Genomic DNA, 286,261 nt, shown 5'->3' on the forward strand with positions numbered 1-286,261 from the left:
AGACTAAACGGAACAAAGCACCAACCCCTCTCATCTATGAAACATGGTGGCGAGATTGTTTCGATTTGGGCATGCATGGCTGCTGTTCGTACTGGCTCACTTGTCTTCATTGATGATGTAACTGCTGATAGCAGCAACAGAATGAATTCTAAAGTGTACAGAAGCATCTTATCTGCTCAAGTTTAAGAAAATGCTTCCAAACTCATTGGACAGTACTTCATCCTACAGCAAAAACTTTTTTCCAAATATTTGACCTGATCTGAATCCAATTGAATATGCAGTTCATATACTGAAAGGCAACTAGCCCCTGAAACAAGCAGGAGTTGAAGATGGCTACAGTACAGGCTTGACAGAGCCTGAGAATGTGGTGATGTCTATGGGTCACAGACTTCAAGCAGTCATTGCATGCAAAGTACTAAACTACTTTCATTTACATAACATTAATATGTCCCAGACATCACAGTGCCCTGAAATGGGGACTATGTATAAAAAGTGCTATAATTTTTACATGGTGCAACCAAAAGTGTATAAAAATACCCTTAAATAAAAGCTGAGAATGTGCATTTTAAGCATGTGTGAATTGTTTGATTACAAGTTTTAAATTGTGGAGCATAGAGCTAAGTCCAAAAATAAAATACATGCCTTTGTCATAAACATTATGGAGCTGCATATGTGCAGGTCTCTATTCACCTGTGTCCAAAGCCACTTTATATTAGACAACTGTATACATAAGGTGAGCTTATTCGTTACCACTGACAAACCTTCAGGGCCATCAGGGTATTCTCTGCTAGACTAACCAAAATTGAATAAATGTAATTTAAAAAAAAAAAATTAAATCTGATTGTGTTTTTAAATAAAATATTTATTTACTTTTTATTTTCATGAATAGACAATTTTATAGGAAAATTCAAATGGGTTCCTTTTCATGTTAGCAGGCCAATGTCAGTTCAAGACCATGTGATTTCTCAAGGAGCATCACAAGGAATTCCAAGGCAGTGATTTCTGTCGTTCTGCCACTTGAGGGCTAGCAATGGTCGGACAGCTGGACTCCGCTCTATAATTAGTGGCCAAGCACCAAAGGGGCTTAGGTACCTATTGCAATTGTGATAATTATCAGCATTATTATTATCATTTATTTGCACTATTATTATAGTTTCTGCCATGGGAGTCTATGGCAACCTATAGAACTGCTTGGTGGATTTTGGCACGTTGATGGAGGACAGGTTAAGATATCAAGCCATCAAGTTTGGGGTCATTTCATGCACTCATCTAGTGCCACCAACAGGCCAAATTTGATGCGAGATTTTTGCCCCTAACTTTTAAACCGTTTGGCCTAGTCGTGATTCTTTTTTTCCATAGTCTCTAAGTTCTGCCAAGTTGAAAGCAATTTCCACCATATTGGATTTTCAGCGATATTAATTTTTTTGAAAACACGTTTTAAACATCTCCTCCTAGACCATTAATGGAATCACCATAAAAATTGGCATGTATGACCTAGTGAGTACTCTGACCAAAAGTTACTAAAAGACAGTTGCTAGGTCAAACTATATCCCTGGGAAAGTATTTGTTGGGCCAAATTAGTCGCATACGAGCCGCGACTCACTGTGTGTATGTATCCAACTGAACATTGTTTTCACCTTGTTTTTCTCAAGTATACAAAGCAACCCAAGGAAGAAAAAGGAAAATGTTTGCTTTGTCTTGACCGCACTTCATGGGGTTGGTAAGCCATTTCCCCTTTCATCACCTCATCCATCCCATCCTGATGTCATGAAAAATAGATGGTGTGGCAGCAGAAAACTGTTTTGTTGAAGTTAGTGCATTATAGCCATGTCTTTGAAGAGCCTCCCCTCATATCCTCAGGGGATAGCTCCATAGCACTGCCGTGACAGGGTGATTGCACAGGAGTAAAGCAGCAAAGAGACTGTGTATGCCAGTGCACAATGCTAAGTGTGTGTGCCAGTGTACAATGCTATGTGTGTGTGCTAGTGTACAATGCTAAGTGTGTGTGCCAGTGCACAATGCTAAGTGTGTAGGCTAATGCACAACACAAAGTGTGTGAGCCAATGCTAAGTGTGTAGATTAGAAATGTACGTCTACATACATATTGTGCTAACGGATGCTATTTCTTGACTAGCTTTCTCGGCAACTTTGTAGGGGAAAACATTTTGCAGATCAAGTTTTTGCAGTGATATAGTCTCCTGAAAGTACAGTAGAAAGGACTGTTGTCCTGTTAAATTTAGGAAATCCTTGGCAAATGCAGGGCATGCTGTAAATTCTTGATTTGCTACAACAAAATAGGATATTCACAGATTACTGTTGCGTCGTAAGAATGCTACAGGTTTAAACACTAAGGTTTTTTTTCTGTTTTTTGTTGCAAAAAACATTGATGATAGGGTATCTCCACTTCACTCCACTGCGTTCGGATGACTGTATTTATGAATGTGGACCACGTTAATTACAAATGGCCATTACAGAGAAAGTATGTTTGTATTATTGGCAAATCTGGGGGGAAGAAATCAATGTCACACTGTATGTAGGCTTAGGGTTGGAGCATTATGTTTATAAATCTGGACTGCATTAACAGAGGATTGGAGCACTGTGTATAAATCTGGCCTGCATTAATAGAGGATTGTAAAACCATATGTAAAAATCAAGACTGCATTAATTTATAAGGGATTGGAATACCGTGTATATAAATCGGGACTGTATTAATTCATAAAGGATTGGAGTACGGTGTAATGTATAAATGTGTATGGCATTAATTATAAATGATGACGAACATTTCAGAACACAAATTTTCTGCATTACTGGTGAATAACAGCTGGTGACTCAAAGGGTTTTTGAAGATGATGAATTTCTCCCCCAGTTTCTTTAGAAATTAAAAATAATAGCAAACAGTAGTATGTTCCAGGCATAAGAGGGGTCAATTACCCCTTTCAGTGAGGTTGGCCAACCCCTAATATTGAGGCGCTCAACAACTAATGATCTAATGATAGATCACACATTCTCCCTAGTCATCAATTACTGACTACTAATATGGGGTCGCTCAGAGATATTTAATTCTGTAATTATTGGCCCAATTAAGTAACACTAGCCTGAGGAAATTGTCTTAGTCAGTCTTCAGGTCGCTCACCCTGATCTTACTCATTCAAGGGCAACGCTGGAGCCAGTGACATCACTTCCTGCACTGCATCTGAATGAGAGGATTCAGGGGGCCGGATTTGATGCAATAAATGGAAATGGAAGCGCATATGCTGTTATGAATCATAATAACATTCACATTTTTTAAAATGTATAAGGATGTGCAATAACGTTTAAATGGCTTAAAACAAACTTCTCTCATCGAACTGTCCTCTGATGAACTAAGCTTATGGTTCCTATGATTCCACATTATATTTACCAGACAGCCAGTGCATTTGATGCACTGCTGATGCTGCAAATTAAGCAAAAATATCATGCTCAAAAAGCAGATTAATCATAATCATCAAAACCTTTTATTTTTCATTCAACATTTTTGGTGGGCAAACCCACAAGCAAAGCCGTACAGAGACTCCGTATCCATCTAGACACATGCTCTTTGGTTTAATAAACTTAAGAAAGATGTTATTTTTCCATTGTAAGTTGAAGTCTGTGCTCATCTACTTCTTCCATGAATGCGGAAGAAGTTTGTTTAATGCCACTTTGTCAGTTAGAAATTTTTAAAATATAGGGAATTGCATGCCACCCTGTCAACCAAAGCTTCAGACAAATGAAAGATTGCCAGAGATCAAACATGTGCCAAAGATTATTTACTGACACAAAAACAAGCTAATTTTACAGGCACTTAGTCGAGACTTTATGTACCTCAGCATTTTCATCACACTTGTCTGTCTAATTAAGGGGGAAAACATAGGCAACCACCTTGACAACCTACTTCCCATGCCTGATTTAAATTAGTTTTTTTTAATAAATAAATAAATAAACACCCCCCCCCCCCCCCCCATTAGTCAGCACAGCTGATCTGAAGCTGGTCAAAATAAGGCCTCATCTGGGTACATTCCAATCAGTTAATCAAGTCTGCAAGGCACCCTATCCACACTAATAAACCAGTCATGCAATGCAATTGGTAAATAATGCTTATTATATGCTGTAGCTTTATGAACGGCAAGTCAGTATCTCGGGAAATTACAACACATATACCCACATACACACAATTTATAACACACACTGTTCAGGATTCTCCTTTGCACACCCATGTCATTTTATTCTTCTATTTCTCTTTGAAGTGAAAAATGAGTTCATGTTGTGCAACAGGGAAAATTCCCCACAAACCTGTCCTTTATCTTCCATTCACAGCCACATGAAGATATGACATTCTGTGATTTGTCCCTAAAAATACTGCCTCAAATCATCATGCTGGAACATTATTTACTTTTTGTGGTTTAAATGCTGACCATTGAAATTGGACCCTGATAGCAACGCCGCCGTTAGCTTAGAATGCAGTTTGCCCTGGATGGGTATCAAATATTCGCAGCGCATAATTAGATCAATTAAAAACAAATTAATTATATGATTCAATTGACTTGGAAATTGTCTGGGAAGAGGCAAGGACTGTTACCTTCGATGAACTGCGCTGAGTTCTATGATCCAGACTTTGGCTTGATTCCTATTGATCACAGGCGCATAAACAAAAGCATGCGTTTAGAGAGGGGGCAGGGACAGGTCAGAGTAATTAGTTTATATTCAAAGCCTTCTGTTTATTTTGGATTCCTGAGAAAACAGTTTGGCAGGAGACCAAATCGCACTGACGTGTTTCACAAAGAACCTCCAGGAAAGTTCATGTACACAGAATTTCCTCAATGAAAAGCTTTTGAACAGCAGGAAAAACACATTTCAGCATGCTACACTAGTGCCCCCTAGAGTGCAGAGAGGAAACCGTATGCTTCGGTTGCCAGGGGGACGGGCCTGGTGATGATATTTAACACGCAGAGACAACAGCCTGAGGGGGATTTTACCTGAATTATCCCCCGAGAAACCCACCACTTTGTATGGAAACATAAGCCTACTGGGGACTCATAGCATCAGGATGACAACTCAGGACCTGACAGACAGGAAGAGCCAGCAGATCAAAATATAGCCGGCAAATAACAACATAAAAATAGCAACATACAGTTCAAGGTGACCAACTTTCATGTTTTTATAAAGGTTAAATTTTCTGTGAGGCTTCCTCGAGCCCTCTCTAGCATCAGGGACATCACATCGCAACACATTTCAAAGCCCATTGAGCCATACATCCAAAGATCACGTCTTGAAAATATAATGCACCCTAGATACGCTGATTGAGATAAATATGTAATTAACGATCAATCTAATATACGTACAAAGCAGCACTTCAGACATAACCACTGAGGCCACTGATTTAGTAATATATACCCCTAAATGAGCCATTTGAGTTATCAATTTGTTAAAAGCAATTATCCAATTAGTAATTTGTTCCCCTTGCATCAATAAGCATGCATTCAAAATAATAATTTTAATGTGAGGGTTTGAAAGATTAATTCAAGCACAACAATCATCATGAAGACACTTCTTAAAATGCACTACACAAGGAGGTTAAACTAACACACTTGGGAATGCAAGCTTCAGTTTGTTAATCAATTGTGTGGAGTTCCCGAGATAGTCACATTTTAGGTTCAATGTACCCTGCCCTGTACATGGCACACAGTATCTCTGTATCGTAAGAACACCCTTCTGCAACTCATATCTGAATAAGGCAGAACTGACGCACAGGCACTAAACCAGAACAAATGTTGCCTAACCCTGGGCTGATCAATCTGCTGCCTGACATGGCCTTAGTCAGCCAGGAGAGGGCACCACGGGCAGTAGAGTGCTCAGTACTTCAAACAAAATGTAATGCTTTTGCTATAAGGAACACAAAGGTCTTCCTTTGTGTAATTATTACAGAAAGTATTTTTTTTTTCTTTATCAATGGCACACTATATATGCTGATCTGAAAAGGAGCAATAGCTGGAAAGCTGCTTGGAAGCCAAAGGCTCACAGCTTAACAGACGTCGTTGATCAATATAATAAGTTTGTCTGACATTTATTAAAACAGCACAAAACAGTGTTTAAATCTGATGTGTAACACAAAACACCCTGGAATTAAAATGATTCCAGCCTTTAAACCCTAAAGTCTCTAACTCAGGTTACCGTTATCACAAAGGGCTGGATTATGACACTGCTTCAGTGCTGTGGCCACCGATGATAATGACAACAGAGTATCTATAACAGCAATTCAGGGGTAGCCAACCCCTCCATCAAGAGCATTGTATGAGTGAACTATCTCTATATACGTATATAAAATACAGTAAAACAAGAGATCCAAATTGTGAAGATCGGGAATAGGTCAATATACCACATATAAACCTTTCAATTTGTATTAAACAATAATCTGCTTCATCTGGATGCTAGATCATAAACACCAAAATGCATTTTAATACAAGTCAGACTGCTTACCGTTGTCTACAACTGAATAAAAGTTCTTCATTTTTTTCAGTATGTAGGAGAATGTCAATGAAGACAGATACAAGCACCCGAATGTGTACCGTTCACCTTCTATAGTGATAAGAGTGTTTGAATACCAAATATTTTCCTTCCATAAACCAGAGACAATGGAACATGTTAATGTCTACATTGCTTAATTTAAGCCAAGTATCTTTCTTTGCCTGACCTACAGAAGCTGAGCCAACCCAAGGACAGGTAATGAGTCAATCTGTCTTCTGAAACATTAACCATGCAGAACACAGGTCAAACACAGGATGTTCTGTTTAGCATACAGTGGTGGATGCAGAGAATGAAACACTTTAATTAATGGAAAGTTCAATGTAGAGCAAGGGAAAGTCAACAGTACTGAACAGAGAGACAGGCTGTTTTGCTACGTTCCACAGTCACATACTGTAGATTATCTACGGTATTACCCTACTTATGTATAAGAACTTCTTCAACGCAGAATACATCTAACAACTCACACATCCTACAACAAAACTCAAATGAAACCACAACGGAACGTTAGACACAGAAAACAGGAATATCCAGTGTTGTAAAGTTTATTCTTGTGTGTTTGAATTTTTTTCCTCCACACTTTGGTCTTGGTTGCTATGCTCACAGCACCAATGTAAATGTTATTAAGCTACTGTAGCTGTGCAGTTAAATAAAGTGAAAGATTTTTCCCTCAAGAAAAGTGGCTATTGAACAAACATTGTGTCGCATGTTTTCTGCACCACTTGGTAGTTCATTAACTGAGCTCCATGCCCCAGATTCAGGGATTTATACATGACATGAGCATGAGGTAACACAAGCATGGGCACCTGCAGGACCACAGTCCAGTTGTGACCTCTGACCTCTGTGAAGTCTTAAAGAAACATTTTTGAACACTGAAAGCCACAGACACTCCTTGTGACTCATTAAAATACAACTGGAGTGTTAAACTTAATTCCCATTGGCCATCTGCTGGCTTTTAGCTGACCCATTTCATTAAATGCTGTACAGTAAATATTTACCTCAGCAGTAAAGTTTTTCAGTATTGTGTGTTGTTAAGTATGGTTTAAGCTACATGACAGCCCAGGAACTGCCCCTGACACTGCACAAGAGCAAGTCACAGCTCAGGACTCAACTCACCAACATTCAATCACGCAAAATGCTTACTTATCTGAAAACAACACGTTTACTTACAGCACAATAGATGGGACTACGGTAAACACATGGCTTACAAAATCCAGCTGCACAGTGAGTGGTCAAACACAGTCATATTCTGTAATTGTGAATCAACAGCAGAAAGTCCCCGTGGTGCTTAAAGGATATAAATGCGCATGTTCTGCCGTGACATTCTAAATACTTTGCATGGTAGGTCTCTATTGATCTCACCATTCTAAACGAGGTCAAGCAAAATCACTTTAGGGATTTTAATCACTTGAACCCTGATCAATCAGAGCCACATTAAGGTGGACTGTCAAACAGTTGTATGTAACACCACTATTGGATTGCCCTTCTCGCGGCTGTATGGGAAGTTTTAATTAATATGATCGATAGAAGCTAGGGCAAATCTCTTGGTGCAGCAGGCTAGCTATTGCACATACCTTTACATAAAGCTCTACTGGTGTTAATGGGCTTTGAGCTTTGGTTGTACCTTTAAAGGAACTTTTAGGGCTCATTTTTCTTATCCCCACTGTGGAATGGCCAGGCATGGCCACAGGGCCATTTCATCGCTTTACTGTGAGTTTTCTATCCGGGAGAGCGCGCAGCAGCATGCAATATCTACCAAAACACAATGTTTGACCTCCCTCTGAGCGCATCACTCCAACCATACCCACTCATCAACCCATCAAACAGAGGACATGATGAAAGTTCAGACAAGACCAGGCCAATGCTGACCATCCACAACTACTCCATGAACTTCTCCATTCATTTTGATTCCTTCTGTAGAGGCAAAGTTCCTTTCAGCCCAGCCGAACTAAACGCAATTCCTGAATCTCTTCATTCTCTCAGTAATGGCAGAACCCAGTGGAACCTTCACAAGGTGAAGATGGAGGCAGGCGGAGGGAAAGCCTGCTAGTGTGAAAAGAAGGCCTTACTGGCCATTTTTGGGAGGGGTAAAGGGAATCAGATTAGCTCCAGCACCTCCCTTTCTCTGCTCTCACATGCTTCCTGGGAGCTTCGCCCCCTAGTGGGCTCGTTTGGGGACTGCGCACAGCCAACACGGTTGTTGCGCATTTGAGCAAGGCTGCTCCCGGCAGAGCCCCTGCAGTGGCTCCCCCTGCTGGCTCGCGTGTCACAGTACAACCCTCGAACATCCCATATCCTCATGGTCCCGTCATGGGACACAGTGTACAGCACATGGTTGTGGACCTAGCAGAACAATTCAGATTCAGAAAACAATTATCATTTGGATATGTGCATTAAATAACATTAACTATGTAAACATCAAGCTATTGTATGTCTGAAAATGTATATGTTGAGACTTATAAATCACCTGTAAACAATTGATGATAAATGTGTGTCCCTTGAAGACTCTTCTCAAGACTCCAGATTCAGTGTCAAAGGCCCTGGCACAAGAGTCTCCACTTCCAGTAAACACTGATAAAACATGAACACGAGAGTGCTGCACAGTCAATATTCTAGTTGCTTTCCATGGCAGACATTTTTACTGCAAAATAAAAACCAAAATCAAACTTTTCTGGAAGTGAGCCAACAAACATCTGGTTATAAATCTAGCGCTTCAACTACTAGGCCACACTGGATTCCTGTTGGCAGGGTGTATTCACTCCTTGCAAGTCTATTGTACTTTTGTGATTGAACAATGCTAAAAATATATATTTTTTAAAATACACCATAAAGCTTGCAAAAATTTTTTGGCAGAACACAAAAATATAAAAGGCTTAAGGAAGACTCTCGACAGAGATCCACTCAGGAATGTTGTTATTTGTGCTCTTGTTGTCTAATTGCCACATTTTCCCCAGTTTACAGGGAACTACATTAATTATTAGTCTTCATAGATAGTTATAGCTTTTGAGTACACAGTATAGTCTTTTTTTCATTATCATTTGATGAGAAGAAGGAAATTATAATTGATTACTGAAAATCTATTCTGAACTGGAGCTAGGAACCAACCCCCACCTTAAGTTATGAACCCTTATTAGGGAAATTACCCAGCATGCCACCAAGCTGCATTAGAGATGAGAGCCCCTTCAGATGCAGCTTTGCTATGGGGGCATTCTGAGTATGAGCCTGTGAGTTTGTGTTCAATAGGTTCAGATTTCTCATTGCTAAGCAACCGATCTGAAGTGAACTTGGTTAAAAGGACCCCATCACTGACAAGAGGGGAGTGAGCGGAGATGGGGGGGGGGGGGTTCCTTTACAAATTCTGCAGTTTTCCCATGAGCTGAGCCCACAACAACTAGAGCCATTCTGAACGGCAAGGCCTTTTTTCCTATGAAGCCTGCCTTCTTTGAAATGCAAAGCAACCCCAATGCTCAAAACTAGAAAGAAAATGATTTAGGGGTGCATTTTTTAGGAATATTCATATGTGTGTTTTAGTGAGCTGGTTTTCAGACTCTGTACAAATGTTGAAATTTAGAATCTGTATTACTTTTTTGATTGGATTGCTCTGGTGTGAACTGCCAGTTATCCTTGGCCAGTGAATAGAACGTGTGTGTTCTCTCCAACATGGCTTCCCAGAGAAAGTGTACTGCCATCTGACTGCAAATGTATATGTTTTTACAATATCCTCAGCATTTTCTTGGTGAAATTGTGGTTAATATTTTTGTCCATCCACCGCATCATGATCATTTATGTATATTAAATTATGTATATTTACAGGGCACATAGGGCAGCCACATTAATCTGGGAGTACTCTGGCAAACGGACTACAAGTTTAGTAAATCCAATTAAGCCTTGTTCTTATAAATACTTCTGTTTGTTACTATATCTTTTGAGTCACAGACATGTCTTATTAAACTGACATTTCATTATTTCGTAGAGAGGCAGTAGAGTACTGATGTGAAATGCCTTTCTCTCACATGCTGGTTCATCCTGTAAACTCTGCTAAACCTTGGTCTGTACTGAGAGGAGGGCTGAAACGATCCCCTTCTGTCCCTGTCTGCCCCGCCCACAGAGGACGCAGAATGGGTGTAAAGGGGTCACTTTTCCACAGGTACTTACAGACTCCATCATGGGCCTTGATGGCGCTGACGGTGTGTCTGTGTGCCATCAGTGTGCGGACGCACTTCCCGGATGCGGTCAACCAGCACTTGACCGTGCGGTCAGCACTCCCCGTGTACAAGTGTCTGCTCCCAAGCTGCAGGGAAAAGTTCACAACGTCGTTCAGAAGCGTGCGGGTCAGAAGCTGGTGTCAACGATCAGTATGCAGCTGCAGGACTGCAGGTAATTGGGCATCATAGATGAAATTTCTCATGAGTCAAAGCGCTGATCCTGGGGTTCTACATCTTGCTGCTCGTAATATGACACAAACTACATCAAGTCTAATTTTGTCATTAACTGCGGGGATATTATTCCACAGGAGCGAACCCCAGGGTTGGGATTAATTGTGTTGAGGAGGTTGCCGAAACAATTAGAAGCACACCTGTTAAATTCCCACAAAGAACTCCCTTCAGTGTTCAATATTCTGCACCGAGCCAGCTAACTGCCCACCGGATACGGCCAGACACGTTCAGGCTTTCAGCAGCCTTCACGTTCAGCGAGTCAGCGAAATCACCAGAGCACACATACTTTCAGTAGGAACGCACAGACGAACCTCTGGGTGAATAACATTTACCATATTAAATGCTGATGACTACGGTGATGTCATGTAGGCTACTTGAATTCCAAAAACACCAGTTATATTAGGAGGTGAATAAGCACATCTGGGCCGTGGTGGTGTCATATTACCATTTTTATCCAGTTTTAATGAAACAGCAGATTATCCTCTCTTGCCAGTAGAGTGGATTTAGTTTTGTATTGGAGCTCACACAATCACAGCTTTTCGTAGAACCTCTTATTTTGCTATATCATCAAAAGAAGCCAAAGAAATAGACAAAAAAAATTTTTTAAGCCCAAGTTCTGATAAATAGGCCACTAATATCAGTGGTACTATATTTTATACTTCAGGAGTCTGACTGACCACCAAAGTCAGGAAGTTTCTAACAGTTACTGACAATTAAATTAACGATCCAATGTGGTTTCAACAGTCAGTAGCACTCTAGCACTTGAAAAGGACATTTAACAGTCTATTAGACTGGACAAAGCATAGAGGCTGCATTCAAATACTGCTGCTAACTTTGAAAGCTCACTCCCTGGAAAGGCAGTACCAACTAGCCTACAATTTCCAGCAAAACCGGGGTCTCATAAAACACAGCATATCAAAGCCTCGATCGATTGAAGCTCTCAAACATGACGATAATTAACAGGTGAGTTTACCTCAAGGCAGACAACGGACCCTTGGTGGTCCTGCAGAACTCGCGTCTGCCCTCCGGTGGTGAGATCCCAGCAGCGCACCGTGTGGTCCGTGCTGCCGGTGAACAGGGTCTTGGTGGGCGTGTCCAGAACCATGCAGAGGACCGCCCCTTTGTGCCCGCGCAGCGTCTGGTAGCAGTGGCCCTCTGACACCAGCCACAGCTTCACGGTGCAGTCGGAGCTGGCCGTGACCAGGAAGTCCCTGTTCTGCTCGCAGTCCGACTCGGCCTCAGGCAGCAGGTCCTGGGACGAGAAGTGTGCCAAGGCCAGCACGCTGTTCCGGTGTCCCCGAAACTCCTGCATCGGCCTGCCACTGTCCAGACTCCAGCAGCGAGCCGTGCGGTCGTAAGACCCGCTGAACAGCCACCCTCTGGAGACCAGTACCCTAAGAAGTGCACAGCAGAAACAGCCAAATGTTAATGGTGTCAGAATTTCAGGAAATGCATTGAAACCATGCTCTATCCATGTATCTTATCTGAAAAATAGATACTCCATCTCTCAGTGTGAGCATATTTTGATCACAGCTTTAACTAGTACAGTGTAATCATTACAAATAGGCTATATGTATATGCTTTTTTCTATTATATGTATGGTGGAAGGGAACTGGGCTTGTAACTCCATCATTGTAGGTTCGATTTCCCAGCTGGATACTGCTGTTGTATGCTTAAACATAACTTAATCCACCTTAACTGCTTCAGTAAACTTCAGTAGTATAAATAGATATATGCAGAAATAAGTCACTCTGGGTAACAGCCTCTGCTAAATGTCTAAAATATCAAATGCAATGTAATATGATCACACAAAAGCTCTACAACAATGGAAAGCCCCAGAGGAGCCATTTCATGCTGGTAAGCACTCAACAGAAAGAGTCGGAACATGCTTCAAGAGAGCCCGCTTGTTCCTCAATACCAGTGAAAAGTTTGATACTGTTTAATTACTTTCCCGGCACCATAACAATGTTCTAGGCAGAGCTAGAATAGTTACGGGAACTTTCAGACAATTAGCAAGGGATGATGAGAAGCTAGAAAACAAATGAGATATTAATCCCCAGCTTGTACTTTCAAACAGAGAGCCACACACAACATCCCTCTTCAATTAACCAAAGCACTTGCTCAAACAAACTCATTAATCACTTCCTATCAAGTCACCAGTACACGTATCTCCACAAAACACTATCTATCAGCAAGCACCGCAATATGATATATGACGTAGCACAAAACAATGTGCCATATGATATTCTTTAATTAAACTACCTTACGATTCTCCATGTTAATATCAGCTACATTCATCAATGTTAATTTACTTCCAACACGCCTATGCGATTAAATTTAAATGTTTTGATTAATACATGAGTTTGCTTAATCAACTCTTCAGAAAAAAATAAAACATAAATGCAATTACAAATCATAGTAAATCAAAACACAAAGTAATTTGACTATAAACACCATATTTTAAAATATTGATTGATGGGTCACTCAAAGAATACACCCTAAATAAGAAAACACAAAAAACTACATAAAGCAACTGCCAGAACAACTCCTTTTTCATTTGCAATTGCTAAACAAAGAAAACACCCATACAATGATTAATGGTATCGATCACATTTGACCATCAGATAAAACGTTCAGTGTTCCAAAACTAAATTCTTACGTAGAATGAAAGTGTATTTTAATTCAACATGCATTCCTTGCCAAGCAGAAGTAATATAAGTCCAGTTTGTGGTTTTACTTTGATGGCCAGCAAAAACAGACTTACTTGTTGACAGTGGAGGTATGGCCCCTGAATATTTGAGTGCACCTGCCTGTCACAATGTCCCACTTCCGTACTGTGTGATCAGCACTACATGTGTAGGCCACATCGTTCTCCAGGTAACCATGGGTAATGTAGTTTTCATGTCCTGACAACATTAAGAGAAATGCACACGAAACAACTTGTTTACAAACTTTTAACCTTGTCAAAAGAGCAGGCCATACAGTATCCTGGTAATAGTTTAAGTATCACACTGCCTCATAAAAAAACGATGTGCTCATTTATACTGTAAGATCCGAGAAAAGCCAGTATTTTCATTATGAAAACGAGTGTGACCGATGGTTTTCCAGATGCTTATTACTGCGATTCACCAAAATCCACACATTACAATTAAAGCCTATACGTAGACCGAATACATCTTCAAAATTTTGAGACCTCATTCGTGGTAATGCAAGTTTAAAAAAAATCAAGATCCAGTCCATATATTGCAAATATTAATAGTCCTGTTAAGGCATAAATTATTATTGCATTCATATCATACATTTATGTTTGTTTATGCTTAAATACCAACTTTGATTGTATGAAAGCATGGTCACATGTTATGTTTTGTAATTCTAACAGTAATATGTTTAAAATTGCTACGCAAAGACATTTTTTCGACATGCTACATTTTTAAATCGATATTTTTAAATAAATCACTGCTCCAATGTAGGCTGCTCTAGTATTCTGATTTGTCTACCACGTGCATGCGTCACGCAGATAAACGTCCTGATAAATGAAACCCGTGTTTGTTTGTTTTTTTTGATGTCTTGGCTGCTCTGTCCGCTTTACCGCCTAAGTGCGCTTTCAAACTGCTGCTCTCACTGCGGAGCCCACACGATGTCGAGTTTAATGCGAATGTCTCGGTCTCTTAGTTCGTGCAAAAGTTACCTTGAAACACACAGCACTGTTGTCCCGTAGTCCTCCACAGGCGAGCGGTTCTGTCTTCGCTGCACGTAAGCAAGTATCTTCCGTCAGGACTCAGACTTACCCAATTAATGCCTCCACGGTGACCCGTACACACTTTTTTCAACCACTTAATTCTAGAAGTGCCGCATCCCATCACATCTGAAACGGGACCATTAATCATTCAACTACAGGCTAAATCCAGAGCGCACAGTTTCGGTATCACTCTCCATCCGGTCAAACTTGCGTGAGCAGCGACGTCATGAGATTTAAAAACTGAGAAGGACAGTGGGCGGAAAATCGACTATTGTTAGGAATTATCAAGACTCCCCGCGCAGGACAAGGGAATTATTGCACTTCTGTTTCCTAGCAAACCCAATGTTGGGTGAAAGGTTTCGTACGAACAGTAAATTTACGTTCAATCATTGTAGCCTACTGCCTTCAGTTTATGAGAAGGTTAGAATTTACATTAAATTATTGCACTTCCTCCAGTTCATGTGAAGGTTAAAGTAGGCGAGAACGATCGATCATACAATCTTACACGATAAAGCACGGCATCATTGATACTGGTTAATAATCAAATGTGTTGTTACAATAAAAAGATGGAAACAACGTATTATATGTAAACATCTACCTAGGACAATTCAAGTGAAGTGCACAGAATATAAATTAGACAATTGATATGCCTGTATTTTAAATAAAGTGGACGTGAAGATTATAAAAGATGACATGTTGTGCTGGGAATAGCTTTTGTGTCATACATGTAGAGTTGTGAGATGTATTTTATTGTGTGTCCAACTGATGTGAAGAGGTATGTTCTTGTATAGAGCACAATGAACAAAGCATTTATTCTGTAAAAATAAGCTTTATCAATATTGAATGTTGTCAGCACTGACACGAGGATTACAAACAGAGCAGCAAATGAAACACATCATCCGTCTTATCTTTAGAGAATGGCTTGCAGTAACTACATGACAAAGAAACAAATTATGTCTAACTGAAATATGCGTGTTTGTATGATTATATGGTGACTGCAGAAACGAATTAGTAATTTGTATGCTTATAAATAAATGCATTATAAAAATCCATTAAAATAAAAATGTACTAATGTAATAATGATGTTACATTGATGAAAATGTTATAAAACATTTCACAGATGGATCCTTCCTAAGGAATGTTATGGGTTTTCATGTCGGGATGAACAAGTTTTGTCAGGCATATTTCAGACACAAATGAATGGACCAGTATTTGATAAAACATGGTTGTGTTATGCATTTTATTTTTTACAGTTCAGGTAAAAGGTAAAAGGCTCTGGCCCTCCCACAGGTCACGGTTTAGAAGTAGTTAACCACCCGACGGATGGACTGGATAGTGGCGTTCTGGATGTTGGCATTGTGTCCTTGCCATTCCGTGTGACAGCTGTAGTTTCCTCTCTCCACAATGTACATGCGTCCGCGGTAGTTGGGCTCCTCATACATAACCCAGCTAACCAAGAGAGAAGACAGGCAGACCAGAGATTGTTTATCACCTTGGAAACTAACACACGGTCCACACCTACCATAGGAGTTCCATACTGCCGTTTGAGGGAAATAATCAGCTCTGATAAAGTGTAGGCCATCATTTTAGCATTATAGCTTCAGAACATTTCGGTAGGTACTCTGATCCTGGACGAATCTGCGTCTGACAGAACCTGCAATTAATGCTTGCAGAGCAGAGTAAGCCACACACTGCCACAGCATGGATTCCCTAATGCCATTTGCAGTGTTTACACATTGTGACCAGAAAGGCACGACTATAGATATTTATTAACCAGCCTTGACTTTCCCTTTCTTTAAGTGCTTTAGAATAGCAAACCTGCACCTCCAATGGATTTTGTACTCTCAAAACAATTAAGAGCTTGAAGGAGCAATGTTCACTGCATAATAGGCATCTGGGGCATTTAGAGTAATTGGAGGGCATTCCAAAAGCTTTTCCTTTATTTCAAGGAATGAAAGATTGTGTAAATAAGTACTGCTCAGTCGGTTTTGCTTTTCTCACAACATAATTATTGCAATAAATGGCAAAATAAATTTCAGTAATAATTTTCTATGCATCACAGGCATGGGAAATACAATCCTTTGTGGCATTTATAGGGGCCATTCTTCAAAATCTTTGAATTTTTGATATTTATGCCCATCGAATATAGAACTGCATGTGCTCATATTTATGCTTTAATCTTTATATTTGTATTGATTTTGAAGCTTGACGATGGATCAAAATAAATCCTCATTAGCAGTGCTGTCCCTGAGGTTTAAGGTTTCATCTGCTACTTCATATTTATTCCTCATTAATTCATCAGATGTTTTACAAACCAACAGTCTTTGTGAGCTTGTAATGAATGCACACATCATATATATATATATATAATATATATATATATATATATAATATATATATATAAGTACACCATATGATTCCATAAGTTTGAAATCATTTGACAAGACTGTTTGTGTGTGTGTGTTTGTGTTTGTGTGTGTGTGTGTGTGTGTGTGTGTATCAACCCCAAGACCCCAGTATTAGTGAGGTTTGTTTTCTGCCATATTACAGACTCCATAATGTTGTAGCCTGTGTTACCTCAGTGGTTGAGTTGGCTTGAATTGACACCTCCAACTGGAGCCCCACCTAGACAATTCAATCATCCATCTGAACTGACCACTATGTTAGTAAAAGTTGGGTGGACTTTTCTCACATCAAAGCGTCAAACTGATCAGGCTCATAGTGCTAAGGTACGGTCATAAGGCTGAGAAGTGAGGTTACTTTCAGGGTATCAATTCAACCTGTTGGGAATCTTGAGAGATGACCATGCAAGACTATGAAGAAGTCTCTTCACTAATAAGTCAAACGTGTGGCAATGGGGGATCACTGTGCTGCGTGTTTGCGCTGAAATGTGTCCAGGGCCCAGACTTACGCTCCGTCGCCGTAGACTTTGAGAGAATTGATGCAGTTCTTGCTGAAGCCGCGGCTCTGCAGGAATGGGCAGTCGTCACACAGTTCCATGCACTGTCCGGTGAAGTTGGCACCCTCAAACATCTCCATTCTGTAGTGTTCTCCGTGCTGGGGGGAGAAATACAGGGTACCACAGTGATCACGTCCACCACACTGACCATTACCAAGGGAATTACGCTCCTGGACACATCCGCTTCTTTTGTTAAGTCAATAATTTTATGATGATGAATGATCATTATTAGTAGCATACAATTATGCTGTGTTATTTACACTTATACTGTATATTTTATGAACCTGTTCATTCACTGTTATGGTTGTGTTAAGAAAGCTTTTATGGAATGTTGATTGAAATCAGAATTGTCTGTTGGCAGTATCCTGTTTCTGAGCCGCTGAACATTGAATGGAACTCTTTTCTTTTCAGAGTAAAAGTAATCAGAGCATGCCACGCAATATACTGCACTAAAAATTTAATACAAAGGCCTTTCTGATGGAATATCCAATTTTTTAACAATCTAGGCCATACTACTGTATTCTTTTCACGTTTCAGACATGGCTTTTATCAGTTCAGACATTTTTCCAGCCTTAAAGCCTTATGAATTTTGGATGCAGTTTCAGTGTCCCCCTGATAAATCAATGGTGCCATATCAAACCTGTCCCAAAAGGTTTTCTGGAATTTTTGTCAAAGGTTAACCATGCCCGTTTATGGCAGCCAGTAAAAACAATGTTCTTAAAGGGAATGCAGAAAATTCAGTTTCCTCCATTAAATGTGCTTCCTAATTCTAAAGAGTGTCTATAAAATGATGATAAAAAGGCACCTTGAGTATTCTATGAGAAAGCAGAGCCCAGGGGAAGGCTTTGGTTGGACGTATCGCGCATATGTCAAACAGACATGTGAGAGTAATTGATGGGCTTGAACCCATTACGCTGTGATCATATTCAAAATCAAATGGACCGTTTTCACGTACTCCTAATAAGAAGATTGGGAGCTGCAGTTAGATCTACATCTTAAGTGATGACCGTGGGGTAAAGGATGGATGATGTCTGTCAGGGTACAACTCTAGCTGGGCTTTCAGCATGCTCAAATTGCTGGTATCTGAAAATGCTATCTAAAATCCCAGAAGCAAACACACTGTGATGCAAGTCACAGTGACGTTCTTATATTTTGGCACAGGGCAGCTTCCGTACATTGCCTCCCCCGCTCGCCGGCTCGGGCTCTCACCATCCTGATGGGTCTGCAGGAGCCCATGTGGTCGTTGTGTCCATTCCAGCGCTGGAACTCGGGGTACTCGCCGCGCTCCAGGATGTACTGCTGGCCCTTGAAGTCGGGGTGATCGTAGCAGATCCAGGCCCCGCTCTCCACGCGGATGGAGTTGACGCGGTTCATGAAGCCCCGGTCCTGGAAGTTATCGCAGTCGCCAAAGACCTCCAGCTTCCGGCCCGTGAAGCATCTCCCCTCATAAAATACTATCTGGGAAAAGAAACGGAAAACCACATGCCTGCCAATTAAAATATACATACACATGTGTGTGTGTGTCAAGGTACATTACTGTCGATGAAAATCAAAATTTTTGAGGATTTATTGGGTCCTGAAACCATCATTAAAAAACAGGAAGAAATTATTTTTCCATTTTATCCTGATGTTTTACTTCTTCATGTTCAATCCCATGAATAAACACACTGTACTAGGCCGTACTCCTACAGGAACACATGGCTTCAATAAAAAGGTTTCATCATATCAAATACAAAATATGACTCATTAAACCATAATATAACCTTAAAGAGCTGGCAAGCTCTGACAATAAAATGATGCTTGTTCAATATCCAAATGTATTGTTTGCACAGGACATGTGATTTCCCATCTAAAAGTCAATTATATGCTTGGCTTTTGTACAGGATGTGTAACTTTCCATCTAAACGTCAATTGTTATGCTGGTTTATTTAAACACAAATATACATTTGGTTTGGAAGGTGACCAGAATCCTGCCCACAAGTAAACACACTATTACTGGAAATCCATTAACCACTAGCAATCCGTCAATCCTCTCTGTTACTTGACTTGCTACTGAAGGAAAACACAGGAAAACAGTGTTGATAAATCCAAAAATTCTGAAACCAGGTACGAACACTCCTCATTCCCAGTTCAGGAAATATCCATCTACCAACCATCGCAACTGTATCAGCAAAAACGAAATGCCACTTCCTCCAAGCTGGATGGCACTTCCATGGGGAGGGAGGGACTATTATTTGTAATGGGACAGTATGGCCTGAAGGGGGAAGGGGGGTGCATCCAAAACTCGCATGTACTTACCTTTCCTGAGTACTGCGACATTTTCCACCATGCGGCGTCCAAACTAGCCCAGAACTGACACAGTGTAAGCGTGAAAAATTTGAAAAGCCCAATATATACAGACAACAGAGCGTGTGGTAGCATCGCGAGGCTAAAGCAACAAAAGCCCCACAATGGAGGGGTTACTGATTGTGCTTCATGGGCAGTTTCCCTTACATTTGCCTCTGCTGATTCTGAAGTTTGGCTTTTGGAGACAGGCACGGGGAGAGACAAAAGATTTTGCTTGGACGGGGTTTTACTGACTGGCATTCGCCCATGCCCTGGTTATACCACACATACTGTTATTATATACAGTATGTGTGGTATTTGATGAAGTAAAATAACCATACGCCTATATTAAGCTGTTACTATGCAATCAGGTGCTTGGACATGTCTGAATTATTCAGTGACATTTGTTTTATATTTAGATCTTGTAAGACCTATGAAACAGCTTAGCCTTAAAGAAATTGTCAGACTTTCTAATTCGCCATTTTGCGTGTCCTAGGAAACTTCAAAGAGCTAGACCAGAGTAGTCTAGAGATAATTCACTGAGAGCAGGCACTGAGGGGTTAGCCATTTGAGGTGTAACTGAGAGCGTGTGCATGGGTGTGGGTATGTATGTATGTGAGTTTGTGTGTGTATATGTGCGTGTGTGTGTGTGAACAGGGGTGGCCTGGGAATCCTCAAGGCGGCAGTATTGAGTTTTGAGTATTATACTCAAAACGGAACAGAGGTTTTTGAACAAAACAACATGTTTTAAACAGGAGACAAACAAAAAGACATGGTGTGTGCAAACCCCCAGTGCAGTTTGCAAATAGTCTCACAAAAAGCCCACAAGTTCCCAAACCTCCGACTCTCTGCAGTTGGTCCTGATATCAAGTGGTTGGTTGCATCACAGTTGACTGGCCCGAGGTTCAAATTTCTTTTCAAGTTCATCTGTCCCATGGTAGCATTGTTGTGGTCGCGACTGGAATAATTTCGAGATGAATACTTCTGAACGAAGTTACTAAACTTGTGTGAGGATATCATGATTGATTGATCACGCAGAGATTTTAAAATCAACTAAATGTGTTCAAATTCCTGGCTCCATACATAATAGCCAGCTCGGGTTACAATTGCCTCATAATCAATGTGTGCCCCCCAGTGGCATAGAGTGGCATAAAACAAAGAACACGGAGTTTGTTTTGAGTATACTGACAATGATGTTTGGTAACATGTTCACCCGGTTTCTTTTTCAAAATGTTTATACATCATTTGGAGTATACTGCCTACTTCATGCTGGCATACTTCATACTCATAGGATTCCATACCATAAAATTGGTTAATGCACCTACAGGCACTATATTGGCGATCCTGGGTTAGTCCACGCCAGACTAAACCAGAGGCCAGTGTGTTACTACTGTCTTTGCAACTTGGTTTAATTATAGCCTAATATAGTCCCTCCACGTAATAGCTAAATAATATTTCAATAATAGCAAAAGCTGACCCTCCCAAAAATATCTTGAAATCCCCAATATTTTATGCCATCATAATGCTCACCATGAGAGTTACTTTTCTTATAATCTCAGAAAGATGTGTTGTACTGTAGATTGACCTGAACCAATAATATATCAATTGAACAGGACCAATATGCGTCAGATCTCCAATGATCATTCGATAAGTATGCATGGGTCAGGAGAAGAGGGAGCTTCCTCCTTCTCTATCAACAACATAAAAGGTGGGCCTGTCTTTACTTTTGTATTGGTATCTGTGTCATGCACCTAGGTCAGGTGTTTTAAATTTCATCCCTGGTCTTTTTCATTTGTTGGTTTTTAACTTTGGTCTTGGCACACCTTGAGATTTTCTTGGTATCTTCTTTCATTAATTCAGCTGTTTAACACTTAATAAATCTCTTAATTTTTGGTTATGACTGTAAATCTTGATAGAAGTTGATTCAACATGTGACTCTGCCTATCAATGGATTTGGTGATTTATATTTTTGATAATAATTATCAGATTAAATCCAATTAATTGACTTGGATAAGTGAGGAGTTTTAAGTGTTGATGTTGTTTGTGTTCTGTATTCTGAGTAATGTGCTTTGCTGTCCTGTTTCAGGCCTGTTTCTGCCCTTTGCTATTGTGTATGTAGACTCGGAGCAATGACCCAACGGTGCTGAACACTCTGTCAGACTTACATAACCTCACAAAAAGATGCTGCCAAATTACTTTACTATCACTTCGGCAAATGTTTTGAACCTTTCTTATTTATAGATATTCAGCTCAGATACGTCTTCATGTTATTGACATGCACATAGAATAAAACGGAACTTCATTATTCTCAAAGATTCAACAGGACCTCACAGAAACACATTTTAAAAATCCCTTCAGTGCAGAACTTTTATCATGGAGCAAGAATTGTTATGGAAGCATGTACAGAAGGATCTTTTTATGAAAGGCTCATGTCTCCTCACTGTGTACACTGTAGGGCAGAGAAAATCAGCAAGCAGAACACAGTGTGCTAGAGAACAAGAGGGAGTAAACGCAGCAAATTCCAGTCCTCTCATTTAGTCTAGACCCTTATCACAGACTGTACATTGCCAATCCCCCTAGGACTGCGTATTACTCATTAGATAGTGTTTGAGTCAGATGGATTTCAGGGAAGTTTATGAGCTAAGTTTGAGATAGCGTTTTGTTTACTTGGGAGAGCGCAACAGGGGAAATTACACAGTTGGGAAACACCTGTTTGCTTTTCTGAGAAAATTCTGCACCCATGCCGGAGGGTAAAATATCTATTGGATCCCAGCCTTTGGGTAAATCCAGAGCCCTGAGGGGTGAAACGGGAAAAGGTGAAGAAGAGAGGGAAGAGGAGGGGCACAGGTGATATATTGTTGGTATAAAAAGAAGAAGAAGAGCAAGAGAAGAAAGGTGTGGATACTACAATAACACGTGTGATATCAGGCAGGTAAGGCTGAACTCTACTTTACATTCCAGCTCCACACACAGATATTTATCACAGACTTTATACTAGTAATAATAATAAGAAAAACAACATTTTGATTTTATCATTTGGACTATATATTTGAACAAATTCCATCCAAAGTATGTCTATTGAAGCTGTCTATAATTCTCTATCTGTCTTTAATTCTCCATCTTATTTGGTTCTCATTACAGTTCCTTACTTGCTGTGCTGTTGTCATATTGTGAGTATTTATAAAATCCCACGTGGACAAATGTGTTTAGCATTATTGGTCTCTCAATGCACACGCTATTCAAAAATATGCTTGAATTGTTTCCACCAACCATCATTTAAATGTTTCAGAATCATTGTGAAATTGTACTGTAAGTTGGAATCTACAGTACAGGGACAATCTGTCTAGGAGAAGACTTGGTATATAATTGTTGTTGATATGGCAGATGTATGAGTGACATTGTATAAAAAAAACAAATATATTGCAATATTTTCTATTCACTTCAGATACAGAACAATGAAGGTTTTGGTTTTCTCCCTTGCTCTCCTGCTGATTTTAACATACGGTGAGTTGACTTTCTTCATCTTGTTCCAGTTTTCGTACCACCATCACCAATTCTTTGCTTTAACGTTGCTGACAAGGGCAAAAGCTGCTTCAGTTCTATAAATTGCAGTTGTTGTTTTTAAGGTCATTTTGAGATAAGGTTTCTGTGAAATGTGGTTGAAATCTCTGCAGCCCGCTTTATTGACCTGTCTAATGGCCAGCTCATTTAAAGAGGGGGCCATTTTGAAAGCACTGCGTGTTGAAAATCATTCAATTGACGAAGGTCAAACACAAGATTCCTAGTGCTCTTTCTTTCTCCAGATCATACACTTACTTATGTGTTTTGCTAAATGCATTTGGGGGTGCACTTTTAAAAAAGTATACCAGCATACCTTTTAGGATGTCCCACAGAGAGGAAGAGGCAGAGCCATCTTTGGGTCCCATAAATCAGAGAGGAAAAGGCAGGGCTTTTTTAATACAGGGGAAGGACGTCTTATGACACTTCTGCAGTACCACTGGAAGGATATTCTTTGCATCATTCTTCGCCCATCATGTAGAATACATATGCACTAAGCAGTAGTCAGTATGTTTAGCAGACAGCAGATTTTTTGAGGCAGTCAGGAGGCTGTTTCGGACACGGCCCTGGTAAAGGAGGCTAACGTGCGCTACCTGTCTGTTCTGAAGGGGAAGCCCTGGAGTGTTCCCACTGCGTTCCTCCAAGGCCTGGCGGCTCGTGCGTCACCACGGTGGAGAAATGTGGCTACGGCAAAGACGCGTGTGCTCGGGCCAGGTTCCTCACCGCCCCCTGTGAGTCCCGCCCACTGTAATGTGGTTCCGCCCACTGCTCAACCCAGGCACCTCTGCTCATTGGTTTTATTATTATTATTATTATTATTATTATTATTATCATTATTTGTATTATTATTATTATTATTATCATTATTATTATTATTATTACAGGCATTTAGCAGATGCTCTTATCCAGAACGACTTACATTGTCTCCAGTTATACAGTTGGATATATACTGGAGCAATGCAGGTTAAGTACCTTGCTCAAGGGTACAACGGCAGTGTCCTACCGGTGAATCGAGCCTGCAACCTTTAGGTTACAAGACCTACTCTTTACCTACTCCTTAGCCAGTATACTACACTGCCGCCTGTTTATTTGATATCGCTTCTTGAATATGATGCACCTGAGGTCAGCACAGAACTGTGGGTCTTAGCATGACGGTAACTTATTTTATTTTAGGTGTGGGCCCAAATTAGATTTTGATGGTATAACCGTCGCCTTAAATTTCATGGTATTTCGCATCTCTAAAATGTGTTATAAAATACTATGTTATCCTAATTTGTCAGGGGGCTGCATCAGCAACCCCTTCCAGCAGTTCGTTTTTGAAAACCACATGACCCATCATGGTTTATTGCTTGAATATAAATAAATAGTGATGAACTATTTGTTCGGAACTGTCAAAATGAATTTTATCCATGATCTAAACATTTAGGATATTGCCTCATTTAATTCATAGGTCAGCATTTAAGAAATAAAACATTAAGGAAAACTCATGTGATTACACATCTTTTTGAAAATAAGGTTAGTTTATCTACATTAATACATTAAAATAAATTATTTCATGAATAATTACTCAAAAAACGAATTTAATTTTAATTAAGAAGTGTTGAGAACTTATCCCCTGTGATAGATTGGCAGCCTGTCCAGGGAGTATTCTTGCCTCTCGCCCAATGCACGCTGGGATAGGCTCCAGCACCCCCCCGCGATCCTGCCCAGGATAAGCGGTTATAGATAATGGATGGATGGATGGATGGATGAAAACTTATCACCCAGGTTCTCTTACCTCAGCCAGCACAGCAACAATGCCCCTGAGCTACATGGACAGCCACATAAAGCATAATTTGAATGCATATTCCCAGTACACAACAAACTATATTAATATGCCTGCTCCTGCTGTCCTGCACAATGCAGTGCCAATGCAGTGTTAGGGAACTGGGCTTGAAAGGTTGCAGGTTCGATTCCCAGGCAGGACACTGCTGCTGTACCCTTCAGCAAGATGTTTAAACTGAACTGCTTCAGCAAAGATCCGGCTGTATAAATAGATACTATGTAAGAATGCAAATGTTATGCAAGTCACTCTGGATAAGAGCATCTCCTGAATGTCAGTAATGTAAAATAAAGGGCGCACACCCACGAAGGTGAGTGGTAGACAACTGCAGTACACCAGTGGTACCATCACGCAATCTCTGTGTCTGTCTCTTCTGTCTTTGCAACCAGATTCCCACTTCCGACGGTGCATCAAGATGTCGGACTGTCTTCTGCTGCAGAGCAACGCCTTCATCAATATCCAGTGCTGTAACACCGATCGGTGCAACGCGTGACACAGAAGCTGGTCTCCAATCTGGCAACACACGCATTCAAAGTGGAAAGAGCATTTTAGCACCGAGGGTACATTATAACAGGACCCCAAAAAAAGCCCGTGTTGTGCAGCTAAAAACGATATTCCAGTGATGAAGTAAAAGGCTGATTGACTCAGTCGACCTTATTTCTTTGTCTTTGGGGGGGTGGAATTAGGTCAATGTTACACTTCATGGAGATTCATGAGAAAGGTTCACATACTGTAGGGGATGTTTTAATAAAGTTACTCCATGCATAGATTCAGCACTGACTTTTTGGTCATCAGTCAATCAACATGCAGTGGATATAGATCAGCCATTTAAAATAATAATGGGGTAAAATCATTCATGGGGTAATTAATTCAAATAAGTAGATATCCTTAAATGGCAAACCACCTTTCCAACAAATAACTTCATCATTTTATGTAAAAAAAAAAAAAAAAAAGTTCCGACAGGAGCTTGTCTCCTCACATTAATTAGTTTGGCCAATGCTTAGTAAGCGAAAATTCAGACTTCAAATTGGGCCACTGTCATTGGCCCCCTGCGGCATTCCCATCACCTGTGGGCATCTTAAAGACCACGGCTTGAATCACTGTTGCACTGCAGAAATAAAACGGGAGCACTGGAAATTGCCAGAATGAAAGTGTTGGCTCACCAATTCTAACCGTTTACGATGCAGTGACAGCCGGTGGCTATTTCTGTGTTCTGTTCCAAGCAGCTGGAAAACGTAGCTGTTCCTGTGTTGGTGAATCTTGCTCTCAAAACGTCAGCTTAGCTCAGTAAAAATAGCACCCAGGTGCAGAGTACTCCCATGAAATAAAACGGCAAGATAAAACTGTGGTGCCGAAAATAGGCAGAATAAAAAAGTGACAATTACATCATGTACGCCACTGCATTGTGTGCATCCAACACTGGTCCTTGCAATATATAAATCTGGACCTTGGAGTTGAGCCTCTATGAATCTATGATTAAATGGAATACAGTGTTTTTATGAAGGTTTCATATTAACAGAACACACTATAAGCCGTAGTATAAGTTCATGATCACGATGCGGACAGACACTAATCAGAATAATACTGTAACAATATACTGCTTTAATGATTACAATCCAAAAACAAAAAAGATTTGAACATTTCACTACACAAGAAAATGAATGCTGGCAACTTTTTTGGCCATAATTATCTTTTAAGAAATACAATATACAAACTGATAAAGGAAGTGTGAAGGGAAACCAAGTAAAAAAGAAGAAATTATTAAAAGGAGAAAAATGGAACATAAAAGGTTCATCTTTCACATCGGAGGTGGGGCTTCACAGGGCGGGGCAGTGGGACATGGGTAAGGGGGTGTGGCTGAGTAACAGATGCATCCCTATTTCACTGCCCACTTATGAAAGACACACACATTCACACACACACACAAACACACACGCACAAAAAAAACAAAAGTGTGATGTAAAAAAATAAAAATAAAATAAACATTTACATGGAGGAGAAAAACAGGCAGTCAGCCTTCAAGTAGAGGGATATCCCAGCATCCAGTGCGGCGACTGGGCAGAATTACATGAGCGAGCATGGTGGCCTGCCCTGCGGCGCCCCTCCGTCCATCTTCTCAGCCTCCAGGATTATCCTCTTAAACACCTCCACAGCAGTCTGGAGCAGCACAGGAAACAAGAGCGTGAGCCAGCACAGGGGTATTACACAGCACAGTCTGAGACAGGACAGGGGTATTACACAGCACAGTCTGAGACAGGACAGGGTTATTACACAGCACAGTGTGAGACAGGACAGGGGTATTACACAGCACAGTCTGAGACAGGACAGGGGTATTACACAGCACAGTCTGAGACAGTACAGGGGTATTACACAGCACAGTCTGAGACAGGACAGGGGTATTACACAGCACAGTCTGAGACAGGACAGGGTTATTACACAGCACAGTGTGAGACAGGACAGGGTTATTACACAGCACAGTGTGAGACAGGACAGGGGTATTACACAGCACAGTCTGAGACAGGACAGGGGTATTACACAGCACAGTCTGAGACAGTACAGGGTTATTACACAGCACAGTGTGAGACAGGACAGGGGTATTACACAGCAGTCTGAGACAGGACAGGGGTATTACACAGCACAGTGTGAGACAGTACAGGGTTATTACACAGCACAGTCTGAGACAGGACAGGGTTATTACACAGCACAGTCTGAGACAGGACAGGGTTATTACACAGCACAGTCTGAGACAGGACAGGGTTATTACACAGCACAGTGTGAGACAGGACAGGGGTATTACACAGCACAGTGTGAGACAGGACAGGGTTATCACATAGCACAGTCTGAGACAGGACAGGGGTATTACACAGCACAGTCTGAGACAGTACAGGGTTATTACACAGCACAGTCTGAGACAGGACAGGGTTATTACACAGCACAGTCTGAGACAGTACAGGGTTATTACACAGCACAGTCTGAGACAGGACAGGGTTATTACACAGCACAGTGTGAGACAGGACAGGGGTATTACACAGCACAGTGTGAGACAGGACAGGGTTATTACACAGCACAGTGTGAGACAGGACAGGGTTATTACACAGCACAGTGTGAGACAGGACAGGGGTATTACACAGCACAGTGTGAGACAGGACAGGGTTATTACACAGCACAGTCTGAGACAGGACAGGGGTATTACACAGCACAGTCTGAGACAGGACAGGGTTATTACACAGCACAGTGTGAGACAGGACAGGGTTATTACACAGCACAGTGTGAGACAGGACAGGGGTATTACACAGCACAGTCTGAGACAGGACAGGGGTATTACACAGCACAGTCTGAGACAGGACAGGGTTATTACACAGCACAGTGTGAGACAGGACAGGGGTATTAGCCATACCCCTCATACAACACAGTACATCATTATTTCCTTGTTAAGGTAAAATCCATGTTAACATAATTGAACATCTCTATCACAGTACACCATGTCAGGGGTTAAGCCTCCATGCAAAAGCATGCTGCACAGACGTGCGTGTGCTTAAGGTGGTAAAGCTTCATTGCTTTATTTCGCTCCACACTCTGCCGGACCAGGTACTCTACGCGCTTCCTTAAGACGCGGCAGCGCTCAGGAACATTAAGCTCCTGCCGCGGGGCCTTTGCTCAGAGGATATCTTCAGCGACGGGAGACAAGCGCGTGGCTCCTGTAACTTAAGGACCATCTGTGCCACACAGCTGGTTGTGTGCTGGTACTCTGTACCCCCCGGGGGGGAAGGTGCCACGTGCCAGCGGCTGCCGTCCGCCAGGCGTCGGAGCGCTCGGCACCCGACCAGAGAGAGGCAGGCCTGGCGAAGGGCCGGTAATCGAGGCTTCTGCAGGTCCGGGCTCTGCTGAACTTCTTGTAGGTGCCGACACCGGAATTTTCCGGAGTCTCAACCAACTTTATGCTGACAGTCGGTGGCCTGCCAGCGGGGAAGCACTGAAGCATTCCCCAGACAAACCTAACGAAAAAAAGCGGCGGCTTCTCTTTGCTGTTCGGGAGGAAAGTCTGCGCTCATGTTTCATTTGTTCAGCCATTGTCCTTGCCCAGGGAGACATCTTACTTTTTAAAGTAAATTGCTTTTTTTCAGGCGGAAACTTGGCAGACTGGATGTTTGCCAAACCAATTAATGTTAAGTAACGTTTGCAAGGTCCCACTGAGCATTTAAAAAAAAATCATTGTTATTCCCCCATTTTCTAACCTTCTACCACATCTGTAGCTTCATTCCAATTCTGTAACATTCACTATGGCTTCTGAAGGAAAATTACTACAATTCCCAATCCTCCTTTCACTCTCAGCACCAACGGACTATAACAGTACCTCAGGTACCTAACAAAACAGGCTTTTAGTGGAGCATGCCCATTCCACAGGAGAGTTACACCAATCAAATAAATCGCTGAGTGCACATTTTATACTATCTTGTACTTTCTCATCATTTTAAGTGTAAAAACAGCCTGTCTTTTTTTTTCCAAAAAATTGGAATAAATTAAATCTCCCTTTAAAACTTTACTACCATATGATACAAAGAGCACCACAGCTGTTTCTGTGAATTAAGTGAGCGATTAAACGCAGGTGCTCAGACGTACTGAATCACTCACTGTCATAATGGAAACACACTGCCCCCTGCAGGAGCTAGAAGACGCTACAGCAAAACTGAATGTGACGCTGTAGCAAATTCAGGGGAATGCAGGAGCAGTCAGATTAAGGCCCGCTTCATACAGCACACACAATGGGCAGAGGGAACCGGTCAGGCAACCCCCACCACGAGCGACGCGACCGCTCCATCTCCACTGTCCTGTGGAGGAGTAATCGACCATACTGTAATTGAATCTTAGAGATTAAAACAGTTCACTCATTCCTTTCTCCCTAGTTAGCCTATGGCTGTAGAGGGAATATGAACTGACAGTCTATAACAGAATTACAGAAAGGCTACTACAATGCGTTCTGGTCTTGGACAATCGAGCTGCATTTTCCGCACGGTTCCCTCAGTAGAGTCATGTCAGGAGAAAAGGAGGGGTTTCCAGCCTCGTGAGCAGCGGGGCTGGTGTCAAAGCTGCTGCTGCTCCATCAGGACTCCATTGTGGCTCGAGCCCAGCTTTCACACCTCATGGCTGGCATGGTAACATATCAATGAAGCTCCAATCCCTTCTCTGTGTACATCAAAATAAATTGAGATTCCACACCTTAGACACAAGCCCAAATCCTGAGCGGGGGGCAGTGGTGATGGTGTTTGTGAGGGTTGAGAGGTGTTATCTGAGAGTTCTGTTAATGTACCAGGCTGGGAAATCCAATATCCCAGAGTGGGGCACAGATTCTTGGCCCTCAAAAATAAGTGACCAACACACACTTACATCCACAGAAAAAAAAGGTTAATCCAAAACCTTCAAACTGTTCAGTCAGAGGAAAAAATAATTATATAAACAAATATAAATGAATTTTGATTAACTGATTAATTTATTGATGAGAAGAATGTCAAAGAATGCTATTTCAAGATCCCTGAACATCTGAGTAATGAAACAGGAATGTAGGAAGTGGGAGGAGACACAGGCAGGCAGAAGGGGCGGGGTTATGAGCAGGAGATGACAGAGCTGAGAAGCCCTGCCCAAAGACACACTCGTACCTGGTTTTCTTTAGCAGAGGACTCCATGAAGGCGGCGTTCCAGGACTCGGCTAAAGCCTTTCCTTCTTCACTGCTGATTACCCTGGAGAACACATGAGCAGGAGAGAGACCAGGCTGCTCAAACAGGAGAGACTGAACACAGCCTACAACACAGCCTACAGCACAGAGCAGCATACACTCCCTGTACAGCACCATCTCAACACAGCCTACAGCACAGAGCCTACAGCACAAAGCAGCATACACTCCCTGCACAGCACCATCTCAACACAGCCTACAGACCAAGAGCCTAACAGCACAGAGCAGCATACACTCTGTCAGCTACCATCTCAACACAGCCTACAGCACAGCCAACACAGCCTACAGCACAGAGCAGCATACACTCCCTGTACAGCACCATCTCAACACAGCCTATAGCACAGAGCCTACAGCACAGCCAACGGCACAGATCAGCATACACTCCCTGCACAGCACCATCTCAACACAGCCTATAGCACAGAGCCTACAGCACAGCCTACAGCACAGAGCAGCTTACACTCCCTGTACAGCACCATTTCAACACAGCCTATAGCACAGAGCCTACAGCACAGCCTACAGCACAGAGCAGCTTACACTCCCTGTACAGCACCATCTCAACACAGCTTATAGCACAGAGCCTACAGCACAGAGCAGCTTACACTCCCTGTACAGCACCATTTCAACACAGCCTATAGCACAGAGCCTACAGCACAGCCTACAGCACAGAGCAGCTTACACTCCCTGTACAGCACCATCTCAACACAGCTTATAGCACAGAGCCTACAGCACAGCCAGAGCAACTTACACTCCCTGCACAGTAATGTCTCAACCCACCCGAAGGACCATAAAGCAAGTCATATCTGAATCAATCATTTCATGGATGCAGGTCATGCATCTTCAGGTTTATGAGTCTTGCAAGACCAACAGAAGTGTCCATAACTGTTACGACTGGGATCATTATTTTACATGTAAATAGCCAATATCAAATTGACTCCCTAAAATGAGCGGCCCAAATTATGGAAATAAACGAGCGATTAAGTCAAAAGCTGGCTGAAATGAATGTGTGTCACCAGTGCTGCGTACTTTAAGCCCTCTAAGAAGTCTTCTTCAGCACTCGTTACACGACAGCTAACGATCACAGTGATCATAAAACAAGACCACAGGGGAATTTAATTCCTCACTTCTGCCGCTCCCATTATTAATACTTATATTAATGTTTTATAACAAGCCATTAAACATCTAAAAAGCATTTACACTGGTGTTAAATAAAACCATATAAAAATACCACATTTTGAGATACAGTTGGCAAATAAAATAACACCAATTTAAACTGTCTGCAGTGGGAGTCCATGCACTCCAGCACCACTGGTGAAGCACCACTTTCATTTGGATGTTCATTTCCACCGACTGAAATATTACATTAAAAAATAATCACATTTCAGTTAATGGCAGTGGAAGACATTAGTCACTTCGACCTCACTTGAACTAACTTGCATGTTAAGCAGTGGATGTGGAAATGAGATTCTCTGTGTAAGGAGGGGGTGCTTTACCCCTAACTATCCTGAGGTGCAGAATCAGGGACCCCTTTTAGGGATTGTCATGAACTCGGGGTGCTTATGCTCCTGGATATAACCAGCTGCCAATCACAAGTATAAGTGAGGACTGGAGAAGCTACTCTCCCAAAATGGCAGAAACCTCCATCAGCTACGCCGGAGAACCCTGTTTTCAGAGCACTGAAAAGGATGCATCCATCCGCTCAGAGATGCAGGGAATTATGAGTAAAAATCCTAAATATATTTCAGACCCCAACTAGGCAACTACACAGACATTTTAATTCAATGTAAGAAGTAAAGCATTTTCGAAGCCAGTTTTGAGACTATGCCCATAAGTCCATTCTTATTGTTGCCGTAACAACCATCCCTGCAGTTTTATTCAGTTTGCACAAAGTGCAGTATGAAACAGCTGCATACTTCATATCTTACATCAGTGTGCGTTAATGCAAAGCTTTTGTGATGGAAACAATGCAGACAAACTAGTCACAGAGCTACTGGGCTCCTCCAAATATGAGAAGAACATTTAGCATTTTTCAGCACTTCTTATTAACTTTTGTTGAAGGATTTTAAAAGGCATCCTCTTCAACCTGATGTCATGGTTGAATGTTCAGATAACAGCTTTTCTGAAGAGACGTGCCATCACTAATGGACCTCAATATTCTTCAATATTCATTTTTACTTCCAACTAAAGCCCACTTGTGTGCTATGAAAGAAATGCGAAGGATAAAAAAGAAATACATTTTCCACTGGTTACGCTGGACTAAAGGCAAATTCTTTATTAATAAAAATGAGCCACAGGCAGCGTTGTCCTCTGACTGCATGATCTAGCAAATGACAGTTGAGTCCTCCTCACTGGACACACTCACTCATGCTGGAAGTGCTAGACGCATGACAGCACTTACCGTTCCATATGCAAATCTTTTTTATTCCCAACCAACATAATGGGCACTCTGTTGAAGGAAAGAGAACACAGAGAGCACGTCAATTAATGACAGATGGCAGATATTTTAAAATACGTATGGTACGTATGGTTTTCAGATAATCAAGAATACTCACTGAACCTTTCCCACCATATCCAACAGCTTTTCATGAATAACTTTTACTACTTCAAAACTGTAAGACAGGGAAAAGAGGAGAACGGTAATCAGCCAACATGATTAGAACTCAGTGCTCTCCAGAGACAAGATGTAATGCAACTCTCCAAAGGCACAAACACCCTTACAGCATAAACAGTGCAAACTGACTGGAGGAGGTCTACTCGCAACCGCATGTGAAAGATAAATGTTGAAATGACATCAGCGACTACACGTGAAAGCACTTTCCAAAAACAGACGCCATTTTTGTCCATTCAGCACCTCCCTCTCTCATTCAGAGTTTGGCATGATGTCCCATACCTGCTGGCGGTTTCCCAAATGTGCACCCGCAATGCACTGCAGGTGTACATTAAGTCAAATTTAGGGGTATATCTGCCTCTACAACTGAACTCAATGAATACAAGGGTTCATTTTTTCTTCATAAACAGCTCGCCAAGCTAATTTAGCAAGAAATGATCATTAGGGCTTAAGGATAAAGTTTGATTCAAACGAGGCCTTTGTGTTTGCTCTGCTTTAAATAGCCTATAGGAAGTGCCGATCACTCTTTGTAACTGTGATGAGACCATTGATGTGACTGTGAATGGGGGGTGTGGGGGGTATGAGGGTCTGCTGGGTTTTTTGGTGATCCGGTTTACTCTTGCTTCACACCAGATCTTAGAACGCCCCCCTCCCAGGCTTTGATTCACAGTTCTAACCATGGTGTGGTCCAGTCAGGGATAAGACTCAGTCCTACGCAAGGAAAAAAGACACATTCGGCTGATGTCCCATAGCGGACACAAACTCATGCTGCAGGCAACCAGTCTCCTTTAAAATAAAAATAAAAATTCCTTTTCCCAGATCAAAGAGTTTTTGTGCAAAACCCCCTGTTCTCAAGACTCCCAGCTGGGACACAACTTGCACAGCAGTAGTGAGAGAAAAAGCTCCAGAGTTTGGATGGGTGGGCACTGTGGTGTGACCCAAATGCCCCTTGAGTGACACTCATGTTTCCAAACTAGGACAATGGCCCACTGCTCAGTTTGGATGGGTTCTGGTACCGTTACTTTGACCACAGCATACAGCAGGGCTGCCCAACCCTGTTCCTGGAGATCTACTGTCCTGTACATTTTCAATTTAACCCTAATTAGGCACAACTGATTCTATCAGTTATCAGCTCAACCGCATCTCTAGCTGCTGAATAAGGCATGCTTTGTTAGGTTTGGATGGCAGATCTCCAGGAACAGGCCAGGTTTGCAACCCTGGTGTACAGCATCCTCAAATGATGGACATGTGGCTCAAACCAATGTCTAAATCAGGATTACTGAGGGCTGAAGGATTCTTTTAACAGTTTTCAGTCCAGAACTCATGTTTACAAATGACACGCTTTACTTATCAAGGAAATTTCATTATTTTCCAGCTTCAAAATTTAAGAAAAAAGGTGATTACACATGGAATTCAATGACCGTCACATCCCAGCAGACGCATTCTCAGGGGGAATACTGTTTCACATACTCACCACAGGCGTATACAAAAGCACAAAGGGGTTATAATGCAGGGCTATACAGAACTGTACCCATTCTGTGAGGTGACCTTGTAATTCTTTTCAATGACCAATCACAGAGGAGAAAGGGTCCAGTTTGACTTAAGGTGAGTCATTCTTGGCCTGTCACCTTGGCAGATGGGGTTAGCTACAGGGGGCCTTCAAATGAACGCATGGCCCCTTTGAGGCACAACACTGCTTTTAGCTATGCAGGTCAAATAAAGATGGATATTCCTTCACACTGCCCGAGGTTATGCTTCTCTTCTATGTTTCGTCCTTATGCACAATCAAACAACAATGTTGTTCCGGCCTTAACTTTGCACAGTCAGGTTAGGGGAGTGCAATATTTCCTCTTTAATAATGCAGCACTTTACATTACTGCTAGACATATTTGAACTTGTGCTGTGTGAGAAATTACAAAAGAAAACCTTCCTGAAATCTGTCACTCAAAGATAAAGGTCACTGCCTTCAAACTACACAGATTTCATACCGTAAAAAAAATCACTGGAGTATTCGAAAAAGCTGTACACAACACTGAGAGACAAAAAACACAATATTATTCATTTTAATTGCTGCAGGCTTTCATTAAATTTCCAATTAAGAGGGAAATGTCCTGTTTAGAACTGAACAGATAATGGATACTCCAAGGATTTAGTCTGTGTGTGGGGAAAACGCCATGAAAGCCAGCAGAGTGTTTGCTATTCAAGGTCAGGCCCAGTCTGAGCCGCCTGCCTTCCTCACACCAGCCAGTACGGTCACAGATAATACGCTCAGTCTTCCAAAATAAAACACAAACATAAACAAATGACTTCTTTTACAAAAGGACAAAGAGGCCGAATTTACCACACATTTCTTAAAAGTCACAAAGACAACCCACATCCATTATAGAATTCCTAATCCTCTTTCGTGCAAAATTGAATTTAGGCTACAAACACTACAGTATGTATGCTATGTTATATGCATACATTAAATGGCATATGTATTGCATTTACATTTTTACCCACACATGCAGGCCATTGTTTTTACTGCACCTTAAATAATCCCTGCAAAATATACCAGTAAACAAAATGTAGTGGTTCATACTTTTTTGCAATGCGCCTTTTAAAAGTGCTGCTATACATTGCATGATTTGGATACTACATAATATTATACAAAAGCAGAATTTTCTATTCGTTTAACCAAGGGCTGTTACTGTTTGCATTTTCAACATAATACAGCATGCAATTCTGTTAGGCAGCCCATAATGCACTGGGGCCATATTGCACACTACCATAAAGGACTGGTTTCCACACACTGGCAGAGTGTCATTAAGTTGTGGGTGGGTTCAGCTGACTGCTTCACCAAGCATGCATTATCTCCACATGACAACAAGCTTTAATTAATTCATTAATCTGCATTGACTTTCCAGTATAAACTACTGCGTAAGTTGCCCTAGAAAAGGGCATTCCCAAATAAATAATTAAAATGAAAAAAGTTTGCAAATACTCAGTGATGGGGCTCAAATCGACTGGTTAATTAGGCACATCAATTTGAATCACTGGATTGACATTTAATGCATTTTACACTGGAGGACGGAAAGCAAAAATAATTGGATTTTTGCCCACAATTCAGTGCCTGTGCAAATGAAATCTTGATTAGCCATCAGTTTTGCTTTTATTATTTTTGTGATTTAATTGCAAATTCATTTTTAAATGGAGATTATATAATAACATCCTTCCATTATTAGCCTGACTACATTTATATATTCATGAACATATCACTTTTTCGGCACAAGAAAAAGAAAATATGAAAGTTCCAATAAAATGAACAGAAATGATTAAAATGAATATATGTCCAGGAAAGATAAGAATCTCAGAAAGGGCTTGGTGAGAAAGCTCTCCTATTATTACATAAATAATCAATTTCAGCAAAAACATTATATTCATGGACCAAAAGTGCATAATTACACAAATTAAATGTTTTGGAAAATGATTTAAAAACTGAAGAAATTAATATACAAAGTCAATTAGAGAACAACATTTTATTGGTTTACCAACTAATTTATCTGTATGTATTTAAATTATTACTTCGCACACCAAATCCAAATCCAAATCCTTTGTGAACACTACATCCTTTCAAATTCACTGTATCTAGTTACTGTAGTGCCCTATAGTCCGATATTAAGTCCTGATCATAGCCATGGAAGTACAGATTCAGTCAGTGGTATGACCCTGTTTCACAGTGCAACAGTGACTCCTCTGGTCAGAGGGGTAATTGCAATTTGCTTGTGCCATCTGCACATGAAGTCCTTCTCCAACACAATGACCATGCAGCGTAGCTGATGGACTGTGGAATGAAAAACATGACTGAGTGGTTGAACCTCAGAGGACAGCAAATACAGTAGCTACTTCTCTGGGCTTTCCCAAATTGGCAAACAATGTTGCAGTGGGCCAACAAATATGATTATGTGTTCAACATGTGGAGAGAAAAATAAAAACTGAAAATTAGTATAAAAAATGTCTCTCCCAAGCATGAAAATTCTCAGATGAGGGTTGAACCTGGACCTATGGGACTACCGGCCACACTCCTGGGGAGTGTTATTTACTGACTGAGCCAAATACACTGAACAAAATGATCCAAACTAACAAAATGAAACTAGATGCCGTCATGGTTATTATCATCAGTAAATTCTGCAGAATTCAATATGTACATCCTGCATAATGTAATCTGATGGGAATAAACAGTTCTGTAGCAACACTAATATGGCACATAAATCACTGAATATTAGCAGTGCTCCCAAAGATCAGCCATTATAATGAAAAATCACTGAAGACACCCGGCTTCTCCATAAAACCAAAAGTAGATGCATCTGTCTTTTAAGGATGTTAAACAAAAATTTACCAAATAATTCCTGCAAAGCATTCTGGAACATAAACCAACTTTCACCGATCGATATGAGTGTTGGTTCATCATGCAGCAATTATGAAAACATTTCAATCACACTTTACAGCCTGATCAGACTACACAGCATTATCACATAGAAGATCCTGTTTATAGACACTACAACCGAGTCTATAAATACAGGATATATAGATATCCTGTACACACACACACACACACACACACACACACACACACAGGAGATATAGCGTGCAGATCGGTATTTAGGACCTGTCTTGTGAAAGCATTTCTCCAGTAGAATTTCACTTCATCTGATTCAATTACAATAACACTCACTCAGCTGACTGAAAATAACAATGGTATGCCACTGGAGGGGTGCGTGGCCATGGTCACGGGCACCATTCATAAGTTCAGCCATTCACAAAAATAACTCTGAAAGGCCAGTAGCAGTATCAGTCAAGCAGCTGACAGCGTTTGCCCAATCACAGTTCAAAACACGATGGCCACCATTATGACAGACAAATGCATTCACATGCATTCGTCTCATGTGACATTTATTTGGCTGCCAAAGGTCATCTTCAGTGAGTGCAAGGCACCCTCTGTCATCTGTCAATTTGAATGATGATCACGTTTTAGGAATAATGAGCGAAAATCAATGGGAAATGGAAATCAGGTGATCTGAATATATGAACTGTGTGTCGCTCACATCTTGAGTCTGTGTGTATGTTACCAGAGCTACCTCACACACACACACACACACACAGACACAGACACAGACACGCACACACACACGCAAAGGTACATCCTGTTAGCAAATAATAATCTCCAACAATACAGTTTACTACACACACACACAAAGAAGGCATACACTGACTAAATAGTTTGGTTCAAAAATGAAACCTTCATGAAAGGGAGCAAATATCTGTAATCCGTTTTAGTGGGTCGATATCTGTCATGACCTCCTGGTGATTAATGAATCATTAATGAATGTCCAAAAACAAAGCTGCACTGACAGGCACAACAACCATCATGTTTTTGGCTTGCTTTCAGAGCTCACTACCATCTGCAAAAACCCGGTCAAACTTTACCATCACTGAACCAGGACAAGCAAGAAGGAGAGACATTGTCATATATCGCAATACAAAATGGCCTCTGATATTGGAGCAGGTCAGAGGCTAACTAGCATAGCTGCTCAGTGTGAAGCGTGTCGGCTAAAGGACACGAGTGGTCGTCATTACTCATATACGCATCTTCAATAACAGTAGGAAAGCAATGAGGCGCACAACTCCCAGGCAAATGCCAACGAATCTGTACGTCATTTTCATAATTCACTGCAAGAAATAACAGATCGCCCATCAAGTGAACTAGCGCAACTTGCAGCCGGACCTCATTACCTTTCAATTAGCACTAGGAAACAATTCCACATTTAGTCCTTCATCCTCACTAAACTACCAGGGTGATCTACGAAGATAGATCTAACCTTGTGCACTCAAGTCTCTTAAGATGTTAAAAGCCCCTTTGTTTACAACAGCACACAGTGTGCACAAAGAACATTCAGCTTGTAATTTGAAGTAGAATCAGTGGATTAGTTTTATGTTGCAATTTTCGTTGAACATGTCTAAAGCACATAAATGATTCTCATTTATCGTGAATTGCTGTAGGAGATTCTCATTGTCTAATGCACATAACTGGGGTTTAAATTCAGCTGCATGCTTTCTGCGTAGTGCCTGTACAGATTTAAAATGTACTCTGGAGTGAAGTGAAAAGTTGGCCATATTTTACACACAAGTTGTTGGCGCTTACCAGGATGATTTATAAATGTTCCATAAATCCAACTTTACACGAGGTCCTACACAGTAAAGTGTTCAAAGTTAATTCCGCTGTGACACAGCTTGTGAGTCCAAAAGAAAAGCAAATGTACCTTATGTGAGCCAAACCTACGCTGAGCTGATTTATCACTGATCATTTCTGTGTGTACAGAACCTCTATCCTGTTAGGCTGATGTACTGTTCTATGTTAAGCCTAGGAAAGAATTGATTGGATGGATTCTTTAAAAAAACATCCCACCCTGAACAGATTTTTTACTGTCCACCATCTTTAGTTGACACAGGATGAGCAGCAAAAGTAAATCAATCCGACTCCTATTTTCCCCACAATAAAACCGTGTCTTATATCTGATATATGACTCTATAGCCGCACTCACAAAGTGCTCTGTGCCAGAGCCTTCTTTATGGGCTCCCACTTATAGTGCCACATCACAGAAATGTAAACCTGAGCTCGCTCTTCCTCAGAGGCTGATTAAGTACAAATGTTGAAAAGTGAAGAGGCAGAGGAGGAATGCCTGGATTTCATTACACAAGCGTGCAGCACTCCACATCAGTGTGCCACACTTCCTCACACACACGCAGACATACACACACACACTCAGAAACACTCAGACATACACACACAAACACACATACTCACACACACACATACAAACACAAAGACACATTCAGACACACACACACACTCGCACACACACGCTCTCACACACACACACACACAAACATACAAACACAAAGACACACTCAGACACACACACACACACACACTCAGAAACACTCAGACATACACACACAAACACACTCACACACACACATACAAACACAAAGACACACACACACTCGCACACACACGCTCGCACACACACACACACACACACACTCAGAAACACTCAGACATACACACACAAACACACAAACGCACATACTCACACACACACATACAAACACAAAGACACACTCAGACACACACACTCAGACACACACTCACACACATACACACACATTTTGGAACATCAAGTCGGCTCATTTGTATTTATTATTCCAGTCCTAACATGCTGACGGAATATTAATTCCATGCAATTATGCTGAAGTACACACAGCATATTTTATATCCACACATCGTTCCATATGTGATAAAAAACTTCATCATCACCGTTCCCTCCAGAGGAGGAAGCGAATGCTGGGATGCATTTATTCAGGCGGTGGAATAAACACATTACACATACACATTCATAAATACATAATTCAGCGGCTGTCGGGGTGCAAATTCTTCACATTTGTATGAACACTGCAGGATTTTTGAGCCTTCACAGGATTCTCCATGTTGTTTGATGACTCCTCTAATCTGAAGCCGGTCTGAAGAAGAGCATAAATAAATAAGAAAGCATGTCTGCTCACCTTTTGTTGGATGTGACTGAATAAACCAGGATGTATCCATTGATGTCTATAGAATACGTCTGAGGGAAGATTGAGTATTCGTCCTGGAGGGAACGGTGCCGTTTGTGAGCGATTTGCAGCAAAAAAAACAGAAGAGAAATGAAACATGAGAAAAGACTACTGTAAGTCCACGTTCAAATACAAACTGATGAAAGCACGACCTGTTTGTGACCTGCAGGGTTGTGGTACATTACACTGCCAGATAACATATTGCCATGTGATATAACATAAGCACACACATATGAGCCATATCGGAATGTTCAAGGTGGTGTGGTGGTTCGGGATCTGATCCAATGGGCATTGCTAGTCTGATTCCCAGACAGGGCGCTGCCATTACACCCCCGAGAAAGGCGCTTCCTCCAGTAAAAACCCAGCCGTATAAAGGGATTTACCCAGCATGCTTTAAAAAGGAGCTAGAGTACGTAAGTCACGCTGCATAACGGAGCCTGCCGAACACATGCAGTAAGCACCGTGCTGCTGGCCTCATTTTAAACAACGCATTTATATCAGCGCGCAGCACCCGGATACTGTACGCTTTGACAGCGCATTATTTAACATCACCGTTATTACTGAACGCTTTGAAGGGAGCGAGCGCCATTAAATCCACAGCGTATGCTGGAATTACAGGCTCCAGACTACGCTTAAAAGCCAGTATCTGAAAAAAAAAGAAAAAATGAAAACTCACGCAGTTACAAAAACACTTACGGGGGCATGCTCTGAAAATGTGCTTTCTGCATTAGCCTGGTTTTTAGACGCATTAACGTACAGTGGCCAGGGAAGGAACAGAACCAGTGTGTCTGAGGACTCTTTGTGTTGGAGGCGAGGAAAGCGCACTTATCAGCACGCGCTGCCCGTCTTACCTGGCCGGCCGTGTCTACCAACTGCAGGTGGTACTCCTGCCCGTTGACGGTGATCATTTTCGTAAACGCTGCGGAGGAGAGGGAAGAGCGATCAAGCACTGAGGACCTCCTCCCCACCGGCACACGGCTTCCTCGGGACACGAGCCCGGTTTCCCGCGGCAACGGCGGCGGGCCGTGAGGTGGGCTAGAGAGCGCCCCCTGCAGGCTCCTGTACCTGTGGCAGTATATAAACAGGGTGTTTCTGAAGGGAACGCTGGGCCTTTTCAGCAGCCCTCCGCATGTCCAGTATAAGTCCACACGCTGCTCACCGAGTGACAAAATGGCCGCCACGAGGGGCTCTGCAGCTAACGCCGCCGCCGCTAAACCCAGCTGGCTGAAGTGATGCCAGCGGCTATCAAATCTCAGTATAACAGCACTTCTGCCAGCCCTGAGATAGGACAGGTTATTAGATGCACCTGCACGTGGCTTATATAAAAATATGTACAGACTTTCAGCATGTGCTTTTAAAATATGGATTATTCCACTGAGTTTGCGCTGAGGGGCAGTGCATGATAAAAACACCTTTGGGAATAACAACAGCTTCATAAATGCTGACAACTACAAGACATAATTCCCTTTATATCAAAATGCATGGCCACTTAACCACTCTAAACATATTTGATATCGATAGGCCTATATTAGATTAAGCAAACACGAATATCGCGGGAGATCATGCACTTACTGCGGCAGTTGCTTCAAGCAAGTGCTTAAATATTCAGGTCCATTTAGTAACGCTATGATCTCCAAATGGTTACACAAAACGCCAAGAATAAGAAGAACACAGCGCAGAGTCCCTCGGGCGACCTTAGGGAATTACCCAAACTCAAACTAGATTACATCAATTTGAGGCCAAATTCTTCACATTAGTAAGCTTTTAAAAATACACGCATTTCAAATTCAATTATATTTCACTGTAACTGGACCTACAAAGTAGTGTTCTGGTTTTAGGTTTAGGTTAAATAAGTTCAGTTGTAACTGACATGACAGGGTATTTTAGGGGCTACCTTATTTCCTGCCTCAAAGGAAATCAAGTAACCCAGAAGGGATGGGCAGCCCTGGTGTCTGAATCACTAGGAGACCAAGCTGACCAGGACCTGCGTAGATCCACTGAATCTACAGTTACATGGATGGGCTAAGATCAGGTGGGGAGTATAAGGTGAGCCATCCAGATTACGTAGGGATCTATGTGAACCTGCGCTCTGCGTCTCCTAGTTACATAGACCCAGTGAGGATAAGGACATGCTTCAGTTGTGGAATTCGAGGTAAAAACTGGCATATATTACAGAGCAGGATGAAGAAGAACAGCAGATTTGCACACAGTAACAGCCAAACTGGTGCTTGTGACGGCAGCCAGCAATTATTCAATCAGCAATGAAAGCTCTGGAGTGGGGCACTCATGTAAGGCACTTCACAAGATGCATCTACTTATAAAACTACACCCTAGATTTAACACTGTAATTATATCACAGCCTTGCCTGAATTGAAACAGCACACGGTCGTGCAGTAACCGTCCGTCAGCAGTGAGCATAATCACAATTCAGCCTCTGGCTGGCAGCGAACGCACTGTACAAGCCTGAACAACAAAAGAGCTCTTACAGAACGGCATTCTGGGACATCACCTTCAGGCAAAGATCTTCAGCTTGATGTGGAACAAAACCCGGTGTGACATGACCAAACATTTGGGTTACATTCACAACACAATACAAATTGGAATTCCCAATCTTAAACACAAGAAAGAACAACTGGGAGGCCCTCAGCGTTGGGATCTGGGTGGGAAGCTAAAGTTGGACAGGGATGAGAATGAGATCACAGCTCACAGAGCCCAGGAGGACTGCAGACCTACCGCTTCTCCTTCCTAAGGAGGTCCTAACTGGACCCTGGTGAGCTACTGGGAGTGGGAGTTGGCACATTCTGTTCTTTGGTGACCATTCAAGCTGATACAAGGCTCTGGACACTCTCAAGGTTTAATAGCATGCTACTGGTAACAAGTCCTGAAACAACAATGAGCTCGCCGTGCCCTTTGACCCCATATTGTAAAAATAAAAACACTGAGAGAAAAGTCATACCTCAACACTGGTGTCCATCTTTGTCTCACTGTATCTAAACCACAGCATTGCAACCTGAAAGGGCTCCTGTTAAATGCTATGCAGGGTTAAGGAAACTATTAAATATTCAGAATTATGAGGCACAGAGTACTTTCCTCCACAAACTGATGATGAAATAATGCCTTGCGCCTCAGGGGGTGGGGTTAAACTGGCTTTCTCCGAGCATGTTTTTGTCCCAGCTGTATTCATTAACACCACCCACTGTTCTTCTCTCACTAATGGCATCCCTCTTTTTTTCATCACACTTTTTTCCTACTGCTGCTGTATCCGCTCAGCGCGTTCCGCGACTCTCTCCATCTCTCCCGCTCGCCTTCCATTTCGGCCTGCTCGTCTCACAGGCCTACCGCAACCTGAGCTCTGAAAGCCCTTCAGAGATGCAGAAGAATAGCAGTGCATATTTACATTTGAACCACTCTGCAGACACTCTTATCCAGTGCGACTTAAATTCTTTACATATAACCCATTTACATAGCTGCCTATCTACTGAAGCAATCCGGGCTAAGTACCTCGCTCAAGGGTACAACGGCAGAACCCCACCTAGGAATTGATCCTGTGACCTTAAGAGTTACAAGCGCGGCTATCAAAGCATTAACAGTACAATGCCCGCCCTAGTACAGTCATTTCATTTAGAGTCACTGAAATTTCTCAAGGCAGCAAGTGTCCTGGGAGCTGAACAGGTTCGTACTGTTGGCCCCCCCCTCCGCCCTCACCTCACCCCGGAAGACCCCGGAGCCGCGGCCAAAATCGCTGCGCCTGCACCGCGGCGCTCCTTAACGAACCCCCGCCTCGTTAAGGCAGCGCATCCACAGAGGCGTTATAGGCCGGGGGGGGGGTCCTGTCAGATCAGGTTAGCGCTGCTGCAGTTTCAGGGCACCCCAGCCAGCGGCCGGGGCTATTAATAGCGGGGAGAGACTGCAGAGCGCAGCAGAACGGGAGGAAGTGGGGGCGTGACTGCCACCGCACCGCTGGTACAGAACAAGCACAGGAGTCTCAGCGCACACACAACCGCGCCTCACCTGGAAAAGGAGCATGCATGCATAGTTAGTGCGGAGGGGGGGGCACACAGGGGGTAAGAGCCCCTGAGGACCCAGCTACCCACACCTGCCCCTACCTGGTGACCAAGCATCACCCCAAAAGCCCTTTTTTGAGGCCCTTCTCGCTCTCTTGGCTCACTCATCTCTGGGCTCGTCCTGCAGTTCATCTGCTACTCTTTCAGCTCTAGCAAATCCAGGCCTTGACCCCCAAAGCCTCAGAGGTTCTGCAGACAAGCCCTTCCCATCTCTGACTCACGCCCCCCGAGCCCCTTCCAGTAGGTTTCTGCTCTTTTCTCCCGTTTCAACACTGCCATACATATAAACCTTCTGTGTGCAAAGAAGCATCTCCAACTGTTAGATGAGCATAATTCTTGCGGAGCTACAACACAATAAACCAACAAAATACCATTACTGTTAGCACTTTGATATTGACAAGTGTCAGTAGATTCACGAAAAAAAGCTGAGGAATCACCTCCAAAGTACATCAGTCACCCTGGGGGGTGTATCATCGGTGCACCTTCATGGTATAGGCCAAGCTTAATCTGTCTCAATCTCTCATTTGCCCCGGTTCTTCTTTGAAGTTTCTATTGCCACAGAAAGCACTTATTTTCATGGGAGAAGAGTCTCCCTGTGGCTCTGTAACAGACAACAAAGCAGACAATTTCTTTTTTAAAAAGGGTCAAGAGGCACCCGAAGAGACATCAAGCACTGTTAGCATCTTGTATGGCTCCCCAGATGCTCTAATTTGCCAAGCTGATTCATGTTCAACCATTCACAAGCGCTGCGCTCTGTCGCTACAAAGCAGGCATGCAATGCATGCTGGGATACTACCTAGACCTGTCTGCCACTTATGATTCACTACACTAAGAACACAATCGTAGGCAGTCAACAATCATTAACTCATTAATATAGACTGTGTGTTGTAGTTACTGCAGGAATTAGAATCACGGATCTGGACTTGAAAGGAAGCCAGTCTGAATTCCAGGAAAGACACTGCCATTGAGCCCTTGGACAAGATTCTTTTTTATTTTTCTTTTGGAAATTTGGGCATGTCCAATTCCCACCCAAGTTTGGTATGGCCAATTGTCTACAGACACAGCCGTGTTCATGCTCGAACCTCAATCCCGATTCAGGGGAGTGTAGACGTCCACGGACTTGTAGGCATCCAAGACACATAAAAACTTATTTTACACCACAGACTACAGCTAAGTTCACATAGCGGAGTCAGAGGAAGACCTTTCATACGCGGCTTTAGCCTGCAGCCCAGGGGCGCCCAACCCATCTGCAGATGTCACCAAACAGCGATAAACGTTGACCCCTAACCGACTGAACCCTCCCATACTCCGGGTGTGCAAAGCACTGTAAGGCCACCAGCCACAGCTGGCACTGGCACGGTCCGGATTCGACCCAAGCATCAAGGCACGGTGCCATGAGCCATCCATCCAGCAGCCCCTTGAGCAAGATTTTTAACCTTATTTGCTTCAATACATAACCAGCTGTATAAATTAGCATATTTATAGAAGGGTAAGATACGTATACCAGGCTAGATAAGGGGTCTGCTAAGCAAATATTTAATTTGGAACGTAGCGTGATAAAGTAACAGAGTCCAAACCACGTAAGTGCCGACTGTAACTGGCAGCCCTGCAGGGCAACGTACAATTGGCCCCAGCATCACTCGGGGGTGGGGCTAGTGTCAGTTGGACAGGACCGTTTCATTGCACACCAGCTGGTCCAGCAGGTGACCGCAGTTCTGCCGGATAAGCAGCACAGTCCTCCCCCGACCCATGTCAATTTGGGCCCGATTAGCAAATGGAAGTGTTGTGGTTGACAACACAAGCTTCAGAGATCACAAGTGTGTTTTCGCCCTCCAAAACAGATAGCAGAGGTGGCAGCAAAGAGCGCTGTCCAAATTTGTGAGAAAAAGGGGGGAAAGCATTTAAAGACAAAAAAAAAAACAGTAACATAAACATGGAGCAGAAAATGCCAGTGGCAGCTCTGGGCTGTGGAAATGAGACGTGCCCCTGGGTGAATGCGATGACTGGGGCTGCGGTTCAGCCACATTATATTTTTGATTTGCTTAGTGCCAAAAGCCCTTATCCACAGAGAGGCATTGTGCCTCTCTTCAGCCTACTCACTCTTTATTTTATTTATAGAGGTGCAGTTTTGCCTGAGTGATTCAGGTCAAGCGCTGTGCTGGAGGGTATATCTGCAGTGGCCCCGTTTCAAACCCAACACCTTCCAGGTGAGTGCGGTTCACTGGCTGACTCGTGCTGTACCGTTTCACCGGGGATCGTGCCATGGATCGACCGCACCCCGGGGGAGGAGGGGGGGGTTGCGGTTTTGCGTATTTGCAAACTTTGGAAACGCTGTTGCAGTGGAAGCGGCTCCCTGTGCAGAACTGATAGACGGGCAAACAAGCGCACGTGTGGCGCAGCGGAAAGCACGCGGCTTCACGGGCACGTCTTTCGATGCATGCAACCCCGTATGTGAACCTCAACCTGATTACAGACAAATGCATAGACCGTGAGAGAATTTAACCCAAAACCCGCCACTGCAATCCAAACTCACACAGAGGAGCATTACTGGAAAACTGGAAAAGCAGTGCTTCAGCCCTGTCTCACATACTGAAGCACTACAGTATCAAAGGGCAATATAAACTAATGAAATATGAATATGATGTTGACACCCACAGTCCCACACCATATAGGCCTACATGCAGACACACAGACACACATACACATTTACATGGGTAGAAAAGGAACAAGAAATGAATGGAAAACACAGACAACCACAGAGATATGGCTTTGGTAGTAACATTCCAGCATGCACGGGGTCATATATGAAAGTGATGGACAGGTCTCGTTAATGAGTACGGAACTGCCAGAGACAGAAACTGTCAGCAGAGGGCAGCAGTGAGCAGAAGCGTAAACTCTGGGAATGTGATGCCTGCGTATTCATTCAGTACGAGCGAGACAGGCGAGCAACCGCAGATCAGTTAAGCTAAACTTTCACCTGGGGCCAAGAGCAGGCAGTTACAACAGAAACATTGCTGCACAATAAAATCATGTACATTGCAGTCCCCCCCCCCCCCCCCCACACACACACACACACGCACACTATAGTTCCAATACCAAACTTCCATAGGACCCAGGTGTTATGGTGGGGAGACTACATTGAATCTTTAATTCTAATGTTTACATTTTTAGTTCACAATGGGAGCATTATAGTAAAAAAAAATAGGGAAGCACACCCAATATCAACACCGCAGCTACACCGCAACACCATTACTGCTCCAAATGAATCCTGCCAGACCCTTTTATGTATGAACACAGAGCCTGGCATTGTCCTTTATATCAGAATAGACCTTGAATCTAGTCCAGCCACCAGAGCGGCATGCCTTTGTGTGTGTGTGTGTGCGTGCGTGTGTAAGATAGAGAGAGAGATAGAGAGGCAGAGAGAGTGGGAGTCTGCAGTGAATGAAGGCAGCGATGTTTCCAGAAATACTCCGAGTAGAATTCCCACACATCTCGGAGACCTGGTTTCCGTGCCAACGCAGTTGTGCGGCGCCCAGGGCACGAGGAGAGCTGGCGGGCGGTCACGACTCTCTGTGAGGCTCGTCTCCAGCGTACTACACATCCTCATCTCAGCGGATTCACATCCACACACAGCACCAACTCTCTGTGACGCTCCTCTCCAGCGCATTACACATCCTCATCTCAGCGGATTCACATCCACACACAGCACCGACTCTCTGTGACACTCGTCTCCAGCGCAATACACATCCTCATCTCAGCGGATTCACATCCACACACAGCACCGACTCTCTGTGACGCTCGTCTGCAGCGCACTACACATCCTCATCTCAGCGGACTCACATCCACACACAGCACCGACTCTCTGTGACGCTCGTCTCCAGCGCACTACACATCCTCATCTCAGCGGATTCACATCCACACACAGCACCGACTCTCTGTGACGCTCGTCTGCAGCGCACTACACATCCTCATCTCAGCGGACTCACATCCACACACAGCACCGACTCTCTGTGACGCTCGTCTCCAGCGCACTACACATCCTCATCTCAGCGGATTCACATCCACACACAGCACCGACTCTCTGTGACGCTCGTCTGCAGCGCACTACACATCCTCATCTCAGCGGATTCACATCCACACACAGCACCGACTCTCTGTGACGCTCGTCTCCAGCGCACTACACATCCTCATCTCAGCGGATTCACATCCACACACAGCACTGACTCTCTGTGATGCTCCTCTCCAGCGCACTACACATCCTCATCTCACCAGATTTACATCCAGGCACGGCTCACGGCTCCTTTCAGGACTATTCAGTCACAAAACGGGTAGCATTTCACATGCCTTTCAATACAGGGAGCAGATCCACTGGGCGGACAGAACATGAATTTATTTAGATTTCAAATATTTTCTTCCAAAAAGGTTTCAAAATTATTTAGCATTCTAGAATTTAAAGTTTATTATGCACTAATTGCTGACTTCAACTCACTGTTTTCTAACTGTGCACCCATTTAATTAATGAAAGTCATCTATGAGGAGTAAAATGGATTTGAAGTTTAATACATCGTACCACTGAAATAAAATTAAAAGGACAAGCTAATTAAAAATCATCAACAGGGCACAATTCGTTTTTGTTGTCTGTAAGAAGGCTATTCAGGAGATGTATGGGAGAATTCTCAGCTCGCTGTGCTTGTCATATTGTATTAGTGAGCAGAGTAGAGTTTCTGTTGTAATCCAGACCTGGGGCCAAGGGAGCACTCACTGAGAAGCATTCGATAGGTCATTCCCATGGATTACAGCGCTGCGTATGCGTCGAACCTGGGGCCTGTTTCAGAGTGTCGCCCAGGGGACGGACCGAGAACAGAGCCGAGAGGCACTTTCCTGTGCCTGCACACCCCGCCTGCTGACACAGTGCCTCATGGGGCAGCCCCAGGCTGCTTACAGCCTTCAACATTTCCAACGGCTCAACACTTCTGTCAGCGCACATCAAGCAGCGGTGGGCTTGTGTGCTCTCTGCTTTGCTATTCAAAGTCCAAATGCCTGAGAGACCCCATTTAACACTACGGGAAGCATCATTTGTGTTGGAATATTTTACACTTTACCTACATATTTCCCCATTTTTCTTTCCTCCTCATAACTCGAAAGGCCAAATTAAATTTTGGAATACGCACCGTTCATGCGAAACAGCAGTCTAATATTTACAATGTTTGCATATCCAGGGGGTTTATTTTAGTGGAAGCCATGTTGATATTAAAATGGTGGGTCAACATTCTATTTATTTGAATAGTGTTACAGCCAGGAAGGCAGGTTGGCTGATAAGCACCCAGGAACAGAAGTTTCAATTTTAAAAACACTACATCATGACACAGGTAAAATAACACAACCCTTCTACAAGCAAGATAAAAATGTGATGCTATTGTATTTAGCCTACACAATGTATAAAAAGTGAATATAATACAGAAAATGGGGAGATTTCTGTCAGCAAAGTCACTTACTGTTTTCTATGGTGGGATCATACGAGTCAACAAACTGGCCTTCCACAAACTGGATAGTTAAAGAGGACTTTCCTGCAAAACAGGGAAAAGAGATGAATTTATTAAACAGCTGCAGTCAAATGCAGCATGTCATTTGGCAGAAAGATTAGCAGCAAATCTCATTGAACGCATCCCCACGTTCAATTCCATTCCGGTTGTCATGGTGATTTGTTCAAAGCTGTCGCAATAACTGCCGCGGTGGCAAAGAATAGGAATGTCAGACACTCCCGTAAGTCCTGAATCCCACGCTGACAGACGCCCGTCAAACTCCACCCAGCAGCTTAGAGTCTTATCCCAATATGACCCCTCCCAAACATCCACAATCTATTCCCCAATGCCATCAAACGCAACAGTATGCATCAGGCAGACACTACCCAGAAGGACCTGTCAAACACTGCTGTGCCCTCAAACACAGCAAAGGTCAGATGCCAGAATGCAGACATGCAACAACATGCTATCTATTAGATTCATACCAATTTATTTATCATTTATTTATTCAGGAGAGTGCCACTGAGAGTTTGCTTTTAAATTGCTGTTCTAAGGGAACCTTTTGCCAAAAGATTACAGAACAAAGCATAAAATACAATAAAACACAACAGGATTAAAAAAAAACAACCATAAAACATTAACGAACTTATGAATTATCATTACAGGTCAACAGAACTTCATGGGTCATAGCAATCCCACATCAGCTTTTATTAATTCTACTCTGGCAAATAATTCAATAAATATTTTGCACATTTTTAGCCTGTACGTTCCAAAGAAAAGTAATTCATAAAGTGTAGGGCTCTGAACAATAAAATATTCTACCAAACGTTAACTGAATAGTCAGAAAGTATCACATTAAAAGTTTTCAAACATGACAAATACGTGGGCAGCACGGTTGTGCAGTGGGTAGCATATTTTGGCCAGGGAGTTTGCAAGTTCTTCCCGTGTTTGCATGGGTTTCCTCCGGGTACACCGGCTTCCTCCCACAGTCCAAAGACATGCAGGCTAGGTTAATTGGAGAGTCTAAATTGCCCCTAGGTAAGAGTGAATGGTGTGTGTGCCCTGCAATGGACTGGAGAACTGTCCAGGGTGTATTCCTGCCTCTCGCCCAGTGCATGCTGGGATAGGCGCCAGCACCTCCCGTGATCCTGAGGAGGAATAAGCGGGTATAGATAATGGATGGATGATAAAAATGCATTTTCCAAAATAGGCTAAAAGTCTGGCCCATGTTTAATTGGTGCAATGTGCACAGCTTGACAGCAAAGTTGTCTCTTATTTCCACATAAAATGAACTCAGTGATATTAAGTGATGCACACTACCCACTCATTCTTTCCCATTCTTTCATCCTCATTGCACATACCCATTTAATTTCACTAAAAACCAATAATGATAATAGAAAATCGTGTCAACTTCGTTCTTTAACACCAATTTTTAATGCCAACACATTTTGCTTTGTTCTGCTTTTCTTTTGCTAGTTCCTTATTTTGTCTGTTTGCATTTTAAGTCCATGTTTTATTTACACAGCAGACACCACAGGATCAGAGAACCCTTCGGAAGGGACCCATTTTAGGGAAGTAACTTATATGGAGCTGCACAATACAGATCGTAGCAGATCGTAACAGAGTTTCGTATATCAATCAGTAAAGAAGTGCACTGAACAGAATGTTCCAGAGTGTTCAGTAAGAACAGCACATTCCACCTAAAAGGGAGAACGTGCAGTACTTGCTGCAGTTGAATCACTGAGGCGAGAGGGCAGTCTTGAGCAGAGGCACACACCACAGTGTGGGACATACAGCCAATAACAGGCTGGCAGATGTACAGTAGGCTACATTCACTTGCTGAAATAACTACACAGGCAGAGGAGAACATCTGCAAGGTAGGCCCAAGGCCCAAGTCCTTGCTTTACCTGAGGTGCAGGTACATAGGCACAGCTCAGTGCAATGTGAGTTCAGGAGAGTATCACTGCTATTCTGTATCTTTCTTAATCAAGAATTATGGAATCATTCCTTGTTCATCAAAAATGCATCCTGTTTAACACAAAGATAGCCTATATAATGTTCTAAAATATTAGGCCGACATCTTACTGGTGTTCTTAATCTTAATAAGTTTTAAGTGGAACATAAATTTCACAAGCACACATGCAAGCAGTATGTATATGCGTGCAAGCAGTGCAGTCCATAAATATTTGGCCAGTGACAGAATTTCTGTTGTCTTGGCTCTGCACTCACACTGGATTTTAAATGAAGCAGTAAATATGAGGTTAAAGCACAAACTGCCAGCTTTGAGTGTATTTACATCAATATCAGGTGAAGAGCATAGGAATTGCCCTTTTATACATGGTGGCCCCATTATATACTGTTTAATTTCAAATACAATGCACTAGAGTACAAAGCCAAAACAACAGAAATTGTGCTACAGCCCAAATATTTACAGACAGCACTGTGAGTGTGTGTGTGTATGTGTAATTTATGTAAAGTACCATATTAATGAGCAAACTTGAGGAATTAGCTTGGTTGGCAGGCACCGGTGTGGTTCTGGCCAAGACCCAAGTATCTCCAAATGACTCTTGCAATGTGCTGAGTGTGTTTGCTGATCATTGCATCCCAGTGGACTGATTGATGGACATTTACACTAAAGTGAGTGTTACAGCTCATTCTGACAAACAATAAGCCATGTAGATTTTAATCCCATTGCCTTTATCACATAGACATTCTCTCGTGTTCTTGTGCTTATGATGTGCAATCAATCCTATAGCAATTAACTGCCGTGTAACCGCATAGCCTATATGCTAATCAAATGATGCCGTTTTCAAACTGATTTACTATAATAATAGTAATAATTGCAATGTATGCAAGCAGCAACTGCCTTACTAACCCTCCAAAGGCTGTGAACAGCATCATTGCCATTGTTATGATCTTCCCTGGTTTTATTTTAATAAAACTTCAGCACACTGCTGTCATTATTAATTAGTTATAGCAGAGCGCACGTCAGCTATTTAGCCACAGGTTTAATGGGAAATTTAAATTGGACATTAAAAAATAATTATATATTATACAACACTTCATTAAAATTTTGGACAAAGTGACAGCTCTAGTGTGTGTGTGTGTGTGTGTGTGTGTGTGTATAAAAAGGATGAATACAGCAATTTGAGCCCTAACCCTTCCCCCTAACTGACTACCATCAGCCCCACTGGGTCCCTGGGAAATCCCCTATGACATCACAGTACATTCCAGAAGGGTTTGGTCATGATAACAAGGAATGCTACCCCCACAGGAAATGGGGGGACCGCCCAGGTGCCCGGATGGAATGGGGTGAGAGGGGGATGAGGGGGCTCAGCACAGTTTGATCTCCAACCGCCTTTCTCCAACTGCTTCTAATTCATCTTCTCTCCATCCTTTCTTTTCTTTTCTAAGGCGTGCTCGCTTCTTGGGCTTCCTTCTTGAGTGAAGTACGCTGCAGTAACTAACTAATGCCTTTAGAACACCTTGTGCTTCAGCTTTCAGTCACTTTTCACTGGCTTTTCCTTGAGACAGACACATTTCTAAACAGTGTTTATGTGACCTCCTGTGGTTTTAAAGAATTCTTTTAACTCAGGAACAACATTAGAGAGGGCCTAGGTCAGCCAGCTGCATTTGCTTTATAGATTGCCTTGTGGGTTTATCCAGGCACAACCCAAAAGTCCAAAGGATTATTTAAAAAGAGCTTATGGTCAGACACTGAAAAAAATAGGGGAAAAGCTTGTTCCGATGAACAATGTACAGCATGTACAATCAGATTTGAAAACGCTACTTTCCTCCTGTTTGCTCTGCACCAAATGATTTTTCAAAGCCAAATTAATGCTAATTTGCCTTTTCGAGAACAACTTGAATTGATGCATTTAATATGTTTTGGAATTGTGTCTAAATAGACGTGGAGTTAGTCAACAATGATACATTTTATTTTAATCTGAGTACATGTATTATTGATTGTTCTGTTACGGGGCTTGGTGTACATTTTGTGGTCTTTTTCAGGTTATCATACATAACCTATTTCTACTCAGAAGAGTCCAGCAACAAGAGCCGCTGTTGCAATTTGAGCGATTTGAGCTGAATGCTCTCTCTGGAATTTACTGAGGCATACTGAGCATCTCATCAACATTTCTGTATCGATTACATCAAACAAGACGCATCAATAATTCAGCGAGCAAAGCTCTCATCCAAAATCCACAAATATACCGCAAAAGTGAACTAGTTCCTGTCTAAAGAGGAAGTAAAGTACAGGCTAAACTTTGATGCCTCTGGACTGCAACAATACAACAACTTAATGAATGAATTCTTCGGGCAGAGTCTTCTTTCAGCAGACATGTTTCCTGATATCTACTCAGTTTGGTTTTGAAGAAGATTAATACAGTAGGCTATATTAACCCAGTGCCAGTGACACACCCATAACATGAACTAACATTCCTTAAGTCATTGTGCAACTAGTTTTAGACCCAACTTCGGTGTTGCTGGAAGGTGGTCACAGGTTATCCTTAACTTGATTAACCACATCTTGTTGTCTGTTCAAAGAGTATTTCCATATATTTGTCATACAAATTTTCATTTTTTTCCCTATTTTAAAAGTAAGTTTTGTGATGCATGCCAAATAATAATTACAAACAATGGATGTGGGTTATTACAAAAATGCACCCAACAAAAGTGACTTGTTACGGCATCAACAGTGCTCCTCCAAAGAATGAGTTATGATCAAAATAAAAAGCTTGACGTTTTCTCTTGTTTCTGTTGTCCTGTTATCATGAATGGCGTACTGTATATCTCTTGGTGTCCCCAGGGTGTAGGCCTAGTTTTTCCTGACATTGAAAGTAAAGGTCTATATTGGATCTTGTTAGGTTTGTTTTTAAGGTTGTTAGATCATGTTTCTCTTAAAGATGGAACTAAACTGAAAAAGAAGCAGGAGGATGTAAGCTTGTGGCAAAAAAACAATACCTTCACACTTCAACAACTGCTACATTCATTTTCAAATTAAACAGTAATACAAGGTAATGAGCCACTGCAACCTAAAGGGAGTTCTACCTTAACTACATTCCCATTTAAATCACTGTTTATCAACCAGCACCCAGATTATACCTAACTCCAGGGCATTTTGAAATTTATACAAACATAAGATACACAGTACCTCAGTGGTTACTACCGACTACACAAATGTCTAAAATGTCAAATGTGTCAAATAAATGTTGTATGCCTATATAAGGGCATATGTTATATAAATAGCAATTACTCACTGAATCACACTCATTCTTTCTCCAACTGAGTCAATTTTGTCACACACCAAGATGCTCTCTGAGATAATGGAGACTCTCTCAGTTAAAGCTGAATAATTCTCAGTCTATAAGGCCAATGAGTAACACCATCGACAGTTCTACTCCTCTCAGAATTCTGAGTAAAAGCCTCCTACAATGCTATGTGCTACTCTCATCCACAGTGACTTACAAATAGCCACACCTACACAATAGGTAGAAAGAAAAACATTAAAGCCGCGTTTCCACCAAAATTACCCGGAACTTTCAGTCCCAGGAACTGCTTTACCAGGAACTAAAAGGTTCCTTCAGCCAATGGCTGTCTGCGTTTCCACCGGGGTCTAAAGTCCCGCGAAGATTAGGCAAATTAGCCCACTGACGTATGGAAAAGTCGGTCCATCTGTCATATGATTTCTTCTGTAACCCCATACTACCACCGAAGTAGCCTACATTATTTTCTAATAACCGGAAGAGCCCGGAGGGGTTTATTCCACTTATATACAACGGGTTGCCAACAATGACTATATATGGTTACTTTTGTATTTATTGATTTTTATCGATTTAATCACATGGAATTGAAATATTCTTCTGCAGCCGTTTGGGCATATTTTACCGTTGTCAAGCAAAACTGTTGTTGGTAGTTGAACTTGGACCGTTATGCAACAAATAGGATATAACAGACCAATAGTCAGATTGTAACTGTTTTATATATCCTCTCAAACACATTCATTATGTTTTCATGCGAAAATTCGCTTTCATGTCTTGACATCCGAAGCGACAGAATGCATTCACATTTCCAATATAACTGGCAACAACAGCAGAAAACATGCACACGTTGTAAACAATTTGCTGTTTGATTACTTTCTCATCGTCAATTCTATATAGGCTAATCGCAAAATTACAAGAATAGAACGAAAACTCGGACTTGCGTGAAATTTTAAATTAGTAGTGGTACAGCCACCGTTTGTTTTCCTTCGGAGTTACTGCTAGCCGAGCAGCGAAGTGTGCCCTCCAGATGCGAACCATGCACCATAAATTAGTCCATAGTCTTCCTGGTCTTTTTGTGAAATTGAAGAATGGCAGAGTAAAATTACGGCAGTCTGAAAAAGCTAAAGGTACTATTACTAGAATTAACCTGTTATTTTACCATGACAAAAGTGCGGAAGGTGATTTCCAGTTTGCTTTTACTGTATCACCAATGTGAATTACGCAGAACTACCGCATACCTCACATAACTGTATCAAACGTTTTGATTCAATTACAATGGGCTAACAAAGAAAATCCGGAAGAAAATATTCAGCAACCGAATTAATCCGTTTGAATGTTTTAGTACGTAATATGCTGTCCCAGCACGAATGCTTAGCATTTTATAAAACGAATACTAAAGCAAGAAAAGAACAGAAGAGCACACGTTATAATTCCAAGACGTTGGCAGGCTATAACCAAAACTAGGCTACTGCGCCGCATAACATACAAGTTTGATTTGAAGTTATTATGAAAATAAATCGGGTTGCGCCGGCATATTTTCAAACATGGCGGGTAATGGCGGAAAATAAATACAACACAAGTGCTGCGAGTACTCGACCAATCAGAAATGTTCAGCGCTGCAAGCTCCACCCAAAAGGTTCCTGTACTTTCGGAAAGTACTACCCCCCGAGCAGGAACGTTTTGGGGGGTAAAACAAAGCCCCCAGAACTAAATTTAGACCCTAGTTCCTGCGGTGGAAACGCACTGAGTTCCTCAAAAGGTTCCTAGTTCCGGGGTATAGTTCCTGCGGTGGAAACGCGGCTTAAGTTTCTAATGATACCTTTCACAAGGGCTTTCAAAGTGCATACCAGCACTTAGGCTAAATCAAGAATGGACAGTCCAAATTGAAGATATTATAGTTCATTACTGTGATTCTACAACATTTTTTGGAGTAACTGAACCACTCTTCAGATTCAGAGATTTTCCAGTAACTTAAAAGATTGCTTGAATGCCTTGGCATATAGCAGGATCAGGACTGCCCACAAATGATACACGGATTCCCATGGAGAGAGTACAAAATCATTAGTTGTGCTTCACTATTACTCACTTTGCAACGTGCTTTTAGACATTTCAGGCAAGAAACAACAGCAAAGAATGACACGGTGTTTCATTAGAATAGTCAAATGTGGCTCTTGCTGGAGAACTCATCATCTGAACTCACTATGAAATATAGGCCCCCAGATACGGTACTACCCAAAGCCCCACAAACTAAAACATACATCTAACAAGAGCAAGCGTTTCCTGTTCTCTTCCACAAGAACATTATGCACACTAGTCTTTATGGAAACCCAATTTATCTTCTGAGGGTGGGTACAGTTTAACGCCCTTTTACTCAAATCACAGCCCTTGAAGGGCCAAGAACTACTGAATTTCGACCCTCTCTTTACCTGTGAGTCAGGTGTGAAGAAAGTCAGGTCAATTAGTAACACTAACTGTTCAGTTAATTACGTTTGGAGGACTTGTTGAGGCCGAAATGACAAAGCAAATAGGCTTTCCATGCTGTTAGCATTATCGTACAAGTCATAAACGAACAGACATGCGTACATATTTTTTAATTCGTCCGCTATTTAACCTACAAGACTACGCAACAATACAACGAGGTTGAGTTGAACTACGGACAGTTCGTGGTGTTATAATAATCTGGATAAATGTTTGCCCCGCCTCTTGAAACCAGGGATGCTTATGCGTCTTTCCCGGGCGTAACTTCACTTACCTTGATACCTCACTTACAGCATGTGGCTGAATACTATAAGCTTACTTTACTTTCACGATGATTCGACATGTTTGCAATCGAGGTTTTAAATGGGATTCGGCTGAAGAAGTAACTACTACCAAATGGAAACTTCGCTGTACACGAAGTAGCCTACATCGCAAAACAGGGAACTCACGATTCCTCGGACCCTCCCAGGGGAACACCTGCTTTACCGCTAGGGTGTATTAGGCATTAGCTAGTTGCCTGCATTAGCAATTTAGCTCCCATTACAACTCCTATGGTTTTTCTTCGTTTTGAATTATATAGCTAGCCAATATGAATTTCCATATGATTTAACTGAAACAATTAGTCACATGTACGTAATTTATAGTCCACATGAAAATTAAAGTTTAGCTCTCACTTCAGATTTCTCATTTCTATTTGTTAGCATCATCATCATCAATCCTATTAACTATCGAGCGAAATGAATTCAAACACACGTGTGACTTCCAGTCGTCCCACGAGAACACCGCCTCCCACCAACTCGATCGAATGCTCTGTCCGGTTACATGAGAAGTCTGGAGTGACATTTCGCGAGGACTCTGCATCCCACTCCCTCTATCACCGCACGACGACGGACAGGTTCGCTGCACACATAACACCCACCAGCGGATGCCTTAAGTCTACGTCGTAAGCTCGCCGTCTCGTTTTCATTCTAAAATGGTACTTACCCACAGATCTATATCCAAGGATGGCGATCTTGCGGGACTTCGGCTGCGGCATCTTTATCTTCTTTTGCTATTCTGTAGCCCACCAGCTAACGTTAGCTACAATCGACACATCAACTCAGCTATCCAGCAAGCTACTAGACCAGTATGAGCAACATAGAGGCCTGGGTGATGCGCCAACCCGGCTTAAACCAGGAATCGTCTGAACGATTCTTAATTTTATGTCAACTGATAAAAATAGTATTTGAACAAAAAATTGACGGAATTTTCAACAATTTTTTTTTTCGAAAAACCAAGACTATTAGTACTATCTGCGTCACTCCCATAAGCAATGTAATTAATTATTCATGAGTTCCCACTGTTGGTTGGTTGTGTTTAGAATAAAGGCGGGACTTAATCGGTATCAGAACAATAATTGGATTGGGTTGACACTTCTCATTTTAGAAACGCACCATTGCGACATTCATTGGTTTCTGGCTACTGTTGTGACTTTGGGCGCGGTTGATGGGTGGCTAGGAGCGTTGTCATTCATAGGATCCTATCGACAATGTTGCCAGTTTGGTTATAACACTCCACAAGTGGGCATATTGAGACCATGCCGAGAAGAAGGGCGGAACGTGTAAAGATTCAGATGGACTACGGTGAAATGAATAGTCATTAAAAAAAAAAAAACACTGCATCAAGCAGATGCATCAAATAGATGGTTTAGGATGTGGGTACATCCTAAATCAGTTATAAAATAAATATCAACACTGCCAAAATAATTAATTTTGCAATCGGAACTCACTCGTGTTAGTGCATTATTGTATGATGAATTCTGAATTCTGATTGAAATCTGAACTTTTGCTGCTGTTGTGCAACTACAACTAGCCTACCACAAATAGCAGCAGTAGCCTACTAGTATTAGCACTAGTACTGGCCAGAAACTCGACCCGAGCTGCAAACGTTTTTGTTTTACATACAGCCTGAATATGGGTGGAACAGTACTGACTTGGCAACCCTTCCCGTAAACTGGCTTTGTAACACATTAAGGCAGTAGGGATCTCTGACCCTTATTTCAACTCATGAGCGTAGCCCAGAATGCACCAGATCTGAAATGCCGTGAGTTTATAGCCTACGCAAGCCAGTCTCTAACGTGGTTGTATTAGCCCATTTTGTGGCAATATTACATACACATACACAGTGAACTGATATAACACACACAATGACGTTTGGCCAGTGAAGGTAAGAGGTTAGCTGGATGCCTAAGATTGCAGTGTTCTTTTTTCGTTTCTTCTTTTTTCAACATTGTGGAAAAATATAGCCTGCCTAAGTAGCCTACTCTGCATTTAAAATGTGAAATTTAAAATCAACTCTTGGATATAAATAACGTGTGCAATTTCAAAAAAATACTGTAAGTCTACGCGTACACTACGTTATGTGTTGTACTAAAATTCATTGAAACCAGAAGATAAATAAACAATATTCGCCCGTCTTCCTCTATCTTCTTTATTGTACCGACCTCTAGCGTTATATCTCATAACTACACAATACTCCTGAAACTGGAGGGCTAGTCACGCCACTGTTCTTATGTAGTTCATTGAGTCACGCAGACATACAGTACTGAGTATCATAGCCTACGTAGCCTATTGATGTGTGGATTTTTATATATACTGTAGGCTACTTTAAAGCAAACTAATATTTTAAATGAATCCGTTTCGAAGTAGTGAGGTGGAAGTCGTCAGAACCGCTCACCAGATATTCTGTATTCTTTCAATGGCTATCCTCGATTCCACTGCTGGTGAAACACTTGCGCAGATTTTCAAAACGACGACGGCGGGCAACAAGTGGGAAGATCACGGCATATTGTATGATTGCTGGTTTGAAAACTGGAGGAGGACAATATATAACAGGCCCGATTTTTATTGAATACTTATCGGGTATACCCCCTGCTTAATTATGTAGATACAGCGTAACATTCAATGTTATATAGGTAATTTCTACGAGGCAGCTCAAACAATTATAAAGTATAACAGTCTCCACAGTTTTAGGCCAAGTAAGTAGCCTAGGCTATGAAAATGTATGATCACCAGAATGTTTTTTCGCTCAAAATTAATGTGGTGTAAAACTACTAGAATCTATTCATTTCTTTAGCCTATACGTTTTACTGTGAAAAATTCAAAGGTAATAGTGGCTCTATAATGGTGTGCCATGCATTTTCCTTGCATTTTTTGGTGCACTCCTACCCTTAGGAGGCAAGGTTGGTGAGAGCACTGAACGATTATCTTAAGCCCATGTTGAAGCCTTTCTTTCCTGCAGAGGGGTCTTTGAAGATGGCAGTGCCCCATTCACATAGCACAAATAATCTCCTGCCTGTCTGAGGAGGGAGACACACATCAATATGTCATGTCCCTCTCAGTCACCAGATCTGAACCCAGCTGAATATTCATGGGATATTCTGAAACAGTGTTTGAGACAGCATTTCCCATTTCCACCAGCTCATGGAAGAGTAGTTGTGCGTTCATACCGTAGAATTCCAGATGCCAATATGCTCTGTGCCGTGGCGCATACAGGCTGTACAGACCACCATTGTTGTCCCAACATCCATGTTATGTTCACTTTCTGTATATCAGAGTTGTCTTATTCATATTGTAACTTAGAACAGTACAGTACCAGTGCTTGGCATTTTTTCCCAGCATTAATATTTACTGCTAATGTATATTCTCTGAAAGGCTGGTCTCCATCAATTAATTTATGATGGAAAGTAATTATTACCATGAAGATAATGGGTGCCATTTAGACGAAAGCTCCAGTAGCTTCAGAAAAGCAAAGATGCTGCCAACTCCTGTCAAGGTTTAATTGCTTTTTTGTTTGGAGTGAAAACCGAAGTTAAATGTTTTATGTGCAGTTGTTTTCATTATCATACTGTCATTCTGCAATTTGTTTTCTTGGTGTTATTGGGGCAGACATATTTAATTTTTTTAACAATCACTCTCAATATTACTTTATTATTTTCCCATCTTTTTAAATTGAAGTACCTTATAATTCCCTTCCATTTTCCTGTCTTTTTGGGTGGATATGTTTTTACCGTGATGTTAAATACCATAAATAATGTGGTATCCAATTAAGTATTAATTCATTGATTTAACCATAATGATAATGTACAGCATTTTTATTAAAGCAAATTTTCCCCCTGCCCAACTATTTATTATGTTGGGAATTATGGGGTTCATTCTTCCCAGAATGTACTATGTTAGGGTGCATTTCAGTTCTGAAAGCCGTTATTTATGTTCAATGATTGGGGCTGGGAGAATCGGACAACAGAGGCAAGGATCACGTTTATATATCTTGCATCTCCAAAACTGCTCCTCCATCCTAACCAGATTGCCTTCAAAAACAGAAACGGGTGTAAATCGACCATTTCCACAGAAAACAAAAGCTCATATAAGACCTGCGTTGGCTCTTATCAAGCATGAAAGAATCAAACCCAGACTCTGGTAAGGAAAGATAAGGCTTTGGTGTTTAGGTATGGTGCGTGTTTAGAAAAGGTCAGAAAAATGTTGGTAAGGCAAAGGACAGTCCTTCCTTTATTCACGCACAAGAATTCTTTCTTTTATGACTTATTGTCCTCTTTCGTGTGAGTCGCGTGTGTCCTTGCAAAGGCCAAATACGAAATACCTCCTCTTCCGGTCATAAAAACTTTTTTTTTTGCACATGCTATTTTGCCATTCCTCACACAAATGTGACCCATCCCTCAGTAGACCCCAGTTACCTTGGGTCTGTGGGACAAATTTCATGATTGTTTGTGCCAACTGGCTGAAAGCAGTGGTATGAATTACTTCTGATGGAGAAGCCAGTAATTGCATATTAACTGAACACATGTAAGCATGGGCACAGGAAATATTATTCTAATCATGGAATGTATAAAACTCTGTGTGATATAATTGAGCAACACAGTTATTGATAATATTAACATTTTTCTTCAAGCAATATTCCGTAGTGTAATGACCTATAGAAAATAAAAATGGAACAATTTTACATTTGCCAATTCTACATTGACTGGAAACACAGCTGAAAGCCTGTTGGGATATATTACCGCACTATATCCTAATAAATCATCATAAGAGGATTCACATAACATTATTTTATGGTATACTTCAGCATTGAGGATTTAAAATATAAATGCTGCAGTAAAAAAAGAATGAATGGATGTATAAATCTCCCTCACTAGATCTGAACAAAGGACAAAGGCAGCCATGGCAGAGATATATGTATTTCTAAATTTGAGTTATTATTCCATACAAGAGAAAGCCTAACAATATCCTCTGGTCAATAAAATTAATAAACCCAAAACACATGATTGTCACTCACTGTGCTTCACAAAAAATGTACTCTGAATGAATAAATAATCTGGAAAAAAATATTTACAATATAAACAAACCATAACAAAAGCTTTGGGTCCTTTGACTATGACGTAACATAAACTTGTGTGTATCGTGTCAATGTTTCCTCTGATACAATGACAATTCCAGTAACAGCACAACAAAGCAAAACACTTAGGATTCAAAGTCTCGAAAGTTAAAAATGCCAGGTAACTGCAGCTACGTTGTACAACTTTGCATCAACAAATATAATTACAGGTTTAAAAATGAGCAGTTACACGTTTACACAACATTGCATTCCCCACAAAAAAAAAAAGAAAAATACAAATGAAAAAAAATAAAAATAATTGTCCACTGAATTTGAAGGCAACATCCAAGGATCAGGGGTAAGAGGAGATTAAAAAAATATAAGAACAGGTCAAGAGACATGTAAATATAGCACTGTGCTCTGGCGGTTTGTCCAGCAAGCTTGGATGGATGGGAACTGGTAAACACAGGTACAGACGTGTGATTTTGACCGATTCTCGCTGTACATACAGGCCAGGGAATCCCGGGCCAGCTGAGACGGGCGAGGCCACTGTCCGTTCGCCTGCCCGAATACGTTCCCTCGTTCTCCACTAACGTTCTAAGATTGCTTCGCTGTCCAGGTGTGGTACAAGGGAACAGGGCGGAGCTTCAAGGCAGGTTAACCAGTATTCAAGTATTCCAGTGCGACTTCATAGCAGAACTTGTACTGATCCTAAAGGATGAAAAAAAAATAGTTTAATGTGAAATAGCCTACTGTACTTGCTGATGCATAGTATGCATAGGTATGAGCACACACACACACACTCATACTCATATACTGGAGAGGGAGCGAGAGAGATATATTTATATATACACATAATATATACATATCTCACATTAAATTAATAATACTTAGAACTTATGGTAAATAAATGAATCACTCATCACTGAAGACATATGACACTGTAGTTAGATTGAATCTGTCTCTGTGAGGTAAAGATGACTGAGTGAGTGCGGTCAAGTAATGGCTCACTATTAACACACTGTGGTTGGACTGAACCTGTCCCTGTGAGGTAAGGATGACTGACTGACTCAGAGTAACGGCTCACCAGTAAGTCCACCATGTTGGGTTTGTTGTTTCGCAGCGTTTTGACGGCGTGGAACACATCCACTGATCGCTGGTGTCGGAGCATCTCACACACGATGCTGATGGCACAGAATGTTCCGCTACGCCCCCCTCCATTTCTGAGAGAGACAGAGAGAGAGAGAGAGAGAGAGAGAGAGGGGGGTCTTAGATGGTCAACTGTGGAGGTTTGTGCGCAATATAAGATTAAAATACATTTGCAACCTCGATTCACTGAACACAAAACATAATAAATTGAATCATTACGGAGTCAACAGCGTGTGCTTATAGCTTGCCCCCGGTCTTTTTTATTATGTAAAACTACTGAATGAAACTAAGTTACTTTGCTACAACCATAATGATGAAATGTTAGACACAGAGGAAAGGAGAATAACTGTGGACAGGTGAGACTTCATGTGATGCTGCAAGAACAATCTAAAATGAGCTGAGCACAGTCTGAACTCATGAATATCTGAATCCAGTCCGCTACATGACAGATCAATCCTACGCGCTGGCTAAGCACTCTCTTCTACAAGGCCTCTCCATCACCCTAGACACGTCCCCCCTGCCCTCTTCATAGGATTTTGCTGTCTTTTTTGATGAAGGGCTTTAACTCCAAGAGAACAGTGAGGTCAGTAACCCGATACTGCAGATTATTCCTCAACAGCATACGAATCAATCAGCCAATTCTGTTTGCCTGTCAAATCCTATCTGCCAGGACCTTGCATCCCTTTCTTATGGACCTTACTGCCCCCCCCAGTGGTGAAGTGAGCATCCTGCAGCCATCATCATTTTAGAACTAATCGTAAAAAAATTCCTCTGCCAACTTAAATCCAAAAGACTTTTTGGTTCCTAGATCCAGGACACATCCTATTTCTAGATCATGACGCCCACCCCACCCCCCCTCCCTAAGCATGATGGGACGCAGTTATAGCTCAGTGCTCATAAACATATGAATCGATAAAGGTGTAATATGAAAGCAGGTTTTGGCAGTCACCAGATCCAAGTCTTATTAGCTGACTAACGTTAGTTCTCAGGTAACGTTAGTTCCTCCGACGGACACACCAGCCACACGCAAGCTACCAGCTGCCATTAGGGAGATGTGCGCCTTCCCTCTGTTTGGCACCTGCTCCCCAGCAGACAATCAGTGTGTAAACTACCTGTGCTGTGTGAAACAGTCAGTGGGTCACAGGCGAGTGTATCAGAAGTGCACAGAAGCTTCAGCTACATTGGGAAGGGAAGCAAAGGGGGACAGTTTAAGAGGTGGATGATTCATAGCAGCAAACAAGTGAAATCCACTTCAGAGTACCGTCACGTAATACAAGGATCTTTCCTTCAAGAAAGCGCTTGTCAGAACAAGTGGTATCTGAAAGCATTCTGGGAATTATCCCAAATTAGCCTGGATTTTTTTCTCTTTCTCTCTCTCTCTCTCTCTCTCTCTCCCACTCCCTCTCCCTCTCCCTCCCTGGTTTGAGCTCATAGGGACACCCCTCAACATTTTAACTGCTACCCTGCACTAAAACGTAAGAATGAGGAACCAGGGGAATGTGCTTTATAAAAGGACTCAGACATTTTAAAATGCTGGTACACATGAAAGCAGCCTTGAAAGAGTCCTCATGTGGGACCTACAGTCCTTACTGCTATGAATTAATCCAAGTGACCATCATCACAATAACAGAATTTTAATTCCCGACATGAAATTTTACAACAGACACATAGGCCTATAATAATAATAATAATAATAATAACACTAATAATAATAAAAATAATAATACATTTTCTGTAGAGTTTTTAAAGATCTCAAAGGGCTTTACAGTGAATTGGGGAAACCTCAATCACCACCAATCCATTCAATCAGAAAAATAAAACAATAGTTATAAGATCATTCTCATATATGAAAATTATTATGTGACTGTATATCAAAGCACATTTTCAAAAAATAAAGTTTAGTAATCTAGATAACACTTCATTGTTTCATATTCTGCACTGAATATTTTCCCTTTCATAAAAATGTAAACGTTTGAAGTGCCTATTTTGCCAATGTTCAGATTTGTCCAGTAGATGGTGCTGTTTTACTTCTTAAAACATCTGTGCGCTATGGCAATCAACCATTCTTCAATTGAGCCCAGCAATATTGTGCTGCTAACGAATAAAAAAGAGAAAGGGAGCATTTTAGATTAAGTAATTAGTGGCTATTGTGGTGAGCAAAACACGTCAGTGAGATGCTTTTTTGTTGTGGCAACAATTAATACAAAATGTCACTTCAGATTTGGAAACGGGGTTCCATTAATCAAGCAGCTGAATGAGCTGAATGAAAGAGCAGGCTGGCCTTCCCATCCTTAATCAACAGGGGGCGCTGATTCCTCCAAGAGCGCTTCCTCCACAAGCATTTGGCTCATATCGCGGCACTTTCGTGTTTGTTAATTCCGTGACAGCCTGACATGTTTGAACAGGGCTGTTTCAAACTCTGCAGCTGAAAGTTAAGTAAAGTTCCTGGGCACAGTAAATATTTTCAGTGATGTCACAGCCTCAGCTTAACTTAGAACAGTGGTCAGCTCACGTGTTAACAGCGTAAACAGCCTAATAAATGGCATTCCTGTGAATGTCACATCATCGGTCTCTGCTTTTTTTGAGATAAACAGGCTGTGGATAGAGTCTCCCACTAAATGGCCATAGTAAAAGCAGGAAATTATCATTTCTTTTTCTGACTGTACCAAAGAAGCGAAAAGAAGTGCAGACTTCCCTCCCTGCAGTTGTTCCTTGTGAGAATGAACAGTACATTGTGTATGTGCGCTTTCACAGTAACTCACACATAGCGCACTCTGCAGAAGAATTTGCTCTCGTTCCTTTTTTTTTATTTTTACGGAGAATAGCACAGCGTTGATTTGTTTATTTTATGAATGGAGAGAATAAGCTGCATGTTGCCAGATAAAATTACTCCTGGCACAAAAGATGTTCCCGCACATTCACAGTGTCAGAGAATGGGAGCTTTCTCGCTTTTCTCGAACCTGCAGATTTGAGAAGAGAGATTCCCCCTCAGAACAGCCATGGGTGACAGACTGAGCTCAGGGTCAGGGACAGATACAGCTTTCTGCCGTGTTGCCCTTTTGATGAGAAGTACTTGACCAGGACAGCAGCGGGAGAAGGAGAGAGCAACAAGGACAGCCTGACAGCTGACGAGCAGACAGGGCTTATCATGACCAACAGTGTTCAGGAGGACAGAGTTTCTCTGTGGCAGTAACAGTGTTCAGGAGGACAGAGTTTCTCTGTGACAGTAACAGTGTTCAGGAGGACAGAGTTTCTCTGTGGCAGTAACAGTGTTGGAGACAGAGTTCTCTGTGGCAGTAACAGTGTTCAGGAGGACAGAGTTTCTCTGTGACAGTAACAGTGTTCAGGAGGACAGAGTTTCTCTGTGACAGTAACAGTGTTCAGGAGGACAGAGTTTCTCTGTGACAGTAACAGTGTTCAGGAGGACAGAGTTTCTCTGTGACAGTAACAGTGTTCAGGAGGACAGAGTTTCTCTGTGACAGTAACAGTGTTCAGGAGGACAGAGTTTCTCTGTGATAGTTATGGTTATAGTGTTCAGGGTAAGTGATAGTTTCAGTGTTTGGGGTAAGTTATGGTTACAGTGTTCAAGGTAAATGATGGTTACTGTGTTCAGTACTCACAGACAGTGCACCACAGTCCGGCCCTCCCCTCCGTCGTACTCCTCCTGCCACTTCTCCACCTGCCGGATGAGCTTGAGGAAGGAGCGCTTGGACACGGGCGTGTCCCGGTACATGGGCCAGCCCAGGAACTGGAACTGCTGCACCATGCGGTACCCGTCCTGCGGCTACAGATTACACACCCGTTACACACGGCAAATCACACTACATCACATTTACATTTACATTACATTCATTTGGCAGACGCTTTTATCCAAAGCGACGTACAAAAAAGTGCATTTCATGGTCGTAGACAACTGCTAAACACGGGTTCAGTAAGGTACAATACTTATTTTGTACAGCTATTTCTAGCCGAGAACAGTGAACACTATTCTGGCCTAACATCTGCAAAGCCAACTAGGCAGAAGAATAAGCTACAAACATCACACTATGTTAAACACACCATATCACACTGCGTTACACACACTACATCAAACCATGTTACACACACCACATCACACCATGTTACACACACCACATCAAACCAATGTTGCGCACACCACATCATACCATTTTATACACAGCACATCACCATGTTACTAATATTCTTACAGCATCACTTTCAACCAAGGTCTATGTAATATCTTTCATTTCATATAATTACACTTTACAGAACTACACATAGCTGATAATGTCAAAATGTCACTACGTGTAGGCTGTCACACACATTAATCATTAAAACACAGATATTTACAGAAACTTTGGCTTTTGAGTTACTTGGCAGATGGCACACCAGTATTCTGGCCAGTATCCCCTGGTCAGGTAACTAAACCCTGCTCAACAGTGCTTCTAAAACACTGACAGGCAAAATGGCCACTGACCAGAACAAGTGCATGAGTGAGAGCCCAGAACTCTTTCCCAAGCAGCGTTGAACGTGAATGCCACCTAGACAGGACGGTCTGTCGCAAGACCGTCACGCACAATCCATGTCTTGAGACAGACCACCATCCCACTGCCACTGCCTTGTTTGACTGTCATACAAAGTTTTGAGAGGGCGCGGCTGGTCATCAAACCCACAGCATTCAGGGCTAAGGGAGAAAGGGAAGGGCTAGCGAAAGGGTCTTACCCGTGCCGCGTTGTATATGCGGAATATCCTACTTATGATGTCCTCCTCCAGGTCAGCTGACACAAACTCCACCTGGATGGGGCCGTGGCGGTGGACCCCGTTTTCAGGCCAGTACTGAGGACACAGCTGGAAAGAGAAACAAACATCCCCATCAGCTCAGGCTGAAACAACATGGCCGCCTCAAGACATGAGGCTTGTAAGTTGTAAGCAATCAGCACCGCAATAAATATGCTTGAAAATCATTAGCCTGCCTTCAAGGCGTCTGCTTGGGAAGTTGCTGTGCTGTACCTCATTTTTCTACTGGGCCTTAAACAAGTCTTCACACCCCACTTCCACCCCCCCCCCCCCCCCCAAAAAAAAAAAGTGTTTCTTCTTCCCTCGGCTTGATTGCAGGGTTATTGACTCATTCTGTCCAGTGCAGGAAAGCAGGCTCAGGAGCGTGCCTCAGTGTCCAGGGTAATGGAGGAGTAACCTCTGCGTTTCTCTCGATTGAGAGAGGAGAACCCGCTCTGCCGCTGATCCAGCGGCGGGGGTAATTGCAGTGAGCGCACCCCCCCCCCCTCCAGGGGCCGTACCCAGAACGGGAAGCGTTCGGCAGACCCAGACCAAGGCCCGTCCGGTCTCTACCCCGGCTACTGTCGGAATACCGAATGAAAGCCGCAGTTGCTCGGGGAGCCGGATGGGGAGGGAAAATCAGCTCCAAACTCGCCTTTGATCCCGGGAAGTTCTGACAGGGCCCCAGGCCTCTCTATCCACAGCCCGTTTCAGACAGACTGACAGACAGACAGACAGATAGACCGACTGACTCCCTTCACTGGAGTCTGCTCTGTTTCACACCACAGTGCCTTCCCCCTGGAGGACCATTCCTAACTGTCCTTATCCAGAGTTCATTTTACTGGACCCTGTTCAGTCTTTTCCTCTTAGCACTGTATAAGCAACACAACATCCATTACTCGTAGGAAGGAAAATATTTTTTGATTACTTTAATTTTTTTCTCAAAATAAAGGACAAAGCATGCTGCTTTTAAACTGAATGAAGGCTGGAGTGAACTTTAACCGAATCTATTCCATCCAGTGGACTTCAACAGCACATTTCATACAGTGAACTTTGGCCCAGTCGGTTTCACATGAGGGGCTTTAATAGAATACATTTCATTTGAGGTCTTTTGATAGAGTCCATTTTATATCCACTCCTGCAGATTTCTTTACATGATTAATATACTTCCTGTAGTGTAGAGCAGGGGAAGGTGCACAAGGTCCTGCAGCACCAGAAGTAATTCTAGGCTCTACTCCATTTGAAACCTGACTGCATCATCACCTATCAGGTTTAATGGCCATGTTCTGTAGTTCCTCAACATTTAATCGAATCAGAATCTTACTAATTGATCAGACAGCACAGAAAAGCTTGGACAGAACATAACCCAGAAACAACCGTGGTGGTCTGGGCCCAGGGTGGCCTACTGCCCGTGGGGGGGGTCCCATGCTGGAGTGTAGTTAAAACGGAGGTACGCACCTGGGCCGGGTCCACGTCATTCAGCATCACTATGGAGGTGCAGTGGTAGTCCAACACCAGCCTCCAGAAATCTTTGACTGTGTTTGGCAAAGGATGCTGGGTAACTATGAACGCAGATGGCTGCTTGTAGCTCTGGAGGAAAGACAGAGAGAGAACTGTGAACATTAACAAACGGAGTGGTGCTTACCTCTTATTGAGAGCTAAGAACACACCTCTAATTATTTCACTCAGAGTAAATTGCAAACCGGTCTGGTTTAGCATTTTACCTTTGAGAAATGACACAATCCTAGTCTCAAACACCAACAAGGGATACTATATTACTTTTTGGTTTCAAAAATTCCCCAAACAAGATGAATTATTCATTATTTTTCATTGAAAAAAGTGCATAACAACAAAGCAGCTTTTGGAATTGACAAGCACACTCACATACACACACACACACACACACACACACACACACACACACACACAAAACATGACAGATCGTAAAGTAAGAATCCGACGTGTTTTGTTTTGTGGAATGAGAGACATTGGTGCTGCAGACATCTGGCAAACTGCCTTCCTTAGACTCACAGACAGAGCAGTTTGCAGTCGCATCAACAGGCCCTGCCTTATACAGTCACAAATTAAGGGCTAAAGTGGTTCATTCAGGAAGAAAACAACGGCTCGTATTCAGTCAAAATTTGTCCTTAACTTTGATTTACACACTCATGCTTTGTATCAAGGTTTGTATCTTACCCCTTTAATATAAAGAAACATACTGTAGCACATACAGCACAAAGTAACATACACAATTACTGGGATAGGATTTGTCTCTTTTTTATTTTTTGTAAAAAATAAGTTCTGATTTATAAAGTGAGCAGGGTCAAAACCTTTGGGGTTGGGTAAATGTTTAGCTACATCAGTCTCGGTGACCGTTTTATCGGTTGTTTTTCAGATGTTAATCAGGGATTTTTCATTGCACTGAATGTTTATTTATTTACTCTTATCTATGACATTACTTATTGCTGCATGCATATCTGGGGTTTTCTCTTTCTCTGTCGATTAACTTTGGTCCCAGTCCAATCTAACTCTAATGTGCTTTATCATTTAACAGTTGCGCTTTGTCATTAACTCTGAATAAGAAAATGCTACTCATGTCTTTTTCATTTTAAATCTGTGGAAACACATAATGTCAGATTTCTAAACTTTCACATGATCATCTATTTCTTCACGCACATAGCTCGGCAACTTTTAATTGGTGACTGCAGAACACACCAAACTGAGAAAATAATGCACTTCATCAGAGTTATCCATCTAAGGCCCGACAATTCACTTCTGTCCCCTGTAGGGGACATGAGTCTCTGGTCTTAATCTCAAGAACCATATATTGTACTACACTGAACAAGGGTCATTCAATTAAAATGAAGAATATGTTTGAAAATATTTTCACTGCAGTATGTTTTTGTCATCCAAAGCACTTGTGTTATGTCAAAAAAAAAAAAAATTCTTGAACTTCTCAGGAAGTGATAAATGACGAATGCAGACTGAATCTTGGTCAGTATCCTAACTCTCTCTCTCTCTGGTAGGTTTGGCAGAGCAAGCATGGGCGGGGGACGTACATCCATGAGCGCGGCGTTGATGTAGTTGCTGCTCTCGCCGTCGATGGTGATGAGGAAGGGCAGGCAGCGGTCGGGGGGGAGCACGTCCATGCAGCGGTTCTTCTCGTGGTTTCGGGGAAGCAGGGCGATGCTGCAGTCCTCCACCCTCAGAGTGGGGGTCACCATGTTCAGTGTCTGGAGGGGGACGCCCCAAACCATTAAAACCACACCTCTACTCACATCCTACCTTTCTGTTACAAAGACATTACATTTTTAAATGCAATCCACTTACACAGCTGGATATTTACTGAAACAACTGAGGTTAAGTGCCTTGCTGAACAGGGTACAGCAGTAGCACTACAGCCGGGTCTCGAACCCACAACCTTTGCAATATAAGTCGAGTACCCTAACCATTACGGTGGAGCATGCTGAAGGGCCCTTGGAAAAAACTGTGAAACGGCAGATGCACTTCTCTATTAGGCCTATTCATTATTTCTCAGTGTTGCTGCTTGTCCTCCCATGGTGCTGGTGTTTATTTCATAATAATGCATGCTGGTAGGGGCTTTCAGAAGGTCAGCAGCTCTGGGCAGGGGCACACAATACAGCAAAGTTTGGAAATTGCTGTTCTCAGAGAAACGCGAGTTACTGGAATTAGGCTTAGCGCGAGAGAGTTGGACTGGATTTAAAGGCTGGCAGACAGACCAGTGCGCTCCCAAGCGAGGCATGTGGTCTGGACCGATTCATAATAAATACTGGGAGATCAGAAGCACCATATTGCGCTATTAATTCATGCTATCGTAAACCATCTTCACTCTAGATAACAGCAGATGTAAATCAAGTCATTGGCGCCAATAGTAAGTAAACAAGTGAAAGAGCGTTGCGCAAGCGGCAGTTGGACCCATGGAAAGCACGCGCCGCCGTGAATCTCTGCTTTGCAGTGAGGGTGCTCTGAGAGATGGAGCCGCAGACTGCAGAGCTGGGACCCAGAGAGCTTGGGCACCGCTCGCGACCGGCGCCGCAGCGCACCGCGCCGCACTGATCGCTGGCATCTGCTCAAACCGAGATGACTGCCAGAAGTTTCTCTGCAGTTCAAAGCCCAGTTTTTCCTTGGAAAAGGGAAATCTTGGCGCCTCGCCGCTTCTGGGAGCACTAGCGGCTGTCTGTGCTGCGATCAGCGATGGAGGCGCGCTCCTTTCTCCTGACGAGATTCACCTCCTCAGAATTTTATCTGGAGCACTAAGGGAGGCGACGCAGCCGTGCAGCTGGGCACATAAAATGGCCGGCTCCCAGGAAAGAGGATGATGGAAAAGCATCGAGCGTGTGAACTTAGAAAAACGGGTTCCAGCTTTGCAGAGCAGAAGGCTCCGTTAAACACCCCCTCGATTGCGCCCACCCCCCCCAGCCCCACTCGTACCCGGAATTCCTCTTTGATCTGGGTGGAGTTGGTCTGAGGGTCGAGGCGGTTCATGTCGTAGTAGACGGACCGAATCTGGTTGGCGGGAATAGTGGTATCTCCACAGAGGCAGGCCTCCAGGATGGCGTCGTGGATGAAGACATACTGCTCCTGAGGAATGAAATGGAGAAAGCAATGTTCTATGGTGCTCAGACTCAGACGTCCATCTCTATGGTCATTCAAGGTCAACCAGGGCTCTGAAACTATACATACAGCTGTACAAAATGATCAATCTAAATAGATTGATTTTATTTTGTCTGCTCTTGTATACATGACATACTGTAAATGGAGAAAGGAAAGTGCAGCGGATTAAGACAGGGACGAGTGAGCTGCTGCCAACATGCAAAGAAGAAATGATTTGCAATCCCATAAAGGTAGTGGATGCTATGCCGTGAAGCCAGCCAGTTTTCTGAAACCCTCAGTAAAATGAGCTCAGAATTCTCAATAGAGGTATAAAAGTGAGACAAAAACTACAATCTCTGTACTCCCATGTCTCTTCAGAAATGCTGATTGCTGATTGGTGCTTTGTGTTAGCAGATCTTACACTTCTCCTTCACAGGCCCATGGGTGGACCTGAGATCAGTGTTGCAGAGGGGGGGATCAGTAGTGCTTTGGAATGCAGCCCTGATCGATAAACCCATGGTGCATCTGACCCCTTTCCCTTGTTTTTACAGAAGAAGTCTGGACACTCTAGAAGATGACAGACTCCCAAATGCATAACTTGACTTTGAAATCGCAAGAAGTACTTTATAAGTATAAGTACTGTATAAGTACTTTATTTTTTGTCCTGTTTTGGCACATAAATGCTAAAATTAGCGTGCTCTTTGAGATGACATCATCTCAACACATGGGCATCATTCACGAACATCAGGGCTTGTGATCCCGTGATGTGACGGCAAATTGGACGACACGACAAAAAAAGCTGACATCTCACCCTCAATTACCCCAGAGTCACACACTCCAGGAGAGACAGGCCACTTACTTGATGCTAATTAGTTATGAAATGACATTTCGAAAATATCATCCCCCTGTCAGTTTTTGATGAAATTCACTGAGGTAGGGGTCAGTGATTTTCAGGTTAGGCTACTGTGACATCACACTATAAACCATGTGTGCTCTGTCAACCCCAGATTCACCAATATTTACTGTTAATGCTGCTCTCACATGTCCTTTAACCCTCAAAATGATGATGATCCACCAATGGCTCTAACTTATGAAGGTGAATTTAAAAAATCTAAATCATACCCTCTAAAACATATTTTCTACTTCTCGGTTTTACACAGAGCAGAACGCCGTTATTTGGACTAGATGCAGGGCTAGTATGTATCTCTGTTGCTTCTTATCCCTCGATACAGGCATTTCACGTGAGCTGCTCTAGTGCGTTCCTAGCAGTGTGAATAGACAGTAGGCGAATGTTGGCTCCGTAAGTCGGCCTACATAAAGCCGCTTGAAAGGGAAATGAGTAAAGGCGCAGATTTGAGTAAAGGCCAGAGCAGCGCCTGCGGGCTGGCAGGTCGTGCCAAAGACACGGAACACCTGCAGGGGGAAGCGACACACTTAGAAGGTCACTGAACTCGCGGAAGGTAATTCAGGGCAACGTTCGGTCTCCAGTCGCTCTAATCCCGATTCAGCCGCCCTCTTCAAAAAAAAAATAAATAAATAAATAAATAAAAAAACCCGCCGGCCCAATTAAAACCAACAACGCTTGTGATTCCGGTGGAACGGCGTGTCCTTCCGAGCGATGGCCGCTCGCAAATGCTTCGCGCTGGAAAACCGTAACAAGGTTGCTTAGCGATGGTGTTATAAAACTATAAATTAGTTCAAAACGTGTTCCCTGTCACAGCCAGTGCTTGCTTTTATTTCATCACAGGCCATTTTTAAGACATGTTATATCATATACAGATATTCATTCCATAATAATCTAAGAGCTACATACGTAACTAAAGAGCCACAAACACTGAGATACGGGGGCCCAGTATGCAACATGATTGATAAAACTGATCCAGCTAAAGAGAACCTGCAGGATGGCTGCTTTGTGATAAAGATCAATAATTTAGACAACAATTAGCATTTCAGTGCACATAACTGGAGCCTAATTGGGGTTAATTCAGATAAACAGCAGCTGTACATGTGCTGTATTTCAGCAATTAAACCTTTCGTTGATGGAAGTGTACACATTTAATTATTCAATTATGAATGGCATTTATTTGCTTGGCTGATGCCTGAACATTGCAATGTACGGTCAATGTACGATACTGTTCAGCCACACAGATTAAACTGGAGAAATCCAGTTAAATGCCTGTGGTTAATCATCTTTCTCAAGGGTAAAATGGCAGGAAATCAAACCCACAAGCTGGCTTTCTTAGCACTGCATCACAATGCCTCTCACTGAACACGGAAATCTGGAAGATTCCGCGACGTGGCCGTGAGTGTTTGCCAGGCCTTCCTGAACCTCGGTCGCGGGCTCTCCGAGACGTTCACCTCAGTCTGGACCATGTTGACTCGCCGTGACCGCAGCTCTCGCACGCAGTTGTAGATGTCGACCACGCCCTCCCTCTCTGCCATGTCCAGCATGATGTCAATCACGATGAAGCAGCCGGTCCGTCCCGCCCCAGCACTGAGGGAATACCCACAACACAGCTCAGGGTCAGAGAGAGGTCACGCCCCCTTTCAAGCTCCAGCCAATAAGGAACAGACAATATAGAGAAGGGGGGAAAGTGAGAGAGGGAGGGAGGGAGAGAGAGCTAGAGAGGGAGAGAGAAGGAGAGAGAAAAAGAGAGAGAGAGAGGCCACAACCTGTTTACAGAGGCACACACCTGCAGTGTATGACCATGGGCCCGGCGTTGGCAGGGTTCTTGGCCTTGACCCTCCTAATGAATCCCAGCAGCCCCGAGGCATGGTAAGGCACACCGTGGTCCGGCCAGCCGGTGAAATGGAACTGCCGGATCTCCCGGATCTCATGGGCCCCCCTCTGCAGACAGGCAAACGGACAGCATCTCAGACATGGGCCTTCAAACCCGTCAGGAGGGACACTCAAAAGGGCTCGTTCGGGGCGGATCTTCCCTGCAAACTCATTCAGCTCTGGGTGTGGTGCAGCTCGCGCACGGACTGAACCCAAAGATCTTTAACAACCGCGCGGCACAACTTCCCAACGGGAGGCTTGATTAGCTCCGTGTTCCTCGCACTGGGATCCAATCAGGCGCTTATGCTGACCACAGGGGCCGGCGCGTACTTCAGTCACACTGTGGGCCGCACGCTGGGCTGCCCTGCATTAGCGCTGATCCCCGCTCGGTGATAATAAGTGTTTTTAGGGGGAGGGGCGCGGACGCGGCGCCCTGCTTCAGACACAGCGATAGAAACGGGAAGAGCAGCCGCCTCCGCTGCCCCTGAGCGAGTGCACCAGGGGACATGCCGCTCAGACTGCCCCACGGACACGACGGGACAGACCTCAGCACAAACAGCCACAGACCTGTTTTCACTCTGGGGATTTAGTGCTTCCAGTACAATAGGCAGAGAAATCCCACCATGAATGTGATTTACTCTGTCTCATCCGAGCGCTGGGCGTATTATCTACCCTTTATACACCCAGCATGGGGAGGACATAGAGGACAGACACAGGATCTCTTTAATGTAAAAGATTTGCAGGATCACCTTATACAGGTAGCGACAGAGGTTCAGCTGTATTTTATTTATTTATCTTAACCATGTTAATGTAGGGTATTTGATTCTTTCCATGGCTAAAAGAACCCAGGGTGTACTGGTAATTTATGCACAATGGGGAGCACTAGACTAGACATAAAAGCCATTGGCTTAAATCTCAGGTTTGACAACATCTGTGTAATTGGGTTAGAGAATAATAAACGGGATAACACTGTCAATAGAAGATTCTAAGCAAATCAATCATCAATGTAATGAGGAAGGAGGAAAGAAATGGCACTCTGATTCTGATTAATCACTTTCAATTTCTCATAACTGACTTCACATCCGCCTTATATTAAAAAATATCAGCCCTGAGTCATGGCAGAGCCAGCTTGTGCAGTGGTAAGCCTGTACTGTGACCTGCCGGTTCTGTGCTGTGGCCAGCCTGTGCTGTGACCTGCTGGTTCTGTGCTTTGGCCAGCCTGTGCCGCGGCCTGCTGGTTCTGTGCTTTGGCCAGCCTGTGCTGTGGCCTGCTTGTTCTGTGCTGTGGCCAGCCTGTGCTGTGGCCTGCTTGTTCTGTGCTGTGGCCAGCCTGTACTGTGGCCTGCTTGTGCTGTGCTGTGGCCAGCCTGTGCCGTGGCCTGCTTGTGCTGTAGCCTGACCCTGCTGTACAAGCACTTGGCTCAGAGGCGAAGTGTGCAGGTTGATATTGAGAATGCCCAAGAGCCTCTTCTGCTGTAGACTCGCACATGTGCAGTAGGCGCAGAGGAGCTCCTCCAATTAACATCCAGAAGGCCTGGCGGAGGATGAGAGATTCTGGAGAGGGCCGTGTTATTGCTTCGCCGCTTTGGAGAGGGGAGCCCTCCTCTTCCTCACCTTTTCCACGGCGAAGGTCCGGATGACGTACTCAGAGAGCAGCTGAGTCTCGATGAGAGTCACCTTCATGTCCCTGTAGATCTCTGTGTCGTCTGGCCAGTACTTACAGCACTTCACCTGCAGGGGGAAAAAGGGCAGGGTGTGATGGGCGGCGACTGCCCCACGGCCCTCGAGGGCCAACAACTGCTGATTTTCCACCCTCCCTTTACCTGGGAGTCAGGTGTGAACACAGTCTGGCCAACCAGTAGCACTAATCGTTCAGTTAATTATCTGTGAGAAAACAGAGTCAGGGCCAGATTCTGATTTGAACATCTGTAATATATACTATGTATATATTATATATATATATATGTATATATATGTATATATATGTATATATTAAATCTAAAATCTGTGATTCATGGATGCCACCATCAGCATACTGTTAGCTATAATTCCATAATAATCTAACAGAGTAATAAACATACTGTAGCTATAATAAATCTAATAAAGAACAGATCAACAAATATAGTCTCAAGCCACACACCTATGGAAACAAAGTCTAACATATTTATGTGCAAAGAGAACAAAGTAGGGTATATTCAGGAGTGTCCAGCTCTACTAAGGCTATATTATTATACCAATAATTCTTATTGTCTCTACTCTGTCAGTCACACCCCTTGGGAAAGGAGACCACACTCAAAAATCCAAGATATTAGTATCAGTAAATAACCCTTCCTGGATGGTAAAATAAACAGAACAAAATGTCCACACTGACTCAAAGTTGTTTGTTTGTAGCCTTTGTAGTTCTCTTCCGTACTCTACAGTACATTTTAGCAAATGGTCATTGAGAGATGCCTCGATTTGCTCTTTATTTATAGAGGAAAAACATATTTTTTGCTCTGCTCTCCGCTTTCATCAACATCCTGTTTTTTTTTTTTGGTTTTTTTTTTCAGCCATTCTTTCTGCCGGGAGTCTGGCTCATTTGCGGTCTGCGGAGTAAACACAGCTCTTCTCTCCACACGGTTTTCGATACCCCTCCGCACCAACGCTCCGCTGTCCTCTCGCCCCCTCACCCACCCAGCAGCTGCTAAACCTTAAACTGTTTAGGTAAATGCCATAAAAATATCACATTTCTTATTTGTGGACCTGAATCATGTGACATGGCGGGAACTAAACACAGTGCAACACGATACGCACAGAGACTAGTACAGGCACGACAGATTACATGGTACAATGTTCAGTGTTAAATCAACACTGATATTGTACATTGTACTCTGATAAAGCGCATTTTTGCTCTGACAGAGTGCACTTTACTCTGATAGAGCACTTTACTCTGATAGAGCACATTTTATGTCTGTAAATAGCTTCATGTCTTCAGCGCACTACAACACATCATTCATTTATTTTTCGAAATTGTAAAATTAGGCTGAATGTGAACAGATACTTTTTCTGCATTGGTGATTCACAAAGAAATCATTTTTAAATTAATGCCTAATTACAAATTGATATTTGAATAATTACAGGCTTTTTGGAAACATCTAAAAGTACTTGACAATGATTTGAAAGCAGGAGGGGGGTGTTCAGCTGGATGTGCTAGACTTCTGATATGTTAAATGCAACCATTTTCTTCTCAAAATTTCATTTTCTTGATAAACAACTGCACAGTTTGTACGTGACCACATCTTTTTACTTGCTCGTTTTTCATTGTACTCTGAAATTCAATATCACACATTACTATGAAACAACTGCTGAACACACTGTGTGTACAGGTGTAGGCGCAGGAGCATCAAACTTAAACTCAGTTAGCATTTTTCAAGGGCATGATCTGAGATGTATAAAAAAAACTTTTAAATTTATGCTATGTGTACGACAGCTTTCATACTTAAACAATTCCATCCGAACACAATGGCTCTACACTTTCAAGTTTGGCTTCCACAGATATTCTGTGTTCACAAATTTCAAAGTTCAGATAAGCCTCATTCAATATCAGCGCATGCCTGCTTCAAGGAATAACCATAAGAAGATTTCTGCCTTATCTTGGTTAAGGTAATCCTCAAATTAAAACGTCTCATTCCCACATTAAAAGATGTGTAAATGATTCCACAGTCTTCCTGGGATGGCTCTTTCCGTTCCCGTACCACGGTTAAGAGGACGGCTTAAAAATCCCATTAGTGCTAAAAAGAGATTCTCAGAAAACAGCCAGCACACATGTCCCCCTCTAACTCCCCTCAGCAGATGACACACACACACACACACACCCCAGTAGCAAAAGCATGAGGCTTGAACTGAAGTCGATTTCGTGGATAAATGCTGGCAGAAAAACAGAACAACATATTGGAACATCTGGAAGCGAATCTATCCTCTGAAAATTAATTACTGTACATAAAACCAATTAAGTGAATTCCTCTAAAGGGGAAAGAAAATCTCCCAACATGTTACTATAAACTTCCCTCTCAACTTAAAACTGAGGGGTTTTTCTTCTTTTGCTTCCGCAGCAAAAAAAAAAAAAGAAAAAAGCTTTAATAGGAAAGCGAGGGGCTTTTGTGGTATTATATCGCTGGGAAATAAAGAGTATGGCATGTGGCTGGGAGAACGTCCTTCTGAGGCGGAGCGCTAATTAGCGGCAAAATTAGATTTCGGTACCCGGTGACATCTTCCTAGCGTGGAGGAGGGTTTCAGGTCTCACTCCGACACCGCAGGCGCCTAATCCCTGATGAGAATCGTAAAGCTCTGGTTTCTGCCGGAATGAAATTAAGCGAAACGCAGTGCGCCATTTGATCGCTCCCGATCGGCGGCGCGTTTCGGGAATGAGCCGTTTCAAATTATGACCCGGTGCGTGCCGCCCTGCTTCGGGCGATTTATTTTCACATTCGCTCGCAGGGAAGCGTTCAAATAGGATGGATCCTCGCCACGGAGAAAGGCAAACCGGATGAAATACGAGGAGGAGCGGGGTTTCTTTCCCGTTCAGCGGGATCCGCGGCGGCTGGCAAAAACAATTAGCTCGGTTCCTCCGTGTGGGCCGCGAGCCGAACAGATGGCCTGCTGGGATATGGCTGGGAGATTCTTACTGGTCCCTCTGGAGGGCCGGCTGCGGTGAACGACGGCCTCAGGTCAGCCTACTGAGACCAGCGTAAGCTCCAAGGCTCCCTCTGAGGCGTGAGGGTAATTAGCAAGTCACGCAAGACGCAACGCTTGCGCTCGCACAACGCTAAAACTGACTGAGGTGACATTTTCTTTGCACTTCTTTGCGAATCTCTCGAATATGTGGTGCAGATACCCTGTGCTCTGCCCCTGAAATTGGCTTACAGGGCTTTTGAAAATAGTTTCTTAAATCTCAGGTGAAATAGTTTCGGAATTCCGTAACGTTCTTTATTAATGCCTACTGAATTTCTTGTTTTTGGTACCTGTACAAGGCACTCTCCATCTGATGTGCTACAAAGGAGGTTCAGATGGAATTTCTCCTCAAACTAGGACTGGGTACTATTTTTTAATGGAGGGGATTGCATTCGGTATGGACATCTTGCAGCTAGCAATTCCAACAAGGCTCTCCCTGCTCTAATAGTCACAGACCTAAGGACTGTCTGTGGGTTAATTATTGAAGGCCAAGGTAGAGAATATTGGACAGTGCTCTCACCCCTCTCCCCAATACCTACCCTTCCCACCTCCACCAGGTTGGTCACCATGACGATGGTGGCTGTGTTCTCCTGCCACACCATCCTCCAGAAGTCAAAGACAGTCTCCTGCATGGGCCCTGGGGACAGAGAGAGTCAATCCTATAAGACAGCCCATTAAAACAGAGACACAGGGCCCATACACACGGCAATCAGACACAGAAACAGAGAAACAGAAACCTTTTGTCAAACACACACAGTCATGTTAATAGCATCAGGAAAATACTAACTGTGACAGGTCTCCTTAATCAGCATAATCAGACTACAAGACTCCTCTTTCACCTTATGGTCTTGAAAAGCTAATGTCACACATTCGCTACAGTTCAGCGGGTCAGCATAGCAATTTAGAGCATTAACAACACAAGAATGGTCATAACATGATATACAACTTGGCCTAAGTCTGTCAATATGTTCACTGCCTGTGACACTGTGTTAACAGGACATATTTCAAACCTGTCTGTTTTAACTTCACTGGTTCTCATCTGCATATAAATGATGTAACAAATGCACACTCAGAGATGTACATCTGTGATTAATGCCAATGAAGAATTCACTTAATGTCTGAGTTGGTCCACAGCAGCAGACAAACTAACTAGCTAAGCTAACAGAGTAATCAACAGGACAGATCAGCAAACTGTGCTACCATTTCTATTTAGCTCACATAGATTTTAATAAATCCAACATTTAAGTCTGTGCTTAGCAATAATGGTGCACTGATAGGAATTCAATTACTGATTTAATTCAATCAAATTAGCATTGTTGTTAATCAACAGCCTGGTGTAAAATTTACTTTTGACAAACTAATTAGTGTATGCAAATCCCTGTATGCATGTCGTCAGGAGCCTAAGAGAGCTACCTTAAGCTACCGCAAATTGCATCCAGCAACTTAAAGCATGCACACAGACACACACACACACACACACGATCACTCATTATTCAGCGCTTGCCAGTAAAACATACTAGCCTCCCTGAAATCATATTACATTTACATTTGACCCTAATGAACTTGGCCCATTTCTCCAGGACTCTACTTAATCTCCTCAGTGCACTGTGCATGTTCTGGTTTATTTCCAACCAGGACACAGCATGCGGAATGATAATCACTGGCATCTTTCAGTCCGAGTGTCCTCTGTGACTCATCGTCATAACCGCACCCGTCATAATGCCTGTCCTCATAATGGCTGTGAGAATTGTCCGGTTCCTAAATGACATCAGCGGGCTTCCGACGGCACCCCTGCTCGCGATGATGAGAACGCGCCAGAGCCCCGTTACTGCGACGCGTCGCACAACGCGGGGAACGCGCCGCGCGAGAATAAAACCGCGTGATTGATCTGGGATTAGTCCCTGCAGCTGCAGGAGTTCACCTCAGGGAGGGTCTCTGACATCAGAGAGCACGAGAATGTTCCGGAGTGCCAAGGGCCCTTTAAAGCTGACGTGAACGCAGCGGCCGACTGACAGGGCGCTTCCGCGAGGCGTCGCGTATCGACTCGTACGGCCGCAGATGGTGCGCAGGCACGAGGAAAAGCGTTCGGTGTGCTTCCGGAAGTTTCCACGCGATAAAACACACATAAACATGCCACGCATAAAGATTAAAAACACGCTTAACGACCCTCTGATTCACAAAATAAAAACAAGTAGATGAGCCTCCGGGGGCTGCTTTCAGGGCCTGGATGCACACTAAACCTCCACCTGTTTCATTAGTTAAAATTTGCCACAGAAAGAAGAGCCTGAATGGCCACTCTTCGGCCACAAAACGAAACAAAATGGCCACCCTTACTTCCACACAGTGACAAAAAACCAGAATCGATGTACAGGGATCGACTCAAAGGGCACTCATAGTGCAAAGAAAGAAAATGAGAAAATTCCACTGTGTGGCTAAACTGCACTACAGTTTCTGTTTCTGTGAATGTGAAAAGGGAGGGAGAGAAAGAGTCAGAGAGAACGTGTGTATGTGTGTGTGTGTGTGTGTATGTTTGTCTGAGAGAGAACGAGAAGGAGAGAGAGCCTGTCTGCTGAGGATACTGGCTCACACAGGGTAGACGTCCCATCCAGCCGCGCAGAGCAAGAAAACCCCTCACAACTCCCTCCTCACAACTTTCTGATGTCTCCCGCTTGCCAGTATCCATTTCCCACAGACCACCCTTTTCCTTTGGAAGTGGAGTATGACAGCTGTAGGCTTCCACATGGGCCTGCATGTAATATAATGTCCACAACCGGTACACTGTACGCACAATTTTCCCACTGCATGAATATTTCATTTTACACACACTTACAGTTCTTTCTTAAAGGACACCTTGGCCAGCTGTCGGACAAAGTACAAGGAAGCTACACTGCAACAGCTCATATTAGTTTCAGTTGATCTCATGTAGCACATAGAGTACAGAAATGGTCACGGAAATACAGTAATCTTTTATTAGTTTAAGAACTTAATTCAATGTACAAAAATACATGAACTACGCAATGCTTTAAGGCCGATATAGAAGTCTTTTGGATGTCTTTGGATTGTATGTTCTTAAAAATTCCTGCAAGGTGACTTGCTTGAGGATTTTAAGGCCGGACTGTGAGTCTTAAAATGGATGACATTAACAGATGTGAATAATCCTCCCCAATCATCAAACCCTCCCATCCAATCATCAAATTTTCAGCCATACCAGCTGCTTCGATGCCTCCGGCCCTCAGCTTTATTTCCGCACGTTCCGTGAAACAGAGACTGTGCACATTTTAAGATGTAATACATATGGACACGGCCCGCGCGCACGTGTCCTTGTGTCCTCGTTAGTGTGTGACTAAATGACCATGAGCTCTCCTGGCTAAATGACTCATTAACCGTCACCAGTGGGGAGAGCATGGCGATGAGGTTTTTTATGGGGGGACAGCTGTTGCAAACCCCTCCCCTCTGAAGTGTGGTCGAACTCCTAACCGAGAGGCAGACACTTAGCAGAGCAGTCTTCTCTTTTTAGTTTGGGGACATTTTCCATCATACTGTCTAAACCTTGTGTTAACCAAAAAAAAAAACCAGGGCAGACCCATTACCTATACAGAGCTTTCGCACATTAGAGAATCAATCAACCTGCTCAGCTCAATCAGTAAAACAAAAGTGTGAGTATTACATTTAGTTATTTGTTTGCTGAAGCCTGAAGCCAACTTTCAAAAGGTACAGAACAATGGTAGTGAAAAGAACTTGGTGTCACGGTTTGTATTTTTCTAGTTACATTTTTTATTTCTAAGTAATAGTCTAAAAAAGAATTAAACTTTGCAGCACAGGGACAAGCAGTACAGTGCCAGACACCGTGTACAGACTACTTCTCAGAAAAAAAATAAAAATAGGACAAAAATTCATGAATTTCCTTAAGTTTCCTCCAGTGCATCAACTAATTGAGAATTCATGGAAGGCACAGGTGTCATACTCAATTTCCAGAGGGTGGCTCACTCAAACCAGTTCCCCTGGCTTAATTGGTCCACCTCCATAATTACTCATGTACTCTTGCACCTAGAATGTGCGCAGGGCAAAAGCACTATCGTTAGCTGCAAAAAGCAACATTTGCAAGTAAACTTTAAATGTCAAACTAAGTAGCGGATTTGACTAATTAAGTCATAACGAGGCCCTTGCGTAGGCTGGAACGAGAACGGGCACGCACGTTGCCGGTGGAGACGAGGTGGAGATGCAGGTTTTTAAACCCACGGACGGAAAGACAGTAAGTCGGCCTTGGCATCGTTGCCGGGCGCTGCTGCCAGCAGAACTCTGCCTGGCGCACTTAGTCAGGAAGGGCTGTGCGCTTTTTTAGTCTTGGATAGGACACCATTTCCTTTCAGGACCTTTCATCACCCTGGCCGTGTCTCAGAGCGCCCCGAAGCAGTTTTTGTCAGTGCACCGCACGCCACACTCCTGTCTGTTGGTGACGAACTGCAATAAATTATGTAGTGCGCCGCACTCCGAGGGAATGCTGAATCTTTGGCACGGAAGCACCAACTTCGCCTCATTCTTCAAGGCCGTGGTGCTGGCCGCGTATCGTGCTAGCTGTTGCACTAGCTGCGGACGTACGGACAAAGCAGACTATCGGACGGACTGGCCATAAGCCTGCTCCTCTTCACTACCTAAATTCACTAACAAAATTCAACGTCATCGGAACGGCGGCATGTGGCAGCGAGAACCATCAGGTATCATTATGATTGGGTTACAGCTTGGGTCTTCTGAGTGTTCTCCAGCCAATCAAGGGCAAGCTGCAATAACACAACAAGCTCACCTACATCAACAGACCAAGGGCCCTAAGATCACAAATCAGTGCCTTTTCCCTCCCCCCACACACATTTGAGATGCCACCTGATTCTACTGTCTTGTAAACCTGAGCGCGGGCGATGGAAGACGCGGCTTTAATAAACAGGTAATTCCGTAGCTCCCGCTCCTCTAAGCCCCGCCGCCAGTCTATTACCGGCTGATCACTCCTGCCTACTTCCTGGCAATGCTGGAGTCACCCCCCAGGCCCGGTGTCCTGCTGCGTCCAGTCGGCCCAAAGAATTTCGTAACAATTAAGCATCAATCAGACTTAACCCCGGGGGCGTCCCCACGCGCTCCTCAGGAGGGCATCTGCCGGCCAGATTAACGGGGTAACAAAACGAGGCGGCACGCGCCCGCTAATCCATTTATTCATTATTCCCCGCGCTCCTTCGCAGGCCTGCGCGGCTGATTAATTGTTCTAAGGGAAGAGGGAGGCGACGGAGGCATAAGGTGCGCTCCCAGATAAAGTGGAACCCACAATGCCGCATGCTGACAGGTAAGGACAACCGGTCACCCCACAAAAGTCGCTGCAACGGCAGAACACAGAAAAATGCATTTCTGTGTGCATGCCCCAGAAACTCTCTCTCTCTATCACGCACACACACACACGCATACACCCATAAACACACACACACGTGTGCGTACACGTACACACACACATAAATGCACGCACACACATATGCACACATGTACACGCACACACACACACACGGTCACATGACTGAAGTTCAGGCAGAATAACAGCTTCCTGCACTTACCTTGAGTTGCAATGTAGTGGTTAGGCCTGTGGTAGCCCTACAACAAAAACAGAGCCAGAAGAAAACATTAAAAAAGTGAGCTGTCAAAAATGAATTAGTGAACAGGGCAGGAATAATGCAACATTCAGGAGGCTGCCTGTTCAAATCTAGGCTGCACCACAAATATCCAGCTGTGCAAATGAATCAATAAGCTGTCAAATTTAAGCCAAGTTCCCCTGGTTAAATACAGCTGCCACGCAAATACATAATGGAAAATGTTTTCAGCCGTAGGAGTTTGCATTTCAGTTTGATGTTGGCGCCTCAGTGATCCAAACGAACGCTATAGAGAATACACATGTGAAATGATAACAAACGAGACGGCGAGTTTCAATATAAATGTGCAAAGAGCGAAAAATCAAACACGCAAGTAGAAAACCCCTCGCTTGGTGGTGCTCACACAAGACAGTGGTATAATTCCTCTCACACAAACTGCGGCACTTTTGAGTACAAAGGAGGCTCAATCTCTCAGGATTACCCTAATCCCTTCAAATTTGCTGAATTCCTTGTATTCTCATGAGAGACTATGTGTGGGGAAACAGAACGTAAAGTGCAATTCTCCCGCTAGTCTCTTATCTCAAACATATTCAATTTAACTGGACTGTAATTAATGTTTCAGAACTGAAATAAAAGAACAAACACAAAGGATAGTTCCCCCTCTCTGATTCTGTGGATTCTTTCAGCTATCAAATTATGTACCATTTTTAATGACTTCTTTATCTGCTCAGACCACAGAGTGATTTGTTTATTTTTTCAAGTAGAGACTTTCAAACCTTGTACAGGATTAATTGCAACAATAAGTATCCTGTATTAGCAGTTTTTGACCTCTAGTGTTATTATTTTTAATCCAATAAGATGCAGAGTCAGTTTGGCTGCTTGGGAACACTTTGTGCACTGCACTATTATTGCATTTGAAAACTGAATGTACACTCAACAGCCTATCAAAATGTGCTGAACAAACCATCAAAAAAATTAGTATATTGTCACTTCTTACTCTATCAAGATAAATGCATACATTGTGAAGATTTGCATAACTAGAGTAACAATGGCTAGATCCCATGCTGAAAAGACATTTAGAATGGTATTACTTTATGAATTTCATAAAGAAAATAAATATTTTCATGAGAAAAACTGTTTTAGATCACAGTTTTTCTTATGGGGCTATTTGATGCAAAAATGCTTCTACAAACTCTGATATAATTTAAACAATATAAATTTGGAAAAAAAAACCATTAAGAATGACAATAATTGTTGTCATGTGACGTATCAGTGCATGTGTCTATGTGTAAAGGATAACTTTGATTTCAACAAATAAAAGTGATAAGAAAGCCCAAATTAAATGCTGAACAGACACCAAAAGAAATTAGCTGAAAGGCATACTAATTGCAAAAGAAAGTGTCTTTATAATCCCCCCACCCAAATAAAGCATTGCTGGTTATTAAATCGGTACCCGTGACAGCACAACTACAGTCTGTCTACTATAATAGAACATGTGCTGTATCCAGAGCACTGAACATCCCTGTCAAACATAGGACCCCGATTACTGACAGCCAATTTTAGGACACCCCCTCTGAACCTGGTTATTCTCCCCTTTCATCAGTCAATCCTGCATCCTTCTTTGTGATGCTAACTTCCAAATGAGGGAGTTGTTTTCCAAAAAAATTGTGTTTTTATTTCAAAAAGAGTCTCTACTCTAGATCCCTGTCTCAAACTCCTTGTTAAGGTGAAGCAGTGCATTGTATTGGTTTCCAGCAAAAGAACATTAAATTATTCATCCCTGAAACCTGGGAGAGGTAAAAGGTGCTGATCCATAATTGTTTAGTGGACCAAGTCAAGATAAGCATCTCGCTCCAGGGTAACATAATACATAGATACACCTTACCCTGGGATTAGAGCTGAAGTCCCTCTGGGACAGGGACCTCACTACACTGCAAGCCTGCCAGAACAAGTGCTGGCCCGGTTGAGAGGGTACTGTAAGAACAGAGTGTGTGCGTGTGTGTGTGTGTGTGTGTGTGTGTGCATGTGCATGTGTGTGTGAGAGAGAGTGTGTGTGTGTGCGTGTGTGTGCGTGTGCTGTGTGTGTGTGCGTGAGTGTGTGTGTGTGTGCATGTGCGTGTGCGTGTGTGTGAGAGAGAGTGTGTGTGTGTGCGTGTGTGTGCGTGTGCTTGTGTGTGTGTGTGCGTGAGTGTGTGTGTGTGTGCATGTGCGTGTGTGTGAGAGAGAGTGTGTGTGTGTGCGTGTTTGTGCATGTTCGCGTGTGTGCTTGTGTGTGTGTGTGCACATGTGCATGTGTATGAGAGAGACAGAGAGAGAGAGACTGTGTCTGTGTGAGTGTGTGTAAACCCATTAGCTCATTTAAAAATAGGAACTCAAAGCAGGGTTGGGGCAAACACAGTGAGGCTAGCTTTAGATATTTGTTTAAAGCACATTGTGGTCTCGTGGATAGTCAGAACCCAGAACTGCTGGGATCATCAACAAGATGATTCACTTCCATCCGTGCAGCAAAAAAGGACAAAAAGGTTAATGCTAGTTTGAGATCATTCTATATAAATACACTCACACACACATTATTATTATTATTATTATTATTATTATTATTATTATTATTAGTAGTAGTAGTAGTAGTAGTAGTAGTAGTAGTATTAAATCTAAGGCTATGGTAAAACGTATTAATGGAGAACGGGTTACATTTTCACAATAAACAAGAGATCTTTCTCAGGAGCGTCTGTATAGCTGATCACAGTCCAAAACAGAATCAAACAACACAAAAGGGAATTTTTTACTGCTCTTATTAATATTTTACGAGCATATTGTGTACAACAGTTTATCAGTCTGGACAGGCTTGGAAATTATGGGTTAAAAGGCTTTCCAGAAAAGTAAAAAGTCATTAATCAGTTAACAGGATTTCTAAGTACTTTTCAAGTGAAGCAGGCATCACAGATTAAAGCGTTTTCAATCAGAGTGCTCTTTAATATGTATGTATTCTTGTCTAATAATGGGAACTGCTTTAGTGGGAATCTTTTATAAAGCACTCAGAGCGTAATGTGCCGTACTCTGAAAGAACGTCTGCTTGAATAATTAAAAGCACTGCGTTTGTAAGGTGTCCCGTCTACATAATAAATGTACACACGTCCCTTTGAAGACAGCTGTAAAGTCTCTAAATGACAGAGGGCTGTAAATCACAACACAAAGGGGGAAATGACCCCATGTGACCTTACGCATGTGCCCAGCTTTTGTGAGTGTGTCCAATCACAGTACCAGAAATGAGCATTTAGCCCCAGATTCCATCTTACCTCCATCACATATAAATTTTAAGCTAGCACTTTTTTCATTAGTTTATGCATTTTTTTTGTTTGTCTCAGCATCCACAAAATTCATTATTTCATAGCAGTGGTTAAAAGTTAAAAGAGTTGCTCCGTTTCGCTGTTTGAAGTTAGTGCACTGAGCTGAGCTGAAATAGGAGAATCTCTGTACAAAGCCACAGAACCTTCAACGAATCCAACGGTGCAACTACTGAACCCATAACGCTTCTTTGATTTCGATTTATGCACCCTATCAACCAATGGGAGCCACTCATTATCATATGGACAAAGAAATAAAATACTTGCAGGAAGACAAATAATATATGAAGAAAAAAATAAACACAGGCAAAAGTAATAGATGAATGAATAAATACAGAAACAAATTGCAGGAATGAATAAAATACGGAATACAGAAATAAATAAATACAGAATACAATTTAAAAAATGGAAAATATGCACCAACATTTTCATTTTCCTTGGTCATTTAATCAATTATTCATAGATTTATTTCTTTATTTATTTATTTTGGCAGATCTGGTCCTCCATAACTGTAAGCTGAACCACTGAAATATTACAGACAGATAGAGAATAAACTCTCTCCCTAGAGAGTGAATAACAAGCGCTCTTACAAGGTTTTGTGAGGATAGGAAAGAAAAGGGAAGGTAAGAGGCCACCCATTCCCCCCGAGCCGGCGTCACCAGCGGCCGAGCGCGGTGACCTTTCCGCAGAGAGCGCGGGCTGGCGCGTGTACTTACATCGATGTAATTGGCATTAATGTAATCCGAGCTCTGCTCCCCATCCAAGGCCTGCAGCCTGACACGGGAATGATCATCTGAGGGGGGGACGGGGACAGGGTGGAGGGAGGAGGGGGAACAAGTGTTGAATTAACAGTGTTAACAAGCGAGAGGGAGCTTTGAATTCCACACACAGGGCCTTGCAAAACCATGACAGCAGCAAAGGCTTCAGCATTATTTGTTCCCGGCTTTTCCCTGTTCATTTGAAATGACATTTTGGTAATGCTGTAACACAATAGCATACTCTGTAGTTTACTTCCTGTCTATGTGCTCACCCCTGATTGGCTCCTTACTCTTTACTGAGACAGCTGATGCTCACAGCCTCATACAGATAAGACTGCTTGGATCCCCAGCTTCTACTATTAAACCTGCTCTACTAATAATAATAATAAACAGTAATATTACTACTAGTAATAACACTACTTGTAAAATAAGGATGACCACAGATAAATATTACAACTGCTATTACTGCTACTAGCACTGCTCATAATAATAATGTCAGTAAAATTGGTCTCAGAAGAGTGAGTTTTTGTACACACATGCGATAATGTTCCCATATCGGTTCTTCATCCGGTTCTCATCTTTCTTTGCGGAATCCCAGGGCGCGGACTGTCCTTCAAAAAAGCTCTGAAAGAGGAAAAAAAGAGCGAGAGGGACAGGAAAAAAGGACATGAAACAAGGTGTCACAAGTCACTTCCTTAAATGATAACCAAGTTAAAGAATAGAGTCCTTTTTCAGCTCTAAAGGGGAAACATTATACGGAAAGAAACGAGACATCCACATCATTATTAGACATCAAAAGCTGTGAGTGCGTGTTCCTGGGAGCGCCGCGGAACCGCTAGCCCATTAGGGCCGGCGTCAGGGGCCCCCGAGCCGGGGCCCGGCCCGTCCCCGAGCAGCACTCCGCCGCCGTGCGCGCTGCCTGCTCCTTTTTGAAGGACCAGGGCTCAAGGAAAATACAAAATCAGCTGGCTGGCACATCAAACCCACACATCTGCGCGCGCCAACGCTCATGAAATATTAATCGCGTGAGCCTTTCGCGCGAGGAAGCTCAATCAGAACGATTCATCGAAATACATTTCCGCTAGAGAGCCACCGTCCAAGTCGGGGGGGACGGGGGGGGGGACGGGCTCCACAGAAAATTAAACTATTCAAGCAATGTGAACGCTGCCTTTCAAAAGGACAACGAAATGTGTCTATATATCATAATGACTGACAATCACCATCCCATCCGCATGTGTGCTTTCCAATATAAAACTTTCTTGTAGAGAGGCTCAAATAATTGCCATAAATACGCATGCTATCTTCCTCCACCTGCTTTCCCAGCTCTACTCTGACACATCACTTCACAAAATTATTAAATTAATTTAGATTTAGAAAAGGGCCTTTGAATAGCTGGTGTTAGAGTGCTTCACACTGACACTGGCCTAGGACAACAGCAACAGCATGCAGTAAGTGTTTCACATCAGAGTAAAGTGCTGGAGACGCCTAGTGAAAAATATTACCTGAAACTCATGGAGAAAAAGCGAAGCTCTCAGTTTCTGAATAGCTTGTAAATCACGAAAAAAAGAAATGCAACTTCAAATGAAAAACACTAAAATGGAAGCCTCAACTGTGCAAAATATTCACCCCTTGAAGTGGATAGTACAGGTGATGATTTCTGGGTGAAGAAACATATAAAAATATATACCGCTAACATTTCGATTGTGGTAGCTCCTGGACGGGTAACGTTTGATTTACCTCGCACTGTGAGCAAAACGCTGAGGGCAAGCTTTACTGCCCCCCTGGTAGTAAATATCAGAAATAAACTGGCCAGCAAGTTTTGTTTACACATGCACTCTTACTAAAACACCAGTAGCAATAACAATAAAACAAACGCTGATTCCTCTCTTTGCTAATGGGGAACTGGTACGGCGTTGGTTTTAAGACCGAGCGGCGTGGTTGGATACGAGTGCAGTATCCAAAGTACGGATGGCCCGTAATGGCCTTCGGGTTTGGAAAAATGTCTGAGTGCGGGTAAAGATGCGTAAACCTCTTATTTTTAAGAGAACCTATGCATCTGCGCAGCGAGAGGACATCCGTGCGTCCTACGGCCGGATTTAAAAGCCTTTCATGGAAGGCCCAGGGAAAGTGCGTCATCCTCTGCCATGAAAACGGGCGCTGCAAGGGGCCCTCCGGACGGCGGGCATTCCACGCCGATTTCTCATTCTTTAAAATGCACTGGGGCCTGCAAGCAAGACGTTTAATGGAGGGGTTAATGCATTGTATCCAAGTCAATGAATGGTGGAGGTATACTGGGACAATGGACAGGGAACATAAATAAAGAAATCCTTTATCTTTACCGTTGTTTTTGAAGACTATTTTGTAAGGTAATGTTGCGAGTAGCACAATCACTTTCAAAATTAAACTATTTTAATGTTTGTCCCTCATTTAAATAATAAATTATGCCTTACAACTTGCTTCAATGCGCACTCCGCAAGTCTGCCTTGATTTTGGTCGAGTTCCTCTGGTGAAATTCTGATCCGTTCATTGAAAGAAAGGCTTTCCTCCTTGTAAAGGAGGACCTTTTGCCATCACAACCGACTTGAAGTGTCTGACATCCATTCACTGTATGCACTGCCTCAGCGACAACAGTGCACTTTCAGATAAGCAGCAGAAAACAAAAGGGAGCTCGGGCACTGAGGAACAGAGCGCGCCAACAGAATTCACCCGCAATAATTTATCGTCCAAAACTCAAGCGGGAATCAATTCACTTTGACTGGAATTCATTTGTAGTTTCCAATGATCTGCTTTGAAAGATGAAGCACCCAGCTTTTCAGAATTTAAGAATTCAAAAAACGTTTTAACTTTTACACTGCTTTACACCGAGTACAATGCTTTTCTAAGATCCTTCGGGAAATCTGTGTTACAGATTTACAGATTACATTTGACCTTTTGCTAGTTCATGTGCTCACAGAAATAGTATGTAATGTTGATGCACACAAAATTAAACAGCACAATATAAATATTTATATAAAACGAAAAGAGTAAATCTCCGTAACAGAGAGCTTCCCTTTGCCCTAACAGCAGTACCTACTCTCAGTATTTAGCTGTTCCATGCACTGCACACAGAGAGAGAGAGAGATAGAGAGAGAGAGAAAGTGAGAGAGACAGAGCATATAACCCCTCTCCACAGATCTTGATCTGATTTAAACATGTAGGCATTTATAGGCCATTTTTGTGTACTAATGTGTAAATATATTTATGTATTTCCCCCTCTTTGTATGTGTATGTATGGTATCTGCATTGCCATTCTCTGTTAAAATGACAACTTTCCTATTCTTCTTCTTCTTATTATTATTATTGTTGTTGTTATTGTAACTGAAATGCTGCCTGTTATTTCTGGTGTTTATGAAGCAAGGTCATGCTCATGCGTCCATTCTGGTGTACTTCCATAGAAATGGCTGTATATTACAGGGAACAATTCCGCGACTGGTCATGTGTCCACATAGTGCTGTCTGATTGGTGGGACTTCACCAATGACCTACCACCGTTCAAAGTTCCCTTATTTCATCCAGTTGACTTTAAAATGGTATGCAGAAGGCACAAGATTGCAAGCTCTCCTCACACAAGACACAGTCCAGACAAAGCTGCTGAAGTCTGAGCACCAGACATCAGCAGTCAGTCAGTTGAAACCTGCTCATGATGAGTTGATAGCGTGCAGTGTTTTTCTCAGACGTGAGCTCAACTCCTGTAATATCAGACTCTGGTGTTATTGTCTCAGTGCCAGTTATGACAAAGGCGAGTGTTGAAAACATGTCTTTATACCCATGATGCAACTCAAACAGAGCTCAGGATTCAAGTCACAAAATTCCTCCTGTGTTCAAAGACTCAGACTCACACAGCAATGGAGTCAAACAGAGTCCAGCAGACACTGTCTCTGTAACCCCTCCCCCACGCATCTCACTGCAGCAGGGGACACATGCTGTGATATTAAAATATAAGCCAGGCTCTGGGGGGCCTGTTTTGTAGTTTTTAAAAATACAAAAATGGTAGTTTGCTCAGATCATGTACCTTCCACCATACCTTAGCAGATATCAGTAATGCCATACATATTCTCAATAATTCCCATGTACGTACAACCACTGAAGCCTGATCAGAGAGAAACTCACACTCTTGTGAATTTCCTGCTGTCTGCAAACACATAGAAAGAACAGTTTTGACTGCAAATTTTCCATCAGATGTGTCACTGTGGCATGGAGTTAAATGCCAGGAGAACTGTGAGACAGTATCACAGAAAGGTGGAAAGGAATGCATATGTTAGTAATTCATTCTTCTGGAAAAAGGTGGACTGTTTTCCTAGTGACGTGGTTAAATATTCTAAATTATTCTGATCTATAGACTGCCTCATCTTGGACAGTGATCTCACATAATGCTCTTTTAAATGCCCATGTTCTGTTACCTTATTTTTTATTATCAGACACGTGCATGTGGTGATTTGCTCTGAAATCCCAGTAATAGCAAGGGTCATTCCCTATAACTTGCTTGTAATGTGATAACAGCTTGGCAGATTGTTTTGGCAGAGCATGGTGATTCTTATAGCCTTATGAGTAATTCATTATCACAGGCTTGTTAAACAATCATTGTAACACAGGGTACAGAGTATACTTGACATGACTTATGGAAACGTTTAGAGACAGTGTATTGGATTCAGGTAACTCAAGCTCTCAACAGTTAACACTTTCATAGCAGCTGTAAAAACCTAACTGCTTTTACTTGGACTTAAGGCAATGATTTCACAACATAAATACAAATAAGATATAGACAAATACACAGGCGGACAAACAGAGAGTGGTCACCATATAACCTCCACTTCAATGGTAAAGGTAGCAGAAAATCCTAAATCCTAACTCACATAAGACACATATTCCAAAGCACATATAATGACATACATTCATCACGTCCAAAAATTGAAAGGACAGGAAAGAAGCATCTACATAGCAATATGAGAAGAATGATGTTGGCTTTGCTGATGAGTTGCTCAGATGTAAGACTGAAATGCTGTAAAAATGGGAGTGAAGCTCATTTAATGCCCTTGCAGATCTGGCTGTGACCAACTAGCTAAGTGTGTCACGTTTACGGTTCATGACTAGTAATCATTTTATAATGAGCTCCCTGATGCAGCAAAGCAAACAACAGTTAAGTATTCACTTTCATTGCAAAACAGTGGTTGCTAGCACCACTTACATCCTGAAATATACTTCATTTCATCATCTTTCCTGCTCACTCCTGTTCATCGTCTATGGACTTTCAAATGAATTCATGATACTGTTATTACAAAAGGCATTCCCAAGACTTGCAGCAGCCAATAAGAAGCTGCCAACGTATCACAGCAAAAGCAGAAAGAAAGCTGGGGGTGAGGGTTATTAGGTTGGTCTACGGTTCACAATGTGACAACTACATTTCTAAGAACTTGCAAATAACCAAAAGTGTCCGCTTACCTCATTAATCTTTTCCATAGTTAATGTACAGAATAACAAGAAGCAGGGGTCAAAAAGAGACAAGCGAACAGTTTAGTGGGGACCTCCACTTCCATCCTCATCTGGGTTAAAGGTCATTGAGCTGAGACAGGTTAGCAAGTTAGCATCTGAACTGCACACAAACAAATCCACACACACTCACACACACGCACTTCCACACATGCAGACACGCACACACATACACGCATGCACATACACGCACACACAAATGAATCACTGTCTCAAAACAGAACCTCATCTGCAGTTGGATTTACAGGATTTGGGAAGGAAAAACAACAGTGAAGATACAGCATTCTGAAAAAAAATGTGCATCAAGAATTCTGTGTGCTGCCTTCTGCATTCTCTAGACTAACTGACACTGCATGTACCTAAGCCACTAAAAAAATCTCTATCTATAATGAATTACACCCTCAGGGTAGTCCCAAACCACCAGCCCTGAACAGGTCTGAGCAGGAAATAGTGGGGAACTGCATCATTAATTTAATTCTTGTATCATTTCACCGGTGAGAGGAATTATGGGAAGTGGGGGGGGGGCATAGGTGCGAGGGGTGGGACGTTCATTACAGATACATATCTAACGCACAGGAACTGATGAACAGATATCTCCTAATAATGGCTAAATAAATGAGATAAGAGAGGATATTGCCCCCTTCTGGTGGGAAACGGAAATGATGATTGGTGGGGGTCAATAGTTTGTTCACATGTAAAGGGGTTAGGCAGGTTGCCATATTAAAGTTTGCAAATGTTAGCTACATTCTGTGAATTTAAATAGTTTGGGTAGAATATGATAATTCCACTAGATTTGGATGGTGAAAACGGAGCAGTGTCTGTCTGGGGAATTTCAGATTTTCAGCTGAACTGCATACCAGCTGATGGCTACAAGGTAGTTAAACGAATAGCAGCAAATCAATGGCTGGTGCACTGTGGGCCGAGTGCAAATGATGCTGGAGAAACACTAATAGCACACAGGCCATCTGAGAAATAAGTCTGATAAAACTCAAAAAAGAAGAAAAATGCAACAAAAAAAAACATGAGACGAGATACACAGTACAAAGCAAATTAAATTAAATTAAAACAATGAAAAACAAACTAAAAGATGAAGGAAACATGGGAAAAAAGGAAATTAAGAAATAAGTAGTGAGAAAATAAAAAATAAGGAAGAATAAAGAAAGAGTATTGTCAGTGTTGGCTGTAGTCTGGCTTGCAGACATAAGGTGAAGGACATATAATGTGTGTGTGCGTGTTTGTGCTTGAGTGAGTATGTGTGTGCGTGTGAGTGTTTATGTGTATAAGTGTGTGTTTATGTGAGTGTATATGTGTATGAGTGAGCATGTGTGTGTGTATGTGTGTATGAGTGAGTATGTGTGTGTATGTATATGAGTGAGTATGTGTGTGTGTATGTGTGTATGAGTGAGTATGTGTGTGTATGTATATGAGTATGTGTGTGTGTGTATGCGTGTGTGTTTATGTGAGTGTATGTGTGTATGCGTGTGTGTAAGTGTGTGTTTATGTGAGTGTATGTGTGTATGAGTGAGTATGTGTGTGTATGTATATCAGTGAATATGTGAGTGTGTGTGTGTATGCGTGTGTGTAAGTGTGTGTTTATGTGAGTGTATGTGTGTATGAGTGTGCGTGTGTGTAAGTGTGTGTTTATGTGAGTGTATGTGTGTATGAGTGAGTATGTGTGTGTATGTATATGAGTGAGTATGTGTGTGTGTGCGTGTGTGTATGCGTGTGTGTAAGTGTGTGTTTATGTGAGTGTATGTGTGTATGAGTGTGCGTGTGTGTGTAAGTGAGTGTATGTGTGTATGAGTGTGCGTGTGTGTGTAAGTGAGTGTATGTGTGTATGAGTGTGCGTGTGTGTGTAAGTGTGTGTAAGTGTGTGTATGTTTGTATGAGTGTATGTGTGTAAGTGTGTGTAAGTGTGTGTATGTGTGTATGAGTGTGTGTGTGTGTAAGTTTGTGTAAGTGTGTGTATGTGTGTATGAGTATGTGTGTGTGTGTGTGTGTGTGTGTATGTATGCGTGTGTGTGTAAGTGTGTGTATGTGTGTATGAGTGTGCGTGTGTGTGTAAGTGTGTGTATGTGTGTATGAGTGTGCGTGTGTGTGTAAGTGTGTGTATGTGTGTATGAGTGTGTGTGTGTGTAAGGTTGTGTAGTGTGTGTATGTGTGTATGAGTGTGCGTGTGTGTGTAATGTGTTGTGTTATGTGTGTTGGTGTGTGTGTAAGTGTGTGTAATGTGTGTGTATGTGTGTAGTGTGTGTGGTGTGTGTGTAAGTGTGTGTATGTGTGTATGAGGTGTGTGTGTAAATGTGTGTATGTGTGTATGAGTGTGTGTGTGTAAGTGTAGTGTGATGTGTGTATGAGTGTGCGGTGTGTGTGGTGTAAGTGTGTATGAGTGTTGTGTGTAAGTGTGTATGTGTGTATGTGTGTGTGTGTGTAAGTGTGTGTATGTGGTGTATGTATGAGTGTGCGTGTGTGTGTAAGTGTGTGTATGTGTGTATAAGTGTGCGTGTGTGTGTAAGTGTGTGTATGTGTGTATGAGTGTGCGTAGTGGGGACGTCTCTCACCTCGTACTCCTCTTTGAAGCCGTAGCCCTCGGCGCACTTCATCTGGGTGATGTGCTGGAGCAGGTCGGCCACGCGGATGGCGGGGTGCAGCTGGCCCGTCTGGTACGGCACGTCCACCACCGCCTCCCTCTTCTTGTAGGAGTGGGTGTGCGACTGCACCAGGCTGCTGGTGTCGCTCGCCATGGTCTGGCTCTCATCTGCAACACGGGGAGAGAGTGCGAGGGAGAGGCGCGGTCACTCGGGGTGCTACGTCACAGGGCCGCGTTTCGGTGACAGCCGAGACTCAACATCGAGTGGAGGGACACGACACCGCTCAGTCACTGGGTGAGAAGATGTGGAGTGGCATGAGTTCTCACAGAACGAAAAGCTCAGTTCTGATGGTTTGTGGAAAACATATGGACTGAAGCCTTTGGCTCTTTCCTTATGCAACAGCTGAAATGAAACAGCGCTTCAGGGAAATGTGGAGTAAACACAAACATAAAGGCAGACTTCTGAGAACAGGTGGCACCATGTATGACTGTGGAGGAAAACTCAAGTTACGTTTCTAAAACAATTCTTCAATAAGCAATCCTTATAGAATATTTTAATATATACACTTTTTTAATCCATCCAAATCTTAGCGCTAAAGTCTCCAATACAATGAAACAATGGTAAAGTGAGCCTTCGGGAGCGTGGTTATGGTCACGTGGGTTTTGATGAGACACCTTCAAAAGGTAGTGAAGTAAAACAACTGGGCAATAAATAAATAAGAAAATAAATAAGGACAGATGCAAGAAAAAAATAAGACACCCACGTACGCATGGTGAGACCACGCTGGGCCGCAGGACGTGCCATGCTAGCTAAAAATGGCTTCACGGTGGACACAGAGGGCATGAGATGCTATATGGCAACTGCCAGGCAAGGCAACACAACACACATCAGAAGTGGCCAAAATTGGCATCCTTCTGCATGAAGCAACACAGTCTCCTCCTCCACCAGGGCACACTTACCATTAATGGGCACTTTTTAAGAAGGTACATAAGAGGTTAATTGTGAAGAGAAGAGAGAGGAGGAGAGAAAGGAAACAGGGTATAAGCAACAATACAGCATGAGCACCTGTACAGTTTTGTACTTGAGCCAATCTAGGCAAGGTCACATTCTGGGTCCTTACTGAACTTCCTATTCAACAAAAGGGCGTCTATGAACAAGCCAGCCCTATGATAAATTACTTAGATATATCTTTACTTTTTCTGAGATGTCATCTGACTTGGCCATTTCAATACTAGCAAAACTTCATCATAGAATTCAAAAATTACAGCCAAAAGTGAAATATTGATTTTAAAAGTTTGTCCAATTAAATGTATAATTTTCTTACCGTTTTAAAATGACTTGTGAAAATTAGATTTTGCACATCTTGAATGATTAGAATTTACTGACCCCTGAAGCAAGCTAACCACATACAAACAAACTACCGGCACTAACAACCTGCTAATTATAAAAAAACCCCATCTTATCGCTGTTAGATGTAACTCAAACCATTTTGTGTTTCCATAACAATACATTTTCTAGAAAGTACAATAATCATGTGACTCTTGGAGTGAGAACACTATAGTCACGACAGTTCTGGAATGTTATATACAGTAGTTCTGCACACGCATATTGTGGCCCAGAAGCCATACATTATTAATACATTGTGCCACACACTTACTTTTATCACCGCAATATACTTTTATATAATGAAAACTTGGGTTTTGTTGAGAAAACTTCATGCCGCATTGTTATGATGATAATTAATAAGTTACTATTCTTTTTTTATGCCAAGAAAGAAAAACAACAACTAATGAATACTGGCTAAAAAAAGAGAAAAACAAGAATGTCACTAGTCATTGGCCAAAGGCAAGAGCATCTTTAAAAGGAATAATGCATAAGGCTCTTTACTGAGGAGAGAGACAACGATTCAGAGAGTGAGAGGAACACTGCTAACCTCTCTCTTTCTCTTTCCTTTCCTTCAACTGACTGGCATCGCCCTCTCTAAGCGGAGAGAGAGAGAGAGCCGCATGCCTTTCGCTTCCTCCGGGCGTGCGCGGCGGCGCTAGCTCGCGGCCGGGCGGCGGCCGCGATGCTCTGTCACTGCCCCTCATCCTCTCCACATCGTCTGTCCAGCACACGAGAGGTCATACACACACGTGACGGCACACGCACGACACGGAATGCGGATGGGATGGAGTGAAGCCAGCCTTAGCTCGGGGGGGGGGGAGAAAAAAGCCCCCCCCCCCGTCTCACAGAGAAGGACAGCAGGCAGGTATGGAGATGAAGAAGCCATCCTCAGTGCATTAGCAGAACCAAACAAACCAAGGAACTGGGCATTCCATGTTCTCAGAACACATTTCTACATTCATTTCCCCTGAAAAAAACACTTCAAGAGTCCTTTACTTTGGGGGCCTTAAGTAGACATTAATTATCCTCTATTGAGTTCAATATAAATTTTCCTACAGTACCGATATAAATTACATGCATGAGAAGAGTACATTGCCAAATTCACAACCATAAAAATTCTAACATTCATAACCATTCATAAACATGTATAACCAGTTATAATGACTCAAACTGTATTAGCACATATGTCATTGTTATTCTGTTTGCTCTTTAAAATTTGATGTCAGCAGTAAAGGAACGGCTATGAATGTTCTTGAATAATTATTAATGCCTTTAAGCAGTCCAGCTATAGTGAATTAATTGCTATGAATGTGGTCTTGTAATCTCATTCCGTGCTTCATAAAAATGTAGGTATACCTAAGACCCCGGAAGTAAGTTACAAACACATAATAAATGTGCATGATCTATCTCATAAGTATGAAGAGAAAGGGTTCTCACCTAGGATAGCAGTGGGCACAAATGGGTCTGCCCAACCCCCCAGAAGCAGGGCAGATTGGAGGGGAACAGAGGGGTACAGAGAGGAGAGAACAAGCCAGTGAATAAGAGAGTGACCTTGCAACCCGCTAAGAGGACAAAGCAGAGAAGAGCTGACATTCGTGTTAGTTACTGAATCAGAACGCTTGTGTGGGAAAACACAACACTAAGGTTTCAACAGAAACAAAAACCAGGCCAAATTCACTGTACAGCAAATTAATTCCACTGCAAAAAATGACCACGCAAACACATTATATCATGTGGAAAATTGCTTCATGATATAAACAGCAAAATTAACAGTGTTATACAGCATTAAATTAACTAACAAAGTTTACATAAGTTCAGTAGAGACCATATGCTCTCTATTAGCCTTTAACGTAATCTATTAGAGCTTACATTACACTGAACATATGCTGTGATATCAAGCAAAATAAGACCAAATCCTTTGCACAGAATGATAGAGAAAGCTGCTGAACTGGAAGTTTAGAAGTAAAAAAAGGCGAGTGGAAATGCGCTATCGCACACAGTATGGGTCAGTCCACTTAAAACAACACTGCAGAAAAGCTACCTGTGCTCTATCAGCTTAGTCCCACAGACCAATCAGAAATGTGTAAGCTGCTACCTACAGCCTATAGCAGTACTGTAGCCAGAGACTGCTGACACAGCACAAAATTGAGCAATTTCTTGTTGCACAAAGCTCTGAATTGATGTGGACCTGAAACCAAAACAAGCCACTAATGACCTCATCTGCATGTCTCAATGAGACGAGCCTGCGGGTATTACAATGCACAGCGAGAGCAGAGACAGAAGGTGCGTTACCTGGGTAATAGGAGTTGGGTACAGTGGTGCTTAGAGTGTTCGCCTTCATTGTGAACGATGTTGGTGAGGACACCGCTTTGAGGATAAAGAAAAGACAGTTCCTTACAAAGTGTGCAGGGTTTCATTATCCTGGTGAACAAAACCCCGAGTGCCTTTTTACTACATACCAAAGGAAAGTCTGAGAAATGAAAAAACATGTCCTTATCCTGCGTGACCTTCATAGGTTCCTTGTTTCAGGTACCGTGCTATTCATTTACATACTTAATATTCACTTCATTCATTTGGGTTGAATGCTGTTCTCAAAGTAAAAATTCCAGCAATTCCAGGAATTTAACCCAGAGTATTCTGGTCACAAGCCAAGTTCTATAAACTCTTCTACACTGCTCTTGTTACTGCATGTGTGTTTCTGAGTGTGGATCGCTACTGAAATGCCCAGATGCATGGAGGGTAACTCTTTGGCTGATAAACAGTGTGTGGAAGACGCCCTGCTTGGGCTACAGCTGGCTGGCCCAGTTTAGGATGGTAACCTGACTGCCGATTAAGAGAATCGTTCTGATAGGCGGCCGACTGAGGTCGTGTCTGGGGAGTACTGTTGTCTGATTAGCATCTGAAGGTGGTCAGACAGTGAGCAGGAGTGCGAACAGGGCATAATCTGCTCCTCAGACAGATTAGCAAGGTCACACAGGTTCCTCCGTTCCACAAATTATCCACAGAGGAGGCAAAAGACACTGACCACTTCTGATTGGTCAACACTCTTTGGATGACCAGGACAATGTTCCCAGAAGGGGCGATATGACCACATGCAACAGGGTCAAATCATTGCGCAAACACTTTGTTTGGGCAAGGTCAACCCAGGGGAAGACGACAGATTTGTAATTATATCTGGGTCAGAGGCTGACAATGAGGTGGGACAACTTATGGTATTTACTCACTGTCCAACCATGACATATGTATGTGATTTTGTTAGCTTTACCACAAGAGACCATTTGTAATCTGTTCATCATTACCTAATTACCAACTAAAGAAATGCTGCTGTGATTACTAATAAAAACCGGGGTTTATAGATAAATGAGAAGTTCATCGGAAGGTCTCTTGGAAATTCATTGAAAACACTTTCCTGTTGTTTCTATCACTATTTTAAGTTGATACATGAGGCTTCGTTCTCAAGACTATTTTTATTTTCACTCATAAATCACAACTTTCACTTTTAATCATAAATTGCCCTCATTAGCAGCTGCTAATCATTATAAAACATTTTACCTTCAAAAAACAGTTGCAGCAAGTGACAAAACTATTCACACCTGTAAATCTCAAATCATAAATGTAACTGTCATCCCATGACTGCAAGGAAAAGTGACTATGTGTCATGGGACGATAAATCCAGTCATCTGCACACATGCTACTCATTTTGTATGCACAAAGCCAGTTATGTGTGGCCTGTATCAGCCAGCCCCAGACACTTACGCCTGCTGTTGGGGTTGTGTGTGTCCATGAAGGAGAAGGCCTCGTCACAGTTAGTGCCCTGCTCCGTGTAGCTCTTGTCCATCGAGTTCACCATCACCGTCATCTCCTGTCGAGTGCTGCTCAGCGTCTCCTTGCGCTTTTTCGCAAGTTTCCTTGATTTGGCACAAAAAAAAAAGAACAACAAACAGTGAACATCACCTCTGCACTTTTCCCCTCAGAGAAATGTGCCCTTCTTAGCGCTAACACTGCGGCTGTTTGGATCCATGCAGAAGCTAACCCAGCCAAACGAGCGTCTGCAGTAGTATCTCTAAAGGCTACACGGATGGTTCACTCAGACCTGGGGACAGTGCCAAATGTGTACAATAGTAATCAGCCCTTTACTTTATGCATGCTTGGTAAACCTAACTATACACTTCACCAAGGTTCATTTTCAAATGCTTATTAACATTTAGGCTTTTTACAGAGAACTTACCATTTAAATTAAGCACTGAATTACACTTAGATGACAAACAGAATGTGACAAAATATAGTAAAAAATAAAAAGATGATTGGAGAAATAACCAGACTGTCCTAAAGGCAGTTTAATGTCTAAGTTTCAATTTTAAAATGTATTTTTGTCTACCTTCATTATCAGGACTCTTGTGAATCCACCTTACTCGTAACAGAATGGCAGTGAAAATGCTGATGCTCATTCCAGCACTCTAAGTACAAAGGCACTCGTCCATAAACCCAATTTAAAGACAACTGAAGCATTTCAGAGCATTCTAAAATCTTCTATCTCAACAGTGAGGATGGAAAAAAATGAACAACAATTGTTGAGCTGATAGCGTACACCTTTAAAGGAGACATATAAAGATGGAAGGGTTAAATATATGATCATGGAACATAGTAAGATCTTATACAAGTCTCCAAAGATAGAATTCCCTGAACTATACAGAAAATGAGGACGGGCACACACAGCCCCGAAAACACACCTCATGATCACAGCCTGGGTTATAAGAAGCGCAGAATCTAGCCTGATATTATTCTCCAGTCTTTGGAAAATGTCATGAGACGCTATCGACTGCCTGAGCCTGCCACTGCACTGTCCCCTCGGGGGCCATCTTCTATAGCCACAGCGCTTCAAAACACCAGAGGGTCTGACAGCTCAGCACTGGCAGAATAATGTGTACAAAAGCCCTATGGACTCCATTTCCCATAAGCCCCTGCAAGAAATGAGGACCTAGCACCACAGAGAGGCCCTGCTCTCTCCAGCAAAAAGAGAATACACAGAATCAATGATGAATGTAAAATAAAACTAATAGGCTCAAAACCTGATTCGCCTACAAATCAAAGGACGGTTTTTATTTGAGAAGAAGACAGAAGTATGGTATGGAGCATTAAATCCAGATGTTTAAATGTGCTTCACTCATAAATGGGATTTCACTTACCATAAGCAACAAAGGGAAGACAGTTAGTTACTTTAAGAGCCCGGTGTAGCACAGCCAATACCCCATCAAGATTACATTGTTAAAAAAAAAAAATCATCATTTCACTCACTCAGGGTTTTGCAACTCAAGTAATCTAATGTGTATGCTGTTATTCCCTCCACTGCACTGCTCTCACTAAAATGCAGAGATGCTGTGTTCATTACTACAGGCAGTGATAATAATGAATGGTGTTTTCCTACATGTCTGCAGGGGTTACCGTGGAATAGTCCAGCTGACAGAGCACGGCAGTGTGCAACTGTGGGGGGGGGGGGGGGCAGGTGATTCCCCTCTATTTATAGCGCCTTGAACAGGAATCCGTTGTGCCGCGAGGAGCGGGGTTAGCAGGCACGCGTACGTGCGTGCGTCCGCGCCAAAGAGCCGATGAAAGGGGGCCTGTGTTTGTGGCCCCCACCCCCGGCCCGGAACGGACTCGCGGCGGCGCCGCTCGGGGTGGCCCCCACCACACTGATCAGTCAAAGCAATGCCAAACCGCTTCCCTCCCACCTGCCCGGCCGCCCCACACGCTGCCAAACTGACACTCAGTATTCCGCAGCAACGACCAGCCGAGAAACAACACACTTCTTCATGAGAGCGGAGGACCAAGCGAGACCACAGAAAAGCTAGCCTAAAAAGCTTCCTCTCATAAAACCACAAGAAACTAAAACATGGTACTGTATTTTCTGAACAGAGATATACTCAGTGATTAGCAGGTGGCTGAACATTTGGATCAATTTCCATCCAAACTGATGCTGGATAATTGTTTGCTTATCACCCATGGTAAGCCTGATTCATGTTGTCTACCAGATGTCCTCTCCCACGGCTTGCGATTTATATGCAGTCCTTTCACACAGCAAAAGATTTGCTGACACAAAGGCTCAGTTCATTGCTGAGACGTCCACTGACTGCATCTGACAGGAGATCTCAACCTGCCAGTCTGTGATTACAAACACGGATCAAATCTCCCTGATATCAACAATGACATCAGCTCTCGCTGCGTCTATGTTCTGAATAGTAACGCATCATAAAGTTAAAATGGCATCCCATTCTCTAGTCCGATGGGTATAACCACAGTGCAGGTCATGGCAGCTACTGCAGACGGATGTTAACTCAAAACCTTCCACAAGATTCCATATCTTATATTTTCCATTGTTGCAGCCACGGCAGGTCTACTCTTGTGAAATGGAAAGCAGGAGTTTCCCCTGATTTAGACGTCTCACAAAGGCTGACTAAAACAAACTGTCAAACAACCCCGACCCGTGTTTGACCTCGCAATCAAAATGGCTGTCAAATTAACAAAGCTACTGGCTTGTACCACATGAAAATGAGTTACTTCCCTGGAAACCTCCACGTGCTCCATGAATGGCTACATTTGGCTTTCACTTGTAGAGGCATCTCCCTGCTCTACGTCCAGGTCCAGTGTTAGCCAGAACCAGCCGGGACACAGTATGGGTTAACCCTAACATCCCCCTTTTAGCTCCACAAAACTTGCACCTGCAGGTCCCTTACTTCGCTCACCAAGTCCGACCGTGTCGAGGACGGTCACCACGGTCCGCTGACCTCACCGTCTCTTCTTCGAGTGCCGATTTGTCAGATGCTGTGCGACCCAGAGCTTCTTTTGTTACGGCACAATAATTATGATTTCGAAGCGCTTCCTCCGACCGTGTCAGAATCATAAACATGTCTGAGGGTGCGCTGATCCCCGACGATCACAGATCAATTCCGCTAGACTCACGGCACCGTACAGGCGTGTGCATCCCCGAGGCTCCGCGCGGCCGCTGAGCCAGGAGAGATTTACACAGGAATGAATCCGTCATAAACAACCCCGCAATATTACACTTTCTGCAAAATTCCTGGATCTGTTCCCTTGCAAAGAAGGTAATGGAAACACAAATCATACATGTTTATGCATCTAGTAGAAGTATTTCTTATGCCCCCAATCTCATATTAGCAATGTATAAAATCAGATTTACTGCAGGGAACTTCCAAGGTAATAAAACTTCAGAGATGAACAGTAATACCCCCACTGAAACACCAAAAGCTAATCTAGACATGGCATTTGCAAATACCAGCTTAAATTTACGGCTGCTTCTCCTAATCAGAATATGCATTTATTCCAGTCCAGAAGCAAGCTTCATCTGACATTTGTCACATAAATCGTTAGTCCCCTTTGCACTTAAAAACAAATTAAAGTGTCAGCTGAAGCCTTGTGAAATTACAGTGAGTGCTGCAATCGCAATCAAGGTACCTGCTTTTGGAATTTTCCTCATTTAAATATTTAAATGAAGAGCATTTGTGAGCAGCTGAGGGCTTCTCCTACAGTGGGAAATCAATACTGAGGCACTTAATAGCGAGTATCTAACAACAAGCCCTTCAGTTAAAAAAAAAAAAGAAAAAAAAGGCACCTGCAAGCCGATACAAGCAACGGAACGCGCGGCGCGATGAAGAGGTCTCGGAAGATGAGAAAACACAACCTGAGCTTATTACCGCAACTCCTCCTTTAAGGTTATGGATGATGCGGGCTCCTAATGCGATACTCTCCGGGAGGATAACGGCTCGGGTGTGTACCCACACAATCCCGCGTGTCATTTGCGATGGGGAAACAGCGTGGGGAAACAACGGCGTCTCTATCCATCCCCGCGGAAGCAAAGCGTGACCCCAGAATGCATGCGAATATGCTCCAGTGTAATGGGCAGCTCTGAGCTAATGGACCGATCCCGCAGTCTTTCCACTATCAATCTTGTTTATTCAATTAAGCACCTCTCCTGTGCCATATGGCAGCAAGCCCCCGCTGCCTTCGAACTGCCATTTGCACACAAGACCCCACAGGAAGCTAATAGTTTAACCGTTACTCCAGATTTGTTTGACAAAAGCGGCATTAAATCCACGCCGTCATTTCGAGCGTAATCTGCGGCGCACCGCGAGCAGACAGACTGAGCTTGTTTTGCTCCTACTGTCTCTCAGTCGAAGGGGGAAATTAACAACTCCCGCCCGTGGCAGGGCCGCAGATTTCGTTACGCAACGTAATTGGAAGATCGCGTTTAACTGCAAATGTAACAATGAGAAAAATCAACGCCGCTTTGTTGCACCAGAAATACAATTTTGTCTTGTTTCCCCCCCCCCCCTTTTTTTTTGGGGTGGAGGGGGGTCCATTCTGGCATTTTTGCCTACTCTCTTGCCACAAACTAATCTGAGATGTCAGGATAATGATGCGGAAAGCGCAAATCCAGCTATTTGCATTTATGAGATGGCAGAACTCAGCGGGATGGAGCCCCTTCCATTGCTGATGCATTTAAGATTAACTACCATGCCACTAGCGTCTCCTTACTGCGGAGCAGACGAAAAACAACGGGGGGTGTTTGACTCCCCTCTGGTAAGGTAGGCAAGGCGAGTTATGATAATAATAATAACAGTAACAGCCAAGTGAGATGTGATGAGGATGTTTGTCACTGTTCTTCCAGTTCGTTCGGTGATGGGAGAGGAAGGCCTCATGAATTCCATAATGGGGGAGAAAATAACGTGCTGTCAATCATCAAGTTGTGCCAACTGATAAAAAAAAATAAAAATTCATAAAACACTATGACTGGTTCAAATCAGTGAGTCACTGGAGGTTCCATCTATTGTTTGGCTCATGAAGTTTGAGTGGTCTTTCTTTCCTTGGACTTCTTTTTGGAGAATGTCATAGACATAGCTGGGTAATATAGGTTATCACTAGAATTGTACCTTGTGACAATATAAAATGATGTTTGTTAGGTTAATATTACAGTGATTATAAATGGTTCTTGGTGATACAGCACTTCGGTATTCCTGAGACTAACACTGATGTTCACCAAAACTGCATGTTTCTCAGGATAAGAGCATCTTCCAAGTGATTGTAATGTAATGTACAGCATGAGAGGTAGGAAAGTCTTATCTGAGCACGCTGTCAATTTAGGAATTAGCACTCAAGCCTGGGTCCTAGACCAAGGGCCTGACCTCCTTGAGTGCCTGACTGACACTGACAAAAAAGCTTCTTTGGTGAGAAACCATCAATTGAAAGATTACATATTTCAATGAGGAAACATGACAGCCACAATATATGAAACAAACTATAGTTTATATTAGCCCTTTATAATCCCATTTACATCCATGGTATTCTACTACTTTATAAAGCAAAGATAAACCGCAGTGCTTTATGACAGCTGTCATAGCTGACATATGCTCTGTGAAAAATGAAACCAAACATGTAGGCGTATCTGGTACATTGCTGTCAGTTTCCATAAAACTTATAATTGCTTCATAAATGTACAATGCCACGCACGTGAAGGTGTTGTACAAGGTTGATGACAGCCTTATGAAATTATCCTTAATGTAAAACGTGACTGCAATACCGCAATGTGGTCTGAAAGGCTGTCGGGGGCAAAGCAGCAAATTGTAATGCTGACGTTCTCGGTCCCTGGAACCTCAATCACAAAATTCGTAACTTGGAGACATGAGGACACAGTTCATAAATATCCCTGGGTTTGTAAAACCCTTTACATGCATGAAAGGACACACCTCAGAGGGTTAACCGAGGAGACATGTCTAGTGGCGCGTTTCATGTAGAAAGTTCACAGATGATTGAAATAAAAGTTTTTCTGCATGCCCACCCCCACACACACACACACACAAAATGTAATGTCCTTCAAAGGTCACACGCACCTTTGCTGAATGTTTATGGTAGAGTTGGGTTTCAGCAGTATAACCTGGGATTTTTTTTCAGTGAGAATGACAGACGAAGTGGGGTGCCAATTTCAAAGGCAGTGAATAAAGCAGTGAAGGTTTCACCATCGTGAGTCAAAGAATATTTGCTCTTGAAAAAAAAAATACTGACCATGCTGAACATTTTTTTCCCAAACTGTAAGCACAATGCGTTTACTTGAGCATATGAATCCAACCATCTGTCCATCAACTGTCAACTGGAAACCATCCACTGAACACAAGCAGTGTCATCTTGTGCACTTCTGAGATGCGTTTGACTGTGAAATCAATACATGGAAAGTGTTAAATAATCATTTGAAAAAGAAAAGGGGGGGGAAGTGATTTTTTCCACCGAAAAGGTGCGCATTTCATGTGCAAAGCACAGCTGTTTTAGCTCATCTTCCGAGTTAAAATCCCAGAGTGCCATCGAAGCCTGGCATAAACGCAGAGCGCCTCTGTACCTTTCGCAGCCGCTAAGCTTTGAAACCTGCGTTTGGTGTATTCACCCGGGAGAGGGCTGTGATTGAACCCCCTCCACAAGCCACTGCTGGGATTTGACAAAGCGTAACCAGCCTATTTCCCAGCAAATGTCAGGCCTCGATCCTTCTGGGGAGCGCGGTGGGAGTGCAAGCATAGAACAAAACAAAGAAAAAGTATTAAACAAACGTGAACGTGTTTCCAATAATAATAAAAAATACATCACGGAGGTACCCGCTGATGCAACTAGTTCTCAACCAAAGCACAATCTAACATATTTACAGAAAGACCTGTGATGTGGGCTTTTTTTAACGTGCTTAAACGTCGAAAGCTGGAGAATATGGAGTTAACAAAAGTGAAATTCGGGCGACAAAGAAAGATTTACGGAGAGTTGACGAGAACAATCACGAGCCGGGGAACGCATCGCAACGCGCTTCTGCTGCTGATTGCAGAGGAAAGCCAGTGTGCAATTTTGAGTTGGCAAGCGGCACCACGTCCCCTCGGCTTGTTTGTCTGAAGCTGCTTTTGTCTTACGTTAAAAATTTGCGATGGTTTACACGCGCCGGATGCTTCAAATTGTGCCTGTAATTACCATTTCGGCTGAGCTACCAGGCCTGCCCTCCCATGAAATCTGAGGAGCGAGCCGTATTCCTTTTAAGCCCTGCGGTAATGAGAAGTTAACCGCCACACACCCTCGCAGGGGGAAAAAACAGGACAGAAACGGCGACATGTTAACATATCTTTCGGCGAAGGAAAAAAAAAAAAAACAGCGGGGTGAAGCCGGCGGCTCGGAACATCCTCAAAAACGTGGCGCTCAGCGTGGCGGAACGAATTTTGGCGGCGAGGAGGAAAAAGCGACAGACAACAGGCGGGGCGGCTGCGGCGACGGAGCGGCCGCGGCAACGGAGCGTCCGTCATTAGGGCCGAGCGCGAACGGGGGGGCGAGATGACGAGGGGGCGGGGCAGAGAGAGGCGCGTGCGGCGGCCCGCATGAAAGGCCGCCTTTGTGCGGCTGGGGAGGTGCGGCAGCTCAATTCATCAGGCCGGAGGCGCGGACGTCCCGCCGCGGATCCCGCGGTAACCCGCCGGCTCCTGCCTCGTAAAGGAAGCGCGGGAAACTTTCCCATTGTCCGTGCCGTTTCACGCCGTCGACTGATCTGTGATCTTCTGTTCTTGTCCCTCAGGCATCATTATAGCTTCAGAGCTTTCTTTTAAAATAAGCCAAGCTTTCAGAATAGCGACGCAGAATAATTGAGGTTTCTGAATAATAAAGGCAACGTTTCACATGAAACCAAAATTAAACTTTTTAACTTACACATTTCAGGTGAATTCTGTTTTTGCCATTCCCACATAACCAGAGAACTATGTGGAAGAAGATTAAAGCAATCAGTCAATTCTAAGCATATGGGACACCTATTACCATGCATATGTACTGTAGTACATACCTTGCATGCACCTGCTTAATTTGGCTATTCAAAAGAGAATTCCTGATTTCAGCCATATTGGCTCTATGCTGAGAACCTTTTCCTTCAGTTGTGGCTGACCCAACTCCAGGAAAAGAAATTCACCCACCTTGACAGAAGCTGTTCATGTGGAGGCAAATACTTCCATCATTCCCATCTACCAGGATTATTCTGCCTTCATGGATCACCAGCCGCTTGGAATTTTTTGTGTGTCCCAGGACAATGTCATACACTTACAATCCAAGGAACACATCTGGTTGGCTGCAGCAAGAAACTAGCCTTCTCAAACAAGATGCACCAATGACCAATTAACTAAAATCACATCTATCGTTTACCTGGGTTTCTGAGCGTTTCTCCAATTTGGAATATTCAACTTTCGATGCCCGACTTTGTTCCATCAGTCACATTTCCCAGTGGGAATTTGGAGGAGTGGGTGTGTCCTCTGAAATACATGCTACCGACTATCACTTCCTGTCACTACACTTCCGGTCCCTATGCACTACCTGTCCCTGAGCACTTCCTGTTGCTGTGCAGTCCGCCAGCTGAGCTATACAGTCATTGTATCTCAGGAGTAATTTCACACACAGGCCAGAGGTGTCACTCTTGTGCATCCGTGCAAGACCCCACTTCCCTGGGGGGGGCACAAATACCAATAATACGCTGACCACCGCCCACCATGTGCAGTGGCCTGGCTCAGACATATTGAAACCCACTGCTTACAAGGACAAGCTACTCAGAAGGCCCTGGGCCAGAGTTTACCTGAGAAGAAAGCACTGTCCCTCACTGCCTCTGCCAGCCTCAGCATCAGTGATTCACATCAATACTTTGCACTGTAAAAATAATCTATATGCAATATAGCGCATTCTAATATTTTCACTGTGCTACTAAAATACAGCACACAGACCTGAAACGAGATGTGTTAATTTACACTTGTTCATTTAAACTGAAAGACAAATATCGGTAAAACGTTCCGATTAGAGGCTGTCAGCATTGTGCAACTGAGAAGAAAAGAGATGTGGAGGCATGACAGCGTAATTGTCGCATGCGAATTCCAAACGGCGTCGAAGCCGCGCGGTTCGGCTCCGCCGCCGCACCTCACAAAGCCTCGGCCGTGATAACCCTGAAGAGAAAAAACATCGTTTCAAAACACCGCGCGGAGCTGACAAAACATGTCACATCGCAAATCACAGCGAAGACTTCTCAGACAGCGGTGCCACCTCCAGCAGAAGAATCAGATGTGTAGCAAAAATACCATTCTGCCCTTTCAAATTCACCTCTATCAGTTTGACGCGGGGACTCAAAGCGTCGTGACGACGCACGCTACTCAGATCGCGCGGTGAAAACGCTCTTCGAGAGAGACGCAATCAGTCCAATCGACTGACTCAAAACGCCTTTCACGAGTCAGCGCCAGAGTGACGTCCCTCGCTACTGACTCACCGGCTGCAGAATGCACACCGCCCTCTTTCACATGGAGAGCGCAGGTGCCCTGAAACTACATCTGGCGAGTGTTACAAAAAAAAGAAAGAACTAAAATAACACAATTGTTTCTTTGATCTGCAGGAATACTGTTTAAGCCAGCTGTGTCAAATTCAGCCCCTTAAGGGTTGCGTTCCAAGCAGCTCCGCTGACTGAACTGGTCTGACTGGTTAATTAGCCGTAAACACTCACACCTGCGCAGCTCCCAAAATAGGCTCCGCTGCGGTGAAATATTTCTTGAGGACAAGAAGAATAAAAAGAAAAACCTGAGTATTGACTGGAGTACAAGCAGAAATTTAAATTAAAATGTACGCATTTATGCACTATTCTTGCAGAGGGCACAGAATCAATGTTCCATTCCCCTAAATTCAACAACCCATAAAAAGTGTTCAGTAGAACATAACATACGTGATACAGGTCATCCGTAAATCAATATGAAATTTGCTTCAATATCCGTAAAAAATAAATGTTTTTCTAAGGATCAACACTTTAAACCCAAATCCAAAACCCAACCATTTTAGTTTATAATGCCGTTGCTGATCTAGGATCACATTTGCATGTAGGGTATAAAAGATGGATAAAAAGCATTTTAGGAGGCCCATAAATATCTCTCAAAAGATTCTCACACTTTGCGGTGAAAGCAGAGTTACTTTCAAGAAAGTACACAAACCTCAATTTCCCTTTTTCAGTTTTCAAAACTATCGGGCTACTGCTTCTCAATTGGTGTTTTTTTCTTCCTGAAGGTCCATTTGGAAATGAAGCTTTCCCAGGACAAAATGAGTCAGACCCTTTGTTATGAGAAATGCTCAGAATGGATTGGTTCTTTACCCATGACTCAGACCCTCTCTGACCCTCCCCTGTTCTAAACGTTACTTTTTCAGTTCTAAATCACAGTTTGAAAGGGTGAGCAGACTGAACTTCCTGCCACCAGCTGTGCAGGCGACAGACGCAGCACAGGCACACTCGTAGCGTCTGCGGCCCGGATGTGAAGCCTGCTCCGGGGGGGGGGAGCTGCCTCTCTAATTGCCCGGGGGCTCGGGCCACACGACTAGCAGCGGTGGCTGGTAAGGCTCCAGGATCCTAATTGAGCGGACGGGACAGGGTCCAGCCGCAGATGTTCGGAGACGAGTAGCCGTCCTGTGGCAATAACGAGGGTCGCTGGTCGCGAAACTTTATGCGCTTAAAGAAAAAAAACAACAAAACAAAATGGCAGAATGGGCGGAGTTATCTGAGGGCAAAGAGCCGCCTGGAAGGTTAGCGCTCGCGCCGGGGGAAAGGCGTAGCTGCCGCTAATGCAATGGCCACTCACGGTCCAGACTCTCATTAGCATCCACAGCATTGAGTGATGAATGCCAGTCTATTTACGGAGCACTTTCTACGTGACATCTGCTTGAAATGGCAGTCCTGGCAGCCCAATCGTGGCGGCAAGGACGTTCTACAATGGCTGCTATAAAGACCGTGACTCTGGTCGTGCGGTGGCCCTCTGCCCAACGGTAAAACTATGCCATAGACTGCTATAGCAACAGAGCGTCAGGCTGAACCCCATCAGGAGAACAGCTAGTACAGCTACAAAGCGTTCAAACCCACTGCAGCTTCACACACCCTCGCTCTCCTGCCAAACCGTTCGACAGACTCATTACATTTGCTTATTTGCACCAAAGTCACTCTCGTCCGCTGCAGCCAGCACAGCTGAAACATCTGTCCGGAGACGAGCAGGGTATCAGAGCAAGGCCTCGCCCAGGAGCCAGACCGGCTCCAGTTCCATCAGAGGTCCAGGTCCGTTACCTTTCTCTTTAAATGAAGAGTGCTGTTTTTGGCAGAGGCACAAAAGGGCAGAAGCGTCAGGGCAGGCCAGGCTTTTCAGAGACAGCCAGGCCAATGAGGGGACTGCGGTATTAGATGTCTTTATTTTCTGGACTGTGCGAGTGTTGTTCTTTGTTTAATAATAAGTTGGAAGGACGGATTTAACACAGCTGGCTGGCTCTATTTTCTCCAGCACACTGAGCGCGCTGTTAGAGGGCAGAGGCTATAAATTCTGCTCTCCTCTCCAAGCCCGCCTCAGCCACCCTTAATTATACTGTCACCTAATTATAAAGTTTGATGCTTTGCAAAGAGCACAAAACGGAATGTCATTAAAACAAACAACGGCCCAAAGAAAAAAAGCAAGGAAGAGGAAACGATGACAGCTTACTCCCTCGCCGCGGACCACCTCGGTCGATTTGGCGGGAGAGGTCATTACGCGGCGAGCGGCGCCATCGCAGGGCGCGCTCGGCGAAGACCTGTCACCGTGATGAAAGGCGAGCGGGCGTGTTCAGCCGCGCCGATAACAGGGCGGAAATCGCCTTCATTTCCCCTCTCCCTTCCACCTCCTCTCCTTCCTCGCCCTCAAAACACGCCGGCTGTCAGCGAAACAAATGCGCATCCCTTGTTGCAATTAATTCGATTCTTGTTGTGCGTGAGGCTCCCTTGTAGGATTTAATTAAGGTGTTCACGCACCCGGCGCCCTCCGCTAAGCGGACTCAGTTAAACGGGCCTGTCTTCTCATTCTGCGGGAAGCGGTGGAAAATGACAGATTTTATGATTTGTGTCTGGGGTGAGCCGTTTCGGGGGGCGAAGGGGGGGGGAGGGGGGGGCACGCGGCCCTCCACCGCGCGATAATCCGTCTTTTGATTTATGGAGACGCTTTACGTTGCCTTTCACTTCCCCGGCTAAAGTGATCTGTGAAATTAATGAGGACCCCGGCCTGCCTCGTGTTGCCAGTGTCGTCGGGTAAATTAGCCCCGTGCAGCTCTCTGCGAAGGGAGCGAACGCTCGCTCTCTGCTTTTTTTCCCTCCGTTTATTGGCAGGGCTGGATATCGGGGCTCTGCTTGATTCCCCCCTCTGGCAAAAGCACAGATAACAAAGGTTCCACCTGTTTGGGAATATTTTCTTTCAGCAGGAATTCTGAAAAATAAAACAGTGATGACACCTTCACATAATCACCTAAAAATGACGATGCTCATGGTCATGATTTTTATGCAGTATACTGAAAATTGTTTCCAGTTTTGAACAGGCGTACCATATACATAGATGTTAGATTGTCTCAGTATAATGCGTAGATTGCAAATGTGTGCAATGAATGCATCTCTACAACAGTAACAGTAACACTCATTTAAGTCATACTGTAGATCCTTCACATCAGCAGTCAATAGGAAAGTCAAGATTCACAAGCTTTAGCTCTCTCTCTCTATCTCTCTCTCACTCACTGGCTCACACACACACACACACACACACACACACACTTTTCTCACATGATGCTCCTACCTCCGGCTGGATCAAAGGACCACTGCTCAAATTTTAATTGAGCTTCTTCAACATGAAACAGATCAACCGACTGATGTTCCACACAAACTAGTGCACATAGAACCGACAAGACCTACACTGCATGATGTTAAGCAATTTAACCCATTACAGCTTAAACCACAATGCTCAGAGACAGAGCGCTACTCCCTTTTGTCATATAATATGAGTCCATGGCAAAACAAATAAAATTCAGTCTAGGAGGTTTTCACAGACGTGCTCTTGTGTTTTCTCCTTCATCCTACAGATAACGCTCAATAATTCCATCCCTGTATCTCCTTATTTTTGGCAGAAATATGGAGAATTGGACAGCAACAATAATCGTTATACAAATCCCATTTTGATTTAGAGTGTGGTTCAGGGACACAAATAAAATTAAAAGTAATCTCACCAGTCTTAAGCCTGTTTCTCTGGTAGCAACTTGGTAGTTTAGCAGTGATATCCAAGCTAGAAAATCTAGCTATCACACATATTTTGCCCCAAGCAGTCATATCTTACCCTGGGAAATTTTGTGCTGTGCTCTAAACCCTTTCTGATTTAACCAAACAAACTGCCAAACCTATGCAATTCCCACATTAAAAAACACTGCTATCCAATACAACAAAAAACAGCATAAAAATGTTAATTTACATTATAAAGCATAAAGTAACCACAAAAATAAATACATAATCTTCTGCATAACTGAACTACGCATAACTACAAATGCAAGATACCAATGTCCTATTTTCACAGTGAATTAACTCAAAATCCCAATAAGACAAGCCAATATTAGTGCTTCTATATGAAGGTCTATATAGATGGGGGTCTGCATGCTACCAACCAATGAGAAAATAGTTCATGAAAAAAAGCCAACATAAGAACATTGAGCTTTGAAATGAACACAAAGACGTCACAAGAGAACAAGAACAAGGGACACCGATGAAGGGCAGGTGTGGGTGGGGTGGGGCATTTACAGGTGGAGCTTGGGCAACAGCAGTAACAGTACTGTTTTAGCATGCCTGTACTGAAAAGCAGGACGGTGTGTGTGGGGTTAGTTGCCATTCCAATAAATCAATGCAATGTGATTATAAAAAGCAGCTTTACTCTGATATGGTTCAGCAGGGGAAAAACCTGCTGGTTGCTTTTATTTATGTCAAATGCAGGAATTATACACGTGTAAATATCAGGGAACAAGGGGTAAATATCAAATATTAGTTTCCCCTTTCAAACTAGAGCAAGAAAGCATACAAGAAGACCGGCACTTTCATGACAGATTTTGACAAGCTTAAAAGAAAATCAATGATGTCAGATTGATGTCTCTGATTTCACAAACTATAAAAATGACAATTCTATAGATTTTTCCCTCCCTCGTGGTCCTCATGGAATCAAAACTATCACTGATCCATGAGCCAACCAGTCGTGAAACACAATAATTACAAAAATAAATTATTAACCATATTTCTATTTTTTTTTTTTTTAAACAGAGCAGGGTTCCTGAGTGTCATTTTCCTGGTGGGAAAAATGGCACGTCTGAATGAAAAAGCCGGTCCTGACGCTTGCAGAAGTTTGAAACGCGAGACGGAAGTTCTCCCGTTCTCCAGCTATCGCTGAGGGAAAGAGCTTCAGAGCACAGGGGCCGTCATCGTGTTAGCAATCACTCTTTACATGCACGGCAAAGGCGTGGCAGACAGCATGGCACTAGCGTTGCACAAAGTGGTTACTTACAGGTAGTATGTGTAGGAGTGATAGGTTCTTCTGCCAAGTGGGGTGGTGGTAGGATTTAAGCAGTGGGGGAAGGGGGGGTGGGGTGGGGGTTTGGGGGTGGGGGAGGAAATGGGATGGAAGGAAAGAAAAGTAAAATATTAATGTTTAAAAATAGAAATGAACAAAACCATATATGGTGACATAAGTGTGAAAGTGAGGGCAAGGTGATCGCTGGGAAGTATGTCATGCTTGGACGGGACCGCCTAAGAACTACTTATTTACCTTACATACTACCATAGAGTGCTAAGGGAAGGACTGTCCTACCATAGAGATACTGTATACTGGGCAGATGCCCAACCTGGTCAGGATCAGTAATTCAGCCAGCGGCCTTGCTATATTATTAGAATTGCATGGAAAGGGATAAGGACAAAGCTGTCTGGAAGTGCCGCAGTGCGTTGATTAGATCTACAGTCAGCGAGACACCCCCTCCGAAGAGATAAAATGAGAGAATTCACTAGGATGTCACTTGAACGGGTCTCATTTAGATTTTACTTTATTTATTTCTTTGTAAATTCCTTTTCTATTTTTCTATTTGAATATGGTCATACATTTTTTTTTTCAAAACTAGGTTATGTTTAATTATATATATTTAAATATTAAGAACACGAGAATGTAATTTAATACTGAGGGGAATCTTAACACAGAAATTAGGATTTCTTACAGCAGTTCAAAATTGAAAATGAATGACTACAAATAAGACTCAATAGGTTACATGGCCGCCATCTGATCTTTTCATTTGAGTAAAATATACGAGTTAAGCAAAGAAATTATGCAGGCCAGTAATCACATCTTCCCCCAATCAGGACGCACCGAATAAAAAAAAATGATACGTTTAACAGCTCGCAGCATAAAATTGAATTCATTCAACTGATTAACATGTGAGACACAACATCAACCTCTACATCCTCATAAGCTCATTCAAGACTTTTAATTCAGTCTGTCTTTTGCAGGCAGAAAAACCCTTCTATTAAAAAAATCTCTATTGTTCAGTGGCCCTTTTCCCTTCCCATAACTCCTGTGGAGATGCAGAGTTTCTACATAATAATGTGCGCAGTCATAACTCGTAACAAAGTAAACTTTGAAAAAGGGGGGAAATTAGCATGTTATTGCAGGCCTCTCTGTCTACAAAAGAAGTTTGATATTTGCACAGCGATTGTTCCTGTGGTTTCTCGGAAGGGCATTGGGGCCTTTCTCTGACATGGGACCATGGCTAATATAAACTTGCCTGTAGCTACATGCCCCAAAGACCTCTCTTTCAGCCTTTCATCAATTTTTCCTTCTTATCTGACTTTTTTTCCATGAGATAAAACCTCTGAAATATGTTCCATTTCCCAGTCCCAGGTCACTAAAACAGTGGCATTTGCCCGAGCGTGGGACTGATTCAAATTAATTTTTCATTGAATAAAGCGTATCGCGGCTATGAATGTTTTTTAAACAAAGAGCATCAGTGTTATCAAATCAATTATTTAAGATTCAATTGACAATGTGACAGTTTGGAGGAGAAAAAAGAGGAGAGTAGGTGAGATTCAGCTTTTATATATTTATGTGCCCTCTGTCAAATAAAATATCTCTTTTTTGTGCTGCCCTGTTCACAAACCAAAAAGAAATGTTGTTTTTCCATTGGAGTTGGTAATGAAATAGTACATAGACATGAAATAACATTTATGAACACACTGTATTGTGCAAATGCAATGTATTGAGATAAATGCAACAACAATAAAAGGGAATATTCTGGATGCTACAATTCTGCACTACAGTCTGCAATCATGCACTAACATAATGTTTTTGCTCTATAAGCACAACAGGAAACGGGAAGTGCTACAGCTGATTATCTGAGCCCGAGGACAGAGATCCAATTACTTCTAACCCACAGCCAGGACATGCTGACAGCATCGCAGTTAATCTGCCCAGAATCTAGTTTAAATGCTCAGAAACACGTTGAAAGAAAAATTTCCACTTCCTCTTTATAATACCTTGTGCGGAAAGGTAGAAATGTAGCTGGTATGATATAAGGCTAGCTCTACGACAGCTCCAGGTTAAAAGTGCTTTCATTGTAATTATTACATTTAACTCAATTGAATTTTTTAATGATTCAATAATAATACCCTACTGTGATGTCAGTACAGAGATACAATTTACGGAATTGTAATTGGCTGCAATTAGGCATGGATTATGCAGATACCTGCACACATATGAACTGAGCAAATAAGGCTCAGTTCAATAATCAATCTCAGAAGTCTGGCCCCCTGCATCTGAAGCTCCTGGGCCAGCAGGTTTTAGATTAGAGATTTTTGAGTCTCCTTACAGACCTTCAGACTTCCTCTTGCGGTCACGCCATAAAAACACAGCAATACTGTACTGGCAACCACAGTGCATTCTGGGAAGCCGTCACAGTCGTGACCCGTAGGAGGGGGGCGCGGGGGGTCCTACCTTTTCTTCATGACCAGCACCACGCCAAGGAAGATGATGACGAAGAGCAGGATTCCAGCAATGACCCCGGCAATCTTCACGGTGTGGTCAGTCTGTTTCTCCGGTTCGACTGCGTCTGGCTTCCGAGTCACTGCCCCTAAAAGTAACAGAGGATCAGAAAGCACACCCGCAGTGTTCTACGACAGGGAGACAATGCAAAAAACGAGCTGCCATCTCCCCACAACTCTCAGTCACATCACTGAAAATCACTGAAAACACAGGAGGGGACAAACATCCTGTGGACTCACTATTTAAACTAAACATACTGAAACCTAATAACTATCAACCACAAGCAAAAGAGTGACTAGTATCAGCAAATACTGAAAATACACAGAAATATCCTGACCTAGAGAGGCTCAGTCTCAGTCTCAGACTGTACTGCCACCTCCTCATTTTAAATTTCTCTTCCTTATTTAGCTTCATTAATCAAGGAGTTGTCAGAGGAAATTAGAAAAAAAAAACACTAGCCTCCTTCAGTCACGACCTACAACAGAAGAATATCAAGTGATAGTGAATTAGATCTGATAATTCAGACACCTGAACACAATCAAGCACACAAGAATATAAAGTACAATGCAAAAGAACAGTACAGACAGGCAGACAAGCAGACTGCTGCACGCAACAACCACGTGATCATCCGCTCCATATGCTGGGGTTTGTATCTGAATACAGTATCTGCCCCCAAGCTGCAACGTCACTGCGGGGAACCCAAGCCATATACATCCCTGTCATAGCACTGGAATGAGAGGTGAATATTAAGCCCTAGTCCTTCTTACCAGGCCACAAAAAACCTCCCTTGACCAATCAGAAAAGTGCCCCTATGGTTGACCAATAGAACAGCAGATCGTACTGAGCATTTAGAAACGTCACACCACACGAAACATGCAGGCACTCAGACCATCCAACTCTGAAAATATGGTTTAAAAATGTGTCAAGGTTTTTCTCCAAAACAATTCATTTAAGGCACCAGCAACAGTAGATGTTTACCTTCAACGAGAATTTTGGCACAAACTAATTATTGTTATTTTTCTTTTTAAAAAACAGCCCTAGGACCACTTTAACCACTCTCCTGTCATTAACACTTTGGTTTAATTATTTCTTGTTTCTGAACCTGTAAACGAATGTGCCTTTCCTCCTGGTATTAGTCCTCGAACCCGAGGGAAGGAGAGAAGCTCATTTGTGATGCGCTGCAGCACCACTGTTTTCTTTGTAACGAACACAATAAGCACTTTTCTGGCCTTTGGACAGTAAAATCTGGGTCGCATATGGTGAGAGGCAGAGACTCAGACTCAGAGTAATTTATTCCACAAGTATGCTGTGGTGGGTGAACAGGCCCGGAGAGCACGCTTAAGATGTGTTCCGATGAGATAACCCACACCTCGCAGCGACAACTGCTGCAGCAGCATCTGCCTCCCTCCACACACGCGCGCATACACACACACGCGCGCGCGCACACACACACACACACACACGCGCGCGCACACACACTCACACACACACACATACACACACACACGTGCGCGCACACACACACACACACACGCGCGCATACACACACACGCGCGCGCGCACACACACACTCACACACACACACACGCGCATACACACACACACGCGCGCACACACACACGCATACACACACACACACACACACAAGCGCATACACACACAGACGCACACATTCAAACACACACACACGTACACACGCGCACACTCAAACACATCAGTACACACACACACATTCAAACACACACACACGCGCGCATACACACACACACACACACACAGACGCACACACACACATTCAAACACACACACGCTTACCTACACACCAACTCAAACATGCACACATTCAAACGCACAACACACTCACACACGCAGTCACACACACAGAAATGCATGCATGCATGCACACGCAGACACAAACACGCACACACATACAAACACACTTATGCACACACGCACACACACACAGACCCACACTCCTGCATGCACACGCACACACACACAAACCTGTTGACTAAATATTGAGACAGAATGCAGTTATAGCTCACAAGCCCTATCCCTAACGCCTGAGCATCACATGGTACAAAAAAACCTGTAGACAGTCAGTAGACTGAGGTATTCCATCTGAAAAGATCTCTGGAGGTTTAAACCCCAACTTCCTGTGCCAGTTAGCATGTCTCTGCACCCAAGTCACTGAAACTGGACTCCATCATCTGTTCAGGGTGGCACGCTTTATCTGAGAGAAGCCTGAAAATTTGGGAACTGGATCTAAGGCCTGGAATTACAGACCTGGGGCCTGTACCACAAAGCAGGATTACTGAATTAGCTGCATAACTGCACTGAGTAAAACCCGGATCAGCTCTTTTTACAGATGTTCCAGATTAGAGAAGGTTCTGGGTTTTACTCAGTTCAGTTATCCAGCTAACTCACTAATCCTGCTTTGTGATACAGGCCCCTGTACTGTAAGTCAGTGTGTTTTATAACATAAAAAGCCTTAATGCAACTAATGAGCAAGGCCGTGCTACACAGACAGAGCTCCAACTCTCAAGAGTGGAGTCCCTGAACACCATCTTCTAATGAAGCCTTCTGTGTGAGGGCAGTTTTGAAACTGTATAACTTTGGTTTATTCACTAGCATTAAACTGTTTCATCACATTACAGACATTTAGCAGACACCCCTATCCAGAGAGATTTACACAGCTGGATATACACAGTGTCCATTTATACAGCTGGATATATACAGAAGCACCTTGCTCAAGGACGCTGTCCTACCTAGGAATCGCACCTGTAACCCATTTAGGTAACAAGGCCAGTTCCTTGTCAATTATACTACGCTGCTGAATATATCCCAGATCAACAAGGAACTCCCTCCGCCATGGAGAAGGTTCTTTCAGATACGGCAGCGAGGTTCGGGTTTGCGCCGTCTCCACAGCCGTGGCGGTGCGGATTCCTGTATTCTGCACTCTCGGTGTTACCAGCTGCCGCGCCAGCGGAAAATCCCAGGTTTTTTTATCCTTAATAATTTGCTCTCGTTTCTACCACAAAACAGCCTTAAGGAAAACAGACAGTGCTCTATGGAAGCTGTGAAACAGTCCCACTTGTAAAAGGGACATCTGCCGCATTCCTGTATCAAAGGGAAGCGCTTCCATCCCCAAACACCCACTACCTTAGTTTCCGCAGGAGATGCTGTCAAATAAGCCAGCCTGTACAAATGGCGGTGCTGCTGCACCCTGAGGTTTCAGTTCCCAATAACAAAGTGTCTTCTTATCCAGACACATGCTGTCCACTGCAGCTCAGTTTCTCTGCGCACATGCATTAAATATGTGGCAGTATATATTTAAAAGATTATTTCAAAAACAAAGTGTGCCTTATAAATTACTGTTGAGCTTTTCAGCGGGGTAGACGGGCCTGCCTTTTCAGTATTTAAGGGTTAAACTTTTAGATTAATGTGCGCTTGACAGAGAAAAATAAGCCTTCACCCTTCCTTTGACAAGAGCGCAGTAAATATTTAAATGTAATTTTGCCACCGATGTTGCAGCATGGTGGCTTTGTCGTACATGTCTTAAAGCGGCAGTTCAGACTTTTGTAGAAGTCCATTGATTTTTCCCTTTCCAGGAAAGCTGTGCCTCAGCAATGAATAAAAGCAATTTGTGCAGCTTTCTGCAAACAAAGGTTAAACAGAAAATAGTTCTCTATAAGGAAAATTCCAAATAAACGCATCAGTGATCAATTTACCTTGAAAAATCATAATTGCAAACAATGTAACATAATCAGGGCTGTTAAACACTTAATTCCTCACCATAGGTCACAGAGAAATGTGACCTCAAATCGATCACCCTGACATAAAACATCACTCAGTCAGAAAACAAAGTGAAGCATGATGGAAAATAAACAAGTTTAAGGTACCAACACTGGGAGAATACACACACATGCACATACTGTACACACACACATACACACACACACACACACACACACACACACACTCGCGCACACAGACACACACATACACACACACGCATGCACAAACACACACACACTCGCGCACACAGACACACACATACACACACGCATGCACAAACACACACACACTCGCGCACACAGACACACACATACACACACACAAGTACATACAGACAGGCACACACACACAGACACACACACACACACATGCTTTTGCACACACACGCACACACACACACACAGACACACACACACACACACACACACACACACGCTTTTGCACACACATGCGTGCACACACACAGACACACGCACACGCACACACACACACACACACACACACTCGCGCAGCACACACATGGCTAGGCAGCAGAGTATCTGACCTGTTAGTTGGTTTTCGCCAGCCGCCGGGGCGATGCGTATGTAGGGAGTTGTGAGCTGAGTGACGATTATGGCGGCTAAAGGCAAAGGAAGAGACGTAGATCCAGGAGGGCATGCAGAAGGGGAGAGAGAGAGCCAGACTGAGGCTGCAGACTCAGGACAGAAGATCATCTCAGTCACAATGCAACAACCAGAGAGGAAAGACAGAACTCTTTACTGGGGTGATAGCTGGTGATCCAGTAGTGCATCTTGCAAGCATCCACTTCTGTCAGTACAAAGTTTAAAATCATTCAACAATCTACAGGGGTGTTACCAGATCTGCGTTAGATGGGGTGTCCATTAGTTCTGTTCTTACGTCATAAGGCTTGTAGTTCATACTTTTTGCTTAAGTTAGTTAGTTAGGGTTAAATGTTGAATGGGTTATTATCAGGCAGGAAATGTCAAACTATCTCATGTGATTGGCTGTTTCTGCCATGATGGGCATCTTGCCTTTCAACTGAAACCACCAGAACAGGTAAAAAAAAATAAAACACTAGACCTCTGCATGAATCCATAGACAGCAGCTGATGAATGATCTTTTGCATGCTACGCATTGACTGTCCCACATTTACTGACTTTATCCCCCACATTTACTGACTGGTGCACACTGACTGACTGTCTCACACTGACTGTCTCTTCCACCCTGGTCACGCACAGGTGTCACAGGACAAATAAAAAAAGAAACGGTAAAGCCCGTGTCTGTCTCACATGCCCTGGGGCTTGAAAGAGCACACACTTTCCTCAGTGCATTCCCACTCAAAATGCAGGGACACGGCAACAACAGACGTGGCTGCGTCAGCCTAACACTGTGGATACAGAGCGGCAAATAATAAAGGCAAAATAAAAAGAGATCATTCCTCTCAATGCAATATTCCCTAATGGTGACATTACTGACAGGGGTGCAGCACGAAATTCTGGGTCCTGTGCAAATGTGGTCTCCGTGGGATCCCTTTCCCTTTTTAGTCCAGGGCTTTTGAGTACCCTCCCCCCCTACCCAAACTGAGATCTCAACAAATTAGGTCTGATTGCAATATTCAGAAAAGACTAGCCTTTATTTGACATTTCCTCTTTAAATCTGCTATAATTTTTTTGATGAAACAAATAAGCTGTCGGGGGTGTTACTATGCTCACAAAAAGAAAGCACTGTTTAATCAACATATTTTTGTTAATGCCTGCCCCTTGAACCAATTTTGGCAGCAGACATTTCAGAGTTTAATCCTTCGCTTGATATACTGTTCAAGCCCACAATGAATGACTAATTGCTGTGAATCAATAAGGTGAATGCCTGCCTGCATCGCTAAATGTTTTAAGGGACTCAAACCATTATAAAATACTTCCTTAAACCTTTACTTAAATCCTTCTGTTAGAACGAAGGCACTAAGAATAACCCATATCTGCAACAATGAACTATTTAAGCAGACATATCCTGTGATATTAAATTCAGATTAGCATTCTAGAAATGGCTCATCCAAAACGTGTTTCATTTACTAGCTGTGTATGAGACGTGCCTTGTTCAATTGGAGAGGCCAAACGAAGTATTATTAATTCAGCGCTAGCTCATCTGGAACAAAGACCAAAATACACTATGCAATTATGACAGCTTACAGAAGTACTCATAATAGCGTCGTTTTAAATGGCACACTGTGGGTGAGATCTGAAACCTTCTGTTTGGCATTAAGTTTTTGCATTATAGGCAAACCAGTCTTAAACAACAAAATGTTTTTCTGAACCAATCAAAATCTGTGGAGAGATCACTATGCTTTCAGGCACCAATGACAGTCCTACCTTTGGTGGCAACTCGGACGCAGTCAATTTTGGTTTCCTATTTCAGAGGGACAGAAAAAGAAAAAAGAGGTGTCATTATTTCACTGGTGGGGACGATATGTGTTTATATTACACTACGTTATATTACATTCCATTTAGCAGACGCTCTTATCTGGAGCAGCTACCCCAGTTTTACACAGTATCCATTCATACAGCTGAATATTTACTGAAGTAATTCAGCTTAAGTACCTTCCTCAAGGGTACAATGGCAGTGCTCTACCAGGGAATTGAACCTGCAACCTCAGAATTACTATCCCATTTTTTCTTAAGCATTATACTGCACTGCCGCCCGGTATTAATGGACCTGTGTCTTGCTAGAGCCCGTCCTCATCTCTCTGACCCAAACACTCTCCTAAATCAACCACACACCACGTGCATAAAACATAAAACATAAACACAGTGCTGCTGGATTCGGGATGATTCCGGAAGAAAATCTGAATCGGCAGGTTTGCGTGCGTTCTCCCGACAAGAAACCAATGCTCTGCCTGAGCTGTCCTAGTGAGATCTTTACAAACATTAGTTTTGGACCACTCCTTTTCCCCTTTCCTGATGTAGAGTATGGAGCGCTTAGCACAAGTGATAGTTCAGCTGAGTTTAGCGCAATCACTTCACATTGAAATCCAAGTTGTGAATTTTGCTGGCACAGATTAGCCTGTACATGTCAGGGACAGACAAGCCCTGCACCCAATACAGGTAGATGTGTAAGGTGCTGGCACAAGACTCCCCTTCTCATTTGAGTTTGTGGAATGCACACAAATGAGTAAATAGACATCATTTTCAGGGTCTCATTTTATCCTGTTGCTTATCACAGTAAAAAATGTTTACTTTATAAGGTGCATTATTTAAAAAGATAACGTTTTAAAGGGAGAGGCTGTTAAATTATTGAAGTTAAATACAAAGATGCAGTGAGGGTTAGGTAAGTGCATCTGCTCATCTGCAACTGGAAATAAAATTCAGTACTAATTTGAGACTCCATTAGGCACAGACAAAGTCCGTTAAAATGCATTTGCAAAAAAAAAAAAAGAACCCAGAGAAATAAAAGTGGAGTAAAAGCAGTCGCATAGTTGTCTGTGATTTGAAAAAGTCAGGAGTAATAATAATCCAAAATGCACTCCCACAGATTCAATAATTTAAACAAAAAAAAAAAAAAAAAACAGTTGTTTGGCTTGCATTTACACGAAATAACAATAATCAATTCAAGCCTGAATTAAAATATCCATTGACCGGGGACCTATTATAGAGGATGTGAATGTAATTTGCATTCAGCTGTAAATAAGTTGAAGTAAAAAGACACTGTGATGATAATTAATAAATAGTACACACATTTGTACTTACTCTCACACATGCGCATTTGCTAACTGAGGCCATTATATTTTGCACAACAAAGCGCTCCAGTAAGGCTTTTACACCAAAGGCATACGAAAATTCACTATATACTGGTAATTTACTTATAATGCCACAGCACATTTTAGGATGTGTCATAGCATTATAGGTCAGCGAAGAGATAACAAACAGGTTTCTCATACAGAAGAGTGTAATAGTAGTGGCACAAATTCACCACCTGTTCTCATCCTTAGTCAAGTTCTGATTGGAGTCCATACTCCACATTCATATCTTTGTTTTAAGACCTCTCCCTCAATTGATGCCAATCCAGCCTTCCGGGGAACTGATGGAAAACTGTCGAGCAAGGTCAAGGAAAACATCCAGGCTAATGTGGATGAAAGAGGTCTGAGCACAGACGAATAGCATCGCAGGAGAGGTGCAGAATACAAGCTTGTCTGAGAGCTGTTTGTTAGCACCTGTCTGTCTATGCTCCAGGAAAGCTGTCTGTCTCGCTCACTCTCTCTTTCTTTCTCTTTCTCTCTCTGTCTCTTATCTCAATACATGTAAACTACACCATAATAATATTTTAAACAGGTTACATATATGTTTTAAAGGTTTAATATACTATAAAAGTATACAAGTTATAAATTATACAGATTTTCTAAAATTATTACTACTACTACTACTACTAATAACAATAATAATAATAATAATAATAACAATAATAATTTTTTATTAAAAGTTTAATTCCCTTATTAATATTTACATTTTCAGCTTTCTGGTAAATACAAACCACAGGCTTAAGAAAATATGAAGATAATGGCTTTTAACAAATTAGGCTATTCAGTTACTACAAAAGGATAAAATGTGCTTTTGAGGCGAAAGCATGCAAGCACAGTATATAGTTTGTGATGCAGGGCCTGACATACGCCCAGATATAATGTACAGATGCGTTTCTATGGGAACAGACAGCAGCAGAGGCACCCACCCCGTTGGCTGTGCTGACAGCCTGGTAGTAGACGCTGTAGCTCTTGTGGGGCAGGAGCGGGGCGTTCCAGTAGCCGCTGTAGGTCTTGTTGTCCCCGATGCTGAAGGGCTGGGGCGCCTGGATGCCCGCGGCCGGGAACTCGGCGGTGAAGTAGTACTGGGAGTTGAGCAGGGTGGCGTTCTGGAAGTGGATGGGCACGGGGTAGCAGCGCAGGATCTCTCGGCCCTCCGCCGACGGGCGCTCTTCCCCACACCTGGACCACTGCGACGAGGGGAGGCGCTCACGTAGTAACAACCACCACCTGGTACACACTGCGGAGAGAGGGAGGAGTCAGGCAGCGCCTAGCTATGACCACCCCTGTACAATGCGGAGAGGGAGGAGTCAGGCCTGCGCGCTACGCTAAACATGACCACCACCTGGTACACACTGCGGAGAGAGGGAGGAGTCAGGCCTGCGCGTAGGGTAACATACCCACTGCCACTGAAGAGGAGGCAGCCTGCCACGTAACACCAGTCACTATGCCGTGGCTAACATACGCTACTTCAATCCACAACAAAATGGTGTTGGTTTTATTCTTCACAGACAATGTTTGGTAAGTGTTGTGCTTTGTGAAATGAACTCACATTTAACGGTTGTATTTATTGATATTGACACGACTGTTAACTTGATATTAAAAAGATATTGATAGGGTTATATACTCCAGGCTGGTAAATTGGTTTAGCTTCATGTACTTCTTGAGAAAATCTTGGGCTTTACCCAGTGGGAATAAATCCAGGGAAAGCTATTTGGACATATCAACCACTTATTAATCAGTCTTGCTAGGCCTGGTGACTTGGGTGAAGCTTGCCGCATTGCATCCAAACTTATTTACCCAAGTAATCATTTACTCCAAACTCCAATCAGGTGAACTGGCAGACATAAAGTGATAATGCTAAGAATGCTGCAGCCGCTGTGATCCACCTGACCCACAACCCACATTTGAGCGTTACACAATTCAGCATGGAACATGGGGCCATTATAAGTGGTAATCGGGAAAGGTGAGTCTTTCTGTAAATATGCTCCAAGTGTCTGTAGAAAAACGGATATGAGGAATATGCACTGTAGTTCTGAGCTAACACACAGGTGAACTGCGTGGAACAGCACCAAAATCCTCGAGATTATGTTCACACAGGGCAGTCTCTGTTTCCACCATTAATCAACCCCGGTCACCATTGGTTCATTTTCTCAAGAAAGCCTGCGGTCTGAATTCAGCAGTGGGAAGGATTCTGCCAGCTCGTTTATCTCATGACAGCTGGAGAGCCCCATCGATTTGGGATTCAAACTGCTTGAATAAAAGTCTCTCTCAAAGGAATCCAGGTATTTTCTACTCAGTTTCACAACGGAGATGCATTTCACCCCGATGCGCAAAACACACCTGTTTTACAGAATGTTTGGACCCCACGGATGTCAGCGGACCCTCGCTGTGAAATTAGCACCGCAGAGCCCCGATAATTGGGTGCGGGGTGGAAAAGTTGTATGGGGGGGGGGGCAGTGGAAAGTCTTTGTTCGGGGAGGATGATCAGATAATCTCAGCCCCAAAGCCTCCCTCTGCTCCGTGCCGTGGAGATCATATTGGTGCTCTGAAGCAGTGATGAGAGATGAGAAAGGAGGAAGGCTCAAGTGAAAGGGCTCTTTATTAGCAGGACGTGCACCTGAGGAGCAGAACAGGGCCGCGCAGACGAAGCCCCAAGCCGCCGGGCCCCAAAATAGGATTCCTCTCCTGCTCCGAGCAGCGCAAGACAAATTACCTCTGCCAGTATCCAGACCTCCTCTCTATTTGCCATTTAATAATTTAAACGCCTAAAGGTCAAATGCCCTCTTTTCAATTCCCCTTTATCAAAGCCCCATGGTTAAAAAAGGATACTTTTGTGATTCCAAAAGCTGACAACAGTTCTATTTAACCTCATGTGTTCTGTAAGCCCCCAATGCAAGGAAAAGCAGCCGTGAGCCGTGACCATAACAAGAATAACGAGTTCAAAATATCCAACCCATGCTAGCGTGTTACCATACATGGATTTATTAGTTACTTGTTGGTGCAATTCTCCTGGGGGAAAAAATATGTAATAACCAATGATGATATTTTTGCAAACTGAATAGAGAAGGATTTTGTAAGTAAATAAAAGCAAGTAAAAAATAAGTAATTGGGTTCAAATCCTATACATGTTAATGCATGGAAAGTGTACTGGATTTAACTGCATTAGCGCTACAGCAAAACATCCATCTGCTAACCAAGCTCAAGTCGGTATGGTCTGTAATGCTAGCAGTCACACTGAGGGTAAGAGCCAGAATGAATGCATGCAGGAATTCTAAGCCCGACATTCAGTTTATCAGGCTTAATTGCTGTAATTTGTTCCATATTATACTTTATTCAATTTAGAGGGTTTTGTGATATGTGCAGTCATGCTTGGATGAACTCAAATTAATAGGATCTATGCATATACACAAAAGTAATGCGTTAATCAACTTAGTAATTGTGGATAACTGTGCACTTGGGAGGGAATGAGCCAATTACCACAAACCAAAAATATGAACAGAAGTGATAACGTATTAGGGAAAAGGTTATTGTGCCACAATAACCAGATGGGGGCCACTGTTCCATTCTGGTCAGTAATCCAAAACAAACAGTAATCCAGCTTTAATACAGGCAAATTGGAAGTTAACTCATGACCCGAATAATGAGGAAAATTGTTGACTAATACTAATCTGACCTATGGACACTAATAAATTACTTAAAATAATATTAAAGTGGAATAATCTTCAGAATCAGATTAATCCATGTTAATACCATACTCTGATTTTAAATGTAATACTACAACAGAGGAGCGTACCTGCTTTTAATCTTGCTTAGCCATTGTATATTGTTACAATCTGTCTTGTCATTATGATTTTGTTTTTACAGTATAATTGTGTGTTTATTTCCCCCTTGAAAGAGATGTCAATTTCAGTGAGGGTTTTCCTGGTAAAATAAGGGAAAAATAGATTATATTTTAAAAAATGACAAGGGGAACTATTACAGATTTGGTGTATGGCATCATAAATGTTCAAATCAGCCAGTTCTTCTGTAGACAAACGCCATGCTTTTCGCTAGGTAGAGTCGGCTAAAGAATTTTGTGCCCCCAGTATAATGTGTAACTTACTAATAAATAACATTCCTATCTTCACTAAGTCCTTGCCCTATTGCATCCAGTTCAACACACACATAAACGTGCACGCATGCACATGCACACACACACACAAAACACATCACTGCGTGGTGATAAAATCTGCTGCAATGAAATATTAATTAGAGCAAAGAGGCTGAAGAGAAATATGAAGTTAATTACCATCCCGTAGTGGGAATAAAGGGTTGGGTGCAAACTATCCTGTCATAAACAGATGAGAAGGGAAGAAGCGAATAGACCATTTAGACCAGATTTAAGGCCTACTTAAAGGCCATCTATAACATAAAAGAGACCGCTGGAGCAATGAATTATGGGAAATATATGCCAGCAGACCCTGGGACTGCATACAGCACACATGACAACAGCTTCACTTCTGGCATTGTAAAATAAGGAAACAAAATATGCCATGGTCCAAATTTGTAAAGAGTAAGAAATTGATGAATTGGTTTTAAATCCATAAATGCTGCATATATTTGTGTGTGTTCATGTTTGCGTGTGTGCGTATATGTATACGTGTGGGCATGTTTGTGTGTCTGCGTGTGTCCCTCAGGATATTTCATTACGGATACTGTCAACACAACTGAAAATGATTGTTCCAGCCATATACCACAGCGCTTTGTATTCGACAACAGGTTTTTGTAAAATATCTCCCCCAAGGTTGCCTCTTGTTTAATGATATGAATTACAAGGATGTGATTTTTTTTTCCTTCAGGCAAGATAGCAAATGCCGATGGCAATCAGGCTTCCGGACATTATCAGGGGATTTTGGACAGATTCATACAAACCTCAACCCTGAGAGACGCAGAGAAAATCAACATCTCCTCCAGTAAAAATCTCTCTGACCTCAGTTCTGCGCCGCTCGCGTCTGTGGGCGAGTCTTTCTAGTTTCCCCAGCAAGCGTCAGTTTCATCCCAGCTGGTACCTCGCCCTAAAAAAGCGCCGTCAGAACTGCAGACCAACGAAGGCCCCTGAGTGCACTTGGGCAGAAGTACGCAACTACAAGGGCTCTAGACCTAAAACAGAATTTTTTCAGTATTCAAAAAAAAAAAACTCACGGGGGCTTCATCAAACGCAATTTATAAAATAAGCCTGTGACTGCGACCCGTAACTCTTGTAATAAAGAGCGTTTGGGCTAAAATGCATTATCATTGTGGTTTTTTCAGTACTTATAGCTGTTGTCAATGCAAAACACAGCCAAATGGCATCCCCCATAATTTAGCTTCTTGTTCAATGAGACTGTTTTTGCATAATGCCTGTCATCATTTCCCCCTTATGTTTCCAGTGCTTTGAGCTGCTTACATCTTGTCATTGCTCACTGGGCAAACGATGCAAATCACAAGCTAGCTTGACAGACCAAAGACTTTTGGCAGCATGCTTCAGAACACTTTGATTTTTTTCCCCAAAAACAACAACAGGGAAGTAAAAGATGAAGGTATCTATAAAAAAAGAGCTTGCATTATTCTATCAAAGTGCATTTACACTTCCCTGGACAGATCCATGCATAATTTGAACAGCTCCTGCATTTCAATGGACTGAAACAAACAAGGTCCACTTTCCAGCTAACTAAGTTCTAACTATATGTCACACCACCCAATTTAAATTCTAATCAAACAGGGTCATTTTTCTTACCCTCAGGCCAAAGAAACACATTCCTTGCCATTTCATTTTACAAACAAGTTGCTTGACTTCACCGCCTCAGGAGATCAGTGTACAGTTTACTGATGCCCAGCAAATGAGATGCATTTGTCTCATTATTTATTTCTTAAGAGGCTCCCCTTATCCTGGGTGACTTAACATCTCTACGCCATGCTTATTACTACTGCTGTATATTTACGGATGCAGCTGAGGTTAAGTACCTCTCTCAGGGACAGAAAAGCTATGCCTCACCTGGGATTCAAACCTGCAACCCTGGGGTTACAAGTTCAGTCCCCTTATCGCTCCCCAACTGCAATGTATTCTCCTCTCTACTGAGATCTTGATTTGTTATTTTACCAGGAGGGGGGTGGGAGGGGTAACACCCAAGCCGTGACTGCAATCACATCCTGCACTTCGCCAGTGCGACACATACAAATCAATAAGAGTACATAAAGAGTAAATTGAAGCTATTAACTACCTACTATGTCCCTGTCCGGGGAAATGCATTTTTATGGGAATTTAAATAAGGTCGGGGAATTCTCCTCTCAGGTAATTGCTTCACGTTGTTCCAGGAAGGCACTGGGGAGCCAGGACTAACTGTGCATTTCTGCATCTCACTCATGACAAGAATATCTCTACTTCATCTACTACAGAATACATCAACTCCACTGACTACAGAATACATCTGTGACATTATATTTCTACACTTTCAACAAAATAGGCACAGCACAGGATAACTTTATTACATGGGATACAACAGTATCTGTATCCTGAAACGACATCAGGTGTTAAAAACCAGAATATATACACTCCTTCTACAGCGGAAAGGGTATTCAGTGATCCCAGGGAAATGTGTTCTCAAATATATTCTCAAAGACCTGAACTTACAGTATTTTATAGAATATGAAATGGTAAAAATACACATGGAAAACAACAGTCAAACCAAGGGACAGTCTTTGGTTGTTGTTTAAATTTGCTCTTCCTTTCATGGTTTTAATGCATTTTAAGTCCAAATAAAACTGCCAGCTGGATATTCTGTATTGAACAACAGTGGTTGGTCCATGTCAATAACCTTTCCCTTACTGTCCTGCTTTTTTGTCTCAGAAGAAAACAATGACCCCTACAGGGAAACTTTGGTAACTTTATCTTGTTACTGATGTTGGTTTTAGCTGTTGCATCCTGGCATTTAACAAATGTACATACTGTATCTTTCCTACTTAGAGGATCTATTATTCATAACCCAGCCAGTATTACCATTCAGGTCGGTAACATGTTGACAAACACTTGGACTCACGGTAATGCCTCAGGTTATGCAAAAAAAAACCAGTCCTAATTTAATTTGTACTGACTGCACAAATTTGCAATCGTCCCATATTCTCGAGTACACAGGATGCATGCAGAAAAACAATTTAAAAAAGAGAAATGAACGCGGGGTGGGGGTTCGGGATGCAATAGGGCACAAAGGACTTATTGAAAAAATTATTATAATTTGCGATACATGAAGGGCAGTTGCCAGGGGCAACGGCCCGTGTTGGTATTCCTGTACAACCCCTGCTACCCAAACCCACACCAATTAGTCTCATTGCCAGCATGCAGCCACATACATGCCTGTACCGCAGTCGCACGGTAGCAACCAATTACCTGGGTTTCACTTGGCAGTGACTGAATTGTGACCTGAAGCCCAGATTTATGTTTCCTGCGCTCTTACGTGAGCGCGACTTGCCTTCTCGCTTGTCCAGATGAGGGACCTGTCAGGGGAGCGTTTAAATCTCACCTGCCTGTCTTCCGATGCTAATAATTTTGCCTCCCGGGGCATCGGCGCGATCGATCGGCAGGTCCTTCCCCAGGTGCCCGTATATCTGCCTGATTTAGAGTCCCCGTAAAAGATGGACGTCTCCTGACCCAGCATCTTCACTAAGCCAGTCCTTGCTTATTCATCTACCTTTGTCTATAAAAAAAAAAGCTCTGAATAAACAAATTAAGGGACCTGGCAAGGATTAGACAGGAGCTAGATCTTAAAACACGCTGAGGCGAAGGTTTGGTCCGGGCACACAATTCACGCAGCAGAGTTCTGCCCGATATAACGGCTCGATGCGCGCGACATTTTAACGGCCTCCCGCCCCGTCTGAGGCTTTATTGTGCTGCTCCTGACGCGTATTTGTGAGTCGGTGAGTCTGCAGCCCAGCGCGTCTTTCAAACGCGAAACCCCTGAGTTGGGAATTCAGGGTAATTGTGGGCTCTGAATATCCTGGTAGACTTTTTCTACTGTCCCTTTATTACTTCCCCTATATCGATATCAGAATGAAGCAGGAATTCAGGTGGGTTTTCATTTTTAAAGGTCTTTAAAACATGACTGTTTTCTCTCGCCTTTACTGCAAAAAGTGGCAAAACTACTTAATGTGGGCAGAATTTCCTTCATGCATCATACAGTGAGAGCGACTGTCTGAACGATTTGAGTGAAGAGGATGAAGAGGAACGAAATTGATGTCCAATGGAAACGCAGAAAACTGTTTACGGTTATTTTTCTTCTTTTTTTTCGTGGGGGAAGGGGGAATGGAGGTTCTGGCCTGTGGCACGGATGATGGAAAAGCTGTATTTTTGTTCCGTGGTTTGGACGATAAGGGGAGCGTTTGTCTTGGCAGCGGGTGAAGAAGGCGGCTTCTGGTCCCATTTGGGACGATTTCAAACATTAGTGTAATACACTGTGACTGCCAGTCAGATCACTAATCCCCTTAAAGGAACATCGTCCCCCCTGGTAAAAATTGTTCTAGGAAACGAATGCTGTCCTCACAGATTACTCTTCAATTCACACTTTGCATTAGGCCATGTTGTGGCAATTGCTAATGATGTGCACATGTATTAAATGCTGACACACTAAGACTGGTGTGAAGGTTTTTGTGAATTTACTCATTTCAGTTATTCTAACTGAAGTAAAACTTGTAGATTTTTGTGCCATCTTTTTGATGTTCTTATTCTTATTTAGTCTAGCACATTATAGTAAATCATCCATATCCTCATCCATTCTACTAAATTGTGTAAAAATTGCATTTTGTTATGTTGAGATTCACATAGTTCAGAGTATTACTCAGTATGATATTAGGGAATTATGGAAACAATATTTTGCAGTAGACAACATTTACAGTATGCTATATGATATTGTTAACATTCTGTGCAGAAATATTGTTTCAATGCATGTCCAAAGGCAACTGGGAAACAGATCTGCACTGTTCCATTTACCTTACTGTTATACCTTTTCGCTGCTGTAACGTATTTATCCAACATATTATTTCATATAATTACATATTTAGACAAAAATCTACCAGAGGAAAAGCAGCCACATGCACGCACACACACACAGTCCGACGCCTTTATGAGGCTGATGTATGAATTCTTGGTTCTTTATGACCAAACGCTTCCTCTGGACTATTTTTCTTCAGCAATGTGTCCTAAAATATGTCATGTTGAATCCCCATGCACTTGCCAGCTTTCCACTTACCTAAAAACTTATCACATTGTTAGATGTGGTGAAAAAGCCAGACATCAGAATTCATACATGCTAGAGCAGTTTTCAGAACCTTTTCTTACAACTAAGGACTGTCACACTGTCACATACCACTTGAGTGAAAGGAACATTTTTTCAGAAGAACAGCATTTCATCTGTCTCTCACCCTTACTCTACCCCTTCTCTCATCCTTTCTCCCCCCCCCCCCCCATCTCTCTCACCCTCTCTCTGGCCCCTCTCACTCTCTCCATTCTCTCTCACACTATCCCTCTCCCTTTCTTTCTCTCTCACAATCTGACATTCTATTGTTCCTTCCACCTTTCATTTCTTAATTTGTGCATACTGTATGTGTAAGTCACCAGCTCACTTCTTAAATGTTTATTTTAAACATAACCTAACGGTAATCTAAAAATACAATTCTAGTTCTAATTGCCAATAAACATGTTCATGTTCTACCATGGTGAAACAGCTGTGCTACTCCTAACTGACGCCCCTGAAAGAAACTGCCTTCTGTTGTGGCAGAAAAAGTACAAGTAATACACGACTACACCATCAATGTAAGTAATACCAGAATTTACATTACACAAATACATATTTGATCCAAGAAAAGAACTGGATAGAATGGGAACAACTCTTTTTCATCCCCTTCTTCCTTCTCTTTCCCTGGGATAGTATGAATTTCGTTCTCAGGTTACATTACTCCAAACTGCCTGTACCATGTAACATGTACCAAATACCATGCATCTCATATCTTAAACCATCAGAAATCTTTATTTCTCTCTCAACAAATGAAAATTTACAGGAAGTGTTTATGAAATGTTATACAATTTATCATTCAAAACAGAGGGAAGTGGATTCAGACCGAAGCTAATATCTCAAAAGATAAATTCTGTCTTTAATCTGTTACAGAATCAAAGCGTCCCCTGACAGTAAACAAAAGATAGCCTGACGCTAATTAACAAAGTCTCCGATTCATACCGGTGTGTTAATCGTAATTAAGACTTTGCAACTGGACTTCTGGGAGAGTGGCATTCTGTGTCAGTAATACTGAACTGTACCTGTGACAGATTAAGATTTGATTTGACATTTTTTCCTTTTTTTTTTAGGAAATTAATCTTGGTTATAATGTCAGCGGTAAATGCATTCTGGCACTTCGTCGAGCCTGTCAGGAGCACTACCGGTGAATTAAAGGGTTCTGGACAGTTCAGAGAGCGCAAATTCAAGTGTCAAAAAATGTAATATCTTCCTGACTGAAAGCATTTGGACAATGGCATGGAGGAATCGTAATTTGTTTTTGTTTTCGCTGAATATTTTCCGAACAGTAACGAGGGGCAAAGTCAATTCATAGGTGGCAGTCGATCTACTGTAACCACCATGGAACTTTCTTATTAAATTTTGATACAGCGTTGAAACAATTAAGCAGTAATGTGGGTAAACCCAAACACATCATGGATGCTTGAGATCCTCAATAGCCATCATTTCTTTTGAGGTAACTTCTTTGTTCCCCGAATGTTGTGCACACATCTGTGAAATGACCTTAAAGGCGGCATGCTATATTCACTAACACTGGTGCGTGGGTTATATGTGGAGAAGAGACAGGAAAGTTGCACTGTGAAATTTCCAGACGTGGTGGAAAGGATGCATCCATTTCCAATGCTAAGCAAAGAAAATGTTTAATTTCACATCTTGGTCAATTGACCATGTTTATCCTGCATCTGCAGTTCAGGCTTACACGCTGCAGCCACTAAGGAAGGGTTGGTTTGTGATGAATCATTAAGACAGTTAATCATAGTATTCTCTTCACTACCCTTGGGCTAAAGAAAATGGACATGATTTACTGAACTCAGGGATGTGGGGATATTTTTTTCCTGAGGAAGAGGAAATGCTCGATTCAATTCACATTTGTCCTTAACTTACAATCAAAAAACTTTTGTTACCATGCATGCATGATTGCATGTAGGGATCATTGTTGGATTTGTTCTGCCAGCCGGGTTACTTGTGCCTGTTGGGTTGCGGTGTTTGTTGGGTTACTGAACCTGTTGGGTTACTGTGAATGTTGGGTTACCGTTACCGTCCACAGCACGCACATTCAACCCAATAATTTCCACTCAATCTCACTGCTGTGACAGGTCAGCTAAACATGTGCATTTTTAGATAAACTCAGAGAGCTTCCGTTTCCAGGATTTGTGAATCGGTGATTATTAAAATTCCCCTGGAGGGCAATACAGGCACGGCGGAAAAAATTTAGCGGGCGGAATCGATTTACCCCTCAGTCACAGCACGCAGCGATTCTGAAAGGAGAGAAAAGGAGCACGTGACTTCGTTGTGCGCCCGGGCTCAGGTTTTAAATATTGAAAGGGGGTTCCTGCAGAATATTTGCTAATGAAAGAAGGGGGCTTTAGCGGTGTGAAATGCGGCCTGGTCGAGCTGCGGGGCCTGAGCGTGTCAGTGACCCCAACATAAAAGAAATGCAAAGAGGGTGAGATCCCAGCGCCCGCCCCGTCCGCTGCGGGGCTTTGTTCTTATCTTCAAAGGCCGAGTCCCTCTCTCCGGGGCCGACGCGCAAACAACAACGCAGAAAAGAAAAGGGGAGAGAAACTAAATGAAATGCGCTTGAGAGTCAGCGGACGAGATCGGCCTCCATCTTCCCGGGCTGCCCGCCGTTAATGCTAATTAATGGAGACGGCGGCCTGAGACGCGGACAGCCGTTGCGGGTCCGGATCCCGCGCCGCGGCGGAAAGGTGTTAGGGAGAAGACTGAAGAGAGGGAGGGAGTGAGTGTGTGTGTGTGTGTGTGTGTGAAGGGGGGGGGGGGGGGGCAGTGTTGGCAGGTGTGAAAGCTCCTACCTGACGGGCGCCCCCCTGCTCTGGGCTGGTTTCAGCAGCACTGTCACCGTGCTGTCAGTCTGATTCAGAGGGGTCTCCTGATCATAGCCGGGCATGGAGGGAGCTGCGAGGGGGGACGGCGGGACAGAATTAATGTGCTTTTGTAGTCACATGATGTGCAGCTGCCTAAAACTTTACAGCTCAGGTACCGGCTTTACACACTTTACAGCTGATACACAGGCTATGCACACTATACAGCTGATAAATAGACATTTACACCCTTTACAACTGATATACTGACTTTACAATGGCTTTACACACTTTACAGCTGATACACAGACTATACACACTATACAGCTGATAAATAGACATTTACACCCTTTACAACTGATATACTGACTTTACAATGGCTTTACACACTTTACAGCTGATACACAGACTATGCACACTATACAGCTGATAAATAGACATTTACACCCTTTACAACTGATATACTGACTTTACAATGGCTTTACACACTTTACAACTGATAGCCAGACTTCACACAATTTGGAGTTAATATACATACTTTACAATGCCTCTACATACTTTACAACTGATATACAGATTTTGCAATGCCATTATACACTTTAAAGCTGATATACAGACTTTACGTTGCTTTAACAGAAATTAGCAGAAGGTGTTGTGTTCCTTACCTGAAATTTTAGTGGTAAACTGGGTAATGACTGGAGGCCCATACCCCTTAGCAGTACTGGCTCTGATAGTGAAGGAATAGGTTGATCCTGGGACCAGCCCCAGGAACACATGGGATGTCTCATTGCTGTGCTTGAACACCTTCCCACTTTGATTGGACAGGTCCAGTTCTGGGTCGAAGGAGCTCACAGCCTTGTATGAGATCTGCCGATGGGAATGACATCACAAAATGTTTTTACATCATTCGCTGTTACAGTACTCATGCTGTTCATTCTGAAATATTGATGCAAACTTACACAAGCTGAGCTATTTTCTCAGTCAGAAAGAAATGTGCTACAGTGAACTGATATTGAACAACATTATTAAATGGCAAACACTCATATCTAAGGTGATTTAGCGTGCATTTTAAATACTGTCCCTTTGTGAAGCTGAATATTTAACTAAGTAATTCAAGTTGAACACCTTGCTCAGGGGGAACCACAAGTGTCCCAAACAGGATTTCAATTTAAATCAAGTTCCTGATATCACTAATATGAATAACTGTAACTGCAGTGGTTAGTACTCACTCCAGTTCATGATTGGCGGTCATTAAACTCCACTTGTATATGGTCAATGTAGCTATGAAGTGGAAAAGGCTCAGGTTAGAGCTCTCTGCTGGACTGAGACAGACACGGTTCTGGGCTCTGTTTCCACGCTCGCCTCTGAGATGCTGTTCGCTATGCCGGATGCCGGTGTTTTCAGGGAGCGTGCGAGCACTATTGTTTTATTCGATTCCAAGTTCACTTGAGCAGATGATTAGAGGAAGGGCCCTGTGAAAGGAGGGGCGCTGGAGTGGTGCGCCACTTCCCCCTCTCCTCCTAATACAACCTCATCTGCTCTAAAAAGCCCCCCTTTAATGAACGATTCTGCCGGCGCGGGAAAGCCTCCGTCATCACGGCGCCATTCTAATTCCAATTAAAGAACACAAAGGCCGTTTGAGAGCCGTGCAATTTGGATCCATCAGGTGTGAAGGGCTTCAAGCTTCCTCCATTACACCCCGTCTGGGGGCAATGTGTCTACAGACGCTGTGTCACCCAGCTTCAGGACGACATGTTTTTAAAAAAATATATATATATTTAACATTTCACTTATTTTTATTGTTAGCTCGTTTCGTTGGTAGGTAATGGACATTTTTGGAATGCTAATCAAATGCTCATGCAGAGCGAGGCAAGGCTTTCAACAGAAAAATGTTGACATTCGAAGTCAGAAGACATTTTAGCAAATGGGTTTAATGTAGTACGATGCTGATTTGCCAAATCTCTAAAGAGCCTGTGGGTTTATTAAATTTTTTTTAAAATCAGATCAAAGGAAAGTTTTCTGACAAGCTAAACTATGGGGAACCAGAAGGACTAAGCAACTGTGACGCACAAAGTCACTCTCTTTTTGATACCAGAACCTGTCAGCAGTGCGTTGGTTTGAAGGCTTTCGTGCAGTCAAACCAGTGAGAGGGCTCGCATCTACAACTTTCCAGATTCTTCCTACATCTAGGCAAAATTTGCTGGGACGTCCGTACGCACGCCACACACACGCGCTTCCATTTTGCAAAATGCGCTGATCCCTCAGGCGGGGAGCGAAATTCTACTCTATCATTTTTACATTTGCGGCAGGAGGCCCGCGCAATCTTCCGATTGCCATTCGCTTATGCGTCCAAAACGCACGCGAGGAACGGGGGACGACCGCAAGGTACTTTTCGCAGGGTCTCGAAAACAATCGGCCTGTTGGAACAAGCAGAATTCTTGTCAGAGGCGTGCCCACGTTTCGCTGCACAAAGAGGCGCCTGTGACTGGCGCACTAAAGCACACCCCGAGCGTTTACTCAGTGAAGTCAGAGAAATGCCTGGGGATCCATCTGAGGGCCTTTTCTGACAAATGCACCTCAGTGTGCTCCTCTCCAACTGAGCGTGGAAAGTCCCGCCGCCGCCGAGACGATAGACGCTTGCCTCTCGGCCGTCGCTCCTGTGTGTCTGCGGCTGCGTCCGCCTCCTAATCAGCCGGTAAACGCGCACCTGTCCTTAATACGGTAAAGACGCCCTGAGAGCCACCTGCGGTTCACAAAGTCAAAGTGCGGAACAGCAGACCTGCAGGAGGACCAACAAAAATCCCTGACGGAGTCCTAAGACCAAAGGTCAAAGGTCACTTCCAGTCTATGCTATAACTGCGCCGGCTCCTTTCCGCCGATTATGTAAACACACCGGAGCTGTGCAGACCACCACAGATTCCATTCCTTTGTTTCATAATTCAGTAGCTGACCATTAAAATCCCTACAGTGCTGTAACTTCCTTAGAAATACCAGGAATGCTGAGGAAGGCAGCCAGTTTGAATTCTAGGTGGAGCAATTTTGTGACACCCTTGAGCAAGGTACTTAACCTCCACTGTTTGAATAAATATCCACAGGAACCAGGCTAGCCCCCCACCTCGGCTTACCTCATACAGTGTGATGATGCCGTACGTTTGCACGGGCTCCCGCCACTTGAGGCCGATCTTTTCTTCGTAAGTACTCCCCTGGATGGACTCGAGAGGTACCGCCCCCGGCACTGATTGGAGAAAATATAAACAGCAAAAACTGTCAGAGGGATGGGCAAAAGAGGCCCCACCCCTAGCGCTAATTGGATGAAACCTCACCCAAAAACCATCACAGGGAGGAGTAGCAGAGGCACCACCCCCAGCACTGATTGGAGGAAACATCAGCAGAGACAACACACTGGCAGGAGTCGCTACATTTGTCACGTCACACATGCTATGTGTCACATGTCACGTCACACATGCTACGTCAATGGAGACTAGGCTTTATAAAAAGACAGAAAATCAGCAGTAACTGAAGGCGACTGCTTCCTTATCTGAGCCAAGATGGATGCAGCTGCTGAAAGCCAATGGAACACATTACTTACTAGTCTGTTTTACTATGGTCTTTAACATTTTTAAAATATTACTTCATATATTTGCCACTAAAAAATTGAAGAGAAATAACAAATTGTGGTTTACAGTCAACACAGCCCTAATTCTATGTAATCTTTTCTGGAATAAATCAAATGAGGCCAATATAATGCAAACAGAGGCAAAATATTCACTGAGAGATATAAAACTGAGTGGTTGCAGAACAGAAGCGGAATAAAAATCTTGACATTCATACATAAAAAGTAAAGAGATATAGATCTGGCGAACATTCAGCCAACACCCCCAGGGAAATATCAGGCTTTTCAATCTCCAGTCAATGTTTACATGAACTTAGTGGCAGACAATAAACCTGCCCCCCCTAACCCGGCTATGGATTGCTTTCAGTCTTTAGATTAGAAGGAAGGGTTTTTCAGAGTGCAAGTTGGTCAAAGGGAATATCAGAAGCTGTTTTGATATATGGTGTTCCTTTCGTCTGCTCCCCCCGGGACCTTAACCACGCGCTCATTCCCACCTGAGAGGAACATCGAGGCTGTGTCTGTCGACTCTTTTAAGATTCTGTCTCAGAAATATCGGGGGTAGAAACGACAAGACATCATTTTGTCAGCGGGGCCTGCTTGTGTTCTGGTTCTTTTCTTCTCACGTTCTCGGTGAATTGTTCTAGCGCACAGCGGAGGTCAATTAACACGGGATAGCGAATATTTTTTCCCTCTCAATGCTGTGTCTTTTCACAATGTACTGAATGAAAAGCGTTTTTTTTTTTTATTTCTGGTTCTGGTTCCTCTTTATTCCCCTCACAGTTTGGCAAATTCCTCAACAAAACTCAGTCCGCACAAGGGGTTTGACTGATAATATTGGTTATAAAAAATAAATATTTGACATCAAATTATGTATAATATATGTATTAGTTATGTTAACAGCACAGTAAAACTGCTATATTTGCCTTGACACCAAGGAAGTTCCATTTGTTTGAAGGACCTCGGTAAGAATGAAAAAAATTACTGCTTTTGTCAGAATCTCAAACTTTATTTGCAAGAGAAGTTCCACAGCAACAAAAGCAATGAGCTGATGTTTCAGCCTGAATAAGGCCTACAGCTGATGCTACAGCTGATGTTTCAGCCTGAATAAGGGTTACAGCTGATGAAATGGGGCATTACATACCTCAAATGTCTGAACATTTCATCAAGGCCATACAATATTCCAGACCAAAAACGTTTAATCCCTCCCCCCACCACCCAGAGGCTTACCGTCCTCGTCGGTCTGCACCTGGATCTCCACGCTCTCCTTGACGCCCTCCGGATTGCGCAGGACCAGCCGGACACTCAGGTTGGTGTAGGGGGCCAGGTTTCGGATGGTGTGCTGGGGGGCGGGGCTTGTGGTGTCGTAGCACACCTCCTCCCGGATCTCCTCCTTGGCCCCGGCCCGGTACCGGTACTGCGCCGTTAGGTTGTAGCTATGGCAACGGGTCACGTTGTAGCCGAAGGGCTCCCAGCGCACGGTGATCTGCTTGGACTGGATGTCCACCACCTCCAACTTCTGGGGCCCATGCATAGGTTCTGTAAGAGAGCACAACACCAACCATTCATACGACTGTTTAACGAGAATATAACTATCAGCCAATAATTCAATATACTAATAATACTGACACCACACTAGTTAAATAACAAGCAATTACATTTATTGAGCCATATGCAGCTGGTAATGGTAAAAACAGTGAAAACTTTCAGCTTACTATCTCTATACATACAATACATTCATAGAGTTGCATATTTTACTGAAGCAATTCAGGTTAAGGTAGAAGCTGAAGGGTGCAAAAATAGCATTCCAGCTGGGAATCGAACCCACAACCTCGGATATGCAAGCCCTGTTGCATAATAATGATGATGCATGTCCCATAATATCATTAGATTTATTATATTATAAATATATCATACACTACTGCCCCATATAATATTCATAGCTCACACAACACAGGAATATGACATTACATTATATGCTCTGTATCCTGTTCACCAGCCACCCTTTTCCATTACCCAGTTAATACATAATTTTATTCCTACAAGCCCAGTCAAGCACATCAGCTCAACGGGAGACAGACCATTACGTGGAGCAAGGTGATTCTGACCCCTGGTAATAATGGTCATGATAAGCTACCCCAAAGCCACACAATCGCACACACACAGACACACACACACACACACACACATTGAGCAGAGATCCCAGAGTCATTTCATCGCTTGGTCCAAACCCCCAGCCCCCCACCTATCACACTCCCATCACATAACCACCCCCAACCCCCAACCGCGAGCCCCAGGAACACAGATTCCATCCCGGCTTGGCGTGTGGTCTGAGCTGACCCGTACGAGAAAGGCCTGTCCAGTCCCGCAGCGCACCCCCCCACAGCCTCCCCCCCCCCACCCCACCCCTCCTTCTAATCAGGGAGCCCTGCTGCCTCCACGCTCCGCTCCTGCTCCCTCTCCCATGGGAAGAGAGCAACCAGAACACAAGGTAATAGGATCAATTTCCATCCCAGGTTCAATTCGCAGTCCATTTCTCTGGGAACTTAACACTTTGCCACCTATTACACGCGGCTGGAGCCGGCTCTCTGGCGGACTCAATTTCCCGGGCCCTTGGAGACACACTCGGGCAATTCCGAGGCCCCGGCGCTCATGTTTAACATTCTAATGGCGGACAGGAAACCGAGCCCACTCTGATATTCCATTTGTTTCCTCTTCCCCGCTCGGCAGAAATGACCGACAAGCAAAAAAAAAAAACACAAAAGAAACAAATAAAAAAACACAGGGGAATGAAAGGCTGTGAGGAAAAGCCAACAAATGGCTTTGGGAACAGCCTCATGACAGAAATATATACGTTCAGAAATTAAAGAATGCGGTGCCGATGCCGATCTGAACCAGGGTTCACTGCTGTAATGAGAGTCGATTCGACGGCAGCTTTTCACCTTTGATTTCGTAGCAAATTCAAGCCAACAAATTGAGTCCATTTTCAACAGCACACGCAATACCATATCGAAGAAAACTGCAACTTACAAAACACAACATAAAAGAGCCCGGAGTGAGCTATATGAACGCATCAGTCCAAAGGTTCTCTGTGGAGAAGTGTAACACTCAAAAAAAAAGTTTGAGCGAAATGTTTTCTTCTTTGTCCTTGTTTGTTATTTTTGATTTTGCACTCTTTCACTAAAGGGGTATGCAAATAAGTAATCACTGCGGTAGCTCTGCTACTTTGGCACTATGTTACTTGTCATTATTTTTGAGAAATGCATAAAGGCAAGAGTAGTATTTTTTTCACAGGGTTTTTTTTTCTCCTTGCAGCAGGATCTTTCAATCCAGCTGTGATTCGTCCAGACTGGACACACGTAGCTTTTGTTCAGTGAAGTTTGAGGAGTGTGTCAAACTGTCGCAAATGAACACTACTTCCACATACTTCTATCTCTTTGCAAAACTTGAAAACTTAAGGTGCTGTGGCTTACACTTCTGTGTAAAGTGAAAAATTACAACACACAGAAAAACCAAATCCTACCTATTTATACTGAATGTTGGCTTTTCTGCTATATGTTTACACACGACAAAACACTGGGAGTGTCACACTGAGTGAATACACAGCTCCAAGGGAAATGCACGACCAATAAATATATATTGTAGCTCAAGTAAAATTAAATAAAACATTCTCAGCACGATCTCCAGGTAACACCGTATTATTCTGAAAATCTCATGATAAAAAGTGGCGCAGAAAAGATTTTGAGACGAGAAGAAAAAACGTACACACATCAGTTTAAGAAATATCATTGCTGTAGCACTTTGCTACAGCAGTTCCATCACGGTAGGGTTTTGACGAATAGGACCTTTCTGTGAACAGGTGCGGCGTGTAAAAAAATGCAAACTGCGGTTTTTTCCAGTCTGTTTTTTTTTCGTATTTCCAACAGGCCCGTGAAATTTGTCACAAGGGACATGTGTACGTTTTTAGTGGCTAAAGTGCTGAGCTGTTCCTGGCACTCACGGGAAACTGGTACACAACTTCCTAGCCCCAAAGACTTTAGTGACTCCAGACTCACTGTTGCATTCTGGGAAATTGACTTTGACCACATGCAGTCACGCTTTTCCAAGACTGCACAAGGCATCTCATGTTCAGCAACCCATTTACTGAGTATGAACCAAATTGAAGTCATTTCGTCATCTTCACCATCGTCATCATCAACATTTACATCTTAATCATCATCGCAGTCTCTTTCCAAGAGTTCATTCATTCGTACCTTACAAAGAAACACTACACAGTAACTATGGCCAACAGGTGTCCCATAAAAACAGGAATGCACTGTGGTTCTATTTGTCCTGTTTTCAGCCAACACAGCTGTCTTCTGCTAGCAGCCATCTGTGTTTAACAGTGATAGAAAGGGGATCCACTCTACACTGTACCATCTATTATCAGTAGCAGTAGTTTCCTTCAAATGTTTCTGATCACCCTTGACAATGGTATTCATATGTTCGACCAAACACCCTAATATCAGCTACAGGCAATTGCCTAAATCCTATAAAACTATCAAGTCTTCAAGCTTCTTGAAAACTTTTTTAAAAAGCTTTGTTTTCAAAGCTTATCCGGAGAAACACTGATCAAATTAAAACAATCTGTTATGCCTGCCAGGTGATGAGGGAAACAGACGGATCAAAACAACGTCCCCCGTAGCGCCCTTTCCTTCCCCTGCGAGCTGCGAGAAAGCGATGTCGCCAGATAGGACCTGATGCACGGCGATAGAGGACGGCGCTATCTGAGCGCCGGATCGAAGAGCCCAGAATTCAAAAGGCTGCGCGGAGACATTTGATCTCCTCGGCGCTTTAATAAAGAGGATTAGAAACGGCACGTGAGGACCCAGAGGGGAGAGGCAGAGCCTTCAGGAGATTAGACAGACACGGAAAGTGTTTATGAGCAATAACAATGAGCCAGGGCGGCCCCGCCACCCCAGACTCAGACCATCGCGGCGAGCGGCGGGCGGCGGGCCTTCATCCCTGCCCCGCTCGCGGGGCGCGGAGACGCAGCTGCTGCCGCCGCTGCTGCGGGGAAGAGGTGCTTCTGTGAGCAAAAGAGCTCTTCTGAAGAGCACCGGCGCGGCATTTTAAAAAACATGCACCGGAATAAACAGGCAGGGAATAAGAGAGAGAGAGAGAGAGAGAGATAGAGTGTGTGCCTGTGTGTGTGTGCCTGTGTATGAGTGTGTGCTAGTGTGTGTGTGTGTATGTGTGTGCTAGTGTGCTTGTGTGTGTGTGTGTGTGTGTGTGTGTGTGTGTGTTGGTAGTGATCTGAATAATAGTTACGGTACCACTTTCTGCTCAGTAGCTGTGTGCATGTGTGTGTTTGCGTTTGCATGTGCGTGTGGGTTTGTGTGTGTGTGTGATAGTGTGCTTGTGCATGTGTGTGTATGTGTGTGCTTGTGTGTGAGTGAGTGCTAGTGTGCTTGTCCGTGTGTGTATGTGTGTGAGTGTGTGCTAGTGTGCTTGCGTGTGTGTGTATGTGTGTGTTGGTAGTGGTCTGAATAATCGTTACGGTACCACTTTCTGCTCAGTAGCTGTGTGCATGAAAAGCCACTCGGCTGATTTGTACACTTGGCTGTTAGTAAGTATGAATCGCCTAACTTTGGAAACAGAAGGGGTTTGTTTTTGCCTTTCTGATGTGGAAAAGGGCAGCAGTTTCCTAACCAAAGCTGAAACTGCTCATGCACTGTGAGGCATGAGACTGTGATTTAAGGTGTGCGAACAAACACCCTCTGAACCAAGTCACCTTAACTTCCACGTCAGATGGGTAGAGCAGAAGAAAAGACTATTTTAACAATTTTCTCTGTTTAACATATAAATTTATTCACAGCGAGAACTCAAACGGACGATGTGCACACAACCTGAATATTTACGAGACAGCACAGTAAAAGTGTGAACCCCAAGAACACACCTCGGAACACTACAAGAAATACTGGTCCGGCCTCCTCCTGCCTCTTCCAGCAGAACCCCTCAATGCAGGCGCTGCCGTTAAAATGTGCAGCTCACCCCAGCCTGAGCCGGGCCGCCGAGAAAGTCCACCAGACAAATCGCTGCTGATTTACAGATAAACCGTTTGAGCAAGAAGCGCAGAAAGCCCAAGTTGTGTCTGACAGATAAGAGCGCAAGGTCTGCAAACACATGGATGAATTAACAGGAAGGACAAAGCACGTGTGCCTCAAGGAAGGCATTGTTGGGGAGTATGTTTCCAATCAGCTCTTTATATCTGGAGCGTGGTCTCTATACAGTGTTACAGCCACAGGTACGCGAACAGATAAAGAGCAAAGAAAATGATAACAATCCACCACAAACATATGCACAAAACAGGCTGCAGAATCTCCTGAAACAAAGGCTTTATTCACAGTTTCTGAAAGCACTCTGCTCAAGAGAATAGGAAAAAAATTTACATGGGAAGGTTGTGGGTGGATGAACATTGTGACTTTGCATTCTCATTCTGAATGCTTTCTCTCCTTTTCCCAACTTTCTTTTTCATTATTCTTTATGTAACATTTTCAGTGGCACATTGAGAGTGGCACCCTCATTTGCAATGGTGCCACGGTACAATAAAACCAAAAAAAATTATATGTATTTTTTTTAATTAAAAAAATTTAGAATACATTAGAGTGGAGAGAGAAAAAATAATACCAGGCATCAGTTAAAACATCAGCCGCACTCCAAATTAGCAAGATTACAGATCAAAGATCTAAAATATAACCGTCCTTCCGTTTGCCTTCCAGGAGCCGGCCCCAGGAAATGGAAGTTTAAACCCGTCTATTCGCGGAACTATCTGGTGCCCACACTCGGTAAGTAGCGGCCACGCTAAAAGCGCTCAGAATCGCGGGGAGGCCAGGCGCAGAAATCAAATTACGGCGGATGCTCTCCCGGTGACAGACGCACTAAAGTGTGAATTCGTAGCGGACGCGCGGGGTGGCGGCGGCGGCGGCGGCGGTGGTGGGAGAAAGCCCCAGCTCCCGCCGCGCTAACGGAAATGTCACACTCTCAACCGCGCGGGGCGGCGGCGCTGGTTTGGGCACCGGGGGCCCGTGTGATGGGCGCCGGTGTAAAGGCTGTCCGCGGGGATGTAAATACACTTCCTTTAGGGAAAACCGAAGCTCCCACGGGCAGGAGAAAACAGGGATCGGGTTCAAGAGAAGAACTCCTCAGTCTGCTCTACAGCTATTTCCTGCAACAACAAAAAAAACCTGGCTCCCTTCCCAGTCTCCTTTTAATAATCATTATTTGACTTCTCTAAATTAATCGATTGCTGAATCACATATAAATATAATAGCAGACTAATGATACCCTTTGGCAGAGACTGGAGAGCCAGAATTCTATAATATATTAAAACAGCAGTGCATCCACAGGGAATATAAAAATGTGTGTGTGTATGTGTGTGTGTGTGTGTGTGTGTATGTGTGTGAGCGTGTGTGTGGGTGTGTGCGCACGCGTGTGTGAGCGTGTGCATGTTACGGGACCGGAAAAAGAGTGGGGAGCCACTTCCTCAGCTGCAGGCTCCAACCATGCAGTTTGAACCAAAATGCATTTGACGTACCTCAGTCATGCAAATTGGCAGTCAGGAGGTCAAGGTTGACTCTAAAGAAATGAATTCTATTAGCCCTTATGCTGCGGGAAAGAACTTTCGCGCCAGGGAGCCCACACACATATAAATCCTGGATTCGACTGAGTCGAAACTCGCCGTTTAAGTTTCCAGTAGCCCTAACCGAGCAGCTGGAAGCCTTGATGACATCCCGTGGTTTTGAGCTATTACTCAAGCCCAAGGCGATACGTTATTAATATTGTGTATGAGACTGCTTTATCGACCAGGTAGTAAAAGTTCGATACTCGGCTCGTATCCACGGCAGAAAATGGGGTTTTTTTCAAGCCGACCTTGAGCTGTGTAAGCATATGGCGTGCTTCCATTCTTTTTCTATTTATCTTTTATGTACTCTGCTCTCACTTCCTGTTCCCAGTCTGTTTGTCTGTCCGTCTCTCTTCGTTTCCCTGCTCAGAATTGTACTATTCACTAAAATGGATGCTGCTTTTCACTGGGAAAGCAATGGTCGTGCGGCACAGGTTTTCTGAAGAGAGCAGTGCTAGGAAGAAGCCATACCACAATGAAGGGCTTGGAAATCTTCACCTCCTAGAATGGCTCATAATCCTGGATACCAGTGTGAACATGTAGGTACAAAAGTTTCCGTTTATGTTCGGAAATTTAGCTCCATACTATTATCTTTTGCACAAGGGGCTCTTGGGAGTGGTTGGGGGGGGGGGGGGGTGTTGCAGGAAAGGAGGTGAGTGGGGTGCTGGACTAAGGACAGAATTGGTATTCTAGTCATTGTGCAAATTACCACCTGCCCCACTCTTGCCAACATAATTGAATAATTTTAATTTGACATTTAGATAGAACTATTAACAGCTTTCTGTCATTACGGCTTGACATTTAAATAGCGTTTCTCAATTATTAGCACGTTATCACCTTCTGTTAATTCTGACAGGCCGTAGGTCTAACCTTTATCATGCAATTAGATAACATGATTATACACAGTGCAAAACAAGGCAAAAAACCTATTCCTAAAGCCAAGTTTATTTACTGTCCTTCTGGGGAGTGGCTAGGATATTTAAATATTTAAAATAGTACCCACAATCTTGCCCTCTCTACCTGAGTGGGCACTCTAATGTGTTCCTGATGCCAGCGTCAGGAACGATTTGATTGGCCTGCGTAGCTTGGGGACGGGGGAAGGGTATTAGTCTTGGATGGGGAGGAACAAATTGGGCATGTCTGGAGACACATTTTACTGGGTGGGGTTGGGGGGGTGGGGCAGGAAGAGACGGAAAGCAAGGAATCCACACGTCCTCTGCGAGCACACGGGGAGGGAACTTTCACCTCCCAGGAACATCCAGAAGCTTCCGGCGTCTCCCGCGTGCTCCACTACCCCCCGATATAACGGAGACAGAAGCTCTCCTCTGGCAACCCGAGCCGCACGCCGCTCCCTCACACCAGGGACGCCTCCGTACGCAAACAGAGCCCCTCATTGGACGCGGGGTTTTTCCCCCGAAGGATGTTTCCCTCCGAAAAAAAAAGTTGAGCGCGTTCTGACTGTTGACATGGGAGCCGCGGCTCCCCGCGAGGCGAGACGATGACAACTCAAATTCCGTTCCGGTCGGAACTCGTCTCTCTGCGTGTTTGAGCCCGGCTGAGTGCCAGAATCTCCCCGTCGCTCAGCTCTTTATTAAAGTGTAATTCGCTCCTCCCCGGCAGCGGCAGGGCCCGCCCGCCCGCGCCGCGCACTCGCGGCTCATCGTTGTCGCACGGGCCTAAGAGAACACATTTCCGCAATATCAACATTGCCATCTGGGTAATAACAGCGATTTTCATCCTTATCAAATCCTTTTCATAACTCCCGGAAGCAACCAATAATGATTGCCTTTGATAACTGACAATCAAAACTCAATTACTTTCCCAGAGTGCTCTCCTGTACAATGATCCTAAAGTGAAAATGGCCTCCTTCAAACGCTGCCATTTCTCCCTCGCTGCAGTATTAAACACAGACAAACAGCCGAAAATAGAGAACAAATGGTCCTGTCAAAATTATTTTTTTTTCATCCTAACTTCAATAAGAAATATAAATAATACATATCCACCTATAAATGCATAAAATGTGTATTGCCATGAATAAAAGCATCTACTGGAGAAATACACATATTTTTGACAGAGAACATACAGCAATATCTCCAAAGCAGTTAATTTTTACTATATTATTATTCCTTGGTTGTACAGTATATCCACTTGGTCTTAATATTATGGTGTAACGATGTCTCAAAAATAATTGATGAACATTCAAAAAGTGTCTGGAGTTGGCCAATAAAAATTTCCCCCGGGTTTTGATATTACAGGCAACTACGGTAGTGTATTAGAGAAGGACTAATGAGCGAACTGGGGAAAAGCACAGCTCTCTGGAGAAGGGCCGAGCGTTTGCAGTGCTGGATGGCTGCAGTCCGGCAGCCTCTGCACAGGTGCAGTGCCGTTATCTTCAGATAAGTAAGAGCCGAGTCAGATTGAAACCAGAGGACCCTGTGAACCTCATGGATTAATACTGGCCACAACTGTCCTACAGTCACCAGTGGTCACTCCACATGGCTTCACAAAACTAAACACTCACACACACACACACACACACACACACATGCGCGCAAAAACACACTCTCTCACACAAACACACACACACACACACACACACACAAGCATGCACACACATACACACACAGCCCCAGGTTGATACAACAGTCCACAATTACCAGGCAGAACATAACCAGCAAAATATAAGACATTCAAAAAAATGATGAAACATCTGTGACAAATGAATCATAAAGCCAGGTTACTGATTTTCCATATGTAAAATTAAACCTTCCTAATTCACGCATGCAGAAGGGTTCTCTTTGACTCATGCACTAGGATTCCCTTGTTCCTCAACCAGTGCTGACTGGTCCCACAGGTATGCTTTGAACTCCCGACTGATGAAAACAGCACATCACATTTCCCCACATAAAGACACTAAAAACAGTACCTAAAAAAAGTTCTTTTTTTTCCCAGGGATATGTGGATGAATCTTTGTTATAAGTGGCAAACAGCCTTATTAAAAAAAAGGACAGCACCCCAGCATGCAGACTGATTTGAGACCCCTGGTGCCATCACTCTCTGTCTAACCGTCGCCGCGGGCGCCTGGGGCGCTTTGCGGTGCAGTAAGTTCGAGGAGCTCGAGAGTAATGCCCTACTTTACGGATAAAAAGGCAGGTTTATCTTATTAATGGATCCTCATGTATAATAAATGGCCAAAATTCAATTAAAATTTGTCGGCGCTAACAGCCGAAACAGAGTCAGATTTAAGCGCACGCTCCCGCAGGGCCTGTGCTCCCAGCCAAACGCCCCCCTCTCTTCTGTCAGCGGTGAACCGACGCGAGCTCACACACAAGTTTGCACACGCACGGCACTTCTTCCACGCTTCTGGCTCACACACTCACACTGCTCCACAAACTACGTTTACCGCACTTCTCAAGAAAAGTGATAAACATTCTACACCATCACTTGGAAGAAAAGTGAACTTAAATGAATATTTAATGAACTAATTAATTCATTAATGATAATAATGATAAGAATGTTGTCTATGAAGTCTAAATGATGTCTAAAAAGAATAAAAATAAGAAACGACAACACTGATACAGTTTTGACGGTCTCTGCTTCCACTTTTGGCATGATATATTGTAAGGTAAATTATTGATTGTTCTTCAGTCCTTTCAAACTGGACACCCTAGGGAGACTATATGACATACCACTTCCAATGAAAAGGTTGTTAAAAGGCTGATTTATAAATGCAGTGAACATCCAATTCAAGGTTGTCCCTAGGTACTATTCTCTCATAGAAGCCTCATGGGTGTCATTCAAAAGACAGGTGATCTGGAATAAATGCTGCATACGCTTCCTGCAATACACAGAAGCTGTAAGCATTGACATTGGCTAAAAACCAATCACGCTGTGCGTGGAGTATTTTTGTCATAGGCAGTCCTATTGATTGGCTTTTTCCGAGGATAAATAATGCTTAATATTCTACCATATTCTAGAAGATGAGTTTTCCCGTTGTCATTTAAAAAGGACTGACAGCTATTGTGTGGCACACACGCATGCACACACACATGCGCACACACTCAGCAATGAGAAGGAAATTACATTGGAACAAGAATGGGAAATTCCATTGCCTTTTTAACAAGCCAATGAGTTTATAAAGAGAAAGAAATTACCATAGAAATTATGTTTCATCCTGAAAAGCTTGGGATTCCTCAAAACCCAAACTCTGATTGCATTCTTGGAGGGAAAATGCCTGGAGCAGAACAATAAAATGTTTTTTTTTTTTTCTTCAAATGAAATGCGCAGCTTACCGTACTAATTTAAGCCCTCCCCCTTGGGACAAAAGTACCGTCCCTTTTCCCATCTGCCTATTTCTATATAACAAAGGCTCCCTGTCTATGGAGCAGGCCCAGATATAGGTACCAACAGAGCTGCATTAGTTCTATTCACTCATGCTCCCCAAAACCACTCTAGATCCTCTATTTGATAGCCTGGTGCATGGTGGAACTTCCCTCACCAGAAGGTCACAAATGCTAGTCCATTACAGACGTCTGAGAAAAGCAACCTAGAGAAAGTGTTAGCATATTCCAAATGGAATGTTATGAGTGAGCACGCGGAACCCATTGCTAACGTTACTCACTGTCCGCAGCTGAAAACCAGGAAAAATCACGAGACAACAAGAACATCTCACATTATCACAAAACGAAATCCGACGCCACAAACGTAAGGAGCACAACCGCTGTGGCATTGCCTTAATCACTGAATAATTAAGCATTTTGTCTGTCGTGACTCATACTGGTTTGAATAGCGAAGCCCTTTCCCCGCTCTGTTTTGCCACATAGTCAAAACAATGTTTTGTGATGCATCCCAAGCTTTTCTCAGCTACAGAACTAGGCCTCATTACACAGCTGAGAAACTGCATCCCTTGAAAAAATGGCAGAGGGTGTTGGGTTTAAGTGAATAGTGGGTTTAATTCCCTGGTTGCATTTCCCACATTTGCACAAACAAACTTACGACATACGACATACAACATATAACAACATACAAATCTCATTTATGCTCTGTTCGAAGTTCAGTGTTGTATATATGATTTGTGTGCAACTTACAGCAGGATACATGACCCTGCAAACAACACACTGGAACATCTAAATCCAACAGAAGTCATTGCAGCTTCACAGTGTGACGTCTCTTTTCTCTGGTTTACCAAGGCTTATTTGCCAAAGGACTGAATGTCCCTGTGTCTGACCCAGTATCATGCAATACTGGAGGTTCTCTGTTTTCAAAATCTGAACCAGGACACGAACCCCATCGAATCACAGCCAGGTAATCTACAGTATGCTGTCTTCCCCAATGATGGCAGTAATGTCATGCATACGCGGCACGCATCACTATCACCGTGTATAAAGCAAAGGGCCGTCTCCCCCCATCCATACAGCCATCAGGTAACACCCATCTGGTGACAGGAAGTCAGGTCTAACCTCCCAGCGAAAGGCCCGCTACGGAGGAGCCACCCAGCGTGCGAGGAGGCGCGAGCCGGCTCCTGCGCGTAAACCCCCCCCCGACGCGAGCGCTCCGCGGCGCGGGCGGCCATCTTCTCATGAATCATGCAGCGCATTTCCGCGACGCCTCTGGAGGAGAGCGGCCGCGTCGCGCTCTGGGAAGGCGAGGGCAGACGGGCGGCCTTCTCTGCCGCGAGCCGGCACGTTCAAATCTGCCCCCGCACCCCTCAGCGGGGGGAGGAAGTGTGCGGGGCGGCCCGGTCGCATTAATGGATTACATACACAAATGCGCGCTCGACAAGGGTGTCTGTGAAGAAAAGGAAGAGCGTAAAAATAGAAAGGACAAAAGCGGTGAAGAGCGGTGCTCGACAAGGGTCTCGGGCCGCACACCCAGCCCACCGTGGAGACAGGAGAACCGTCAGGGAGACGGTGTGAACTGCACATGGACTGAGAGACGGAAAGAAGAGATTTCTCCTGTGCTTTCTTCCTTTTATCATTTTTTTCCCCTCCCCTCCGTCGTTTCCAAGGTGACTTTCCACATATTTTGTTTTGTTCCGAGTTGGGCCTATGTGAGATTTAGGATTCCATTTCCAACGGGATCAAGGTTTAATTTGCCTGCGGGGTGGGCCGAGGAGGGATGTGGGGGGGGGGGGGGGGGTGTGCCTGCGGGCCAGAGCCGGGTCCTCTCTGAGCCCAGATTAAAACAGAGGACGTCCTGGATTTCATATCTCATTCCCAGCCAGGGCAGCGCGCTCTCTCCTCCTTCCAGAGCGATGGTGGTCCTGCATGGGGAGGGGATCCACTCCTGAAGTAAAACTCTCCTCAGACTACACTGTGGTCACACACTTCCTCTGTTATTAGCTTAGAAATTTCAAGCTGTTCTCACAAAGAGCTTTATGAATTTATACAGCATCCAAGCAATGTTTGAAATATAAAGTAAGTAAATTAATAATTAATTAATAATGAGACAATTACCAGTTTATACATAGATTAATGAGAAACCAATCACCAGTCCCATATTAGAGTGTGTCATTTCCCTATGAAATACACACACATAGAAAGAAGAAAGATAGTGGTAAAATCTCTACTGGGAAGACTAGGCTGATTAAAATACATAACAGGAGGTGTGGGGGATGCACAGATGTATCCTAAAGGATGTCCTTTGTAATGACTAAATCTAAATATTTGCTACCCCATTGATAATTTACTATTAAATCCCGAAGTGAATGACTAAAGAGTTAGGCGTATTACAACCTTTTAAAGTCTGATTTGAAACGGATGACAGTCAACCTCACCGGTACGGGCATCAGAGATGTCTGTTTGAACAGGAACAGGAAGCAGCCATTTTTCCTCAGGGATAAACTCAACAGACAAAAACAACAAAAAAAAAAAACACAAGCCCCAGAGCCACCTCTCCTTTCTGCACCCAATACTCACAAACTCTGTTCCCCAGCAATAGGACACTCTGTCTCCGCCACAGAGCATAACTGCTTTGGGGGGAAATAGGCCTTTAATAGCACAAATATTCGCACAGTGACTGAACGGAAACCATAAATTGAGCTGAGTGCTGTTATTTCATAAGATTTCTGAAAACGATCTGCTTTAAACATACAACGTACGGTCATGTGGTTTAAAAAAATAACCCTAATCTAGGACACACTGTGCACTCAAGCTTCACTTGCCGAAAGGTTCCTGGCAGCACTGGTATTCACCAGAGGGTTGTACATTGCCATTACCTGGAGGGACTGTAGTGGAGAAGCCAGCAATCGGAACATTTATGGAACCACAAATTTAACTTTCGCAACATTTAGGCATATAAAGTAAGTCCAATACATAATGTTACATATAATTCAATTCCGTACGTAAATGTTGTAATGTTGTCCTTCACATTAACAGAATGGTATGTCTGTAAGAATAATGCTTGTAAGAATAGATTCAACAAAAATATAATAGAAAGAAGTGGAACATTCTCGGAACATAATTCTTGTATAGAAACAGAAAGCAACACAGCAAGATGTCACTTCAACCTTTCTGAAACAAAAGGCAGAAAGCCTTCTCTTCTCGGCGTACGTCAGCAGGACAAAGACTAAGGACAACAGCTCTGAGATTCTGTTGTTCACGGAGTGCGGTGACACAGGGGTACAGGGGGCAGAAAGCAAAAATGACGAAAACACAAATAAGAAAGTAAACAAACCGAGAGGCTCCTTCACAACAACCGTTTCTCGCGGCAGTGTCCTTGGGAAGAACACAATGCGGCGCTTCAAAAACTCAGCAAGAAAAATAGTTTATTGCAATACTCAGATAACCTTCCGGTGCCGCACCACGCTCAATTTATTCTGCTCTCTCTCTCTCTCTCGGCGAAAGTAAAAGGGGACCGAACGCTCTGATAATTCAATGCGCCTCGAGTCGGGGAGACGTGAAGCCTTCATTGAATCTGCAGACAGCGAGTCACCCCTGTGTCATTGCATGATGAGCGGCGGCCCGCGTTCCGCGCCGCTTACAAATCTGTATCCATCGCGGAGGAGCTTTCGGTTCATAACTCTCCATGATGAAGACTTTGAGTGGAAAACCTGAGTCGTCCTTGCGGCGCGGTAGCGAGCGGCCGGACGGGGCTTCTGAGGCGCGTACGCAGCGCTAGCGCTCACGGAGGAGCAGACCTCGCCGAACAGAGGGCTGAATAACAGGCGCTCCTCATTGTGGATAAACAGCCGCTGAAGTTCAGATAGGTCTACAGTAAACCTGAAACCGCTATGTCTGCAAGCCGTCGCAGGAGCACGACTTTGCAATGAAGGTTAAAGGTATTAAAACTGCTGGGTGTTGAGGCGCTGTTCCAGTGTGTGATTGGGCACCAACGTCTGGTACCTGTTAAGGCCCTGTTCCAGTGTGTGGATACACCCCACTGTCTGATACCTGTTAAGGCCCTGTTCCAGTGTGTGGATACACCCCACTGTCTGATACCTGTTAAGGCCCTGTTCCAGTGTGTGGATGGGGCCCACAGTCTGGTATCTCCTAAGGCACTGTTCTAGGGCATGGATGGGCCCCCTGGTTTTGTATCTGTTAAGGCACTGTTCCAGCGCATGGATGGGCCCCATGATCTGGAATCTGGTACAAAGTCTTTCTTTGAATAGAGTTATTCTGTTTCTTCCTCTTTTGGGAACAAAGCCAAAGGCAAGCATGGACATTAGCATGAGAAGTACAGCAAAATGTTACGTTTGAGAAAAGGTTCTTTTTTACGCACTATTTGACAGTGATAAATGTTTTAGGGGCACTTACAGTCAAATGTGTGAATGATGCAGTGGCTGGCTTTTCCACCGTGAACTATGCGTCTCCCATTGTGCATATCAATTGCACAATATGGATGCTTAATTACTTTTTCCACGTGGAGAGAGAAGGCAGGTGCAGACGGAAACTAACCAGGCCGTGCCGTTCTGCACCTGTCAAATTCAAAGCCTTTTCCAGAGATCCTGTCGGCAGGGACAGGACAGGCCCCGCTGGAAGTACCAAACGCAACGCTGACCGCTCCTTCTCCCCTGTCGCCGGGGAGAGCGGGCGGGCCGGAGCAGCTGCCTGGCTGACGAACACAGAGCCACGGCGCGAGGCCCCGCACGCGCTCCCGTAATTAGATATAACTGCCGCACGCAAATATTAGCCTGCGTGGGGCTGGCTATAATTACCGATGCCTCTACACCTGCAATTAACATTTTCATATGAGTGCTGCAACGAGGGCCTGATCCATGATTGCAGCTGCTATCGTCTATATTAAATACCGCTCCTCGATATCACGGCTATTAAATAAACAGACAGCGCTATGGCTCCCAGAGTCATTCTTCATTACCATGAACGGAGGTGAGGAGACATGCTGAGCAGGTGACCACGGGTAAAATGTCCGAACAGGAGAGGGCAGCAAACGTGTACTCCCAGAATTCAACAGTGGTGGTGAGACCCCACCCCCGTCCATTGCTTTTCTAAGAAGCTAATAGGCAAACGGCAACCCGACTGAGACTGCAGGACATGGAACAGTGTGTCTGCTGGCCCTGGCTGGGACTAACAACCACAGTCATCTTTTAAAGAAGAGCTGTACACCTGTTTAATTGCTCTGATAATTATATGACATTTTTCTGCAGCCTGCAGGTCCGGGGGCATGCTCTCTGGGCGACAGCTGCTTCACTTGACTGCTAATAACACCGACGTCTCTAAGCACCATTAGCAAGATGCATTACCCCCTAAAGAGAACACATCCACTTCCTAATGTTAGGTGTGCTCTTTAAGCACTTAAGAGAGAATTGATGGAATTTTTCGGGTAAACAACATCAAACTAATGTATTTTACCAGCAGTTCAGAAAAAAAGGTTTTAGAGGCAAAGCTAAAACTGACAGATTTCCTGACATTCCACTTTTAATATATTACCTTCCGCTTTTTCGGGCAACAAGAAAGCTACAAGACTTGGGTAGTTACTCTCTAGGGTACTCTCCTGAGTAGTTACTCTCTTGGGTACTATCCGGAGTAGTTACTCTCTTGAGTAGTTACTCTCTTGGGTACTATCCGGAGTAGTTACTCTCTTGGGTACTCTCTTAGGTAATTACTCCCTTGGGTAGTTACTCTCTTGGGTTGTTACTCATCACCTACAGTCTTCTACAGTACCCTGGATTCTTTACCCACAGGAAGGGTCTGAGTTTACTTTAAAAATAAAATTATTTGTGAAGGTCTGACTATGTCAGATGTGCCATGTTCTGCCAAGACAGGAAGGCATACAAACCTTGAAAAAGCCTGCAGATGTGTAAAGTAATTGAAAAACGCTCAGGCTGGAAAGGAATTGGTTCAATTTCAAGGTTACTTCACTGTTCCCAACAATGCAGTGTTGATTGTCGCCGGATTTAAAATCTTGTGGGCCTTAGCCTGGCGGGTTTTATCCCAGGGAAATTCGCCCAATTTCAATCACACATTCCTCCCACAAGTCCCATTTGCACCATGCATATTTAGCACTGTTTGTATGCTACAATGTGCAGCACTTTATGTTCTTTGCAACTTATATCTTATTTTCCATAAAATGTACAGTATGCTCTGAACTGGAATGGATCCTGAACACTGTTCTTAATGCTGAACAGTGTACTGAGCAGAGAAGAGCGGTGAGTCTCCTCTGATCAGTAACAAACAGCAGAGCGCTGGCCCACTGCTAAAGATCTGTGCTCAAACAATATCACCAGCATGTCCTCCTGATTCAGCCACATCAATCTCCCTGAGGATGGGGTGGGGGGGGGGGTCTCCCCTCCCCAGCCTGCTCCCCCTTCACCGAGACTTCCCTGAGGCTGGATTGGCATCGCCATCAGTCCGTGTCAAACCTGTCTCCTCCCCCCACACCCTCCCACCCCCCGTAATGAGAAAGTGGGAACCATCCCCAGCAGGTCAGGGCAGGTGTGTGCACAATTACAAACACGGTGCAGCATCCATCTGAGCCCCTCCAGACACAGAAACATCTTCCCTTTACAGATAGGTTCCCCTTTACTTGTGAGCGATCAGACAGGCCTACACATCCTTTACGTCTGACACGACACGGCAGTAGGACAAAGTATGACCCCAGGCTAAAGGTACTGAGAGGGAACAGTTTCATTAAGGCTCACACATTCTCATAGGTACTGACTGACTGCCTGCACAACATCCCCTAATTAAAGAAAACACATGTGCTGAGATCACAAAGTGCCAGGATAATATTTCAGCCTTCACAATCCGCATGCTCGTAACAAACACATATGTGAGGTTCCCATGCAGCATGGCATCATGAAACGTGTGTATGTGTGTGCGTGTGTGTGTGTGTGGTGTATGCTTGCTTTTGTGCTGTGTGTGTGTGTGTGTGCATGCGTGTGTGTGATAGTGTGTGTGCGCCTGTGTTTGCATGTGTGACTGTGCCATTGTGTGTGTTTGTGTGTGTGTATGAGTGTGCTAGTGCGCCTCTGTGTGCGTTTCTGTGTGTGTGTGTGTGTGTGAGTGTGTGTGTGAGTGCGTGTCTGTGTGTGTGAGTGCGTTTACGGGGACTGACTCACCAGCGCACTTTGTCCGGGCTCGGAGGGGGGGCCCCGGGGCCCCGGTGCCTCCCTCCAGAGGGCGGGTGAGCAGGACGCTGATCTCGTACTCGGTGTCAGGGTCCAGGTGGCCGATCTTGTGGGTGGTCTTGTCCACTGCCTGCAGGTCGTACATGGGCCCAGAGACCATGCGGTACTCCACCTCCCTCTCGATGATGGGCCCATCCCCGTTGATGGAGTTGGCGTTGAGCTGGATCCAGAGGTAGGTAGCACCCACTGCAGTGAGCTGCGGCGGTGCAATCGGGACCGGGGGTTCTGGCAAAGATTGAGACCATTAGAAACTTCCTCCAAGCATTCATGACACACACAAGGAGTTTCTCACCAATCACATCAGTACAAACGGCATAAATATTTCCCTAGGGGGAACTTTATTTAAGTTACAAATTTTTGGAAATGTATAGAGCGAATGGAGAGCGCTTTTCTTGGTCTAATTAATACAGTAATAATTAATCAAAATGCATGAACGATAAATGCTAGAATTCCTAAATGCAATCCACAAAAAGCTGTTTCAAATTTTCCTCATTTGACTTGTGCTTGTAAAAAACACATACTTCATATGATAGAATGTAGGGATACGTCTAATTTTTTTTCCAATTAATTCTTTCGCTCGACATGCGAGCTTTACACAAATCTGAGCAGAGGGAAGAGGGCTGTCTGTGCTGGAAACCCTGTCATGGAAGATGTGTCAGAGGTTTCAAGCAAAGCCAATTAATTTTTGGCAGTATTCCAACTGGAAGTGGCCTTGAGTTTGTTATTCTTCAGCCCTGTGGCCTTGCTCCATTTCTCCTGTGACCCATTTATCAAAAACGGCTACATCCAGCCCTTTGTCTCAGAACAAAACTGAGGGATAATGACCCATTAGAGCTAAAAAATCAATTAAGCGAAATTGTACAAATAAAACAAATTTCCCTCTGTTATGTAAATCAGAAACCATTCTGCGTTCCCTGCGCGCCTGTGTTCTGCCTGTAAATGATTCTTTTCTGTTTGTTGCGAGACTTGTTTCTTTGTCTTGTGAGTGTCTGGACCACAATTACCGGGGGACGTCGTTTGCGGGGAAATCAAAGGCGGGAGATGATCTCATTCTGCGCCGCGCTACCATCTGATCTCCTCGGTTGTCTCCTTCTACACTGTCACCTTCCTGTTCTCCAAGAATCCTCTGCCCCTTCCTGAGCTGCCACTTAAGGCTGTCTTTCAAAGAATGAAAAAGCAAGCAGTGGGGGGTTCGAGTGTGTGTGTGTGTGGGGGGGGGGGGGGGATAACGTGAACAGCTATAACAAATAGATATGCGGCAACATAACAACCTGAGCTTGTGTGTGTGTGTGTGTGTGTTCGTGTCTGACAGAGTCTGTGTGTGAAGGAGCATGTGTTCTCAAAAGTATTAGGCTAAGGATAGAAAATGAAGTTTTCAGAGAGTTGAAATGCTTCTATTGTTGTGATTACGTGCAAATACTGATGGAAAACAAACTAATGTTCCACAGGCTCAACGGGATTTTCACAGATTCATCTAGGTTTGTTTTAATTAGTTTCTATTAATATCTCATCTTTGTAAGGACATCAAGAGGTTAAGACCAAGAGCAAGGCGGAACAGATATAACCCTGACATCCTTGGAGTTTTATTGGCTCTCGTTTAAGTGAAAGGATATTGATTTAAACCATAGAGAGAGACTGTGAGGGCTGTGGCAATAGACTGTTCATCCTATTTATTCTGACATCCAGCCACACGGGTGAAGCACAATTCACGGCTTGTGTCACTTTTATAAATCGACAAGACCGCGGTGTCATTCTGCACCTCGCGTCCTTTGTTTTCCACCTGTCATCGGGACCCCGCGCTCGTCAATTTCACAAAAGGACGTGAAAAAGTGAATGTTAAGCTCCTCCAGAATCCTGCATCAACTGTGAGTCGAGGCCTACTCCCCACACTGGACGACGGCTAAGTGAATTACTCTAAAAGCACACATACGAGGGAATAATGCTGTTAGCCACCCGAAGGCTGGTAATTAGGTCCTTGCGGAAATGAATGGAGTTGCGTTTGAGGCAGAGGTCCTCTCTCTGCGGCCGCGCTCCGGATGAAGGTCGCGTGGTCTACAGATGGCCGTCCCGACCCCGGCCCCGGCCGGTGGCCCCAAAACCCCGGACTAATCCCGGGCTTCCTCTCCTCCCTCAATAAAACATCACCTCCCCTGAACTCCCCTAATCCCACGCGCTACCCAGACGACGCAGCCGTCCCGTCTGCCCTGCGGCGATAAGCCCCGGCCGCCGCGCGCGTCCTGGGAAAGCGCCGTCGTCTTCCCCCGCGCGGCGAGGCTGTCGCCCCCGCTGCTCTCCCAATCCCCCGCCGGGGCAGCGCGTATGGAGGGCGGGGCAGCAGGTCTGACACAGATCACCCGCCCCAGACCGAGTGGCCATTTCGGTTTGGCGGCGCTGACGGGTTTAAAAGCGGGCCTCGCCGGGTTCTGTCACATCCGCCATTTCACTCCGGCGGCGCGCCTCCCAGCCCTTTGTTGGCGGGGAGAGAGAGTGCGCCGGCTGGGCTCCCCTCCGCAGATTTCGGGGCCCACTTGATCGATCCCCCTCTGTTCCGGCGGCGGCCGGCGATGCATAACGTGATGCGAGCACAAAGGCGGGCGCGTTCGATCTAACAGCGTGTGACACGCCGCGCCTCGTCACTTCTGAGCGGCCGCTGATTGCCCATTGTGACTTCAACAACCCCAACTGTTCAACTGGATGGCTGTGTTCATTTCCAGGGCTTTGTGCTGGCATCAGACGCGAGACACGCTAAAGCCAATTACCGGCGCTGCCATTATGTATGATTACGCCAACAGCAGCAGATCACAGCTTGGGTGAATGGCACAACCATGTCTTGTGCCGGTGACGCACACGTAACAGGAATTTAAAAAATAAGATAAAAATGACAACATTTGGCAACATGAGATAGGAAAAAGCCTTTGAAAAGCACAGCCTGCATCCCTGTGGCAGGGAAATGGGCCAGATAAGCTTATTTTCACAGAAGGTGTGCGCGCGCTGAAGGTGTTTATCGTTTCTTCGGCGGAAGCACTCCGTACGGCTACCCCGGCTCACAGCAGTTCGGCCGCAGTAGGATACGGACGCGGGGGTCACCGCGCAGTCGTTGCCATGGAGCTGACCCTATTGCCATGGGGCTGACCTTGCGGCGGGAAAGACTTTGCACAGCTGTGTCCTATCCTGCCGCTACACCTGCTGGCCACGCCTACCATTCCCCCATCCATCCATCCATCCATCCAAACCCCCCTCTCTACATGCTATCAAGCTTCTCGGCAAACTCATGTCTCACTTCAGTTATATTTAGTTTTTTCATTACCACAAACCTTCTTTCTCCCTTTCCTTCTCACCAGTCTGGTATCCAGCGTGTCGTGCCGTTAAGACACAAAGGGTCCTCATTATGCCTTCCTGCTGGCTAATTGGGCTTTACATGCCCAGGACTGATCCGCTGTAGATTTGAGGAGCTGAACGATGGACCCTTCCCTTTGATACTCGTTGTGTTTTCTCATTAGCGGTGACACGACAGCACCATCCATCCCCCCCCCACCCCCCACCCCCCGCCAACCCCCCCACTCTACAGAGCTCCCGCAGAGCGACTTCAGGTGACTGGAACCCAAGGCAACACCGGGGGGTGTTGACTGGGAGTAATTATCGTCTGAAAGCCTTGCCGGGCTCAGAGAGAGTGCTTGTGTGTGTGATGCGAGGGGTGGGGGGGGTGTGGGGGGCTGAAGAGTGCTCCTGCTTTGTGTTTTTGTAAGTGGCTACCCGTGATGTGCTGAAATGCAGACGGAGGAACCGCATCCGAGGTCCTGGGTAATCTGGCATCTTCTCACCTCCGGTTTGAGGAAAGACAGAATATCTTAACAGGTATCAGAGGAAGAGCTTGCATGTGATGGTGTTGCAGAATGACCCTGGGGGGCCACTCCAACGAGAACGGCAGCAGGTGTTACCCGAACACAACCTGTCTGATGTGCTAATGAAAAAGCCTCCTAAGGGTTAACAGTAAGATGCAGCAGACTTTGTAGCAGACATACAGAGCTTCCCAAGCAAATGTACACCCCTTGACATACGTAAAATACGACATAGATTTTTTTTTTGAGTGGTTCTACATGAGCATGGTTCCCTGCGAGGGCTGGGGGTCACCCCTATTAACCCATAGGCTCACTGCGGGAAGCAAACACTTGGCATTCTGGGTAATTCATGAGTGTAGCTTCAAGGTTATTGAGGAGGTTGCGCTCATGTTGTGCCCGATACCTAACACAAGGAACTCATAATTAAAGATCCAAGCGGTCCAAACTACATTCCTACTGCAGCAAAGATTAGAACATGTTAAATCACATGAAAAAAAATCACATTTTAAAGTAAAATTGCGAAAATGAAAAAAAAACGAATGAAACAGCCAATTTCCCTGGGATAACGGGAATTAGGCCTCCTTCCAATTAGAGATCTGAAAATTCACAGCCTCCTTAAAGCTAATCTCAAATTACAACGCGTAATCTGACAGTGAGATGGCGGTGAGGCAAGTCCTGACTCAGAAACCTAAAATGCCTTCTTAAAATGATCAGTGCTTTACCTTACAATTATCATTAATATGCATATCTAATTGGAGCTTGAATTTGAGAGTCCTGAAAGGCTGATCTGACAACGAACATCAGAGTCCCAGGTTTTTGTCGGATTTACCAGGAACACACCAACGTAGCGGGTCTTTCTGGCTGATAAAAGCAGCCATGAAAGTCCGTTTTGGGGAAAGCTCTGAGGACGCGCGAGGTAAGATTTGTTTTTTGGATCCTAATGAGATGACCAGCAGAGGGTTGGATCTGAAAGGGTTAAGACATCTGGGTGGCTGCGCATAGGGCTATTTGAAAATGATTGACAGACCTCTATCAGACGGGCCGGGATTAAACCTCTCAATCACATGCAGCTCCGAGACAAAAAAAACAGCTGGACAGTAAATTCAGTTCACAGCGCAGAGGAGAAAATTGAGGAGTGGAGATAGGGAAGGCCACCGCCGCTGTCTGTAGGCTGTGAGAAAATGGAGCGTCGGGAGATTTAGGCCTAACTGGCACCATAAATCCTCCACAAACGAGAGGCAAAGTCAGGGTCTGACATCACAGTGGCCTTAAAACTATATCAGTTACAGCGACAGGCCTTTCTTTTATCATCTTTCGGTCGGATCGCTATTAATTCAAGGACAGCCTTTCAGCAGAAAGAGAATAATGCCCATAAAATGCACACAGCCCGCTGTACTGTACATAGCCTGCGCTGCATTTCAAAGGACAAGACTACCAACCGCACAGAGGACAGACTGACCGCGCACTCCGCGTTTCAGGAGAGTTAACAAGGAGCCCCGTGTCTTAAGAGGCCGCGCTCACGTTTTATGGTCAGCTGGGCGTAGTTGGACACCCCGATGCCGCGTCCCGTGTGCACGATGCAGCGGTAGTGACCGGAGTCGGCCTTGGTCGTGTTCTCCACGTCGAACGTCCCGATGAACCGCCGGTTGTTCCAGGGTTTGGTGGCTTTCATGGGAGCCTCCCGGCCTCCAATTCCCTGGTTGAGGAAAGAGCAGATTTACACAGCGGCCATGAAAAGCTTCCGTCAGAATATCCACATAGTCCCCCCTGCCAATTATCACACAGACATCGGGGGGCTATGTACGAAAAGGGCTGTAATTCCTACATGGATCACCTCATACAGACATAAATATCCTGAAATTAGAGCTAGCTGACAGTCTGCATTTCAATGTCATATTCATGTTTCATTTCAAATTCCATGTGCTGCAGTACATAAAAACGTGCTAAAACAATAAAAATTGTATCACTGTCCAAATGCTTATAAACTGCACTGTTCTCACATGCAAATATGCACACAAACAAGCACATACACACACACATGCACACAAACAAGGAGACACATACGTGTACATGCACACACACACACACACACACACTGATTAGGAAATTCCAGAGGTTTGTTATAGTGAAGCAGCATACTGCCAGACATCTCTCCATCACCAGGGAAACATGCTGATGCTAATGAAGATTTTCAGTAATAACAAGCCGATATAATCCCTTAACAACCAAAACAGGAAATTGCCCATTTATAGCAAAAGTAACAGAATCAGAATTTCAGACAAACAACGTATTTTGAAAGCCAGTGGCATCTCTCTCACTGCATGCCTCTGCGCGTGGATACCCATTTGCAGTGTGTGTGTGTGTGTGTGTGTGCGTGCGAGTGTGTGTGTTGGTTTCTGCCGCATATAAATGCGTTTGTTGCGGGTGCATATACGTGCGTGTGTGTGTGTTTATGGGTTGCAGGTGTATATAAAGGCGTGTGTGTGTGTGTGTGTGTGTGTGTGTGTGTGTGTGTGTTTCCCAGTCCCCGGTTTTTATCGGAAGCACGGAAGCGTGGCGCAGCGGCGGCGGCGGTGGCTAACAGCAGGTAAGGGCTTTTATGAGCTCTGCCGCGCACCGTCCCCAGATCTGGCACAGCTGTCACAGCGCTCAGCGGGCAGATGGGGGACAGTCCTTCATCCCCTACGCTTCTTTATTACCGTCACCGGGGGACTTGGCTTAATGTTTGTGTTTCATCTCCTCGGCTAATGAGGACGCGTTCGTTAAAGTGACAAACGATCGCGCCCAGGACCTCGCTCCCTCTCCTCGCTGCACGCGCTCGCGACCGCGGCAAACCCGGCGACGCAGGCGAGGGGGCCGTAGAGCGGCGCGGAGAACGAGGAGCCCCACACGTGAGCGGGAAGTTGCACGTTCAAATCCCAGCACGCCCCTTAAACACTTTACTTATCCTGGACTGCTTCAGTGCGTGTGTAGTCGTATAAATGGGTAGCATGTTAAAACGAACCCAACTTAAACTTTGTAAGTCACCCTGGATGAAGTAGGTGTGGTAAGCAGAGAGATAACTTTAGCAGCCATGCTGCCTCAGGTAACAAGCTGTGCTCTTATAGCCAAGTGTTCGGACAGATAAGGGAGGTGTTTACAGCTGAGCACAGCAGTCACAAAAAGTTAAAAGATGGCCAACATCTAGCACTGAGTAAATGGGGGGTGGGGGGTGACAGTGTAGGTCAATGGTTAAATGTCACAGAGAAATTAAAGACACAAACAGCACCTACAAGTGCCCACTCCATTGCCCACCTTCAGTGAAGCTTCCGGAAAGTTCTATATAATACCCCATAGATATACTGCACATGTAAACGAGCACCTGCTCACAAGAGTACAATGCACAGTCGTGAATGGTTGGTCATGGTGGTGGTGAAGGACAAGTAGTGGAACTCACCTGTAACCACAGGTTGAAGTTGTCTCTGTGGTGTCCATTCACTGTGCAGTGGAAAGTAGCAGTTTGTCCAGCATTGACCTCAACACCCTTTATCTGAAGAAAGTGTGGCGTATTCACTGTGAAACAAGGGGTGAAAAAATGTTATTATTAATTCAGACCACTCACACTGTTCTATTCAATATTTGGATGAATAATGTACAAACATGTGACAGTTTATGTTGAGCTCATGTTGTTCATTTTAATGATTTATTACAAAATGTTTCAGTTCTAAGCTCAACATGTATTTTTGACAGTTTGTTGACCAACTTACTCCTGCTGTGAATTTATAAAATAGTAACAATGCCTGAATGGAGATTAAAATAATGAGGGGGTAATTTTTTCCTCTCCATTCTTGAGGGAGGTGAGGGAGGGGGTAAGGGGGGGTGGCCAAATCACACCCTCCATAACTGCGCTAGGGTGGGGGTGCCTCCCCAATTCAGGCAGTTTCAGCTTTGTGGGTTTGCCCAAATTGCAGCTTTGTGGAAATCCACTTATTGATTGGTTAGGTGAGAGAGCCTGATTTGTGGAGAGACAAAGAGGCAACATATTCTGCAATAGAATTTTAATTTATCACACCTTTAGAACAATGTGCACCATACATCTTAACCCTGTCGAAACCTCATGCTCTAATATCATCTGTGTCATGACTGATTGCTTTCTGTCATTTCAGGAGTTAACTTCTCCGCGCCATTTTGCTTGCACATGGGAACAAAAAACTTGAGAGTGACTTTCGTTTTTCAATCTCACAAATCAAATTCTCCATTCCTGTCTGGCAGAATGTTATATTCAGGAGTCTTTGAGCCACAAAGGACAGCTCTCGAGCTTCAATCAGGAGATGGACCCTATACACAGGCTTTCCAGTCTTCTTTGGGCAGTGTTTTCAATTAGAAGAGCCACAGAAAGAGGTCAGAAGGTAACACAATAAGCCTCTGTGAAATATTTCAGCTTGGAAATACAATTTCAGGATACAGAAGAAAGGCTCAACCTCGCGGCTAAAGAACGGCAAAATGCCAAGGGAGGTCTGGAAATACTAAACTCCCAACTCGTTCCATTTCTCGCCCAACACTACTCAAAAAATCATCATTTTTAAAAAAGACTGTTTCCTTTCCGAGTGTTACCATGGCGGTCATCCACTACAAATAAAAGCTATTCTGCATGTCCTGAATACATTGAGTAGTTTGCGTTCTCTCTAATTGGCAGTCGAGCCAACAACAAGGAAGACGAGGAATCTGGGTCAACGTGCATTCATAACGGAAGGTGGGATCGCAGCTTAGGATGAAAGTCCATGCTAATCAACTCACGGAGTTGCTTTTTTTAATTACTTTCAGCATCTTCAGCGAAAGCAGGCCACTGCGACCTTGATTTGATACCCCAGACTACCCCCCATGTGCCGCACTGTGCAGCCGGAAACTCACACACTCATTTCATAGCTTCATCTAATGAGTCTTCCTCCGGCTCTTTAATCTTTTTTTAATTATGCGAGTTAGAGGAATACTTTATATGCCTGTCACCTGTCCGTTCTCCTCAATTCATTCCCACGTTTTGCTGAGGGTTTCTATTTAAGCATTTGTTAACATTTACTGTGAAGAGCATATTTACAGTAAGGAGTATACTCACAGTAAACAGTATATTTAGTATAACCTATAATGAAGGGTCAACACATTGTAATGGATCATTATACAGGAATAGTGGTATTCGGTATTGCAGTATGTCTTCAAATGCATTTTTTGACACAATATTAAACTTTCAACGCAATGAATAGAAATTAAATTTCTTGTTCCTTTGATATTTTTTGATGTTATTTTGAGCTGAAGGCTTTTTGCCATTGAATTTGCATTTACCCTACGATCACCCATACAAGTGTGTATGCGAATAGTTGTGTACTTTAAATAATATATATTGCCATAAATGGTCAAGGGCATAATTTTGGTTGTGGTGGTGGTGTGTGTGTGTGGGGGGGGGGGGGTGGTTTATAACAGGTGGAGTTTGGACCGGAAAGTAACAATGATTCATCGATAATCAGTAATCTGATTTTGAAAGTACAACTTCCGACCATACCGTAATTTAACTGCCCGTATGCCCATGTTTGGGTACCTATCTGAGCTTGTTTACTGAGAGAAACAGTATTTCAGATGTATCTGATGTATTGCTGTTGGGGCGTTTTAGATGACCGCTCGGGTTCTGGACTAGCATTGGCAGAATGCACCACTGCCGCCTGTATTTACATGAATGACCTCTGAGTTTGCCGAGGAATGCACTGAGGAATGTATCACCAGGCTCGGCTGCGTGCATGTGCTAACTCAGGTTGCCCCTTCTCTGCATTAAATGCTGCACGCGTGGCCATGTGATGGAGCAGAGGCTGGGTTCGAGAAGGGAACAGAGAACACTGTGGAGTCATCAGTGACCTCAATCCACAGCTGAAAGATTTCTGTTGACTTAACACTGCAAAATGCTGTTCTGTTTAAGGGAATTAGCATTGCTTAAACACACACACATTCACAATCACAGGCACACGCAAACAAATACACTAACACACCTGCACAATCATCGCACACGTACAAACACAGATGCGCACACACACACACACACACACACACACACACACACACACACACACACACACACACACACACACACAAAGACACACATACACACACACACTGAATGAATATTTGAATGTATGAAGATTCAGAGGAAGGGGATTTTCACATGCATATATTACATAAAGTCTTCTTTATTTTTATTTTCCATCTTTTTCAAAAGGAAGATATAACAAAGGTGCTTTGGCAGGAAAATTTACGCCTCATTCCCCGTCTATAAATATCGCGCTGGGGAATATTGTGGATTCCTGGCACTTTGAAAGGCCAGCCATTTGTGGGGTGGTGAAGAGATATGATGCTATTCTGAGGTGTCAGGTTAAGGACTTGCTTGTCAGCAGACCTGGGTGAAACACAGACACTAATTAAAGAGTTTTGTACCATAAAAATACCATTTTGATGTATTTGAAGTATTTGCAAATAAATAAATTTCTAGTAAATATATTTGAAAATGCTTTATTGAAAAACCAAATACTTGTATTAAAGCTATTTCAAATAATTCAAATGATCCATATATTATTTGAAAAATGAAATATATATGAAATATACAAAGTGTTTTTTACAATACAAAGGAAACTTTAAAACCTCTTCCAGACATTGGAGTCACCGGTCAGAAACTTGACTGGGCCATCTTTGTTTGAATGTTTCAGCCAAAAATTAGCCATGTGTGTGTTACCATATACGATTGATTTCCATTATGTTTTATATAGATAATATAACCAAACTTAATTTGCAATTGCACCTTTGTGCTACTATCAAATGATGAAATAGTCATTTCATTGTAAAACATTTATTTCATACTGTCGGGTGTTTCACTAGACACACCGATCACAGTCAATAAATAATAATAGGGTGAAGAATTCCAATTCAAAATGACGGGGGAGAACTAGGGGCAGAGAACATGAAACACCGTTAAATTACAAGTTATAAAGATAAGCACACAAACCTAATGGGTGAGCATTCAGACGACAATTGTTGCAGGAGACATTAAACTTTAGATGGTGTAATGCATTTATTGGAGATAAACAAGGTAAGAATCAAAAGTGACAATGGAATTTCCAATAATGTCCAGAACAACATTTTCGTAAAATACATGAAATTTCAAATGGTAAATTCCACTGATGAAATGTACTGCATATATTTCTAACAAGGACACACAGGGTCAGATTTATAAAAAGATTGCAACAGCTTTTCCAACACAAAAGCAGTTTCTACAAGGTCACAATATCTATGTTGGATTTAATAAAGGGCTGTAATGGGTCAAAATCACCATCGCTATTACAATAATATGAAATTATATTTGTTTTATTGAAAGGATGAAAGATTTCTATTGAAGTCATCAGTTTAAAAACGCAGTTCAGAATTTAAACAATTGTGCTGCGTATACATTCAGTAGTTTATAATGAATTGTGAGTACAGTTTTACCTTCAGACACTCTGCAGCCTTCTCCCATCACAAGTACACCCATGTCTATTTATTCCTTCCACCCCCACGATTTGCACATTTGGCAGGGATCGGTGTTAATATTTTCTTTACTCAGTTGAACTATCACCTTTTCTTTTGTCCTCATGTTTTTCTTTTGTATGCCTCCTATCATCATACCATCTTTTCTTGACATCCTCTTCTGTGTGTTTAATTATACGTAATGAATTCTTTTTGTATGATGTCACTCCAAATTTTTGTCCTCTCCACTGGTGTTGTATTCCTATACTGTAATACAGCACTGTGAAGCTGTACCTCATTGACTATTACATATATTTGATCTGTAAATTTAAGTTGTCTTTTCCTTTTGGTTCGCTCACTACTTGTCCCTGGTTGCTCCAAATAAATGTATTTCAATATGCATCAAATAATCAAATACTAATATTTGTTAATATTTTTTCCCAAAAAATTGAAATAATTCAAACTAGAAATACCGCCTCGTGGTTGTATGCCTCCACCAACCAGTAGCCAGTTTGGATATAAAATGTCATCACTTCATCATTTTATCCTATTAGACATTTGTGTGAAACTTTGTCATAATTAGCGTATGAATTCTTGAGTTATGTTACATGTTTTGTATTCCCTCAAGGCAAAAACGTGTTTTGTGTGGTCACGGTGACCTTGACCTTTGACCGTTGACCACCAAAATCTAATCAGTTCATCCTCGAGTCCAAATGGACGTTTGTGCCAAATTTGAAGAAATTTCCTCAAGGCTTTCCTGAGATATCGCGTTCACGAGAATCGGGACGGACGGACGTACGGAAGGATTGGTGAATGGATGGACGGACGGACAACCCGAAAACATAATGCCTCCAGCCACGGCTGTGCCGTCGCGGAGGCATAATAAAAAGTATTTAAATCCATAAAATATTTCAAAGTGTTTCTGACCCAGTTCTGCTTATCAGGGCTTCTTTATGTGGGAAAAGAAGGACTTACTGCACTGGTGGCCTTGGAGTACCACATCCTTGATGGCTAACAGGCCTCGTTGTCCTGAGGTCACCACTTCAAACACGATCTGCAGAGGAGAAAGGAAGAGGAGCGATGAAGGTCGACTGGTTGTCATGCTGGCAGACGCAGATGCGCCCATCGCCCAACCAGGGCCAGCTTCCTGGCCAATCGACTCTGTACTTTCTCCTGTGTCACCGTGGTTTTGGGATTTCCACATTTCCTCTGAAACTGAGGCCTTATTAACATGGTGGACAGTGTGAAAGGCCCCCAGACTGGGTACCCGGCACTAGGGAATGAAACTCGAGAGCAGTCTGAGGTCAAGGGGGCCACTCGAGTCAGAGAGACCTCAAGTTCAGCTTTCTGCCATATTTGTTAATGGTACTTAATTATAATGGTGAAACTATCCAAAGTACTCTTTTTATGTGAAAAGTCAAGTGGTCTGAACCTAATCCAAAAATAGAACGTCCAGTTACCATTTCCACAGCTGTACAGTAACACATGTCAATGAGATTTAGGATGTTTAATTTTATCATCTCTCTGATAAGACGTGAAAACTAATTTGAAAATTTGGAAATGTAACCAAAAAAGATGCCTTTAACTACACAAACATTTTAATCTTTATTTTTTATGAGTAGTCTCATCATGCTACTTATTTCATCATCAGACGACATGCACTGTGTCATTGAACGCTTATCAATGACAATGGGACAAAGCAACTTCTCCAAAGCAATAAGAGTCATACCTCATGCTGGATTTAAACCTGCACGCTACTATCCCCAAAAAATAAAGCTTGGAAAATGTGGCATACTTCCATTTGAGAGCTTGTGTACAATTTCACTTAAGTAAAGCTGTGGGTGATAATTCTCAGGATTCATTGCTCTGGTCCACCGACAGAAACATCAGACACATCAGTTCTGACTGGTTTGAAAAATCTGTCTCCTGTTAGGTCAGGATTAAACCGGCTAAAAGGCGGCTTCCCTTTTCTTCTCTAGACAGGGTTTTGGCGGCACGCCACGACACACGGTTTGCATCAGCCACTGCGGACGGAAGGAAAGGGGCCCCATGTTCGATACCCACGCTCCCATGATCCTCCCTTCCTCTGTGACAAGGCTGAGCGCTGAGAAGATCCAGACACGCAGACCCTCCAGTGGGCAGGCAAGCGCGTAGAGGGGGGGGCCTTGCCTCACAAACACAGGGCGGTCCCACGTCCCTCCCCAGCACGGAAACGTTTGGTGAATCCAGCAGACAGCTCCACAAAGCTCGGACAGACTGGTGAGAGACGCCGCTGACATAAACCGTCCGTGCCTTCCTGCTGTCTGATCGGAGCTTTCAGCGCGAAAGTGTAGCAGAAAGGCCGCAGTCCCAGCCAACTGCGGCGCTGTGGCCTGCCTCTGCACACGCAGTTCTGTCAGTCTGCATTGTGAAATGAGTACTGTGTAACTGGATACACACTGTGCATTTAATCTGTAATCTGGCAACAGTGAGTCATTTGTACAGCCCGTCTCATTCCCCATTTTATGTCTGTAACTCGTTTGTCTGCTGTCGTGTGTAACTTTGTGTTTTATGTCAGGTCCCCCTTGCAAAAGAGATATCGATCTCAATGGGGCATTCCCGGTTTAAAAAAAAAGATTTAAAAATAAATAAATACAGCTTCCTTCCTGGGGTCTGACAATTTGGTCCACCTCAAATCTTCTAAATCCGGAGCCAATCCTAACCTACTAACAGGGTTGGGTCTTACCATATATTCAGCTGTCCATAAAGTTTTGTATAATAAAAAAGAGGATATGGCTAAGAAGGGAAACTGAATAAATATTACTCTTACATTACATTCAATAATGGGAGGTTCTCCTGCTATGCTTCACACAAATCATGTCTCTCAACAAGCTCGGAAGCCGCACACCTTACACTCAAATTGCTGATGCTCAATGCAACATTATATTGTTTAAACATTACATATTACCTAAATTAAAATGAACAAATACAGAAACGCATTTCCTAGTTTGCCATTTACCACAAACTATACCCATACACTTATATGGCACAATCAGTTGAAGACTTTTGTGGATGACGTGACAGTAAAGTAATTAGCACAAGCACAAATACATTAGCTTATTTTAGATCTGAAGAGACAGAAAAAAAGCTACACTGTAATTACAAGACAAAGTAATCTCCAAGTACCAGGTGGATTCATTTTGACAAACACTTAACATACCATGCAATTACATATGCCTATAATTAGCTGTACAATGCTAATTAGATATAGTTTCAAAGATTGTGGCTTCTATTGGTTAAGTAGGAGAGTCGTTCAAAAAGCGCCACCACCATCTTCACAAAATTATCATTGGTACTATTTAGTTTGGAAAATGTCTAATTTTCACATTCTCATTCATACTAACTGAATAATATACTGTGACTCATTCAAAATCAGAGAGAAAAAAAGGATAAAGCATAATATTTTATGGTAAATATAGAACTTAATACTTCATTAAATTCATTAAGTTTATTTGAAAAATTGACTCCGTACAGCAAAACCTGTATTTTAAGTGTGTCCAATTGCCAGGAAATTGTAAATTTCAATTTGCACATTCAATCATAAGTACCTGTCAAAAAACCTTTTCGTGCAGGTACGTTTTTCCAAAGTAATGCAGTTTGAAAATACAACACTTTATTCCAGGTGCATTTTATTTCATAGACTTGAGGAGCGGGTGGTATTTTCAAGATGGGCTTACAATTTTATGAATCATTTTGACAATATGCTCATTTTAAAATGTGCCAGTTTCCAAGGTAATATATGACACCCTGAAAAAAAAACAATGTTCCAGAACCACAAAACCCTAAGAGGACTCAAACAATGTGTATGACTTCATTCCTGATGATGATTCATCCCTTTTCATCTTTAAGATTTGATGATAAATTTCAGCAAGAGCTGGAGCACAAAATTATCTGTCATTATGATTTTTTCTCTGACAGCTTAAATGAACAAAATGTCTGGAAAAAAAAGAAAAATAAAACTCAAACTTTTTAGCCAAACTTAACTTAGTTCATTATCAAAAAAAAAGTTTAGAAAAGGTTGAGTTCAAAAACTAAACAAAAGGGTTAATCCTGAAAATAAAATTAAAAATGAAAAAAAAAAAAACATTTATAAAGATGCGGTGCTTTGGGAAGTAAGAATGCACTGGTGAGCCCAGCAATAGCAAACAATATAATACACCATAGAAGACAACTGTAGTGGATGCCTGACGAAGACATGCAATTGTATTCAACTGTAGAACAGACTAAGAACACTCTCCAGAATGTAGGCACAGAGAAGACCACACCAACACCAGATCTTCCTCAGAGGATTCACTGCAACATGCAGACCACTGGTAAGTCTCAAGAACAGAATGGCCAGGTAAGCGTTTGCTACAGAGTTCTGGAACAAAGTCTTATGGACAGATGAGATGAGTATTAACCTGTACCAAAGTTATGGAATGAGGAGTGTAGAGAGAGAAAAGAACTGCTCATGATCCAAAGCACCCCTCCTCCTCATCTGTGAAACACAGCGAAGGTACTGCAGTGCAATGGTTTAGACATGTACTGTATGGTTGCCACTGGAACTGGCTTAGTTGTTTTCATTGATAATGTGACTTCAGACGGCAGCAGCAGGATGAATTCTTAAGTGTTAATAAACATCTTATCTGCTTCAAATGCCTCAAAACTCATTGGATGGTGCTTCACCTTGCAGCAGGATAATGACCCAAAACATACTGCTAAAGCTACCAAGGAGTTTTTCAGGACCAAAAAGTTGAATGTTCTGAACTGGCCAAGTCAATCACGTGCCCTGAACCAAACTGAACATGCATTTCACTCGCTGAAGACAAGACTTAAGCCAAAACACCCCAAAAACAAACAGGAACTGAAGATGACTGCAGTACAGGCCCAGCAGAGAATCACCAAGGAAGATACCCAGCATCTGGTGATGTCTATGGGCCGCAGATTTCAGGCAGATTTCATCAAATGCAAAGGATTTGCAACCAAGTACTAAACGACTATATAATATTAGATTACGTTCATTCGTCCCATTATCTTTGCTCTGCTAAAATGGAAGGATTATGTATAAAAAGGGCTGTAATTACAACACAGAACACTGAATGCGCATATAAATACCCTCAATATAAAGATAACTGTTTCAAATCCAACGTGCTGGAGTACTGAGCCAAAACAACAGCAAATGTGTGACTGTCCTAATACTTCAGTATTTAACTGTATATCTAACTGTATGAAGGCATGTACAAATAAACAACGCAAAGCCAGGAAAAAAGTATACTATATTTTATATTATACTGTATCTTTTATTATACTTATTATAATTGTAATAAAAACACATACTAATAAAGAAGTCCAAAATGCAATGTGTGCAATACCTAATTTAGACCTGTTCACTGGCACAGAGCAGCAGACGACCAAACCGCATTTTTCCCTTAATAACCTCCTATTCAGCACTGCGCCTCTCCCTCTGTCCTTAATTTCTGTCTCTCATTACCAGCGAGAGTTCTTTAAAACAGAAGGACTCCTGCAACTGTCTCCCTTTCATCCTTTCACTCCTCAGGTAAGCACAGGTGACGGCGGCAGAGAACAAATCCGTTCTTCCTCCTCCTCCTCCTCCTCCTCCTCCTCTCCTGCTCTTTGCAGCCTCAAGCAGAGAGGCATAATGAAATAAGTCACTGGTTCAACGGGGGACCAATTTTTCCTTCTCTCCTTTCTTCTCATTCCCTGGAAGGAAACGAGATGGTGAATTCAGCCCCCATGAGACACAGGAGGCCGAGAGACCGGGATCAGAAAGGTGCAGCTTTCTCCTCGCTCTGAATTTCGAACCTCAGCCTCCGGGCTGAGCAGGCAATTCCAAAAACAAAAGCACGAGGAAGAGCTGGGGGTGCATCCAGCGGACCGTAACCACGCTGTACTGCTGTACTGGGAGATTAACAGGGACGTCTGTGGCTGTACTCCCCCAAGACCTGGACACAGCGTTGTCTGTCACTCACGGAAGCTGCATGCCCAGTACTAGCCTTGTTTTAAGCTTCCCGTTTCTTCATTTAAGTCCCATGATCTTTTCCCTCAGCTTTCCTATCTAAATCTCAGCCACAATCTGGTCAGCAGCAACCCTACAGTTAAATTAAATCCCAACTGCCAACAGACACAGGCTTTGATTGACGTTAGTCAAACTTAGCAGCTCTACTCGTACTCTATAGCCTCTGGCTCTGTCAGCATTGCAGAAGCAGGCTTGGGTCCTGAGGGTCTTACCTGATAGAAGTTTGGCCAGAAGGTGCTGACGGCCAGCTCTATCTGACCCCAGGTTCGAGTGGCGGTCCCAGAAGCGTTCCACACCGGGACGCCCATCGGACTGTTGTTCTCCTTGATGTAGATGTTGAGGTGGCCCGGGTTGGCCCCCTCCCGGCCAGACACCATGTACTTGAAGAGGATGCAGTGCGTGTCGTTTTCCTTCAGCTGGGGGGTGAGAAGCTGGGCTCGCTGCCCCGCGTAGCGGTCGGACGTGTTCACCATCATGAAGGCCGAACCTGCAGACCAGGGGAGAATTACCATCAAAATAACCATGGCAACGCTTGCCACCTGCGAGGCCAGTCACATACTAAACGACACAATAAACAGCACTGAGACAATGTCCGGGATTCAGTAAACTTTTGCCCTTTAATTAGACTCAAAAATAAATGGCAGTTTTTTTCCCTTCACAAACACATAATTAAAGCAGTATAATAACTACAGTATATTGCTATATTTATTTTTAATTGAGAGATCTGGTAGAAAAAGAACCATTAAATGTGTTCCATTACAATAAGACGTTCCCTTTTGCACTCTCAGTCTGAAGTAAATCATTAGCCATGTAGCAAACAAGTGGCTGCTGGGATGTCATACACACAAGCCCCCAAAAACGAAGGTTCCTATCTCCAGCTTGTTAATGACACACTGGAACACACCACTTCATCTGCTGTGAATATCCAGGAAGCCATAACGCTACCATTACAGCTTTCTGTTTACACTGTTATGAAAGCCACATATGCCACCGCGCACAAAACACAACTGTCAGTACTGTCGCTGTCTGTGATGCTGATTTTACAGTACCGACTCCGAGACAAAGGCTGCAGACGCGGCGGGTGTGGCTCCCATCATCTGAAACTGTTAAATGTGCAAATACAACCACCAATCAGAGGGGCTTTAATAACACGATCCCTTTATAATTCCTTGTTATTTTCTGCATTTGGTAGTAAAATGTCATCTCGTTTCCTCATCGCGCGACAGCAGAAACAACAGCGGGAAGGATTTTGTCAACAATAATACCAGCTTCAAGGGAAACAATGCGGCGTAGATTTGGTGATTAATCATATAACGCATTTTTTTTGTTCGGTTCGGGGGAAAAGCAGGATGATGTGACGGATCGCATGAAAAAACAAGCGTGTGGGTTTTCTATAGCTCGGAGGCGGAGAGGCCCTGGCAGAAAGCACCAGGCCTTGGTAATGGAGCAGAACAGAGCCATCAGGAGAATATCCGTCTCGCGGTCCCCTTGAGTGACAGGCAGCGGGGCTGGCAGAAGGGAAGAGAAACTTATGGGGCTTCATTGCTGGAAATCTCCTGCTACACCCAGCCTTGGCCCAAAACAAATTCAACATACCAGCAACACATTTACCCTGTTACTACTGACTGCCCTATGCAAGGTCACTCATACTCAAGACATCATACATTAACAGTGTTTCAGATTGTTTCAGCAGCATTTTTACAGCTAGGCTCAATGAAACAGAACACTTCAGCTCATGAGATCCCTGTTCATCTCCACTGCAAACAGGACAGCACACTTCATTAATATAAATATGAATTATATTTATAAATCAATGGGTTCGCATTTTCACATTTCACAAAACATACAGTGCCATGAAAACGTATTTGCCCCCTTCCAGATTTCCTCTATTATTGCACATTTGTCACACTGAATGGTTTCAGATCTTTAGAAAAAATGCAATATTAGACAAAAGGAACCTCAGTAAACACAAACTCAGTCATAAATTATTTTATTTATCAAACAAGGAAAAAGGTCCTTTCTGCGCTATTCGAAAAGGCTTGTAGCATCACACCAAGTGCCTCTCGTAGGGTTTTATTTTCTTTTCTCATTTTCTCATATATTTTTTTTTTATCTCAGACACATTTTAAAAGGTGAAATGCAATTGCCGGAGAGCAGAGCGGAAGTCAGTGACGCCATGACTTTGACAAAGAGGACTGGCCGTGGTTTCCCTACCCATTCCCACAAAAAACCCCAGCGCTTTTAGCTTTGCCTCTGAAATGCACCCGCACAGACAGAGCAGCCTTCAATCCCTGAGCTCCTGCGGTCGCACACAACAGCGCTCACTTCTGAAGAGGGCTAATTAAGCGCTCGTCGCGGTGTGATGTCACTGTCTGAAGAAGAATCAACTGCACACCGAGGCCCGCGGCAGCAGCTTTAAGGCCGCCATTAACCGATCGCTTCAACAAGTTCTTTTTTCCTCCTGATTCGTGACATGGGAGACGATAAGTTCATAAAGGCTCTTCAGAGGGGTGCGCTGCGGTGGGTTTTGAGAAGGCTGGGAATAGAGAACATTAAGCCTGTGTGAAGAATGACCCCTCTGGCCCTCCATGTGTTAACGAGCCCCGAGCAGCTTTGATTGGCCGGACCCTGCGCTTCCTTCATTAAGCCAAGAGCAGACCCCGTCAAGGCAACTGGAAGCCCCACCGAAGAATTTTCATTTTTACAGACCCCCTCCGCTTCTGCTCACATTTAAAAAAACTAAGACCAAACCCTCAAAATGGTTGGAGAGAAGGAAGGATTTCTGAATGGTGAGGAACAATCAATCTCCTGTGGGTACCACACTTTGCAGCCATTTCAGGCATATCCAGCCCTGCCTGAAATAGTTACATTTCTCAATTTCCCAAATATATGACATTCTACCTTTGAAATCTCACTTAACTGATTCTTTTATTTTCTCTCCTGATTCTGGAATGTCTGATCGTGTCTGCAGTTATGCCTCCTTGCAACAAACCTGTGCAGAGGTTTATACCACCCTCTTCTGCAGCATGCACCTCTCTGTCCTGAAGCATGCGCCTCTCTCCTGCAGCATGCGCCTCTCACTGCACTGGAGCATCCCTGCACTGAGTACCACAGCCCCATTCACACAGATACTGATGCACTGCAATATCTTATGCAGTTCAGTAACTAAGCCCACTTATGCCATTTTAGCGTTAGAAGTTAGTACTGGGCCCTATAAGAATGGGGTGTCACCTGACGCTCAGCGAAGAGACAAACTGTGAGACAGACTCTTTGATCTTCTCCAGTGGGGAGGGGCGGGGATGCAGTAAAGTTCCCTTCTCCCCTCTTTCGCAGTAACCGTCTCTAACTGCACTGAACCCTTTTCCAGACTGGCCCCTCAGCAGGTCTGTGATTATGATCTGAACCAGCACTAATGAGCACGTGATAAATCAGGCATCTGAGATTTCCACAGCGTCTAAATCACTGCGGTCAGAGCGATCACATTACAACCGCGCTGCCCACTGGTTCATGCACCCTCGGCGCTCGCTGTGAATGTAATTAGAGGAAAAGCAGCGGTCCGACCGCCAGCTTTATATTTCCAAGACCCTGCCTTAATACGCACTTAAGCGCTGGGTATCCTCCAGTAATGTGCCCAGTCTTGTGTGCCCTGACGGCTTGCATAATTTGGGTTCAGTTGCAGCCCATGGTGTTCAGTCCCCCCTCCCCCACCCGCCTTGCCTCCCTCGTGAACTCTTTGTTGCCCACAGTTAACCTCCGGCACATAATGCGGTAATTTGATAATTCATAAGAACGATGCTGTTGTTCGAGGAGTTCCGGCAACTCGGCCAGTCTTCAGGCTCATTTCCAAGAAGGAGTGGGCCGTAACCGAACACGGCAGTTTGTCTTCCGTCAACCGCCCGCTCCTTTGTAGGCGTGGCTGTCCGGTCAAAGGACCTTTATTATTACTGATGAGTGTGATACTTGCGTGTCAATCCTGCCGCTAAAACCATAAGAAGCTGAAGATGAGAGTCAGATGTGCTGTTCGGACTTTTGGGAGATTACGGGCGCACCTGATCTACTTTGGGGGTGCATGCTAGTATTCCTGTTCTATTCTGACATGCACGAGGGGGATCCAGGTTCACTCTGAGGTGCATTACTGTACTCTCAATCTATAATAAACTGCATGTAAATAAGCAAATATAATAACACAGAAGGTCACTGTGTAAACTGACGTGCAGTGGGGATTTTTACTAGCAACAGTTGGCTACATTCTGTGTCGACAGAATAAGTGTTCTCTGGTTTGACAATGGCATCAAAGCAAAAAATGCTGCGCTGGTGGTTCAGGATTGGAGAACTGAGTCCAGGGCTCAAGAGCAATGGCCTCTGAGTTTAGTGCTAAACTGATTTCCCTCAGAACTCAACCTGAATAATCTCTTGTAGTTTACTTTTTTGATCCCTTTTATGAATTTAAAAACCTCAATCACATTTCCCCTAAGCCTCCTTTTACTAAGCTTGAAGAGATTAAGCATCTTAAGTCTTTCCTCATAACTTTTATCTTTCATACCAAGATCCAATTTGGTTGCCCTTCTTTGAACCTTTTCCAGAGCCTCTATATCTTTCTTGTAGTACTGTCCCCAGAATTGCACACAATACTTAAAGTGTGGTCTGACAATGGTATCGTACAAGATAAGTATAACTTCATTAGATTTATACTCAATACTTTTGGCAATATATCCCAGCACACTATTGGCCTTTTTACCTCTACAGCACAGTGCCTAGCCCTAGAACATGAAAGGCCTTGATTGAAAGGCAACTATTACTCCCTAGACCTTTTCAAATTGAGCACATTCCAATTTTGTTCCTCACATAAAGTAGTCCTCCCTTATAGCCAACACTCATAGCTAGCATTGACAGCTGATAGCCAACACTCATAGCAAACATTCACAACTCCTAGCCAAAACTCGTAGAAAGCATTAAAAACTTACAGCCAACACTCAGTGTAAACATTCACAACTCATTGCTAACAATTATAGCAAGTATTAATAATCACTAGAGCCCCAGTTTTCTATCCCAAGATTAAGAAAAGATATCACTGGGTAACAAAATTAGGATAATACAGGAGACTATATGGCACACTCCATAGGGTGGCTGAAGGTTAACCAATATACAAATCCCCCCATGTGGCCATAGATGTATCCCCAGCATGGAGCTTGCTGTACTGTGATTTCTTCTCTATCTGTAACCCTCTCTGCTTTCCCCTCTGTATGAATAAAGAGTAAAATACATAAGGAGGGTAGACTGCCCGCTCTCTTTTTAATAAGAAAAAAATCTGGATAATACTCCGATAGGCTTTGCATAAAACCAATCTCCCCCCACGACACCCCCCCATTCCTTCAACAACAAATCTAAGTTACTATCCTCTTCTCCGCCTACATGACGTGACCGTGGAACCTGTCTTCACAACTGCAGTGTAATCTGCAAACTATTTAAAAAAGCAAATTATAATGGGATTGTTTTAGTGCTGTTATAATGCGCTCAGCACGGAAAATGTTTTTCTCCTCAACAATGAGGCGTTCAGGACCAATTAAGACCAGACAGCTTTTAAAAGCAAGGAGAGGGCGGCTTGCTCGCTTCTGCAAAGGGCACCACTCTGCAATCACGCAAACTGCTCAGAAAAGCGGTTTGCATTATTCCAAATAAAAACGAAGGCCATTTGCAGCCTCCATTATGAAGAAGAATCAGCCATGGAGGTGCCACTTAAATGCATGCTGCCTTTTTCACAGCGCTGCACAAAAATAGAGACAAAAATATACAAATTAAATGCAAGATGATGTACGATTGCGAAACCCTTTTTTCCAGCTGAAGCCGCTAAACAGTCATGCATTGACAATTTTCAGAAATGACACACTTCAAGTGTCTCCGAAAAAAGTCAGTCCAGATTTTTTTCTGTCTGGAAGTAAATGTACCATATAGCCTATTAAGCAAAAATGAAAAAGGTGCATATTCCGCACAATAAAGGTCCTGTGGGATTTGTGGCAAATTAAAAAGTGAGCTGTTGGAGGAAAAATGCACAAAAAACAAAAATAAAGGTCAAATAAAAAACTGCTGGTACTGTAAATGTGTCAGGCAAAGGTGTCCAATATACTGTATGCTGAAAATAAGCTGCATTTGGTCACTGTGCTATATGAGAAAAGACAGGGGGCTTAAGCCTGGTGTGAGGGGGCTGTGAATTCACTGTCAACACACATTTGCTATGAACAGCCAACAAGGAGCAATGGGATTTTTCACTTTATTGTATGCATGTGGATAGCCAAAGTGTTCACAATATGGATACCCTTACGTGAAATTAGCTGACCAATCAGCACCTACTTTGTTAAAAATATCAGACCAACCAAACAGCAGCATGTTACCCAAAGAACAACTCTTCACCTGTAACTGGTACCAAGTTATAACCATCCTTTTGCTAATTCAGTATTATTTTCATGTAAGCAACTGTGGATGAGCTGTGCGTGGTCAATTCCGGTCAAACCCTTTGTCTGGCCACCAGATGCCAACATTGTGTAGCAATTTCCATCTTTTTAGAGAAAATGAAATTACTCGTAATCATTTTCAGTTTCCATAATCCATACTCATTCTCCCAGGGAAAAGTGAATTACACTCAGCTATACATTCAATGTAAACCATGACCCACAATCTGGGTCAGAATTTCCTACAGCTGTATATACAGATCTTTGGATAAAAATGTTGTATGTACATGCCGCTTGGAGTTCATGTAAAGGTAAAATTACAAGACCACTAATCCCTGATCAGTAAAGTAAGTATTGGATGAAGATAACTGGCCAGAGAAGCCGTTTTATTACCACAGAAAGACTGCAGTTCACAATGGCTTCCAGTGAAGCATTATTTCAGCTGCTTCTGACTCATCACAGGAAGAAATGGAGAAGAGTGAGTGCTATGTTCAACAAAATGTTTTGTTTCTGTAGGATGACCTGAGCAAGGCCACATACTGTTCAATTCACCCCTTGTTCACGCTCCTGTGTTTGGCTGGACCGCGCCACAGGTTAACAGACGATACTCAGCAGATGAGACGTATCTTTCCTTGCCACCATACACGTCTGACCCTCTTCTGCCAGACAGTAGCAGCCTTACCAAAACCAGCCTGCCAACACCAGGAGAGCTAGGTGAGTAGTAGGTATCATCTGAATAATAAGTGCAATAATAAGAATACTTTCTAAGAGTACTGTATATGTGAAGTGTCTTTCTAAAGACTAAGGACACTGAACATAACAAAAGAAGAAGCATTAAAAAAGGCAATATACTGAATATTTTCTTGGTACCTTCCTTTATAATCTGTCTACAATCCAGCACAGGAAAAATTCATAAAGTCCAAAACCCAAACAAAGCAAAGAAACATCAAGATTTTTCCAATAGCAGGAATCAGAAGGGATTTTTTAAGCACACTGGGAAAGGAAATGTTGTGATTTTTCTTTTTTTTTTGGCTAGAGATTATATTACACCTTGTAGATGAGTAACACTTAATGTTCACTTACAGACTGAAAAGACACAAAGCACTGCTGTTGCTGAATCAATGTCTTGTATTTAGCTAATTAGAAGCAGAGACTACTCATTGACTCAATTTATTTTGGAAGTACATACATTCCCCAAATCCTGTTACAATGCCCAAAAATAACTGTTTTAGGGTTACAGAAGAGCTCTACAAAGCAGGTTTATCTGAAAATCTTTTTTTTTTTTTTTGTCTACTGAAACTACAGACTTGGCAAGGATAGCAAGCCCTCAATGCGACAAAAAGTCTTGTGAACTAACATCAAAAGGGAAACTACAGTCAACAATTAGATGGAAATTAAATTAATAATTGAACCCCTAAACTTATCAAAAATGATTCAGCCCAAATGAGTGGCAGTCATAAGGGTGCTGGCTCCAGGCAGAAGATGGAACAGCTACTAGATTATAGTTTCAGAGTAAGGAGTTGGTTCACTCTGGGACTGAGAGCAAGTCGTTATCTCAAGATAGAGGCACTTCTTGCAGTATAAATTCAACTATTTCCATAAGACACAGATGCACATATTTGGTAAAAGTTATTTAAATGTATATAGCAGGTGCCAAAACATATTTTACTGTAACATGGTCACATGGCCATTGAGTCTGACACGCCAAAATTCTAATGATTTCAAGCCAGTTCCTAGCCCTGTTACCCTTGATTTAGTCACCGATATGACAAAAACAAGACCCATTCCTGTCTTACAGGGTGACACATTTGACACAATACCAAAAGCCTTCTGTTCAGAGCACAAAGAGTAAATATCCGTCTGTGGTCTCTGCATTAGACACACTGAGTTTGCTTAATGCCATTGTAATGATGAGCCTGTACGCAGAACATATGTGAAGGCTCTTGAAGATTCCACAAACATTCATCACATCACACAAGTCCGTTAAAGAGTCTCGGATGAGCTGGGAAGCGTTTTCCCAGAAGCAGCTTGCTTTAGAGATTGGTATTCAGCAGCATTTTCATCATCTTGGACCTTTCGCACCCAATTAGTACACCGTTTTCTATGACAGCAAATGCAGTGAGACTCATTACTGTACCACCAGCGGGAAATTTAATGAATCCTTATCCAATATTCCATGTCAAAACAACATTTTCCTTTGTCTCTCAATCGGTTCCACATCCATCACGGTCCAGTTTTCAATCAAAGTTTTGCAGTAAGACTCAATCGGTGCGTATCTAACAAAATATCACATGAAGAAGGAAAAAAACTGCTTCACATTATAAGAATACTTCAGCCCATTACACCATAAGTTCCAAAGTATAGTCATCAGAGCCTATAGGACAATGGCATTTTAGATTGCTTTCTTCAGCTGCATGGGTGCCAGAGTCCTGGTTATAATTTGTGGTAATGACTGCAGTGCTGGTTTTCTTCCTTGTTCAGGTCCTGAACTTTGAAATCATTACCATGGTGGAAATCAGCGTGAAGGACCACTCTCTACACCCAAACCTCCTCTGGCTCATTTGCTAATAAAATTCACCAGGGTCGCACCTAGAGAAAAGCACGGCGGCGTCTCGAAAATGTCAATGAAGACAGGCTATTATCACTGTGTGCTACCAATCAAAAAGGCTCTGGTGGTGTAGGATTTTGTTAATATGAAGTGCTCTAGCCTCCGTTCAATTTACAAGGCTCTCCAGAACTTTTGTGTCCTCTTGGAGTTTTTAACAAGGAGTCAGAACTCATTGATGTGCTCGGATCTCTATGTGAGGTCTGAATCGGGGGGCTTTGGCCTCCTCATTTCAGCTCCCATTCGAATGTTATAATGTTATGCCGCTGCTCCAGGAATTAAAATGAACTGTCAGGGCTACTGCACATGCACTCTGACACGTCTCCAAAAGTAATCATATCTTACCGCACAACTTGTCCTGGAGCTACACGGCGTATACGTAGCTGGAGTCGACCTCGGCTGTTTGAATAATGGTCTCCTCAGGGCTGGCCGAGGCGGAAGTGATGGCATCGCTGTTATCATGCTAAAGCCAGCTTTGAAAACTCATCAGATAATAAGGACCAGGACTGGAAAAAGAAACTGAGCTGGAGAACAGTTCTTCCTTGAGTGGGACAGTTCAACTGAGTCACCTTAATCAATATAACCAACATGCAGCTGTATTCATATACAACTACGCACATATAAAAATAATGTAGCCTTTCCTTCGCTTCAAATAGGCTACTGCAATTAAAAAGGTATTAAAAGAACAAATTCAACATGAACTACAAACACCAGAAACTACTGAATCACAGACAGACTGACAGAAAAAAAAAACATGCTTCTGCTGCTGATTTGCATTTTCTCATCACAGTTGATTCAGTGGCATGATTGGCACTCAGGCTCCTCCCCCTCCTTTCACGTTTTCAGCCCAGGTGTGGCATGGCAATGGCACTCTATCGTCTCCTGTTTAATGGCTTCCTGAATGGCTGAATACGTGCTGAATGAAGAATATGTGCACAGCGCGCAAGAGGCATCTGCTTCCTTGCAAATACGAGGCTTGTTCTCATCAAAATAGCTCCAAGAGTGGCAGGTGGGGAGATTCAGCCATACAGTAGGCACAGAAATTATACACTGTTGTGAAAGCATGCCTGCAATTAATGAATGCCACAGGAAGTCGCAAGGCTCTGAAACCCCCAGCATTCTCAGCAGCATTCCAATGTGCTCACAATATTTTAGCCTGGACAGGATCAGCTATTAGAGAGAGCAAATCTTGGCTGTGGCAGCTAAGGCTGTGATACAGGACTCTATAGTGTTCCAATTTTAGGAGCATTTACTCCAGAAAATTGATGTGCGCTAACTGGAAAAAACAATTAAGGAGCACATGTACTAATTGGAATGCAGTAGTGGGCTCCTACATTTTTCAACTTAGCAGCTCCTTGGAAAAAATGTGAGAAAAGAGTCCTGCTGTGATAGCTTGCTAGGTATGCCACAACTGCTTCAGGGTCCATGGCAAAAATAAAAAATGGCTCCACAGATTGCCTCTTTCATTCTGGAAGGCATATACCTGCAAACCTTGGTTCCCTGTATCTGGAGGTGTCCCACATCTCTCACCCAATAACCAATTAATCCACGTAGTCCATGAGTGAAACCCGATGCTACATTCACAATCAACATTTGCCCTTAACTTGAATCACAATTACATGTAGAGTTTTTCTTTTTCACAAACATGGGTGGTAGGTTCAGCAAGCACAGAAATGTTCTTGTCAAGCTAGGTTGCATTTATTTTTAAGGCAAAGTTAACTTTTTTTTTTTTGAAAAACTGAATCCAGGCAGTGTAATGTTTCAATTGTACAGTAGATAAGTGCTCTAAATACAGTATGTCAATGTGAAACAATGCCATGAATGCTATGTTATGAGGGTTAAACTATAAGCCACTCATATAATATTTTTGTGCCTACTGACTGATGATGGAGAGGGATGATGCCATTAAAATAGCCTTCCAGTCAAAGTCAGATATTCATAGGCATACTGTATGGGGTAACAGGGTAACAAAGAAAATCCAGAAAGGGAAGGTTGGCTTCTCCAACAATGTCATTACTGAAGCAAATAAAACCCTAAACTGATATGGGTGAACCTAAACAAAATTGACAGGAAAGTCATAAAACAAGACAGGAAAACAGTTTGATTTGGAAGGCAAGATAACACAAGATTCTAATATAAATGCAGCTGCCTTCGACTCTTATTTCATTGACTCCAAACTATTAACTACACTATTATTAACTACACAGAGTGACTGCCAGGGCCAAAGAACCGGCAATAGCAAATGACACAGTCTTTGCCATAGAAAAGTAAATATGATGTTAAATTCCATCAGAAAGTCAAAAGGCTTTTTTTATTATTCAGAATATCACTTATATATCTCATATCAATATCATTACCATGTCTATTGAACGGAGGATATTCCCCAAGGTCTGGAAATCTGCTATAGTAACAACCATTTTCAAGTCAAGTGACACAACCAATAATGTTGGCAACCACAGGCCTCTAAGTATTCTGCCACTAATATCAAAGGATGCTGAGAAGTGCACTGCAGAGCAATTAATACCCATCTCAATAATAGCCCTTACACATTGTGCCCTATGTTTGCTTCCAAAGCGAATCACTCCACTGAAACTGCCAACTGCTTCTTTATACAGAACGTCAAATAAAATGGAGAGGGAGCTGTTGGAACTGTATTTATGGACATGATTTTTGCTACTGTGAACCATGAAATCCACGTCAGAAAATTGTTAAAATTTTAATTTTCCCACAATGCATTGTGTTGAATGAAATAGTAAGTGAAAAACTACACACACATTAAAAAAAATTCATCTGTACCACTTGTATAGCTGGTCCCATACCAGTGACACAACTCTAAACCCCATTCAATACACCTTTAAACAGATATGGTCAAATATGGCCTTCTGACCAGGGGAAATCTTCTTAAGTTCCATAGCTTGTCTAATCGATAAAGTCCGTTAAGGCCTTGCTCATCCCCCACTGAACACTATCATCGTACAGAAAACCCCAAGCAACAGGTCCACAAGATCTGCCATGAGAGGGGATACCATTGTCCCACAGGGGTGAAGCACATTTAACCAGACAGCTGTCCTCGTGAGAGCTTTTCAGGGGTGCAATACCATACCCTCAGATATTGGGAAGGCAGGTACGCCCTCCATTTATTACTATTATGTGTGTCTGTTTATCTGTGTCATTTATCCAGCCATCCATCCAGAAAATACTGTACAAACACCCCACACAAAGGCCCAGGCCGGATTCGTACTCATGACCATCTTGCTGTGAGGCGACAGTGCTACCCACTGTACCACCGTGCCACCCGCACTGTTATTTATCTGTTTGCTAATGACTGCTACCTGCTTTTCTCCTCCCATCACATGGTGTTGAATGATGCAATCCTGTTGCTTTTGTTATTTGTTGGTTGCCTGCTTTGTGTGATTTTTGTCCTTCTCTTACATCATGTCTTTTAATGGCTCCTACCATCATACCCAGAGACTGCAATTGAATAAGCCAGTTGAGCTAACACTGTCACATTAACAACAATGTTCATTAATGCGCATAGTCCCTGCAAAAGCAAATTTGAAAAATAAATGCATATTTATCATTTTTATATAGAGTAATAAACAGACAATGGTCTTCAGAAAGTGTTCCTAAGTGGTCTCCTCCAATAGAAACTGAAACTCAGTTTTTCAGGCCATTCCTCCATGACGCGTAATCAATAAAAAAAAATGACATTTTCTCTTAATCCCATGAAAGCGCCCTCAGCTGCCCGTCTCACGCCCCCACAAAAACACACAGGGGTCTGTTTCAAAAGCCCCAAATACAATTAGTTTATTTTCACCTTCAGGTCCCCCCCCCCTCTCCCAGGAAATCACATCTTTTTCCTAATTTGATTTAAATGGTGATTTGATTTCTGACGTCCTTCTGCGCGGCAGGGTTCTCTCCGTTTCTCGTCGGGGCTAAGTGGATAACTCCCTCGCTGTCAGCTTGGTCGTAAACCAGTTCTCTCCCTCATGAAAGCAAAGCATCAGGATGGAGGGGGGTGGGGGGGGGAGGGGGGATTCAGAAGACAAATGGGGGCCCGCTAAGTTTGTCTGCTGGGTATCGTTTCATTTGCTCAATTTAGCCTTGCGATAATGAGATATTTCAGAAAGGCAAAGGAACCCTCCGCTGAACAAGCAGCCTGGCAGTCCCTGTACGACTTACGCTCTGACACGCACTTCCAGCTTTTACCCTAGAACAGGTGATCATGTTATAAAGGGATAAGCGGATGTAATGCCATTATAGTGCATTCAAGCAGTCTGCAGCGTCTGGACAAAGACGAACACTGTGTTCTCAAAGGAAGTTTGAAGGCAGAAACGACACTCGTTACTATGAAAACTACTTTCACAAAGGCATCATGACTGCTGGTAAATAATTGGCCAGAGTTTTTTTTATTTTTTTATTTTAAAAAGCAGGGGAAGAACAGTGAGGCCTTGAATCAATCATACACCATGCGTCGTCCTCAACTTTCAGCAACACATTTTAAGAGTGCTACTTTCCCTGCCTCCACAAACCCCTCATTCAGTTCAGTAAAAGCCCATGAGCTCATAATAGCACCGAAGAAATTTAAGAGAAAAAAAAGCCATTTCAAATTGAGTGTTTACGTGGAAAAAAAAGCCCATGCAGACGTGGTCTTGTGTCGTTCTGAGAAAAATATGCAACGAATCAACTTTATACAGCGCATTGGGTTTCTGCGGCATGCACAAAGGGCTCTGGTCTTGCGTCAGAATGAATGGTTATGGCTGAATTGCGCAGACGCAGTGAGCCAGCGAGCGCACGCATGCTCCTCACACACGGCCGCAGATGGCACTGGCCTCTGTGCACTGAAGAGCTCCAGGGCTCCAGAGATGCTTTCTACACTTAACCCCAGAAACATGCTGCCTCCCTCCCTCATCGCCACCCCACCCCTCCGGAGAGCAGGCTTCCAGCTCCGCTGACTGCCTGACCGCTGGACCCTCATGTTTGCAGGACGTGACCCTGCAAATAGAGGGGAGAAGGGGAGGGGGAATCTGCTGCTGTGAGCCCCCCTGCCGCAAAACCCCCCACCACCACCCCCCCCCCCCATCCTGTTACCATGCTCAATCCAATTTCATGGGCTGGGTTTGGAAGAGAACCTGACCCCCCAGCCCACCCCATTAAAAGCGAGCGGAATTCAGAGCGAATTCCCAGCGCTCCCTGGGCCAGGCCCGCGCAGCGGAGCGGCAACGCGGCTGGGGAACAGGCCGTTTCAGCGCCTTTTTAAAATGAAAACCCGATGCCCGGCGGACGCCACAGCCGGAGGGAGAGCCGGAGAAAAAAAGCCTCCCGCCAGCCAGGCCCGGCGTCACCGCACCTGCAGGGACCCGCCGGAAAATCCGCCGAACCGAAAGGCTGCCCGCAAACCCCCCAAATCCGGCCTTCAAGCAGCCGGACGCACCGATCTGCAGCTTAATTACGGCGGGCGTTTGTTCTGCCACACACACAAAGACTCAGTTCATACCCTGAAGTCATCAAATTATGCCAATATGAGTGACAAAAGGGTGCAGCCGTGCACTGCCAAGAATAAAACAAGAAATAAAATCATTTGTATTATTCATCAAAAATGTACAATAAAACACCTCTCCCGTGTTTTTTGTTATGAAAGGTCTGAGTTGGACCTGATTTGTGCAATAGACATACTGCAACTGCTCATGAATATTGTATAGTGCTTTACAATCCCACACAATCTGTGCAGGCTGTCTTGCAAGGGAATTAAATAAAATCTAATCAATAATCAAATCAATGATCAAAAATCTATAGATGCACCTTCTGAAGGCATTTGCCCAAGTACAAGCTTGGTGCATCCAAGCCAAATGATTTTCCTGTTATATTTTCTTAATACAGATTAAATTGTTCCAGGGAAAATGAAAGTGTAACCAGGAAAAAAGACAGAAGACAACGCTTTCAGTCTCCAAACCAATGTCTCCACTGAAAGGCCCGTTTTCCCACCCACAGCTGAAGTGGAAGCATTTGCCTTTCACTGGCCTCTGTAACGAAAAGAAAACATCAAGAGAGAGAACAGGCGCGTGCGGTGGAGCCGGCTGCCAGAGCCTCCCAGCAAGGGGCCGTTACTGTGGCCTCCTGGGGTCAGAATGACTCTACGCTCTACACAGCCTGTGTTCACTCTACAGTATACTGTGCCCGTGTTAACCCTACGCACAGCCTGTGTTCAGGCTACACCGAGCCTGTGTTAACTCTATGCTCAGCCTGTGGTCACTCTACTCTGAGCCTGTGTTCACTCTACAGTATACTGTGCCCGTGTTAACCCTACGCACAGCCTGTGTTCAGGCTACACCGAGCCTGTGTTAACTCTATGCTCAACCTGTGGTCACTCTACTCTGAGCCTGTGTTCACTCTACTATACTGTGCCCGTGTTAACCCTACGCACAGCCTGTGTTCAGGCTACACCGAGCCTGTGTTAACTCTATGCTCAGCCTGTGGTCACTCTACTCTGAGCCAGTGTTCACCCTACACAGGCCAGAAAAGTAAGCACCTCATATTCAATTTTGTGCTAAAAAAGGCAGTTATCTTAATTGACCATTAAAAGCCAGGTCTCTGCAATGCACAGAGCTCTCTGTCAAAGCAAACACACAGCACAGGAATGCATAAGCATGTGCACTGGCAGGCACACACAAATACGCACGGTCACACACAAGCAGGCATGCACCAAAACCCGAGCACGACAAGCAGGAACCAGACGAGCAGGTCAACTGACAGCAACAATACGGCCGACAGTTTCGTCAGGACCGTCTGTCAGGTAGGGGAGTCCCAGCTGGGCTTTGATTGAATTACCCGCATTTGTTTGGGCAGAATAAATGGGGTGGCGTTTAACTGGCCAGCATATGTGCTGATAGGCTTTGTAATCAAATTCCCCGTGGCTGCGGTGCTAAAGAATCCTCTCCCTCTCTGAAGGACAGCCAGCTTTAAACGGCTGCCATAGAAATATCTTACCTCGCGCTCGCACGTCACCATTGATCACGTCTTATTTCATCTCCAGAGATGAACTTTAACACTTGCTGCCAGTCATCTTTGCTGTCGAGGCGTCTCTTTTTTTCAGCCTGGCACTCTAACAGAGCAATAAAACTTGGTTAACTCGCACCATAACTTCAGCCCTTGCTCTAGACATGAATCTATTGATTATCCTCCACAACTCACCTCAACTACCAAATGTCACTTTCTCCAAGATTGGAAATGTTTTCTTTTGAAACATCTTCTGATATATATATATATATATATATATGACTGACATCGTTTGTTCACATTCTCACAGCAAGAATGTTAAACCATCATGGGCCGAAATTTGAAAATATGACCCAATGAACGGATTCAGAGGAACTGTAGGCCAGCCATTTTGACCTGAACTGATGTTTTCATCCAAGATGGTGGATGCTTTACTGCCCACACATTTATCCCGTTAAGACAATAAGAGCAGTGTTGCATGTATATGCAAAAGGGTACTCTTGCTCCGGTAAGCTTACTTACTTAGGTGTGTTCCACAAGGACTCAATCTTCTCAGGAGAACCACGTTCTGAGTTTATCACTTTTTCAATTAGCTACTGAGGGGAAAAATCTGACTCCAACCATGTTTTACAAAATGGCTGCCAATGACAGTAAGGCTGACAGGGTTCTGCAGGGGCCAGCCCTACGCGTGCAGCTTCAGCTGGGAAATTTGGGCAACGGGGCGTATGTGCCGGCACCCAGTGTGGCTTAACACCAGCAAATCAGCCAAGCCAAGCTTGCAATCAGGCTGGGACTGAGGGATAAACAAGGGGTGTTCGCTAATCTTGAATAGCAATTAAGTGGGGAGCTTTGGAGAGCACGCGGAAGCTTCGGAGAGCTTGGGGGGGGGGGGGGGGGTTTTGGTGAGTGGGGAGAGACGGGTCTGCACTGCCCTGACCTCCCTTCTGACATTAAGCACAGCATCTGGATTCCTCTCCCCCATATGTCTCAATTCATTTTTCATCTCCACACTTGGTTCTTGAAAAGTGGGCAGGTGGGGTACAAATCGTATTCACAATCACGGAGAAAGGCCTGAGACGCCACCATGCACTGGCTGTTCCCAAATTGCCGTCACCGCCCCTGTCCCTAATGAATGATGTCCAAGGGGGCCTTATGGACGGCAGGCCGGTCTCAGCTCCCTGGTAGGGATAATAAGATCATTCATATGCAAGGCCCAGTCTGTCCATTTGGAGACAGCAGAAGGAGGGCGTAATTCAGAAGGGTCCGCTCGGTCTGCGGGTCCCAGCCAAGCCAAACCAGCAGCAGCATTAATATAATGACGCATAATCCCCTTACCAACCAAATGAGGCAATTTTTTTTAAAAATGTGAAACGTGCCATTTCCAAAATGGCCAGATTAGCAAACCCACGTGCAAGCCAGCAGACATCTGTGCAGTCCATTGACCATGGAGGAGCTTGGCAAAGACCCCATGTTCTTCCTCACAGTGCAGAAATAAAAGATGTCTGCCTGGTGGAAGCACACTGTTTCCTGACCTGCTGAGACACAATGCAGTCTCGCAGTAGCGATATAATAACCAGTGAGTCCCAATTACTCCCACCCCCTGGCATGGGTGGTGAATGTGGACAGCATGTGGTTCAGAGGTTAGAGAGCTGATGGCTATGGCTTTGAATTCCAGGGAGAATTCCTGCCATTGTACCCAGCAGTCATAATACCCTTTACCACCAGTCAAAGTGTGGATTTACGCACGGGGCAGGATATGCGCAAGGCAAGCGATCGCAAGGCAAGAGGTCATGGGCAGAGGAAATCACATGACATTGTCATTGTGATGTCATTTCCCCTGACCCCACCGTTCCTGGAGCTGTTCCTTTTTCGCTACACCTAACTCTTTCCAAAAGGTCCAGCTCTGCTCAGGCGAATACAGTAATGCTCTAGCTGTAGTTTGAGGGAAGGCAGGTGGGTAGGGGGTGAGAGGGTAGGGGGGTATTTTGGTTTCCACAGTTGTGGCACTTTGCTGACTTCCACACTCCTGCAGATGTAATGGAGGTTAACCCCCTGCCTGCATCCATCCATGTAAACAAAGTCCATCCACAAGGGCCTGGGGAGCACAGCTCAGAGCCCTGACACATCGACCGAGAGGCAATCATTCGACCCGGTCATGGGAAACAAACCGGGGGTCAGACTTCAGGTCCGTTTTATTGGTCACAGCTGCTCACAGGTTGAAGGGGGTGCAGACATTTTTTTCTTCCTTTTATCTAACCTCTCATTTGCTGGAAAGATCTATGCACTCTGCTGAAAATATCTAGTATTGCTCAAACAAGTATGGAGGGTTATGAGAGAGAGTTTCTGGAAGACGTCCGAACTGTTAAATTTCATTGAATTTTGCGGTGCGTTGGTTGTGAGCGGTAGTTTCCTCATGTCAACACATGTATTTCCAAACTTCTGCACACTCCTGGGTCACATCTATGACCGGGTATATTCCCAATTAATTAATGGACAGTGCCCCTACTGAAATTTCACGGCGTGTCCCGAGATGTGGATGGCCATGTCTGGTCATTTATACCAAGTGTCTGGACATGAACACCTCCATGCACAAAATCATGTCTGTTGTCCAACACAGAACTGTGATTTCTGACACGGACACATGCTGCACATGGCAGGAAATGTGCATCCGCCCCGTAAATGCACCTTTTCATGCAGTTTTTATATTGTACATAAAGGCACATAACTCTCTCCTGTCAGTTCAAAAGCTATCCATTTGTCGCTTTTTTTTAAATTCTGCTTGGACTAAGTAACTTTTAACGGAAAAACACTTCCGACTTGCTTACGATTTGGCTTTTACGCAAGGAAGGAATACACATTCTTACCCAGCAGGGATCTCAAAGAACACAGCAAATCACTTGCTTTCCTGAGCCAGTACCCACTTACGTTTGATCTCTGACCTTATTCTTCATTCGTGTTCTTCGTATTAGCAAAAGGAAACTCTCAAACATGGTAATAGTTCTCCATCCCCCTGCTGTGCAATGGAAAATGGGAAAATATATTTTTTGCCTGAGCAAGGTACAGAGAAATAATTACTGTAAGGCATCACTGAATTGCTGATAAAAATATTGTATTTATGAAAGTGCAAATGAAAGTATCGTGTTTCATAATTTATGAAAGTATTGTGAATCAGGGAAATTGTCTTCCAAAACAGTTAGACCTGTACAGTACTATAATCTAACTGTACGGTGCATTGGATTTAGCTTTCTGTAATGAGTACAAGCAAGGCATTTCCCTTTCTAGATCAGATTTTGCCCTTTAATTCGCCAAACGCTAGACTCCTCGCATTGTGTCAGAAAAGGAAGAAAGTAACATTTGTTTAAATTTGTCACTCAAAGACTGGGACACAGCATATTGTGTTTAGACCTGAATAGTCATAACAGTAATATGTTTACCAAATATCTGACTGAACACATTTCCATCCAAATGGCTCAAACAGCAGGTTTAATGCAGTAACTGGCTCTTCTGAAAGTATAATTTATTTAACACAAAAGATTGTTCTCATATGTTGCAGCAACATGCTGAGCAGATGCCACACATACATACAGATTCTCTGATCTTCACGGTATGTGGATTGTACCATACATTTGGCACACATGAGATGAGTCTTCCACATAATGTAAAGGTCAGCCAATCACAGGCTAGCACACCATCTTCACAGCATGACTGCCTAAAACACAACTCCTTTCTTGTGCATTTTTATCAAGCGCACATATACAGTATTACGTTAGATGAACATCAGAAGAACTACAACTACTGTATACAGAATTCTGACAAGACAGCAAAAATCTGCGCATACAAAAAGCCAGTTTTTTTTTCCCTTGGTAGTATTCAAGAGTACTTTCTAAACACTGTGAATCACTCTAGACATCAGCTGGCAGAGAGGGAAAGAGCTCCCTTATGCTAATAATCACATTTTAAACTTATTCCCTTTCACACAAAGTGATACTTGTCAGCTTAATGTGTGAAGGGGGATTATTAAGTCAAAGCAAATGCATGCACTGCTCTATCTTTCCCTCTTCTCAGGCAAAAACATTACTGCCCTCTTTCAAGGAACACACTCATAAACCTCGGTATTGCAACTGCAATTTAAAAAATACTTTCTGGAACATGATTATATAGTTATTTGATCATTATACATCTTGCTACAATATTAAGTGGAAATGGAAAATGGTATTGGAATGCTCTAAAAAAAAAGGGCATTCTTTTGTACAACACTCTTTTCGGCTTTTAATTAGTCACTTGTTAGCACTACTTGCAGACACCTGCAAGTAGTGCTAACAATATTTAATAGAGAACATGAAACTGAGCATTTAAATTCCCTGATCAAACTGGTCTGTAATGTGCTAATAATTTGATGAAGTTGGAGAGCCCTTTCCAATTTAAGGCCTTAAGTTAGCAGAATCTAAACAAGGGCACATTTTGCAATTCAAAAAACACAAAAAAAAATGATTTTCCCAACAGGTTCACGCGACTTCTAAGGTATGAGCTGATGGGCTAGCTAATATTCAAGAACACAGCATGTCATGCATTTGCCTCACCATAGTAAATAACTACAGCAGAGTAAGTAATATTCGCTGCCACAGAATCCATCATAGAAAATTCCATGTCTGCTGCACCTACTGCAAAAACACTGGGGGGAAAATCGGCCTAGTCCTGCTGGTAAAATGGGGTGCCTTTTCAAAAGTGCAGGCGAATGTAAGGCATTCAGAGCCCATGGCCTCTGATCATTCGGGCTTACCCACAAACCGCACCCTCTCACAGCCTTACCTCTGGCTATTTAGGCCAGCTTATGGTGCTCAACTGCATCTCGATTGCCGTGTCAGAGGAGGTAGAAGCCCAGCAAACGCGGCAAGACTAACCGCCTCCGATTCGAGCTACTGGAGGAAAAAGCGCCGGGCTCCCTGCCGAGAAACATGGGCCCCCGGGGAGAAAGCAGCATTACATTTTCATGCAAATGTCTCTCCCCGGGCAGAAACGTCCTGCTAGAGAGATGAATTAAGCCGCAGAGGCAGTCCGAGCTGATGGGTCACCGCCCGCCGCCAAACCGGCTTTAACCCCAACGCCCTCCGCATGCACCAACATAAATCAACTCGGGAGAAAAGTAAACACCTCTCCTCCGACTCTGGCAGGTCATTTCTCTCGGTTGCCGGCGCAGGCCGCTTAAAATTAGCAATTTCTCCCTAATTAATTGTGATTCTGTCACCGGGGGCAGCCGCAATCCATCGGCAACTCTGGCCTCCGCGTGATTAGGCGTCAGATTTAAGAGGAAAACAATATTCATTAGCGCGGAGCATTACCTTTTGTTGTAATGTGGGGGAAAAAAGTGCTTTTCCATTAGTCTAATTCCTTGGGTGCTGTCAGCGCAAACCTGCAATATCTCTCCATTTCTCATCAAATGAAAAGCGATCAATGGAACATTAAGGCTACAAATTGTACAGCAGATACAGAATGCGGGGGGAAAAACATTTTAATGGATTTCAATACCCTGGCAATGGAAAGAATTCTTTAATTAAAGAGGACCGAAGAGTGTTTTGCGACTCAATTCATTCTGCCACCTTTGTATAGGTTTGCATCACAGCCAGTGAGGATGAGAAAGCTTCTATTACAGTAGATTTAAAACACTGTCAATGTTTATGCAACTAACAAAACAGCAAACATCTGAATTTATACAGTATTTGTACTGCTCCAATATTATTAAACGAAGTACAGTGATCTTTCATGGAATAATCTGGCATAACAAATTCTGTTTTTTCAGCCGACATATAGCATCTATAGACGCTATCATTACCATAGCATTTTATTAAATATCACAATACTAATATTTATTATTCTTCAAACACACCACCGTTTCCCTTAATCCCTCATGCAATTTATTTCTGACATGAAATAAAATTCAAATTAAAGAAATTAGAAATGTGTGAAATTGTTTCTAATAAACCCGCTACATGAATATTAGACAAATATTGGTATCCAAAAACCCAGATGACTGCATATATCTTTTGTCCAGCCCCTCTAAGACTATAATTCATTGTCAAGATTTTATACAGGCGACTAATTTCATCACTGTCATCATTTTACTTTTGTGTCAATTTGGAACCTAAAGTTAAGTTCCGCATTTTGCGAAAAGCCTAGGATTTTAAAACAAACCCTGGCACAATAGGCTATTTTAGTGCATACATCAAGCCAATGGCCCTTACAAAGCTGATTCTAAAAAGGCTGGTCTATCTTACCTTTTGACACCTTTGCTGGGTCTTATTTTTCATTAGAACACTTGGTGGCTTTTAAGTTCAGCTGTAGTATATTGGAAGATTAGATTCTTTTTAAAAAAACTAAAAAAAACAAGAAAAATTGAACCTGTGGAAACCACCTACAGCAATGTTTCACTGGCTGTAACTCTGAGGGTTTCTAATGAGAGGAAAGTAATTATGCGAGTGCAGTGGTCAGAAAGAACAGAGTGTGTGAATCAATTTCCTGGAGGCAAATGAAATGTTTCTTCCAAGCTCACTGCTTTAAAACTGCCATGTGTCGGGCCACCCCTCCCTACCCCCACCCCCAACCAGCACATGACAACAGGAATTTCCCCCATTTTACATTCACATTACAGGCATTTAGCAGACGGTCTAGAAAGACCTACACAGCTTGCATTACTTTACACAAAATCCATTAATACAGCTGGATATTTACAGGAGTAATTGAGGTTGAGTACTTTACTCAAGGACACAGTGGAAGTGCTCCATTCATATAATCTAACACACAACTTTGGAGTAGCATGCCAGGTTCCTCAGCCATTTTGCTACATAGCCTAGAACATCAAGTCTTGTGTAAACAGAGCGGAGAAACTATTGTTATCATAAGCGCTTCTCAATTTTCTGATCAGTGAGATGATTAACTCGCTGTTCAACAGCCAGCACAGAGGGCTGAAAGTCTTCCGGTGATTGAAAAGGGGGCGACGCCACTTCCCATAGCAGGCCTCATTAAATGGCTCCAAATGCAGTAGGCAAACACAGGCTTAAAAGCACAAAGACTTTATATAGGAGCAACATCATAAGTAACGTTCTAGCTTGAGCAGCACAATTGGACAGTGAGATGACGTTGTGTCTGTGACAGTGTACTGCCCAATAATTCCATTTAAATGAGCGCTTATGTTGACTACACAGTATTTTCCCATCTTTGCTGGTGCAATGCCTGTTACAATGAGCCCCAACTCTAGCATACAGTCGTCCAATATGCCCTTAGTATTGTTTTAAATGGTCTTTTGAGTGACTACGCTCTAATTAGGCATTTGTAATTGTGAAAGAGGGTTGTTAATCTAAATTTTATTAAAAACGTTACGTTTAATTTATATTGTTACACAATGCCCATCCATGTCAGTTAATGTCTTTTTAAAAACCACTTATGTAAATGATAAACCTTTGTAAATATCTTGGGTGTGCTGCTGAATTTTTAAAAAATCTGTGAAATGTCAATGTTCTGGCAACCGGCACACACAGTTCTTTGGTGTGCAGGTTGACAGCCAATGACAGAAAGCTTGCTGTCTCACTGAGACCACTCTGTATCACATCTTTAATGGGTACTGATTACTTCCATGAACTCACTCATTGAGATTATGGTCCACCTGGAAGGCTGTAGAGAGAGTTGGCCTGGACAATGGAGACCCAGTAAAACTGATAATAAATAAATGATGTGCTGACCCGATCGAGCAGTCTGAAACATGGGCACCATTACACACTCAGTATGACCTGACCAATGTTACACACTCAGCAGAAGTGATAGCAAAGCCTTTTTCTGATTGGCCACTATTTCATTGCCACCACCCCCAAGCTCCATGCCCCCTTAAAACAAATGCAACAAACCTGTGGGTATCCAGGGGTCAGTGGAGGGCTTCTCCACGGTGTTGAGTTGCTCCCAGTCTAGGTCATCCTCTTTGCCTTGGCTGTACCCGCATGCCGTGTAGGAGTTCTCAAAGTCACAGTCGCCTACGACAAAAAGAGACAAATGATACAGTCACAGATTTTTGAACGACGTCTGCAAAAAAAAGCACAAAATGCAAAAATCATTCGCCGCATACATCAGCATTCATAGACCCATCTGTTTCACAAAGGGATCTATTTAAGGGAAATAGATTCTGAACCATTATTACAATACACACGGTACCACATTCATTACTGTCTCTAGAAAGGCGTGTATCCTCTGTCACCGTGACAAGTACAAACTGACTAAACTCCATCATCATAACACATTAGGTCTCAACTGCACCATCAACTATAAATTGAATTCCCTTCCAGCCCACTTTTCATCGTAAACCTCCGTGCTGCGCAGCACACACCCACCCATAATCTTTCTTCAGATTCCCAGTTCTGAACATCTGATATTATGACAAAACCCTGTGCTCCGAAACAGAGGAGGAACAGATTAATCCAAAACTCTGACGCAAAACGTCCACTCAGTTTCCAGCCAGCACTTCTTCAATCACACTTCAATCACACCAGCGGGTTTCTAATAAGTACAAGATGGCAATTATTATTTCAGCTTTTTTTTTTACAATAAGGCTGATTGTATTAGGCACCAGTATTTTGTAGAGTAGAGTTCTTGTACTTTTTATAATTCTAGGCATTTAATGGTCTCTGGGTTTTTTGACAACTCCTAGAAATCTGTCCCATGATCCTTCTTTCAAAATGCAGGCCCCTGAACACTATCCTTGCTAATCCTTGCACTTTCTGAATGAAAGAAATGAATCTGAATAGTACTACAAAAGAAGAAAACATAAGGAAGGTTTATACAGAATCTACAAAATGTTTTTTTTTTTTTTTTTAATCCAATTTTTAAGGACCACGGACTGAATTTTCTGGAAGGTACATTTTGAACTACCAAATGGAATGTAAATAATGTACTTTCATGTATAGCCATGCCCATTTGCTCACCTGCAGTGTGAGGGAGCTAGCATACCCTTTCCTGGCACGGCTGTCTCAGCAATGCTGGTCTGCCCTACAGTTACGCGCCCCCAATATGACAGCCAGCCCTCGGAAAGTCACATGGTCATTTCTGTGAGGGACTCTTGATTGTGTGCCAGGGAAATGTAGGAACGCGTGTCAGTGGATGCTCACAGGCAATTCACACTCCGACCAGAGCTGACACGCATTCAGCTGACTTTGGCCAGTCGAAATGAACAAGCTGTCAGCAGCCTAATGGTTCTATTACCCAGAAGGGCTTAGACTGTCAACCCGCAGATAAATGTAACCTGCACCAGGCTAATGCATTACATCAATAATAGTATTACAAATAAGTTTGTAACTCCGTAATATAATACATTTAGTTGTTTCATCACACTGTTTTTACACTGTTACATTTCAGAAATACAGATGTGCTAACATTACTTTAAAACAGCGTAATAACTTACCAGTGAGGTGTTATTCCTGAAGCTATACATAAAAAGCAGGCAGAGCAGCACATTTCCTGGTATTTTAGCATACAGTTAAAAGGAAGTACGTTGTGCAATAATTGGGCATCTCTGTGCTTACCATTTAGCTAACATCAGTACAGAACTTTTCTGAAGAGACTTTTGGAGCTCGGAGTGCACAAAAAGAAAGAAGGATAAAAATGGCAGAGATAACAATGCAGCTGATGTTTGCATATTTTAAGCCTGGGAATACGTGCACTAATTCAAATGAGCTGGAGAGAGGGCAAATTTTAAAGCACAATGCAATTTGTGTCTATTACCCAGAGGATACATTTCTGTTGTTTCACCAGAATCTGATCTCAAATCTTATAAAAGTACTCGAACTGCACACACAACAATACGGTTGGCTGCTAATGATTAATTTCAGGCAGCACCACAGTGCTAAGATAACTTCGAGATTACTTGCTAGTATTTTAATCAAGTGAGAACTTTGTGAAAAAAGGACATTTACTAAAAGAATTGATGGGTCTCAGCTGGAGAGTCCAGCGAAAGCACTATTCCAAACACGGCAGGATCTGAACCTGAATCTAGACCATGTCAGTGCCAACTGTGGCCAGGAGTCCTGCAGAACGGTATGGTACCACCCAGACACAATAGCTTTCAATCTGAAACATTTTCATGCAACGGGGCATATGCAATTGGGATGTATGCAGGGGGGGCATATGCAGTGGGATGTATGCAGGGGGCATATGCAGTGGGATGTATGCCAGGGGGCATATGCAGTGGGATGTATGCAGGGGGGGCATATGCAATGGGATGTATGCAGGGGGGGCATATGCAATGGGATGTATGCAGTGGGGGCATGTGCATTGAGATGTATGTACTGAAGGGCATATGCATTGGGAGCATGCAGTGGGGCATGTATGCAGAGGGGGCGTAGGTAGAGGGGGGCATATGTACAGGAAGGGCATTTGCAGTGGGGGGAATATGCAGAGGGGGGAATATGTAGAGGGGGGGTGCAGTGGGAGGGGGTGTATGTAGAGGGGGGCGTGCAGTGGGAGGGGGCATATGTAGGGCATGTGCAGTGGGGGGCATATAAAGTGCGGCTAATGCAGTGGGGTGCAGGCAGCATGCACTTCAGAGACCCGTCTGCTCTAGTCTGCACCAGTATGCCCTGTCCACAACCTCCCAGAGGACACTGCAGCAATAAGATGGACTGAAAAACATGACTCAGCATTTCCAAACTGGAGGGAAAGCAATTATAGGACAGAAATTGGTTAAAAAAGAAACACTGATAATGAAATGTAATTTTTAAAATTGCTACTGCAGATTTAGTTCTTCTATTTTAAGAGCAAATGATCCAGCTGATAATTTAACTCCAATATTGAATGTTGCAAATCTACATACTGTTATTTTGTTAGGTCATTTATGAGCAAAAATTGATATTTTTCATTACATAAAACCAGAAAGGTCACCAGCAATGAACAAGACTTCAAAGAATGTAAATTCAAGAATATAGATATGAACAGGAAAAGCCATATACACTTCAGGTAGTTTTAAAAATGGAATGTTCACCTATTTAATAATTCATATATCATTTGAGTAACATTCTATTGATGAAAGGGTCATTTAATGGGCCATTTTTTGCTTTGGTGGCTCTCAATACGCAAAACATTGTTCGCCTCAATAACCATTTTTTTTCTGGTAAGAAGTAAACGACACGCAACATCGCACACACAAATGCTTTTTTACACCACTGATTAATATCAAGCGCGGTTTCCAGGGGGTTTAGATTGTAATTTTTCTTTCTTTCTTTTTATTTTTTATTTTGAAACACAACAGGCTGCACAACTTCAGGGGCAGAAGTAACTTAGCAAAGATGCTGCGTAAATCAATCACGACTCTCAGGGGGTTGCTGTCCTGGGGATAGAGACTTTATCTCCCTCACTGCCATCTCTTCGGTGTTATAGGCCCGCCTCGCCTCGACGGGATAAAGTGGCTTTTTATTAGCATTTGATATTAAAATCGATTGCATCTGGAAGGAGCGTGCGGCGCACTCCGGCTCACTAGCGCAGCGGATTCTTTATTCATTACTAGCACCAATCGCGAGAGATCTTATCTTGCGCTGATATAATCGGCTTTGCTCTAACCTGTTCCGTTAATGCTAAAGAAAGCGTAATGCTTGAGAGGTGAGATGTCGGAGAAGGGAAGAGTTTAAATAAGATACGTACTCCAACTCAACGAGCTGTTCTTCCTCGCTAATTGGAAACGCTTCCGTTAGTTTCATTTTAATAATTACCCACGAACGAAGGGACAGGTTTAAGTCGCTGCTCTGTTATCTACACAAGCAGACGCAGTCACGGGCGTCACGCGGAGCATATCCACAAATCGCGAGTTATTTCTCGCAACTCCCGGGGTTAAGATTACTGCACTGCACGATTACATCACCACAAGGGAAATGTAAACACACATTTATTTTTCATTTGGATATTTGGGGGATTTTATGTTGATACATTCCCCTGCTGATATTAAGAAAAATGAGTTTCAGTAAAAAATAAAAAAAAACTCTCCAGAGAAGATCTGAGGAGCTTGTAAGTTTAAAATATGTATGTTTTTCTTCTTCTCTTCTGTTCTAACAGTAGCTCATTTAAACCTTAAGATATGTGTGCAAGGAAAATTCGAACAGGAATTTACTATCAGCTCTATATACGTTTTAAGAATTCAAGCCTGCTCCATAACCAAATCAAGCTGGATAAAATCAGCAAATCCTCCCACCCCACCCATTGCTCCAGTTTTCTCAATGCCAGAACGGTGTTCAGTCACTGTAGTACATGGACTAAAGTGCTGGCAGTAAAGATGGAACACAGCATGCTGTTGAGAACTGCCAGACAGATCAAACCCTTCTTGCTGATATTTCTTTGGTTTGTGTTGTTTTCTTTGACCAAGTAACATGCCCTACAAAGATTAGAGATCAATAAGTCAACAGATTCCTCCAGGGTTGGCGATGCCTGAGACAGTGCCCCTGATGAAAAACGAGGGATACACAGTCCACCGAAATACACTGGCAGTGTAAAACCACCTTTTGGGTCCCTGCATTTTAGCGAAAGGTTGAACTGTGACAATCAAATACTTTAAAAGCACAGGTGGGTCAGGTTTAAGCCTGTTTGTGGAGACGGACACACAATAAAACAATCTTCAACCAATCTATAATAACAGCACACACCTTCGCTAGAGGCAGCTTTTCAATACCAGTCTCTGGTAAACACTACATCTAAACAACGTTGACAGCAGCGTTAATTGATTCCAATACAAAACGCAGGGAGACACTGAGATATTTCACTCCACATAAATTGGTCTAAAAGAAGGTACTTCAAGTCTAAACCACCACAATCGTCAACATGATCAATAGTCACTCAAACATCATGCTTTTGCTTTCAATAAAAGAAAATAGAAAAAAACCAAACACAAAGGTGAGGCTGGTACAGGATATATGTTATACATTATTTCTTGTTGTCACCTTCATGGGAATGCACAGTGGGGTCTTTATATTCTGACACGCTGTGTGTGCATTCAGAAGAAATCTATCCATCTTTTTTCAACAGTGAGCCCATGGCCAGGATCAATATCACCCCCTCCCCACCTCAATGCTGGAACCAATTCCTCTTAAAGATTTTCAGGTCAAACTTGAAAGGCCTTTTGTTATTGCACCTGCTTACAAAAGTAAACTTTCAGCATGACAGACAATGTGGATACTGTGTTAAGTTTGCACTTGTGAAAACTACATGCGTGAGATAGTGCATGCGAGTTCAGGCAGGCTGACTTAATGAGTTGGCATGGGGTTTTCCACACATTAATATCACCTTTGTGTCAGAAACAGCAGTGTACCGGCACTATTAAACCAATAGTGAGTACACCAGTATTCAGGCCCAAAATAATTTTGCCAGTGTTCAGTTAGAATTTGATGCTTGCAAAATCCCATCAATGTATACATGTTTTCCTTGCACAAGGAAAACTCTATGAAAATGTTCCCTATGAAGCATTTGCTTCATATGTGCATCCTATTCATGCAGTACTTGGTTCCGTTCCGCAAGCTCTGAGAGGTTGCCTCAGAGCCTCTGTTCGTTGCTGGCTTTGGTTACCCAAAATGGTCAGGCAAGTTGGTCATCAAGTTTGAAACAGAGAAAATCTCTGGGAGAGCGTTTCTCAAGTGGAAGGGCCAGTCCTGAGAGAAGATATTGTGCAGTCAGGTAGAACCGAAGCCAAGAGGATTCTGGGTAAACCAAAGTCAGACCCCCAGACTGAGGGAATACTGGGTCAAGACTGACACTGAAACACAGTGAGGCACATTGAGACAAACACAATGTCAGTGAAGAGTAGGCTTATCACAGTGTTACCATTTTGACACCTGTGTTACTTCCATCTAAAAGACTGTCAATAGTACTAAAACTTCCCTTTAATCTGATTAGCCTCAACCAGTTTTAATAAAATTTCCCCACAATCTGAATAATCAATTGGCAGTTAAACAGACAGCTTCTACCAGTGTGGGCTTGTACACCATATGCCACTGAAAACTGCGACAAGCTTAGTGAAGACCAACACTAAGGCCACCAGAACACAACATTCGTAAAGACCTATATTAAGACCACCGAACACAATGTCAGTAAAGACCAACACTGAAACAGTGAGACCAGCAGACAGAAGCAGGGGCATTCAATCCCAGCTGCTCAACCAAAGTAAAGAAGAAAACCTCAGAACCTCACATAGTGCCCCTAGTTTGGATCTCAGTTATTAAAAAAAAAAAACATGCACACCTGTACAGTGTATCTTTTGGAATTTAGTCTTCAATTGTCCTCAGTCTAAAACAATGATAGCACAAGCAGATTTCTCTGTAATGGGCTATTCAGCAGATATCATAGTCGCAGGACCTCTTCTTACCCCTCTGCCAATTCAGCAATTACCAGCCCTCCACCAAAACCTGTCTCCACCGGTCTGGAAACCACAAGTGCACCTTCTGTTCAATCGGCCATCGACGGTGCCGCTTGTTTTAATGAACACCTTGTCTTCTCCTGTCCCTCAGGACAGAAACCACAAAGCAATCTCAGGTAATTTAAAACCAATGTCTGCTATCTCCTCTCAGCCACTGTGAGGTGGAGCTTAAACCGCACCGCCGAAAACCATTTGGGACCGCTGGGCCATTCCGGCCGACCTTATTTCACTTATCTACCGGGCGCGCCTGCCAGGGCCTGTCTCCGCGGTGGACTGCGTGCATGCTCGCTGTCTGCTTGAGGGCTCTGAACTTTCAGGAAGGGATTTCAACAGTCAATCTCAATATCATTACCAATCACAGCATGTTGCTGTCTCCCATTGATTCGGGTGGGAATAAAGACGCTTGGAGAGAGACTTCCATGGATAATCCGTCTCGCTGGCCGAGCAGTTTGTCAGCTATGTACTGCACCACAAACACTCCAGCATGTTGGGGCCTGGAAATAAGAACCAGACAAGAGATTCCTGTGGGGATTATCCAGCTATCTCCATTTTGATACATTTACGACACCACCTCTGAAAGATGTCGATACCGCACTTCAGGATTTCTTCAGAAGCGCTCTATACGATCCTCTGTAGCCACAAGGACAGGTCTAGTCCGGAAGGAACAGCTAATATACACACTGTTTGGATTTCACTTACCAGTAGGGTTAGCAGATGCCTGATTTTGGACTGGAATGCCCCGTTTTTTAAATATTTGTAGCCTATGGTTTGTGGTCCCGCCCAGACAATCCACATGTCCAGCCTGAATAACGGATTCACATTTGACTGCAAGTTTGTAAATAATTTCTTCTGTCTCCAGTTTTTTACCCCCCATTCTGACAGCAACCCCTTTCTCCCCCTGTTCACCTCCAGTTTAGTCAAATTCTAAATCACACACGCTTACTTGTCAGATGCTCTCAACAAGGTCTAGTTACAGAGGTCAAGTTTAGCGTTTTATTTATTTATACAACTAAATATTCACTGAAGTAGAACTTTAGCACGATAATCCATTTGAGAATTGAGTACGCAATCATTCAGTCGCATTCAAAGTTCCCAAGCTAAAATTATCCTCAGATCTGTCTAATCAATATATTCAGACTGAAGGAGTGTTTTTGCATCAAGTGCCCTGTGACTTATCTGTAATCAGATAAGTCTTTGACACTGGAAAACCAAGGGCTACTTACTGTGACTAGATATGTGCTTGGTACTATACAGATCAAACATCTTCCTTGGGGTCATTTACAAACACTTAGTAACAGACAAAACAAAACAGATCTCAAGCTCAAATTATAATTGGCAGTTTAAAAAAACAAAAATGTTTCCCAAAGAAAAGCAACTTGTTGCATCTGAATCCTCACCGTTCCAGGGCACGTTGGCTTAAGCTGCAAGCTTCCCTCAGATGCCCCATGGCAAATAGAACTTGGTCCTGCGATTTGTGTGGGATTATGAGGGTGAGTCACAGATAGTACTGGGACACACCACACACCCAGCAAAACCGGGCCCACAAGCCTGTCCCACCAGCCCCAGGAGACGGGCAAAGAAGAGCGGCGGCTCAATTAGGCTCCCCTCCGGAGAGACCAGAAACAGCCCTTAGAGTGACAGCAAAAGAGTAGCGTCACGCCCCACTCCGCTACGCGATCCTCGTCCTGCTTCAGAGCGTAAGCAAACACGGCAACAGCGTGCGAACAAACACGGTGGCAGGAAAATAATGTCAGGCCCGTCCATGAATGAAATTTTTCTAAAAAATCTGATAGAAACCTTCTCAGTGAACTTGCCATGCGTCACCCGTGACTATAAAACTGTCAACAAATATGAGCGATGTCCTCGCAGATTAACCGATGCGGGAAGAATGAGATTCGCTGTGTAAACTGCTGGAGATACGTGGGACGTCGGAGCCCGATGTAATGGGCTCCTGAATACAGTTAAGGAGACATGAGCCGTGACAGCCGGCCGTCCTCCTTTAAACGCGCTCGATGATGATAGACGACCACCCGCAGATGTTTTGTTTCGCCGCGGCATCTTTTGCCAGGCTCATAAAGAACTTCCGCTTCATGATTATGCTAAATCCATCTCCATTTTTACAACCTGACACCCTGCAATCAAGATGCATCTTGGGTCCGCCGGATAGAGGTCCCTCTAAGTGTGCTCTGAGCGCGGCGGCACGCGGCGGCAGCTACATTTGATGGCACATAATGGGCCACTGTGTGGACACGTAGTGACCGTGCACTGACAAACTGAATGGGCATTTTGTTACTGCAGAGGCAGATATTTTATAATAGCAGCCATTATTAACATGGTTAGGCAACCATGTGTTAATAAGTATCCTAATGTAAGAACTAATGACAGTGTGTTCAGGTGTTGCCTCGTGTTTCGCTTTTCTAAAGTGTGAGTATATTTTGTACAGTGATAGTGTGCTGTATATATTTGCCAAAATGAATATATGTTATGGTATAGATGTGCTGACAGTGTAAATGTTAAGTAGATTCCCTGCTTATTAAATACTAGTAAACACTAGATGATATAGCCCCAGGTATGAGCCTTAGGTAGCTATGTAATGCATACTGACACTTTAGAGTTGTAAAGCAAGGGTTTTCATCCTTTTCCATCCCATTTCTGACCCAGGAATACCCATAGACTCAAAGGCATCCAGGGAACCCCCTTCATAGGTTAAAAGGGGTTATATTTATGTGTTCCCAAATCAATGTATAGTCATCGCAAATCAGGTTCGGCCAGAGACCCCCTACAGTACCTTCATGGACCCCCCTGTTGGAAACCCAGAAAGCACATGTCGACATTCATTTACTACCAAGCTACCGATTAGCCAACCTTATTTTAAGAGATGGCCTTGTTTCAAATAGAGAGCTACACTTCTTTCCATGTTTGCTCCATTTGCTTGCTCGAAGTCAGACTCTAACATGCTAGTAGCAGAAACCTTAGCAAAAACACATTGCAAACATTGGATAACTGCCCAGTGGCAAATCCATTACTCTTTTCATGTTCTTTTCAGGTATTACTTCCATTAGACTCCAGTAAAATATGGAACAAATAGACTGGGTATTTTTCGAATGAATACCCCTTGCAAATTTAATAAATCATATTTTCCATAAATAAACATTGAAAATACTTCCAAGCCTCAAATTTAACATCTCTCTGACATGATACAACAAACAATAATATTACATACCCTGGATAAGAAACACAATGGCCTGTTCTATCGCAAAATAAATTCCTGTAAAAGTGGTTGATTGGGTGCATAAAGCATATGCAATTTCCCAGAAAATCAAATCGACTTGCATGCAGTTGGTGTGTCTAAATCAACAAATCCCTTCAGGGTAATATTGCAAATAAATAGAAATTATTCTTTCATCTAATAAAATATAAATGATAATAAACATTGCTAGCTCAACTATAAAGTTATTTTATAAACACTGGTTTCAACCTCCACCTACATCAATAATACTAGATTTTTGTTGAGACGGTCTCACATGTCCTCTCCAGTAAGTCATTCACGTTGACGTGTAGTTAATGCTCCTCTTTACTTTGTCCCCACACCCGCTGTGCACAGTAAGAAATGTGCAGGCATACAGTCTGCAGCTGTGCTCCAGACCCCACTCAGAGCCAAACAAATGTTGGCGTCCACGGTCTCGGTGCAGATCACAGGACACTGGAACGCGGCGTGTGGTCGCAGCCTCCCGCCTGTGAGGAATGGGGAATTATTCCGACAGCTCCAACGGATGTCTTAGCCTTATTTCAGCCTGCCGCGAAACACACAGATTAACTTCAGTCCCATCATGGCTTCTCTCCACCACAGAACTCCTGTAGCCTGGGGCTGGACTCAAAGATATCTTAATAAGAAAAACACAAACTTCAGTTACTCACAGAAAACAGCCACAGCATATTAATTCATAGCAGAGGAAGGCACAGTCGGCCCGTGAATGTAAGAGTTACATTATGAAACAGACTGCACTTTGCACTCCACTCTGTGCAGTATAGTGAACGGGTAGAACCGACATGGGGGAAGATGAGGAGGGGGCAGGAGGGATGGGTGGGTTGGGGTAGGCCCCGCTTTGAGCAGAAGGAGAAGCCAGTCTGTGATGATGGGGAGCCCAAGACACCCCACCTCCTCTTTCTCTCTCTCATTGTACCCCCCTCTCCTACCCCCCCTCCTGCTCTACTCCTCTTCTATACGCCCCCCCCCCCCACATAAACACACAGCTCCCCACCTCAGAGTGGAAGATCTTGCTTCCCTCGTCTTGCAATCCAAGAAAACCAACTAAAGTCAACATGCCAGAAAAATCCGCCAAACGACAAAAAGAGGACTGAAAAATAATGAAAAAAGCTCTTCTCTCCCAGCTGTACTCAGATATTTTTCCCTCTCTTCCCCACGTTCTCTGTGTGCCAACTAGTCAAACAAAAAAGCCACAACACCAGAAAACGGCTCTGTCGAGAATTCCTCTGCATACGAGAGATGATTGCATTTGATCTTGCAAAACATGGAGGAAATCAAGAGCATTCCAGGGCCCTGGTTTTTTTTTTTTGTTTTTTTTTTAATCCGGAGTGAGCGTTGGCTGTTGTGTGGAAGAGGGCGATTAATTTGAGTTAGAACTTTGTGGCCTGATACAGGGCAAGTCGCTTGTGTCCTTTGTTTGTTGACAGTCTAGCAGGGAAAAAAAAGGTAGGACAGTCCCTCCTTAAGAGAGAAATTGCATGTATGTTGCAAAAACGTGGCAGAATTGATGCACAGAAATCTTCCAACACACGCCCAGGTGCGGTCTACACAGCAGTGTTCTACAAAACAAACTAAGGACAGTTTTTAATCAACTTAATGCAATTTTCAAACAAAAATCCTCAGATGTCTGAATGCATGTAGCCAAGTTAACTGTTCTGACCACATGAGATGGATGGCAGGGCAGTTTAACAGTTAAAGATCTGGGCTGGTTCTTTATCGCTGAATCGCTTCATTAAATATCCATCAATATGACGGGATTGCATGTAGAAGAATGTTGTGTGTAACTCGCTCTGGATAGCTGCCTGCTAAACGGTAAAATGAAATGCAATGTCACAGAAAGAAGAAGAAAAGTATTGTGAGAGTACGGAGGTGAAGTGGGGTCCGGAGATCACAGCCAAGGCCTGTGGGGAAGGGTCAGTGCCAATCTCTCAGAGTTCTTCCGTCAGGCGTGGCGCTGAAGGTTTTAATCCTGCTGGGGGCTCTCGGAGGGCTCTGTCCAATCTTTCCTCTCCGAACGCGGGAGCCTCTGTCTCGCAGCTGACCCACATAAATCCGCTGCCTAAAATACCAGGAAAAGCTCAGGGTTGGGGGTTGGCTCTAATGCCTCTGTCTTTGAGGATCCGGGGGGACCCCGAACCCCTTTTTTTAACGACCATGGCAGATGCTGACAGCACTCCGAATGTGACAGCGGGAGATCTGGGGGCCCACAGACCGGTCACTGTGACTGGAGCCCTCTAGCATCCAGCTATGCTCTTGCTAGGCTTTGATATCAGAGTCAGAAGAGTGGGTTCACGGTATGACTTTAGCATTCCGCACAAGTGTTTAGTGATTTTTAGAGCTGGTTTGACCTTGTCTTGAATAGAATATGCTGTTAGCCATGAATGCAGTCAGATATTCAAGACCCAGACCTTTTAGTTTTGCATTCTTCCAAGTTTTACCTTACTCGACTTGAAAATGCCAAATTAAGTATAGTACATGATATGTACACTATTGTGAGAAATCATGTAGGTGTATTTGCAAAGGAATCATAATAAATAGCCAGGATTTATTTAATATAACACATCCATATAAAGGCATTCAAACTGTCACAAACTCAAAAATTTGGAGAACACAGACAGACATTGTGTTTATTTTCCCACAATCCCTTGCTGGTAGACAGAGGTCTCCACGGGTAAGGACAGATTCTGGCATACCGTACAATATAAAATTCAAAAATATCAATTCTTATTTTCAGACAGACTTAGTTTTTGGTGGGGACAATAAAACATTCACTGTGAATTCAGGGGGGACTCCACCGTTTCAAAGAGTAAAGCCTGGTGCATAAAACTGAACATCACATCAGATTACACTTCAGATTCAAAAGGCAATGTGGGTTTAACAACTTCCTGCACAACAAAAGGATGTACAAACCACTTAGTGCACTCAGGCCACGTTAACATTTTTCATTATTAATTTCAATTACTGGAAGATAGCTCTTGACCTACTTTCCAAAGGACAGACTTTATAGAAATAACTGCCCACCCCAGTTTTCTATAGAAAAAAACTGTCCACACAAGTAGACCACTCTATTACATCACAAGCTGAATTTTGCTCCTTTCAGTACCTGCAAAAAAATCTAGTAAATTATCATTGTTTTCCATTGTACTGAATTATGGGTAAACCCATGGGTATTACCTTGAAGACTGGTCATTTTGAGAACACGATTTATGCAGGTTAACCAGCACCCTGATGTATAAGGCACTGTACGCCTTCTTTTTCATTTCAGGAGAACGAAAAGAAAACCGATCTGGGTAGATAGCCTAAATTCAACCGAATTTCAGCACACAGCAAAAACAAGTGTTTGCATGATACACTTGGAAGTTTATAAACCATCCCAGCAATATTTAACCCAGTTAAATAATACAGAGATTAGCCATTGTTGATCAATTCAGGAAAGCCTATTCATAAGAGATAAAACTAGAGCTTTGCAAGGATTATTTCTACTATTAAACGTATCCCCGCAGAAAGCAGCGTTTGCTTGTGTGAACACATTTCTAAGAATTTAAAACAGCGATCACCGGATTAACACCTGAGCAGCACCGGATTAGCAAGATGAGAGACAGGGTTCCGTTCACTGTGACAGGGTTGGCTCACACACTACAATTCCAAAAAATCCAAAGATCCAGTGACAGCACAGTGTACAACCCGATCCTGGTGAACTATGTAGAAGCCTGCAAAATGTAGGCTATTGATAGTAAAACAAAAAAACCAAGAAGAAGTCTCACAAATGCCGATCCAATTATTTCATTTAAAATATTTCTCTGCAATGGATTTGGTTCAGGCATTACAAACTATTGCGCATGACTTTCTGATTTTCTCATTATGGTACTTTGGAGTCTGGTGTTTTTAACAGCATTACATACCGACTGTGTTCACTGATCAGTCTGCCATAAACATATAAGACAATAAAAAGAGCCACATATTATAATGTGAAATGCTTTGCCATTAAGACACTGGTAATAAAATAAGGAAGCCTAATTAGCTGTTGGCTTCCCGTTGTATTTCCTGTCCCAGACTACATTTAGCAGGTTACAAACAACCCACTTACACAGCTGGACATTTACCGAAGCAGGTCACGTTAAATACCTTGCTGAACGGTACAACGCCAGTGTCCCACGCGAGAATCAGACAAGCAACCTCACAAGCTCAGTTCATTGACCATTATATGACACTATCATCATTGCACCCCATAACACGATTCATCTCCACAGCAACAAATCCAGGTAACGTTCAGGAATCACCTGGCTGTGGACCACATCAACCGCTCATCAGCGCCCATCTACTCCACTCCTTCACATCACCGCTGTGATCACTCTCTGCTTTTTCTGTCCAACGGATCCAGACAGCTGGGTCTCATTTCCACAAACATGGCGCGCACTGAAAAGCCCATTCAGCTGAAATCTCACATGAACCATGCAGGACAAACGGCCCGTCAAGGAGACCCTCTAGAGGCAAACGGGCAGGTAGCGGTACAGTTACCATGCAGCACCACAAGCACCAGATGTCTGCAGACTGAGAGCTCTTCTTTTCATTATTCTCCATGCACACACACACACACACACAGAAATGAAGTGGCCCAAATCTGATTTGTTAGCCAACATGTGACACCAATCAGATTTTTTCTGAGCTGTGTGAACTCAAAAATCAGATTTTTCCATATCGGATTCAGGGCGCTTCCATATGTGGTCCTAGATCGGATGCGTATCTGATCTGTGGCCATGCAACCGCTGTGAGACCTGTCTGGATGGAATGCATGAGGTCATTTTAACGTCGCACTTCACTGCGCAGGCGCACATCGCTGTCATCAACGTTTTTAGTTGTTAATGCGCGCATGCGGGTTCTTTCATGGCAGAGGTCTGTGCACGCCTACGTCAGATATGCGTCACTTACGAACATGATCGTGAACAGTCAGTCAATGCAAAAAGATCAGATCCGAGAAAGAAATCGGAATTGAGCATTCATGTGAACTTAATCTGCGACATCCACTGCTCAGGGCTGACTTGGGTCGACTTGGATGGGGAAGCAGTGAGATATGAGCTGTATCCCAACATCTGCTGAGGACACAAAGAAATAAAATTTATGAAGGAATAAAAGTACATGTTCAGACTGCCCGCAGCCAGGGCCATTCGACTGCACTCAGTAAATGGCTGCTTTATGGCCATCCCCACAGAATGTCGCTGACTGAAGATCACCTTTCATATATTTCACACCAGTGTGTGAATACGATACGTGGGACAAATTCTGCTTTCTTTCAAATTAGACCTATTTTGAACATAGGGTACCTGATCATTAGGAGTCATTAACTAAAATATCCAATAATTGTTCATATTTAAAGGAAAAGTACACATTCGGATGCTTTTTGACATTATTATAGTTTTTGTGTATGAATTTGATTCGCCTACAAAGTGTTGTGCATGATGAAGCATTTTAGACACAGTACAAACAAAAGTTAATGATGAGCAGTCAGCTTCGTAATGGCTGCTATATGGCATTTGGGGTTTATGGCCTAAAGCAAGTAAATACACTTCAAGTAACTCCAAAACAGCTTGTACAGCAATGTTATGTTTCCAGAGGCTGCACATATGAACACATTAATTTTATAGTGTTTGTTCAAAATTAGAAACATAAATATCGGATTTTACATAACACCACTACTTCTTTCCTTGAGCGCAGTGGTCTCAGGTTGCATGCACAATAGGATAGGAAATAATTTCAATAAAGGATTAAATGTCATTTTTTGAAGAATAATAGGATAATACACATGTGCCTCTGGAAGAAAAATGTCATTGTACAAGCTGCTTTGGAGTTACTTTAAGTGTGTTTTCTCGCTTTAGATCGTGAAACCCCAAATACCTGTCATGTTGAAGCCAGCAGGTCATCACAACATTCTGGAAATATCAAAAACATCCTTCATCGTACACAAAACCTGCCCGGGCGAGTTGTAAACACAAAAATATTAAATGGCTTAATAAAACTTCAGAAAGTGAACCACCCTTTTACGCACACAAAGGCAAACACGCACACACACGCACAGACAAAAACACGCGCACCCACACACACACACACACATACACACACAGTTCACAAAGAAGATAAGGCAATAAACCCCAGCAACTCAAAGTCATGAAAAAGCATCTTCTCTCTCATTTAATTTAATGTGTGGGCACTTTGCTCTTTAGATATGACTTCTGCATATCTCACCCATGACATGCAGAGCACAGCACAAAGCAGCTTTGCTCTGCTGCTAATTATGTCCATAAGCATATTTCAGCGACCTCTTTGTGCTTACATAATTGCCATTTAGTCAAACAAACACCACCAGTGGAAATAATCTGATTATTTCAGAGGGACTGAGCATTAATTAAGGCTTCCCCTAATTAGTCGCCATCACGTTTGCCGCGTTTTGAGGGTGTCACGGCTGACAGCTGACTGACTGTGACTGTGCAACAGCTTGTGACACGTGCACTCGGAGTGTCGTCCCCGGGGGGGGGGGAGCATGTCAGAGCGTCCTGATTGGAGCGCCAAGGAGGGGAATCAAACCTGACAGCTCCGGTGGGACGAGGAGCTCGAACCAGCCGCTAACTCCTCCCGCGGATTAGGGAGCCATTCAGCCCCCGTTCAGGAGGAGGGGACGCTATGGAGCTAAAGGAGGACAGCCCTGTTGCTGAACTCCGCGGCAGAATCCCTGTAATTCAGACTTCACAACTGCGCTGATTGCTCAAACGGCCTGACTGACAGGCGAACAGAAGGCTCGCGCGCCGGCGGTCGTGCCTGTGATCTCGCGGCATGCGACCGGAGCCGTCGAGGCATGTCCTGCCGCCCGTCCGACCCCGCGGCGGCTCGAGCGCCACGCCCGGCTCGCGTCGGAACACGATCCGTCGGGCGGGGCCACGGGGGAGCCGTTTGCCCGGCGTTCTCGGCGAGGGTCCGGCGCGCCGCTACATACATGTAGCGCACATCAAAGCCCTGACTGCAGAAATCAGGAGAGAAGCTTAGGGGCAGGAGACAGAGTTACCCAAACTATTTCATTCCCTGCTTTTAATAGCCGTTTGACATTCTGAAGCGCTAACGTGGCCACGCGCCCTGCCCCCCCCACGACGCGCGAACACACGCCCCGCGCCGGGCAGGCAGAGCCGTGGACAGGTCCACTCTACAGCCCCCTCCAGCAGCCCCCCCACCACCGGCCAATAACAGCCAGAGGCTCCCCTTTGAAAAGGCCGGCTGGTGAAAGACAACACTGAAGGCCTCCCCAGTCACTGCACCCTCTAACCCCACTGGCCTACCGGCCCTGATCTGCTTTACCCGCTTTATCTGTTTTACCCACTGTACCCACACTACCTCATTTACCCACTGCGCCGCCTTTACCTGCTGTACCCACATTGCCCATTTTACCCACTGTATCCATTTTACCGACTGTACACACTTTACTTCACCCTCTTTATCCGCTTTACCGGTTTTACCTGCTGCACCCACTCTGCCTGTCCATTTCAGCCCTCCTGGGCATCTGTGAGTCCCACAGGTAGAATGTTCACTAAGAGGGTGCCATCACTTCCCCAAGCAAATCCCTACCACCCCAGCCCTGCACTGCCCCTCCTGGCAAACGCAGGTCACCTGCTCGCCCTTCAGGGGCGTACAGCGAGCGAGACGGTCATTCCTGCCAGCATCAGACCCCTTCTGACAGATCCTTCCGTCCGAACATCACTTCCTGGCAGACCAAATGGCAGGCCCTGAGAAAAGCAGGCTCGGACGCCGGCTGAGATCGCTTCAGTGAATCCTGAGGTCCAGCGGAGGGAGGCCGTCTGAAGCTCGCTCCCTTGATCCCCGCTGACTTCCCTCTTCTCTCTGATTACACTCCTTCCAAGGGCAGAGCCACAGTGGAAAGTTCACTTTGTTCATCTTTTTTCGGGACAACAAGCGCAGGAACGGATACGGAGGGGGGAAAAAAGCCTGCCATCACCATAAATAAACACTAATTGGTAGCTAATTTTCTTAGTTCTTGCCTCGCCGATTCATTGCCCTCGGGCTACCATGAATAATTCATAAAAACGTGGCGTGCGGCTTTATGTGGAAAGCTACGCGGCAATACATTCATTATGCTATCACTCCCAGTAATTCTAGGCACTAATGGCTAGTATTAGAATAATATGCAAATTGGCCATTCTTTTTTGTCCCTCTCTCCCTCCTCCTCTCTCGCCGGGGTGCTGCTTGGCAGGCAGCGGATCTTGCGGGCTGAGCCGGGCTGTCAGAGGAGAGCGACTGCAGAAAATCTCCCCGTTCGCCAACCGCCAAAGGGAAGAAAAGGAGAGATGCGTTCGCTCACAGAGCGGCTCGATCTCGTGCGGACTGATGCTCGTGAGCAAGAGACAAAGTACAATACCGAGGGCTGGGCTCGCTAGGTGCTGCCTTAGACTTACTCCTGGGACAAAGCCAGCCTTCAGAAATGGAGGGAACACACACCGTGTCCCATATTAATCTGACTGGGGTTCAGGTCTTAAAACGTCTTCAAATTTAAATGTGCGCCATGCGCCCCCCAGAGAATAAATCTCTCTACACGCTCAAACTAAACTGACATTACTCTCACTTTCAAGTTCATACCTGCAATTCCAGTTGAGCTACTGTACGAGAATTTGTCATTCAAAGCAGTCATATTCATATCTGAACTTCAACTTAATTCCCAATTGGCATGGATTCAGCACAAGCAACCCCCATGCCTTCCTTTAAAGCGTGTGCAGCACACTCACAGAAGAGCTGCGTTTGAGATTTACCTATCAAATGTCATTTGTGTCCCGCAGCTAGTTTGCAGTGTTCACATGTGTCATGCATTGGTGCTTATTAGGGCAGTAAAGGCGGTTTTGTCAGGGAGGTGGCGAAGCGTATGGCTTGAGGTGCTTTTTCGCCACATGGGGAGGGGTACCCCGGCTCCCCCTGCCATCCCTCTGTTGGCGGGTCAGGCGACAGCGGGCGAGCCTGAAATGTCAGCGGATGCGAGAGCCGCTAAATGGCGGAAAGCGCCTGGCCGCGGTGTCAGCCCACCCATGTGCTCCCTGTCGCCCTGGATTTTTGTCACCAGGGCCGAGATGCGCGGGGTTTCTCACAGAGCGCGCGGGTTCTGCAGAGCGTGCGGGTTCCACAGAGAGCTCGCGGGTTCTGCACAGCGGGCGGGTTCCACAGTGAGCTTGCGGGTTCCACAGAGAGCTCGCGGGTTCCACACAGAGCTTGCGGGTTCCACAAAGTGCCCCCTGGGTTCCTCGGCCAACAGAAAATCAACTTCAACCGCTTCCTGGGCTCCTACCAGCTGACACACGCCACTCCACAACGCCCCCTACAGCCACCAAAATGCCATTGACCGAGGAGGGCCAGAGGAAGACGACTGGCTATAAACAGCCCTACTGTGAAGGGTCTCTAAGCCAGCTCATAACTGATATAATTCAATCAAATTTAACCCGGTATGATGCTTTTCATAAGCTGTATTCTTACACTGAGTGCTTCACAGCATGTATCCGAGAGAAACACTGCAGGTTATAATATAATACACAATAAGACTGTATAAAACAAATACCAATGGGGCATTTGTTAATAGGGTTAATGAGAACCTCCGTGGTGTACTTCACTGCTATTTTAAAAAACATATTAAAGCTTACAGTAACCACAGGCAGCCATCATGAGCTAGTCATTATGGTCGCTGCTTGACTTACAATACAGTAAAGACTGTTTAAATAGTGCAGGTAGTTCTGTATCACCTGTAATGGCTGGTAAAATAGTTCTAAAAAAGGAAAGCTAGAAGGCTGTATGTATATTGTCTGTGGCTACTTTACTGGCCTATATTCTAGTGTCTCTAGTGTTAAAACATCCTGTCTGGTCTACATGTCATGCTGTCGCTCAAGTCATGATGTCACACAGGAGAGTAGAGGTAAATACTAGTGCTCCTAGGTGTACATTACATCACTGTCATACTGTACTGAGATGTGATTGTGTGCCATTGGATTCACATTATTGACTTGAGCACATTCACTACTGACTACAATGATAGAAGAAGAATTTGGTGTGAAATTGTGATCTTTTATCTGGGATTCACAATTTTGTTTTCCATTTAATTGGTGGCCCTTATCTTCTTCCCCTATTTCATGAATTCCCGATTTCCTCATTCTAAAGCCGGCCGCCATTTTCCCTCCCTCGGTGAATGGATCCATAAAGAGACCGCTCCAGCCTACATGTTCATTATTCCCCTTCTGTTAATGATGGAGGAGATTGTTATTCTGAACACAAAACTGATGAGCATTAGGGACCATTACGTCCGCGGATTCAGGTCCGCGGGACGCTTCCTCCGCCGCCAGACCCCGGCGCCGCTTTCTGTTCTGCGTGTGACCATAATGACATAGCTCACGGTACGGACGGGGTCCTGACCCCGAGGCCGCGCGTCCGCGCAACCGCGGCCGACGCCGCGCCGAAATCTTTATAATAAAAGCCCTGGCTAACGAGCGGCGGGGAGCGGGTCACCGGGTCTCCCGCTCACGCACGCCTCAGGAGTCACGCACGCGCGCCTTTTACAAATGAGCGGTAACAAGCTGTAATGGCCCTGGCTGCACCCCTCTGCTCGCAGAGGGCACCGCCAAATGAAGGCTTTCTAACGCTGCCAGAAAAACAAGCTGAACTCGCGCGTTCTCAACAGCCTTCCACTTTCCACATGTCCAGCCAAAACCAACAGCCGGATAAACGTTTAGAAAATTACCATATATATATATAGCTGAATATTAGAGTGGAATAAATACGGAGGCATGGAAGATATAGGGAAATTATATTAGCCACAAGTGAGGCATAATAGTGCAACCACTGATTAAACATGAAGCCAGAACATTTAAATTGCAAGTCTGAACTGAAATAACAATCAAGAGTTTTCTAGAAAACTTTAACTTAATGTCCAACTCCACACACACTTCAGCCATTAAACTGTAGCTGCAAGGTGAACTGCTGATCGTTTTTCAGACGACAGCCAAGACATCCGTTTAAAAAAACAGAACAAATGCAAACACTGTTTCAAAAAGGGAAATCACGCTTCTAAATCTGAGATAAACGATGCCCCCGCCTGGCATTATCTTATCAAGGCCCAACACCCAGCCCCCAGGCAGTCTCCTGCTCCTGCTCCTGGCACATGGTGCCACTCCAGCACAGGCCAGAGGGAGACAGAATGAAGGAATGGAGCTTCGTAGGAATGGAGCTTCGCCCATCATAGTCACCACCCTCCAGGGGGACCCCACATTAACACACGTCATGAATGGTGACAATCAAAGTGGATCTGGACTATTAATCATCAGTTATGAGGATCCGGGTGGATTGCAGGCCACTATGACCTTGTAAACCACTGAGGTAACATCCAAATTCCTTGAGCCCCCCAGAATATGCAAGACAAACTTGAATGAGGGTCTGGGTGTTGTTTTACGAATGCTTATGTCAGAATTGGTTTTTCCAGATATGGCAGCACTAGCCTCTAGCATCTTCGGAAGACTTAAAACAGCCATGCAAATACAGTTCCTGATGGCAATATTACCACTCTGCTTCACATTAGACAATGTGCGATACACTCCTGCAAAATGGTGTCTGGAAAAGGTTCACTGCAGCCTACTGTCCAACCTGAAATGATTGGGTGCCCTTATAATGCAACCCATGGAAACGATTAGCCAATACTCATATACCACACAAAATAGGAGCTTCATCTCACTAGCTCAAGATTTAGCAAAGAAGGAGAAGCCGCTTTTTGAAAAGACAACCATAAAATGTATGTGTGTTTATGAGAGAGGGGTTTAAATCCCTTAAAAACTGCTCTAAGTTTAACTGCCACAGAGCGCGATGCATATAAATAACCGAGTGGTGGCACACCGGTTTTTAGCTAAGCCCGCCCAGGACAAAGAGGCTTGTGTGCTTGAAGATAAAGACAGTGCTCTGTTGATGTTCTAGTGGAGAGAAATGCAGAGTATAGGCCATGGCAGAGTAAACACTCTTTATGAGATTAGTGGTTCCTGGATCGTTTGCTCCTGTGTCAGGACTCACAAACGCACGTGCACATAAGCAGGTCTATGTGTGGGGGAGATAATTATATTTTTCACACCATTCAGCAAATTCAACCTTTCAGGAACTTCCTGTGTCCTTTTAAATGCAGATAAATTTGCAACAGAATTCTATAAAGGCTTCAACTACGCTGTGAAGGAGTGGACCATGTGACATATTGCAAAGGTTATCTGACCGAACACGTGCTTTATCACCTGCATGTTCAACCATAAATAACTGTAACAAGACGCAAAAATAATCAATGGCTTAACCAACAGTGAAATATGAAACACCGGAACCAATCAGGCATTCAGAAGCTTCCGTTGTTATTTATTATCATCTATTTGTTTACAACACAAGTGTTATCGGGTGAAACATACACATCTAGCATTGTGCCTGTTTATGCAGTTATACAGCTTCCCGCTAACTGAAGCAGTTTAGGTTTAGTTCCTAGGCAAAGACAGCAGTGACACAGTCAGGCTTCAAAGCTTCAGAAGCCTAATCACCATTACAATCAGCTTCTGCTTCTCTACACACAGTGCATGAGAAGCAATTACCACTAAATAATTATAGTAATTAAATCATCATTACCACGTAATACTACTGAAAGCAATTAATAAATATGACCAGAAATTATTAAATATTACTGAAAACAGGTTAGACGGAAAGTCATTTCAGCTGTGGATCCAACAAAAAAAGGCAATTATTTTTGAAGTCTTTGGTTCGGAAAGAGACTGTCAGTTTAGGCCGAAGACAGGATGCAGGTTTAAAGGTATGCGGTAGTTACTCTCTTGAAAGAGGTGGTGTAGGCACCCGTATGTTGACAAGTCAATGAACAGAGGTTCCTGAGAGAAAAGGGGAGTTCAGGTTCAGGTTTAGATGATGACCTTCCTAGTTATTCCTGTACAGGCTCTGGGAAATAACTCCTACTGAGAATGCAAACTCCTGTTGAGAATGAATCAGATGCAACGATAACACTGATGTTGCTGAAATCAAAACTCAAGAGGGTTTTGACAATTCTAAATAAATAAATAAATCCGTCTCTGCAAAAGTCAACAATAAAAAAAAGAGCATTAAAACAAATCAGCCAGGAATTTATTACCCAGAAGAGTACTGGAAAACCTGACAACCACTACAACCCTAATCCATCCCATTTTATTTGTTACTTTTAAACACAACTCACAACAGGAGGCCCATCTGGACTTACAAGCTCTATCGCTTGAACATGTTCCAGGGTTTTGATGAAGGAGGGCTAGAAATTGACAACCATTTTTTATTTGGGAATTAAAAAGAAAAAAACTGCTATGTGTCTGACCTAGTTCTAGGTAGATGTACCAAACTTATTTCCTAAGTTATTGGGAGAAAAAAGCACTACGGTATCACCTTACTTTTTAAACAAATAAAAAACTCCAGCTATGTCACCTTCCACCCCCTTGGTCTGAAAAAAACCTATTGTATATTCTATTGTAGATTCTCAGAGACCGGTGAAGCTATTCTTCACCAGACAAGAAGAACTAAGGGAAGGGACTCGGATATAGAAAAAGACTATATACATCTCCTCGTGGCTACAGCAAAAGATGGATTACAGAATAATGCTACGGCTAACTCTGGATGAGAGACTTTCAGGCAAGGTTTCAGGCTTTCAAAGGCCATCAAGGGTTTCTAATTCAAAATGTTGCCATTCCATGTGCATATCTAATTGGAGCTTGAAATGAATCTCAGTAAAGTACTTTAAAATCAGACCTCGGGAACGGTTAACTGAACACATCGAGGGCTAATTTATCAATTCTTCATATGGCTAATCATACAGCCTTAAAGTAGGCTGGATTTCCAAAAGAAAAAAAAAAAAAAAAAGCAACTATAGAGAATGTACACCCTACAACTGATTTTCACAACTTAGCTGGGGCATAGCTGGGTATGAAGGAGCATCTGCATCCTGGCATACGGCGGCCTCCCATACGATTAATCCCGCGGTCCGTGCCTGGCTGCCCGCGGACAGCCACCGGCGCCGCGATCAGCCTTCCAGCCGTCTGACGCGGCCTCTCCTTCAGCGGCTAAAGAGGCCGTAAACCCGCCTGCTGCTCCAGTCTTCCCTCAGAGCCCACATTAGCGGCGGGAAACCTCGGCTCCCGCTAAGCAAAGCCACCGGAGTCGGCGGACTGTTTACGCTTGAAAAGAACGGTGAAAGAATGTGACAACAGCCAAACCGCTTCAATTTAATCCTTCTCCCGCGGCACCGAGAGTTATAGGTAAACATGCCCCTTCATTACCCACTTAACTGTATCTCTATGGCAGCATTCGAACAATGGAGCCGGCCTCGTATTGAAAGGCGCAAAACCTTTCTCAAGGATTTTGACGCAATTCCTCCGCAGAGTGAAAAGAAAGAAACAGGAAAGCTTGTTAACGGGCCGCGGTTCAAGTCAGCTGGCCGGGCCGGTGACAATAAATTCAATATTCTTCCCTGAAAACCGCTGAAAACCGAACCTTAGGAAATATGGTGCGTGCGACGCATGTGAAAAGCCTCTTTTTGGACCATTGCTAAACAGATCGGAGAGAGCGAGTGAGAGAGAGAGATTGGGGTGGGGGGGGGGGTGTGGAAGGAGAATGATGAATGGGTCTGGAGAGTAGATAATGACCTGGGTTTATGCAGTTTATTTGAAGCTGTCGCGAGGCGTCTGCAGCAGCTCTGAAGTAAACAGAGTCTTACCCCAGGCAGAATGCGTTAATAAACAGAATGAGGAGGCGGAGGGAGCATCGAGGCGCATTGTGATTCACATCCTCTCCAGGTTCCTCACACACCTGCCGGTGTCAGGCCACAGGCTCCTGGACTCCGCACAGACGTGCACAATCAGTCCCTCACTCCACCGCGGGCGGGGGGGGGGGGGGGGGGGGGGGGGGGGGGGCGTGCCCTGCGGTGGGCAAGCGGGGGCGGGACTGCAACCAAGCTCCAGCGCTGGCAGAGCGGAGCCGGGGGCCGCCTCCTGGGCCCATGCATACCGATACAGCGCCCCCGGATCGGCCCCCGGATCGGCCCGGAGGCGCTGAAACCCCGCCACACCGCCTGCCTCTGCAGCCCAGACTCAGTCTGCTGCTCACGCCGGAAGCGGTTCACCTTCTCAGCCCCGCTCCCTTCCGTCTCAGGCGAATGCAAATGCTGTTCTTTGAAGTGCAGCCACAGAACGCACCTATTCAGGTGTATTTATAGAGCAATGAGCTTCTCAGACGTGCTGATTAAGAGTTAAACTGAAGGGGTGTGCCGAAGGAGGTGAAGGCAGGATAAGGACTATGCCAGTCTGGGGTCAGCACACTGGGTGTCTAGAATAGAGCGCGTGAATACCACAGCAGGGAGACATGTATGGGACTTATAACTGCGGCTGTGAATCTCAGACGGGGCATAATAACTGGCTGTTATAACCTCCCGATACACTGGAGATCAGTTCAGTGCAGTAGTCATCCCCTGCCAGATCCCCCTGCACTTTTCCTCCAAGAAGAAGCACTCTGACTCAAATGTAACCTCAGAGGTGTGACCACTGAATACCACCAGTTCTGACTATACTTCTCAGCTAGCCTCAGATCAGGTCCTCTCAGTCCACCCCAGGCCCTTCTCAAAGAGATAATCGGTCCTTAGGCTGCTTGTAAAGGAGGATGAAATGAAGGGAAGGTGGTTGGTTGGACATGGCTGAATGCTAAAGCCACTGACTAGGTCCCTCCGTCACACGTGCAACTAAACACTTACCCTGGGGTTCACTTTTAAATTATCCCAGACATTTCACGGAAAATGTCAAATGCATTTCACGCTCAACTTGCTATGCAGTACACGATATTCAATTAATTCATAACCATAAAGTACAGTCATTGTGCTGAGAATCATCCCAACTCTCAAAGTGTGCAAGTTAGTAAATACGCATAACTGGAGGCTTTGTCTTTCAGAACAAAAGTTCATATGAACCTCTTGTAAAAGCCTTGTATGTGTTCATATATAAAGCACAAACTACAGTCACCTTTCAAACCATTGGTACAAGTCACCTTCCATTACATAAAACCTTATTTCTTCTCTGATACAGAGAGACTTGCAATCCTTTTACATCCAACCCATTTACACAGCTGGATATTTACCAAACCAATTCAGGTTCAGTACCTTGCACGAGGGTACAACAGCAATGCCCCTCATATGAATCGAAGCTACAACCTTGGAGTTTGAAGCCCAGTTCCCTAACCATTACGCTACACTGCTAGCCTATACTCGTCTCCCTATATCCCTTTTCTCCCTATGTTCTGTAACTTCCCTCATTTTTTTTTTTTTTCCACAGAATAGTCCTTGGTACCATTCAAAAGGTTGCCAGTTCGCTCAATAGATTATCCAAGCGTGGCTCAACCTACGTATCCATCCTTATATTCTGCTGCTGAAACAATGCTGCTATTCAGAAACCCTGTCTTTGTTTGAGAGGGATTCTAAAAACAAAGGCTCACTTTATTCCCGCTGAAAACGTTATGGTACATAAATAAATTAGAATAAATATTTCAACGCTCCGTTAAAAAAAGGAGAATGGATGCCGTCACACCGTCAGGTTTTGGTCAATGGTGTGCTGGACTGAAGGGAGATGCAGTTCTGCAGGGGGGGGCACACACGCTGCTTTCTGTGAAGGTCTGAATGAAAGCTTTATCAAGAGGGAAACTTCTTTTTTGGAAATATAAATCAGTCACAGGGAAAAGCGCAGCACTCTCCCCTCCTGTCCAGCCCGTAAACAAATTCATCCTCTAGCGGCCCGACTGATCCCGTTTCAAACGTACTCTGTGAGCGTGGCGAATGCCGCGCAGCCCGCCGGGGACTGTTCAGACGCTCCCGCCTCACCCGGGCCGTGTTTCCTCCCTTGTAAACGCCTGGCGCGCACAAACCCCTCTCATCAATCAGTGGGGGCTGAGAGAACACCCCAGCCTTGGGGCGCTCCATAAATACTTGGAAGAGAGAAAGCACCCTGCAGACACAGCCGTTCAAATAAAAACCCACACACATGCACAGACAAACATGCACACACATGCGCACACACACACACTCGCGTACATACACATACGCGCGCGCACACACACACACACATACACACACAAACTCAAGTACAACCTCTAAATAAGAGATAAGTTCAGTTATTCAGTTCAAGTATCACAGTGCGTTAAAATATAATGCATTACAAAATATAGTCATACTTTTATAATTCACTTTAGTTTGTTTTTATTAAAGATGGACAAACATTTGTACTAGCCTCCTCCTTAATTCAGAAAATCTTCACCCTTCACATCAACGTTCGCCTACAGTGGACGCCAACGTTCAGTTTCTAGAACGCCTCTCCTGCCGAAACACGCGCCCTATTGTTATTAAGGCATCAGATTTGTATAGCTTATTACGACGTTTGTTCCTCCAGAAAACCCCACGCAACGTGCCATCAACGCGTTCTCCGTTAACAGCTCTCTCCTCAAATCAGGAGCCCAAAACTCAGGCGCCCTGTAATATCAGCAACATGTGGCTGTGTCTGATTACAGGCTGTGTGCAGTGAGCCTTCAGAGCTCTGTCATTTTTTTTTTTTTTTCAGCCGGGTTGTTCTTCTCCGTTTGTGAGCCCGGTCTTAATGTGAGCCTTGTGGCCGGTCTGCCGGTCTGCATGTCCGCGTGGCCACACCGGTGTGCTGGATCGCAGCCAAGCCGTTTACGCGCCGCCGAGATAAAATCATTTGACGCGGGAAGGAGAGGACCGCGCGCTCGGTCGGATAATCTCTTTAAGCGTCCAGTGGCTCCTGCTTGACAACAGACGGCCGCCTCCACGCTGGGCCCCTTCTCCTCACGAAAACGTAACACACCTTGGAATACGCAATCCAAAAATGGTTAATTATATGTAATTATAAATTCTGTCAAATGTACTCTACTACACTGTGCGCACAAAATTGCATAAGGGAGAGAGGCAATAAAGGACATATATTGCAATTAAGTAAATGTAATCTATTAGCCCATTCAGTACACTTGAATAGTATTCTAAATCTCACACGTGTTATGTGTTTATGGAAGGGGCTGAGAAAGTGTTAAGTGTCGTTTAAAATGTTGCCACAGTGAAGAGCGTTCTTAGCAACGTTCGCTTTTCAGGCCTCCTCTCATTGTTCTTGGGCTTTTTTTAAATTAGCGCTCAACTCCAAGACCTTTTCCAGGCAATTTCAATACACGCACAGAAATTATCTGTGGTGGGAGGAGGTGGATGGAGGGACGGGGACGGGGGGGGGTGTTGTTCTCCATTGCAGTGGTGATGTTGACTGAGAGCAGCAGAAGCAGAGAGGCTTGATTTAAACACCGCTGCACATCCGTGTTCCTGTCTCCCCGCTGATTAAAATGCTCCTCGCAGGCATGCTTAATGCAGAGGTTATTCAAAGCGCCTCGGGCCACTGTACGCCAGTGAATAAAACACAATGACTTCCCCCGCTTCTCATACCCACAGAGAATGACCGGCCCGACGCCTGAATCCCTTTTCAGGGGTTTATGGAGGCTGAGCCTAACCTCTCCTTCACTCGCGGCATCGCGGTAACCCTGGGACCCCGCAAGCGCTGACAAGCTGACGGGACCTCCCACTGCTGAGGAGTAATGTTAAAGTTTCCCTCTGAGGTAGGCTTCGCCTTTATTCAGCCTTCGGGGGCCTTACAACAGTACCCCTAAAAGAGGCAAATAGAGCCTGAGACTGGGGCTCTATGGCAGTACAGAACCCCAATCTGGCACAGTCTAACACAGTGGCACACAGCAGCACTGGCACTGTGCCACAGTGGTTAGGGGCCTGGGTTTATAATCGGGTTGCAGGGTCCATCACGGAGTGCGGCACTCTCACCATGTCTGTAATCCTGCAGCTTTTCTGAAACACCCAGATACGCAATCTTACGCGTTAAATAACTATTTTCTGTGAGGCTTTGAAAGCTGCCTTGGATTAAAGCTCCTGCCAAACAAAAGAAAGAAAACACCTGCATACAACAAAAGGTTTTCCCTGCAATTATTATTTAAAACAGGCAACACATTTCACATACCAACAAGGCCTGCTTTGTGCATGCGGTGTCCAATCAAACACTTTTCCTGGGTTTCTTTTTAACATTAAACAACCCTAGGTGTCTTGCTATCAGTAGTCTTACAGGAAATGAATGGTGGATAAGTACTAACTGAAGGACGAGTGCGTAAAACATTGCTTACTTGACAGCATTTGTTTGTTTAGTTCGTTCGGAAAGCTTCCTGCTAATCTTCCTGTTTTTTCCTCCTCCTTCATGGTGGCGAGAGGAAATATTTCCCTTCTGAAAAAGCGCAGTTGTTGTCAACCCAACGCGGTCATAAAAGCTGCCCATGTGTGCGCCTGAACCCTAACGAGGGCTTTGTGATGTGGGGAAAAACAGGAAGGAAAAGGTGAGGCCCCTGCATGCCAAGCATCTGCTGATGGAGCAGGTCCGAGTCTCCAACAGAGTGGGTCATACTGTAGAACCACATCGTTGCACGGTTTACAGACCCACATGGGTCACAGAACCATATCCCTCCGCACAGGTCACAGAACCATATCCCTCCGCACAGGTCACAGAACCGTATCACCCGTGCAGGTCACAGAACCGTATCACCCGTGCAGGTCACAGAACCGTATCACCCACACAGGTCACAGAACCATATCCCTCCGCACAGGTCACAGAACCGTATCCCTCCGCACAGGTCACAGAACCGTATCCCTCCGCACAGGTCACAGAACCGTATCACCCATGCAGGTCACAGAACCGTATCACCCGTGCAGGTTACAGAACTGATTCACCCATGCAGTTTATCAAACCACATCATCCACGTTGGTTATAGAACCACATCCCCCCACACGGGTTACAGAACCACATCCCCCCACACGGGTTACAGAACCACATCCCCCCACACGGGTTGCAGAGCCACATCCCCCCACACGGGTTACAGAATCATATCACCTGCATGGGCTACAGAACCACATCCCCCCACACGGGTTACAGAATCATATCACCTGCATGGGTTGCAGAGCCACATCTAAGGACCGCACACAGCATCACCCACCAGCACCGCGCCCTGCCAGGTCCTCAATAAGACAACTAATTAGGATCCATTCAAAGTGCTCGTGGCAATAAATACCGACGGCACGAGAAAAATATGCGCTCGGAATAATTACAACATGGCAATAAATACATAAATAAATAAATAAATTAACAATATGGTAATCTGTGCCTTCATGCCTTCTGGACAAAATAAATGCATCCTCCCTTTAATGTGGACACGTATAAATAACAGGGATTAACAGCAGGGATGTGAGCACGGTGAACGCGAAAATGTCACCACAACATTACTCCTTACGTGCGGAACACCCCTCGGACCCGGTCACAGCCGGCCAATGGCTCTGACCTCGCATAGAAATGTGGCGTCCATTTTAGTTTTCAGTATGTCGGTCTCCTGTCGTAGGGGGCAGCTCACACTAATGCTTTTACATTAGAAAGTGTGAGTGTGTGTGTGTGTGTGTGTGTGTGCGTGTATAAACACGGTCGCATTCACAAGCAGGGCAAGTGGACAAAGGGAACGGATGCAAATGAATGTGACTGAAATGGGCCCTAATGCATTAATGACGGCGGGATGAGCGGTAATGGCAAGGCTGTGTGGGGATGCAGGGTGACAGTAATGGAGAGATTTGCCTGTGGGCGTACGCATCGTTTGGGGGGGGGGGGTGCAGTAGTGGTAGTTTTTTAGGGGGGGTGGGAGGGGGGGCGATGTCAGCACCTGGATCCGTAGAAAACGAACAGTTAGGCCAGAGGAATTACAGTCACCCTCAAACCTCCCTCAGTTCAGAGAGTGAGAAAAGATTTTTCTTTCCAGAGCACAAGGCCACTACCCTGCTGGACTTAAATCAGAGCAGCGGCAGATGGGGGGCTGGATGATTTCTCTACCACAGCCCACCCCAGCCTCCCACACACACACAACCTGCCCCCATCCCTCTCGTATCATTACAAAGAATGGAGACCCTTGGAGCTTTAATTAGCCATATTTTCCAGCATGCCTGGACTCCAGCAGTCACCTGAAGTGAATGCAAACTTTCGTAAACACAATCAACCGCATAACATGTTTTTTGCTTCTTTTTTTTTTGATAGGGTCACACGGGAAATTGCTCGACCATAGCTACCTCTTGCTCTTCATCAGAGGTCCCCATGCTGGGTTGGGCGATTCATTACCTTTTCTCCTCGTCTCCTTACTCCAGGAAGGTCTGTGTGTAATTAGTGCATGCTCCACCTGTTTGCCTAGTATCTCTGACGGAGGTGCTAATGTTGACTCACAAATAAACTAAGTGTTACCTTTTCCTTCATTAACAGTTTGGTCAATTTAGTGATTGCTGAACGCACCAAACTGTGGTTTTGACAAAACCTGAAGAAACTCCTAAATTGAATTGTCTAAGTTAAGGATGGATTTTTCTGATTGAATCAGGGCCAGAGCTGTAGGCAGTCTGAATCTCTTGGGAAAGGGCCAGAGATTTCTCTTGCAGAGAACACGGTCGGCCTGAGAAAGAATTCTTCACCAAGACTTCGACGAAACATCGACAACATGTTAAATTCAAGCCGAGGTTACTGAAATCTGCACTAAATTTCCCAGACACACACATGCAAAATGTGCCCCTGCAGACGCAAAACAAGCACAGCGTCCCAAAGGGCTGGAAAAAGTCCAGCAGGAGACAAATTCACTTTGCATTTTTATGAAACGCCGAACTCAGACAGGCAGCAAAAAGCAATAACATAGATGATAAATCAATGTTTTCCACTGCACACTACATGGTATTATCTCACAAAATGTGTGAAAGGCAGCAGCAAATTTAGATATCGTCCTGCTTTCAGCCCCGAATTGTCATCCATCACCCCAGAGGTTCTCCTTGTTGAGGCACAACTCGTTGTTAAATTGCACAGATATATAATTTCATTCTCCATTGACTCAGACAAAAACAAGCTGCCTTGGAATGGGCCTATCTGAGAACTGTCTTAGCAGCTTTCTCGATTAGACAAAGTACTGATGGCATTTGCTGGGTGAAGCAAATTTCACCCACAAAGTTTGTCTGATGAGCTGTTTAACTCAATCGAAAGTTTGGATTGTTTTACTCCCTACAATGGCTCATAACTGAGGGCTGGAGTCCAGGGAGTAACAGACCTGGAGAATGTACTATAACGATACAATGCAGTATTTCCCTGTGAGACAGAGAGCACGTTTACTTTCCATGGGAAAATGTTTTGCTGCCCTAAAATAAGGGATGTTTAGCTTTCAATAGAAAATGCAGGAAGGGGGTAATGCATAGGAAGATGGGACAGGATGCACTCCACATAACTCCTCATCTTCCAGGCCATGAGACCTGGGTCAGAACAGCAGAGAATCTTACCACCTTCAAGCGCAGACTGAAGACTCATCTCTTCAGGCTGCACCTCTCCCCACCCCTCCCTAGCCTATAGTTTAGCTCACTGTACCTAGTTAGGATAATATGATTACGTTAGTGTATTTGGCAGGATTGTTGTTTTTGTCTGATTAGGCAAAAGTGCTAGTTTGTACTTGGTAGGATTCTTGTTTGCTGAACAGCTTACTCTACAGGGTTGGAGTCCTGATCGATGTGGTCACTTCTGGCACTACGATCCTTACTTCACTCTAGTGTGTTTCTTTTGCACCTCTACATCGTGAACCAATGCACTTGTTGTACGTCGCTCTGGATAAGAGCGTCTGCTAAATGCCTGTAATGTAATGTAATGTAATGAGACAAAGCATCCCAAAGGAACATGTAGATACATCACTCAGGTGCTATATAGGCTATTGATCATCATGGATATGCATGCCAAAACTGAAAAAAAAAAAAACTCTTCACCGACCCTCCTGTGCTGATTGAACAGTAAAACGTACCGTAGTGCTAATTCAACTGCAACAGAGTTTAAAGAGAGCCTCACAGTGACCACATGTACTCTTATCAGGGTAAAAAATCGACTCTGTCAGAAAGAGTTAACACACAAAGATGGTAAAAGATAATGCTAATTAATGGTCAATGCTGATCTGTTCTGTTACTGATTTGCTAGTGTTTTACCAGTGTCACATGATTACTAATAAGAGTCCAGGAAGTCAACACCAACACAAAACCCAGCACTCAAACCCAAAGAGTTATAGCACACCAAAAAATAATCAGTCCAGGTCCCACTGGCGATTTTAAGAGATCCAACCACAGCCAAACCCATTGCTCGCTTGTGGCATGGAATTCCTCTTTGGCATGACAGATTTGATTTTCCAACCTGTATCACCCTTCTCAACCGAATCCCACCCAGGAATCTGCTTCACTTTCACACGTAACCTTGGAAACTTGATACGCATTAATCAGCCCGAGAGCACAGCTAAAACCAGTAACATAGTCTGTCTTACATTTACAATTACAAATAGCATATAACTATTAACTACAATGCATTACAACGAAAGCCTCCTACATTCAAAAAAGGGATTATAACATATATTTATGTTTGCAATGGGGCAATAAGAAAGTGTTTCTCATGTGTGTTCCATTCATAATTGTCACAAAATGTGGCTCCCACATGCATTCATAACTCATACGCTGGTTCTCATCCTTTTATATGCCTTGGTTAGGTGTTAAACCGCTCTGCACAGAACATTATTTGCATCCTTGTTTGTGTTTTATGATATTTTATCACTTGAGGACGCAGTAAAAAGTTATTTCTTGTGTCACAAAACCTAAACTCTCTATATCCTGTGAAATTGTGTGCCGTAAATAAATATGAGTGTACGATGCTGCCACCATCAGGGGTAGGGCGTAATATCCTCACAGAAGCGACAGCAGGCCAAAGCTGTGCTGCTCGCAGATGTTCTCCAATGGATAAATAGTGTGTGGGAATAATGATACCGTGGCTGGCATTTATTGTTTGTCACAGTGTCTAATGGAACAATGCGTTCAGATTCTTACAGCTGGAATACATGAGATGAGAAAACAACTAATTTATATCACTGTTTGCTTATGTGCCAACTGCAGGCAAACACAGATGCAGAAGAAAAACACTTTTCGTGAACACACCCTATCACACGCTTTCACATACCCTGCAGTAGATGTGTGTTCACATACACTGTGCATGTACGCAGCCCGCAAGCAGGTAGTGTGAATGAGCAAGTGAATGATTGTGTGTGTGTGTGTGTGTGTGTGTAAATGTTTATGTGTGTTAAAACTTTTAAAGTTATTTTTGCAAACAATTGTGGTCATTTAAATGGTAATGCTACATTAACTGTATCTCCAGACAGCAACAGAAAAGCCGCAGGCAGAACATTTACTATGTATGCGACTATTGATTTGCATACAGATAATGCACCTCTACACATAGAAATCCATTGTCCCGACAGCCAAAAATGACCCCTTTTAAGTATTGAATCAAACGGTTTTAAGTCGCCCCAGGCAATATGGGGCTAAGAACAACAACATAATTCCTGAACTGTGGATTCTAATGTGAATGCCAATATACCTGTGGTCCACGCGACATAAACAGACCATGGAACTGTGGATCGTGATTGTGTGTCGAATCAATACCCTCGCGCCCACCTGGTGATATGAAGTTGCAAATCGCGAGGGATGTAAAATATTTTAGATTCGGTACAAAAACTTAGCTCGTTTGAGTTAACAGTAATCACCGCGGGGGGGACGGGGGGCGGGGGACGTGCAGATGAACGTTCTATATGTTCATTAGTTTTTACACATTTATTTGTCATATTGTGCTGCCCAAACAAATCAAACGTGTAACCTGTTCAAGAAACGTGTTTTAATAAGCAACGTCAATAGCATGATTATAACATGCAAGATAATATATCGTTTCAGTTTTATAATCAGCAAAAGAGCAATACAATAACATATACCTGAAAAACGTGTAAAATAATCGGTTGTATGACACCCTTCTCATATTTAGGCTTTCAACAAGAAGCGCAATAAATGTTGATTCCAAACATTGCTGATCAATCGCTGAGCATAAGAAGCTCCTAATGTGAAGAAATGTTAAATATAAAAAAATGACTACTCTATATTTTAACTGGCATGCATTGTGAGTTAAAGTGTGTTGTTTGTCGGTCTTTTTCAGGACAACCGAAGCCATAAAAAACAGGATGATTTAAAAATTAACATTTATTTGCTTTGCAAAATATCCATGCAAAGTTACCACCGCCTGCAAAAAGGAACTTGTTTCTTTAGTTCATGAACTAAATTTACTGCTAACTGACCCAGTATTGACATTAAATCTGGCTTTAACCTATACGTCCAGCGTCCATAGAATCGTTTTGCAAAGAAGCATAATTCGACTTGTTACTCTGTCAAAATAAAGTTGGACGCAAATAATATGAATGACAAAAAAGTGAACTTAAATCATCATCGTTTTACGGGTAATTGCGAAGACAGAAGTATTCTAAAGAGCTGCGGTAACGGCTCGGTTTGATATTTGATAACGGCTCGGCGCAATTACGCAGGGCGTTTTGAACAATGCATGCCCTGTCAACTTGAGCTCACACAACGCCAGCCCTAAGGTACTGTCATTAATTACTGGGATATGTACGCCAGCGAGTCCGTAACTCCGTATGCTTTCGGTCTCCAAACATAAAACCGTTTGCAGAATCGCTAGCAATTGGGAAACAGAAGAAAAAATGGAAAACGTTAGGGAAGCGTTCAAATGTTCTTAGCTACCGCATTGTCAAATTAATCCGTTTAATCGCCACAAACTTTGCGTTTGGAGGAAAAGTACAATTACAATAACTAGGTCGTCAAACGGATTCTACAATGGAGTAAATACCATAGATTTACGCTGTTGCGTTGAACAAGTATAGATCCCGGACAAGCTGAGCAAAATAAAAAAGTTTAAGGGATGGTGGGGTACGTACTCCAACTCGCCAAGCAATGCAACACGCTAACAGCTTATTAGTAATACTGGATGTTTTAAAACAAGAACCTAACAACGATGAGTTAATTGGAGAACAAAACTTGAATAAGTCACTCAGACACAGAGTTCGTTGATAAAACGGATACACGGTGGACGCAAAAAAACTTAAACAAATCCCGTCCGGGCGATTTAGAAATCGTTCAATAGAACCCCGCAGCATTCGGGCAGATGGCCATTTTTAGCATGCTTTCGGCAGTTCTGAATAAAGTCTTACCTTTAAATACTTGTCCTCTTACTGAGATCAACAAACTGACCGCAGCAAAGAAACAAGTTATGACCCTATCCATTGCGGGGGAGTCGTGCACGGTTACCCCCAGCTCCCGGGGTAGGACAGACAACTCTTCCTCGGTGACAACTGAAAATAATCCTGTTTTGTGTACAGTTACGTGCCAGGTACTTGAAACCCTTTCTCGCTGTCCTCTCCTTGGTTGTGAATCTTTGTAGCGGATCCGCTCCGGCTTACAGGCTGCCAGGAGAGCTCTGACGTCACTCAACGTTGAGGAGCGCTGGGGAGTCGAAGCGCTCTTGGTTATAGGGGCTATTTAAGCGCTGGCGTTTCGGCATCGGCATTCACGGCCGACTTCGGTGTTGGTCGATATTTCTTACCTCCTGCTTTGTCTACATCTTGTTTAGTTTTTGGTGTTTTTGGTGTAGTGGAACTTCATTCTTTTAGCGTAATGGCTGTGAGAACAGCCCATAGACGATAGCACATTGCATGCGATTAGCCAATACCTTATGGACAACCAGTTTTTAAAGCAGAGGTTTATGAAGTTGAGGCATTAACATCAGTAAAGTCGAGATGCATAGAGAATTGTTACACGTGAAGGTACTTGTGGAATTTTCATCCTGTTTTGCCGACACTACATACAGCTGGTTTAGTCAAATAGCAGAAATAGCCTGTTTTAATATGTAGCCTAATACCTTGCGCGTGTTGTGTTTCGAAACGGTAAGTCATGTAGGTAGCCACAAGAGGATTCAGCGGAAGTAAACCTGTGTCAAAGGTGTGATCCTTTGGCGGCATTTGCGGCCAAAAATGTTGTTGATACGAAGCGTCCTGAACCACAAACCAAGAAAGTTCGATTTACGTCAAGCCTACAAAATCCGCGAAATCATAAACGCATCAAATTCGCACGTAGCCTACCACCCCAGTCCTTCTGATCCAGTTAGCAGACGTTTGAACTTTGTGTTGTGCTTTACTTGTAACCCAGATTTCTTTGGATCGTGTTTCAATGCTTAATTTGTTTGCCGTGCGGTTATAGCCCACTTTACTGTTTGCTTGCGGTCGATTGGGAAAATTCACACCCACCACTAATTTCATTTGAAATAGATCCAGACACTATTACAAATAAGATTCATTTCAGTCCACATTGATCGGTGAAGCCAAAATAAGATTGTTGTGACCCAGTAGTGTGCGTATTATGACTTTATGACGTTTAGCCAAATGCATGTGGTGGTTGTGTGGTGTCTTGTTGAAAGTGGCATGGCAGGTACAGTAACTTGACAACCAAGTATAAACGTATTCTTTCTGGAGTGCAATTTTTCATCAGCTCTTTAAAACATTCATTTAAATGATGTCTTCCGCGAGGCAATTCTTGCTATTTGAACCTTTGATGTGACATAAAAAGTTAGAATGATCACATTCGCTTCCTTTGGTGAGATAAAAAAACACAGGACTAACACAGGGCCAAGTTTAATGGAATAATTTAGGAAACATTGGGTAGGATTGCTTTGGAATAATACTATTTTTTTATTTGTGTGAGCTAAGAGGCAACATTGTTGTAACTTGGCCTCATTTTGATATCAGTACCTTGACATTGATTTAGCAAGTTTTAATTACTGATTTATAGACTCTGCTTTGTGCCGGCTGTTTGAGTAACTTGGCATTTTTTGTACATTTAAAACATGTTTTAGTTTAGATAATACAACACAATATATATTAGTATAATATGACAATATTACTTGTTTCAGCAGAAACAATAGGATTATATGAGGGGTTGCCTATTGTGATGTGTGCTATATTGTATTAGAATATACATATATATATATATATATATATGTGTGTGTATGTGTGTATGTGTGTGTGTGTGTGTGTGTATGTATGTATGTATTATTGTAGCCATCATATCACAGTTGTTTTGTGCAACAAAACACACTGCTCTTATTCCATTAAAGCCTGCAAAGGCAGTACAAATTTGCATCTATCCAATGGCTTTTGAATAATAGAGTATGTAAGCCTACGTGATTTGGTATTGCATGTAAAGAGCATTTAAAATTAAATCATCACTCTCACGGATGCTTTTGTGTTTCGGTATGTCAACATATTTTAAAGCACTTTAATGTGTTAGAGGTATTTTGACTATTTATTTTATGTTATTTTGAGAGTTAGTTTTCCAGTTACTGTGCAGAGTTTATCACTTTATTTGTATGGATTGCTGTGTGGGACCAGGCAGGTGGCGGTTCAGCCTGAGATCCCCCTGCTCTCTTTCTCTCTCATGCAGGGCAGCCACATTGGTGGTCAAAACCCTGGCCTGAGCACAGGAGACACTCACTGGCTGTTTTATTTGCTGGTTTATGCGCGTGAGTGTGTGCATGTGTGTGTGCATGCTTGCATGTTTGTGTGTGCGAGTGGGTGTGAGTGTATGTGTGTTTGCATGCATGTATATGTGCAAACAAATGTTTGCATGTGGGTGGGTGCCAGTGTGTGTGTGAGCCTGTATGCATGCAAATGTGTATGCGCATGTTTATGTGCATGTGCATGCGCGTGCGTGCGTATATGTTTGTGTGCATGAGTGTGTGTGTGCATGCATGTATGTGTGCAAATGCAGGTTTGCACAATGGTGGTTGCGTGTGTGAATGCATGTGTGTGAATGTATGTTTGCATGTGCATGCATATTTGTGTGTGTGTCTGTGTGTATGCATGCAAATGTTTGCATGTGGGTGGGTGCGAGTGTGTGTGTGCGCATGTGTTCGAGTGTGTGTATCTGCATGCATGTGTGCACATTTGTCCATGTCTTCAGGGATCAGGGGCATAATTTATCGCCATTTAATCCTGACCACATATGTTCTAATGCCAGCTGGCCAATCGGGTCTTTCCAAGGTTACTGAACTGAAATCCACAGCTGTATTAGCACTTCATTGTTAGCACAGAGTGCATTTCTTGCACAGCAAACGACTAGTCTATCATATAAGGGTTGCTTACTGATTCTGTGCATGTCAAAAGGTGCTCACATTCTCTAGGCTTCAAAAGATGCAAATTGGGCTGCCTTCCTTAGCAGCAGTCGCAATATCATTTTAGTCCCCATTCAGCAATTAAAACTGCATGCATTATTGCGTTCAAAGATGCTAATGTGCAAATAGCAATAACAAATAAAATCTGATTCATATTTGAGCCCGTCTCAAAGGATATCAGATCCACGCATGTTTGGAAAATCTAGTTCTCACATCTTAAGGAAGTGATCATCAGACATATGTAGATGAGATGAGAAGTTAATTGTTTTGTCTTGTGATATTGTAAAAACAAGAAGACAATATTAGACTTGGATTGTTCATTTGCCTTAGGAATTGCCTTAGTTATTTTATCAACTTGGAAAGACAGTCATTGCAATTTACACCATCAGTGCCAGGATTTCCCCACTGGTTCCTTTGTTGAGATTGAGATCAATTCAAGCAGTAATATCAATCTAGGGAATAACATGTATTTCACAGAGGTAGGAGTTGGGTAACATAGTGTTGGGGAAAGAACCTGTTAGCAACAAGTTGTGGTTTCCAAACTCAGGTGGGACAGTGTTCTTGTACTCTTTTAGCAAGGTGCTTAACTCCTATACTTACATGAGACCTGTGGAATAATGCATCCCCTTTTGAACTAGGACACCCAGTAAACACATTAATATTTCAGAAAACCTATAGTACATGCATTTTTAAGAAACTGAAATCAAGTGATGGCCAATTCCCTTGGAGTTTGCTATAAGTAAGTGAATGAGGTTCAGTTAATTTTATGGATATGGTGAATATCAAAGCAAATAAAACCAACACATGAAATGAACATTTCTAAAATAACATGCCAGACCATGGAATATTTCCTAAAATCCACTGGATGATCTTATTACCATACTGTTGGTGCTTTGGACCTTGTACAACTGGTTGAGTGCAGTGTACTTTGACATTTACTTTGGAAATGAGGTACTCAGTGTGAAAAAAACTAAAATAACATAAAACCGAAAAGAGAAAGACTGGACCCTTCTACATGGGGCCTGACAGATAACGGGGTGGTGGTCAGAACATGCCTGTAGCATTGCATATAGGGGTTGCTCATTTGCTTTTGATTTTTCAAAACCAGACAATGTAACAGATGGAAATAGCAGCAGTTAAAATGATCAATAATTTGCCCTTTGGGTTCCTCCCTTTTGGTAGAGAATTGTGGGAAATGCACGAGAAGCATATCTGCCATTCCTGTGTGTTGAAATTGTTTTGACCTTTTTCATTAGCGTTTATATCGCTCTCACTGGGGCAGGTTCCACCAAGAGGATAAATCACAACATGATTAGCAGATCTCTTCTCCCAGTGACAGAAGAACCCCGCTCTCAGCACGGCTCAGCTGCAGCCATTTTCTTGGAAGAATGTTGTAGTGCTGTCAGGTATGATTACACTATCCCGTTTTCAGTGTGCAATGATTGTAATGTGAAGTGGACACAAATGGAGCAGGCAATATGTAGATCAGTAGTTCTCAAACTTTCTGTACCGTGGACAACTGGGATGGGTCCTTCTGTTCATTCAGACAAAGCCTTGCCGTTTCAAGCAACAGACCTGTGTGCAACATACTGTATTATGAAATAAATCGTCGAGTAATTGTAATTTTGCTTACAGACCACCAGGGGGATTCCTGCAGAACCATCCGTGCATGCTTGTATGCAAATGCCATAGTATCATTTATACAGTTTTTTTTTTTTGGTACATATTTAGCCGTTTAACAGACACTCTTATTCAGAGCTACTTGTGCAGCTTAGGTTCTCTTACATACAATCCTTTAAGCAATTCAGGTGAAGTACCTTGTTCAGGGGTACAACAACAGTAGGAATCAAGCCTACAACGTAGGTGTCACAAGCCCCTGGAGAACTATGTGTTGTAACTAGCTGCTTAATGTACTTTCAGATTAATGTTTCAGAACAGTATAGGTGGTTTTAAGATGTTAAACATGTCAAAAATGTACTATAAATTCCTACAGGCCTGTCATTTACTGATTTATGTTGGAAACAGCTGCTCATGTGCATTGAGAAGGCATTTTCACAGGAGAATACTGCCAGTTCTACATAGCATGGTTGTCAGATTCTGTCAATACAGAGATATTTTAATTATCAAGCCAATTATAAATGGAAACATCTCCATCTCTTTTTTTATTGCGAGCATACTATATGAATAGTATCCTTTCAGTGAATGGTCTTGCATTGTAAACTGGATTTTTTTTCCAGATTTAATTATATTGTTGCACACTCAAAGCCAGTGCAAGTCATTATAGCTAAGAAACAAAAAATTTGTAACATTTTTAGTGATCACTGTCACAGCACACCACAAATAAAAAAAAAATACTTCTGAGTCTGGATCAGCAGACAAGGGAACTTGGATCATTTACACATTCTATTGTTTCCCTGCATAAACCCCTTGCAGTCCATTCATTAAGGGTTAGCATCTTTGTTCCCATGTCAGATGTGTTTGTGGAAGTGCCTGTCCAATATGCCAAGACTGTTATGCAATATCATAGTGGCAGAGCTGCAGTCAATGAACCAATGTTGTAGCTGTGAATCTTATGTTCACCTACCCCAGTCATGGTCCAAGTTGTGAGCAGTGCTTCTGTATTGACTAGCTGCACAGAGAACGATGGATCTGTGCACCCCTCACAATATTAAAGGGTGCCATCTGTCTGGTAACCTGTGCCTTGACAGTGAAGTGTTCCATTACACATTACGCACAACAGGGGCGAACAAGCCTGGTCATGAAGTGCCACAGATGTTTATGTGTTTTTTTTTCCTCCATCTCAACCCCAAGCTACATAGCTGTATTAATTTATAGGCTTTAGGAATGCACATGATCATGCACTGGAACTACACAGCATTTCACCACTGATATGTGGTATTCAGGATCAGACTCTTTTTAAGTAAGTATACTACTGAGCATTCAAAAAAAAAAAACCATGAACATTCTGGGCACTCTGAGGCCATGATTCCATGCTCTTGAAATAATTCACAGTTGAGTGCCCAAGGTTCTCTTATGCACAAGACACAAACGATCAGCAAGCGAGCAAATAAAATTGAAATACGTGTAAAACCTATACTAAAAAGTAGGAAATGGATTAACACTATGCCAGTGCTCTGCGTTGTTCTTCTTGAATTATACAGGCACTTAGATTAAAAAAAAAAAAAAAAAGTTTTCCTATTTCAAGCTTACTTTCAGTCCATGGAATGTCATAACAGGTCTGAACACATCTAAAAGTGAGGATGAAATCAGAGCATACCGGATGCATTAACACAATTTCCTTTAAATTAATTGAATGTTATGGATTACTATCTGGCTGGAAATTGCAGCGAGTTTCATGTTTTGCATCTGGCAAAAACCGCACTTTACCTAGACTTCTACCTGGCGTAAGCTAAGAATGGACACGCATGAAAAGTAAACAAGGATGTGATCATAATCTACATTTTAAAGCCATTTTTAAATCCAAGCCGCAAATGGATTTTCGCCGCTACCTTATGTAAGTGACAAGCCTGATTGTGTATAGCCTGTCTTTGACGACACTTCATCTTCATACACATAAGTGAAACACGAATTTAATCCAGATCTAGGCAAAACTTTTTTCACAAAAAGTCGTTTTGTGTCCTTAAATGCTACGGGTGTGCAAGCTCCAATTTGGCAATGAAATACAGAACACTTCTTGCTAATTGATATTTTTCCCGGAAGATTTATTTTTTAAACTTAACATCAAAACTGAAATAGACACAAAAGCACGGGAAATTGCATAGTATAACTGGTATATTCAGCAATGGAATCTCACAGAGCAATAGGTGCCAATACAAGCTGTAGACAGCTCTTATCAGCTGCAAACATTCCGAGCTATTCAGGAGCACCCCGCGGAGTAATTGCTTACCATTAGGAGACTGTTGTTTCCTTAGTTTTCAAGAAGGAACGGTAATTACGTTATTTTTGCGACCTTTGTCTGAGTCAATGCGTCTCGTGCCACTAGTGGGCGCACTGTGCAGGACCAGTGCCGCTCTTCCCCCAACGCTTTTATTGTTCCATCTTGAGACAATCGTACCTATCTAAATTTCAGTTAACTGTCCCAATTGCCCGTTTATTTATACATATGCTTATTTATTAGTGAATGAATGAATCTATCTATCTATTTTGTCAGCATTAATATTATTTATTTTAAAAAATGCAATTGTATTTGTTAAGTTTTTTATTAAACGCATATTTTCCAGTTATATTTATATATTTTTATTAATTTATATTAAGGGAAAATTGTTCAGTAGTTTCCTTAGGAGCAGTGTATGTCCAGACCTTCAAAGCTGAACACCTAGCCTACAGCCGTCTGGTCACAGGTTGCTAAATTATGGGGTTAGCAGTGAACAGAACATCTGACTAGGTAGCTAGTGCTGAGAAACATTATTTTTCACCATTTCATAGTTTAAGGTTGGCGCACTACCAAAGCCAGTGGGAACCAGTTCACAGTTGAGGAGTTGGCTCATATATTTCCGGATAGAACTAGAAGGCTCTTCCTTTCTGCCAGTGATTTGAAGCAAATTCGGCAAGCTTCCAAAGCTAGTCCTCCTGCTTTTGCAAATTCCTGCACAGGCTGTCAAACTCTGAATGACTTTGTAATCAGTCTTTAAGTGTATTTCCCAAGCGTCACAGATCAATAGAATGAGTTGCACCATTAATTTGTTGTCTAGCAGAATTTGTTGTTCTGTTTAAACTAATAGAAGGAGTTCTGGTGCAGAATAACATTGACATAGGGTAGATTCCATTATCTCTGCATTGCCTTGCCTTGTTCATGGAACTTGATTATGGTATAGATCCATAATGACATATTCATATGGAACTTGTTTTCGAAGTGGGAAGGATTTACCATGCAGGGCACTCATCATTTATCACCCTGTCTGGTTCAGTACCTACTGGGTATAAAAAAGGTCTGAATTATGGTCAATGGGCAGCCATCTCTGCTCTCTACTGGCTAAGAAGGAATGACTGTATCTGTGGGTGTCAGCCGAGACACAGGAGTGGTTTGCGTGTAGACTGTTGATTATAATAATTCAGACAACAACATTGATGACAGTATTGATGGTGCTATTGAGGAAGATGAAGTAGACGAATGATGATAATTATAATGATGATGATGATGGTTTCTAGGACTACAAGCAAAGGGACATGCAGACAATAGCTGAAATGTAGCAGAGTAAAAGAAGTACAATATTTGTTTCGCCTGCTGCCACGAACACTACCACTTAGTGGTTACAGTTGCCTCTCCAAAAGGCTGAAAGGACTAGTCCCTCTAGGTTAGTTAGGGCTTGATTCTAACATGGCCAAGGCACGTCCAAAATAAAACTGCCCCGGAACTGGCATAAACCATACAGGTTTTGCATACTGGGACTAGAATTCCATTTTAGCTCCAATTGCATATATGTAACTGATAAGTCCAAGAACATAATGCAAATTCTTTCTAATGGGAAAACACTTCTGTGCTTGCATTACCAGCAGTTATTTTCAAAATCAGCATTAGACCTGCAGGAAGATGATGTTCTGACTGGTCTTCAGTAAAAATCTTGTCAGATTATGCAGAGAATGGACAGTGACACTCAGGAATAGGACACTGGGATTGTTAATGAGGTGCCAGCTCATCGACCTGCTAGACCCTTCTGCTAATAGCAAAAGAGAGGAGGAGATTTACTCTCCTTGCAAATAAATATGCAGTTTAAACAGGGTTAATTTTCCTACTAATAACTCACGTTAACGTCATAACCTGTAAAGCATTGCATAAAATGTACCCTGATGAGCATGTGGACCAATTAACATCCATTTCGATCATTTTCTGGTGTAAACAACCCAATCATTCTCTTACTCGTGATTAGTAACCCAGGGCTGTTTTTGTTGGGCATGTTTAACATTTATGCTTAAATCTCATCTTTTCCATTTACATGTTTGTGTTGCGTCTCCTCAGGGTTCAAAATGAGAATTTTCATCAATTGCAGCTCCCTGCCAAAAATGTCATTTTCATGTTCCCTTTATGACTTTATGTAAGAGCGTACAAGAAGCAGTAATTACCACAGCGGTTATAGCCTGGTAGCAAAGCAATCAGACCGAAACAGCCCAGGAAAGCATTCGCTGAAGTTTAAGCTGAGACGCAAAGGTTGCTTGTTACCATGAATGGAAAACAGCTGGCTGGAAGGCACACAGGTTCTTTGGGGTCAGTTTTCTTGAACTCCTGTCTCATTCCTTCCTGAGACATACAAATGCTCGCATGAACTGAAAAGCAAGTTATTAAAAACTGTACTTGTTGAGCTTAGAACTGATTCTCCTGCTGTATTAGATAATTCTCTTATAAATATCCTTGTTGTTCCTGTCACTGTTAAGTTGATGGATAATTATCGCCTATGATGTTTCAGTGGGCAAGGTCATATTCTGTGTAATTTTAACACCTGAGCAGGTGAATTTAAAATACATTGTGGACTGTTTTTAACTGCCTTTATTTTTCTTATCTAAAAATAAAGACAGTTAATTATTGTCTCAGTTAAGATAACTTACAGTGTTATTGTAAAATCATGACAAAGAGACTGTTCTAAGTATTCACAGTGGTAAATGCAAATAAAATAATACTCTTTTGTAGTTGCTAATGGGTAACATTCAGCATTTTTACATAAGCAAAGAGTACCTATTGGTTATGGTAGATATTTGTTGCTTGTTTGCATTTGGAAAATTCTGCACGCAAGGTGCAAGGATCGCTTGAAGAGCAGCAAGTGCAAACACCTGGTCTGGGTGTGGTCTGTGTTTTTTAATTGGCACAATCGGTCTCTGGCTGATGCAGACAAGTCGGGAGAAATTGCAGCAGCGTTCTGCAGCGGTGTCCGGGGGTGCAGGATGCTGCCAGATGCGTTCTGAATGGAGGCGACGGTGATGAAGTGGTTCAATCAGAGGCTGGGAGAGGAGAGAGGGCATGGCAGAACGTCAGGGGCTCTTTGCCTCCCATGCTGTGTGCAGGGCTCCTTCTGGGAACCCAGAACCCGAGAAGTCGGGTCAAAACCGCTCAACCGGGAGGAGACCCTGTGCGGTCGGAAACTCGGAGACGGCCAAAGGGTTGCGACGACCTGGCCACCCGCACGTTTAACTTTGTGCAAGGACTGCGGATTACAGAAGAGTGGGGCTGCTTTTTTGTCGCGGCTACCGGAGGGCGATGCAACCCAGTGACTGCACGGCCGTCTCGTCCTCAGCCTTCTTTCTGATTGGTGTCTGTGGCACATTCTCTACTGAGAACATCACCCAATCAATCTGCCCCGTGGCAGAGTACGATCACCACACGTCTGTTTCTCACCTGGAGAAAGGACTCGCTAGAGAAAGACTGTAGATTTGTACCTGAACTGCTTGAGGGAGAATAACTGCATTTGAAACTTCTTGCGATGGGCTGTCATGTTTGAATTGATAGACTGTTCTTGTATTCGCTTGTAAAGAGTCCTGGGGGGGTGAAGGGGGGGTGGAATTGGATGCGTGGGGGCATGGAGGCAATGGCCCTCCGCTTATGACCCCTCACTTTTGGTTTTTAATGTTTGCAAGTCTCAGTTTCATGCTGACAATTCAGCGTTATCAATAAAATGTTATATTACCGAACAAATTGTGCAGTACAACCCCATATCCACCCTTAACACATGGCAATCTCTGTCCTGGTGGTGGCCAACTGACAAGCCCCGCTCACCAGCAACTTGTGCCCAGTTCCACTGCAGGGTATGCATATATTCAGCAGAAGCTATTTGTGCTGCAAGGCCTGCTTCATCACTACTGAAGGGAGCCATTACTCTCATATCGAGAGTCATTACTATCATGTTGCATCAGGGACCTAGAGAAGGCTTTGCATTAGATTTACTGGAGGACAGGGAGCACTGGTGCTCAGTCATACCGCATAGGGTAGTTAAACGAAAATATATGCTAAATATTTGTCCAAACGCCCAGCTTAAAACCTTTCTATGGAAATGACAAGGAGAGGTTTGCTTTGACTGCTCGTCTGGCTCCAGCACGTTTTATAACCTAATCCAGTGTGATAATGCTCAAATGACTTATGGCTCTACTGTGTCTTATTGAAGAGTTTGGGTTCCCAGACCTAAGGTGCCAGGAAGTGGCTCCAACAGGATGGCGGAAGCACTGGGTGCTACTCACTGGGGTGCTGTTCTCTGGCAGCCTTAGCTATGTTACTCATTCACTCACTCGCTCACTCACTCACTCATTGAATGCCTCTTCCAAAATAGGGTGCATTTATTTTATTGTCTATATGGCAAAACATGCTGCAGTCACAGCCTCTGAACATGGTCTTTTATTGGTCTTCTTTCCACCTTGGTTTGAAAGGTGGAAATTAGCTGGAATATATGTGCCAATCAATCACAGCAGACAGACCCCCAGTTCACTGCACTCCTTTTCACAGTCAGTTGGTGTCAATAGAGGTCACTGTTGAGCCTCAAACCAAACTTAGCCCCCTGCCCCCAACCCCCCCCCCCCCCCCCCAATCACACACACTAATGCTGTAATGCATTTGAACAATCTGTGAAGCTCAGAACTTTGTAAATCTTGTGAACTGACAGACTGTACTTCTTTTCCATCTCTGTACATAAAACACAAAAGCAAAATGCAAACCAAATGCACCAAGAGATGTGTTTTCGGGCACTGTTTCACCTGTGAGGACAATATGTTTGAAAATGTGGGTAAAACATAAAGATGTTCCCCCAACCCTAATTGATGTAATGTGTTTTCCTTTATGACAAAAAAACTAATGCAAACAGCATGTCATTAGAAAAGAATAGACAAAAAAGTCATTTTCATAAGACTATGCTCAATAAACTTATTTTCATGTTTTTTTTTTTTCTGAGAACATTCCTTTCAGAACAGAATAGGTATTGTAAGATGAGTCTGAAAATGTGAATTATTTCATGATAAACTGTCCAAAAGGGATTTTTTTGATGAGAGAAAGTGTGACAAAGATAGAGATGTCGACAGCTGCGGTTGTGTGAAGGGTCAGGCTGAAGTCCATGTGAGGGTGACAGACGGTCCTTAGGAATGCAGTGGACCCTCCGCCACTTTTACATTATTCACAGCCGCCCTCTCCACCACCCACCCCCACCCCTCTCCTCCCACACTGACCTGCCCGACCCCATCCTCGCACACTTCAACTTACAGTCCCGAGTTTGTGTGTCAGGAGCTTCAGGAGCTTTGTGGCTGGGGCTCAGAGATTGGAGTAATTCAGTTTCCACAGCACACGCTGCGTGTGTGTGAATCAACAGGCGCCATCTTTTAAGTATATGTGCGACCACACTGAAAATACCGGAACACATAAATGATATTCTGCAATAAATCAATTGCTTTGCATGTATGTGTGTGCATGTGTATGTGTGTGTGTGTGTGTGGACACTTTGAAATGAACATTAAAAGGAGATATGTAAAGACATTATTTCCAGGCAATGGCTAAAGACCAGCACAATTGTAGGGTTAAAGGCAAAGGCTACAGACTGATATAGATAAGCTGTGGATGTCATTTTTATTTTATTCTGCAAGTATCACACTCAGCTGAAAGACATCAGAGGGTAGAGCACTGCATTTTAAAGTCTGCATCCCAACCACTGCTTCTGGGAGCTTTCTGAAACTTGAAGAGAATCCATCTCTACAAAAACAAACAGAGCTGTGACTGAAAAAGAGGATGTTTCAAAATGCACAGCGTCCTGCACTTATGTCTGACCAAAACAAACACTGTACTCAAGTAACACAAATGCCAAAACAAGTCAACTTGGAATTATTAACTTCTTGCAACCAAAGAAGAAGTTAATTTTAAAAAAACTATTGAACCAGAGCTGGGTATCGGTGTGCCATGCTGAAATGGGGGCCGATGTGATTGATTGGAAAAGGTCGTCGGAGGTTAAGGCTCCCTCTGAGTTTGGATTTAAGGCCGGCCCATAGTTTCCGTTGGGCCATTCTGTTCTGATCCCTGTGACCCCGTTTTGGGTTCGGGGGGACGGGGTGCTGTAATTGAACTTTCCCCCTCATTCAGAAGCCCTCTCCATAAGGGGAACCAAGGACAACTGGACTGAGCTGAGGTGTCAGTTACACAGCTGACACCACCGCACAAAATAGGTGGAGAGAAACGGAAAGAGAGAAAGAGAGGGTGAGAGAGAAAAAGAGGTATGTAGGTGCCTAGGTCCTTTGGTTTCCTTATTATAATCAAAATTACGTGTTATGTTTCACATATTCTGCTATAGCGAGAGAGATAGAGATAGAGGGAGAGAGAGAGTGAAAAAGAGAGAGGGGAGAGAAAGATAGATTTCACTGAAAATCCACACTTTCCATGTGTTTCATCCACTTCTGGAGAGTTCACTTCAATCCTTTAATGCATGGCCATCAATCCCTGAAAATTCCACTCGTATATTTTTCTTAAAATACACCACATACATACAACTAACTTAATTAAAAGTATTAGGAGGTAACTTGTCAAAGAAATACATTTTTCTTTAATTAATCCTTTAGTGTTCATTGTCTCCCTGGAAACAATTTAAGCATGAACCATTATACGCGTTAAAGGTTTACAAAATGATCAAATCAAATCCATTATTTCCATATGTTTCAGATAAACATAATGAGAGTTAAATAGTGTCAATTCAGATTATCAGCATTCCTTTGTTCAAACCAAGCAAACCACAAATGTGGAGAAAATTCTTCATAAGCTTTCTCAATAAATTACAAAGAGCACATAGCATTCTGGCTGTCGTTATGTAAATTACCACAGTCTTCTGTAAGATCCACTGTCCTGGTCTCCTAATGATGTTTAGCCTTCCAGTGGAAAATGTAAATGCTGCATTTTGGGGCCTGGCTTCATGCTGGCTTCAGATAAGTGTAGAGAGCACTGAGTCCACCATGGAGGACCTCTTTAATGGGCTTCAGCAGGGGGTTGTGCACTATGTGCAGGCCCTTGTCCAGCGGGTGGCAGGCCAGCTTCTCCAGCCTCCTCAGCAGGTACATCTCCATGGGAACGCTCTGGAGGTCATTGAAGTCCACGTTGAGCAGCTCGAGCGAGGTGAGGGAGCAGAGGGTCTTGGGCAGGGCGTGGATGCGGTTGCCCTCCACGATGAGGATCTTGAGGTTGACCAGGTCCTGGATCTGGTCGGCGATGTTCTCCAGGCGGTTGCAGGCCAGGTGCAGGAAGACCAGGCCCTTCATGCCGTAGACGCAGGCGGGGATGTGCACGATGCGGTTGTGGCTGAGGTTGAGCTTGGTGAGGCGGCGCAGGGCCGACAGGCTCCCCGGCAGACCCGCGATCTCGTTGTTGGCCAGGCTGAGCACCTCCAGCTTGGTGCAGGCGCTCAGCTCCGCGGGCACCTCGCTCAGCCGGTTGCGGTAGGCGAAGAGGACCCGCAGGTTCTTGAGCAGCCCGATCTCGGGCGGCAGGCTGGCCAGCTGGTTCCCCCACAGGTTGAGCACCACCAGGTTCTCCAGGGCGCCGACGCTGGGCGGCAGGGCCGACAGGCAGTTGAGGGACAGGTTGAGCTTCTCCAGCTCGGTCAGCTCCCACAGCTCGTCCGGAGCCTCGGCCAGCCCGCGCATGGCCAGGCTCAGGATGCTGTACCCAAAGTGCGTGGTGGCCTGCTTTCGGATTGAGGAAAAACTCCCCTCCCTGACCCCCCCAGTCCTTTTCGTCATCGTCGTCCTCCTGCTCAACTCCTCGTTTGCAAAGTCCTTTGACGACTTGGCCCCCATGCCTTCAGAGATCCAGAGCAGCCGATTCCTGTGCCCAAATCAAAATCAAAGTCCCAACAGCAATGTCCCCCCTCCTCGCGGAGACCTTAGAAACAATCACTGAGTTGCTCCCGGGAAAGCTGAACGGGCCCCCGAGAGGTTCCATGGACTCTGTCGGCATCTCAGCTGTTCCCCGCGGAGCCAATACGTGCCGGGAATCGTCTTTAAAGCGGGGGCAGCTGAGCTGAAGGTAAAAGTGTGTATGTCTGTGTGCGCGCGCGCTTTGTCTGGGGAGTCCGCTAACCCGGCTGATACGCAGAGAGAAGTGCAGACAGCCGCGGGGAGACACTGCCACTCGGGCTCCTTACTGAGTTTCACCCCAGCAGCTGCCCCTGTCACTTCCACACTACATCATCTCAGGGATAACTACCCCTGGCTGCTGCGGGGGCAGGAGCCTGCCGCTGATCGCACAGAGCACTGATCGCACACGCCACTGCTCCGCAGAGGCGTCCCTCATCAGGGCCGCTGACCCACCGTACGTTGTGAGTAGACCCCTTTTTTTGTCATGGAGATATATTACCTAAATAATCTCTATGCAATTAGAGATTATATTAAATGAAATTAAGAGTTGCTGGCATATTGAGTGACATGATGTAAACAAAATGGTGTGATGTAACTGTATGGTCAAAAATATTACAATAATTTTTAGTTCAGAGGATTTCACATTGCATTACATAACTGAACAAAAGTCCTGTTGCATAATTGAAAGTGTAATTCAATTATTTTTTAATCCAAAATGGTGACCATTGCAGCCCTTGGCAGTTGTTATCCTGGTGCATTTTGCAGCTTTAGGTAGGATTATGGAGGATTTTCTTGAATCCCAACTTAAACTTTCCATCCAAAAAGACAGCCGCGGTTGTTTAACTGGTGGGTTTTTTTAAATACCCCGGCCCCATGACTGGATGTGTTTTTTCATAACTTTAGCTTTAAATATGGCAACAAACCACGTTGTGAAAACATTGGATCACATCTCAAAAAAGAAACAGATCTTAGAGGCATTAGTGGGACTGCTGGCTGAAGACCTGGGCGTGCTTTCATTCAAGAGCAACAGGACATCGAAAACACAAACAGCCTCACAGATAGCCTTCAGAATCCCTCATCTTTGACTCAGTTTGTCTGATTTGTATTGATTCATTTAGACACATCTTAAGACATATTTTTGGTAAGCCCTACATACAAACCACATTTTGGAAATTAGACTGCCATAGTAATTGTCATATAGACATAATTTAAAAGTTGCATGGCTCTAGAATCATTGAAATATCATTATTGAACAACATAAATTTGAATTGAGCAGCCATTGTTATACACAGAAAACATTCTGTTTTTACTCTCTGTCTTGAGTAGAAATAACGCTGGAAATAATGAGCAGGAAGTGCTAATTACTCTGCGCTCCAAAAACAATAATAATTCATGTTTTACAAAATAAGATTTTCTTGATTGTTCTGAGCCACCTTTGCCTCTCTGTGGATTTATTTTTAATTCATATCAGTTCCGCTAAATGAAAAATAACCAGCACAACCCATGAATTATATAGCTGTATTTCACACAGCAGCTGAGGCTGCTGTAACAAAAGAATAATAGAATCGTGAAGATGGCTGTGAAAATGTTAAATAAAATAACACTGTAAATGCATACACCCTCTGTTTCATATATGGCAGTGTGGTTTTCATATTGGACCATGTGGAGCAAAACTGATGTTTGAGTGGAATCTTTCTGCCGGATTTTTATGGTTAGTCATTTTATGGGGTTTATGGTCTGTGAGTAATGGGAAACTTACTGGAAATCATACTTCTATGATGATGGACTTGGCAACTGTTGTACTTAATAAGGCTTCTCATAAATGTCATTGAAAATGACTGTTTAGTTGCTTAGTTACTACTTTAGCAATATTAAGGCATCTGAGCGCATTGGGGTCAATTAACTTTGCCATTGTGAGTAGAAATAATTGTAATACAGTGTGCTCCACAATGTTTGGGATAAAAACATATTTTTTCTTGATTTGGCTTCATACTCTGCAATTACAGATTTGTAATGCAAACATTATGAACCTCACAGTATATCAAACAATTCAATTGTGATTGAGCAATTCAAATTCACATGTGGTTGAAGCACAAATTTTCTGCACTGATTTTATAAAAGGGTATTTTTATAAATTTTGGCTTCACCATGTTGAAATTTCTGCACTTTTTATACACAGTCCCTTCATTTTCAGGGCGCCATAATGTTTGGGACAAACTGAAGAGAAACACTCTTCAGGAGGTAGGTGTGGATGTGTCATTGACTAGTGTCTGCAGAAGACATCACAAAAAAACTGCAGAAGCCATACTGCAAAATGCAAACCACTAGTTACAGTAGCTGCAAAAACAGCATGACCAGGTTACAGTTTGCTAAGATGTACCTAAAAGAGCCTGCAGAGTTCTGGAAAAAGGTCATTGGGACAGATGAGACCAAAATTCAGAGTGATGAAAAAAAAGTGTAGAGGCCAAAAGGAATTGCCCAAGATCAGAAGCACCCTCCCCATCATCTGTGAAACATTGTGGTGGGGGTGTTATGGTTTGTGCATGAATGGCTGCCACAGGTACTGGCTCACTTGTCTTCATTGATGATGTAACTGCTGATAGCAGTAGCAGAATGAATTCTGAAGTGTACAGAAGCATCTTATCTGCTGAAGTTCAACCAAATGTATGTATGCATAAAAAGTGAAAAAGCGGTGTATTTTCTACATGGTGAAACCAAAAGGTAGAAATATATATACCCTTAAAAATATAGCTGCATAAAGCTGAGAACCACATGTGTTTTGTTTGATTACAAAAATAAAAAATTGTGGAGTAAAGAAAAATATGTGTTTATCCCAAATATTATGGAGCTCACTAACATTGTTGCTTACATTTTTTTCACGGTGCGCAGGACTGCTTGCCGCCGTGGGCTATGCATGGCAAATTGTGGTCACTCACTCACTCATGGACGACCTGAGAGGGACGTTTGGTAGGACGCATGATAATTTCAAGCAAATAATTTAACTGGCAGAGACTGTGTTTTCCTGCAGTCTCTTGAAACATGAAACAGAGAGATAGAAGAGCTTCTGGTTTGTGTGGTTTCATGCATTACTGCAAAAAATATATGGCCTGTTGTTGTTTTTGTTGCAGTCAATTCAAAGACATTCTTTGGGGGAAAATGCAACGGTTAGTTACTGGAGGGACATTTAGGGAAGGAGGCATGTCCTAGTTTGTCCTTACATGGAACCATGGACTCCAAAAAGATTATATTTCATCTGTGGACCAGCTAAGATATGTTGGCATAGCACACACATTTCTATATTTATTGTTAATATTTTAATCATTCTTCTCGCAAAAATCCTTTCTGCATACACTATCTTTCATGTCTTATGAAAATTTAAATTTTCATGTTTTCTGGTCCGGAGGTAAGAAATGTTTGTAAAAATACTAAGATGCAGCATACAGCAATATTTACATGGTTTTCATCCAGAAGATCTATTTTTAATGCCGTACAATGAAACTGTCTTGAGAACACTATAAAAAGAAACACGCTGGCAAAATGACACAATAAATCGCAATGTGTGTGACAGTGGCTATAGTTTGTATACCAGAGCTTGCAGGTTTGATTCCCAGGTGGGGCACTGCTTTTGCACCCTTCAGAAAAGTGCCTAACCTGAACTTTTTTGACAGTAAAATGGCCATATGTGTGCATGAATAAAAAGCAAGAATGTATTCTCCTGTGCAGGGAGATGTAATCAGCCCCCAGATGATTAAGATGACCAGACATGCACCTTGATTTCCTGTTTTTTTTCTTTCTGTTTTTTTTTCTTACTTTCCCAGCAGTGAACTGTGGCGTATGTAACACTGCTTTGCTGAGCCATCCGTAAGTCACAAGGTGTATTTTTGACCGCAGGTTCTGCTGTTTACTCAGACAGCAAGGTGAGTGAAGCGTGTGACAGGGCAAGCATGCACGTGTGAGTAAGGTTATGCAAGGGTGCGCTCTCGTGTCTTACAGCGCATCTGTGTATATGTGCATGTGCTTTTCTGTGACCAGTGATGCCATCAGTCTTTAAAAATAGGCTTATTGGGGGGAGTGTGTTGGAACAACATTCTTTCCTACTGTGGTGAAGACAAGACATTTTTAAGTTACACAAATAGGCTGGACTTCCTCAGTATTGGTGTGTTCTGTAACTCAAGCCTCTAACCTCCATAATTATTGAGAAAATGCCTTCAGATGCATACACAATAGATCCATGTATACTGTGTATGTACATGGAGTGAACCCTTTCGGTCTGTGGATGCCATCAGAAACCAGTGTAGGCAAACAATTGTAAATTTAATCTAATGTCATATATCATGGTCAATAATACACACAAATCATTGTTAGTAATAACATTACATTAAAAATTACACAATTTCAATGTATGCAGTGTATGTTTGTATTTTTCCCTGGGTTGGATGAGTTAACATGTTGTTCTGTGCCTGGCAGCACAAAATGACAGTGTATCATTTCTGTGAAAGCATAAGCATAAAGGAAAAAAATGATATAGTTCTGTTTCATTTCCATACGATGCTGTGTGCAGCCATATATAACACAAATGCTATTTGCTTCCCACAATATTAGCAGTATTGGTTATCACAGCCTTATGAGCAGCTGTGCAAGTACTGACTAATTGCAAAGCACGCTTCCCCTGAGAACACTTGGTTACACAACATTACACTTCCAGCTGTCGCTATCTTATGAGGGAATCTGATATGAGAAGATGCGTCAAGGTTCTTAAGTTCCGCTGCCAGCAAATGTACAAAGAGACGTATGGATAACTTGGAAGATTGCTCAGAAAACACTGGGCAGGGTAGTACTGTGGATCTTCTGTGAAAAATGTAGCTAAAAAGAGATATATACGTTAGTGTATCTTTAATTAAAGCTGTGGTTTTCAAATATTCACGTGTTATATGGCTCACAGAGAAAATGATGACAGCGTATTTATTATTCATATACTATTCGTGTACAGTTTTTTCCTGCCGATAAATTCCTTTAATCTGGCCGTGATATCCTTTAACAAACAATGGTGCTTGAGTCTATCATTTTTAATGTGCACCACAACTGCATCTTCTTCACTGTCATTGTCACGGTGTACTTTATGACATCTGCAATGCAATTACACTGTGGTCCCCTGTAGTAAAAGCTAGTGGACATTCAGAGACAATTAACATACCTTGAAGAATTGTTTCACTGGGGTTGGGTATTTATTTTTTCTGAGCAAAGTCAATCTTGAATTAAATCAAGAATGAAAAGTGATGGTTTTAGCGTGCATGTACTTGATATAGCCCAAAACTAGGATTTAATCCATGGACTCCTGTAATGCTTTTATCCACAGACAGCTACGCTAAAAGATCGCAGGTGTTCTGGGAGACTCAAGGGAAGCGGCAAGTGTCATGGGGTACTGAAAATCATGTTGGAGCTCATTTGTCAGTTTAAAAATGTGTCCTTCCTGATAAATACCAGGAAATACTGATGATCCAAATGTTGTTTAGTGCTGCAGTGTTGGAGAGCAGCCTGTTTCCTTATGGGATTTCGGTGGCTTGAGTGGTCTGAAGGGTGGAGGCATTATCATAAAAATAATGTTGCATTTGTTGATTAGCTGGGGGGAGGGGGGGTATTCCAGGCTATGGCATTGAACAGTAGACCTACTACAGAGGAGTTAGTATCAATTCCATGAGAGGTCTATCTCAATTAACAACAACTAGTAGTTTTGCTGGCTGTTTGGCTGATTGAATGAAATTAATGGAACAACAACCTAGCCTACTGCTAGCGAGATGAACCATTTCATATTTTACACATTGAGCAGACACACTCTTATTCAGACCAAGTATGAAATTCATTACCATCCCCTTTATACAGTTGGATTACAATACTCTAAGTTTTGGGATTTGCTCAAAGCTACAACAACAGTCAAAATGGCAACCTTCAAGCCCTGCAACCTAACCTGTACTCCACACTGCCACCTGTGTCAGATTTACACGACAAACGTGACTGCTCTTCACTCATTTGAAGGATTCAATGTGGCATCAACAGCACGGACAGGATGTCCGCTCCATTGGTGCTTTTAGGGATGACAGGAGAAGGATTGCTGTGGGAGTTGGGGGTCCCTGGAGCCACACAGGACCTTCACATAACAGGCCCCCTAGGGGGAAAAAATTCAGTAGGGTGGTGTCTGGTTTCTCCCGTTCTCTCGATTGGGAAGTTGGAAATAAACAAGCTGTCGTCAAACAGGAGTTGCATTTTCGAACTTACATCCACTTGTTTGTTTTGTTTGGTTTAATGTCATTGTAACAGGAGATAACTGTGGTGGGATTCACAATCTTTTCTTCTCGGTTAATGGTTCGATGAGATCAAGAGAGACGAGGGCCTTGGATTGTGCACCACCAGGAGCTAGTTATTTATTATTCACGAGTAACAAATGTGCATTTTCAACCAGCCGCCCATCTTGACACTTGTTTTTCCTTGGGGCTAATGGAAGTTTTGCAAATGCCTGCCTGTGTTTGTCGGAAATTCAGGATTTGTCACGCATTCACAAGCAGCCACAAAATTGGCTAACAATCGGTTTCTCTTTTAACCCACAGTCTTGCCATCTGGTGAGGCAAAGACCTTATGATCAATACTAATGAACTCTGTGAAGCAGGACCAGCAACAAACCACACGTTCTGAGCCTAAAATGGAAAAGAACTGGTGGAGGAGAACACACCTCTATCCAAATAAAGGGTTATTTCTGACGGGGAATGTTCATACCGCATTAATTATTTGTCCCGAAACATTACAAAAGCTTTATTCTATCTGTTAGATTATTCATATGCTAATCCTGTTCAGGGGCGGCACGGTGATGCAAGAAGGTCCTGGGTTCAAATCCGGCCTTGGCCTGTTTGTATGGAATTTTCATATTCTCCCTATGTCCATGTGGGTTTCCTCCGGGTATTCCGGTTTCCTCACACAGTCCAAAGACATGCAGGTATCTTAATTGGAGACTCTAAATTGCCCGTAGGTATGAGTGTGTGAATGAATAGTGAGTGAATGGTGAGTGTGCCCTGCGATAGGTTGGTGGCCTGTCCAAGGTGTATTCCTGCCTCTCGCCCAATGCACGCTGAGATAGGCTCCAGCACCCCTCGTGACCCTGATCAGGATAAGTAGGTATAGATAAGGTATGGATGGATAATCCTGTTGACTATAGGTATGCCTTGATTATGTTACAATTTTGTGAATGTTAAAAAGTAAAAGCTACCATAAGGGACTTTTTCCTTGTCCCTTCCCACGACTGTTTCTGTGTGGTTTGCATTTTGCTAAAAATTAGTTTTAAAAAAATGTAATGATAAAAAACCATGCTTTGACTCTGGAACAAAGGCAAGCGGCAAGCTTACAATATCACATTGTCACAATGCTGACAGGATGGTTTTGTTGTTACGCACCACTGTGTCAGTCAGGGAATGGAAGAGACGTTGACATTATGACAATGTGCAGTCAACTCCATAATGTTTGGGTATGTACTCCACAAATTTATATTTGTAATCAAACAATTTGCATGTGGTAAAGTGCACATTCTCAGCTTTTATTTAAGGGAATTGTATACACTTCGGTTTCACATGTAGAAAGTCCAGCACTGTTTATACATAAGCTGTACCAGTGGCCACCATACATGCCCAAACCACCATGTTTCACATATAAGGGGGGTGCTTTGGGTCCTGGGCAGTTCCTTTTGCCTCCACACTTTGCTCTTGTCATCCTTCCAATACAAGTGTTTCTTGGACTCATCTATCGACAGGACCTTTTTCCAGAACTCTGCAAGCTGTGGTAGGTACTTCTTAGCAAACTGCATATCCTGTTTTTGCAGCTAACTAGTGGTTTGCATCTTGCAGTGTAGCCTGGGCAGTTCTATTTGTGAAGTCTTCTGCAGACATTAGTCACTGACACTGACATGCCTCCTGAAGTGTGTTTCTAATTTGTTGGACAGGTGTTTGGGACTTGTTCTTCATTATGGTGTCATCAACTGTAGGAGCCTACCTTAGCCTACCAGGCCCTTTGCAATTACTGAGCTCACCAGTGCTCTCTTTCTTCTTAATGATGTTCCAGTTGATTTTGACAAGCCTAAGGTTTGGCCTATGTCTATGACAGTTTTTCTTATTTCTCAGCTTCATAATGACTTCCATGACTTTCACTGGCATAACTCATGTTGACAAATGCCAGTAACATACACCAGAGGCAATCAGCCTAGAATCAAGGTTATATACTGAAAGATCTCTTAAACTTGCACTAAGGATGCAAGTGAACACACCTGACAAATCAAGAACACCTGTGAAATCATTGGTCCCAAACATTATGGTGCCTTGAAATGGAGGACTGTGCATAAAAGGTTCTGTAATTTCTACCTAGTGAAACCAAAATGCATAGGAATACCCTTTAATAAAAGTGGAGGATCGGCACTTCAACTGTATGTGAATGGTTTGATTATAAATTTAGAATGGTGGCGTACAGAGCCAAATCAAGAAAGAAATGTCCCTATGGAGCTCTCTGTATGTGTGCAACGTCAGGTTTGTGACATTTCAGCAAGTTGTATAGGCATTTTTGATGGATTTTTCTTTTTTAAGCAGTGCACGTCTAAGGGAAAGAATTAGCATAACATACCTTCAGTTACCAATGTGTTCAAGAAGAAGAAAATTTGGGTTTGAGCATATAATCTAAAGCTAGTTTGGACAAATTTAAGTATCTGAATCGCTTATCAGGTTGTGTGATGAATCTACTTCTTCATAATTCCAGTTGTGCAAATAAACAGTAAACTGTTGGTTAATATCTTTGGAAAATACATTTCTCGGGGTACAGCCAACGCTTGTGAAAAAATGGAATAGGCAGCGAGTACTGGAATAGATCTTGAGGCAAAATAGGACAATTTGACAGATAAAGATACCTAAGGGAAACCACTATCGAGGCTGTTAAACGGCGTGAAGACGCCATTTATAATCTTCTGCGGAGTGGAGAGGAACCGAGAAATTACTTTGCGTATACAGTAATGTATTTACAAAGTGGCCAAATCAGGTTTGAGCTGCCGATACAGCGTTGGAGAGTAAAAACCAATTGTGTTTCTGACAACAACCAGCTCCGTGATAAAGCGCCGGTGGAAGCGTAAGCGGCTATCACCTGCGGGTGACATAAAGACTCGGATGTACGAGTACAAACTACGGCGCTGGAAGCGAAAAATAGCCTGTTATCTGTCTCTCTATTTCGCCATGGGGCTTAATAACTAAACAGCCGCTACAGTGGTCTGAACAGCAGCGTTTACGTAATGTCCACCACGGTGACATTCCTCCAGTTCTTGGCTTAGTCGAAGGCTGAAATAGCAGCGGTAGTTCTCTGTGCATCAGGATGCATTTCGTCGGGTCTCTAAGTTTGCGCAGGTGGCGTGTGTGGCGGAGCAGCAGCTGGAGAATGCGTCCCCTGGCACCCGGGCTGGCATGCTGAGCTGTGCCAGGGCAGCCTTCCCACTGCAGAGTGCCAGACAGGGTTGGGGTGGGTGCCAAACACCCCAGGTTCAGCAGAAGAGCTCCAGCTGCAGGTTGGGCACATCGCTGTCAGTGTGAACTCCACCGCCCTCTTAGACACGCACGCACGCACGCAAATACAAGCAGGCAGGCACGCACGCACGCACGCGCACACACGCACACACACACAAAGCCCGTCGCTGCCTCTCTATCCTGCCTATCCACACAAAGATTTCAGGACTAAAGGAAAACAGAACTGAATTCTCTGTTGGCTTGCGTCCCTCGACCAATTTTCAACTGAAGCTTGCTTGCGCAAATAGCTATCTGCATTTTATGATTTCTTCAACACCCTTGTGCTCCACTCTGGATGCTAGATATAAAGCCGCGGGAGCTGAAGGCAGGATTAAACAGCAGCTGTCTTCAGGCCAGCACAACACAAGCATGATATTCTTGGTCTGTCGGAACACAAGTCTTTGCCAAGGAAAATGTTATTTCACAACCAAAACACTAGAGGGCGCAGCTGACATATAAGCAATTTCTAGAACAACTGACTGAACTTTCAGAAACAATGTTCTCATCTTACCAGACAGCTCACTAGCTTACCTCTGTTTTCTCTTATGTTTTTGTAAAACACTTTGTAACTTTGCTTTTGATCAGAGCTATATACATTAACATTATTATTATTATTATTATTATTGTTGTTGTTGTTGTGTATGTATAGCTGTTTGCTATGAGATCTCATTTGCATGGGTTTAGCGTCTGTGTGTCTTATACAGAGGGCCATTCAGTTTTCGACTTCACTGAGCTCAGGTGAACACATCTAACAGACATTACTTTCATCAGTCTGGTCACAGTTTAAATTTGATGTTTGGTTGCCAATTGTGTTGGCATTGTGTTACAATGTTGTGTAAATTGCAAAAATATTACTCTTGCCTACTTCCGTTTATTAAATTGCAAAGTAGTAAGGACTGGCCGGTTTATAGAAGGTAACTTTGATGTTTACAGTTATGGAGTCTGGAATCTTAGAGAGCACCTGGTTTACAGCAGATAACTGCCATTCAGTGTTCATGTTCTGTTGCTGTATTTATAAGCTTCCACCATGACTCTCTAAACTAATAATAAAAGCCTGCCACTTTTTTTTAAAAGACCTGGGTTGCAGTTCTCTCTGTAGTACTGGGCCATTTATTTTGTTTTTGTTTTTCTTTCCCCACAGAGCCTGTATGAAATGCTGACACACATCCCCTGGAACAGTCTGCAGTGTCCTCTTCTTATCCAGCTCCTACCCCTGACGGTATCACTGTCAATCACAGTGACCACATGGGCAACAGCAAGGGCTGCTCATATTAAGTTACTAATCACTTGTCACAGGCATCAGGCTTTCCTGGTATCTTGGTCCGTGCGGGGAAACCTGCGAGACATCCATCGACATGTCCATTTCAACAGCTAGGGTGTCAGACACGTGAAAACAGAAACTGGCTCATGACAGTCTGCCATTGCTTTGATCCGGGCTCGGAATGTGTCCCTGGGTTATTTTGATTAAGCTACATTGTTACACCTACACTCGATGGCCAAAAGTATGTAGACACCTGACGTCCAACATTGGCATTAATATGCCATTGGTCCACCCTTTGCTCCACTCTTCTGGGAAGGCTTTACACTTGATATCGGAGCATTGTTCAGGGATTTAGTTCCATTCAGCCAGAAGAACATTAGTGAGGTCAGGTAGTGATTGGAGGATTAGGCCTGGCTCGCACTTGGCTTTCCAATTCATCCCAAAGGTGTTGGATCCGATTTAAGTCAGGGCTCTGTGCAGGCTAGTGAAGTTCTTCCATACTGTTCTCAACAAAACCATTTCTATATGAACCTCGCTGAGTGCTCGGGGGCATTGTCGTGCTGAAACAGGGAAGGCCCTTCCCCAGACTGTTGGGGAAGCACAGAATCATCTACAATGTGATTGTATGCTGTAGTATTAAGGTCTGCCTTCACTGGAACTAAGGGGCCTAGCCCAAACCATGAAAAACAGCCCCAGACCAAGGCGTGTCTGCATACTTTTGGTCATATAGTACATGCCTCAGTTCACACAATTTACTCATCAGTAACTCACTGTTGCCTTTCTGGTGCATGCTTTTTGTTATTTTTGTATTTAGCGAAAAACTGAGCGAATAGACACTTCTGTATTTCGTATAAACTGAGCATATTACAATATTACATTAAATAATATTATTAAAACTGCACATTAAGACCTAAATCTTGTCTTTACTGGTGATAAATCAGCCATACTGCAGGGCTGTGAGATTCCTCTATTATGTGTTCTGGCTCTTATGTGAAGATAATGAAGCCACGGTGGTCTGTGTGGGGATAAATCATGTGATCTACTGTGTCTGACCACTAGAGACAACTTCCAGACAAGAGGTGTAATTAGCTCACTGTACAAGAAGAAAAGAACGCCTTGCTCAGGGACTAATCTGATGCTTATCTGGAACTCAGGGCGCAACATGTCTGCCAATATTGGACCCCATTTGAATAGCATTACTGAAAATAGATGCTACAGTATCAAATTGAGTCTTTTTGCCCAGTAATAACAAGTAATGGATTATATCAGACATGTGGGCTGTTAGACTGAACCCATTCTGATTTGGGTTTCTTTGAAGGTGTGGTACAGGTAAAGGTAGAGTATATATTTTTTTGCCTTCTTTAATATTGTAATGTCAGGGATCTGGCGAGGCTCAAACTCAGGTCTCCAGGCAGAGAGGCAGCTGTGCTAACCACTGCACAAAAAATAATTCAGTGGTTGGCGCCTTACGCCCTGCACCTCTATGCTTTGCATGGTAACTGTTCACCGTTGGTGTGTAAGTGAGTGTGTATGTGACTGCGTGAATGAGAGGCATTCATTGTAAAGCACTTTGTGTAGTTGCTGGAAATGTGCTTTACAAATGGAATCTATTTACCATTCTTTTGCAGCTATATGTGTTAATCAAAATGTATCTGTTGTCCTGTTGTGTTTGAACACAGTGAGCTCCCACAACAGCATGGATTTTGCTACCCTGTGGTACAAGAATGGATGCACTTGCTGTTGTTTCCAAGGTAACAAACAGTTATGGAGCCATTCATTTAGTTCTGATGTGATGTTGGTGTTAATGGTGTAACTTCAAGGGCATCTAGAGCAGATCTCTAAAAGTTATCAAGCATTAATATTATTAGTTATTTGTTATGTGTGCACTGTTATAAATCGCTCTGAATAAGAGGCTCTCCTAAATAAATTAAAGTAAACGTAAGTATCTTACAGCTATTGTGCATAAGAAATATTGAGTTACATAATTCATTTAGTTTTTTATTTTGAAGAAAACTTAAGACATATTCCACAAACACAAAAAGTAACTACCTGAAGCATTTACATTTACATCCAATGCAGTGTTTTATGTTAATAATTTCCTGCTTTAAATTAGATTAATTGATGTGTTTTTACAAGCATCCTTTGACCTTGAGAGAGCCCTTTTGTGACACCAGTAAGCCTCTAAACAAACTCCTGTACTATGCCCATGTAGGCATGTAACTTGACCACTGCAGTTATTTCAATTTGCAAAGAAATAATGGTTGTACAGATTAATCATATGATTATGAAATTACTTTTAAACACATTAGTTACCTTTCCCATTTTTGGTTTTCAGCTGAGGCTCGTTTGTTGAAGAGCAGTGCCAGTAAATTGGATACAGCTGGGACACAGTTGGGCTAATTTTTATCAGTGGGCTGATGGTCAGGGTCCTTGAAAGCAACCCAAAGGCCTAGAAAGAATGCTCCAGCATTGGAACTGCACTCAAACAGCACTGGCTCAGTAAACATAAACCACATCAGAGCTTAGATTGGCTTGGTCACAGCTTGGCAGCTAACATGTGACAACAAATTGCTGGACAGTTTTAATGTACTGTACCAATCCCAGGCCAGTGCTGGCGGCTGTCTGATCATCGGATGTTTAGACAGCAGCGTGAATGCCACTGATTGTTTGATTTACTCAGTGGTTTTTTTCCAACTGAACCTGGTGTGCAATAAGATTTCAACCAATGGCACCTGCGGTGAAACACAGCCTGAGAATTAGTGGTTGGACCAACACCTTCGCAACCCAGAGGGAAAAATTTGTGACAGTCAAAGCAACAACCAAGAAGGTACTCAGATTGACCTATTCCTTATGATCTCACTTATGATTAGTGATATGACTGTGGATTCTTTTCATGGTGCACTGATTGCTGATCTGAGATCACCAGGGATTTAAGGAGTGAGGAGTGAGATCATGACTTGTGGGGCAGAGTGAACATTACAGGCATTTAGCAGAAGCTCTTATCTAGAGCGACTTACACAGCTTTTACATAGCATTTGCATTGCAACCATTTATACAGCTGGACATATACTGAAGCGAGAAGGTTAACCTTGCTTAAGGGTACAACAGCAATGTCCTCCCCAGGAATCAAACCTGTGACCTTTTAGGTTACAAGACCAGTGCCTTACCCATTATACTACAACATTACATTGCCACCCACTGAACTTGATAATATAAATGGATATGTAAAAAATTGTATACATTACTCTGGATAAGAGTGCTGAATGCTGGTAATGCACTGTGTGTAGTATAATTAAGTGTAATGTAATGTAATATAATATGATGTGATGTAATGCAATGAAATGCCGTGTAAAATCTTTCTCTACAGGGCCGCAACTTTGCTTCAGTCTGTATGTAACTGTTGCTACAAGTTCTTCAACAGTAAGAAATATACCCACACACTGACGGCCCAAAGTCAGTGTATGGGTATATTACTTTAAATAACTTACTTTAGCCAGTATCATACCAGAAGTATTAACACTGTTCAGTTAGGCACATTCAATACTTGAAAAACAACAATTTTATTGGAACAAAAAAATGCAGGATAGTTCTAGGCCTGATCTGATTGAAAATTATGGATGTATTAAGAATGGACACAGGTTCCACTGGGTTACCACTGCTTTGAATCTTAGCTAAGAACCCCCACTCTGTTGTCTTGTTGATGGTTGATAGTCTTCCAGAGTCATTCTGTAATGAGGTAGGGTGTTAGTCTCTGCTTGTTCGGGTTTCACATGATTACTTTCAGCTTTGCTTCCGGACCGATTCCTCTCTGAGGGCAGAAACGTGTTCTGCTTGACTTAGGCATTAACTGCACGCAGTTACTCTGTTCAGGAACGGTGTGCACCTTGCTAATATCGAGACTGAAACACTGGGTAATCGGTGCTGGAACAGCAGCATCACACCAGTCGCCGTGGGCTAGCTCTGGATGTTTCTGCTCAATGTCTGATTTCATTTACGAGGTCGATGTGCTAAAGACGTTGTGGGGTGATGCCAACAGACCAAGGCAGTGTAGTCTGACGCCTTTGATGCTTATGTGGTGTGTGAAGACAGGGGCAATTTGTCAGATAGTCAAAATCCCTGAGCTGTTATTTCCATGACTGTGAAATCAGCTGTGGTGTACTGTCACCACCCACAGACAAGCGCTGGAATTAAATCAAAGCTTTGACCCGCCCTATAATCACAAATTACTAATGTGGAACTAATTTAGGCCTGGCCTCTGGAGTTGCCCACACAAGACAAAGGCAATTCGAAGGCAATGCATTAAGCAGATTTGGGCTCGTCCAATCTAAGATCTTTTGTTTTCTGTGTGACTAATTTAGAAAGTGCTGCTTTTTTTTGTTTTTAGTAAACAGAGGTCAGAAAAACATGCACACTTAATTTGATGCTCAGCAAATTATGGAAAAACTGAAACATCGTAAACCGTTAAACCTATTTATTTAAACCAGGCCCTTGATTTGGTGTTTTGTTTTTTTGGATATTGGCTCGGCCCTTGACTTAGTGTTTTTAAATATTAGCAGGACACTTAATATATGTTAGAACTGTGAGTAAGAGAGCTGTGATACATTACTGGGATTCCAAAAAGGGGTTATGGCTGAGTGGTCCATTCCCAGAGTTTGGCTCTGCCCTTCTGATTGGTCCTGTCCTGTTGATTGGCAGTTAAGCCAGTTGCTCCCAAGACAACAAGTCACACCTGGAACTAATTAACTCCAAGTTAACCAATTAATGGCACAGCATGAAATGTTCATGGGGATGAGGTTATTTTGAGACTTCTTTGGTGGATTGGGAGCCCTTTTTTTTGGATATGTTATAAGTGCTTTATCCCTGGCTTGTAATACCTCTGACTGAGTGTTGTTAATGGGTCAGTTGTATAGAAAAGGAATAACATAATGATGAAAACAATTCATTCAGCCTAACAATGTTTGCCATTTTCTGTATCTAGTGCTCTGATTACCTACAGACTAGATTGTACCTAACATCGTATCAACCCTGGTCTTGAAAATCCCCAGAGTTTCTACCTCTACTACGTGGCCTGGCAGGCTGTTCCACAGATCGACTACTCTGCTTGAAAAAAATTATTCCTAATGTCTGTATGGAATTTACCTTTTGTTAATTTCCATTTATGTCCCCTCGTTCTACTAACAGTACTTAACCTGAAGAGCCTCTTGTAGTTCACTTTAATTTATTAATTTAATTTGTTAATTTATGAATTTAAAAGCCTCAATCAAATCACCACTTAGTCTCCTTTTACTAAGCTTGAAGAGGTTTTGAAGACAGGATTTTGTTTGGCTTTTGTTTTTGCACTCCCTGCTCAGCTACTCCTTCAGTTAGTAAACCAGATTACCGTTCTCTTTTCTTTTTTGGCTTTATTTTAGCCCTTGGCATTTTGGTTCTTGTCAACTGGCCCTGCTACATTATGAACACCACTGAAGAGAAACCTGTGTATGTGAACCTGGTGACCTGATCTCAGCCCAGTCCAAGTCGCTCAAAGCAGGAGTTCAACAGACTACCGTGAACTGAAGGTGACCTGCGTGAACTCTTCTGCCCCACCTCCCCATCCTGGGGGCCGCTGACTTGTTTGACACTATCAGCTCTGTTGGACAGGAGCTCCAGATGTAATGTGCAAATGGTGGTGCAGATTTAGACACCGAACACAGCTTGCATGAGGTTCTTTCCCAATGCAAATTGAGTGCACATGCTTCGACTGGTGCTTCTGAACCCTGTGTGGGATGGGGGGCGGGGGTAGTTTTTGAAAGCACCTGCTTAGTTTGACAGGAATGTGTGTCATGCTGCATGCTTCTCAGTGGCTGCTGCAGCCCTACTGGCCCTTTTATGTTCTTCCAGGTGCTTTGCATCATCATCAAAGCCTCCAATTCCCCACGGCTTTGGAGCTGGACCCTGGAGCAGCCTGTGGATGGGGTGGAGTTCTGGTCCCGCCAGTGCTGTGCCAACTGCAATGCTGAATGACTGGCCCACTACAGTCGCACCTCCTCCCTGCTGCACCCTGAGGTCATCTGCACCTCCTACGACTCCTGCCTCCAATCAAATGAGCCCAGTGAAGCCATGTCATTGCCAATCACTAGAGGGCAGTGGTGAGTAGTCATCTGGGACCGTGCTCCTGTGTTTGAATCCTTGGATTGACATGGACTATTCGGCTGTGTAAATTGACAGTATTTAATGTGTGGTCTGTGAAAGATGAACAGGGATCCAGACACCTGTTCTACAAATTAATTAATTAGAATCTTCTGCCGTAGGTCGCCTGAAGCCCAGATTCAGCTGGACTGCCCTGTGGTTCTCAGACTTTTAAATTAGAAATTGAAGTTTGGATGGGTAAATGAACACATTCCCTCTACCTCAGGGCACAAGATGTTTTGAGCAGGGTGTGCTGCCGACACATGCTATTGTGACATCACTATTTAACTGTTAGTTGCTTTAATATTTTCCTACATACAATCACGTAACTATGCAAAACACACATTTATACTAGACTTTGAATTGTAAGGTGATCTATTTAGACAGTAAATTATGCTGCCACAGCAATTTTGTTTGTATAGCCTATGCACCACAACACGTGAATTTGACAGCCAGTTGCACAATAATGCACCAATCACATCCGTTGCCTCTCAAGTGATTACCACACACATTCACATAATGTCTTGGTTACTGTCATGATCGACATCTGCCACTTAGTATTTTTATTGCACACTACATAGTAGCCGAGTAAATCTCTATATCACAAAGCATTGTCAATTAAACTGATCCTGCTTAGCGGCAGTGTGGTGAATAACCAAATGTCTTGTCTACACTTAGAAGGCCCCAAACGTAGACTTGCATTCTGGTGTGTTTATAATTCTAATGAGGGGTAATATTCAATCCATCCAAAATGCCATTGTCTGCGCACATGCAAGACAGCCAGGTGTGTTAATCTTCAGTCATTCCGCAGCCTGGTCATTATCTGAAGAAAGGTAAAAAAATTATGTACAATAGGCTACCAACCAGCAGGGGGTGCTGCAGCACTCTCGGCATCCCTACTTCCTGTGCCTATGCTCCACCTACGCACTTTAAATACATTTATCAATTCTGTGTTTTAGCACTGCAATTTAAAAATCACTGGTTTAACCTTTAAATGCTTCAGAATGTGTGTTGTTGAGAAAATGAGACTTACATCTTCAGCATTGCTGCACTGCAATTTGTGCTTATTTAATTTCAGTTAGGGGTTTAATTAGTATGAATTAAGCATAAGATGTATTATAATGAATGTGCCTGTTAATGTAATAGCCCTTGCTGTCCAGGCTTTGTTCAATGTGTCACAGGTGTGTAATTTCACTGCCTCTGCTGTGTTATTACTCAAACAGACTCTCTCTGTCTGCTGCAGATATGCCTTCACCTGCTTTGTGAAGCTAGTCACACTTCTACTCCTATAGCGTCTGCAGTGTGTGTGTGAGAGCATAATGTCTGTGGAGGGGGCAGGTGGTGACTCGGCTAACGCCAGGAACCGTGGTAACCTGGAACTGCTTGATCTTCAGGTTCCTAGTCTGGTACACACGCAGCTGACACATCGAATGAAAGCATCATCTAAACACGGTAGAATGCAATCGCACAAACAAACCAGACAGCTGCTGCTACAACCAGATGGTGCTGGACAGGGACGCTCAGGGCTGATGGGGGGACGGGGAGGGGGGCGCAGGGGCAGGGAGGAGGAGGGGCTGTGTCTCCTCTGCTTTCAGCTCAAGACTGGCACAGATTGTCAGACCAGCCCAGACTGTGCGACCTGCGTAGACTGTAAGACCTGCACAGACTGAGACCTGTGCAGCTTATAAGACCTGCACAGACTGTGTGACCTGTGTAGACTGTGAGACCTATGCAGACTGAGACATGTGCAGACTGTACGTAACTGTCAGTAATATCTCTGTAAAATATATAACTATAATGAAATATGACAAACGCACTCTGTAATAACCATTAAATATATAGTAAATGTTACATAATATCAGTTATTCCTACTTTCATGCTTATATTTTCTCCTGTATTTGCAATCTCAAAATGTGCACACTACATTTTAAATACTGAATTTTTCAGCACAATTTACAATATCGACACATAATTTGAAAGTTACAATTATTTATGCATTGTGAAATAAATTATTTTTTGCTCACGTATACTAGAAATGTTTTCCTATTGTTTTATATGATGCATGCAATGTATAATGTGTCCTTTTCAATGTCATGGCAAGATAAATGTGCCCAATTCTGTGAAGTTCATGTCAGCTGCTTCAGGAGACCGGACCGTCGTTTGTCTTGTTTAGGTATTTGACGCCCAATGATCGCCCGTGTGTGGAGCGAGCGTGCCACCGGAGCGGGTCACTGCGTCCAGACTGCGTTAAGGATGACGCGCGTGCCAGGCCACAGCAAGGTCATTGGTTAGACCCTTAGCTCTCACCGTTTCAGCTCATCTTATGCTCAGAGCAGTCCCATCTGCGGGGCTAAATGCGGTGTCCATGGAAACGCGTCGGAACTGCTGGGACACAGCTGTGAGAAGGAGACTTTTTCCTGCACCGCTCTGAAAAAAATAGAATACATTTGCCATGAATCTTTCACCCCACATTCACTCGCAAAACACTTGCGTCTTTTTCTCCCGCTTGTTTGTTTTGCTGTCAACTAGGCAAAGAGTTATTTGTTTTTCCCAACTGTTTTAAGACATTTCCTGAAACTATGCCTCATTTTCTCAAAGCTCTGAAGACAAAACACAACTGGTTTACCATTTTCTTAAAACCCCACACATCTCTTGCAAGATGAAACATCTTTTGCATTCAAAACTATGCCATCTTTTCTCAAAATTAAACTTTGAACCAAAATGATTCACACATGTAATCATTTGAATAGATCTTACTGACCACCAATTGTACACGAGTATAAAATGAAAAAGACTAAAACCTTTGCTTTATCGGTTGGCTCATGTGTTATCAGTTTATACCTCCTAGTTATGTATGCTGCATATAATCCAGTTCAACATTTTTTTCTTTATTAATTCTCAAATTACTGCATACAGACAGGTTTACATAGAACAAACACAATCAAAGGGAAAAAAACAATAGATTTGCCCTACAGTAAAAAATATCTTACTGTAAATGAGATTTAGATAACTTGTTTCTGTTACATTTTTAAAAAATCCTCTTTACTCTGCTTTGTGTGTCATGTTTCTGTCAGGCCACAGATTTTCATTAACATCACAGGCAGTATTTCCCTGACCAAGCAGCAGAGTAAATGTTGTTTGGCATGACCGATCCACCTCGTAAAGGATTCTGTGGTGATATCCCCACATTCCTCATCTACTGCCAAGAGCGCTTGAGGGGAATGCGGTCATATTCCACCATCAAGCCAAAAAAAGATTATTCTATGGGGTTTAGGAACCTCGAATAGGGTGGGAGAAATAGAACTGAAAACAGGGTTTTTAAAGAACCAATTGCGGGCCAGTGCAGCCCGATGTAAACTTATATTGTCCCAAAGGTCACCCCATGGTCAGTTCAGCCAAAATTTCTGTAATCTCTTCAGAGGTATTTGTCATCTGCTGCCTTCCTTCTCCTCTTGTTCTGACCCTTCATCTCCCTCTGTTTCTACCTCTCTCAATGGCATCATCCATTTTCTCCAAAACAGGACAAGTCACTTGTGGCCCTTTTGTTCATGCTGAAGGCTAATTGGACAATTATTGAATTTCTGTTGGTAACAGTGGAGTTAATTTAGTTGAAATGTTGCATTCAGACACAGCACATTCAGTGTTTTCCATGTGAAAGCAGGAAATTTTATGTATGAAGTTTGTGTCAAATGTAGGGAACTGAGTAGTGTTTTGCAAAATGTAGCAAGTAAAATTTCAGTGAAGAGTAAAGTTTTTTTTTTTTTTTATTCTTGTATTTTTGCAGAATTGGTATAGGCATTGCACATCACTGTCAGGTTTTGGTAATAGTGTCTTTAAATTTAGTTTCAGTGTGTGAACAGTTGCAAAAAACTGTAAATTACATGATATGCAATGGCACGTACTGCAAATGAATGAAAGCTTTAAAAAGTCACTAGTAATCTTTCTATTTTACTCTTCAGTGAAGCAACGCGCTGAATGTTGAGAAGGTGCACTGGTTGGCGGGTGGGATGTGCTCCCTCTCCTGGTAAAAGCAGGTGACGTGGAGTACCCAGAATGATATGAGGACCGGTAGTGAAATGGTGGGTGATGGACAGTGCCCAAGCGGGGGTAGGGAGTGGTGGCCCTTGTTCTGCTGGCTATCTGTAACTGCATCCTGAAGGCAGCCTGAGCACCAGAACTTGTTCAGAGGGCATGTGCAGGGTACCGCAAGGGGCTGAGCTCCCTAACCTTAACCTTAATTAACACCCTAATCCTAACACCACAACCCTAACCCTAACACTTTAACCCTAAACGCTAACCTTAAATCATAGCACTAACCGTCTGCTGCTAATGACCGTGTTGCTGCAGTCAGTGCTCTCTTAGTTTGTTTTTTACGACAGCGCTGCATGCATGCCAGACTGTGGTATTAAACCAAATTTCTTTCCAGTTTTCTTGGAAAGAACATCAGTAAATATTTGAGAATGAGGCCCTGAGGGTGAGTGTTTAGTTGGATGTTCTAGGCAGGCATCAAATCAAAGACCTTTACAAGGCGTGTTTGACGTGTGTGTTCTGATGTGTGGAAAAAGAGCTTGATATGTCCACGTAAATACTTCTGCTGGGTTTTATTTTCTCGTTAAACCACTCGGGCACCCTTTGTACAGGTCTAATTTTGGCTCTTTTGTGTCTCATTCTGGAGAATGTGGCGGGTAGGGGTGTGGAGGGGGTTGGGAGTGTTTCAGCTATGAGAACTTAGCATGGGTATGTCAGCCTGCAGGAGAGCACTCAAAAGGTACACTGCGAGATTCTGTTTTAGGGTGTATCACCCCCCCTGTACAAAAGTTCCCTCTGTAAAACAGAAAAACGGTGTGTGAGAACCTTGTGATTTTACATGTGTAGCACATGCAGTCCTACTACTGCACTATTTCTCTATGAGTATAAAACAGATTTTTACACAAACGGACTGAAATTTGAACATAAAACAGTAAGTCATAATGTCATAAACGTCTACACAGTCTACGTGTTTGGGCTGCGAGCTGTAAATGAAGAGTACGGAGATTTCTTCGGGTGAGACCAGATCTCCACCAGCAATGTGACAGGAATGTGACAGCAGAAAGCCACACTTCCTGTCATGCTGTGTTGCGAGCACCCAAGCAGTTGCTGCTGTGACAGTTCCCTATCGCAAATGAAACCCATTAGTACAGCATATACATTGAGCAACATTTTTTGGGACAACAACATCTTTTTTTCTTGATTTGGCTCTGCACTTCACAATTTTAGATTTGTAATCAGACACTTCACATGTGGCTAAAGTGCACATTCTCAACTTTTATTTATTTAGAAATTATAGCACACTTCATACATTTTTTTCATTTCATTTTTATGGCTATTTTCTTTTTATTTCTCAGCCTCATAAATGCTTCCTGACTTTCACTGGCAGAACTGCGGTCCTGGTGTATTCAAACGACAATAACAGGCAGTAAAAAACCTAGAATCAAGGCTAGGTACTGACAGCTCTCTCGTACCTGCACTAAGGACACAACTGAACACACCTGATGTATCAATATTATATGAGAAGACATTTGACTGGAACATTATGGTGCCCTGAAATGGGGGGACTATGTATAAAAAGCACTGTAATTTCTACAAGGTGAAACCAAATGTATAAAAATACACTTTAATAAAAGCTGAGAATCTGCACTTTAACCTCACTGATAGTTTGATTACTAATGTAAAATTGTGGAGTAGAAAACCACATTTAAAAATTAAGGTCTTTGTCCCAAACATTATGGAGCTCACCACATGTATCCATTTACAGGGACCCATTGTTTCCAGAACAATCTTACAGAGAATTGCATTGCATTGATTAAACCCCTTCACAAAGGCCACCTGCTTGGTTTGCTTGTTGCATTCAACATGAACCTTCCCTCAGTTTAATTTAGGAATTCTCAGCTTCTTTCAGACGGCTTCTACCTCATGTTGAGCTCCAATCAGTCACAAACCTTCAGTGATAACAGCAAAGAAGGGTGTTGATGGTTTCGCAGGGGACTGCTTTGTGTGCCATTTAGTCCAGGTAAGGCCTACTGCATAGCAGGGATAATGGCTTCAGCCCCAGTTGGAAGTCTCCTGTCATTGTAGGCCATTGTTCTGTTTAGACACAAGGTGAATTGTAGTGTGTCATTCCTGGCAAGCTGGTGCCGTGGTTAATGAACTGGAAACATTAGAGGAGGCTAAATGGATTGCGGCGGGTTTATGCGAATGAGGAAATGGGCTCTTTTTCTTCCTCTGAGACCCGTCTTTCTTTCGGGTACCCTTTCCTTTGCAATCCTCTCTTTTTTGTCTCTGGTTTCTCGTAAGTGAAAGGATTTTGACCTCGAATGGTGTTGAAAACGGGCCCGATAGATCACTGAACCCAGAATTAATTAGGCGACGCTCTTTCTGACCATGTTTAATTTGTTCACTCATTGGTCCCTCGGGCGATTAATTGAATTAGAATTTGTAATTATCCATGACATTTGCTTCACATATAGAGGGGAGGAGGGGTATTGTAAGTAATTATCTTCTAGGTACATCTCCTTTGAAGTCATAATTTCACTTTAGTACTTTGAATACAACTTAAAAACATAATATTTTGTATGTTTCTGCAAATCTAGTTTAAAGATTCAAAGCTACATGTTGTCTATGTGTATCATGTGCATGTAATCATACTTTTTGATTTATCTGTGCTGTAAATTACTTTATATACAATAGGTTGTCTGCATATAAAGCTGATTGCCTGTGGAGGCTTGCTGAACTTCACGGTACCATCTGAAATTCCCATGAGGACTGTAGATGAGTCCCTGGCTTCTCTCTTTGATGTCACCATTGAGGTAAATCAGTACCTGCTCCAGGCTTCAAGCACTAATACAATTAAAAAACATGTTTATGCAGAATTGGCTTTGTCAGTTCTTTGAAGGAAAAAAAAAGAGTTGACGGTTCGGTCAAATTAACTGAGACAAATTAACGAAGTAACTGCGAGTTCACATATGAAGAAGTGAAGTAGTAGCTTGAGTTAGGTGCCCTGTTTGGTGTCTTGAGCTTCTGTACGGATCTACACATCCAGAGGATAGCGTGTGGCTTACTGTCAGCTCTCTGCTGCACCCTAGAGGACAGGGACGGCTCTGGGGCAGGCGGCCGAGCGACAGCTGACTGGCCAGGCAAGTAGAGTTGCGTGTTACCATGGAGATGTCACAGTGGAATTCTGTGGACCTCCACACAGGTCGAGTGGTACACAGGGCCAGTCTCATGATCATCCTGGCCAACGTGACTGAGCTCTGTGACTGAGCCCTTGACAACAGAGCAACAAGGGGTACTTAGGTCAGCCGTATAAATATAACCCATTATACTCAAACCCTCCAAGGGTCTGTTTCATGATTGCTGTTGTATGGGGCCCCAATTCATCTGGGTTTCAGAAACGGCAAAGGAATAAATCATTTGTTCAAATTATTTTTATGTGTTATCATCAAGGAAAGAGCTAGGAATTAAGGGAACCAATCTACACACTGGATATTTTTCAGATGTCAAGCTTCAAGGTTTTAAAGTCCCATATGAACAGCATTGTTTTGAAGTGCATCTATTTCAGTTTGCAGCATATTTATAAGTGTTCATTTCAGGTGTCTAATTTGCTGTATAGGAAAAAAAAGAGATGACAAAGAGCTCTCAGAAAAGATCTGCTTATCTGACACATTTTACAGAACTGCTGAGGGGAATTCAAACTCGATGGGGAGTGCACTACTGCAAGATGCTTTTAAAAGCGCCTGTGTGATCTTTAAGGCTGTGTTTTATCTACAGCCACCAACTGTAGTCTGTGCTCTTTATCCTTGGACACGGGTGATCCCATGGGTCGCTCCGGGTTGTTCCCACAGCATTCGCTGTAGTGTTTAGTGTGGCAGTCGTAGCGTGATCCAGATGGTTTGGGTTCAGAACCCAGCCATGTCCCTGCTTTCCCAGTTAGCTTAGTACGCTACTTTCATGTGAGAATTAAAAACTCAAGCAATTGATTTGGGAGCGATGCAAAAGTATGTTCGCGCTGTGGGTTGCCATCAAGAGGATTTGTCTATAAGGAAATAAGCAGACCATTAAATTCTGTAAAAATTCCTTAATTCAGACGATCTTTTTCTTATTTTGTCCTTTCCTTATTTTTTTCCTTTCCAGTGCAATGTCCACACCTCCCGGCATGACTTTAACTGCATGAGTCTGGTAAGCAGCTCCCCAGCTATGGCTCCATGTTAGCAAGATACGACTTCACCTCACTTAGCTACCCTGACAACTCACTCTCTGCTGTGTCAGATAAGGTGGATTTATAAATGTGTATCGAAACGCTTTAATGTCAGAATGACAGAAGGAACTCTGCTGCGCCTTTTAAGAAATCAGGTTACCACGGTTGCAGGCTCACTCATGGTAAAGAGATCCCCCTGTGGTAAAGCGTTCTCAGGACTGTGCCGATAATGCCACTGGGCTTCGCAGCGACCGGCGGCAGCTGGGTTTCTATGGCGACCCCACAGCAGGCGTGGTGGAGGACTGCCAAAGGTCTGGCTGCCCTCTGACTGTGGCACTGAACAGGTGAGTCTCAGTGCCAAACCCCAAGACAGCCCACTCCAGTGCTGTCTAGCATACATTAGAGTGATATGCTGTGCCACCTGTATTAGACCTCACAGCTGCTGTGTGTGTGTGTGTGTGTGTGTGCGCGCGCGCGCGTATGTGTGAAAGACAGAGAGCCAGAGAAAGTAACTCAGAGAAGATGTGAGTGTACTAGAACCCCCTTTTATTAAAATTACCACCCCACCATTTTCAGAGAACCTTCACCCCTCAATGCCATCCTGAGAACTGCAAAAGCCCACTTTGTCTTTTTTTTATTTTATTTAACCTTTAGCCATACATACATACATACACTCAAGTTAGAGAGTTTCACTTGCCTGGCTGATTGACTTATCTTTAACCCAAACTCAATAAGGGAAACACAACAATGGGGATAGTCATGTGTAGCTTTTAAACCTCTAGGGGAGGGCAACTGAAACTTTCAGTTGCACATTGTGTAGAGGATAACAGGGACACCTAGTGGAGGGTGGTAGGATAGCACTTATAACTGGGATGTTTGTTCATACTTCCATCACTGTTCTCTAGCTCAGTCTACTTATTAGTGGACATAACAGAGACCTACTAAAATGGGCTATAACCCAACTGATAGAGAATATCTACCATTTACTTAGTTATATGTAATATTGTTCATATCAGATACATAGCAGATGCACCATTTAGATTTTTATCTAATTTTTTTCCTAACATGATCCATCATTCTCAGACGATCTATATCACATCTGATTGACACACAAAGGGTCGAAGCTTGTATTTAATCACTGCCTATAAATCATATTCCTTTATTTATAGTGTTAGTGATGTATGCGTGTGGGCCTATGTGTACATATATATCCATGTGTATATGTGTATGCCTGTGTGTTTGTGTGTGTGTGTGTGTGTGTGTGTGTGTATGTGCCTCTGTGTGTGTATATATCATGTGTATATGTGTATGCCTGTGTGTGTGTGTATGTGCCTCTGTGTGCGTATATATCATGTGTATATGTGTATGCCTGTGTGTGTGTGTGTGTATGTGCCTCTGTGTGCGTATATATCATGTGTATATGTGTATGCCTGTGTGTGTGTGTGTGTGTGTGTGTGTATGTGCCTGCATGTGCGTATATATCGTGTATATGTGTATGCATGTGTATATGTCTGTGTGAATGGCTGCTGTAGCTGTAAGTTTGGGGTGCAGCTGCAGAACAGCATTGTGGGACAGACATGCATCCGCTGCAAGCTGCGCGCCGCCTTCCCCGCGACAGATGGCGGCCGCTGTGCCAGGCGCCGCTGTGCGGCTCTGAGTCGCGCTCCTTCGCCGCCGCTTCCTCTCCCGTCTCCCGTCGCTCTCTGGCAGCGGCGCTCCGTGCCTGGCTCCGTTTCCATAGGAGCCCAGGTTCCCTCTCCTGTCTTCTAGAAGGTTCCAGCTGGCCAGACCCGTGGGCCAATGTTTTCATAATTCATTACGCCCCTCAGATTGTCTGCTCGTGGGGGGGGGGGGGAGGGTGGGGATCGGATGAGAGATGGAGCTGGAGAGGTGCCGTGTGGCTTGGGTTGGGCTGGAGGGGGTGGGGGTGCGGGGTTGTGAGGGAAGGGGTATGCCAGTACCAGATGTTCCCTGGGAATGTGTCCAGATGTTCTGATACGGATGACAGTCGGGCCCCTAGGCTGCATGCGGCTTCAGCGCGGGGTGGTCTGGTTTGTTGCGGTGTGGTATGGTGTGGCCTGGTCTGGTCTGATCCGGTGCGGTCCGGTCCGTTCCAGTCGAATCCAGTCCGGTCCTCCATCTCGGTTTGCGCCGCAGGAGGACAAAGAGATGAATGGTTTCAGATGCAAAGCTTCTTTTTCCTGCTGGATTAGATCATGAGGATGTGGCATCGGGGCGGGTAGAAGGAGCAGGGTCAGGCTGTATGGTTTCTGGGATCTCCTCTGCTGTCTGTGTGGGTCCTGCAGGGTCCGGATCACGTCCCAGTACCAGGGACTGTTTACTTTGATGCGCTGCGGCACTGTTACCGACCAGTGCGGTAGAGACTAGGTTCCCGCCCCCGTGAGAAAGGTAGTTTCCACAGTAGATGGCCCAGCCACTCCCTTAGCAGCATTCAGTCTGCACTGATGAAGATAAGAAAAGGACTAAAATTCTGAATGGCAGGAGTTGCGCTTCAGGAACTTAATTTGCAACCAGAAGATTGTAGCTCAAAATCCCAGCTGGGATGCCAGGATTTCCACATGTTCAGATGGATGTGTATAACAGTAGATTTCTTAACCACCATGGGCATGAGTGTTTTTCAGGCAAATGCAGGATGTGATGTAATAGTGTTCTCATGGCTCATTAGCTGATAGAGATTTCGTTCAATTTGTTCAAGATGCAATTGTTCCAGAGAGAGATGAACTAAAGGATTTGTCAATTATAAAAAGTGATTAAAAAAAATACTCAAACATTATTTCAGAAATGTCAATAAGATTGTTGAGAATCTGCTGAGGCATGGCAGTGATACTGTTTTATGTTTTGAAACTGAGTGGAATTGAAATGAAAAATGAAATGACATTTATTTCCCTTCATTTGAATCAAATTTAATTTTATATCCTTAAGATTATTTATTCAAATTACAATTCAAGAATTGAATTAAAATTCTGCATTAATTCTAATTTCCCAATACTGTCCACTGATCAGTCTGTCTGTCCTCTACTAGTGTGCAAGTGTGACTATTCCCACGTCAACTGTAACCTAGAGATGAAGGAGTGCATCATTCCCCCCACACACCCCACCTAGGGCAAGAAGTGTGAGGAGGGTCACTGAGGTCTGTTCGTTCAGTGCTACGTTGTTAGCATGAAGGTAATTATACAGCATGATTAAACCGCAAGAGCTGAGATGGATTACTGAATTTCTTAATGTGAATTAGCCTGTGAGAATGACTTAATGAGGTCTTAATCTCCCTCAGAACATTGAAAGTAGGATTGTTCCTTCCCTGGAGGCCTATGGTTAAGAACTGTGATGTAAGACAGTCCATAATGTACAAACACACACAAACAAACAAATATAAACACACACACACTACTACCACCACAACCACTATCACCAGTATCCAACCAGTATGAAACCACATTTATATATGCACCTAAGATTAGGTTTTTTTTTGTTGTTGTTGCTGTCTTTAAACATCAAGATCATAGCGCGAGCTTGGACCGTGAAGTGAGCAGGGGACTGGTGGCCTGTCCAATCACGGCCCTGTTGGCTGCAGCCCTTGCTTCTATTCCGGAGTATCATCCAGCTGTCATGAGCTTGGGGGATTCATCAGAGCTCCTGTGAGTAAAACTGTCTGCCAGCCAATCAGAAGAGGGTCAGGGGTGACAACAAACACCCCTGTAGATTACACACAGAAGTGTGTTTTGGAAGCTGCAAGCTGATGTGGGCACAGTTAAGAGGAGGGATGAAAGCTGTGCTTTCTCATTAGTACCTTAAGTTGTATGAATGATGAATAAGATTAGATTTAATTGGACACCGTTGAGAGGAAGTGGAAATAACAAACAGATGCTTTACTCTTGGCTCAACAGGATGTCCATCTGCTGCAGACCAACAGTGTGGAAAGTGCTTTCATGTGCTCACGCA

The 286,261-nt window shown here is 43.4% G+C and overlaps 5 protein-coding genes and 2 long non-coding RNA genes across 17 annotated transcripts; 2 read left to right on the forward strand and 5 right to left on the reverse strand.

Moving 5' to 3' along the window:
- Positions 1-7,069: 7,069 nt before the first annotated feature.
- On the reverse strand, positions 7,070-14,972 carry LOC135260956 (WD repeat-containing protein 86-like). The gene is made up of 6 exons (XM_064346719.1): positions 14,665-14,972; positions 13,741-13,882; positions 11,950-12,370; positions 10,696-10,831; positions 9,008-9,111; positions 7,070-8,883 (listed from the first exon to the last, which is right to left on the reverse strand). The coding sequence occupies exons 1-6, from the start codon at positions 14,861-14,863 to the stop codon at positions 8,638-8,640; spliced, it is 1,248 nt and encodes a 415-aa protein (XP_064202789.1). The 5' UTR covers positions 14,864-14,972; the 3' UTR covers positions 7,070-8,637.
- A 969-nt stretch (positions 14,973-15,941) lies between these two features.
- On the reverse strand, positions 15,942-20,092 carry LOC135260957 (gamma-crystallin N-A-like). The gene is made up of 4 exons (XM_064346720.1): positions 19,973-20,092; positions 18,884-19,132; positions 17,627-17,772; positions 15,942-16,164 (listed from the first exon to the last, which is right to left on the reverse strand). The coding sequence occupies exons 1-4, from the start codon at positions 19,991-19,993 to the stop codon at positions 16,014-16,016; spliced, it is 567 nt and encodes a 188-aa protein (XP_064202790.1). The 5' UTR covers positions 19,994-20,092; the 3' UTR covers positions 15,942-16,013.
- Positions 20,093-26,316: 6,224 nt separating this feature from the next.
- Positions 26,317-60,001, reverse strand: LOC135260958 (GTP-binding protein Rheb). 2 transcript variants are annotated; one of them, XM_064346721.1, is made up of 8 exons: positions 59,676-59,998; positions 50,923-50,994; positions 42,215-42,282; positions 41,316-41,398; positions 33,658-33,714; positions 33,504-33,551; positions 31,034-31,115; positions 26,317-27,536 (listed from the first exon to the last, which is right to left on the reverse strand). In XM_064346721.1, the coding sequence occupies exons 1-8, from the start codon at positions 59,725-59,727 to the stop codon at positions 27,444-27,446; spliced, it is 555 nt and encodes a 184-aa protein (XP_064202791.1). In that variant the 5' UTR covers positions 59,728-59,998; the 3' UTR covers positions 26,317-27,443. The 2 variants fall into 2 exon arrangements, with proteins under 2 accessions (XP_064202791.1, XP_064202792.1); XM_064346722.1 differs by lacking the exon at positions 50,923-50,994 and having other exon boundaries at positions 59,676-60,001.
- A 3,907-nt stretch (positions 60,002-63,908) lies between these two features.
- On the reverse strand, positions 63,909-243,052 carry LOC135260959 (receptor-type tyrosine-protein phosphatase mu-like). Its single transcript, XM_064346723.1, has 35 exons — positions 242,234-243,052; positions 206,153-206,275; positions 182,423-182,697; positions 177,131-177,209; positions 172,077-172,192; positions 170,162-170,336; positions 164,733-165,026; positions 146,782-147,090; positions 145,067-145,176; positions 142,607-142,808; positions 141,933-142,035; positions 131,155-131,175; positions 130,750-131,002; positions 128,400-128,436; positions 126,578-126,652; positions 122,188-122,323; positions 119,719-119,748; positions 105,074-105,225; positions 103,610-103,684; positions 102,755-102,781; positions 99,902-100,098; positions 92,352-92,439; positions 91,774-91,850; positions 87,681-87,717; positions 82,629-82,726; positions 78,994-79,110; positions 77,294-77,448; positions 76,959-77,094; positions 74,439-74,588; positions 73,046-73,219; positions 71,445-71,576; positions 69,933-70,058; positions 68,831-68,994; positions 65,149-65,284; positions 63,909-64,772 (listed from the first exon to the last, which is right to left on the reverse strand). The coding sequence occupies exons 1-35, from the start codon at positions 242,304-242,306 to the stop codon at positions 64,719-64,721; spliced, it is 4,506 nt and encodes a 1,501-aa protein (XP_064202793.1). The 5' UTR covers positions 242,307-243,052; the 3' UTR covers positions 63,909-64,718.
- On the forward strand, positions 160,377-173,280 carry LOC135260960 (uncharacterized). The gene is made up of 3 exons (XR_010331788.1): positions 160,377-160,514; positions 164,878-164,973; positions 172,786-173,280. It is a non-coding gene; the product is annotated as an uncharacterized LOC135260960 (long non-coding RNA).
- An 11,740-nt stretch (positions 243,053-254,792) lies between the features above and the next one.
- LOC135260961 (leucine-rich repeat-containing protein 30-like) lies at positions 254,793-257,347 on the reverse strand. Its single transcript, XM_064346725.1, has one exon. It carries the CDS (start codon positions 257,002-257,004, stop codon positions 256,123-256,125), a length of 882 nt encoding a protein of 293 aa, XP_064202795.1. The 5' UTR covers positions 257,005-257,347; the 3' UTR covers positions 254,793-256,122.
- A 12,981-nt stretch (positions 257,348-270,328) lies between these two features.
- LOC135260962 (uncharacterized) lies at positions 270,329-276,648 on the forward strand. Of its 10 annotated transcripts, none has more exons than XR_010331796.1 (5): positions 272,685-272,797; positions 273,312-273,458; positions 273,781-274,028; positions 274,191-275,832; positions 276,242-276,648. It is a non-coding gene; the product is annotated as an uncharacterized LOC135260962 (long non-coding RNA). The 10 variants fall into 10 exon arrangements; XR_010331795.1 differs by lacking the exon at positions 276,242-276,648 and having other exon boundaries at positions 272,686-272,797; positions 274,191-274,266; positions 275,312-275,924; XR_010331790.1 differs by lacking the exons at positions 272,685-272,797; positions 276,242-276,648 and adding an exon at positions 270,329-270,727 and having other exon boundaries at positions 274,191-275,924.
- Positions 276,649-286,261: the final 9,613 nt, after the last annotated feature.

The sequence above is a fragment of the Anguilla rostrata genome, chromosome 8 (genome assembly GCF_018555375.3).
Source record: "Anguilla rostrata isolate EN2019 chromosome 8, ASM1855537v3, whole genome shotgun sequence".
Taxonomy (NCBI): domain Eukaryota; kingdom Metazoa; phylum Chordata; class Actinopteri; order Anguilliformes; family Anguillidae; genus Anguilla; species Anguilla rostrata.

Excerpts from the sequence above, each read along its gene's own strand:
- LOC135260956 (XM_064346719.1), bottom strand. The coding sequence starts at position 14,863 with ATGATTAATGGTCCCGTTTCAGATGTGATGGGATGCGGCACTTCTAGA. Across the intron at positions 13,883-14,664 it reads ACAGTGCTGTGTGTTTCAAG|GACATGAAAACTACATTACC; the intron begins GTAACTTTTGCA and ends TAATGTTGTCAG. Across the intron at positions 8,884-9,007 it reads TTATCATCAATTGTTTACAG|GTCCACAACCATGTGCTGTA; the intron begins GTGATTTATAAG and ends TTGTTCTGCTAG.
- LOC135260957 (XM_064346720.1), bottom strand. The coding sequence starts at position 19,993 with ATGTCGCAGTACTCAGGAAAG. Across the intron at positions 17,773-18,883 it reads CCTGCAGACCCATCAGGATG|CACGGAGAACACTACAGAAT; the intron begins GTGAGAGCCCGA and ends TTCTCCCCCCAG. Across the intron at positions 16,165-17,626 it reads AAAGTCTACGGCGACGGAGC|CTGGGTTATGTATGAGGAGC; the intron begins GTAAGTCTGGGC and ends TCTCTTGGTTAG.
- LOC135260958 (XM_064346721.1), bottom strand. The coding sequence starts at position 59,727 with ATGCCGCAGCCGAAGTCCCGCAAGATCGCCATCCTTGGATATAGATCT. Across the intron at positions 50,995-59,675 it reads CCTTGGATATAGATCTGTGG|GAAAGTCCTCTTTAACTATC; the intron begins GTAAGTACCATT and ends CCTGTTTTGCAG. Across the intron at positions 31,116-33,503 it reads AAAGATTTGCATATGGAACG|GGTAATCAGCAGTGAAGAAG; the intron begins GTAAGTGCTGTC and ends TGTGTTCTCCAG.
- LOC135260959 (XM_064346723.1), bottom strand. The coding sequence starts at position 242,306 with ATGGATAGGGTCATAACTTGTTTCTTTGCTGCGGTCAGTTTGTTGATC. Across the intron at positions 128,437-130,749 it reads CTGTCAGCACAGCCAACGGG|GAAACCAAAATTGACTGCGT; the intron begins GTGGGTGCCTCT and ends CCTCTGAAATAG. Across the intron at positions 122,324-126,577 it reads TGGCGAAAACCAACTAACAG|GGGCAGTGACTCGGAAGCCA; the intron begins GTCAGATACTCT and ends TGTTACTTTTAG.
- LOC135260961 (XM_064346725.1), bottom strand. The coding sequence starts at position 257,004 with ATGGGGGCCAAGTCGTCAAAGGACTTTGCAAACGAGGAGTTGAGCAGG.